At 32.3% G+C, this 237942-nt stretch overlaps 2 protein-coding genes, 3 long non-coding RNA genes and 1 pseudogene across 6 annotated transcripts; 4 read left to right on the top strand and 2 right to left on the bottom strand.

Annotated features, from left to right (window-relative positions):
* Positions 1-380: 380 nt before the first annotated feature.
* On the bottom strand, positions 381-3703 carry LOC143046988 (uncharacterized). The gene is made up of 3 exons (XR_012969346.1): positions 3682-3703; positions 2205-2319; positions 381-584 (listed from the first exon to the last, which is right to left on the bottom strand). It is a non-coding gene; the product is annotated as an uncharacterized LOC143046988 (long non-coding RNA).
* A 3538-nt stretch (positions 3704-7241) lies between these two features.
* Positions 7242-88412, top strand: LOC143045380 (polycystin-1-like protein 3). 2 transcript variants are annotated; one of them, XM_076217837.1, is made up of 26 exons: positions 7242-7495; positions 37770-39212; positions 39991-42455; positions 45156-45404; positions 50081-50259; positions 50924-51097; positions 51766-52008; positions 52394-52518; positions 55843-56013; positions 57143-57238; positions 58432-58575; positions 59439-59547; positions 60780-61006; positions 62976-63215; positions 64171-64612; positions 65864-66039; positions 66716-66943; positions 68029-68199; positions 69020-69180; positions 69702-70443; positions 79265-79403; positions 80287-80534; positions 83429-83603; positions 84566-85774; positions 86736-86833; positions 87419-88412. In XM_076217837.1, the coding sequence occupies exons 1-26, from the start codon at positions 7277-7279 to the stop codon at positions 87695-87697; spliced, it is 10152 nt and encodes a 3383-aa protein (XP_076073952.1). In that variant the 5' UTR covers positions 7242-7276; the 3' UTR covers positions 87698-88412. The 2 variants fall into 2 exon arrangements, with proteins under 2 accessions (XP_076073952.1, XP_076073953.1); XM_076217838.1 differs by lacking the exons at positions 7242-7495; positions 37770-39212; positions 39991-42455; positions 45156-45404 and adding an exon at positions 48925-48977.
* Positions 88413-112605: 24193 nt separating this feature from the next.
* On the top strand, positions 112606-113852 carry LOC143046990 (uncharacterized). The gene is made up of 2 exons (XR_012969348.1): positions 112606-112958; positions 113656-113852. It is a non-coding gene; the product is annotated as an uncharacterized LOC143046990 (long non-coding RNA).
* On the bottom strand, positions 113811-118047 carry LOC143046989 (uncharacterized). Its single transcript, XR_012969347.1, has 2 exons — positions 117780-118047; positions 113811-114011 (listed from the first exon to the last, which is right to left on the bottom strand). It is a non-coding gene; the product is annotated as an uncharacterized LOC143046989 (long non-coding RNA).
* A 6554-nt stretch (positions 118048-124601) lies between these two features.
* On the top strand, positions 124602-132347 carry LOC143046816 (uncharacterized; annotated as a pseudogene).
* Positions 132348-150348: 18001 nt separating this feature from the next.
* On the top strand, positions 150349-236577 carry LOC143045381 (uncharacterized). Its single transcript, XM_076217839.1, has 27 exons — positions 150349-150468; positions 151381-151685; positions 197602-199053; positions 200739-203203; positions 203750-203980; positions 206590-206753; positions 207378-207545; positions 210660-210896; positions 212605-212729; positions 216304-216465; positions 217586-217678; positions 218313-218456; positions 218807-218915; positions 219580-219803; positions 220195-220434; positions 221373-221829; positions 222097-222263; positions 223066-223293; positions 224084-224254; positions 224865-225025; positions 226623-227289; positions 228216-228348; positions 229331-229578; positions 230232-230406; positions 231507-232718; positions 233078-233190; positions 234673-236577. Exons 1-27 carry the CDS (start codon positions 150420-150422, stop codon positions 234841-234843), a joined length of 10071 nt encoding a protein of 3356 aa, XP_076073954.1. The 5' UTR covers positions 150349-150419; the 3' UTR covers positions 234844-236577.
* Positions 236578-237942: the final 1365 nt, after the last annotated feature.

Raw genomic sequence — 237942 nt, forward strand, 5'->3', positions numbered from 1 at the left:
CATTAGCTTGTCTGGTAATACAATTAAAATGAACCAATCAACACCAAAGTTGTGCCAAGAAAATGTTCCTATTTGCTAAAGGTGTGTTTATGTCTTCAGTGCAAGTGCCTGCTGGTGAATATAGTCAATTGTGCCTTCTAATTTCAATTTGTGCCATAGAAAGACGCAACATGAACCATACGGTGACCTATAACATGTATGATACTTTTATATTCTAAGTCATTTGGTGGAGAATGGTCTCAATGGCAATCATACCACATCTAATTGACATGTTTTCATATTAGTGAAACTTTGCCGTTGCGTTGAAAATCTTTTACTATACTTTTAAAAGAACAAATAGAAAATTAGCGTTTTGAAATTCTGATATATGACACAACCAATTATAGTCTCTTTTTGTATTTCTGTTTAAGGAGTTGGAGCGCAGAGGTAGTCTCCTGGAAGAAGTCCCCTTTTACCCACTGATGACGTAGTTGTGTATGGAAAACGTGTACATTTTAGACCATTTCCACAACTACAGTGTCCGTTCACTTTGTTAAATGGATTACACCGAGCTCCATCAGTGAGATATTTTTCACACCAACCACCTGCAAGAAAAAAGAATATCTGATATTCAAAGTTAAATTCTTATATGGAACAATGCAGATTAATGGATTGATTATAATTGCTTGCTCACATTTGTATAGTCAAATTGAATTCGAGCAGGATTTGTGCATTATGAATTACATTACTTTGAACTAATTACAATTTTATAAAAAAAAAATGTCATTTAGAACTTTTCGTGTGATTTCAATGAAAGTATTATGTGTCTTTATACATTGTTTGTTTACAAAAGTGGTATTTAGAACACACATGCATAATAAAGTTTTACTTTGTCAAGAGAGGCCAAAGATACCAGAGGGACACCCATAAGTCGAAAATAGACTGAGAACGAAATGGCTAAAAAAAACCCAGACAAATAATAGTAAACAAGACACAACATAGGAAACTAAAGACTAAGAAACACGAACTCTACTAAAATCTGGTAAGACTTTCGGGTGCTTCGAAATGGTAAGCAGATCCTGTTCTACATGTAACTCTCGTTGTGTTGCTCATGTTGGGATTCTTATCCGGTAATAAGTCTTATTCAGTGGATCCCATTCAAGGAAAAGGGACTGGATTGTAGTTACATTATGAACACACCCGCTATTTCAACTCGTGTTGGCGTGTGTGAAACTTACAAAGGGATGACTTAAACTTCAACACTTGATACTCTTTGTGTAATAGCTTTCTTGTGATCAGCAACCCTTTATCAAGGAATTTATGATCGGAAATGGAAGCAACATATATTCGTATGTCAAAGAGACAACAGCCAATACAATACTGTATACTACATTAGAAAAATGGACACCACACTAAACTTCGAAATCAGAAGAAGTTAACCAAAAATTCAAAAGAAACCACACAAGACTTAAAATGCTAGCAGTTCTCTGACTTGCAATGGGACACGTGTAAAATGTGGAGGAGTTAAACAAGTTTTGTGAAATCTCAACACTTTCTCTTCAAACCTATCCAATGTGGAAAAGACAAACACACAGCAATACGTACATTGAAATATATCAGTTTTAAAAAAATCCAATTCCGATGTTATAATAGGTTACTGAAGAAGTAAGCAACATGAAAATGATTAAAATGAGTTACTGTTACTGACATGGAAGCTCGCGACTCCAATTGACCAAATGAGTATGTCTTTAACAAATGAAAATCAATCAAAATCCCTGTCGTTAAGATATTTTAACAATTATAGACCACGAGTGATAGAAAATTTATTTTATTCGCATCTTTTCCATGGACCCAGACGAGTTAGAGCTTTGTCTGCTGACCGCTAGAAGTCTTTTTAATATTTTGGGATGGTTTCTTATGTATTTCTCATGTATATCTGTTTTTATTTATATTCAAACGAGGTTCATGACGTCGACGTTAATGGTGATGCTATCTATTGATGTTGTTGTATTTCATAGTTTATTTTTTATTTGTATTCGGTTATATTTGTTTTTTATTATTTGAACAGTTTCTCATGACAATGATTAACAGTTTTTTTTATATCTCGAGTGGAAAATTATCAGTAGAATGAAGGCGAATCTATATTTCTCCCGCGTTGCTCCACATCTCCATATCGTTATACTTAGTTTTCGGCTCATATGTATAATAGGAAAATGGTTATTTACCTTGATGCATGGCATTGAATGGCAAGAGATTTCTCTTGCTTACAATCATAGGTCCTTCGTGATAGTAACAACATTCGCCTGATGCACATTCGGAATCGAGTCTACACATCGTCTCCTGTAAAATACATATGGTAATCGAGATTAATTTGTATTACATTTAGTCTTCTAGTTGTAAACAAGTTCCCTTAATACAAAAATCTATCTATGAGTATCCTTGTTTACTAGTCACCAGATGAAAAAAGAAATGCAAATGATTTTTTTCCAAAAAAATTATTACAAACAGATTGATTATATGTATAAACAAACTTGTAAGAATTGTTCACATCAGAGCGCCCAAAGAGCGTGTAAGTACATGTATATAATTAAACATATCAAAGGTTCATAACTCTTTATCAAAATGTTGAAAGGCACTGATATTCGAATTCATTAGCAAGATGATATAAACCATTGAAATCAATTTGAAAAAACAAACTTTATACACGTTAAAGCGCTTACAGTGCAATTTTTTATACAATTATTATTCAAAGGGCTTTTCAAATAATAGTTGATCGACCCTGAATATACTCGAGACATTGCCTACATGAACTGATGAAAAAAGTTTCATTAAGATCTGCTAATAATTGTACACATGAGAACATATAAGACCGGATGGGCAGGCACACGGACGAAACCAACTATTTCTATGTCCATTTTCAAGTGATTAATTCGACCTCATTTAGTCCTATGTCATGTGAGATTCCAAATAAATCCATAAGATCAAGATATGCTACGCATGAAGTAGGCATGTTCAGAGTCCAAGAGTTCCAATAGTGAAGTTGAAATCAACCCGTCGTACATTTTACGGACGCCATCACGAGTTAGATGACCGTTATGGAATATCCGTTTCACAGATGATATCGGATACGTTCCTAATGTCGAACTACAATCCCGTTCCCTTTTCTAAAATGTGACCTACCGAATGAGACTATTTACCGGGTTTGTAGAAACACGAGCAACATGATGGGTTCTTCATGTGGAAAAATATATGCTTATCATTTCAGACCACCTGAGAACTACCCCAGTTTTTGGTGGGGTTCGAGAAAAGTCCCATTGATCGTGTTCGATAGATATGACCGTCGATAGTCTCCGTAGTTCTCTCGATGGTTAATTAGATTTTATCATATGGATTTATTTTAGTATGTTACAAATCAAATATGAGAATTGGAGTTAAACCGATGAACACTAATTTGACACCTTATGCCTTTTAACTATTAAAGAAGAGGTTATAATTCTCTTTTTGATCGAATATAATGGCTGTTTATTTTGTCTCATGTTGAAGGCTGTATTTGGACTTCTAATTGTTTTTGTACTATCCTATCGAATGATTATCTACCTTATTGTTGCTTTTGACCTGTTTGTTTTGACTTGTGACCCATCCTAACCTTTTACTGCCATGGGTCTGTTCCTGCTGCCTTTAGATACTAACGTAAAAACTTACCGCATGTGCTGATATTAAAACCAAGGAAATTATAGTCAATGCTTTTAACATTTTCACTGCTTCTTTAGTCCTTTTAAATTCTATTTCGTTGTGAGATAATATGATCTTATCATAACAGATTTGGGTTACAATGATACGGATCTTACACGTTCACAAAAACGTTTCAATGTCAATTTCAACTGATACCTTCATTGCCTTTTACTTAGTTTCTGTATATAGCTGAGTTCTTTTGTTTCCAAGATAAAATCCTTTCAATACTATTACCAAAAATGCTTTTTCAATATAATAAAAACTTTTGCTTTAATTCGATTTTAAAAAGGCTTCTACATGTTTTGTTTAGTAATGATGGCCGTCTTGTAAGAACGACAGGGGTATTAGCACATGTTGTAAAAGAGGCACTGTCGTTAATAAAATTTCAATAATGCCTTTTTTTGTTTTAATTATACATAAAACATAAAATTCTAATATCTATTTAAAGAGGCCTTGTAACATGTGGCCGACGGAAGCTTTCTTGAGGCAAACGACATTGGTCATGTAGATCATCTGCGCATTTTTAAAAGAGTTTCATATTAATACTATTTTTTTGGCATCAAATTGTTTAAATTTATCATTTGTTTGGTCAAATAATTGTAAGATATGTTATTGCTTAACTTTGTTGTGTGCAATAGACATTACATTTTGCTGTTACTACTATATATTCTGTGAATACCTCCAAACCTTATGCCAACCATCTTTACATTCTTTCATATTTTTTTCTAGGTTGTGTCTTTTCTTCCTTTACGTAAGTCAGGTAATAATTGCGTGCTTTCTCAAATGTCATTGTTATGGTGAAAATTTTAAACGTTATGTTTTGAAACATCTTTGTACTATGAAAACCTCTTGATAGTATAGTCTAATGGCTTTATGTTGTGTTTATTATGCTATAAAACCATGTTCATTCCACCTTTTTTTTTTATACATTTAAAAATGCCTGTGCCAAGTCAGAAATATGACAGTTGTTGTCCATTCGTTTTTTGTGTGTTTTGTCATTCGATTTTGCCATGTGATTAGGGACTGTCCGGTTTAATTTTCCTCGGAGTTCAGTATTTTTGTGATTTTACTTTTTATACATATATATATATCTCCAGTGAAAAACATAATAGTATACATAAAGGCAACAGTAGTATATCGCTGTTCAAAACTCATAAATCCATGGACAAAAAACAAAATCGGGGTAACAAACTAAAAGTGAGGGATAATTCATATGCGTTTTGCCGATCAATTGATAGCCTATGTTAGCGCTCATAACGTCAAGTACAGATGCCTTTTAAATATGTTCAAACACCTAATACATTATGAAACACTTATAACATTATGTACAAACACCTATTACATTACATGTATGTGCAAACACCTTTACGTTATGTGCAAACACCTATTATATTACATTATGTGCAAACACCTTTACGTTATGTGCAAACACCTATTATATTACATTATGTGCAAACACCTTTACGTTATGTGCAAACACCTATTATATTACATTATGTGCAAACACCTATTACGCTTTTTTGACACAGTTCTATTTTCAATTTTATTCTAACGATTAAACGAGACATTCTTTAGAACTGTTCGAATGATGGCATCAATACCATATAATAATTCTAAATGGACCCTGGGGAATTATATTTGTATCATCTCCCCTGAAAATAGCCAAACAAAAGGAAATGATATATAATAAATACTGATCTATTTTCATACCGTACCCGGGTATGCATTTTTGAAAGAGCAGTTTCGATTAATTATTTAATATTTTGCAATTGATAACGTTTTGCCTCTATTGCAAAAAGTATTCAAAACAAAATATGTTTCCAATTCAGTGATGTTAACCATCATTCAAAGCTTAATGATGGCATCAATACCATATAAGAATTCTAAATGGACCCTGGGGAATTATATTTGTATCATCTCCCCTGAAAATAGCCAAACAAAAGGAAATGATATATAATAAATACTGATCTATTTTCATACCGTACCCGGGTATTCATTTTTGAAAGAGCAGTTTCGATTAATTATTTAATATTTTGCAATTGATAACGTTTTGCCTTTATTGCAAAAAGTATTCAAAACAAAATATGTTTCCAATTCAGTGATGTTTACCATCATTCAAAGCTAAAACACACTATAGATAAAAAAAAAATAAAAAAAGATATGACATATTAATATGTTCGTGGTTATATAATAAACGAATCACATATATGTCTTTACTCTAAATAACTAATGTGTGCTTTCGTCTGAAAAAAACTTGAATTTGGAATGAAAAATAACATTAAAAATTTAAATCGAGGCTGGATTTCTGATTTGTTCATCTAATGGATTGTTTCATTTCAGTAGATTCGCGCATAGAAACATTGATTTGATTTTGTTTTAATTTACACATATGTAGATCGAATTTGAGATCAGAGATTATTCTTTGGTCTGATGATTAAGTCATCATACCGGTTTATGAAAGTTATGTTATTTAACTATTATTTCAAATGTAAAACAACTACATTGATTGAAGTAAAACAATACTTTTATTCTTTCTACATGTGAAGCACAACTTAAGAATGGATTGTTTGGTACTTCTTTACCTACAGTTAATGTTTTTCACAGGTATGTATCTTTTTAAAATCTGTTGTAGTATTTTAGAGAATAAAAAGGTTCTATATAAATACTCAGCATATTTCTGTACAAAATTTCCAAGTTTAAAAGAACATATTTCAAAGTATAAAATACATGCATGTTTATTCTTTTGAAGAGTTTGTAAATTCACACATTTTTTAAAAATGTTTCAAATACGTTACACACCCTCACTCGTAATTCAATGTATCGGTATTTCCAAAAATAGGAGGCAAACACCTAAATGGTCTAGCAAGTGCACACTTAACAGCCCTATAACTGCTAAGATTGACTGAAAACAAAGTATTTTCATTCATTAGTACTTATAAAAAGTGTCACGAGATTTTTAAGTGTATTCAACATGTTGAAAAACACAAAAATATTTACAAGTCACAACTCATTACTGGACGGGCAATTAAATTAATACAATGAAAACCCCTCTCGTTCACTCTTTAAGGGGAAGTATTTTAAGCATTAAAAACAGTTATTACTAACTTATAAAAGAAAGTAAGATAATGGATGTTTTAATTTACCAATTTGAAAGCATTATGCAGATGAACTTCTGACTGCTTTTGGTAGCATTGCTTGTTTTTAGATAATTCTATCTAAAATATGCTATTTTTTAGATTTATTTTAAGCAGGATACTTTAAAAAAAATTGCATAAAGCTAGAAAGTTATACACGTGGACGCGAGAGAACCTGTTTGTCTTTATATACACTAGCATGTAATGATTTGGCCACAGTTTTCTTTTTTGAAATACTGTATTTGTTAATATCGGTGATTGGCGTTCTTTTTTTATCATTTATTTTTACTTTAAAATTTAGATACAAATCTAATTCACTATTTTTATTTACAGTTGTAAAAGGATTGACGCTAGACAACGGCCATGATGTTCCAGTAGACGCTGGGAATCCCAGCAGTATATCCTTTACCTATACCAGTACAGGTAGTAATATGACCACTGATGTGACCATACATGCTGACCAAATTATTGTGATTCCCGGTGTTGTGTCAGAGAATGATCAGACGGGACAAGTTGTAATATTACCAGAAGATCTGTCAAATCTAGCATTCGGACAGTATGCAATTACCGTATTACTCCAAGGAGAACCGGATATACTTGAAACTTTAGATGCAGTTATGTTTTATGAAGAGGTCATATCCGGTTTGCAGGTGAGTTATTCATTATCTGTTATAATCTATCATTTTAAAAGTATGACGATGTTTACGCATCAGTATACCATACTTCGGGTCAAACTTTTCATTTGGTTGAAATAAGATGTTTGCTAAAAATTTAGCTCCTTCCTATGATTACTAATATAGCCAATGGTTGCAAGAGAAACGACGCCTATTGGCGATATATACATGTCCATTGCTTTGCCAAAGAAAGCTGAAAATACATTGCCTAGCCTTTTGTTGAAATACAAACTTATTCTTTACCAAAATATCAAAAACAAAACTTGCTCTGTATGTTTCTAATTTTATGATCAGTCGATTGTGATGAATTATGGCAATGATCACAATAACTCTTTCATGAAAAGTGTATTTCATATAATTTGTCAAATTCTAATCCGACTCTTGGAACACATTTTTTTGTATGAAATATGTCATTTTACACTTATTATTTCAAAATTTAGGAATGTATCTCCTCATTCATGGGTTTCCGATATAATTACAGTTGAAATACTTGGGGAGACCTGCTACGAGTAATTCCAACACCCAATGTAAGAGTGGGATATATATACACCAAATAAATTAAGATTTACCGCACAAAAAGGTTTAAAGGGATTGACAAACAATAAATCGAAACTGATATCTTTCAAAAATTCAGGTTAAAAAATGTTAGGAACTTGTTATTTTAAGGTATACATGAAACATTTTCTGAGGCAACTGCCTATGGGAACAGGTATCTTTTTTAAGCTTCATGGTATCTAATAAAGTCGGGAAAGGAGAATGAAATATATAACGACACGGTTGTTGATTGAATCATTAGTGTCTGAAACTACTTAGATTTTTGTGAAAAGAGTTAAGTACTCAATCTCTCAGCTGCCCCTATCACAAACAAGTAGTTGACACAAGTAACTGATTGGAATTTAAGAGAACGTCTTGTACCTTTGCTTCTTCTTAAACTATTAATTTTTCATCTTCTGATGATGTTTACTTTTGACTTGATTAAACTTATAATCAATTGTTTCATTATATCATTGCATATTGCTAGGCTTCGGGCGAGGAACCTTCTGAACTTTATGAATATTTTAGAGAAACTTATTTTATTTTATTGTAACTAGGAAAGAAATTGTTATAAAAAGTCGTTTTCACTAGAGCTTGAATAGGTATGGATGTAAAAAATTATTGAACCCTTCGGTTTGAGGATCATAATAAAATTAGCCGAGAAATAGTGCGTTTTCGAATGATATGAGTTAAAACTTCCGATTGTATCATTTTGAACACAGTTAATGAATATAATAAATTTTTGAAGTGATTTCATTCAAATTTTATACTGAATGAAAAAACAGATGATTATTTTTTCAAAAATGTCATTTCAAATCTTTCTTACAATTCCTAGGGGTGACAATATGAAATCAAATTGTACAGTTCAGACTAGCTTTAGAATTAAAAGTGCAAGCAGTACTTGCTTTTTTCGATCATTAGGGCCGAGTTGTACACCAAAGTGTCCATCAGGTCAATCAATTTAGATGTGAAGTTGTGTAATTAATTTATCAAAACATTGATAAAAATTACTATTATAGCATGTACATGTATACAAATTTATTGAAACAATAATGTGAATAACGGCTTGATGTATGTGAAACATATATCAACCAATAAAACAAATATGAATATTCAGAAAAACGACAACTACTTAAATATCAGGTTCCTAACTTGGGACAGGTATTACCAATGTTATTTCAACTGATCTGGTGGAGCTTACGTCTTAATTTGCATAAGGAAAGTCTATTTGAAGATGTGTGTGATATGCACGATTGTCGTTATAATTATCATGGATTTCTAATCACCTTTCAGTGTTACCAAACGAATTTACTATGACCATAACTGGATACTTCATTGATGAGTTTAACCCAAAACACTTATCAGTAGATGGACTGGTCATTAATTAGCGAACCTTTTTAACTCCGCCCAGTCAAGTGAAATAAATAAAGTAATACATACAGAATGATGCGGGATTAAACATGTTCAATGTTCAAACACGTTACGTCGTAACTACAATCCTCTTTTCTTTCATGAATGTGACCTACTGAATTAGACTATTTACCGGATTTGTAATAACAAGAGCAACACGACGGGTGCCACATGTGGACCATAATCTGCTTACCCTTCCGCAGCACCTGAAATCACCCCCCCCCCCTTTATTTTTCTATGTTGTGTCATGTGTACTGTTGTTTGTCTTTTTTTTTTTTAGCCATGTCGGTGTCAGTTTATTTTTGATTTATGAGTTTGACTGTCCCTCTGGTATCGTTTGTCCCTCTTTCAAGAGTCCCCGAACTTTACCTCTTAATTTGGACAGTTGTATAACAACACAATTAAGGAGCACACTATCATAAACGGTTGAAAAGGGGTAACTCATCAGATCGACACAAAGAACACACAAACATACAACAAGTAAAAATAAACATAGTACCAATATGGATGCACCCACAGGTCTAAAACATATAACATATAATATGCTCAAAACACTAACGTAAACTATAATATGTGATAACTTTTTTTGTGAGGGAATTCGATGTTTGCTATATCACTGTTAATTTCAACGCACAATATGACAACAGCCCTTTATGATGATTTTGTTTTAGCGTTGTAAGAAATGATTTTACTTTTTATTCATGTATTATATTATATGTTTTAAAAAGACAATGTTTGTGTATAAAGTCAATAATATGTATTTTTAAGCCCAAAATTTCTATTGCCTTAAATACGCAAATGAAAGATCCGAAAACTATACCAATATTGAATGACAGGTTTTTTGAAATTCTAGTAAAAATTTTGATTGATAAATTTTTATTCGTTATCTACCATTTTCTCCCTACCTAGTTGAACCCTTTTACTTATTATGATGTGGACTGCACATTGTTTTTTAATCTTACTATACGTAATTTGATTGGATTAACTTAATATTCAATTACCTTCAAAATGTTTTTGCGTTTCATACATGTATATTGATCAAATCAGAAAGTGCATGAATGTGTACATTATCACTGGACTAGTATATATTTGTTTAGGGGCTAGCTGAAGGACGCCTCCGGGTGCGGGAATTTCTCGCTACATTGAAGACCTGTTGGTGACCCTCTGCTGTTGGTTTTTATTTGGTCGGGTTGTTGTCTCTTTGACACATTCCCCATTTCCATTCTCAATTTTACAGTAGCTTAAATGACCTTCAAACTGGTCATTGGAGAGTCAATATTATGGTTTATCAATGAAACTAAGGTAGAAATTGCCACATCTAATATGGTCAGAAAATTGTCCACACACAGAGTAGATAAATAATTTTTAAATAGCATGTTGCAGTAAAAAAAGAGTTAATTTACAAATTATACGTTTTATTCCATTAAACAAGCCATTATTCGAAGAGAAATGACGAAATACAATTAACGCACGGCTTCGTCAGGTGAAATTAGTGTTTATCTTAACAGAAAAAAAATCACTTTTCAGTCTAATTGGAATGTTATAATGCTCTTTTGATTCCTTTATTAATCCCTTATCGATATATATTAGTGTTTTGAAAAGTTAATTATGTTAAAACTGAGTAGCGAGCTCCCTTAAATGGCATCTGTTTTTTTACAATAACATTTTCTATTGCACACTCCATCTCCAAATTAATACGATGAATGGTCGTTACGTAATATTATCTTGCGTTCAGGCGACATTACTTTCAGTTATTCATAAAATCAGACTAATCGAACTATTAACAATAACCGTATTTTTAGACTTTCAACTTCTGAGTATTCTAGTCTGCTTTTTTTATTTATTGATAACACACAATACTATGAAAATTGAGGAATTAAGTATTTATTAATTAAAATAATGTTTAAATGTCATAAGAATTAAGTACAAAAGCCAAATTTGAAACAATTAAATGTTTTAACAAATGATAGGTCGGTAAAATAAGATACAGTCGTAAATACAATATTGGTATTTGATACATTATATCTGCAATCATTGTTTTAGTATGTATTACATACCACATAAGATTAATGATGCATTGAAATGTATCTTAATTGCGTGAAATTAATTTCATTTAGGTTAATTTCGTTTTTAAAAATCAATGAGCATTAACTTTCACGATGGCATTGATACTGATTTTTTTATTTAGTCAGATGATAAACGGCCAACACATACCTGAATGAAAAGAATGATAAATGAATGACTACAAATCTATCCAGACTGACCAATTTCATTGTCCTAATATAAAATGTTAACTTAATTTTCGTTACACTTTTAAAATTTAAAGGTCCTTATGTCTTTCAAGTTAAATATGTTTAAAACCATATTGAACATTGCATATGTATTACATATATAAAATAATAAGAACAAAGACATGTGAATACGAATTCAAACCATGGTATTGTTTTATATCACGAAAGATATAAAAGTTTATATCCATTAGAGTTTGGGGATTTGTTACTGTTTTTTTTTTAATCACAGTTTGTAGCTATCCTTGGGTTAAATCAATCCGTTCGAAATCATTTCAAGTCATGCAAAACATTTTTTCAGCAAAAACTCATTATTGCCAAAGACCTGTTTTGGTCAGGTCCAACTTCAACCTTGCCATTGCGGGATTTTGTTAAGTATACATTAAATTAGCTGTCATCGCAGCAAGTCATTTATTTTTTAATTGACCGCTAGCTTTGTGATATTTTTCTAAACTGGCCGGATCATATACATGCTTGACAGTTATAATTTTTTTACTCCCTTCACTATATTTCAACACTCACATCAAAGAGCAATTTTCTCGTTTAATCAAATCTTTGGATTTTGTTTTAATTTAGAATGCCAAATCGTGTTACTGGAACACATACACAGCCCTTTTCTGTAATGAAAAATGTCTTGTATGCTTTAAAATGTATTTTTCTTGAAATAATAAAACAGTTCTCTCAGTATACTGCAGATATTTACACAAAAAACTGACTTTAAATAAGTCTTGTAAAATAAAACAGCAATGACTGTCCTTTTATGAGTTTTATAACTTTAGTTTCAAAGGTAAAAAAGGGGAAAAAGATACAAGCTAAGAGGGACAGTCACATTCATAAATTGAAAATAAACTGAAAACGCATTGGCTAAAAAAGAAAAAGACAAACAGACAGATAACAGTACACAAGACACAATGTAGAAGAAAACTAAAGACGAAGTAAAACACAAACTCAACCAAGAACTGGGGGATATCAGGTGCTCCGGTAGGGTAAGCAGATCCTGCTCCACCTGTAAAACTCTATACAAATATTTACAATAAATCAGACGATTTTAACTCTCAATGTTTAATGTATCTTTCATTTTTGGGGGTTGAGGAAGTTTGGCTGTTCCTTAAGCTTTAAAAAGTAAAATTACAAAAATACTGAACTTAGAGGAAAATCTAATCCTTTAAAAGCCATATTACAAACGGGATAATTCATTCTAATTTTTGCGGTGTTTTTGTTCATTAAATCCTTACATGATATGAACGATTCATGTGAATTATTTGATACTTTAAATTTAATTCATTCTCAGAGGTTAATTTTTTTTTAACTCAGCCTACCCCATATAAAAAAAGTAGTTTGCACTTGTTACTGATTCAAATTCGAAAGTACTAGTACGTCTCCTTCTTCTTATACTATTTACTTTTATCTTTTGATGGTGTTTATTTTTGACTTTATTCATCTCATAATTTTATTGTTTCGTAAGATCATTGCACATTGCTCGGCGTCGGGCGAGGATCTTTATGAACCTAATAAACATATATGATCAATTTTATTTTATTGTAATTATGAAAGAAATTGTTAAAGAACGTAATTTCACTATAGAGCTTGAAAATGACTTTGTTTTCATTCAACAGAATATAAGAGCAAATATTCTGTCGTCAAAATTTTTATTTGTGAAAAATATTATGATATCATTATGTTATATATAAAATCAATAGAAATGTATATAAAAAAAATACATAATTTGATGATAAACTATACATTTTCAAGAGCGCCCGACCTTTTCCTCTAGCTTTATACAGTTGTGTTATTACAGAAATGAGGTGCACACTATAAAAAGCAATTAAGCAGGCTCATCAGATTAGTACAAAAAAAAACACAGAAAAAACAGGTCACAATAAACATGATAGTACAACAGATCTTAAACCTATAACAGCTCAAAAATTAATCTCGTAAACTATACAAAATGTCAATCAGTTCAATTACAATGGATTCAGCGTAAATATGTAATTCATAGTGTCGAAAATATAACCTTGTGCAATGACAAATATTAGTATCGACAAAATGTAAAATCGTCCGTTTTTACATACATGAGAACCTTTTTTTTTAAATCAACTACATTTTAATAGTTATAGATTGATTGAGTGCCAACTTCACCTTGCATATTATATTAATTTTTTTAAATAAATCAAAATAACTAAATATATATTGCTATTCAGTTACATGAAAAAAACACATATCATTATGGTCCCAAATCTTATGGAAACTTATATTTTAGCACTACCCAGTGTGATGCTATTATAAGACTGGTTTGAATTTTTGTACATTTAAACCGCTGAATGTAATTACACTTTAATTGATGATTGAGTCTTAAAAAATATTATTTGTTTATAAGTAGTTTTAGCATGAACGTTCTTTCAGACACTGCGAGTGTTCTAAGATCGGTACGTTGTATCTCTTTTTTTTTTTTTTTGCTTCGTGCTTATCATATTTAAGACAATCTATTTTAATCTCTTATCATAGGTAAGGGGCTGATGGTTGAGGGTTTCCTACATGGTTACCCCCATCACAATTTTGTTGTAGCATTCAGGTGAAAGGAATCTGTAGTTAGGTTGTTTTCGTTGTTGACTGTATACCATATTTGTTGTCTCAGTTTTATTTGTTCTATTAATGTCTTGCTGGGGTCTCTTATACCTTACCATATTTATGAGTTTGACTGTCCCTCTGGTATCTTTCGTCCCTCATTTACCATATGGTATCAATTTGCTTATTGTTGAAGACCGCACGGTGACCTAAAGACCTTTACCGAAACTCATTTTCATTTCATTGTGTTTATTTTAAATCAGCTTTAATTTGTTCCACATTTTGTCATGCCAGATTCTTTTATAGCATACTATACGAGATTGGTTTTGCTCATTGTTGAAGGCCTTACGTTGACATATGTCCATTTTACAAAACATTTCCGGAATCATTCACTTCAAATATATCTTGTTTTTTATTGTTCACTTGTAACCTAACTCGATAAAAAACTATAATTTACATAGATATTTAGGACTCTTCAATGTTTTGCTCTGCAGTAAATCAGGATTTATCATACAAGGATTAAAAGCATTTTTAAAGAAATTTATTAGAGTTTAAACTAGACCAATTCACTCACAAACTAATAAAAGTCAGAAGTAATTTTATTATATGATTGTGAGTGACTTGGTCAAGTTTATGCACCAACAAATTCCTTTAAAACGACGTTTAATCCTTATAAATCTTACATTTGGTGATTGGAAAGTAGAGGATTTTATTTTTCCACACTCGTAATCTCTATCACACGTAAGTTGTATATTTGTGTATTTGAATTGGCCTGGTTCATGAATATATTTGTTGGTTTACGAAAAAAAAAAAAAAACAAGAATTAAATGTTATTTTCAAATCAGATTCTGGTTCAAAAGTTAGATTAATGAAAGTAGAATACTAGTACGTACATGTAGTTTCATTTATTCGCATCCTTGGCAATATTAACACAGTTTTTTATAAATCAAAGGGTTTTGAAAATAATCTTCTGTGTATTGATACTTTGCATCTAGTCTTAGATAGACAGATGCTTGATATATGCTTGTGTGCTTTTTTGTAAAATTGTTTGTTTTAAGGTTCTTACACAGTGATGACTGCTGTTACCCATATTTTTACTATTTTATTTATTATGTCTGTTTTGTTCACGCATCGTTGTAAATATAACGGAATTTAGGTTAAGCTCTATAAAACCAGGTTCAATCCACACTTTTCTACATTTGAAAATGCCTGTACTAAGTCAGGAATATGACAGTTGTTGTCTTTTGGTTTGATGTGTTTTGTCATTTGATTTTAACATGTGATTAGGGATTTTCCGATTGAATTTCCCTCGGAGTTCAGTATATTTGTGATTTTACTTTTTTCTTATTCATTCATATGTTATTCCAATTCACCATTTTATTTTTTTGTAAATTAACTGTTAATAACATGTAAATTACTAGAAAACTTAGTGTTCCTATCCCAATGCATTGGGCCACCCTTAAAAAATTGTTTGTTTGGCATTGCCGACCCACACTATCAGCAGGTGGGTAGGTAGGTAGGGAATTTTTTTTTTTTTTTTTACATTTAAAAGCTTTATCCATGTTAATCATGAAGTCTCTAGATCAATTTTGTCCAAAGCATTGCAGCATTGTTGTGTGTACATGCTGGTGGTTTCTTTGAAAGGGGTCAACCGTCAATGTCACATTCTACAGCATATGGATAATTTCATGTAAGACAGTCAGTTTTGTTGGCAGAGTTAACCAAAGTACCCAGAAAAAAACACATAACTGAGGCAGCTAGGAAACTGACAAATTAACCATATAAAATGTATGACGTGAAAATTGAACTTTTATTGTGGGACTGCCCATTGAACCGAGGCCTGATGTCACATCTTGAAGTTGTGGTCACAGTTTGGTAAAATAACCATAAGTTAAATGGCTTAACCACTACGGCTCCTTGTACAAATGGACAAAGATTTTAAACTTTGATTGTTTGCTTTGGTTTTCATGGTTTTATAAACATCACTTTTTACACCATATGGGTAATTTCATGGCAGTCAGTTTTAGTGGCTTACTAAACCGTAGTACTTGAAGGAAAACGCCAACCTGCGGAAGGAAACTGACTAACCTTATCACATATGACATGAAAATCAAACCTTAATTTTGCAACTGCCCAACTAGGGCTCAAACCAATACCTAGAGGCTAGTAATCATACATGTAAGGAGTGACTAACTACCATACAACATGTACAAACACGCCTACTGCCCCTGATAAGTTTTGAGGATAAAGGATCTGTACCAAATTAGGATAGCAAAATATTAAAAATTTGGAAGGTTGGCACAAATAGACATGGTGTTTATACTAATATTATCCAAGTGCAAGGTTTTTCAGGGCTAGGTTTAAAACGGAATGGAAATATTATTATGCAGCAGGACAGACAATTTTTGCAGATAAATTAATTATGGGTTGTAATGCTTGTTTGATTAACAGAACTCTGGACATGCATTACATGAATACAGATTAATTAATGAGCCCTTAGAATTGTGGAAAAAGAAGGGGATTTTATTCATCATTAGTACACTAGATACATTTGTAAATGTGTTTATGTCAGTATCTTTTATGTTTTAAGAATTATCTTATTCATGTTAAGAAGAAAGGCAAGAAAAGGGGGAAGTACTCCAATTGACACAAGATGCTAGTCTTTAAAATATGTAGGTTTTGTACCAGGCTAGCATCTACTGGTACAAAACTACTATAAACCTGTAAATTTTAATTTGGGACCATTTTGGTCTTTAACATGTTTAAGCTTTGGTGCTTACAGCCATAATTATCTTAAATGCATCATTGTGGTTCTGACTATAGTAGATACTTTGTTCTCTGGTCCAAGGGAAAATTTGTCAATGATAAATTTCAAATATTTAATAAGTTCAACAAATGTAAGAGCCACGCATATTTGTTCTGTGATGTCCCGGTGAAAAAATCCTATCTCATGAAGCGACGAAGTCGAGCAGAAATCATCAGTTTCTGATTTACAAAAGATAAAATTTGAGTCCTCTACAAGGTCTCTCAGAATGTTTCTTTCAAAGAATAGCTGAAAATTTGATTTTTGATAAAAATCCATCTCCCTTAACCAATGCATTGCAGCATAGGGAGATGCTTTCCCCTGCCGGTTTCTTTGACATTACTTTTGGCAGACTTTTTCTATTCCATGTCATTTAAATGTTTGCTCCCAATACAGTGTAACAAAGCGGTAAGGTAAGTAAGACAAGCGCTTTTAAGATCGTGATTTGAAATAAGTAAAGCCAGGAACAAACTCGGCGGATACGATCAAATTCCGGCACAATTTCGATTTTTTTTTTAAATAAAAAAAAAAAAAAAATTCTGAAACGCAAATAAAATTATTTGGGCGGCAAGTTTTTCAGTGGGTCGGGCGGCAATGCCAAACAAATGAAATTTTATTTTAGGCCTTGGTTGTCTTTTCTCTCGACATTTTCGAAAATACGGCTTCATCGATCATGAAGTCCTTACTACGCCTTTCTACGCTTCTACTACAACTGGTTTAGACAATGACTGCACTGCGAATGTTTTCGGTATGTTTACAGATGGTCGTCGAACAACACGAACATAAAGACATTGACAACTCCTTACCTATGCAATTATCTTACAATAACTTCCGAATTTTTCATAATTTCGAATTCTGAGGTCGTAGTTGGACCATTGTCCTAATGTGATGGGGTAAAAGTCAATTCCTTGGTCAATTGATTGCAAAACTTGTTCTGACGTTGGTTTGTTCAATTGTGTACCCAGGATAATAGTAAAGCATTCCCAGTCATTCCACATCTCTTTTTTAAGATGTATGTGCCAAATATAGAGGTACAGAAATGTTATACGAACATCACATATATTTTCGATGATAGCAAGCATATATTTGTAAAATAGTTTTGTTTAATACTTCGAACGACAAACTAGTTTCTACTGCAATTTCATTGTAAATAATAAATTATTGCTAAACATAGCGCCGTTTAACAAAGTTTTCAATATTCTGTTTGAATGATTTGTATATCGCAGTGTGCATTAATATTCTTTCAGTAGTTAATACCTTTAACAAATCTGATTTTGAAAATAATTTACTTCACATTTGAATTGGCTACATAGTTAAATAATATATGTATATTGATTTGATCAATTGTATTACTTTCATTAATAGTGTTTGGGGACTCCCTCTAAAAAAAATACAACTTTAATGGTTTCATATCATTGTCAACATATGAGTGCGTGCAATTTATGAAAGTAAAAAAGGTTCTTTCAATAAACAAAACAAATAGATTAAACTAACCACCCGTGCTTGAATAATGCGTCTCGTTTTCTGATTTTACATTTTAGGGATGACTATACTTAGATAAAGGAAGAATTGGTATGAGTGTCCATGAGACAACTCTCCATCCAAGTCATAATTTATAAAAGTAAATCATTATAGGTCAAGGTACGTTCTTCAACACAGCCTTGGCTCACACCGAACAGTAAGCGATAAAGGGCCCAAAAAAAATATTAGTGTAGAACCATTCAAACTGGAAAACCAACGGTTTAAGCTATATATAAGCTGATGTGAGATTTTATTGTGCTGGATTTCCAAGTATTAACCGCACATTTCTAACCAAACATAGTCCATTGTAACTATGTAGATAATATGTTATTCTATCTATATAATAGTACTAAGTGATAAACAAAGGCATAATCTCTCTTTTTTATTTTGGTTAAAATATCTGTACCAAGTCAGGAATATGACAGTTGTTGACCATTCGTTTGATGTGTTTTGTCATTTGATTTTGTCATGTGATTAGGGACTTTCCGATTGAATTTTCCTCAGTTCAGTATTTGTGTGATTTTTTATTTTCTTTTTTTTTTTCTTTTTTAATGGTATGAGGTTATTTTTGTTTTATTTTTGAATGATTCAAAATTGATATGTTCATAATTATAAATTAACTGTTAACAAAACTTTGAATTTTTTAAATACTATGGCTTTTCTACCTCAGGAATAGATTACCTTAGCTGTATTTGACAAACCTTTAAGGAATTTTTGGTCCTCAATACTCTTCAACTTTTTACTTTATTTTGCCTTTTAATTTTTTTTTTGAGCGTCACGTATGAGTCTTTTGTAGACGAAACGCGCGTCTGGCTTATATACAAAATTGTAATCCTGGTATCTATGATGAATTTATTCAGAACCAGATACCTATACCTTATATGCAATGCAAATAATCGTTTCATCTGCAAATAATGATTCAAAGCATTTTTATTTGCAACCTCTGATATTTTCTCATCGTATTTAATTCCATTCCGAATCGGTATCGATATAAAAAGGCACACAAACTCACTAAAATATTGTTTTGCGATAGGTTTTTGAGTGGAAACTATATATCGCCTTGTGTAATGATTTCTATACGTACTTTTATACTGAGCTCTGTATTCTTTGTGTTCATTATTAGCGTTAATCCTCTATTTTTAGCTCAACGGAGTCTGAAGGGCCCCATGATAGCTTATGCTATCACTTTGGAGTCCGTCGTTGTCCGTCGTCTGTCGTCGTAAACTATTTTAAAATTCTTCTACTCTTAAACCTACTTGGCCAAATACCTTCAAACTTTAACTTAATGTTTCTTATGGTATCTAGTTTATAAACTGTATCCGAAGTTTTGATCCATCAACAAACATTGTCGCCATTGCTAAAAATAGAACATAGGGGTCAAATGCAGTTTTTGGCTTATATATCAAAAACTAAAGCTATTAGAGCAAATCTGACATAGAATCATAATGTTCAATTGGTCAAGATCTATCAGCCCTGATATTTTCAGACGATTCGACTAACCCATGGTTGCTGCCACTAAATTGGTAATTTTAAGGAAATTTTGAAGTTTTTTGTTATTTTGAATATTGTTATAGATAGATATAAACTGTAAACAGCAATAATATTTAGCACTCTCACTACGCTTCTACTACAACCTGATTTCGCCACGACCGTACCACGATTGTTTTGAACATATTGATAGTTAGCCGCGCTCTGTGCGATCATAAAGACCTCATCACGACCGTATTACGACCTTACTGCGATTTGCACAATCGCACTTCGATCGTCAAAATTTTCAATTTTTTCGCAGATCGTAGTGCCATCATGGTCTAATGGTAGGAACATTTAGCTTAAGTCTGAAGGTATTTGGCCCAGTACATTTATTTTCAGAGGAAAAGAGTAAAATAGTTTACGACGATAGACTACGACAGAAGACAGACGACGACGAACGCCTAGTGATGGCATAAGCTCACATGGGGACCTTCGGGCCCGGTGAACTTAAATATATATAAAGAAATATGAAAATTTTCCACAGACGAATAAATTAATACAGGTAATGAATAATTGAAATAAATTTATAAAACAATTTTAAAGCTTAAATTGTTATTGTTGGCATTTGTATTTTGTAAAGACAAATTGGAATAGGTTCTTAATACAATGTATTCAATGAAAACTTAATCACTTTGATATACCGTTAGTCTAAATACCACAAGTGAAGGAAGTCGGTAAGAAAAATTCGTTACACCGTTTGTTAGTGACATAATAAGATATTTATGGGGTCAGTAAATTTCAAAAGGGATTCTAGCTTCGCTCTCATTCCATATTGAATTTACTGACCCCATATATACCGTATTATGTCAATAACACATCATGTAACTATTAATATATGAGGCAGAATATTTAGTTCCGGTGATACTGCATTTATTGGTGTTTGAATCATATATCAAGAAAAATATTTCGGGCGCAAAGAAGATGCAGTATTTATTTACTTCTTCTCTTCTTAGATGTTACGTATGATATCGATCATGATTTTTTTTTTTATTATAATAAAACAAAATTCAGCTGCGAAGACAAACTTAGATAAACATTTTGTAAATTTTGTAAATGAATATAACCATTGAAAACAGAACTGTATGTCTGTGTGTGATTATCTACGGAGTGGAATATTAATGATATGCTTCTTTCGTTTGTGATATTGATATAAAAGTATTTCAAAGTATTTCCACTTACATCTTATAATTCTTGTCAACACTATTCTTTTAAATTCTTCACGACACATTGAACAATCAATCAAGTCTGAAAATCCCATAACTGTCCATAAATCCAATGGAATATGGTTTAACTTTATATGTGTTTAAAAGAATTGAACATCAATAAAAGAAGATAAGGGGAAATACATCATGGAGTACTCATCTAAAATAACAGGCTTACCCTGTCAACGCATATAGTATGCCTCCTCTTGGATTTCATGTAGTTTCTTTACTTTTTTGTTTTGTTTTTAAGCTTAAATTGTCTATTTATTTGAATAACTGGAACATCGGTTGTTTATCAAAAATATCGAACGCCTTGGTAAATAAGAAATGGGAAACTATTTTCACCAATATCTATGATTTGGTTCGGCAAACGCTAGTTTTCAATACACAAGACTCATTTGTGGCGCTCGTATCAAAGCCATGCTAAATTTAACGGAGATAGCAAGCATTTATGAACAACAAATTCGAAAAGATGTGCCAAATAAGAAAGGACAATCTACACATAGAAGGTAGAAAGACCTTTGCTTTTCGAATATTTCAACATTTAACAAACTGTAAAATTATATATACAGCAATGAAATTTCATTACAAAAGTGCTGACTACTCTACCGGGATGGTGATACCCTCGACGACGATATATAAAACAGCAACACAAAGACTAGATGTCAAATCAGGACGCTCAAAAATAAATAGGTGTCTATATAATCTATAAGCTATAAATATTCCTGAGTCTTATAAAGGAATTCTACGGAGCCCTGTTGGTCTCACAAAGATTATAAAGTGTCTTTTAAAATCCTGCGCTGAAGATATGTAAATTCTAGCGATGGAGATGTAAAGTCTAGCGCTGGAGATGTAAATTCCAGCGCTGAAGATGTAAAGTCTAGCGCTGGAGATGTAAAGTCCAGCGCTGGAGATGTAAAGTCCAGCGCTGGAGATCTAAAGTCTAGCGCTGGAGATGTAAAGTCAAGCGTTGAAGATGTAAAGTCTAGCGCTGGAGATGTAAAGTCAAGCGTTGAAGATGTAAAGTCTAGCACTGGGGATGTAACGTCTAGCGCTGGAGATGTGTAAAATCTAGCGCTGGAGATGTAAAGTCCAGCGCTGGAGATGTAAAGTCCAGCGCTGGAGATCTAAAGTCTAGCGCTGGAGATGTAAAGTCAAGCGTTGAAGATGTAAAGTCTAGCACTGGGGATGTAACGTCTAGCGCTGGAGATGTGTAAAATCTAGCGCTGGAGATATGCAAAGTCTAGCTAGATTATAAAGTGTCTTTTAAAATCCTGCGCTGAAGTGGTGTAAATTCTAGCGATTGAGATGTAAAGTCTAGCGCTAGAGATGTAATGTCTAGCGCTGGAGATGTAAAGTCCAGCGCTGACGATGTAAAATGTAGCGCTGGAAATGTAAAGTCCAGCGCTGGAAATGTAAAGTCCAGCGCTGGAGATCTAAAGTCTAGCGCTGGAGATGTAAAGTCAAGCGTTGAAGATGTAAAGTCTAGCACTGGGGATGTAACGTCTAGCGCTGGAGATGTGTAAAATCTAGCGCTGGAGATATGCAAAGTCTAGCTAGATTATAAAGTGTCTTTTAAAATCCTGCGCTGAAGTTGTGTAAATTCTAGCGATGGAGATGTAAAGTCTAGCGCTAGAGATGTAATGTCTAGCGCTGGAGATGTAAAGTTCAGCGCTGACGATGTAAAATGTAGCGCTGGAAATGTAAAGTCCAGCGCTGGAGATCTAAAGTCTAGCGCTGGAGATGTAAAGTCAAGCGTTGAAGATGTAAAGTCTAGCACTGGGGATGTAACGTCTAGCGCTGGAGATGTGTAAAATCTAGCGCTGGAGATATGCAAAATCTAACGTTGGAATTGTCCACAGATACTTTTTGATGTAAAACCTTCCTGCCTGACACATATCAGATGACCTTGATCTCATTTTCATGGTTCAATGACCACGTAAACATTTGTAAAATTTGCGTTGAATTTTTGTGATCAAGTTCATTTCTCAGGAACTATAAACCTAGACCCACCATATTTGATCTATATATACTTTTTGGTGGGTACATTCAAACCTGCAACATGTCATCTGACCTTGACCTCAATTTCAAGTATGAGTGACTTGTGTCACATTTTCTTGATTAAGTCTATTTCCCGTCAACTAAAATAACTAGAACCACCATATTTTGTCTACAGACACTTCTTGGAGGCTACATGCCAGTCTGTCACATACCACCTGACCTTGACTTCAATTTCATGCACTAACATAAAAAACAAAGACACCTGTTGAAACTTCTGATTCCTGACTTGGGACAGGCACATGGAAGTGTGGTGGGTTAACGAGTTTTGGAATCCTACCCTCCCCATATCCTACTATCAAAGGTAACAAAGAGAAAAAATAATCAGTAAAAACCTGCATCATATTGGGTCTACAAATACTTATTGTTGGGTACATGCCAGTTTGACACATGCTACATGTACCTGATCTTGACATCAATTTCACACTTGAGTGAATTGTGTCGCATTGATTGACAATGTGGGATATAGGATAACCTTAATTCTGAGTCCACATCCATATTCGGGCGAGACATTTTTATTTGTTCACACTTGTTAAATGCCAAATTTGTCCAAAATGTCTCTTCTGAAACCATAGGATAGCTGATGACAAGTGAGCAATACGACCTCATTTGAGTCTTTAGTTTGTCTTTCTCAGTAAAGCTGATATATATAAGATGCAAGATTGTATGGCAGGAAATTGAATTTTGTAGCATTAGTACTATTCTTTTGTATTCTGTTGGAATGGAAATTCCTATTTTTGTACGGCCTCAAATTTTTATGGTTGTATTATGTTGTGATTAGGTCATCGTTGTTGTTTTTGGTTTTAATTAAACATTATCAACATGACAAATCATAGTTCTGTCTTAGTCATATCAACACCAAACCACCCTATTGTATGGGCAATGGGCGAGGGGATTAGCTGTTTCATCATATGGTATTGACAACTCCTCCTAAACTGTTAGATGAATTTCAATGAAACTTTACACAAAGGTAATATACAATATGAAGATGTGCATGAATGTGCCAAATAAATGTGGTCGGACATCTTCAACTGGAGATATTTGGACTTTTATTTTATTTTATTTATTTAATTCAACATATGGTATTGACCTTATAAGCACAACTCCTCCTAAACTGTCTGATAGATTTCAATGAAACCTCCTACAAAGCTAGCACACCATATGAAAAACTTAATTCTGGTCCAATGACTTCAAGGGGAGATAATTGAATTTGGGCATTTATTTTATCCATCATACTTTTAAGGACACCTCCTCTTAAACCGTTTGATGGATTTTAATGCAACATCACACAACAGAGTAGTATAACATATGAATATGTGCCTAAAGCAAAATAATTAACAGTCCAACATCTTAAAGGAGAGATAATTAGACTTCGACATTTATTTGATTCATATGGTATTGACAACTCCTAAACAGTTGGATGGATTTCAAAGAAACTTAGTACACCATATGAAGATATGCATGAAGCAAAACAAATCTGGTCCAACATTTTAAAAGGGAGATAATTTGACTTGATTATATCAGGTGTGTAAGTCCCACATAGTGGACAGTTCACATATTTTAATCATGTTTAAAAGTGGAAGTCCTGTGATAATAATACCTTTAGTTTCTGACTCGCCTGTGACTGTCCGAGTCTCTAAAGTCGAGACGGCGTAAACTTTTATAAGTTCACCTGGTCCAAAGGACCATGTGAACTATTGTCATCACTTTGCGTCCGTCGGTGTCGTATGTCAACATCTTCTCTGAAACCACGGGGCCAAATAAAACTAAACTTGGCAGGAATTTTCCTTGGTGGATCTCATGAAATACTGTTCATTTCATGCCGATCCGAAATCCAAGATTGCCGCCATCACAGGATTTAGTGTAACATAGAACCCATTGGAAAACATGAAAACTGCTCTTTTTGAGAGACCTTATGACATATTGAATCAAATTTATGCATGAATGATTAAATGATGGCCCTTTTATAATTTTTGTGCCGATCGGAAATCAAAGACGGCCACCACAGCCGAACATAGTTTAACATATAATCCTATAGAAAAAGCATGCAAAAAAAAAATTCTACGGACAAATCGTTTGACATATTATTTCTAGTTTAGGCCATGGCAAGACAAAATATACCAATGTTTCCGATTTCCCTACCTACCCTAATTGTTATCCCCTACCCTAAATATTTTATTGCAGTTTTTCATGAAGCACTGTTAAAAGGAATATCTTTCTTAATTCATGTATAAATAAGTAAAATGTTTCAGAAAAATAAAATAGTTTGCCTACCTGCCTACCTACACTATTTTTCCTGAGTGTGTAATAAGAAACATATCTTTTGTCTTGGCCTTGTGCATGTTATAAGTTTTATGACATTAGTGTCGATCGGAAAACCAAGATGGCTGCCACAGCCGGACATGGTTTAATATAGAACCCTATGGAGAAAAATGCAAACAACTTTTACGGAGAAACCGTTTGTCATATTGATTCAAGTTTATTCATAAATGATCAGATATTAGTCCTTAAAAAATGTTATGATTTTGGTGCCGATCAGAAATCCAAGATGGCTGCCACAGATTAACATTTAATATTGAACCATATGGTAGTACATGTAAACTGCTCTTTTTAGGTCACCTGGTCCGAAGGACCATGTGAACTTTTGTCATCACTTTGCGTCCGTCGTCTGTCGTCGTCGTACGTAAACATCTTCTCTGAAACCACTGGGACAATTCAAACCAAACTTGGCAGGAATGTTCCTTGGGTAGACCTCATCAAAGATTGTTCATTTAGTGCCGATCCGTAATCAAAGATTGCCGTCACCGCAGGAATTAGTTTAACAAAGAACCCTATTGGAAAACATAAAAACTGCACTTTTTCAGATAACTTTTGACATATTGCATCCAATATATGTCAGGACTGATCGAATAATTGTCCTTCATAACTTTTATTATTTTGGTGCCGATCGGAAATCCAAGATAGGCGCCATAGTCGAACATAGATTGACATAGAACCCTATGGAAAAAGCATGCAAACAACGTCTACGGAGACATTATGTGACATTTTGATTCCAGTTTAGGCATGAATGATCAGATAATGGTCCTTCATAAATTTTATGATTTTAGTGCCGATCGGAAGTCCAAGATGGCCGCCACTGTCGAACATAGTTTAACATTGAACCCTATGGGAAAAAATGCAAACTATTTCTACTGAGAAACCGAGTGAACGATTACATGCGCTTTAGAGCCTCTGGTTTAGAAACCATATTACAAAATGAATCCAATATATGCATGAATGATCAGATGAAGGTGATAATTTTTTTGATTTTGGTGTCGACGGTAAATCCAAGAGGGCTTCCATGGTCAAATACAATTTAACATAGAACAATATAGGAACAAACATGTACAAACAACTTTTACAAAGAAACTTTGACATATCGATTACAGTTTATGGATAAATGGTCAAATAATAGTCCTTAATAATTTTAATGAATTCGGTGCTGATTGGAAAACCAAGATGGTCGCCACAGGCCGAGACAGTTTAACAAAGAACCATAAGGGAAAACATGTTAACTGCTCTCTTTGAGCATCCGTATGGTACAATGAATCTACTTTATGCAGGAATGATCAAATGATGTTCCTGAATTTGATAATTTTATGATTTTTATCGCAACTGTAAATCCAACATGGATTCCATGGCCAAATATAGTTTAACATTGAACCCTATAAGAAAAACATACTAACTACTTCTTTAACCAGGCTCGTTAGAGCCTCTAGTTTAATTGCATATATTTCACAAAATTTTTGAACTGGCAACACCAAATTTGGTGCCAATGTAATTTGAGACATAAGCTTGTCAGTCGGTCACATATCGGCTGACCTTGACCTCATTGTCATAGTCCAGTGACCAGGGTCATGTTATCATGATTAGGTCAGTTTCTCAGTAACAAGGTATGGTAGGCCAATAATATTTGGAGTGTGAAATTCATTTTTAGGTGTACATGTCAGTCTGACATATGTCAACTGACCTTGACCTCACAATCAAGTATTTGTGACTATGTCAGTTTCATCGGCAGTAACTAGTTATGGTAGGTCAATATTTGCTGTATGAATTTGTCATAAGCGCTAGACTTTACATCTTCAGCGCTAGACTTTACATCTCCAACGCTTGATTTTACATCTCAAGTGCTTGACTTTACATCTCCAGCGCTTGATTTTACATCTTCAGCGCTAGACTTTACATCTCCAGCGCTTGACTTTACATCTCCAGCGTTTGACTTTACATCTGCAGTGCTTGACTTTACATCTTCAGCGCTAGACTTTACATCTCCAGCGTTTGACTTTACATCTTCAGCGCTTGACTTTACATCTCCAGCGCTTGACTTTACATCTCAAGCGCCAGACTGTACATCTCTAGCGCCTGATTTTACATCTCCATCGCTTGACTTTAGATCCCCAGCGCTGGACTTTACATCTCCAGCGCTAGATACTACATCTCCAGCGCTTGATTTTACATCTCCAGCGCTTGATTTTACATCTTCAGCGCCAGAGTTTACATCTCCAGCTCTTGATTTTACATCTTCATCGCTAGACTTTGCATATCTCCAGTGCTAGATTTTTCATATCTCCAGCGCTAGACTTTACACCCCCAGCGATAGACTTTACATCTTCAGCGCTTGACTTTACATATGACATACTGACATATGTCTACTGACCTTGACTTCACAATCAAGTTTTTGTGACTATGTCAGTTTCAACGGCAGTAACTAGGTATGGTAGTTCAATATTTGCTGTATGAATTTTTTTTTTATATTTATTTTATTTTATCAAAACACAATACATAATCATGGTATATAAATTATTCTTTACAATGCAGGTAATACAATTACAGATAATCATAATTAAGTTAATTGTAATACTTCTTATAATTACTTATTCTTAAGAACAGTTTGAGTTTTCTGCTGCAAACTAATTTGTCTATGTTTTGTTTTATTTCTATAGTAAAATTTTGAAGAAGAAAAAAAAATTGATAGAGAAAAATAAAAGAAAAAAATCAAAAGTTTGTCAAAAGAATAACAAAACAAAAAAATCTAACAAAAAAAACAAATACAAGTTTGAAATTTTTAGGGAAAAAAAAGAAGAATTGGTCATCTGTGGTTTGCTCTATATATTACTGCCATTATATGGTTTTTGATTCAAGAAAGATGGAGAGTTAAGAGCCAGATTTATAGGTTTCATTAGCAAATTTAAAAACAAACGTCTCATGTATTTGTGTGATTGTTCTCAGTATAAACACAGAAAGTGCCAGCTATTCCATTCTCTCTCAAACTGTTCTTGTTTTTGTTTGTAAATAGCTACAGTTTTTTCAGTACAGTACAGATCATTTAACTTATGTTTGAGTGCCTCAAGTGATAGAACTTTTTTCAAACATCGACTTGAATAAATATAATATTTAATACAGAGCAATATCTTATTTTGTACAATACAGTTTCTAACATCAAAAATACCGAATACAAAAGTCTTACAATTACTAGTATAGTTAAGTGTTACATGTGCTGTAGATGAAGTCCATATATCAAAATTTTCTAACAAAATTTGTACTTTTTCACATTCCCACAATAAGTGTATAATGGTTTCTGGTTGTATATTACAAAAAGTACAAAGAGGGCTTTGTACAAGTTTTATCTTTTCCAGGAAATAATTAGTAGTCAAAACTAAGTGGTTTATCCTGTATTGGAACCACTGTGCTCTACTATTTGTAGTAGTTTTAAATGGAAGTGTATAAATGAGTTTCATTTCATCATTAGTGACACCAAACTTTTCCATAATTTTCATTTTATTTGTTGGTTCCGTAAGATTTTTTCTCAATATGAGGTACATATCTTTAGAACCTTTTTTATGTTTAAAAAAAATCTTGATATTATTGCTTGGGTAACAATTCTTAATTGGAGATGTAGCATTTTTAACAAAATGTTGTGAATACTGTTTAACACAATTTATTAAGCCATAATATTTCAGAAAATCTGTACCTATTTGATACACCTTCTGGAATTCAGTCAGAGAAAAAAATTCTCCGGCTTCATCTAATAAATCATTTACAATGTGTACACCTTTGTCATACCAGTCTTTGTAGAAAACAACATCATTTTCTATTTTAATTTTCTCATTAAACCATAAAAGCATATTCAAAAAATATTCCCATGTATATTCAATATTTAATGCAACAATTTCTTTCCAGGCACTCAAAACATCTTTCCAAAATGGATTTGTGCATACATTCATACTTTTTTCTATGTTTTTGACACCTGTATTTTCTAATAAGTCAAAATCAATCCCATAGAAAGCAAGAGTTTCCTGTCATTTTTTATTATTGATCAACCTTCTAACCCATGTACATTTCTGTGATTTTATGAAAGGTTTCAAACAAATCATTTTTAGACCCCCTTCATAATAATCTTTCACTAATGTTTTTCTCTTAACTTTACCAACTGGTTTTTGCCAAACAAAACTATAAAACAAGGTATCAAGTTTTTGAATAAATCTGGAGTCTGGATTTGGCAATGATGAAAACAGATGGATAAGCTTTGGCAATGCCAATGTTTTAACCACTGTAATACGCCCAATAGGAGTTAAGTTTCTCTTGCTCCATTGCTTTAAAAGAGATTCAATCTCCAATATTTTTTTATCATAATTTAATCGTATCATCTTTGATAAATCTACATCAAAGTCTATTCCAAGGTATGAAAAATTATGTTTACCCCATGATAAGTTTAAGCTAGTACAAAGTTCAGTCTGACTGTATTTCATACTGCCAATCCATACAACCTGGGTTTTACTGTAGTAAATTTTTAAACCTGAGATTTCCCAAAAATAATTAAGGTCTTTCATGCTTTCCATTAGAGATTCTTCAGATCCATCTAAAATAATAGCAGTATCATCAGCAAATTGAGACAATTTATTTTCAATACTAACAGATTTTAACCCTTTTATTTTCTTATTGTTGCGAAGCTTAATAGCTAGTATTTCAGCACACAATATAAACAAATAAGGAGAAAGCGGATCGCCTTGTCTACAACCCCGTTCAATGTTAAAAAAATCTGATAGATTACCCCCTTGGTTTACAGCTGAATTAATATTAAAGTAGAAAATTCTCACCCAATTACGAATAGATTGTCCAAAATTGAAAAATTTTAATACTTCTTGTAGGAAATCCCATGATAATGAGTCGAAGGCTTTTTCGAAGTCGACAAATAGGAGAAGTCCTGGTAGGTTTTTTTCTTCTGCAATTTGCATCAAGTCATATAACAATCTTGTGTTTTCTCCTATAAATCGACCTAGAACAAAGCCAGTTTGATCAGGATCAATCAAATTTCCCAATACTTTTTTAAATCGATTAGCAATAACCCCTGATGCAATTTTGTAAGAAGTATTTAGGAGAGTAATAGGTCTCCAGTTTTTAAGAAACTGTCGTGGTTTGTCTCCTTTAGGTATACATGTAATTATACCTTGTCTCTGTGTAACAGAGAGTTGACCTTTTTCAAAACCATAATTTATGGATCTTACTACAAATGGACCAATTTTTCCCCAAAAAACTTTGAAAAATTCAGCTGTAAAACCTGATGATCCTGGACTTTTATCATTTTTCATTGCTTTTAAAACATTTGATGCCTCATGTAGACAGATTGGACCCTCTAGATCATCTGACTCCTCATTTGTTAATTTGTTAACATTGTATTTTTCAAAAACAGTATCAAAATTCTTAATCTTATCTGTAACAATATTTTTTTTTGAGTACAACTCTTGATAAAAAATGTTAACCTCTTTGAGAATATCTTTTTGATTATTAATCATTTCTCCATCATCTTTTTGTACTTTAGGGATAATTTTATTTGTAAAATTTCTAGATTCCAAATTACAAAAATATTTACTAGGTTTTTCACCTTCTGAGATCCATATGAATTTGTCATAAGCGCTTGACTTTACATCTTCAGCGCTAGACTTTACATCTCCAGCGCTTGATTTTACATCTCCAGTGCTTGACTTTACATCTCCAGTGCTTGAATTTACATCATCAGCGCGTGACTTTACATCTCCAGTGCTAGACTTTGCATATCTCCAGCGCTAGATTTTTCACATCTCCAGCGCTAGACTTTACATCCCAGCGCTAGACTTTACATCTTCAGCGCTTGACTTTACATATGACATACTGACAAATGTCAACTGACCTTGACCTCACAATCAAGTTTTTGTGACTATGTCAGTTTCATCGGCAGTAACTAGGTATGGTAGGTCAATATTTGCTGTATGAATTTGTCATAAGCGCTAGACTTTACATCTTCAGCGCTAGACTTTTACATCTGCAGTGATTGACTTTACATCTCCAGTGCTTGACTTTACATTTCCAGCGCTTGATTTTACATCTCCAGCGCTTGAATTTTACATCTTCAGCGCTAGACTTTACATCTTCGGCGCTAGACTTTTACATCTGCAGTACTTGACTTTACATCTCCAGCGCTTGACTTTACATCTTCAGCGCTAGACTTTACATCTCCAGTGCTTGACTTTACATCTCCAGCGTTTGACTTTACATCTTCAGCGCTAGACTTTACATCTCAAGCGGTTGACTTTATATCTTCAGCGCTTGACTTTACATATCAAGCGCCAGACTGTACATCTCCAGCGCTTGATTTTACATCTCCAGTGCTTGACTTTACATCTCCAGCGCTTGATTTTACATCTTCAGCGCTAGACTTTACATCTCAAGCGCTTGACTTTACATCTCCAGCGTTTGACTTTACATCTCCAGCGCTTGACTTTGCATCTCCAGTGCTTGACTTTACATCTCCAGCGCTTGATTTTACATCTTCAGGGCAAGACTTTACATCTCAAGCGCTTGACTTTACATCTCCAGCGTTTGACTTTACATCTCCAGCGCTTGACTTTACATCTCAGCGCTAGACTTTACATATCCAGCGCTTGAATTTACATCTCCAGCGCTTGATTTTACATCTCCAGCGCTTGACTTGACATTTCCAGCGCTAGACTTTGCATATCTCCAGTGCTAGATTTTTCATATCTCCAGCGCTAGACTTTACATCTCCAGCGCTAGATTTTTCACATCTCCAGCGCTAGACTTTACATCGCCAGCGCTAGACTTTACATCTTCAGTGCTTGACTTTACATCTCCAGCGCTAGATTTTAGATCTCCAGCGCTGGACTTTACATCTCTAGTGCTAGATTTTTCATCTTCAGCGCTGGACTTTACATCTCCAGCGCTAGACTTTACATCTCTAGCGCTAGACTTTACATCTCCAGCGCTAGACTTTAAAAGACTCTTTATAATCTGTGTGAGACCAACAGGGCTCCGTAGATTTCTTAAACATTTGAGTAAATGCAATCAAATGGTTTTTTTTTTATATACTCACCAGTTAACAATGTAGCAAATAACAAATATTCAATTGTGAATTTCATACTTCAAGCAAATGATCGCGATAACAACATTATGAGTAAACAAGAGATTTTGAAATCTGTGTAAAATGTACTAGAGTTTTTCAAACATTTCATTGGAATAAATAGGGGAAAATGAAATGATATTTCTTGCAAAAAAAAACGATAATGAAAGAAAAATATATATAGACGTATTTGTAATTTTAATAAACTTTAGAATATGTATGTTTCTTTTATTTTTGCTATTGTGTTCAAAGAAAAATAGGCCAAATATGTCAAAGGTTAGTAAAAATAATTTTACTGAAGCTATTTTAGGTACACGGAAAACATATTGTTCAAAAGGATTAAATTAATTCTGATAGTTCACTGAAGTCAGACATAGTAATGTAGAAAATTATGGAATATGTAAGTGGTTTGGTAACTTGTTATTGAAGTAGATATGTCTATTTATGATAAATATCAATCTTTTGTGTGTTTAGAAACTACTTAAATATTTTTTATGAATATGCTATTTTAAAGTAGTGGTTTAAGTAGGCGTTACTGTGAACAGTTTCACAAAATAAATGAGTATATAATAATATAATATAGTTTCAAATTCTTTCCGATCTAATTTTACTTGGGTATTGAATTATTTGCTAATTAATTTGATTATTTCATTATAGTCAAACTAAGCTTAAATAACAAAAAAATATTAATGAATGTGTAACGTTACTAACGTAGAATTCTATAAAGGAAAATTCGGTCAAATTGTGTTGTCAAAATTGGCAAAATATCAAGTATTAATATACGCAGCGGATTAGAAATTTCCTGGGATTTAACAGACTATAGAATATTAAAATTGAGAAAGGAAATGGGGAATGTGTCAAAGTGACAACAACCCGACCACAGAGCAGACAACAGCCGAAGGTCACCAACGGGTCCTCAATGTAGCGAGAAACTCCCGCACCCGGAGGCGTTTATAACTAAAACCTTACTATACACCAAGTTGACGTTGTTCGAAATTTAACTTGGACACACACACTTCTTCAAAAGTTTTAAGTTTTGAAATTGCGCGCTATCGAGTACAATTAATTATAACTTTAACTTACAGACTTGAACACTTTCTTTCAATTTTGAACTAATGGATGACCTCCGACAAACTGAAGAAAACGAACGTTTTGTATATTGTTTTTCCAGGATTTCATGGGATTTCATTTACATGTACGTTAAAACCTACACGTAGAGATTTTGTAATTTTCAATAACAAATTGAAATTCTTTTATAATATACAATTATAGTACATGCCACCATATCTTATACAAATCGAGCATAAATGATACTCGAAAAACCGTACTGTTCCTGTTGTGATCCCATAAACACGGATTAGGAATACTCAATTTATTTCTTGTCACTCGCATATCTAACAATGTAAGTAAAGGCTGTTTAATGGTTGGTTATTGTATAACAAGTTCAAATTAATTACAGATGTTTTAATTTAGGGAACAAAAAAATTATATGAGATTCATATTCATACATGTTATATTGGTTATAGGAGATCAAAATAACAATGAATACATTTCGCATGTCTGAAGCGCTAAACTTTTAAAACCCATACTAATAAATGCTTTTATAAATACGAAGAAATTTCAGAAGCGATATGACAAAAAGAGACATAAAATAAATGGCTAAATCAATGTAAAGTACATCGAGCTTTTTTCACCTTGGTTCCTTATAAATAATTCTCAAAGGAGAGAGGCGGAAGTTATAAATGTATCATCACATTCATTTGCAAATTTAAAATGATGTATTCAAATTTTCTCAAATATGTTTTACAATAGAAAATACTTCGTCCCACGTTAGTAACAGTTCTAGAGAAATCTTATCTAGAGATAAAGAATAATAAAAAATACTGACAATCAACGCCCAACAAAGTGGTAATTTAGTTTGCCTTTAATATCAAAGACCTTTCATTGTAGGTTAATATATATGACTTATGAAATGAGGAATTTTAGTAATATAAGCTTGTAAATGTGAATTATCTGATATTGTAAATTGAATAATTTAGATTGAGTTAAATAGAATTAATAGGAAATACGTTTAGTTACGACGTATTAAAATCGGTTAATTTCATATAAAATCCGGTTTACAGAAGTTCTTTGTTTATGCAATTAGCCAATAAATAAATCAGTGTATAATATTCAATAATGGTCTTTTTACATCCTAATCATTCCAAACTGTTTAAAAGTACTTCATACAAAAAAAATATAATTTATATTCAACAAGTTTTATACAATTAAAAAGGAGTGCGACTTACTTACTCCAGTGCTGAACGAATGAACAATAAAAATAAGAAGATGTTGTAAAAATGCAAAAAAGAGAACTATTCATGGTTTTATTTGTAAATTAACTGTTTACAAAATTTTGAATTTTTGAAATACTAAGGCTGTTCTACCTCAGACATAGATTGCCTTAGCTGTATTTGGCAAAACTTTTAGGTATTTTGGTCCTCAATACTCTTCAACTTCATTGTTTATTTGGCCTTTTTAACTTTTTGGATTCGAGCGTCACTGATGAGTCTTTTGTAGACGAAACGCGCGTCTGGCGTATATACAAAATCAAGTCCTGATATCTATGATGAGTTCATTTACAACCACTGGGTCGAAGCCACTGCTGCTGGAGATTTATTTCCCCGAGGGTATCACCAGCCCAGTAGTCTGAACTTTTTGTGCTGACATGAATTATCATTGATATGGTTTTATTTATAAATTAACTGTTTACAAAATTTTGATCTTTTGAAATACTAAGGCTTTTCGACCTCAGGCATAGATTGCCTTAGCTGTATTTGGCACAACTTTTAGCTATTTTGGTCCTCAACGCTCTTCATCTTCGTAGTTTATTTTATCCTGGTATCAATGATAAGTTTATTTTCACCAGAGATAAAAAGACATAGCAGTTAACAACTATACGTTACCGTATGGCAGACAAAACGTGTTTGCTTGAAATTGTGTATACCTTTAAATTTGAAGCTTTTAGTTACAATACCTATTTTGCGTTCTTAATTATTCTGATATTTAGTTATACATGTTTGTTATACTATGAAAAACAGAACAGTGAAACAGCCGTTTTAAAATAGATTTATCCCTATTTTTTGCAATTTAGTGGATTTAATTTTTATGATACTTTTATTTAGAATACATGTAATGTCCAGAGTGGTTATTTTCTCGTCGAATCTTTTAGTTTACATTTATATAGAGTTCAAGGACAGAGCATCCAAGAGCATAGTTTTAAAGTAATGCGCAGTAATATGTTGAGTAGAACAATGTAGTAAAGATTTCAATGTATATTTATTCATCCCCCTATGATCAATAAATACAAACTAATTAAAATATAAAAGCACTTTAAATCTCATGTTTTATTTAAACAGTATAGTAAACAGGAAGAAGCTACATCCAAGAACCGTACATTACTGTAACCATTTAACCTTCTGGCTTGATAAACTTTTAAAAGATTGTTATACATCCGTAATCATGTTAATATTGGCTAGTCAACGTATTTTTTTTTTTTTAATTTTAGGACCGATTTCTACTTATTCAAATGTTATTTCTGTTTGTTTTGTTCACTTGTCGTTGTCAATATAGTGACAAGACGATTTGAGTTATCACCGGTTTCTGGCTATGTTATTCAGTTTCTATTTGAGTAATCACCGGTTTCTGGCTATTTCATTCAGTTTCTATTTGAGTTATCACCGGTTTCTGGCTATGTTATTCAGTTTCTATTTGAGTTATCACCGGTTTCTGGCTATGTTATTCAGTTTCTATTTGAGTTGTCACCGGTTTCTGGCTATGTTATTCAGTTTCTATTTGAGTTATCACCGGTTTCTGTTATTCAGTTTCTATGTAGTGTTTTGTTATTTTTTTGTATAAAGGTTAGGATTTCTTTTTCAAAATTTATCAAAAATACATTTGAAGAGATTCAGTAAGAAAATTTGAAAAACATTTGATATTTATCCGAGTACTTGAAATTATATGATAACTCCAAGAGTCTTGAAAAAAAACATCATTTCCCTGAAATGATATTTGTTCAATCAATCGGTAACTACAATTGAAAGAAATGTACTTTTTCTTCTGCATACCTGTCTTTAGATAAATCTGATCACTTAAAAAGTTTTCTGTTTCCATAATGGATTCAAAATAATGAACAAGTATTAAATTTTTGCCTCCATGATCCATTTCAAACACTGGTAGCATTGTTGTTATGAGATTTGTAAGGAATATATCCTAATTATGACTGAGTTCGTTACAAATCTTAATCAAATACTACTATGTTGCCGACTCCGAAAAAGCAAAAACTTCAATACCAAAAAAAAACAGGTGTCCAACTTCAGAATGTGTACAAACGTCCTGTAGAGTTTCGACTCCATGAACTGTGTTACGATTACACAACTAATGTTCCCACGTTTCCCGCCCACATTCCCAGTTTTTACTTCTTACAATCTTGCAAAACATTATTAACGACAGACAATACAATAAACGACGAGTATGATGACGACTACGGACGTAAATTTATGAAAATAGCCTACCCGGGACAATCCACTTTTAACAAGAAGTACAATGATTTAAAAACAAACAGGTCACCGTTCAGGATATTTAAAAAAAAAGTTTACGTGTCTGAGACGTTAAACTTAAGTTATTATTTCAGATTATTCTGCAACGTAAAAAAAAAACCAGTTTATTGTCAAATTTGTTCACGTCACGTTTAACGTGATTTTCTAAAAATAAGCCAAACTTTACAATGTGGTTGAAGTTATTGCAGAATCAATATTCCATTCCGAATTTAGGCACTATTTGGTACAAATACAACACAGCCATTATTCAACACTTTGATACTGAATTTTTAACATTGAAATTAATATAACTAAAATCCTTTTTACAGACTGAAAACATCACTGTATTACTAAACACTGAAACAACAATGGTGATAACTTTAACTTCCGGAAGTAACGTACACAGTGATTGGAAAATAGAAAATACTACTGTATTAAGCAAAGTGTGTACAGGTTCCGTTAGAGAAATCAACATGAGTACAACATTTGATGTTCCTGAAGTTTACAACATGACAGTCATTGTTTGGAACTCCGTAAGTGACCCTAAGCATATAACAGCATTTGTTGAGGTAGTGCGGCTTGTCGAAGGATTTGACATTGTAACAAACGTCCAAAATAATACTTCATTTGGTACAGACCATGGTCCAGTTGTGTATCAGATAACCCTAGATAGCTTGGATAGGTTGCCGATGGGAAAACTTAATTTTGAGCTATTTTATAATGATATTATTGTATTAAAAATTGAATTGGATAATGAACACGACCTTGTTAGTACAGGTGTAATGGCGTCTTATCAGTCTATGACAGAAGGTGACTACAACGTGGAAGCTAAAATTTCATCAACGGTAGACAGTCAGTCCTTTTCATTCAATTTATCAATTTGGAATAATATAACGTTTCCGTCAATTAAAAGCGTTGCTGGAATCAATATGGAAATTTTTGTCACAAATTACAATTTGAACACGCAGAGGTATCAATACAGAATAGTTTACGGCAACGGAAATGAGGAACACAGTGATCCTGATATTTTGATAACCGGAAGAGAATCGTTCTGGTCTTATAACTACACTATTAAAGGAACATACAGCATCACCATATTTGTCGCAAATCCAATTTATAGTTATTCATTTGTTAAAACTATTGTCATTCAGAATCCAGTTCCAGACCTCAGTATTTGGCCAAACCTGACATCATATCCAAACTACTTTCCATTACTAGAAAATGGAGCAGTATTCATCATCAATATGACTAAAAACGATCTTCCACCAACCAGTATGACGTGTACTTTTGTTTTTGAAACAGGTGAAGTGGGAGTAAACATTGATGCCCCAATCACTTTTACTACATCCCTAAATACTTCACACACTTATACAACTGGTGGTGACAAAGATGTCCAAGTTAATTGTTCCAATTCTGTTAGCTCACAATTGTTGACAACACGTGTATTTATGCTCTCTAAACTAGAAGGTTTTAAAATAACAGGTCATAACAGATTATATTTAGATAATTCAACTTCGGTCGATCAATCTATTGCTTTCACATACACCGCTGGTGAATTCATTACCGCATCTGCAGCAATAATTACCGACACTTTAATTCCACTAAAAACAACGTTAGATGGCCACTCAGGTTCGGTGGTTGTATCAGCAAACGAATTGAAATCATATCCGTATGGGACGTATAAAATAGCCATTGAACTAAGCAGCCAATCAGGCGAAACACAACAAAGAGGTGTTGCATTGTTTTATGAAGAACAACTTGCTGAATTTCAGGTAAGAAGGAACTATTGACAGTTATGGAGCGAATCCAGCTATTTCTACGGGGGATAGAGGTTCCAACCATATATCCCCTTTCAAAAGTATCGACTGTCAAGATAGAGGGTTCAAACCCCATACCCCCTCCCCAACTCTGGAACCGCAACATCAGTTGGTAATTAAAAAAAATTAAATATAAAACAAAGAGAAAGATAAGGTATCTTCAATAAAGATTTTCTGTCTTTAAAAAAAAGAATATTGTACATATGTAATGGCCGAATAAAATGGTAAAGAAAACAGTAACAATAACACAATTAAAAACAAAAAAATATATATATATTTGTGAAACGATCAAAAAGGTAGCGTTGGTTTTTCTCAAATGGGGTAAAAACTACTCGAAAAAAATGTATGTGTTAGGTCATTATGCTCGTAAATATAAACAAAGATTGAATACAATGGGATATAAAAAGGAGATAAAAATAAATGGGGAAAATAAAGATATTAAGTCGAAAGAAAAGTTACAACGCCATAACCTAAATAAATACCACAACGAGACAACAAAAAGACCACAAAACAATACACAACAAATCCAAATTTGAATAAAGAAGCAAACTCAACCCACCTTAAAGTGAGGTGCAATGAGGTGCTACGTCTTGAATTGTAAGCAGTTCCTATATGAACATGATTAGAGCATGTAGAGGTAAGCTACGAGTTTTCTTAGCATGACATTTATTCAGTTGTCCTTGTAATAAAATTTGAAATTTTTCTCAAATCAAATTAAACTACTATTTTTAAGGTCTTCCAAAACGATTCGTTACACTTAGTACAACATGATGTCGAATTCGATGTTGTTTTTGCATCCGGAAGTAGCCCAGAAGTGGAACTTTTATTTCTAGACACAAATTCAATGGTTGAGTTTGAGAACGGAATGGTCAGACATATGCAGTTTGACTACACTTTCACAGATCCTCATATATACAACGTTATTTCAATTTCACGTAATGCGATAAATAGTATAGTACAAACTGATCTCGAGGTAGAAGTTGTCCATTCTGTGGCAGGATTTTCAGTGGAGATGCAATCTAGTCTTATTAATTCGTATTCGATCATGACCTTCATTGTAAAATTGGATGTATCTACTCGTATTCCAATGGGAATTGTTCATTTGTACGTTGACTTTGATGATGGAACATCAACTAATATGACAGTGAATGATAAATTCACTCAAATGCTTGACAGTAATGGTTATCAATTTGACCATTTTTACTCAATGCAAGAGTACAAAAATGTAGCAATGAGATTTCAAGCGGAATTGACTAAACAGGAGATAAATGTAACGGCTAGAATTTGGGACAATATAAACAATGTTATAATAACATCTGACTGGGCTGCTGAGGTTAACGAAGTTATACCATTCAATTTTGAAAACGCCTTACGAAGTGGTTTTGAGTATAGTATTACATTTGGAGATGGAACTGAAGTAAATAATGTTCCGAATGTTTTGTATGAAGAATATAATGAACCCATAAAATATCATAGTTACAATTCACCTGGGGTTTACAAAGTCGTTTTCAAAGCCTCCAACCCAGAGTACAGCAAAACAATGCAATACAATATTACAATACAGTATCCAATTCCCCCACTGCAAATCAATCCCTTACCACCTTATATGATTCCTATACCATCCGGTGTTATATCTTTAACGGTAGACATGATATCAAACAATCCACCGCCAACCGACGTTACGTGTAATTTCAAATATGAAGATTCACATCCGGGTGTTAATGAAACAATTCATTTTGTATATGGAACTACAATAATGAAACAGTATGTGTATACAACAGGAGGTGTGAAAAATGTGAACATTACATGTGTCAATTATGTAACTACGAAATCATTGTTTACAACCATTGATGCACAAATTGTGACAATTTCAGATTACGAATTTGAGTATCCCAGTATAGTACCAATGAATATGACTCCTGATGCAGGTCAGCTACCATGTACAGCTGATTTTACTGTTCATCTTTTTCGATGCGTGCGATTCACTCCTAATGTAACGTTTACTTGGGATTTCAATGACGGAACTTCAGTTGAAGTTACAGATGGAAAATACCATAGTCATGCATATTCCAAAAGGGGTCATTATAATATAACTGTTACGATAAGAGATCGAGGTATAGATCAGATAAGAATATTACGCATAAAAATTGGAGCTGTCGATTTCTATTTACAAAAGTATATCGGAGATGTATCGAAAACCGTTTTTCAGTACATACTAAAATGGGTAGGTATGTATGGCACATACGATTTAGCAGTCAGCACAAAAGAAACAATACACCATACTCAGCTTGATAGTAGTGATGTATTTGTACATAACCATACGTATAACTATTATATAAAGCAATACCGACCAAATATAATTGCAAAGAACAGTAATTTTACAGAGATTTTATATTATGATGATTTTGTAAAGGTTGACTTTAACTTGAGTATTCTGATTATTAACGTGACAGAAAGAACTATTTTTCCACCTGGAAACGCAGTAGTGTGGGTTGGCCTAGTTGATGCTAGAAATACACCTTTGCCGTTCGTCAAATGTCGGTATGACATGGGTGACTATATAGATTACACAATTTATGAACAAACACAGAATATATCGTTTGAAAATCCTCTGATATTTAATTATCAGTATAAAGTATTAGGAAACCTCACTGCCAAAATAGATTGCCAAAACAACTATGACAAATTTTCAAACACAACTAATGTTGAATCATATAATGATTGTTACACTGTTAATGGAATATTTGACAGACAATATGCAAATAAAAGTAACCCATTGAAGGTATATACATCTGTTGATTTTGACTTAGCTAGTCGTATGGCCATATATTGCGTTAACAAGATAGTCAGATTTTATTGGAAGTTATACACCCTTGGAGAAAATAATACTAGACAGTTGTTTGATTATACGCCTGAAGCGGAACCTAGAGGATCGTTTCGTTTCGCCAAGGGTTCTATTCCCGAAAATATATATATGGTAGGGTTAAATGTTTCAATTCTAAGTTTAACCTGGATTTATGAAATCACATATATACAGTTCGTTAAACCTCCCCCGTATGCCTACATAGAAGGAGGAGATGAGAGGTACGCCAAGATCTGGAGGAAAAATATCACACTGGATGCTCTGATGTCGTCATATGACGTGAGCATCGGATACGGAGGGAATAAAAACCTCACGTTTGATTGGTCTTGCAAATTGTAAGTATATACATTTTAAATATTTGATCAGCTGTAGTATAATTGTTTGTATAACAAGTAAGAAAATATTTGAATTAGAAAGTTATTGATTCGCATCACGGTGCGGAGCTACTAGTTTCAGAAAACATACACGCCATCTTGAAACAATTACTGATCAATGAATGGTTACTTTATGATGCGGCTAAGAATCAGCAACAGCCATTGGTTCAAATGAGATAAAGAAATGCAGAATTGTCTCCTTAAGTCATTAAAAGCCGGAAAATCAACTATGTGTATATCGGTTCCGATCAACTGTCATTAATTCATGTTCGTTTTATTATGCATATATTGCACACTGAAATTCAATATTGAAATATCAATTATCAATACAGTCACGTATATTTGCTTTGTCAATCTGAAATATGCACGATTTGTTTTGCTAATTTAAAATTTGGCTTTATAAATATTTTGATCCTCTGTATGAGCGTCACTGATGAGTCTTGTGTAGACGAAACGCGCGTCTGGCGTACTTATTTATAATCCTGGTACCTATTCAACAATGTACCTATGTACAAAGTTTTTAAGGTAGCACAATACAAAGATTTTTTCACTCCCAATCAGATAACTTGAAACTGATGTAATTCATTTCATCCTTCTTTATATGGAGGTCAAACTGTGTTGTGCAAGAATCTATAAAATATTTTGGGATGCTATGAATAACAAAGAAGCTAAATTCATTCAAGTATGGACATCACAATATGGAAACTAATTACATAACAATTAATTATGTAATAATTATTTCATAATGAAATTATCCCAATTTGAAAGATTAATCCTTCTTCTTTCTTTTGGTACCTCATTTATAAAATTTAAAGAAAGATGAGTGGAATTACACCAGTTTAAAGATGTCTGATTGGGGATGAAAAATCTTTGTATTGTGCTACCTTAAAAAGGCATTATCTGTATTTTATAACTTCTCCTAATCTAGGCACACCTCCAGAGAGGCACACTCATAACGCACACTCTCAAAGTAAATCCATTTTATACCAATCAACCATCTAAAAATCCACATGTACACAAATTACATTGAATTAGGATAGAGCGAAGCAGTCCACAGCTTTTAAGACATCTAAAACTTGTTGTGTATTACTTTACATGAGATGATAATGATTCTTCATTACCTGGAATCATAGTACATATTCTGATGATGGATTAAGGATTACATTTTTCTTCTAGTCTACCATTTTGGACAACAAGTGTATAAGTATTGATTGATGCTCGTTTGGTTACTTTCAATATGCTTTTGTTTTTGTTTTTAGAAAATATAGGTTACAACAAATATTGTATAAGAAAAAGAGATGAATAAAAACAAATTCTACAAAGTAGAAATAATGTACAAAATGACACATGTATGACAAAAAATACTGCCTTGATTGATTGTTTTAAGAAATGTTTTGTCCACAGAGAGATAAACCTATAGCATTGCTCTGTGTCATTTTCTTCGATGTCCTGATGTAAGGAAATCTGAATGTGTACGAATAAGATCGGTTATGAGCGATTCCAAATATAAGTTGAACACAGAGTTCAGTTTAAGAAAATTTACTGAAAGTTGTTCCGTGTGGATATTATACCAAACAAATTTTGGTTCTAAAACGGTAAAATCAAAATACAGAATTTTAGTAAGACAAAGGCGATATATTCTGTCTTGGTTCAAATAAACTGTCATTAGATCTATAAAGATATCATGTTTACCGAGCCTTAACATTTACCTTGGCCATCAATTATTTTATTACAAAAATACAGGGTTTTGCATTTTACCGTCTGAAGTCACGAATAGGGTTTGTCTGTTAGAGGTTATTACAATTAGAGAGTCACTCTTTCTTGGTTAAATTGTCCAAAGTTTGGATAATTTGGTTGGTTAAAAATGGTTTCATGAGTATTATGTGTGTTAAATTGTTAGTTATAATATTTTTTCAAAAAAATCCTCAGACATTGATTTCTGAGACTGAAATAACATATTAGATCGAATACTTGTAAAATATTTTAACCGCAGTAAATAACAGCCTTAAACAGGATTATATACAAATAATTTAATTTTGTACGTAACGCGTCTTCTGATTAGCTGACGTCGTTTTGTTTATCAGCTCATAGACTTAATTTTGTCATATGACAGTGACATCATCAACGTTTTTTTCATGATTTACTTCGGTTTAAAATGGAATTAAGAATAAAATTATAAGAAATGACTAATATGTTTTCTGCCTATTCGAAATAACATAAAAAATGTGGTGCACACTAAAAAAAATAACCCGCTACGCGCGTTATACAGTGTGCACCGCATTTTTCATGTTATTTCTTCATAGATAGAAAAATTAATACAGTCATTCCTTAATAAAAAAAACATTTTTGTTTTATAAGCTTTGTCCATTCTTAAAATCCGAACAAAATATTGCTCTTCGTACTAATCATGTTTATGGACAACCTGAATCCAAGTATTTACTGGAACAAATATTTAAGATGTAAATGCCTTACTGGTTACACTTGACATGTTTAACAATAATCACGACACAAAGGAGGATCATTCAAATGTATGGTTTTCGCTTAATTCAATATTACTAAAAAATAAAAAAAATATATACAATACAACGAATAAAATACTATGAAAATATCAAAATATCATACCTTTAACCTTATAGATGGCTTAAATATATTATTATTTAGGATAATTGCTACAACTATTGAAGATTTGTCGGATAACTACAAAAAGGGAACCAATGAGAATGGTGATTGTTTTCGTTTGCTTGTACCGGAATCTGAAGGCATCATGGTGTTAAACCTAGTGAATGATGTAAATCAAGGCTATGCAGTAACTGTTGGAGTGACTGTTACAAACTCAGTCCATCAATCACCAAATAACTTTACACAGTTGATAATGGGGACAACGACAACAGCTCCTGATATATCGCTCATGTAAGTATACAGCTGTGTGTGGGGACAACGACAACAGCTCCTGATATATTGCTCATGTAAGTATACACCTGTGTGTGGGGACATCGACAGCAGCTCCTGATATATCGCTCATGTAAGTATACAGCTGTGTGTGGGGACATCGACAACAGCTCCTGATATATCGCTCCTGTAAGTATACAGCTGATTATGGGGACATCGTCAACAGGTCCTGATATATTGCTCCTGTAAGTATACAGCTGGTTGTGGGGACATCGACAACAGGTCCTGATATATCGCTCCTGTAAGTATACAGCTGGTTGTGGGAACATCGACAACAGGTCCTGATATATCGCTCCTGTAATTATAAAGCTGGTTGTGGGGACATCGACAAAAGGTCCTGATATATCGCTCCTGTAAGTATACAGATGGTTGTGGAGACAACGACAACAGGTCCTGATATATCGCTTATGTTAGTATACAGCTGGTTGTGGTGACATCGACAATAACTTAAGATACATTGATTATGTGAGAGTCATCGACAACAGCGCTAGCTCTTGAAATATCAATCGTGTATGTACAAAGCTGATTGTTTGGACGTCGACAAAAGCTCCTGACATACGGCTCATGTATGTATTAATAAGGTTGTGTTCACACCAAACACCATGTACAGTAAACTTGTTTACAATTAGTTTAATGTACTGGACATTGGTTTCACATTAAATTTGGTCACATCTATACATCTTGTTTAATTACCTGTACGTAAGATTTGTTTACACTTGTAAACTCTATGTCATTTAAATGTTCATTACGTAGAACCGAATGCAAAGTTTTCGGATAACTTTTCTAGCAGTAACGGAACAACCATTTGACTTCAAATCGGGGCGTGGGGTGGGGGGGGGGGGGTATTGATGGAAATATTCCGAACCCCAATTGGATAGAAAAAAAGGTCCTACAGATGATACAAAAATATTCTAAATCAAGAGTTTCCCCATACATTATAGTGTTACATGTTGAAAAAAAAAAGTTGATTAACAGCAACGAAAAAAAAACTCGGAATAAAACGTTTGCGCGGAAAAAATTCTGGCTCAGATAAATTAACAAAATACCCCCCCCCCCCCCTTTTTTTTAAGTTGACTGGTTGCTTCTTTATAAAAGCCATTTTGATGATTTGCAGTAGTTTAAAAATAATAAAGATGTCTCGATTAAGCATTAGAAAACGTAGGCTGCAGCAGCGTGCTTACAGGCGAAGAATATATATTTTTATTCTCAAAGCCAATGATCGCCAATGCATTACATCGGTACAGGTAATTTAACGGATCCGAGATACATGTACTAGACAAACAAAATTTTTTTGGAGGGTATGAAATGAATGGTGCAAAATCCTGCATTCTAGGCATTTTTAGAGAGTTTGATAATGCTTTGAATTTGGACACTTTTACATATTTTAAGACTTTTTTAAAATTACTAACACCAAATTTTTAACAACTTTATTTAAATTTATATATATGTAAGATAATCATCAAAATATCTCTGGTTTGAGTCTGCTGCTAGAACATAGAACAAACATCGATTCAGTATAGAGTTTGCCAATTTTTTCGATGGCCGGTTCATTCAAATCGTTTCAGAATCATAATTTGGTCTGCTGATATCCTTATCGCGATGAACATGGAGCATGGCAAGACCGCACAATCTCTCGTCACTCATGCATGCTCTTTTCCAAGTTTTCAGTCGTTTCAGGGCAGTCTGTGTTTCACAAAGGTAGCACATTATCATCAACACAATGATCAATGTCTGAATCCAATTCCTTCTCCATCAGCAATTTGGTAGCAGCATCGGTAGTAACAGTTTTGTTTGGAAAAAGGGAATTAAGCTTTCCTGTAAGCACCATCATACAGTCGCAGTTACAAAATATTAAACTCGCTTTTATGCTGACAAAGAGTAGGAAAACTAGGGATAGAATAAGATAAGATACATGTATATGATTCTATCAATAGAGTAAGTATATATGATATGGGTACAGGGGAATTGGAATGGAGTTTTTGACGTTTACATGCAGTTCCGTAATTTCAAATTATTTCTGGAAATAGTTGGTTGTATATTAGTTCCAGAATCTATAAATTTAGGGGTTAGGGGTTGGGGTGTCCGATTCCGAAACCCCGAATATAGAACGAAATTCCGTAGTCCCGAACAAGTAAAGACAAAATCCTGTGTTAAAGGTTCTACCATTCCTCAATAATATCAAATTGGAATATGGAATATTCTTTCAATTTATCAAGGTTAACATAGGCGGATCCAGTGGGGACCAGGGGGGGCCCGGGCCCCCCTTTCGTGGGAAAAATTTGGTTGATTATATAGGGAATCACTGAAGCATGACTGGAGCGCCCCCCTTTTAGGCAAAGTTCTGGATCCGCCACTGGTTAAAGAAACATCATCATGGATAAAAGCTAATCCTTGCATTCATGTTTCATATTATTTATATTTTATTAATCTGTAAAGAGAAAGATTAAAGTTCGTGAAATGAATACGCAGACAGGACTGCCCCCTTCCGAGGACCAGTATTTGATTTGTCAGTCTACTTATCCTAATGAAGTTATATGCAATACTCAGACTCGATAACTTCGATATTTTTTTGGTAGGGGTGTGCCCTTTTTGCCTCAAAAAACGTACCCATTTTAATATAACATTCACTGAAATTCAGTACATATAGTTATATAAATATTTAAGAAAGAATGACCTATACTTATATACAATTTTTAAAATATTCAAAACGTTGAAGATCAAATCAGGAGACAAATTTCCGGGGTTCAATTGGGAACCTATTTGAAAGATGAATTTTCAAATGAATTGATTTAATTTAATATAATAATTGACCATTAATAATGTAAGATTCTCAATAGCATATTTATATATGATATGTAGAATAGAATATAGAATAAAAAGGAGGGTCATTTTTATATAAAATCTGGCAAAATTATGACCCATATTTTTGGCACATCCCCGTATACCCAATAATAGGAATTTACCCCCCCCCCCCCCACCCCCCGTGAATGTACTAGTAATCGAGAAACATCACCCGTTGAGATGCTGAGTTATATCCAGGAAGAATAGTTTAAAAGGAATGATGACAAGTTTATATAGAAATTAAGGTTGAGACAGAACAACAAATGTCTATTATATTTATATATATATGTATTAAAAAAAAATAATCAGTGTCGAAATTTTAGTGAGGCAATTGCCTCACTTGCCTCAACGGTAGTTACGGCCTTGACTTAATCTACACAAGGCCTGCATCGATTATCGACTGCATGTAGACAAAACATGTTTTACACTACATGTAAACATTGAATTTCATCAATTTGGAACGTAATTTTGTTTAGTTTACGTGTGAGTTACACTTACACAACACCGAGTTTAGGTCAATGTGAACACGGCCTTAGTCACATATGGGGAATTAGAATACAAATCCTTTTAAATCGCTTATATCATTTCACTTCTTCTCAAATCATACAACGACATCAAATCCTTGAATGTTGCTCATGTAAGTGCACAGTTGATTATGGGGACATCGACAACAGCTCATGATATATCGCTCATGTAATTATACGGCAAGTGATTATAAAATCTTCAAAAACTTCTTATACTTATAAACTAGTATCTCTTTTTTAAATATACAGTTACAAGTAGTTACATGTATTCTAACATCGACAACAGGTTTGCCAAATCGCATGACATTACACAGTTGGTTATATGTTTATATTGCCCATATAAATATAAGAAGATGTGATATGAATGTCAATGAAAAACTAGTACAAGTGATATGGACGTAATCATCTATCTTAAATAATGAAAATCCTAGCTATACAAATTATACATGACAACATGAGAAGTCGTTCAAATGATAAAACAAATGCCGTATATTTGACATAACAACAAACGAAAAACGAATATAACAGACCAAAGATAGCAACTGAATTACAGGATCTTGGCTTCGGACACTCGCATTAATAATATCATTGTAATAGGATTCAAGAATTTTGTGGGCCCCCAATCCTCCTCCAACCTAGAATAGAGGAATAACAGGACAAGAAAAAAACTATTAAAATCTATAGGAAATGTCATTCTTTATTTTTGATGACTTGAGAAAATATTTGTGAAATGGTTTGTCTACTTTAATATTAGTTTAACAATTAAGTCACTGGTGGAAAGTTTACTCATTGTCAATTATATCACATCTTCTTTATTTTTATCATTCCTGTCATTGAAGAAATTTCAGTTCTTTACAGTACACTTCGTTTCTCGTTGGCCTCAGTCAATATCAGTTTTTTTTTCAAAAGTCAATAAAACCACATATTTACCTTACCAAAAGACAGTAACAATAACTGTTAAATAATAAAAAAAAATCAATTTTGAAATGCAACCAAAACACAATTAACTCTTGTTATGTCCACCTACGATAGTAGAGGGGCATTATGTTTTCTGGTCTGTGCATCCGTTCGTCCGTTCGTTCGTCCGTCAGGTTGAAGTTTTTGGTCCAGATAGTTTTTGATGAAGTTGAAGTCCAATCAACTTGACACTTAGTACACATGTTCCTTATGATATGATCTTTCTAAGTTTAATGCCAAATGTGGGGTATCCGTGTACTTAAGACACATGCTTGTTTTGTTTGTGATATAAGTTGATGTTTTTGTTTCATTTAGATGCGATTTGAACTGTGATAAGAAGTATGCTACAATGTCAAAGTCCATTATGGTAGCTCTGTGTCTTGATTGTAAAATCGATTTTACTAATCTGGAATACCATTGGTCACTCAGTTGGTTTGATACATCAACTGAGCAGTATGTAACAGAGAAGAACTTTGAATCGATGACGGACACAGGTATATCTTAAAACTATAATGTAGAGACAAACTAAAATAAGAGGATATGAAAATTAATAAATATCTATTTAATTTTCATTACGCAAGGAGAAAAAATAAATGCGCCATGCTATATATTAAGCTTTGGTAGTTGTGTTATCTCACTTTTATCTAAATTAAATATTAAAAACTTTGTCATTCGCAATAGAGGAGATATTCCAAGAAGCACACTGATTTTTCCCTTGTTCGGTAAAGACAATGTCCTCCTACCTTATGTGATTTGGACGTGACATTTGTGTTCAACGGTTTTTGTCAATGATGAAACTATTTATTGCTTGTTGTTTTAACGTCAAGTGGCAAGTATTACATACATAACAAGGACGAAGTCAAATAAAGAATAAGTCGATCGATTTATGGGTTGCTGTTACATGTCCAGCGACAAATGTTTCATGGAAATTTAAATATTCAGGAAAATAAAATGGTTATACATCTATTATATACATACAAAGAATGATTTGGTTATCATGCAGTAATCAATTTTATAATAACATAAAAAAAACACTAGCATAATTAAATTCCGCTTTACCTTCATTTTCTTATAGTTGTATTGACAATATTAATCAGCGCCTACCTGTATTTTGGTAACTCTTTCGTTCATATATTCTTTTTATGTCTTTTTACAAAGGTATTAACAGAAAAACTTTAGTAATCTTAGAAAATCAGGTGAAAGTGAATACCAAATATTTGTTGAAAGTAAAAGTGAACCGCATCGGAGAAATAGACGAAAGTGGAGGAAGAATAATATTTTTCACGAACATGCCTCCCTACGGCGGATCCTGTAAAGCTTCAAATAGCTCAGGTGGGAATACATAAGCTACATGTATATTTATTTAATCAAAGAAAAAATAATCAACGTGCATAACTGATATTTGGACAACGTTGTTACATTTTACGTACATGTATAAACTTACAAACCAATACTAAGTAGGCATTTAAGTACCGGTATAACGATACATAGAAATTGGTGGTAGACATCAGTAATAATTAAAGAGGGAAATTAAATTCTGTTTTGGATTTTAGACATAAATTAGATAAAGCAAGAAAAATACTCGACATACTGTTTTTTATAGAACTTTGAAATACTGTCGGATGCGAAGGATAATTACACAAAGTCATGTTTTCGTTGAATGTTGTTGAAAGTCTACTATTCTATATAAAGTCTAGTCCTATTCTGCTTTTACAAGATCTTATAAATTATCATGTATTGTATTGTATCTTTGGTAATGCAATTATAAGAGAATAATGAAGATGTGGTTAACCATTACACGTTTATATCAGCTGCTTTCTGCTAACTGTTTTTATTTTGTATATCACGATGAAAGCGAGATGCTAATGTCACATTTTAGCATATTATCGTATGTTGTTGCTATTTCAGCTACTGGAAGAGCTGCAGAAATTTTTAACACGCCTGAAGATATGATTTCAATTACATTTTTAGCATTTCATATAATGCTGTTATTGTTTCAGCTACTGGAAGAGCAGCAGAAATTTTGAACACGCCTGAAGATATGATTCCCACCGGCATAGCTTCGTCTTCTTTGTTTGCTATTCTCTGTAAGGATTGGAAGGATGAAGGTTTGGAAACAGATCAAGATGAACAGAGGGATGCAGAAAGAGAGAATCCTCTTCTTTATGAATATTTTTTGTATCTGAATCACACTGATTACGTTGGAAAGCGTGTAACAGAAAAAATACCTATATACAAAGGAGGTAAATTAAATACAATAAATATAGTATGAGTACTTTTAAAACTTTTATTAAAGCTCTTTGAATTTTTATGTGTCTATAGGTCTGATATGCAAATTTTTTATACAATCTGTTGCGATCTCAAAACAACATTTGGAATGAATTGGTTTCACGCATCAAGTGAAATTTTAAATGCAATAAAATCACATCTGACAGTAGTATTGATATATTTTAAATGTATTTTAGAAGTTGGCAACTATACTTGCAAAGTATGACAGTTTAGAAAGCGTGAAAATGTTATTGTTTGATAATGTGACATTGAATTATATATTCCAAAATGAACAAAGAAAAAGTTGTATGAAAATTTATGTTTTATATATTTTTTATCAATAAATTGTTTCTTTAATAGGAGAAAGTACTGCGTCAGAATTACGTCTACCTGCCGGAAACCCATTGGACGATTATGTTATTCAAGTAGTTATATCTGTATTCGACCGATTCGGAGATTATTCCAAAGTTTATTTGAAAGTTACGGTGAGATAAAATTAATAAGCCGTGTTAACATTCAATCTAAATAAGTACCTAAATCCATTTACTCATTTTTTCGATTGGCATTAAAGTCCTATTATAATTCATATGTGAAAAACATGATACAATTTGTGAACTTACATAAAAAATATTCATCAGAAAACTATATTTATTTTCATTTTCTTTTTGTATGTATTAATTTTTTATTTTCCTTTTTTTTGTAATTTTGTTAAAGTCACTTTTTTCTCAATATTTCCATTCTTAAAAAAATATATGAAACTAAGAATATCCTTATGTTTGTAAAGATAACTATTCCAATATGATCATACATTTATTTATGGTATTTTTTTTAAATTTATTATGTCATTTTTTAAATGTAAATGAAAAATGTGGTATTATAATATAACTACAGCTGATATAATGTTTTTGTAAAATGAACTTACAAACACTAACACATATATATTTACATGAGCTGTTGCTAACATTAACGAGGCCGTGATAAGGTTCCGATATTCGATGTTTTCATTACTAACAAATATACAGATTTCAATAAAAAAATGAAAATTAGAAATAAAAAAAATTCCATCGACATTTTTTATTTTTGAAAAAAAAACCAAAGAATATATGTATTTTTAAAGGTATGAACGTCAACCATAATCATGATAATATGAAAACATAGAAAAAAGATTGTGAGATTAACTTAAAGTTGAAAGTTGCCCATACTATATTGTTGTTGAGATGTACAAGTACCCGTCCACGTCCCCTTGTATTTGTGTCCATCTGATGAGTTAAGCCTTTCTTCAACTGATTTTTAGCTCACCTGGCCCAAGAGGCCAAGTGAGTTTTTCTCATCACTTGGCGTCCCGCGTCCGTCGTTGTCGTCCGTCGTCGTCCGTCGTCGTTAACTTTTACAAAAATGTTCTCCTCTGAAACAAATAGGCCAAATTTAACCAAACTTGGCTACAATCATCATAGGGGTATCTAGTTTAAAAAATGTATGCTGGTGACCCGGCCAACCAACTAAGATGGCCGCAATGGCTAAAAATAGAACATATAGGGGTGAAATGTAGATTTAGGCTTATATCTCTGAAACCAAAGCATTTAGAGCAAATCTGACATGGGATAAACTTGTTTATCAGGTCAAGATCTATCTGACCTGAGATTTTCAGATGAATTTGACAACCTGTTGTTGGGTTGCTGCCCCAGAATTGGTAATTTTAAGGAAATTTTGCCGTTTTTGGTTATTATCTTGAATATTATTATAGATAGAGATAAACTGTTATCAGCAATAATGTTCTACAAAAAAGTCAACATGACCAAAATGGTCAGTTGATCCCTTAAGGAGTTATTGTTCTTTATGGTCAATTTTTGTAAATTTTTCGTAAATTTTTGTTATGTAAAAAAAACCTCTCATCTGAAACTACTAAGACAAAATTAAACCAAACTTGTCCACAATCATCATTAGGGTATCTAGTTTTAAAAATGTGCCCGATGACCCTGTCTGCGGATCAAGATGGCCGACATAGCTAAAAATAGTACATAGGGTAAAATGCAGTTTTTGGCTAAAATCTCAGAAATCAAAGATCAAAGTATATCTGCCCTGAAAATTTCAAACCAATCAGGCAACCCGTTGGTGGGTTGCTGCCCCTGAATTGGTAATTTTCAGAAAATTTTGCAGCTTCTGGTTATTATCTTGAATATCATTATAGATAGAGATAAACTGTAAACAGCAATATTGTACAGCAAAGTAAGACCTACAAATAAGTCAACATGATCAAAATGGTCAATTGACCCCTTAAGGAGTTATTGCCATTTATAGTCAATTTTTAACAATTTTTCATAAATTTTGTAAATTTTGAAAATCTTTATTAGTTTATGATATGCACATAGACCAAGATGAGCGACACAGGCTCTTTAGAGCCTCTAGTTGTAGTTCGTTCTTATGTTGTACTGTTATACCACTTTCCCAGGTTAGAGGGGGTGGGATCCCATTAACATGTTTAACCCCGCCAGCCTGTAATTCAATGGTTGTCGTTTGTTTATGTTTTGCATATTTGTTTTTTGTTATTTTTTTACATTAATTAGGCCGTTAGTTATCTCGTTTGAATTGTTTTTCATTTTCATTTCGGGGCCTGTTATAGCTGACTATGCGGTATAGGCTTTGCTCATTGTTGAAGGTCGTACGGTGACATTGTATTTGTTAATTTCTGTGTTATTATGGTCTCTTGTGGAGAGCTGTCTCATTAGCAATCATACTACATCTTATATTTTCATACATTTTTTTATTTGGTCGGGTTGTTGTCTCTTCGACACATTCCCCATTTCCATTCTCAATTTTATACATGTATATGAAAATTGTAAATTGCTTAACGATAAGACTATTCGCAAAGGAAGTTAAGGGTAATTCCATAAACAACTATCAACAACTAAAGGGTTATTACCTGTCGAATTCATTTCGCGGCTATTTGACTCAAACACTCATACTTGATTTGTACACGCTAATATATATATCCAAATTATTAAAAAAAATCTTTAAAAAAAGCAATTTACAATACATTGGATCGGTGATATGTATTGATATTTTGTTTGTATTTTAGTATATAGGTGCCATCTAATCAACAAATGGAGGTAACCTTCGAAGACTGTCGATCATACATTATTAATCCGATATAAACATAAACATATTTATGAAAAGACAGCGAACTCGTGCAATTGGATTTTTCCATGTCTGTTTCAAACTATAGTTTTAAAATATGTGTAATTCATTTATTTACCTGTATAAAGTTAATTTTTTATTGTTGTGACATTCAAAACTCAAAAACAAACTTCAGCATCATTGGGTAAAAAACCAACTTCAGCATCATTGGGTAAAAAACAAAAAATGACCGAAAGACAAACAACAATATATAAACACAACAAACAATATAAAGACTGAGCCTTACGAACAGCCCAAAACACTGGGGTGTCCAGGAAGGTCAGCATGATCCTGCTCAACAACAAAATGATAATCATTCGTTCTTCTGTCTATCATTTTGTCCCTCGGTCTCATTTATGTATTATATACTTCTGAAACGATTAATATAATCTTATAAATGTTCACGAATCGATATAGGTTATACATATTAAAAGACAAATCCTGCTCAACATTTGACACGCTCTATAAGTATCTTTGTCGTTTTCAATTTATGGCTAGTTGTATCATCGACAATCATATTACATTTCCTTATTATTATTTTTTCTATCATCAAAGAATAATGATAGGTCTGTAGTACTGACACATGCTTGAAAAACCATTGTTGATATAAATAAATGTTCATGTCTTTTATAAAGTGTCTACCAAATGACGAATACACACTGTCCAATGAAGGAGATAAAAATAAAACAACTAAGATGCTTGAGAATTTTGATGACAACTACGATATGACCGACGCTGGTGGTAATGACATAGCAGTCTTTCGCCTAATAAAATCAACGGCTGGCTTTTATAACAATTTAACATTTGTAAGTTAAAAATACATTTAAAAAAAATCAGGAAAAGGAAAATGGTAAAATTTACATTGCTCTTAGTTATTCAAGAAAGTTATTGTTGATATTTAAAAGATGACTAAGGTTCGTTCAACTCACATACATAGTTTTTGTTGCATTTTATCAAAAAATTAGTTTTTAATCGGATTTTTGTGACAAAAATGTCGGTTATTGATTTGGGAATGTACGTCAGGCAGTCGGGCGGTCGGTCGGGCGGGCGGCAACCAAATGTTGTCCGTGCATTTATTCATGAACCTTTCAACCAAAGCTTTTAAAATTTCATTATATTGTTACTGACAACAAAATGAAGGTCAAGTTCAATAATGACGATTTTGACTTTTACCGTTCAGGAGTTATGGTTCTTGAAAGATTAAAAATGGCATTTCCAGTCGTGTCTGTTCATTTACGCATGAACTGTTCAACCAAAGCTTCCCAAATTTTAATATATTGTTACTGATGACAAAATGGAGGTCATTACTAGTTCAATAATGACGATTTTGACTTTTACCGTTCAGGAGTTATGGTTCTTGAAGATTAAAAAATGGCTTTTCCAGTCGTGTCCGTGCATTTACTCATGAACCGTTCAACCAAAGCTTATCAAATTTTAACATGTTGTTACTGATGACAAAATGGAGGTCAAGTTCAATAATGTCGATTTTAATTTTTACCGTTCATCAGTTATGGTTCTTGAAAGATCGAAAAATGGCGTTTCCATTCATGTTGTTGCATTTACTCATGACCCATTCAACCTAAGCTTTTCAAATTTTAATATGTTGATACTGATGACAAAATGGATGTCAAATTTGATATTGACGATTTACACTTTCACCGTTCATCAGTTATGGTTTTTGTGATATTGGCAGGACACACATAAATGTTAATAAATCCGGTTTGCTGTCGTTGTGACAGCCTCTTGTTCTTTCTAGTTTGAACTTTGAAGTTTACATCTTTGCATGTAGACAAATTATGTATATATTTTCTTTCTGACCTCCTAAAAGTGAAGTTTATATGTTTAACCGCATAATCTGAATGTGTGTAACTTCATTGATTTTAGGAGTATACTATTTATTAAAGATTTTCGTCACTTGTTATTTTTATTCAAAAGGAAAACTCCACGGCCCAAACTGATACTTCATCATTGGACAGACTTGTCTCGTATGAAGACGATTTACAGACTGATGTTCAAAATACGTTACAACAGGTAAAACAGTCATTTTAATGTTACTAGATATAGGAAGATGTGGTATGAGTGCCAATGTGACAATACTCCATCCAAATAACAATTTATAAACGTAAACCATTATTGGTCAAGGTACGGCCTTCAACCGAGAGCCTTGGCTCACACCGAACAGCAAGCGATAAAGGGCCCCAAAAATAACTAGTCTTAAACCATTCAAACGGGAAAACCAACGGTGTTACATGTATCTATATAAAAACGAGAAACAGTCAACTTTTACTAAAGATAGTTTTAGAAGAGGGGGTGATTAGGGTAGTTTCTGCACCTCAAAAATCCAAAATATATTATAAATCTTTCAAATAATAAATATTTTCCAATGAAAGCATACCATAGGTGCGTCTTAAATTTTTTATTGAGTGATTTGCTTTAGTTATATATTTGATAAATGACTACATGAAAAATCGATTAACTCGGCCTACTTGAAAAAGAAGGTGAAGGTATTGGTTGTGATAACGAGCTAAGCAATAGGTAAATGGGAGTGCAAATAAAAACAATAAGAAAATCATATTTTGTTTTGAGAAAAAAATAAAAAATCAAGATCCAGGTGTTAACTATAATTATTTCTTATGCAGCAAATATCCTGCAATCTGATTGGTAAATTACCCCGGTGTAAATAACACCCCATCCTTGTTCACCCTGGGATAAATAATATTTTGCCAAAAAATTAAAAAAAAAAAATTGCCAAAATAAAAATAAAAAAATGTCAAAAAAAAAAAAAAATGTCAAAAATAAAAAATAGATAAATTTTAGGACAAAAATAATAGTAATAAAAAAAAATTACCCAAAAATTCAAAAGAACACAAAATTTTTCTGAGTTTTCCCCAGAATAAAGAAAAAAAAGTATAAACTTGACAACGCGCAGCAACATCGAAGTTAAAAAATTTTTCGTTACCAATTTTTAATTTTACACCGTTGTTGAAAATTCATACACCCATTCAGCTGCGCCTCAGGGTGTATGCATTTTCAACAACGGTGTAAAATTCTGTACACCCCTGACTACACCAAGATAACTAACATTGCCGGTTTATCGATTGGTAAATTGGGGTGTAACTTAAAACATGGAGTTTTACTTATTATCAACTAGTAATGCAAAAAAAACGAAATTAATACTTTCAATCTTTATAGAAATATGGTATACAATTAATTCTGTTTTTCAGCGAAATCTAGATCTTATGTCTAAAGTATTGGATAAAGTTCCAGAAAACTCATCGCTGGTAATTTTGCCTGCAGATACGGTATTGATCGCAAAAACCATACAAGCTTGTATATCTAACATAGATGTCATGACAGAAAACTCATCAGTAAGTCTTCTTCTCTATTGATGGGTTCTTCTCTATGGATGTGTTCTTCTCTATAGATGTGTTCTTCTCTATTGATGTGTTCTTCTTTTGATGTAATCTTCTCTATTGATGTGTTCTTCTCTATTTATGTGTTCTTCTATGGATGTGTTCTTCTCTATAGATGTGTTCTTCTCTATGGATGTGTTCTTCTCTATTGATATGTTCTTCTCTATGGGTGTGTTCTTCTCTATTGATGTGTTCTTCTTTTGATGTAATCTTCTCTATTGATGTGTTCTTTTCTATTGATGTGTTCTTCTCTATTGATGTGTTCTTCTCTATTTATGTCTTCTTCTCTATTTATGTCTTTAATGTCGTCTGCTCATGCACAGGCACTTGTCTCAGATTTTTTTTGATATATAACGTTATGTTATATTAATGTATATAGGAAATTTTTTTCTGAGAAAAGTGCCTATGTGCTCATGACAATTATTATTCCTGTTTCTAATATGTTTAGAAGTTCAAACACTTAACCTAAGCAATTCATGTGTAAATTTGTTTGACTGTACATGCTTGTACATGTAATTAAAAATTATATTTTTCGAAAGATTTGCCACACATCAACACTTTTGATTCCCTCAATAAGGATACAATGAAACAGCTATTGATTAGGTTGATGGTTTATGGGAGGGGTCTAATCTTATTTCAGCGGATCCATTTGTGACAGAATGTTTGATTGCAATTTGAAATGAAATTTTGTAAATAAATATGTGATCCTAAATGTTTAATCGTAAAGACATTTCATTAAAAATTCAAGTGAGAAAATCATGGCCATATTTGCAAAGTATGTTTAAATTAAACATGTAATTATTTTTTGTTCTATTTAGGCAGAAGTTTCTACAGTTGCATATAATTTATTACAAAATATACAGAAAGTGTCTAACAAAATCCCACTACCAATGACAGAGCGAGAAAACATCCAGGAAGCAACAGCAGGTAATTATGAAGAATGTTGGACAACTCGATCGGTCCGGAGACAAGTCGGACCGATACCACTCGGACCGTCTAAGAAGACAACTCCGACCGTCAATAAGACAACTCGGATCGTCTATAAGGACAAGACAGACAAAGTATTTAAAGAGGATTTGAAGCGTTTGAATCAGTGTAACTGTTTTAAAAATACCAGATTTTACACTATAACTGCAGTCGTCTATCTTTGACATATTTAGTATGCAATTGTATTAGCATTGACTTATTTCACTTCTATAAAGACTGTTGTGCTCTGTCCCCTTATTTAAGGTCACTTGACTTTGAATCTTTTGGTTTTTTTTATGCCGCATTTATGGGCATTATGTAATCTGGTTTGTCCCGCTTCAGGTTTAAGTTTTTGGTCGAGGTAGTTTTTGATGAACTTGAAGTCCAATCAACTTGAAACTTAGTACACATGTTCCCTGTGATATAATGATCTTTCTAATTGTAATGCCAAATTAGATATTTTCACGATCCACTGAACACAGAAAATGATAGTGCGGATGGGGCATCCGTGTACTGGGGACACATTCTTGATTATTTTAAAGTTTGTAATAATGCCAATTAAAGGATAATCCTATATCATTAGTCAACGATATTTGGCACTCATTCAACGTTTTATTGTGTCTGTGCCTCTCATTTAAGGGAAAACGGTAGTATTTAATTTTCCCAGCATTAGGTTGGCCTTTTAAGGCAGGTGAAGGAAGTCAAATTAGGAGCGCTGTGATTGGATGTAAGGGTACAATATATTTTTTATTTATCTATGAATAACTGCAGTGTGTATATTTACAATATAAATTTTGAAACCTATTGAAATATTTTCTAGAGAATAATTCGAAAAGATTTCATTTTTCAATTTCATAAATTTGGTGCAAAATGACGGTGGGCATGGATAACATAAACAAGCTCCGTTGGAAGTTGGTCATGATACTATTTGGCTTTAATTTTTAAAACACAATAATAAAGTACTAACACACCATATAACTGTTTTATCCAGGTTTTTATCTTAAAAAGTGGTAAATTTAGAAAATGTTAATAATGTTGCCTATGGCAAAATAAATAGTACCGTTTTCCCTTAAGTAGTAAATATAGTCTGTCTTTCAGTATAAACGATAGATGCACGAGCATTCGGGCAATTTTAGTAATACTATATAGCACTTATATATGGCATATAATAATATAACTGTATTTTCCCTTAGATGTTCTTGGTATATTATCTGAAAATGTTGAATTCCTGTCGACTGCTAGCCAGGAGAATTTGAATAAGACCTTGACAAAAGAGATGGTTGAAGATGAGTTGATAGAGTACTACAGATATCATCCAGAGGGAATAGCAGGTTACACTTCTATTACAGATGATCTGATTCATTTAATGTATGAAAAGAAAAGAAAAATACGCGAAAGACAGACAAATATGGCTAATAGTGTAAGTTCACATAATGTTAGTAAACATTTCATGTTGCCATAGTAATGGGCTTTGACTTTGACATATGGCAGCTTAAAAAGTGGCAATTTTAAAGTGAATTTACATATTCTGTGTATCAGATAAAAGTAACTATGTTTAATATACCGTCGAAATAGTTTTGTTCATCAATTATCAATGATTATGTCTTTATTGATTTATTAAATGATTTTGACTTGTCTTGAGATACGACGGGTGCAATTTGTGAGGCTGAATCTCCATGTTAACATTTTTCGTATCAAAGTTTGATCAACTTCGTGCTTTATTTGTCCTTTTATGTGTTTCGAGTCGAGCGCCACTAATGAGTCGTTGGTAGCCGAAACGCGCGTCTGGTGTCCAAAGCTTAATCCTGGTATTTATGATATTAAGTTTATTTACAACCACTACAAGTATGCCACTGCTTGCAGAGGTTGCCCATCCGATGATATCACCAGCATAGTAATAAGCGCCTCTGTGTTGACATGATTTATCATTGATATGATCAAAATGATATAATTAGCTGTTTTCAAAATTTTTAATTTTCGAAATACTGCGGAGTTTCTTTCCCATGAATAGATAACACCTTAACGGTATCTGAAAAAAACCTTTCGACATTTTGGGTTCTTTATGCTTTTCAACTTTGTGCTTCATTTGGCCTTTTTAACGATTTCGATTTGAGCGACTGATGAGTCTTTTGGAAAATAAACTCATATCTGGCCAACGTACGTACTTGACCAGCAACAGACGGCAACCCCTGAATTACAAGCTTCCGGTATCAAATGCAAAATGTGCCGGGGTTAGAAATTATAGCGTGAATCCAACCCTCCTACTTAACCTTGAATAGTGGTTGAACAGATCAATACATTTAGAACAAACTGTATAAAACAAAAAACAAAGACTACAAACGATAAACAGTAACAGACGACACCAATTTATAGGTGTTTCCTGCTTTTCCCTGTTTGAAGGCGCTCAACCACCTCCTAAAAGAAAACAGTGGTGTAACAGTTAAAAATTGACACACAAGTCTACCTAATTCCAAAACGGACATATACCTGGCATTGCCGTCATAAAAGTTTCGAGTAACCAACCAACCAACAACTGACTTTGGAGTTTCGAGCACAAATGTTTTATGCCGAGTACTGAGTTAAGTTTATAACTGGAGGGCTCGGTATGGTGTAAGCGTATCCTGCTATGCAAGCATCACCGCGTCATGGTAATCAACACGCAGTCAAAATGACACAATCTGGAATTAAACATAATGTTACCGATGAGACTACCACACTGGTACCGTAAAAAGTAAAATCACAAAAATACCGAATTCCGAGGAAAATTCCAAAAGAAACATTCCTAATCAATTGACAAAATCAAAAGGTCTAACACATCAAACGAATGGATAACAACTTTCATATTCCTGACGTGGTAAAGGCATTTTCGTATGTAGAAAATGGTGGATTAAACCTCGTTTGAAAGCTAGCTAAGCCTCTCACTTGTACGACAGTCGCATTAAATTCCATTATATTGACAACGATATGTGTACAAAACTAACACACATAATGTCTAAAATGTAAAAAAATAGGAGTACAGAAATCAACAATGTGTTATACTCTTATTCACCACAAAAACAAACAAATATGTGACAAAGAAGCATAAATTGGCACACAGAAAAGCATATTAGCAAGAATTAAAGACAAGAATACACATATTTAACATAGAACAATAACACAATGAAGGTATATATAAGTACAGAGCCACGTCATATATGAATCAAAGAAACATAAAATGGCATAGACAAATCAAATTAGCAAAAACGGCAATAATACAAAAATGTTTTACAATAGCACAATAATGGGACATACCTAAGCATGCGGAATATGTCTTTAATAATTCGAGACTTATATATTTAGACAATTCCTTAATATGCAACTTTTTTTTAATTAATTTAATATTTTTGCAGACAAGTGCCACAGTGGATAAGCTTATTGGAACACTCGATTCAGCTATCAACATCACATCTTCAACAATAGCTTTTGGGGAAGGCGAGAAAGTTACGCGACAAAAAAACTTGAACGTTAGTATTGAAAAAGATTCCGCAGAAATGTTCCTTAATCGGTCTGAAATTAAACGGGACGGATTTATATTGGATTTACAGAATGACACTCTCGAAAATATAACAGCTACAGAACTGGAACTCCAGGTTTGTGAATTAAAGAGAAATGTCATTGGGTTTTGTACGCTCTTTTATTGACATAAAAAAAAGTTTCGATGAACAAGTTACTTATTTTTTAATCAAGCCATCTAAAAAAATCTGTAATTTCCGTTGAGAACCAGCAAATTAGGAAATCTTTTTTGAAAAAGACTGTTAAAATTCACAAACTCAGTGGTGACAGGTTAGAAACCAATGTAGATAAAGTTTTAGGACCTCTCATTCCCGAGCTTTCCTTCTCCGGATATATTAGAAAGAATTGATTTAATTTGTTCTCAATGTACTATCCAGCTGATCAATATAAATGAGTATTGATAAAATTCTCACCAGCATCGATTAGGCGTTACCATTGGTTTCTTGCCAAGCCAGTTAGTTTTGAAAGTGTGTGTATCTGTTAAGTGATTAATTGGAACTGATGGAATGCTATGGATTTATGATATCATTTAAAACTGTGTGTAATTCTTATTTTATCTTTTAAAAAAAAAGTTGTGTGTGCCCTATTGTCATTATTAAAATGGTTTGTAGTCCCTTGTCAGTCGTCTCATTTAATGTTTTGAACAAAAAAATCACTTCAAAATTCAAGCATCATCTAATATTTTTAAAACTGTTATCGATTACGAGTAGGAATAAATAGGTACAGAATGTCATGATATACCTACTGTCTTTTTAGACAATATTTTTAACATGTTTAATGGACTCCTATCCCAGGCATACATTAATAATAATTAAAAATGATTAATTGAGGGAAGTTCTACGCAGAGAAATTTACAAAACAAACAAGTTTTAAACTAGAGAAAAAAAGAAAAACTGAACTGAAAACCGAAGTTTAAGTCGAATTCAAAAAGGGGACGTCCATAAAAACTTTTTTTTTTGCTGTTTCAACTTTTGCTAGTTCGCCATTGAAAACTTTTGTTTATATCTTTATTATTTTTTTCTTAACCAAAAGGTGAGCGTTTTTAAGAAATCTCCGCTTTTGCATGCTGGTGGACATTCTCAAATCAGAGAAAGAATTATTGGAATATCTGTGCGAGATGGCAAGCGGGAAGATGTTGACATTCCATTAACCATGAGAATTCAGAACGAGGGCATAGCGTTCGCGCAGGAACACATTGCTACTTTGGGAGACAAAATGGAATTCATAAGTCCCCTTCAAGATAAAAATGATGCTGTTCTTATTTACTTAAAACCTGAAGGTTTCGATGATTCTAATATTGACGAATACAATTTCACGTTGATGGCAAAATCCAAAATATCTCCTTCCATCAACAATTACGATTTTTCCGAAAAGATTTCTACAAGAAGTTGGACAGTTTTTGGTTTCAAGGTTTTTATTCCTAGCATGACCCTGGAAGAAGGAAATGTTATAATAGCTATAAATGCTATTGAGGGTAAGAAATGCATCGTGATGGTTTCCAAACATTGTTGTCCTTTTGTTTTAAAATAAGGTATTTTATTATGCAGATACTGAAATTTAAGGACACTCTGCTGTTGATATCCTCCACAAATTTTGGTAGATAAATTAATAAAAATGGTTAATGTGGTACATATATCAAATTGTATGAGGATGTCTGTAGCAAAATGTTATAACAGGACTGTACGAAATTACATACAGTTTGCATTTATTGTTTTTAAATATGCTAAACATCGATACTACTTCTATGGCTAAAATTGTGTCATGTTACTATGAAGTTTCTTTTAAGAAATCATATTCAGGGTTGAATAGTTCGAATAGTTCAAAACAAAATTATGCGGCATGTGTTTAACATGTACTATATACCTTGATGATAAAGATCAGTATAATTAAACATTATAAGGGCATTGTTAGAAAATATTAGTCAAATGTTGTCTTTTTTTAAACTAAAAATGACTTCAATAATATCCATGGTAACATAAAAAAAAATTGTTCACTCCTAGTCCGGCCCTGGTTGTTTTGAAGAAAATGAATAAACATCAAAATTGTAGAATACATTATCATTTCTATAGATATATATATATATATATATACACACGAGTCTAAATTGAAAACTACGTTCAAACCTATGATTGCGTTGGATAAAAACCGTAATTTTTATACGTGTGCATGAAAAACAAATTTCGTTGTAGAAGGGTCTAAATACAGCACAAACAACATTTTCCAAAAGACCAAAAAAGTGAAGAAGTATATTTAAATATTTAAGGAATGACTGTAATATTTTTTACTGTATTAATTCGAATAGACAGAAAAAATATTGCAGTCATTTCTTATAATTTAATTCTAAATTCAATTTTAAACCGTAGAAAACCATAAAAAAAACGTTGATGACGTCACGGTCACATGACTAAATTATGTCTATAGGCTCATAACAAAATAACGTCAGCCAATCAGAAGACGCGTTACATACAAAATTAAATTATAATAAAAATAAAAACTTATAATATTGGGGTTGCCTTTTAAAGATCAAAAAGATATTCGACAAGGTAAGGTGTGTACTTATTATATTACCATTCCGTCCCAAATGTTCTCATTCTACTAAAGATCTACCATAATACATAAGAGCGGCTTCATTTATATTGTAATTTCCATTGCAGTAATTGCTTTTAAACATTACGTTCTCACACATTTAAAATGATTTACACATTTTTTATATATATTTGTACAGGACCCAGAGAAGAAGAAGAAATTCCATTATTAACCAATCGAAAACGTAGAAGTGTTGATGACATTGATATAAACACAAACATAACTTTGTTAACAAATATGAGTATTGCCATAGTAACTACCGGATGTAGATCGTTTGATCGACAATCACAATCTTGGAATCCGAATGGCTGTTCTGTATGTATAAAGTTTCCATAAGAAAACATAAATAGACATTTGGCTTAGTGTAAAATATAGAACTTAACCTATTAGTCACAAAGAACACATACTATTTTCACGTAAAGATATGGTTGTATATGATAGTGTATTTTTTCGTTTGAATTGTTTTACATTTGTCATTTCGAAGCATTTTATAGCTGACTATGCTGTTTGGGCTTTGCTCAATAATGAGACCGTATGGTTACCTACAGTACCTATGGTTGATGATTTATGTGTCATTTGATCTCTTGTGGGGAGTTGTCTCATTAGCTATCATACCACATCTTCTTCTTTATATTGTTAATGATTGAATATTTGATGTGTTCCCCTTTGGTATTGAAACGTAAAGGTTTTGGAGAAACTAAATGCAAGGAATCTTGAATGCAACGTAGTTAAAATGAGATAGAAACAACAAAAATACACTACAATTAAAAGACACTCTTTAATGAAGAAAGTAGATAATTCATTTAAAGGAAACATAATTTTAAAAGATACACTACGTAAATGTTAAATCAAATCAAATAGAGTTTTACAAATGTTGGTAATAAGAACACTTACTTGGTATTTAAAGAAGACAACACAAAACAAGAAAAAACGCACTGTACTGATGTTGTAGAATGCATTCATTAATATTCAATATATTATTCTTTTTTAGGTTCTGCCATTTTCAACTCTCAACGAAACAGTGTGTAGATGTCCTCCAGCAGCAGGAAAGTTTTTTGCCACTAGCTTTTTGACTCCAAACCTTATAGACTTCCATAATGTGTTTGCACAGTTTGATGCTTCTAACGCTGCTGTGTATGGCACCATGATAGGTCTATTCTTAATATATGTCGGTTTATTTATATACTTCAGACGAAAGGATAAAACTGATATTTTTAAAGTAAGTAAAACGTGAAAATGTAAGAAAAATAATTATTATCTCTTGAAGAAGTTCGCTGCTTCTAAATGAACACGACTTCCTTTTATCGAAGAGAAAATTGCAGTAAATACAAAGACATTTGCAATACTTTGTGCAAACATTAACTCAAAGAAAATTATTATAATTGCTTTTTAATGTCCTTTACCAAGTCATGAGTATGACAGTTGTTATCAAGTAGTCCGTTTTTAGTGTTTTTGTTATTCCGATGGTTTTTTTTTATAGCGTGTTTCCCAATTTTGGTTTACCATCCGGGTTGTTATCGCTTAATAGATTTATGACGTCTGAACATCAAATATACTAATATTGCCTTTATTTAACAGTTGACAATACACTTAGATAGAAGTTACACAGTCATCCTTCATTTGATAAAAAATATCATATTCTTAAAATTTTATTAATCAGGGAAATACAAACAAACATAAACAGCATTATTAAAACAATTTATTTTGTTTGATTATATACAGTTAGTTGTCAAAATGTAGTTCCCACTCAAAGAATGTCAAATCATTTTCAAGCAAATCGATATTTTCAAAAAATAGATTGCCAAGTAACTACATGGCCAATTTCTTTTAAATAAATATCATAAGATGAAGAAATGTCTGAAGTTTTATTGTTTATTTGGACGCAAGTTTCGTGAGGTTCGATTTAAAATTTTGATGGGTTGAATACTAATGCAAATTTTTACGATTTAAGAATCATGATTCGAATGCCCAGCAAATGTTTCCAAAAATATTTCTCAATGTGTTCACCCCGTGTTTAGAAAAAATATGATCCGGAATAATAATATGGTTCAATAAATAATTAAACTTCAGACATTTCTGCATATTATGGTATTTATTTGATATACATTGGTCATGTAGATACATTGTACTTGGTAATACATTTTTGAAAACATATCGACTTCAGATGCAATGATAGGCCATTTTACCATGGGAACTCACTTCTGTACGCTAACTGTATACTATAGCTGACATTTATTGACTTACAGAACATTTAGTTTAAAGATAGACGAAATACTAAGTGAATGTTTTGAATTTATATTATAGTGGATACCATATTTCATGTGTGATAACAAAGGCTGCGATGAATATTTTTACATGGTAACAATTCATACTGGTCTTCGTCCGGTATCCGGCACGAAGTCAAATGTATGTTTTATAGTAGCTGGGGAAAATAAGGATACTGGAGTTCGTATGCTGTCTGATGGAAACAAGAAGGCAAGATTTAAAAAATATCAAGTGTGGCTATTTTATTATGTAATTAAATAGGAATGTCATAAATATAAAGAGACTTTGGTGGCCGAGTGGTTTAAGTAGTTACTACAGTAACTGTAATCACTGGTCAGTCAACACTGAGGTTGTGAGGTCGAACCCGCTCGTGCGGGTGCACTCAATTCTAATATTAATTGTATAGGATTGTCAGTTTTCCTATCGAAGTTCAGTGGTTTTCTCAGAGCACTTAGGCTTCATTCACCAATAAAACTGGCCGCCCCAAAAAAGGTGCTTTAAAGTGGCTTAATTGTCTCAAAGTGAAGAAATACATCTGACTACGTTTCATCATAGTTTTGCCAAAGAACAAAATACCCGTACATTGCAGATAATTTTTATGCCCCATCTACGATAGTAGAGGGGCATTATGTTTTCTGGTCTGTGCGTCTGTTCGTCTGTCCGTCCGTCCGTTCGTTCGTTCGTTCGTTCGTCCGTCTGTCTGCTTCAGGTTAAAGTTTTTGTTCAAGGTAGTTTTTGATGAAGTAGAAGTCCAATCAACTTGAAACTTAGAATGCATGTTCCCTTTCATAAGATCATTCTAATTTTAATGCCAAATTAGAGAATATTTATTTCACGGTCCACTAAACATAGAAAATGATAGTGCGAGTGGGGCATCCGTGTACTGTGGACACATTCTTGTTTCACATGCATTAATAAACCTTTTTATCAAACTTTAATGAAATTCTCAATATTTCTATTTGCATTTCTTGGTCTCTAGAAGTCAGAAAAAATAGTATGCTGCTTTACATATAGGTGTTTCCTTTTACAGGGTTTTCTTAAGGGAAGTGTATGTTCCTATATCATGAGTACAAACACGTGCCTTGGAGATCTTTGTTATATGAGAATTTGGCATGATAATACGGGTGAAGGCAATGACTCAAGTTGGTACCTACATAAAATTGTCATTCACGATCTACAAAAAGAAAACAGGTATTCTCCTATACAAGTATATTATTTATAGCTGATTATCTTTTTTATTAGTATTTTTGATTTGAGAAATTCGTGTATTCTTTGAGTTTAAAAGCCAACATTTAATTGTCTCCGAGTTTAATATTATTCTTTATATTAGTTTTCCAGTTTTATATGTTTTGAAAGAAAATAAGGTTTCCACGGTCATGCAAAGTTGATGTTAGAAATGTTATAATTTGGTTATTTGGTTTTGTTAGGTCCTATTTTCATTGAGCCTTTTTAAATTATACGTTTATAAGCGTTCCTGATGAAGGTCAATACATGAAATAATTTCGGACGCATGAAATTTACAAAAGGTTTTGTTTTTCATTTTCTTGTTATAATCAAGCATTTAAACATGTTCGTTCAAATCAGATAATGCTAGATTGATAAAGTGCATTTATAGTTCTTCATGTTCAGAAGAAATTAGTTTCTAACGTGCTGAAGCAAATATGAAAAAATGAAATGAAATACAATGTAATCTCTAACATTATTTTTTCTAGTTTCATCTTTCTATGTGATGATTGGTTAGCCCTTGATATTGGAGATGGTATGATAGACCGCGTTATACCGTCGTTGTCAAAGAACAACTTGGAATTTGAAACGTTAATTTCGCAACACACAAGGATGAACATGACAGAGAATCATCTATGGTTATCTGTAATTCTACGTCAGCAGAGGAGTGCATTTACACGTGTACAGCGATTGTCTTGTATTCTGGCGTTACTGTTTCTGGCAATGATCAGCAATGCTATGTTTTTCCAGCCGGAAGACGAGAAACAGATAATTGCTGATTCTGTGCAAATTGGCACATTCCGTTTCTCACTAAGAACTCTGTATGTTTCTATTGTTGGTGCAGTTGTATCGATCATTCCTATCTTCATCGTCACATATTTGTTTAGAAATGCAAGATCAAAAACTTCTTTGCAAGCAAACAAAGAAAGGTCACCAGAGCAAAAAGAAGATAAATCAGAAGGTAAAAAAGAGAAGAAAGAAAGTGAAATAATTTCTGAAATGGGAACCAGTGACAAAGAAGTTCTACCTGATATTAAAATTGTGGAAAAGGAAAAGCTTCCACACTGGGTTATTTATATTGCCTGGACAATAGTTATTCTTGCGGTCCTTAGTTCAGCGTTTTTCTTGTTACTCTATAGCATGCAGTGGGGAAAAGAAGTGTCAAATGAATGGCTTGCCAGCTTTCTTTTATCCTTTTTTGAATCTCTTTTAATTGTGGATCCTATAAAGGTACGTATTATCAGTTATAGTTTGTCAACTTGCCATTTTTATGAATCAACATTTGCATATGAAGTTGAAGTTGAACGGATGTTCAATGGTTGTCGTTTGTTGATTTGGTTTATCAATGTTTCTAGTTTCTAGTTTTGTCTATATAGATTAAACCGTCCGTTATAGCTGTCTTTTCGGTGTAAGCCAATGCTCCGTGTTGAAGAACGTACTTTGACCTATAATGGTTTACTTTTATAAATTGAGAATTGAATGAAGAAGTGCCTCATTCACACTCATAACACATCTTCGTATATCCATTTATAATTTCAGATTAAAACGGTGTTCCATACTTTGCGTTTTATATATTGTTTACATATGAGTGCAGCTCAAACGGAAGATTTTGATTGATTAATAGATTGATTGATTGATTGATTGATTGATTGATTTGCATGCCTCTTTAACAATATATAGCTATTTTGTCGCGATCAATTGTTATTTGATGAAGGGCGCCACCGACATTTGACAATTCTGGTCAATTAAGATTTGAGTCGAGTGCATCTGCCAAATGCGTGATTCAAACTCTTAACCTCAGTGTTGACAGGCTAGTGATACAGTAGTTCTGTCAGCGTATATTTATCCGCCTAACTGAAGTTCCACTGGAAATTCTGTTATAAACAATGTCAGAATACCTATTCCTGTTGGAACAAATATTCTATACTATTTATTCTGTTAGGAACATCTACTGTAATATTAATTCCTGTGGAAATAATATTCCAGAATTTTTTTTCCTTTTGGAACTTATATTAAGAAGGAACTTATATTCCGTGACAGTTCGACTATTAGACCATTCGGCTACGGAGGTTTCTTCTGAAGCTTTTGAATTTTGAGTTTTCGCTCGTAAAGGTATAGTCATCTCTCTACAAATTATTTGGTTGCCATCATTGTTTGGTCAACTTTTAGAGAATTTAGATAATTCCAGATGCATATAACTAATATCTAGTTCCTCTTTCAACATTTGTCTCATCGCCAAATTAGACTTAACTTCAGAAATGTTAATCTGAGTTTGTTGGAGTTCCATCTTTAATGTACGTGGGGTTCAAGTAATATGTTCGTCTGTCTGTCCGTCCGCCTACAGGTCTTGCACACAGTAATTACAGATTATATGTATTCGAATGCATTCGTACTTTTTATGGTTATTTGCATCATTTCCTCTAGATCATAATGTATGGTTAATTTGATTTGACAATTCTTGTGATAGTTTAATGACAATTCGTTCTCATAAAGACAATGCCACCTTGTAATCACAAAATCCACGAGATAGAAAATATTCATACTTACAGATTTAGTTTGTTGAAATATCTAGATGAGCATATTTAACAGTCATTTTATTGGACAAATATTGCAAGAGTCTTGTGATTTATTTTATACTGTTGAACTCGTACAATATAGTAGGGTGCCCAGTATCGAAAAAGACGTCTAGTTAACGAGTTTAAGTTAACGGATAACACACGGCTATTTCTATATGCAAACTATTAGTATTGAAAATCTTTATATTTTCAAGTCATGAATGTCGTCGTAACCTCCCGTGGTCACGTTTTTCAAAATTTTGTGGTTCCTTAGGGTACCCAAAAATACCTCCTCTTACAGGCCATACTCAGCACGAAAAATTAAATTATTGCTTTCTGTGTTATTTGTTCAAATGATGCTTATCATTTAGCCTAAATATTAAATTTATGATATAACGAAAGCTGAAAAGATTTATATAACATATAGTGTTGTCAAATCGTACACTTTTGTCTAACCGGTTACTCGTATAATCGTTCGACCGATAAACCGGTTAACCGGTAGTTTAAGTTGATGTTTGAAGGCCTTATCAATGGTACCCTACACATCGATATAAGAAGATGTGATATGAATGTCAATGAGACTACCTTCCAATCAAGTCATACATTTACGTTATTATAATACGATGAACTGAAGTTTGTCCTTTGGTATTATAAGGCTTGTCTGTGATGATTCCTGTCGAAATTGACTTTTAAGTATCAAATACACGGTATCAACATTGACGTTTGTACTAACTTCAGATTGAAAAATAGAAAAAACACCTCTTGGTCTCTTAGAATAGAATATGTCCGAAACCGAGATTCTTCCATTTTGTCTTGTTGTCTCCGAAAATGATGTGAGGTAATTCAAATTAAATTGATTAATCCTGATATTCGTACCATCAAGTATACATTGATTACATTTACGTTGGTTTGCTTTTTACGGTGTTTGAGTTAGCAATTAGTTTAAAGTATGACAAAGACTTGCCCGATGGAGATTGCACATTCAGGTGTAGGTCTACACAATATAAGATAAAAAAAAATAATGAAGTGAATCGTAAATTTTAATCGTATTACTGATTAAAAATTACTGTTAAAAAAAATGTAACTAATTATGTTTCTTAAGATCTTGCCCCGAGCTGAGAGACAAGTTCTAATTAATTTTATATTTTTGGATTAACAATAGCAATCAATATACTGGACAATTGATCCGTCAAATTAATTACCACAACGACAATTTTTAAAGAAAACACAACTATTTAATGATTTCAATACAAATTTATATCATATAGATAATCTATTAGAATTGCAAAAAAATCCGGTTAACCGGTTAGCATTTTTGGTATTCGGTATTCGGTCGTTCAAATGGTTAACCGGTTAACCGTTGACAACACTAATAATTTAAGTATAAGTATTTCATGATTTTAGTAAGACTATTTTTCTAGCTGAAAACCACATTTTTAACGAAAGAAAATTTATTGTGTGTTACTTTTACGGATTTTTACTCTGATTACATCAATAAGACATGGTTCATATGTGTGCCAAATATCTTTCGTGTAATGTTAATCAGGGAGAAGAAAATAGCAATTTTGAACACAAATTTAGTATTGTACGACTTTGCCCCCCGCAGAGCTATAGAAAAACAGTACATTAACGGGTGTTACACGGACTCTTTTTAGACGATACACGGACTCTTTTTAGTTGTTACACGGACACTTTTTATGAATAGAATCACTCGTGCATGATCAGTGAGTTCATTGGCACTTTAACTTTCAATTAGATTTGAACTTTTTGGTTCACCGACTTATTTCCTGTCTTTTTATTGAACAAAATATTTACGTTATCTTTTTTCAAACATTTCCAGTTAAATACTATTCACATCAGTACACTAAGGGATTAGACATTTAACTTGGGGGGTATGGTTTTCTCCTAAAATAGATATTTTGATCCCAAATTTTATGAGAAAAAATGTATTATGGTCAAGCAGATGACAAATTAATGTTTTGAATGATTCCTGATTTTCCAAATACTTTTAATAGTGCTCATTGGCGGACCCAAGGGGGGGGGGGGGTCAGTTTACGATTGATCGACCAACCCCCCCTTTTTTGTTTGCCGATCAATGCATTTGAATGGGGACATATAGTTGGAACCCCCCTTTTTAAAATGACTGGATCAGCCCCTGGTGCTAATTTAAACAAAAACATTTGGGTGATGGCGTTGAAAAGTAAATAGTTAATATACTCAAAAAAGAACATACCGCCCCCTTCATGAAGCAAATAATCGGTCAATAAATGTTTTTCTTCAATATATGGACATGAATAGTATTTTGGACAATGCTGAAAGTAAAGAAAGGATGATACTGACGTGAACATTTCAATAAAAATAAGACAAGAAATAAGTAAATAAAAATCAAATCTAATATCAAAAGATAAAATCCCTATCAACTCACCAATGCACGATTGATCCTATAAACAAATAGTGTTCATCTACTACACGTCCAAATAAGCAGCAAATCTAGAAGAAAATCTTTCAACTTATGTCATCAATTTTGGGCGGTAAGCTGCGATTGGATCATATAGTAACACGTGTTTAATCCCGATCAACACTTGCAGATCTAGAGACGAGCATGAGTTTTAAAAAAATTCACAAAGTATATTCCTGAATATATATAATACTAAGACAAAATCCATTTTTTTCATAAATATTTCATTCCCTAATGAAGTAGGAAATTCATTCTTTTGATACCTTTATATTGTTATCGAATTTATATTAGTGGCGGATACATGTCTAAATCCAGAACAAAACAGGGGGGTCCAACTTTATGTCCCCATTTAAATGCATTGATCGTCAAAAAAAGGGTTGTTCCAACCCCCGGGACCCCCATCACTGCATATTAAATTCATGTATTTGGCAACAAACGCGCGATTTTTACGATTTTTTTTATGGGGTATGGGGGGATTGAATGGTTCATCCTGCATTTTTTCATCAAAAATAAAGATCACAGCCTGTGTATTTTAAAATGAATTAGCCTTAAATGTGTACAACAATTATCTTTTTTTTGAAATGGTTCTTTTTTTATCGAATTATAAGATTCCTGATTTTTTTTCTTGAAAAAAAATCTCGGTTGAAGGGAAATGAAAAAAAAATGTGTTTATACTATAACTTACATTTACTGCTTTATTGCTATCCAAGTTTCTCAAATGTTTAGTCTTGCTTAAAAGTATTATTACTTGAAACGTCGTACAAGTCAGATAAAAAACAAAAGTAACAAAAGAAACAGGCCGGTTACAACCAGCCGAATAGTTTTTCTGCACTTGTAGTCAGGTCAAGGTCCTCGGCTATCGCCTCGGACCTTGACCTGACTACTCGTGCAGAAAAACTATCCGGCAACGGTTGTTACCGGCCTGTTTCTTTGTTACCTTTGTATTTTATCTAATACATAATTCTGCCTCGATTCAATCACGCCTTTCTCGTGCCGTTAATCGTTTTTTAGCTTACACTATCAGGCCATTAACTAGGACAATTGTCACTAACTTTATTTCTCTTTTTTGCTTGTTGTATGGTCGATTTGTATGTTTTGAATAGTACAGGTGGTTTAAAGATCGTTGTTTTGTTTTAGTAAATTTTTGTTTTTGTTTTTATAACTTTAATTTTTTTTTTGAATTAATAGTTTTGTTATAATTGTAATTTACAAATCAAATCCTTCGGTCATGTTTCAGACCCGGAATATAGCATACATTCACAGACCTGTTAAACTATGCCCATCAAGCCCTAAACGAAATAGGATTAAAATACAATGGGATGATGTGTGTTATATGTCAGGGTTTTTCTACTGAATTGCTTATTAATATGCGAGGAATTAGCACACACAAGTATAATCGAGGCTATGGGAGCACGGAAAGATCATGTATATTTAAGTATATTGCATGATGCTTGAGACCTAGACCATCTTCGTACTGATGATTACAAAATATTGTAACACCATTCTTGCTATAAATCGTACACTAGCAGACACAACTGCAGTTTTTTTTTAAAGCTGAATCAAGTTTTTGTTCGTCTGTAAAAGTGTTTCAGGTCATATATAGGAGGTCGTCAAATTCCTGTCTGGAAAAAAATTCTTTGAGTCAGTGAGAACCAGCAGGCCTTACTCAGATTTCTTGGCGAATCGAGTGTTTAGCATCATGGTAAATCAACAGTTAATATGATATACGAGGAAGTCATTTATCTAGGTAGCACTTTCAAGAACCCTAAATTTGTTCAGAAAGAGTATTCAGGTTTTAAGAATTTTTTGGGCGACCGATGAAGTAAATACCCGCATGATTGTACATGCTATTCATGCAGACAAAAAGTTGGGTGTTAAAGGAATCAATGGTACTAGGATAATAATAATAAAGTCACAAGATACAGATGTTCTGATCTTATGCGTTCATTACTTCCCCTCCATGCAGCATTCGCATGAGCTATGGTTTCAAACAGGCACTATCACTTGTACACAAGATTTGTGCCGCTCTATATACCTGTCCACGAAAAATTTTAAAGTCTCGGGTTTGTCATCTGTAACATTCTACCGGCCGCATATGCTGTAACATGATGCGATACAACGTTATCCCTGGATAGGATCGGTAAGTGCACTGTTTTTCAGGACAACCCAGATGATTTCACCGATTTGTCAAACCTTTCGAATTGTGACATCGATAAATCGATAGATGCAGCTCGAGATCTTTTTGTTAGGTTGAATGATCTGAAGTCAAAACTCAAAATAGATAATTGTGATAACAGATTGAGTATAACAATGGCTAAAATTGTCTGTTCTATGGTCGGGTTGTTGTCTCGTCTACAAATTCCCCATTTTCATTCTCAATTTTACATTTTAAAATTTCTCCCTTGTCAAACTTCCTCCTTGTGGATCTACTTTTAAGTAATATGTAATAAGAGCTTCACTCCAGACATAATTGATGTCTTCCTATATAGCAAAACTACCCTACATTCTCCTCTTCAGTTCGGATGGTTCTTGTCTATCTCGAAAGTCAGATGTCATATGAATTTCTGCAAGATTTAGTTTGTACTTGTAAAGGGAAATCTGTGTTTTCAAAGGGTTGCATTAGCTTCGAACAAAATCTATCATGTACAGAGTCATGCCCATGTCTGGGAAATTACACATAAAATTGAGAATGGAAATGGGGAATGTGCCAAAGAGACAACAACCCGACCATAGAAAAAAAAACATGCCTAAATGTAAATACTCTTCTGCAGTTAAAAACATTGATGACGACGAAGATGACGATATATAAGATTTCATTTTCTGTTTGTACCTTTTGAATCATTGTTAGCTATCGAATGAAAATGAAGCAGTCCATAATATTTTCCAAACAATAAATAAATCTACTTAATTTTGAAATCGTGGGAAATATAGTAATAATCTATCAAATGGGGAAAGATATGTTAAAAACAACAACAAAAAACGCTGCCATATGGTCTCTGACCTTGACGTGGTTGGTGAGCTTAAACTTCAGGAAACAATAGACGGTAGTAGGTAATACTAGCTTCAATTATAATTTTCTATTTGCCTTTGATCTTTTTTTTTTTCGTGTTTTGTCATGCTGTTGTCAGCTTATCTTCATTTTATAAGTTTTTAATGTCCCTTTGGTTTTAATTCTCATGCCTTTTTTGTTTGCAATTGTTTGTAAAATCATCGGTGCTGTACATAACTCTCTCCCTTATTACATTTTGGAATACTTGTAAACGTAATAACCAATTGTTGCTTATTTAGTCATCTGTATGTGTAGGATGGGGTGATTTATCTGTTTCTAATAGACGTTTTGTTTTCATAACTTAAAACCCCCTGTTCTCCGTTAGCAGTATGTTTTACTCCTGTAAAGCAAAGCTATACACAGAGCTTTAAATTCAACCTTGTTCGACGTTATTGTTACACAAATTTCGAAACAAATCATTTATATATACTCTTTCACACCCAATAACAGAAATCTGATATTGACGAACTCCTTACTATCATTAAAAGACGTGAAAAACACTTTTTGCTTTCGACAAATTATTAAAGTTGAGATCTAAAAAAATCTTTAGATCTTACTTGTAATGAATTGAACACAAAATTTCAAATTTAAAAATTGAAATAGGTCAAGGTCACTGTTATTTAACAGCTGTTTGAAAATTTCAAATTTGCACCTTATGTGCAAAAAAGTCAATCTAAAGTCATTTTTGGCGATAAAAATATAAAATAACTTCGAAATGTAGATACCGAAGATATTTTTCTATAAATCAATTGTTTTTATTTTGCTCTAAACGCATATATGTAGGAGAAACAAGCTATCTAAATGTGACTGTACATTTTTCTGGAATTTTTGCATTGAACTTTGACCCTAATTTTTAGAAAAAACGTGACCACGGCAGGCAAAGACGACTACGGTATTTCGTTGAGGTTTGTTCTCTTCTTTCCAATGATATAAAATATAGCCATGTGTTATTACGTAAATTTGTTAATTGGGCACCCTACTAATAATGAAACCTATTAGTAGCAACTTCTTGGATACCGTTTGGATTATATACTTTGAAAGATTATTTGGCATCATATTTCCCAGAGCACACTCTTATTATTTAAAGGAACAATAAATTTTTAATTATAGATTTTATCTTCAGCGGACTAAAACTTTAAGCTAAAAACCAATCTCTTGATAATAATTTGTACCCTGCTTGCCTTTGTGTCCTTACTTAAAGAGAGATGGTTGTGTTTCTATTGATATATATGTAACAATAAAATCAGACATAACCATGGCCAAACAGAAAGACCGTTATATGACAAACAATACATAACAAAACACCGCACGTAAAACTAACAATCAAGCGACAGGACCCTAAACGATCAGTGTTTTATAAAGGCAAAAGTAGTTCTTAAATCTTCAAATCTCGTCAATTGATTTGAAAAAAAATAGAATCAAGATAACACACTGGGGGAAAAGCATGAACTCCAAAAGCAGCGAGACCGTGTGTGACAATTGTTCAGTTACATGTATCACCGGCCATGCCCTTGTTCAGGCGTTGGATAAGAAAGTGGACTGATGCATACGGCCGGTGCTAACCGTCTTATTGTGTCTGGTTATTTTTAAATGGAAATTTTGTTTGGTGTTCGATTGTAAATCTTAGTTCTAATTTGTTTTAAAATGTGAATAAATAATGTCTTAATAGGAACTGTACTGTGTTTGTAAACAACAATCCACGATTGGGTGATTTTCCTCAATGTTGAATTTCTCTTGTATTCTCAAATGATACATGCTGCATCTCTTCAATACGTAAAAATTATTAGCTAGTAATAATTGCAGACCATTCCGCTTTCTCGACGAATAATCACCAACCTAAATACGCAATTTAATTACGCAATTTAATTGAGCAATTCATATTTTAAGTAAATACATAATCTAAATCTGTAAACTTTGTATTACCGAGAAATTTGAAAAAAACTATGTATTATTCAAAAATTAATTCATACTATGTACTCAATATTTCAGGTACTATTGTTTGCGATGTTGGTGGTGATAATAACAAAGAGACCAGTTGAAGGAGATGAAGTAGAAGTCGATCTAGAATCTGTCAGACATGCATCTAAATTTACAAATCAAATGAATATTGATTTCAAAGAACTTCAAGGTATCGTATGCTACTCAATTTACATTTTCATATTAAATTTCTTGCAATTATAAAATAGGAATAACAGTTGAATCAATTGTTATTTATCGAGGCATTGTGGTTGCCTTTTACCCACTGCTTTTGTCAGAAAATGTCGGTATCGTGCCAGGAATATGGCAGTTGTTTTCCAATTGTTCCGTTTAATGGTATTGTCGATCGATTGTTTTTTTGTCAGTTTGAGTACAATAAATCCCTTTTTTATGACTTTTATATTTTACATATTTTATTTACCGTGGTTTTGGTATTTTTATTAATAATTGTTTGTGTTTTCTGCAATATGTAAAGTAGCTATGGCTTGAAATAAGAAAATATATCAATTTGAAATCTTTCAAAAGTGTAACAGATAATAAAAGAAAAAAAAATACTTCAAATTAATTGAAAAAGACTAATAATAAATAATAAATATTGGTCCTAGTAGTTCAAAATACTTATTGTCCACGGTAAGTATTTCTATTATTGGCAATCATACCGCTCCTTTTTTTTAAATGACAACAAGATTTAGTTTTAGGGACCGACACATTGAGAATGTACACGTGTTTGTGAGCGCATAATCGTTCTTTTACATGAAACAATGCTGTAATAAAACAGTATAACATCAAATAAAAACAATCAGTTAGAAAAAGGATGATTCGTCAAATCGGTACTAAGAACATACGCAGATAGGAGCCAAAACAAAACAAAGTATCGTAGTTAAAGTAACAACAGTAGTATATCGCTGTTCAAAAGTCATAAAATCGAATCAAAGAAAACAAATCCGAATATTCACAGTAACAAAACATAGATTCTAAAAAAATATCAACATATTCAATAAGTATATGTTATCATAATGTGTCAAACATTTCAGAGCTGCAGATGGCAGTTATTTCCGCGGGAAAGACTATGGATAGTAATGCTCTCAAAAAGAAACGACGTCAACTTCAAAAAGAAAAGAAGGCAAAACGTGCCTTCGTTAATCTTGTTCTACAAGTTGTGTTTGCTTGTTTGATGTACACTATCAGCTATTTGAGCAGGGATCAAAGAGCATATCTTCTTAAAGCAAATATTGAAAATCAGCTCTTTCAATCCAACAAATATCAGTTTGGTTTTTCAAAGGTAAGTTATTTATGGATAATTGTCTAACACAAAGGAGTAGGTTCAGTAAGACCCATTTTTGGCCCCAAAATATAGCAGTTTTAGAAAATTGTGAATATGTAATCGATAAGATATTTATTGAAAAGTAGAATGCTTCTGCTACATAAATATGGGCTGTTTTTGACAATACAATGCACATATATCGAGTACTAGCATAATTAAGTCGTGCTAAGTTTCTGAAATCTTCACAATTTGATCATTTTAGTTAAATTTTAGACGGTTTCCGTCTGAAATGAAAGTGGCCGCATTCGTGTTCATCCATAATATTGAAATGTAAGTTGTATCTTATGATAATACATAATATATATAAAGGTTGAGGATGAACACGGATGCGGCCACATTCATTTTTGACAAAAAACATCTGAAAAGTGACGATTTTTGGCATATTTGATAGATTTTTCATATTTAAGCTTCAATCGGAGCGTTTTTAATGACGTTATCAGTAAAAATCTTTCCCATAAACTAATTGAATCAATTAAAATAGACACTTAAGTGTTTAAAAAGCGTCTAAAATTTTGCGTTAGATGAACTTGAAAATTGAGGCCGAAATCAGGCCTTACCGGACCTACTCCTTTTAGAAATAACTTTATACATGTTATCATGGCAATAATTGAGAAAAAAAAAACTGTTTTTGTAGGGGAATTACAATTTTTCTGGTCAATGCAAAATCAGAAAAGGGTACTCAGTTTAAATTCATATTCTAAACCTTCGCACATGCAAAAAATATTATATTCCTGTATATCATGTCACCCTTTCAAATAAAGGACCCCAAACCTGTTAGTCTGGCGTACTAAATTATAATCCTGGTACCTTTGATAACTAATATGTCATGAAACTTGTCAAGGTAAAGTATCATTAATTGAGTAAGAGTTTGTAATAAGACGTTATATAAGAGTTGTGGATGAAATATTGGTACCTCTTAAAGCAATGTCAATGTTTATGCTTTAGTAAGAGAAACAACTCGAAAGAATTTGTATATAAGAAAATGAAGTTCACAACAGCGTTATATGGTAAAACAATTCAGGGGTTTCAATATATTGAATTAGGAGTTTAGAATGAGTTGCTATCAATTATGTGGTCATTTTTTTATAAATTTTCAAAACTTTGAATTTATTGAAAAACTAAGGATTTTCTTATCCCAGGAATATATTATCTTAGCCGTATTTGGCACAAGTTTTTGGAATTTCGGACCCTCAATGCTCTTCAACTTCGTACTTATTTGGCTTAATAAATATTTTGATATGAGCGTCACTGATGAGTCTTATGTAGACGAAACGCGCGTCTGGCGTACTAAATTATAATCCTGGTACCTTTGATAACTATTGCTAATACAAACTGAATACCCATCAAATGTTTCGCTGAAGGTAATATATATCAAGTCAGAAAACCCTGATGTTTAGGACAAATGCGAAATTGATAAAGACTGAATTAAAAAATTGTCTTAGAAAAGCTAATGAATACTTTGACAATTGTGGTCCCGGAAGATCATATATAAAGTCGGGAATACCTTAATGTAAATGACAGATCTCTATGTGAGATTGATTAAGACAGAATGGAAGAATTCAGATAGCCATTTAACTTCAATTAAGATGTAATGTAAATTTCTCTCTACTGCCCTAAAAAACAGGATATTTGTTGTTATCAAGATCTGCTCAAGTAAGAAATATCTTTTACAGTTATTAGTCTATGCCAATCAATGTACTTTCTAATTTGGATTTCCATTATGTAGGCTAAAAATATCAGAATAAATATAGGTTTCCAATTATTTCAAACCAGTTCAGTTCATATTAAGTATATCTGACACCATATGCTTTATCATCTCTAAACTTAAAACCATAAAACTGATATTTGCTTCTATAAATTCACGTTCAAAAATAACATTGAGAAAATAAAACATAAAACATGAACAGTGATAGAATAGTTTAGTGTGCAGATATCACCATTTCATCCAAACGTTAACCCAAAGGTCAATCAAGGGAAAAAATGATATATAAGTTTAAAGTACATTATGTCATAGAGATTCTGTGATTGAACTCAACCAAAATAACCTATCACTCCATACGATCACTTCAGAGAAAAAACGTTGAAGATACCATGTTAATTGTTTACGCCAAGGGAACGGTAGTTTTCCGAGGATAAAATCTCTTTAATCGATCGAGAAGACAAATAAGGGTACAACCAAATATTAAGAGTATCGAATTAAATAAAACTAAAATATGGCTCGTCGGCAGAGTGACATTGACAGACAATGATGATAAAAATAATATATGTAATGAATTGATTTCAATTTGACAAAATATCAAAACTGATAAAATACTGATTAAAAATGAGAAACAGACAAAAAGGGAAGCTTGTTAAATTTAGGGACTGACGATTAAGCAAGGTGTTCGTGCTGAAAAGATTTCTACATAACAGAATAATGACTTATTTTAAAAGGTAAGTTGTGCTCTCCGGACATTCCGGCGTCATGAATTAGCAAAATAGTATTGAAAATGGCAGAAAAAAATAAAATGACAAAAATACTGAACTCCGAGGAAAATTCAAAACGGAAAGTCCTTGATCAAACGGTAAAATCAAATGACAAAACACATCAAACGAATGGACAACAACTGTCATATTCCTGACTTGGTATAGGCATTTTTAAATGTAGAAAATGGTGGATTGAACCTGGTTTTATAGCGCTAAACCTCTCATTTGTACAGTCGCATCAAATTTTAAAATATTGATCAATGATGCGTGGACAAAACGAACAGCATTAATCAATCAATATTTAAAGAATAAACATTGTCTAAATGACATTTACTGGTATGAAAGATCTAGAAATATTTTCGCATTTCGTTTATTTACTATTTTAGGTCAGTTCGAAGGAGTCTTTCATGACATGGATAAATGACACATTATTACCGGTGTATTTCCCTACGTCATCATACAACGGTGGAAGCATCAGCGTTCTTGATAAATTCTTCATTGGAGATTTAACAAATTTACGAGTAGGGTTAATACGAATGAGGCAACTTCGGGTAAAGAAAGGTAAAATATGTCCTTTACAGAATAATAAAAACTGATAAGTAAAAGTCAAAAAGACATATTTGGAACTGATTTCTGTAAATGCATCTTTGTAATACATTGACGTACATTTCAGTCTCTTATATTTGTCATTATATTCTCTTTCTATAATGTAAGTCGGTCGTTTTAACTTTGTGAACTATCTATAAAATATAACTGATATAGTACATCTTCCGTCTTTTCATTCGATTTCACCCAGGGAAACCTAGTACCGTATTCTTCTTAACTTAAGTAACTGCTTGTAACAATAACAATACGAAATTTAAGAGATAGACATACACAGTTTTTTTTTCACGTCGTAGGTTAGTGTTTGTCCTTTACAATTATAAAGATACCAAGATATAAATTGACAACAATCACAAATGTCAATAATATTAAGTATTTAAGTAAAATACAAAACACTAAGATATTAGACAGAAAAAAATAAGATGTTATTTATTACAGAAAACACTATCATATCAAATATGGCAACTAATGACGACATGGAGATGAATGATATGCCCGTGGTGTCAAACGCCCAGACCAGAAATTAAATAGCATTAATAAGAACATCTGTAAATCTTCTGTTCGGTTTCAATTTTTTCCTACAAATAAAATTTTATTTGACATTTGGAAGAATTGTTGTAAATCAAGCATCACAACTGAGTCTTATATAGACCTAATTTGCGTCTATTAATTGTAGTCCTGGTTTCTTATGTAAAATAATTTAAAACAGGAATTAAAATCGCTTTCTCAGTACTCATACATCCAACTTTTATTTCAATCCGTTTGAAATAACAAGTACAACGAGACACAGAAAAATACTATAAAATTTCTTAAAAGCACCAATGATTTATGTTAACCTTAAAGACGTTCTGTGTTTCAGTTTGGATACAAAATATATCATGATTTAAACTACTCCTTTTATCATTTTTTCTTTGAAACAGAACGTTGTTTTGGACCATCGGTTTTGCACGGACACTTCTGTGCAAGAAAGTATGATTCAAACAGTGAAAATAAAGATACATTTTGTGATGATTGTTCAAAAGTATGGAGTCCTGATGCTTGGCATTACGTATCAGCTAAAGAATTATGGGGTACAAACTTGTTCGGAACATATAATGTCTATGGCGGCGGAGGTTTTATCAACAAACTTGAAAACGACAAACCGAGAACAGAAAAGATAATCGGAGAATCGGTCATCAACCAATGGATCGACAGACTTACTAGAGCTGTTCTTGTTGAATTCACTTTGTATAATGCAAATGTTAACATGCTTGCATATTCAATATTCATGGTTGAATTTCCAGAAACTGGAGGAGCATTTACCTGGTTTGATACTCAATGCTTTCGACCAACAGTGTTAACAGACTCAACAGGCTTATTTTCAATTCTCTGTTACATTATCTTAGTGTTGATAATTATAATAATTACCGTCAAACTTATTAAAACAATCAAAAAAGAGAAATTGAAAGCAATCAAAAACTTGTGGAACATAGTTGATATCGTTCTTTGTGTATTCACTTATGTTGCTCTAGTTGTTTGGATTTTAAAATATATCAATACAAAACGTGCTCTTGCTATATACTATAATGACAAAAGCAAATTTGTAAACTTTCAACATATAATTATCTGGGAATATATGTTTAACTGTATTCTAGGTGTTCTCTGTTTTGCATGCACCATACGGCTACTGAGAGCTCTTGGATATAACCAACGTCTGACAGAAATTGCTACCGTTTTAAGGATTGGAGGAAATGAAATATTAAAATTTTTCGTCCTTTTCTTTTTTGCCTTTACTGGTTTTACAATACTTGGATATCTTTTATTTGGACCAAATGTTTTCGAATGGCGCAATTTATTTGTCTCTTTTGGAAGTCTTACAAACACTTTGATCGGAAGAAACAGTTTAGATAAGCTGATAAGAGCATCTCCGAACTTCGCCGAATGGTACTTCTTTGTATATGTTTTCTTTATGCTGTTCACAATGATGACAATTTTCCTTTCAATTCTCAACCAAGCGATTGAAAAGGCAAGAGCCCATCCAGATTATACTGCACAAACAATAGGAATATCTAACATAATAAAAGGCACATTTGATGATGTATTACAGATGTTTGGTATTCATATTGGAAGAAAGAAAAAGGACGTCCCTAGTGAGTAAATTATGCATTTTGCATTTGCTTTTATTAGTGTCCGTAAATTAAAAACGGGGTCTTGTTAAAGCCCTAGTCACACTGTCACGATTTACTACGTTTGAAAATGCTACGTTTCAACTACGTTTTGAATAAAAATATTTTGAAAAATAGGTTTTACTAGGTTTGTGCGTATTAGTACGTGAAGACCCACGTTTGGACCAAGCATTGAAACGTTTCGCTACGTAGTAAGCATGTTTTGTTACGTTCCGCTAAGCTTTGATACGTATTTACTAGGTTTCAACTTCGTTTAAATTTTTGCTACGTTTGTTGTTGAATTCCAGTTTTGAACAAAGGATCAATACTGGGTTTTTTTTTACGTTTCTACTGTGCTTCGAGTTTCGCTACGCTTTCAAAACGTAGTAAAACGTATCTCTTGAAACGTAACAGTGTGACTGGGGCTTAACCGAGTAGTATAAGTAGTCGACCTACTGGTTCAGTAACTTTTCAACACTAAGGTGGTTCGGACGTGGCAGATGCGCTTTACTCAAATCTTTATTGACTACGATTCTCAGTTTTTTCTTACCGAAGGTCAGTAATTTTTCTTCCTTAACTCCAGGTTCCTCAGCAAATAAAAACGGATCTCCACGAAAAAGAAAAATAGTGGTGAAAGTGGCGTTACACACCAATCAATCGATAAATCGATACATTTTAAAACGTATATGCTTGTTGAGCAGTACATTCATGATGTTAACTTCTGAATGTTTGAATTTATTCATGGTAATAATCATGCAGGTTTTTATCACAAAGATGTTTTAATAGTTTTAACCATTCAATCAAACTTTGATGCTCATTTTTTGTTTGTAAATATTTTCAAAAAAAGGAAATCTTTATACATTTTATCAGTTAATCACATTAATATTTTTCTCATACCACTTTTGAGTCATTGGTAAATAATTTATTATTCACATTTTATTTAAAGAAACCTACAAGCAATCTAAAGAGAATCCAATGGTAAACACAGCAAATGTTATGCATCTCGTAAGAGAAACATTCAAGGAATTGATGCTAGAAACTCATGTAAATATAAGTTTATTCATTTACTCTCATATATATATATATATATATATATATATATATATAAGAAGATGTGGTATGCGTGCCAATGAGACAAATCTCCATCCATGTCACAATTTTAAACCATTATAGGTCAAAGTACGGTCTTCAACATTGAGCTTTGGCTCACACCGAACAGCAAATTATATAGGGCCCAAAAATAACTAGTGTAAAACCACTCAAATGGGAAAACCAACGGTCTCATTTATATAAAAAAAAACGAGAAACAAGAAACACTAATGAACCAAATCAACAAACGACAACTACTGTACATCATATGATCTTCTAATAGAAAACAAAGGTTATTTTTAATGCTTTTGGTTTATAATCCTTACTCGTTGGTTATAGAACCCTATCAGGGAATGATACTGTTGGTGCTTTCTTTGTAGTCGTAATAACGTAAAATAAACGAATCTAAATAGAATACATTTGCTAAAGAAACATGTAATTTCAAAAATATTAAAAGACATATAAAACTCCATGATATTTTTTCAATTCTATCAAGAGCATTATATATTTTTTTGTATGATTTAATTTCTCTTTTCAAAGGAGGAGGAACAAAAAACTACTCCAAGCAAAGATAAAGGCAAATCCATACGTCATGTCACATTCAAACCAAATGACCTGCCAAAGAGGCGTACTGATTACCATCTGATGAATACATATGATGCTAACACTAAAGCATCCACTGACTATTCCAGAATGTCTGACTATGATGACAAGAACATAGACCGAATAACACCTAGTAACATTAGCCTTGAAGAGATGAATATGACAGACCCTCGGAAACATAATGAATACTATGGGGTGTACAAGCCATATTTGTAATCAATTCAGATTGACCATTTTATTTTAAACTTTTTATTGTTGTGTGATTTATACGTTATTTGTTTTTACTGAATTTTTGAACATTTTTAGACACGTGCTTTATTCAGCATACGAACAAGTTATCAGATTTACGTGGATGTTAGTACCGTAACAGTTTTCAAAAATAACTGTTCAAATCACCTAATTTCTGCTGATAACCAAAATTATACAAAACTGCTTATAGCAAGCAATCTGAAGTATTTGTTCTTTTAACAAGTACAGGTACTACCATTTGAAATAACATGATTCAAAATATTGCACTTGATTGAGTCTATTTAAAAAAAAATAGTACATGTATATACTTTTGGAGTGAAGTCTTTCAAAGACAAACTGTAAATGATCATGTTTATAAACTCTATTGACGGATATACTTTTTATACTATTTATTTTGCTTAATGTTTTTTTAAAATATAATTCTTAACTTTTAACTTAATAAATGGGCTTTTCATAAATCAGGACTTCTTAATAAAAGTTGCTGCTTATTTATAGAAAATATGAAAATCCTAGATGATTATGGACATGCGCATACACAATTAAGGATCTTTGTGTTTTTGTTAAAAATATTCTGTTACGTCATTGATGTTATAGTCAAGTTAAGACATTTCTATGGGTACTAACTTTTCACCTCTAATTGCAGATCTTCTTTTTTATGTATGACAATACACGATATTCCGAATTTTAATTCGTTAATGAACTGCCCTGCGTCATTTCGGGGGGAAACTCGTCATATGACATTGTGACGTAAATATATTTGCCACTGATGATGTGATGTTAACTTTTTTCTTGATAAAAGCATCAGTATGAAAATCGTGTATACATTTTTGTTCTTTTGGAGAAAAATTAATCGACATGTGTTACTATGTCAGATACTTTGTTCTTGTACTTGCTTTTATTATATATATTACTAGAACACACCGGTGATATCGCGGGTCCGTGATTGAATTAAACATGTTAAAGTATATAACTATGCGCAAGCCTTATTTTAGTATTAGTATTGTCATCTGATAAAGTCATACCGATTATACACAGTTTTCTCTGCTTTCAAATCTTTCTGTTTATACCCGTCGAACTGGAACTTATTAATTATTGGTAATATTAATTATTTGGAAAACAAAAGGTCCTGGAATGGAGTATTTTTTAATCAACAGCATTGTCCTATATTAGTTATAAATAAAGTTGAATTATTTGATTCGCTGTTTTACGTCGTGGCTGCTAACAAATTGAAAACTGTACCTATACGCCTTATTTTTAGTCCAGATTTTTAGTATTCGTATTGTAATCTTAGAAAGTCTTACTGATTAAAATACTACAATAGGTAACAATTTGACAATTTAGCAGTGTCAACCCTGTGATTATGACCCGTGTATATAGCATATTAATTAATCCTGAATACACCGTTTGGTGGTGCGCCTGTCAGATGCGGAACGTACAGATAAGGTAGAGAGTCTTATTGATTAAAATACTACAATAGGTAACAATTTGACTATTTAGTATTGTCAACCCGGTGATTATGACCCGTGTATATAGCATATTAATCCTGAATACAACGTTTGGTGGTGCGCCTGTCAGATGCAGAACGTACAGATAAGCTAATAGGTAACAGGTGAATATACTATTGGTATCGGTATCGGACTCGACCCGGAACTTCTTAATTTTTGGCAATATTAATTACGTGGAAAACTAAAGGGCCTGAAGTGGTGTAATTTTTAATCTACACCTTTGTACTATATTAGTTATATATAAAGTTGCATTCTTTGATTCGTCGTTTTTACGTGATGACGGCTGACAAATTGGACCTCGTCATTTTAGTATTATAGATATATTAACCAGTTTATTTAACATGATGGATTCATTTATAACAAGGAAATTCTCATTGATAGAAATATAGGTATCAGTCAAATAAGTCGACTTTTAGACATAATGTATACAAAATTTACTTCAAAACGTACAATTTCAATCTCTATTTTAAGATGGCGGTGTTAAATCGCCTCCTCTTCTACGTTTACATTAACAACTACCTACGGTTTGCTTCATTATGTTCATACGACGCTGGCGTTTGAAAAGCGATGCATTTAATTAATCACACCCAATTACCAGTTATGGATACTAAAGTTATATGTTCCCTTTTGTTATTAAATATATGTTTTTATGGTATTTTACATCCTACGTTCTACTGCAAAGTAAATAATTTTATCCCGATTTAGAGTATTTTTTTTGCAATATGATTGGCTTATATTGTCCTAATTTTCAGTGCATTTTTTTATTTAGTCAAATCGAATTATCTCCCTTATACCATTGACCAAGGAAAAAGTAAATTGAAGACCTATTGGCGATCTTCTGCTGTTGTCTGTTCTATGGTCGGGTTGTTGTCTCTTTGAAATATTCTTCATTTCCATTCTCAATTTTAAGATTGTTTTAGTTGATTCCCAAAAGTGAGTTATGTTGGATATATTTTTGGAAATATATATAGGGTCATAAAAATTTTAGAATGAATTTGTTATACTGTGTGCGACTACGGAAATTATCATGGAAAAAATACAATAAATAAGTGGTGTCATAAATAAAACACAAAAGTACCTTCTTTAATCCTTTCTTTTCATTCAAAATTCACAGTGGTCATGATAATGATTTTAAATAGCCAAATTGCACAAATTACAAAGATTTATCAAAACTTTGATTCATTGAATTTGTTGCGAGAACAAATCTGTGTTTCCTAAACCAATATTTAACACCAAAACATTATTGAAAGTTTTCAGTTCCGATCATGTTTATACAAAAAATTTAAGTTGGTTTGTCTGGTATAGATAAGAATGCTTGGGTTTCTTTTGTGATTTATTTATAATTTTGTCATACCGAAACCTTTCAAAGTCGGGTCAAGTAGGATAAACGGTACTGTAGTTCCTTCGGAAGAACAGAGTAATAAATCGGTTTAACTTTAGAAGTAAATCGGTTATGAACATAAATTGACAGGTCGACAGGTTGACACTTTAAAGGTCGACAAGTTTAAAAGTTGACAGGTTGACAAGTGTTAAGGTCGACAGGTTGGCAAGTGTTACGGTCGACAGGTTGACAGTTTGTTCAGTGTTAAGGTCGACAGGTTGACAGGTTGACAAATGTTAAGGTCGACAAGTTGACAGGTTGACAAATGTTAAGGTCGACAGGTAGACAGGTTGAAGGGTTTAATTTTACAATTAAACAAGTAAATAAAAGTACATCATCAATTAAGTAAAATAAAATTAACTTCAGTTTTTAATCTTTTTTACAAGTATTGACTTGTAACTTTTATATCTGTTCGCTGTCTATCTGTTTACCATTTGTACATTTTACATTTCTCAAAATGAAATTGTCAACTTGTCGACTTGTCGATCTGTCTACCAGTCACTAATAATACTATTTTACACTTTATAAATGCTCTGAAGTTGTCAATCTGTCATTTTGTCAACTTGTCAACCTGTCATTTTGTCAACTTGTCAACCTGTCGACTTGTCAACCATAACTTACTTGTTATTATATTAAATTATCAACTTATCAATCTGTCAACCTGTCGACTTGTCAACCTGTCAACCACTTATTTCAACCATAACATTTTTAAAATTGTCAACCTGTCGACTTGTCAACCTGTCAACCACTTATTCCAACCATAACGTTTTTAAAATTGTCAACCTGTCGACTTGTCAACCTGTAAATTACTCATTTATTTCAGTTTAATGTAAAATTTAAACAGTTTTAACTTTATTACCCATGAATACATACGCGTATTAATTTATTGCAAAAACCGGAACTATAGTACCGTATAAGTTTACCTTACGACATGCTTTAATCATTGTTGAAGGCTGTATGACCACCTGCATATTTTAAAGCTTAAAGTTTGTTCCTTCTATCTGTATTGATAGAATCTTCTTAGTTCTACTCATTTGTTAACCATTTTTGTTTCGGAAACGGAAATCAAATTTGCAAAAATTCTAAAACAGGGTGAAAAAGGCGCTGTCGTTTAAAGTTTTAATCCTGATATCTGTAATAAGTTTATTTACCATCAAACGAAATAATTCGCTAAAAGTTGACGACAGAAATATCATTAATGCAAACCATAAGCTACAACGTATTGTTGGTTAGCAATGGACAATATTATCAGTTTTTGTTTTTTTTTTATTTCATTTGTCGTTTTATATATTTTTAAAATTAATAGATTGTGTACACTGTTTCGGTACAACCAATCACCCAGAATGTTCAAGAGTAGTCTGCTGATGTTTGTCGCCGGATAAAAAAATAAAATGACTAGTTTTACCGTATCATAATTTGGTAAACGTTGAACATTATTTTTTATGTTTAGTGATTTCTTAATTAATATGCACTTTTTAAAAGCACGAATATATAATTATATATATTTTTTAATTCATTGTATCACATAATGATCACATTTTACAATGACATAATAAAATATACATTATAACAATCAGTAACTAGCCATTGAGTTGGCTCCAGAGACACATATGTATTAAACATTTAACTTTATAAACTCTAACGATTTGGATGTCTGTTCCAATACCACCGAACACCCGAAATGAGTAGGGGGTCATTGGTCAAACGATGTTTATCGTCTCCTCAGCTCTAAAAATCTAAAATGTAATTATTTAAATTTGTTTAAAATGGAATGAACAGTTGAAGAATGTGTATTTTGCCCACTCTTAAGACAAATCTAGACATAAAATCTTAAGAGAATAGGTCATATCCATAAAAGGGGGAAATGTTTTTAAGCAACGATGAAAAATGTCGATCAAAGGATTTGTGGTAATCATTTTAGTTGTTTGGGGATAATTTGTATTGTACAAGCGAGCGGGTTTTTTTTTTTTAAAGATTTGACGATGATTCTTCTAACGAAACGATTGACTGTACCATGCCCGTGTTGTCTCTGAAACCAATGAACTGCTACACAACATGCATAATACATGTATGCACGTTTAAACATTGATTATGTGATTTCTGGGGTTGCGTGATTTAGGTCAGCAACAAAATGTAGTTTATGAATTCATCAACCATTTGTTTTCCGGAGGCGGGGTTACTTGGATGATATTGACAAAATAAGGAGATACATTATGATTGCTAATGGGAAAACTATTCAAATGAGGTGAATAGTCTACTCTTGAATGCTTTGGGAAATTTACGAATAGATTAACTTAGCCGTATTTGGCACATTCACTTCAATTAATATCAATTATTTGTTCATTTTTATAAATTTCCTGTTACAAAATTTTGAATATTTCGAAAAATTAAGGATTTTCTCATCCCATGAATAGATTACCTTAGCCGTATTTGGCACAACTTTTTGGAATTTTGGGTCCTCAATGCACTTCAACTTTGTACTTGTTTGGCTTTATAACTATTTTCACCTAAGCGTCACTGATGAGTCTTATGTAGACGAAACGCCCGTTTGGCGTATTAAATTATAATCCTGGTATCTTTAACATAGATACCTTCACATAGACACGATGAAATGAATCTTCACTATATGTATTTAGTTGCATGTTTTGTACGAAATTACCATGATAAATGTGTACAAAATCAAAAACTATTTCTGCGCAATTAAACCTCACATATATAGGTTGCATTTCTGTTAATATTGACAATGCAATTTCCCATAAGCACTCCTTTTACGGCTAAAACTGTACCACTGTTACTATAAAGTTTTGAAAAAAATCTTATCCTAGAATTGAAAGTTCCTATGCACCACAATGTTTTTCAAAGGTCAAAATATAGGGCTGTGCGGCATATTTCCAACGTTTTTTAACTACCCCTACCTCGAATGAAAGGTTACCACAGATTTCAATGTAAACAATATGCACATGTTTATTTACTGGTAACATTTCCAATATATGTCTCTGTGAGATGGAACACAGAGAGCATAACTGGGAACCAGTATGTAAACAAAATTAATTTTCTATGAATATTCAAGATCTTCCCAAAAGAGGCGTGTTTTGAGAAACAGCTGTATTTACAAAGTGCAACCTATAACTGTTGTTTCTGACAAAAGAAGAAAAATTGATGTTTAATGTTTACAATTTTCAAATATCTGTGCATTTACAAAGTGCAACCTATAAACAGCTTACATAACAAAATGTGAAGATGAACATAAAAAACTAGATGCTATAAAGAGACTGTGTCGCTCACCTTAGTCTATGTGCATATTAAACAAAGAACACAGATGGATTCATGACAAAATTGTGTTTTGGTGATGGTGATGTATTTGTAGATCTTACTTTACTGAACATTCTTGATGCTTATAATTATCTCTATCTATAATGAACTTGGCCCAGTAGTTACAAGATAATAACCAAAAGCTGCAATTTTTTCTTTAAATTATCAATTCAGGTGCAGCAACCCAACAACGGATTGTCTGATTTGTCTGAAAATTTCAGGACAGATATATCTTGACCTGATAAACAATTTTACTATGTTAAATATGCTCAAAATTATTTGGTTTCAGAGACAAACGCCAAATCTACATTTTACCCCTATTTTCTATTTCTATTTTAAGCCATGTTGGCCATTTTGGTGGGTTGGCCGGGTCACCGGACATATTTTTCAAACTATATACCCCAATAATGATTGAGGCCAAGTTTGGTTAAATTTGGCCCAGTAGGTTCAGAGGAGAAGATTTTTGTAAAAGTTAACGACGGACGACGACGAACGACGGACGCCAAGTGATGAGAAAATTAGTTAGAATTCCTTCTCAAATATGGTATAGAATATTAAACCATGAATACTACCTCGGTGTTAGATATTCGAGCTGACAAAGGGAAAATGTAGGCCAAGAAAGCATTTTAATGGCTTCATTTAAACGAAATATTGCACTAAAAATACCAGGATGATCCTTCACATATAAGTATTATTTAAATGTGTGAGTGGTTTTTTTTCCAAACCAAAAGAATATAAGTGACCATCATGTAGCAACATAATAGAACAACACTAGACAAACATAGCAACAAACCAAATAAAACATGAAAAGCAGATGAATCAAAAATGCGAAAAGGGTGCCCCTCTTCTAATGTTGAGCTTTTGGTGCTTATTTAATAGGATCAAAGATAGGTACCATAATTTAACAAAGAAACATATATTTAGGGCATACAAATAGCCTTTTCTTTGAAACTATCTCAAACATTTAATAATATTTTGAATAAATGATACAATGGTCGGTGATCAAATACTTATTTTGAGTATTTTGTGTCGATCTGAAATCCGAAACGGCTATCACTACAAGACAAAAATTTAATCTATAACCAAATAAGAAATATATTGAAACGAAAACATCGAAGAATGTTACAAGCGTGTTGAACACCATACTGAATATACATTGTAGTTAATCCCACAAATTGAATAAAAACACCTTAGAGTTCTTATATAAATAATGGATCAAATTAAGTAACATCTCCGTAGTATTGCCATTTGTATCATGGAAAATGAAAGTCACAAAGTGTCATGAAACAAACAAGACTATTACTATCCACACTGATATGTGTCTTCACTTGTTTAATAGAAATATATTATAACCCATTTAGGTTCTTAATTCATTTCAGCTTTCAATACTTCAATTAATAGATTTATTGACATAAATAAAATACCATCTTTAAAGTACTTCTTTTTCACTTTGTAACCTTAGACCTGTTCCGTGAGTAAAAGGTGAAATTTTGTTATCAGTCATATCAGAGACATATAATACAATGTATTATATGTCGCTGGTCATATGATATTCAAAACCCCAACATCATTAAATCGATCATCACTTGCTCAGAAATAATTATAAAAGATGGCCTTATTTCGTTTGATAATAACAATGGGGGTGGTTATTGACATAAAAAATAGCATGCCTTTAATAAACTTTATCCCATATAACATGTATAATTGATCACTTAACAATACGGCTGTAGCATTACAATAAACACAATACTAAGGCATATCACAAGGCAGTGATCTATGCAACGGGAAGTTATATAAAAAAAACTCCGATCTGTTTTATTTTGTTGATATACAGTTTCTTCTTTTGATTTTATTACAGCAATTTTCAAGATAACATGCATTTGCAGATTTCTTATTTTTTATGAGTCGTACATGTGGAAATTTAAGAAATAATGAAACAAGAAATTTTTTTTTTTTTTTTGTGAATGAATCTCCACCGTATAATTTATTCAATTCATCTTTTATTCTGAAACAAATCATTTTCCTTTTCGAAAACAAAACAAACTTGCAAACCAATGAGTGATAAAAATCTGCTGAGTATCACAAATGCATGAATGTGTGGTATTTTTTTATCATTATTTTGATTTCAAACAAGAACATAATGGTTCAAAGTCTATTTTTGAGATTTACGGACCATTTTGGCTGCTGTGGAGCCCAACAGACACTGAATGGAAATCTTACTTATGTTTTATAGATATTTGCAAAGGAAAGGAGTAGGTTCGGTAAGGGCCCATTTGGCCTCAAATTTCAGGTTCGTCTGATGAAAGATTTTGTACACTTTTTAGTCACTTAAGTGTCTACTTCAGTCGATTCAATTAGTTTGTGTGAAAGATTTGAACTGATTTAGACATTTCAGACGCTCATATTCAAGCTTAAATATGGAAAATCTATCAAATATGCCATGTTACTTTTTAGATAGTTTTTTGTCAAAAATGAAAGTGGCCACATCCGAGTTCACCCTCAACCTTTATATATTTTATGTATTATCATCAAATACAACTTACATTTAAATATCAAGAATGAACACGAATGCGGCCATTTCCATTTAAGACGAAAACCGTCTAAAATTTTACTCAAATGCTAAAATTGTGAAGATTTCAGTAATTTAGCATGACTTAATGATGCTAGTTTCCGATAGATGTGCATTGTAATGTCAAAAACAGACCATATTTGTTCAGCAGAAGTATTCTATTTTCCAATACTTAGCTAAAAGTTTACATTATAACAATTCTGTAAAACTAATAAATTTTGGGGCCAAAAAGGGGTCTTACTGAACCTACTCCTTTAAATGTCAATTATAGGCTCCAAATTATTTCTTCAGCATATACATAAAGAGAACGCTATGTTGGAGTTTCTTGCGGATGAACAAAATTAATGTTTACTAACGAATAAAAAGAGTATAATAGCTAGATATATAACTTTTCCGAAATTTTGTCTAATTGATTGATGAAAAATCGCAACACAAAGATCAAATTTATGGTGATAAAGCAAATACTATATATATAATCTTTTCATTCATCAAAAATATAATTTATGCTGACAAGATGTACTTTATAAGAACAAAAGTTTATGCTTTTAATTAGATCTATAATATCGGGTGTAAAAAAGAGAAAATTGATATTTTGATAATAAAAAAAAAATTGTTTGGACTTAAACGGTGCTATTTTGTGGACTTAAGCGGAACTTGTTATTGTGGACTTTAACGGTGTTTTCTTGTGGACTTTAGCGGAAATTTTGTGGACTTTAACGGCGTTGTGGACTTTAGCTGAACATTGTTTTGGACTTTAGCGGTGTTGTGGACTTCAGAGGAATTGTGGACTTTAACGGTGCCCCACACAGTACACAATCAATACTAGTACAAATGTATACAAATCAAAATTACAATCTTTTAGTTTTTTCATGGCTCTTTTTCTTATTGTTTGCAGCATTTTTATGTGACCATTTGAAAACTTTATAATTTATTCTGTCATTGGTCATGACACTACATCTTGCTCAGTGCCTGAAGACACATGTCCATTGCTTTACACGATGTGTTCTCTAGCCCATGTCCCCGTTAATTGCGTCATTTGGGGTATACTTGCCCACACCCTGATAGCTCTGTTCTGGACAGCGTTGATACAATAAAAAGAACAAGTACCCAAAATGGATGCAACGTAGCTTATGACTGATCTGACCAGAGTATCAAATAATGTTGTAAAGGTACTGTGTTGGAAACCACCATGCGCTTTACATTTAACAATTAATAAACTTAGAGCTCGACTTGCAGACCTTGCTACAGCTTTAGCCATTTCATTATAATCGAGATATTCTGTCAACAGTAGACCAAGATATTGGTAACAAGATACTATTTGTACTGTATTATTACTTAATTTTTTTTTAGATGTTTGTTGAACCGAAGAGTTCCTAAAACGGACAACGTTAGTTTTATCTAAGTTCACATTCATACAATTGGTAACACATCAATTACTTAATACATCTATAATAGAGCTTGTAAATTATTTTCATTTGCAGCAATAAATACAATGTCATCAGCATATAAAAGTATACCAACTTTTTCACCATCAATGTCTACAATAATGTCTAGTGCTCTTATTATATTAATTGAAAAAGTTAAATTGATTACAGATTATTATTTTTCAACTGCCATTTGATGTTCCTGTTTTAATTATTTAAAAAATCATTATAAAATGACATTTACAAGCTAATTGACAAAACATATTTAGCTTTTAACTATATTTTACAATAGATTTTTTTTTTGTTCAGACGCAGAATAATATTAATAATTAATGCTTTGAGTCTGTCATGTTAAAAGCTTTATTTGTTACTCAATATTGAATTTCAACAAAATGCATTAAAACACATTTTAAGTTAAAAGTCAACTGATTCAAATTTTAAATAGTTCATAACGTTTTAAATAGCAATTTAATATTAAAGTACAATCTTAGGTGAAATGGTTTCTAAGTATAAAATCAATCATTTAAACTAATGGTGCAATGTATTCGTCGTGTGACTATTATAGTGTTATATAACATTGAGAATGGAAATTGGGAATGTGTCAAAAAGCAGTCAAAGGCAAATGGTCTCCAACACAGCGAGAAAATCCTGCGGACTTCAGCTTGTCCTTTAACGAAAATGTGAACTAGTTCATTGAAAACGGACGTCTCACTAAACTCACAAACATTTGAATGAACTGAAATTTTAGAACAAACAACATACAAAGGCTCCTAACTTTCGATAGGCGCAAAAATGCGGTGGGGTTCAACATGTTTTGTGAGATCTCAACTCTCCCCCTATACCTCTAAACAATGTAGAATAAACGAACACACAGCAATACGCACCATCTTGCGGATTTTACTTATCACAACTCGTTCGCTGTGTCCGTAACTTTTTCGATTTAAATGAACGTTATCTATGTACGTGCATTACTGATAAATTTTGATTGTACCAGTTCAACACTGTAATTTGATCTTTAAGTAATGTTTTTATTTTGCCCCATTTATGAGCATTATGTTTTCTTGTCAGTTTATCCGTCCGTCCGTTCGTCCCGCTTCAGGTTAAAGGTTTGGGTCGAGGTAGTTTTAGATTAAGTTGAAGTCCAATCAACTTGAAACTTAGTATACATGTTCCCCATGATATGATCTTTCTAACTTTAATGCCAATTAGAGATTTTATCTGATTTTCACGGTCCACTGAACATGGAAAATGATAAAGCGGATGGGGCATCCGTGTACTTGGGACACATACTTGTTGGTATTTATATTGAGTGTGCCATCAGTAAATTCAGAGCAAACAAAGTATTATTGTTATATAAGTATGCATTTTCATAGGTCTATACAATCTTTCGATACCTGTATATGGCATTGCATAAGGTTAAGCTTTTTTCTCTGACTGTTTAAGACGTCTGCTTTTAAATCTATTGGATGTTGGATGCTTACTAATTGATGAACTAGCTGTCAGTAACTGCTAGTACGCCAAGATTTGAACTGAGTTAAAAAAAAAATTGTTGGGATGTACAAGTACCTAGCCACGTCCCATATGATTTTTTGATAGATGATTTCTATTTGTATCCATTTGATGCGTTGAGCCTTTTCACTGATTTTTATAGTTTGTCCTTATGTTGTTCTGTTAAACCACTGTCCCACGTATGAGGGTTGGGTGCCCGCTAACATGTAAAAAAAACAACCCCGCAACATTCTACATATTCAAAGTCAGGAGCCTGCAATTGAGCGGTTGTTGTTTGTTGATGTTGATCATATGCATTGTTTGTTTATTGCTTTGTACAGTTTTTGTATTGTTCTGTTTTACCACTGTGCTATGAGTAGGGGAGGGTTTGGTGCCCACTTACATTAGTTTTCTTGTTCGATTTTTTGTCATTTCGGGGACTTTAATAGCTGACTATGCGGTATTGAGTTTGCCTATTGTTAGTGGTTGAACGGTGACCTATAGTTATTAATTTCCTATCATTTGATCTATGATGAACAGTTGTCTCATTAGCAATCATACTCATCTTATTTAAAGTATACACGATGAAAGAATACAGTATATACAGTAAATCGAACTCAACAAATATGCAGGCTGTTAAACATTTACGTGTGCAGATTAATATTATGGAGTCAACATACCACCACTTGAACTACGTAACGGTATTTCACGCAATGTTTTGTAGAGACTGCTACTTAATTGGAGCATGTGCATGTTTTCTTAAAATTTTCACATTCATTACTGCTGTTATGGAAATTCAATCTTTAAATGTCAGACAATGAAACTGTGTGTATTAAATATTCGTCTATACTTCGTGCAAATTACATGCTTCAAATTGCTATACAAATGTAAAATTGGCATACTACACATAGAAGCGTTGCCAAATCACTGATGCACAAAGATTTTTCCATTGGTTTTCTTATTTGTGTTGGCGACCATTAGATTTTAAAAGGGTTGTAGTTTTAAACGATAAAAGTAACGGCGCAATTCTACTCTATACGTGGTGTAATAGAATGAAATTCAAAACAGTGTGGCTGTGGCCATTGATTGACACATTAAATACATCCACTGACTGGGACAATTTACGTGAACGTTTGTCTGTAACGACCACTGTTCACGACGTACTTACGATAGACATTTAAACTGTGGGGTCACCAAAGGTTTCTTAACGCCTTTAATTATAAAATAATTCGAAAAATTAATCAGGAATAACCTTTATGTTTTGATTTATATAATTGATATAAATCAAAACATCGTGTTATTTCTGATTAATTTTTCGAATTACTTTATTAAGGTGTTGAGTACCTTTGGTGACCCCATAGTTTAAGTGTCTTTAAAAAGTACATAGTGAGAAGTGGTCGTTACATACAAACGTTCACCTAAATTGTCCCAGTCAATGGATGAATTTAATATGTCAATCAATGGCCACAGCTACACTGTTTTGAATTTCATTCTATTACAAAATCCAACTGCTACGTAGCTTAGTTTTAGATAAACGAATCTTCTTTGTATTTCAGTGGTTGCTGTTTGTTTCGGTTTTGTTTGTTTTTCGTTTATTTCTTTGTAGATAAATCAGGCGTAACGGTTTAACTTTCGGGACACTTTATAGCTTGTTATACAGCACGGACATTGTTGAAAGCTGAACTGCAACGTATTTTTTGCTAACTTCTACGTCTGGTGGATCGACACATTGGAAATCATACTGCATATGCTTATCTTCAATTACTAAATTGTGTCTAAACCACACCGGCAAAAATTGTTCGGACTTGATGGTATCTAACATCCGGCACAATGACGGAACATCAATAGACAGAAGAAAGATAGTTTTCTCCTTATTTTCTTATTTTTTTATGATAACGAAGAATATACGTAAAGAAAGGTACGGGAAGATAGATACTGACATGGAGATTGCAAAACTTGTCATTATGAACATCTCAATACTTGTATTTCTGAGTATGGAACGAAAGAAATTGGTCATGTCAAAATGGAACTGGCCGGTTTTGTCAATGTTTACCACCCGGTTTTGTCACAGATTTCACAATGTATAACCCGGTTTTGATAATTTAACGTCACTGTTTAAAAGGAGTTTTGTGGGTCGTTGGAAAACAAGTTCTTTCACAGGACAATGGCTTATTATTTATATGAGTCTCTGATTCAAATAAATAATAAGCAAATACTTGAATTCCTACTCTTATAGAACACAAATAATTTTAATTTTACTTTGCATTCAAAATTTTTTTAACAGCAAAATAGATTGAAATGAAGGTTATTTAACACAAATTGAGGTTAACATATGTTTAAAATTGAAATTAGAGTTTACGGTCTTAAAAATCGAAACACACAATTCATATGTGATGTTATCGCACAATAGGATGGGAAACTTTATAAGTAATCTAATCATTCTATGTAATTATGTTATCTTTTCTATGATCGTTAAAAATAAATCTTCTTAAGGATAAGCGTTGATATATCTATAATAAGACAAATGTATATGCATGCATAGTCGACATAGAAAATGAATGTTTATAGGAAGAAAAGGAATACAACTACCATGTATTAGAAATAAAATTTATTTATCACTAATTGTAACTATACTACTATGTATTTTGTTAACCCATTGAAGTAGTATTTAAATATTACTTTCATGGTTAACCTTACTATTAAAAAAACGGGTCTGTACTGTCGCCATTGTGTTATGATGATCGTACACTGACGTTGGTCAATATATTTTGACATATATATACGGACTGACGGATTCAGTTTATTTCAAAGTGGACGTAATTCGAACAGCTTTTACATACCGCCGAGCGTAGCGAGTCGAACAATATTTTCTCTATTTTTTGCTTTAGAAAATCGTTAAATACATGAATCAATATAGTGTTTGGCAATCAAAGGTGGGATGGGCGGCGTGCAACCTTTACGTCTTCTAGATTCGCCACTTATCTTATAAAGTGTATACCGAATTAAAATATTGTAAGAAATAAGAAAACAGGGACACCAATGAAATCGGATTATGTAAGTTTGATTATGTTTATTATAAACACTCTCGTTGATATTCTTAAACAAACGAGACCAAGTGATTCAAATTACTATTTGTAGAAAGCTGCATATATCAAAAGTTAGAAGGTTTGACTGCAACATATACAAGTATGGAACACAGATCTAACGATTTTTTTTTCTATTTGCCATATGTCCATTGCCCTTTCCCTTGACCTCATTTCTATATTATTTTTCCTTTGATCACATGACGATTCATGTGACCGTGCACTTATTTCCTTGATTAATTGGTAAATGTTAAGGGTTTGTGGTGTTGGTTTTAATAATTAGAATGTGTACATGTCCGTCTGCCAGGATTCATTAGACCACGACTTCAATCGGTTAAGTTTCTGTGACCATTCTTTTTCATCTTACAGACCTTCAAAATAAATTTCAATGCGACCATTTAAGCATTTGTGACATGTAACTCAAGTATAAATAACATATCTTATTTTTTTTTTTTTTTTTTTTTTTTTTTTTTTTTTTTTTTTTTTTGTTGAACAAAAATGCCAGTGAAGTTGTTGGCTATGTCCGACCAAGTTATTTCGTTCGTGAAATTATAAATTTTCAGTTGTTTCATAAAATTTTTTTATATTCAAGAACGGTGCAATTTTGTTTGAAATTCTTGTTTTTTTTTAGCTCACTTGACTCAATAGGAAAAGTTTTTTTTTTCATCACTTGGCACCAGTCGGCCGTCGTTCATTATCTTTCAATACATTTTTTACATAAATTTTCACATCTAAAATTACTAGGCTACATTTAACAAACCTTATCTAAAATCATATGTCTTTTTTAATAATAATTAGGGTATCTAAGTTTAAAAAATTAACTGTGACCCCGCTTGTCAACCAAGATGGCCGTCATGACATGCAAGTGCATAATGTCAATAATTATTATCTAAAAACAGCCGTAGACATAGAAAATTCGAAAGGGCCATTTATGAAGATGATTATCTTCAAAATGTTGTCCATTTTCTTCAAATTTCTCAAATAACTTCCTAAAAGAGTTATTGCATTGCCCTTTAATAACGAATTGAAAGTTCTTTCTATTATTTTCAAACATATAAAAGTAATATAGGATCAAGAGGCTGTCACAACGACAGCAGACTGGATTTATTAACAATTTATTTGTGTCCTGTCAATATTTAAAAAACCATAACTGATGAACGGTGAAAGTGAAAATCGTTAATACCAAATTTGACCTCCATTTTGCCATCAGTACCAACATATTAAATTTGAAAAGCTTAGGTTGAATGGTACGTGAGTAAAATTAATGCAACAACATGAATGAAAACGCCATTTTTCGATCTTTCAAGAACCATAACTCCTGAACGGTAAAAGTAAAATCAGTATTATTGAACTTGACCTCCATCTTGTCATCAGTAACAACATATTAAAATTTGAAAAGCTTTGGTGGAACAGTTCACAAGTAAATGCCCAGACACGATTGGAAACGCCATTTTTCAATCTTTCAAGAACCATAACTACTGAACGGTAAAAGTAAAATCAGCATTATTGAACTTGACCTCCATCTTGTCATTAGTAACAACATATTCAAATTTGAAAAGCTTTGGTGGAACAGTTCACAAGTAGTAAATGCCCGGACACGATTGGAAACGCCATTTTTCAATCTTTCAAGAACCATAACTCCTGAACGGTAAAAGTCAAAATCGTCATTGTTAAACTTGACCTTCATTTTGTTGTCAGTAATAACATAATAAAATTTTTAAAGCTTTGGTTGAACGGTTCATGAGTAAATGCACGGACAACCTTTGGTTGCCGCCCGCCCGACCGGCCGCCCGACCGCCCGACCGCTGTACATCCCCAAATCAATAACCGACATTTTTGTCACAAAAATCCAGTTAAAAATGATATAGGAAGACAAGATATACAAATAAGTCGACTTGGCTGGTATCCTTATAAAACTTATTGACCTTTTTTTTCGTTTCTTTGCGTTTTCACACGCCCGTCACAATTTTGACAGGACGTATTATTGTATACATCCGTCCGTTCGTCCTTCTGTCCTGCCTTCCATCTGTCCGTTCCTCCATCTATCAATCATTCTGTCCGTCAGTCCGTCTATCTATCCGTCTATCCTTCTGCCCAGCGTAAACATGTCACACCGTAACTTGAGAATAGCTTATCTAATTTTCTTGAAATTTAATTTCTTATAACGGTTTTACGATCTGTAAACCTTTTAGTGAAAATCAAATCAAATATTTTTGAGTTACAGGACTTTGTAAGTAAAACAGGAGTGTGATTTTTTTTAACATGTCGCGCCATATCTCAAAAACGATTTATCATCATTGCATCCAACTTTACACACTTCAGGCCAAGTTTACTTTACAATAAATATATATTCAAATTCTTTCGAAAGATAATGTTCAGATTTGTGTTAACGTTGCCTTTCATAAATTGTTGGTTAAAAAAAACAAAAAAACGGGTGACATATATGTATATAGACGAAACTGGGTGATTGTGTAGTAAACAACATTGACAAAACCGGTGTATTTTAATTTGACATGACCCATTGCTTTCGTTCCATACACAGAAATACAAGTATTGAGATGCTCATAATGACAAGTTTTGCAATCTCCCTGTCAGTATCTATCTTCCCGTACCTTTCCTTCCGTACAATGTGAACAATTTAACGAGAAATTAAACAATTTCGAGGCAAGGTTCACTCAATTCGTCATTTTGACGTGCATTTTTACTTATATCTACGTTAATATAGAACGGTTGTAGAAAATATTGCATCTCACAATAGAAAATAGTTGTATATGTATATATATGTCTTCAATATCATAAAAAATAACAATCAACGGAAACGGATGTCATTTTCCTGATTTGAATCAGAAAAAAAACGATGGACTAAGCCTGGTTTAATATCTAGCGTTTAAACGAATTGACTTATAACTAGGCTCAGTATTGCCTGAGGGAGTTGGGACCTTATTTGTTTTAAGATAATTTACTAATTTATCAACGAAGAATATATTGCAAAAATAACCATGTAAAAATCATGTCGGTACCATAGCACCGACTATTGAACTGTTGACACCGTCAGTGAGTTTATGTACTAACTGTTCAGCAGCAGTGATATCGATGGGTCTATCTTGCCAAAAAGAATGATTTCTAAAGTTATTTTTCCTATAAATGATATTATCATAAAAGTTGAAATAACATTTTCATTTTACACTTAAAAATGGATATTATATTACTACAGTTACAATAAAATTCAATAATATTTGTCATATGATGATTTTTGAGGCAATACATCTCATCAAAATTATCAAGTTGTCTAAAAGTCCTTTATTACGAATCTTTTGGCCTAAAACTGTCTTGATCAACATAGTGCACATGCCGAACTTTTGAGTAAGAAACTACGACATGATACAGATCAAAATTGATTTATTAATCAAAATTGTTTATCTTTAACTTTACTGTAAACATTCGAATGTATGAATGCATGTATGTTACTTTCAATTTACTGCATTGCTGCTTTCACAATTACAGCTCATAAATTTTGCATCTTTAATTATCTGAATCAACGAAATCAATAGTATTCAGAAGATAAATTTAGTTCCGTGTTATAACTAGTTTTGATACTTTGGCTGGATGCTTTCAACCACGCTTTCTTAGTTCAGGTGTTACATATATCTGTCATTAATATGTACAGCTGATAGAAAATAACAATATGGTGGCAGTGTTGTGCTGGTTCTTTTTTGCTTCTTTTTTGTTTGGTTTTGTGTGTGTGATGTTTGGTTACTGTAAAATTGTGCAATACATTAAAAGTGTGGCGAAAGATATTGACAACTAATTGACAATGCCATGACAAAAAACGAAAACAAACAAATTAATAGACAAGTAATATACAAAACAAAACATGGAAAACTAAAGACTGAGCAACCATTATTCAACCAAATTAAAAGTTGTATAACACTTATTAACTTAAGTGATACAACGCTAATAAACATTAAGCGTACTTGTCATCGTACTAATAGATGCCTTTCTACATGTCCTTGAGTAACATTTTGTTGATAATTCACTTCCTATTTTACTTAGAATTTTCCATTATGTTTTGTTGAACATCGACCTTTCTTGATATAAAGAAAACTTTACACGGCATTTGTTTGTTTAAATGCTAGTGACTTTAAGATCTTTGTAAATATTTTAACCTATCACAACATATGACTTTCCCTTTGAAATCACACTACAGATGAAAAAAACAAGATTTTACAAATAAAAAGTGTATTAATTTTAATTTTTTAGATTAATATACTTTAACAGTGTAAGAAATATGTTTATCTTTTAAAAAATACAGGTAAATCTTAGGTGAATTTTAAATTAACCTTGATTGCTATAATAACAAATTATTTATAAAAACATTTACATTTTCCCGCGTTTCAACGAATAGCGGAAAACATTTGTATTAACGATGCGTATGAATTTTCTAATTTAGTCACGTGAAAATTTTCATATGCGGGAAAATATTTTGAAAGCCTTCACTTTCTATCCATCAGTCGTAGTGTCAAGATGGACACCGGATTAGATTATCCGATTCGGGAAGCTATTGCAAACGAGGTAAAAAGTGTCGGTGGCACGGTAGTATTTCCTGGCCCATAAGGGATAATGATAGCCTTTTTAGAATTTTCACCACTTTCTAACACTGCAAAATATTCTACATTCACAGTTAACTGAAGTACTTTCATTTTACTATTCACAAATGAATTTGAATATGTATCATGACCGTTTGCTTTTTTTGCTATTTTTAAAAACCTAAGGCCACTTGTACTTTTAGGTCTTTTATGGTGCAGTGAATACAAAATTAAAAAAAATTCTCAAAAATTCATTTTCATCTGTATGTAAAATTATTTCATATTTTTCTACACCTGATTCATCCCTCAGTTTGGGAAAGTATGTTCAGTTGATACTGTATTTTTTGTCCAATCACACTGTTTAGATACATTAACCTAAGTAGGGTACACAAAAGAGCAACCTAAATTCTGGAATGCAAATACTACCGTGCCACCTTAACCAAGACATAACAAACTTGAAACCAGTCATGACACCTATGATGCATAGACTTCTTACTTTGGAACATATTACAATAAAGAATACTAGTCTGCACTTATTTCTTACAAAAAAAAATGAAACATTACATCCCTACCCCATCTGGCAGATTTTCACTTTTTTTTCATCTTACCATGTTGACTTAAGGAGTGAACAAAACCCAAATATATGATGTTTCAAATCAACACAGAAGTCAAACATGGTGATTCAGGAGGAATTATTGGATTGCCAACTCTATTTATGGTTAATCTGACTGAAAGAAACAGTTTAAGCACCAAATCATGAAAAATGAGATTAAAGTCCATTCCACATTTTACAGCATGCCTTATACTACTTTAAACATTTCCAGATTATGAGGGCTATACAACAAGAGTCTTTAGATTGCACTTAACTATTATTCCAAAATCTTTTTCACAATACATGTACTAGAATACAACTCTAAGTTGACTGTTTGTCTATTTCTCATGTATGCATTAAGTTAAATTATGTCCCCTTAAGCCCCAGTCCCACTAGACCACGATCGCACCACGCTCACCGCGATCTAAAATAAATTTAGATCGTGGTGAGGTCGCGGTATGAGCGGCATGAAAATGTAAATTTTCGTTGCTTTCACGATGCTACTACGTCCTCTCTACGCTTCTACAAAGATCCCGCTACGATTATACCACGTTCTCATCGCGCTTATTCTGCGACCTCACTACGCTTATCAAGATCTTTCTACGATCTTCACGTTCTCGCTACGACCATACCACGAGTTATCCGATTGCAACACGATCTTACTGCGATTATTACACGTTCTTACCACGATTATACTACGTTCATACTCATAGCGCGATCTTACTACGTTCTCAGCAATAACGTCAACATCGTGTTCCATATCAATACAGTTCAATTCCTTCTATTTCTGATTAAATCGTAGATTCCCGGAAACAATACAGTCATGCCACCAAAATCTACCAGAACACGTGGGCATAGTGGTAGGAGTTGATGTAGAGGCAGAGGGAGCAAAGTAACGAATCCTGATCAAGCAGAGATGTCGGACCGACCAATCCAACCTAAATTACAACCTATTGCTGGTCCATGAAGCTCAATGACGATATTTTAGTGAACGATAACAGAGATGACATAGATGTATCAATATATATAGGAAGATGTGGTATGAGTGCCAATGAGACAACTCTCCATCCAAGTAACAGTTTATAAAAGTAAACCATTATAGGCCAAGGTACGGCCTTCAACGCGGAGCCTTGTCTCACATCAATCAGCACGTTATATATCTAGTGTTAAACCATTTAAACGGGAAACCCAACGGTCTAATCTATATAAAAACGAGAAACATGGTTGAGCCGTTAGAGCAAATGGATAATTAAATTCAAACAAACAAAATCTAGGGAGCTTTTTTATATATTTTATGTGAAAATGACAATGAGAATGATGGTCGTAGTGTGAACGTAGTCAGGTCGTAAGAAGAGCGTGATGAGGACGGCAAGGGCGTACTAGAATCGTACTATGGTCTTGAACAGCGTGGTATAGTCGTAGAGGAAGCGTAGTTGGGTCGCAGTGAGAACGTGATGGTCGTAGTGAGGTCGTGATAACGTCGCTGTGCGATCGTAGCGCAGTCTCTCCGAATAGAATCACGCTTTCGCTACGCTCTCGCTACGATTGTACAGCGACCTTTGCGATCTTACTACGATCTTAGTGCGCTCTCACTACGCTTCTACTACGACCTGATTTCGCCACGACCGCACCACGATTGTTTTGAACATGTTCAAAGTTGGCCACGCTCTTCACGATCTTGAAGACCTCACCACGACCGTGATACGACCTTACTGCGATCTACACGATCGCACTACGATCATCAAAATTTGCATTTTTTTCACAGATCGTAGTGCGATCGTGGCCTAGTGGGACTAGGGTATTACATAATCAATTTGCCTTTATTGTGTTTTACACTGTCAGAAAATCTTAACAATTAATGGTATTAACATGGAAAATGAATAAACCCTTTAATCTTGCTGATATAACATCATAAAAACATTCTTTGTCAAAAATAATGTCTAGTCAATGTAGAGAAACCCCTATTTCTATCTCTATTTCAGACCAATATGAGAGCTAAATGAATAAGTAAGGACCCCTTAACCACTTACTGGTTGAAGTTCCCCAAAAGCTGCTACTGGTGTCATGTTACATCAGAACTACAAATTAAACCTGAAGAAAACTAGTATAGCTGTACTTGTGTTGAAAAAAATAAGAAATTATGCAATTTATTTATTTCTGTGAAAATAGTAGGATGTACATGCAACCGAAGAATGTCGCGTCTCAACTTTCAGTGGTTGCACATTTGTCAGACTCTGCGAAAAGTTAAAGCGAGCATTTATGATTAAAAATGTATTGCAAGTTACATAAAAATAATGAAGTTCTACATTCTAGGTAAATTTTTACATTATTACCCACAGATCAGGCAAAATTTGCTGAATCAGCAATTTTTACTCTCAGGGGTGGAATTTAAGGCTTGTTTTATCATAGTTGCCCTTAATCAACTTTTCGTTGATAAACTTACAAATTGCATAGGTAAAATAAATTCCTTTATTGATTTAGTGTAAAAATATATATCCCCCTTAAGGTGGCACGGTAGTATTTCCTGGCCCATAAGGGATAATGATAGCCTTTTTAGAATTTTCACCACTTTCTAACACTGCAAAAAATTCTACATTCACAGTTAACTGAAGTACTTTCATTTTACTATTCACAAATGAATTTGAATATGTATCATGACCGTTTGCTTTTTTTGCTATTTTTCAAAACCAAAGGCCACTAGTACTTTTAGGTCTTTTATGGTGCAGTGAATACAAAATTAAAAAAAATTCTCAAAAATTCATTTTCATCTGTATGTAAAACTATTTCATATTTTTTTACACCTGATTCATCCCTCAGTTTGGGAAAGTATGTTCAGTTGATATTGTATTTTTTGTCCAATCACACTGTTTAGATACATTAACCTAAGTAGGGTACACAAAAGAGCAACCTAAATTCTGGAATGCAAATACTACCGTGCCACCTTAAATGGCTAGTTCTCAGCAGGACATGTTGAACAATATGAGCGCAATGATGGACTCAGATTGAATCGTTTACAATCCAACATTCAACAGTTTAAGTTTGATATCATCCTCTCCAAAGTAGACGCGGCAAAAGACAAGATATCGGAAGGTATAGACTTAGTTCAAGAGCGTCAAAAGCTTATTAAGTTAGCGGATTCTTCCGAGTTAGGATGGCGTGTAGTGCAGGAATACATTACAAATCCTATAGCAGTCGATTCTGAGGACTAGAAACGTATAAATAGAGCCCAATCTAGAGCTGAAAGAAAATCTAAAGCGGAAAAGGCAAAAAAGCGTAAAGACCAGTTCCATATAACAGACAGGAGCTCTGAAGACAAGAACTCAAACTACAAGCCTGGTAGATGTTTCACTTGTGGAAACAGAGGCCATTGGAGTGATAATTATCAACAAAACAAGAAGTCAAAGCTAAGTATATTCAATTCATAACCTTTAAAGGTGAAATGCAAAGGTTTTTAAAAACTTTTTTTGTTTCATATTTTAATAAATTGGTTAAAATAAATACTAAAAAAAATATTGGTAGTCGTTTGTGTGTCCTCGTTATATCTATAAAACAGGCAACTTCATGGTTCATCGGGGAAAGTGCAACATGATTATCTCCCTTTGTTCCGGAATGCTGGTGACGTCATATGTGTCCTCTCATTATGTAAACAAACAAGCATGGCCGCGATTATGCGAACGACAATACAACGATACAACTATGGACTATCGATTCACAGACGATGAACGTGAACAGATAGACATTCCCAAGGTTAAACTAACTATGTCATGTATGAATCAATCACTATGAACCTGTAAGTCAGAGGATTGCCGCCACAGACACTTGTTCCTCTGAACAAGTGCCTGTGATTGCCGGTGCCGAATCGGTAACTGGATAAAGAAGCCAACATTTTCTACATCCGATGGTGAAGATGGAAACGAAATAGATCTTTAACAGCCTGCCGGCTTGAAAATATCTCATGATGCGTAAATTAGATAGTAAAATAATGTATTTAGGCATACTTTTTGTGATTCCGAGATTACTCTGACATCCAACGGCTGTTTTGTCAGACACGCTTGGGCCCTCGGCACGACCCCAGTTTGTCTGGCAAAACAGCCGTTGGACGTCAGAGTCATCTCGAACAAAATTTTTGTAATCACATAATAATGATATAAGTAGGTTGATATACACAGTTCATGTACATTGCGACCTTTAGCTGTTGAGGGAGGGGTTGAGAGGGAACATGAGAAATTGAGGGGGAGTAGGGAGATGGAATTGGATGGGTTAGGGAAGAGGAAAATTATCAAAGACTCCTGCCCACCCCTCTTTAGTTAAAGTTTAGATAAAAAGGAAAAAATGGGGGGGGGGGGGGGGGGTGTTTGATTTGATTGAAAAAGAAGGCCTGAAATGGAAATGTCTTCAAATGATACTATCAATTCTTCCCTCTCTGTATGATATACATCACATTACATGTACAATGTATGCATTACAATATAGTGGGTAATATAAACAAAAGCAATTGTGTGTGGTAATGTACAGTGAATCTACATGTGTGCACTATACATGTTTATTATATAAGTACATGTAGACAATTTTTGTCATGAATTATTGAACACCTCTGAATAAATTATATTTATAGTCACTAGTCAGTCCTAATTTTGAACAAATTTGCAAATTTACAGTACTTCTAATACATGAGTTGGTGAAATATCTTCATACATGTACATTTGTGTATGTCTCTGGTGTGATGTACTTGTATATATATCAAAATATGGGGAGGGTGGGTGCATGTTTGATCATGTTGATTGAACTTGATTTGTTTAAATAAATTTTAACTGTTTAAGTTGTACATGTGAATGGAATAAATTAAGAAAATATATTTCTCTCCTTTTTTAAATTCAATACATGATGATTGATCAACATATGGCAAACTTGCTACAGTAAGAGACTGTTGCATTTATGCTTATTAATTTGCTTGAACAGAGCGATTCTCTCTATAAACTCCATCTCATAAATATCAAAGTATTTAGAAAACTTGTTAAGGAAAGTCATGGCTTTGTTTGTAATCAATTGCACTTTGTAATAGTATTACATTTGTAATACAAATGACACATATACATTGTACATGATAAACATGAAAAAGCCCAAGTTAATTGGGTTTAGCTCTTGCAGAGTTGATATACTTATATCCCTTTTGATTGATTGATTTTGTCCAACCCAAACCAGACTTTCTTGTGCATGTTGTATTATGAATACATGGGTGAATACCTTCAAGAAAATAATCCATTTGATCCAAATCATATGATTCATGAGTAAGTATACTGTCACATTGCTTAATTATGCCAGTATCAAGTAACCCCTCATTATACACTAACTTGTACTACTTAATGACTATATTCTTTTATTTTGCCAACACAAACCTGTCAGTTACCCTGTATGGAATCTAGTTTTCTGGAAAGTTCACATTTCTTGGTCTCCTAATGACAAACTGTTGTATAGTTAATATTTAAAGACAAGAAGTTAATTAATTTTCTGTGATTAGGTTTTTAACATACAAATTAAATTACAAACAATGAATATCGCTTGCATTTATTTGTGACTGGCACAGAGACTGATGCATACAAAGCAATTCATGTTCAGTTTTCATAGATTTTTATACCAGCAGCTATTTCAGAAGCACCAGTAAATGAAAATTTTGTATATAATTTCTGTGCCATTTGGCCTCTTGTGTATTGTTGTCTCATTGACACCCATTCCACTACTTCCCTACTAGAGCTATAATAAGATTACAGTTGATAATAAAAGTAAGATTTTGAACTTGATTTTTAAATCCTTATCAAGTTTCAAAAGAGTAGATAAACAACCATATGATTTTTACTACTAAATATGTATGAATAAGAAGATGTGGGATATACATATATTGAACAGCAACCAAACAAAAATAACTAAGACACTTTGTAAAATTTCATTTTTAAAATAAGTTCTCACTGAATACTTTTTTGTTTTCAGAAATAACAGATATTTTTCACAAAGAAGATTTACCATGTACTAGGAGAACCATAAGAGTTGTGTTGCCATCAGGTGTTGTTTGCAAAATAAGGAAAGAATTCCCAGCTGAACAATTAACAAACTTTAAATAGCCCTAATGACCACACAAAGAGTCAAATTATATTAACTGTATTGATAATAAAATTTTATCACATCCATTCATTGTTTAATTTATTTATAAGTGGTCTCCTTTTCTTGTCTGTTTGCTTGATCTGCTAGCAGAGGTGGCTCAGCCAGTCTTTTATCAACTGCTGCTACAAATGTATATCTAAGCCACTTTTGTATGAAGGATACTTCCATAAGTTTATGCACATTACCTTTAAAAATAAATAAAAAGAGAATTAGTCTTGTTCAATTGAAAAAAACAATTTGATTTGCATTGGAACAACATACATGTAGCTTGAATCTTTCAGCATGGTTAATAATTATGGACAACTTTCATTGGATGACAGACTCCTAATGGATTTTTATAAATGATAACACCATAATTAATATGTACTTTCTGCATCATTTAGTCTCTAGTAGAGAGATGTCTCATTGGAAATCATATCTCATCTTCTTATTTCTATATGTGATAATTAATCAGTTTCAAATTAATGTGACTGACTAGAAAACATAATGCCCATCCACTACTGTCATAGCGCTATATATACATGTGAACAAAAACAAGAGAAGCAGAAATGAATATAAAAAAAGAAGATCTGGTATGATTTCCAATTAGACAACTCTCCAGAAAAGACAAAATATCATAGAAATTAACAACTATAGGTCATCGTACAGCCTTCAACAATGAGCAAAGCCCATACCGCATATTAAGCTATAGAAGGTCCTATTGACAAATGTAAAACAGTTCAAAAGAGAAAACTGATAGCTAATTTATGTACAAAACATGAACGAAAAACAAATATGTAACAAATTAACAAACAACACTCCACTGAATTTCAGGCTCCTGACATAGAGAGGACGTAGCCGGGTACTTGTATATCCCAACCACAAAAAGACTAATTACTGATCTGAATGTACTGGCAAATAATGACAACTAATAAAAAAGTCTTTCATATCTCCGAATCCAATTATCTTTTCTTTTTCTTTCTTAATTCTTTTTATGAAGAGAGGGGGGCATTGTTTAATGATTGCCATCCAGAGTTGGCTTAGGCTCATTTTTAAAATCTGTAAATTGACTTGAGAGTTGTATACAATATAAAAAAAAATGTGATGACATAAACAAACGACAACCACTGAATTTCAGGCTCCTGACTTGGGACAGGCACATACATAAATAATGTGGCGGGATTAAACATGTTAGCTTCAATATTATAATATTTTTTTGGGTTATTAGTGCCTTATTAAAGACTCTCCATTAAAAATCCCATAACCTGGGACAGTGGTATAACATGTACACTGTAGGTGAAGTACATAGTATATCATTTTAATCGAGCCTTCGACTTTTGTTGAAAAATCGAGACATAGCGATTCTAAATTCTGTCGGCGACATTGTCGTCGTCCACAAATATTCACTGTGTGCTTAAAGTTTTTAAAACATGTAAAATATTAATAACTTTCTTAAATTGGCCTGGATTTCTACCAAACTTGGACAGAAGCATCAAGATACAGCAGCTCATGATCATAAGATAGTACATAGAATATAGAAGTAAATTTTGTTTAATAAAAATACATTTTTTCCGTATTTTACTTATAAATAGACTAAGTGTTTCTGCCAGTTAATATTACAACCACGTTACGCACAGTGTTCGGTTTAGTAATGGTAACGTTAGTTGACGTCGTTTTTCAATTATTTCATCCTACTTCTGTACCAAACGTCAAAGCTTTGTAGCTTTTTATAAAACGGCTTGCATTTTGAGGTTTAACTATTTATTTAAAAAAAAAAACCATGTTAACATGACTGATTACTAGTATATATTTTTGACATCATATTCTTAACAAAATGAAAGTGTATATTTCAAATATTTGTCACTGCCCAAGCATGTCAATTGTTGCTCTATGATTTTCAGAATTCCGTAATCACAAATATCTAGGACTAGGCATTTATATCGATTGGAAACAGCCATGCAGTACCAAAGCTTTTTGTGCTTCAAGAGTATAAATGTTATTAACCCACCTTAAACTAGTTTTCTAACTACAGTTCGCGAATATAAATTCAGAATCTTTTTATTCGTATTATCAACATCTTATATATGTGTCTTTCAAGAAGATTTTAATGGAAAATAATCCTTGTTCAGGTCAATCGCAGCAACAGCTACTATTTATCATCTGTTTGCTTTATCTATAATTCTAGTTTCATCCTTCAAAATGAAAACGGCAGTTTAGAATTGTTGATTTTATTTAAAATTAAAATGTCATCTACAGTCCTTGAAATATTTCAAATGCGTCTGTTTGTCGGATGCGTGGAAATTACTTTTAGTGTATACAACATATATACAATCGTACTAGCAGACGCATCTATGTTACTAGAATCCAAAAAACGAAAGCTTCGGCATGTTTTAGCTTGTGCTACATATATATTCATCCAAAAATTTAAAGTAATATTTTGATAAATTTACATGTAAATTAACACATGAAAATCGCTGGATCATATCAAGAAAAACATGATTGAATCATGCTTTTAGAGCTGTCTATGCGGTATGGGCTTTGCTCATTGTTGAAGGCCGTACGGTGACCTACAGCTGTTAATTTCTATGTCACTTGGTTTAAAATGCAATTCTTTTGCATTAAAAATACCTAATCTTTTGTATGATACTTATTTATCCGACGCTTTTACGATCAGCAAATGGCTTAACAATTTTGATGGAAGTCAAATTTTCTTGTTGATTTAAATAATTATTCAAACAAAATATCTCCCAAAATAATATCATCACACATAACGTGTCAAATGCTAAAGACACAACATGCTACACTTTCAGTAAATGGGAAATACAATTATATATTATAACGTTACATTCACGTTCCATGCAAAATTCGTTCAATTTGGACGTGGTAACATTTACGGGAGACACGGACAACTTGATGGAAATTGATGAAAAATTTGGCGTGTCCTTAGCCTTGAAGGCTTAACCAAATCTTTAAAAAAAATCTCATTTCAGTAATAACATTTGTTTGCATAGTTTATCTGTCTGTCACAAATCTAAAATACCCTAAATTATCATCGTACTCAAAAATCTTGGCTCTATGGTAACATTTACGGGAAACACGGAAAATACTCAAAACAAATAAAATGGTAGAAGCTATGTTAGAAATAAAAATAGTTTTGTAAAATTCAATAAAATCACATTTTTATTTAGAGGTGGCGAACCTTTCCTATTTTTTATATAGAGAATAATACATGGCAAAATCCGTGTCATATGTCGTATCATCCCGAGACACCAATATCAGCCCAAGTCTGCAGTTCAAGTTTTTAAATATTTATTAGATTCATTAACTATCCTGGGTTTTTACCAAACTTGGACAGAAGCTGCCTGCTCACAATAAAAAGATAGAATCAAGTGGATTTTTTAATTATTTTTTTCCCCTCATTTTTGTTGATCCTGCAATTACCAGCAAAAGTAGGCGAGACACTGTGTTCCGCCGAACCCTTACATATTTTATACAATACTATATATATACATAAATGAGACAACAACCTATAAACAATTTTTTTTTTAATACTATATATACATAAATCAGACAGCAACCTATCAGCAAATTATTTTTTGAAGGTTTTATGTTTTCCTGGTATATATAAGCTCCCCGCCACCTTTTATAGAAAAAGATCAGTGATTGACTTTCAAACCTACCACTATTTTGTTATCAGTCTTAGAAAACATTTCAAATGTATTTGGTCTGTCGTACATGTAACTACAAGTGACACACTTTTGTTCATTTATTTTATGCAGGTCTACTACATGTATGACTTCTAAACATTTTACAGCCTCGAAGTTAAAATATAGTTTAAACCAGTCTATGTAGATCGAGCTCCAATAAAAAAAATCCTAACCAAATTATAAACACAAATGATGTCTACCCTGCCTTAATTTAAGAACCAAATATGCCTTACGAATAATGAAATATAACTTTTTAATTTTATATACCTCTATTAAATCTCCGTCATTTTCCTATGGCTATGTTCTAGATGCATACTTGGGCTGGCTCCCTGCAGGAATGGCAGAAGTCTGTTCCTGCCCTCTTGTCATAATTAAATAAAGTCATAACATTTGCTTTCAGTCTTATTCTGATTTGGTGTGAATGTCATGAACGAGGCAATCCTTGCATCAATAACAAATTGATAAAAATCAAAGTGTTTGGGGTCATAATCTGGAATGCTCCGTTGGCGTTGAACGAAATTTAGTTTTGCAAGCTTCTTCACCTTTCGTGTCCAAATCTTTCGTCTTTGTTGGTCTTTCGGAAATGTAAACAAACATAATCCCTGACCTGATCCAGTATTACAGTTGTATGCAACACAAAACACCATAGCCGGTTAACGTTGTTTACAATTTTACGTTCTAACACATGTATTCGATACCAATGTAACAAAGGACTCATATGACGTCACAGCGAGAAGGAAATAAAGGGAGATAAACAAGGTTGGTATTTCCCGTATTTTTCGACACCAATATTTACCTGTTATTTTTAGTACCAACGAGGTTTGGAATTATTGTATAAATATAAATTTCAACATTTTAAACATAAATTCTTGCGATTTACACCTTTTCCTCAATTTTTTTTTCTACCTTTGCATTTCACCTTTAAATAACGATTTGTTATCATCTGAATCAAAGATAAATAATGTTAGTTTTGAACATAAATTTACTATTTCATCTTCTGTCTCAATAACGAGAAAATACGATTTACAAAACAAGAATGTAACGACTGAACAGTTGTCATCTGATACTGTTTTATACTTACCTGGCACACCTGTAGGTGGATTAATGATCAGGTTAGATAAATGGAAATTGATAACTGATAATCAATACATTTTCGACATAATCGAGAACGGTTACAAAATACCGTTTAAAACAGAACCTGATCGTATACATATTAAAAATAACAACAAATATTTTGTTTCATCAGAAATTTTAAACCTTTTGAAAAAAGGTTGTATTAAAGAAGTAAGCACTATACCGTTAGTCGTTAACCCACTTACGGTAGCTTTCAACAAATCGAGTAAACACAGACTCGTCCTTGACTGTCGTCACATAAACCCACACTTATTTAAATACAGGTTTAAATACGAAGATTGTAAAGTCGCTAGAGAATTGTTCAATGAAAATGATTTCATATTTAGTTATGATTTAAAATCGGCATATCATCATCTTGAGATATTTAAAGAACATCAACAGTATTTAGGGTTTTCATGGCTTTTTGATAATACAGTAAAATATTTTGTGTTTGCTGTTTTACCCTTCGGAATTTCAACCGCAGGCTATAGACGTTACGCACAGTATTGGTGAACCCTACTAGTTCCGCGTTTTTTCTTCCTAATTTGAGCATGTCTTTTAGAATGAATGAAAACTGGTATGATATGTAGTGTCTACTATAGTTTTATAGTAATATCTTTGAAATAATAAAATTATAACATAAAATTAAATCAAATAACCCTAAAAGGAAAAAACGTCAAAAAATATGAGCATAACTTGTAACATGGAAATCGAGTTTTTTTAGTAATTTGAATCAGAAAATCTTATTTTTGCACGCAAATTAGCGGGAAATGCTTTTAGCACAATTCGCTATGACGTCATCCGACGTTTTGGTCATTTTTTCAAATATGTGAGTTAGAAGATGCATTGAAATGTTCAAAAGATGATGTATCAAGACATATGAAATAGGGAAAAAAATTACAATGGGTTCTACGGAAAGAAATTTTATAGAATGCAATAATATATAAACGAAAAAAAAAACATATATTCTTAATGTGCTTTTAATGATCTTTAATACCGTTAACAAATAGTACAAAAATATGGTTTGGAAGTGGAATTTTCTAATCGAACTTTTTGCTTGTCTAGTCCATTTTGTTACCGTGTGCTAAATGCACAAATTATGTACGTTTTCGTACAGATGTTGTACATTCGAACGTAAATATAAATCAATTGTGTATCTTATTCTTTAATTTATGTATTGTTTTCGTAATGTGTTTTTAAAAGTCTTTCTCATATAAAAGGAATTTTGAATAAATAATGAAAGACAAAAAAATAATAAGAAAATCGAAATGTCTAGTCTGATTTGTTACCGTGCAATCTTGTAATGGTTTTCCGTGATTTTCAACGTAACGTTTATTTTGTTATTTTAATTTTTTATGCATATTAAACTACGTTCTTGTAGGCCAAAACAAATTTAACCACCACTGAAAGAATAAGATTAAATAAAGAAAGAAAGGAAAAAAGAAGAAGGGAACAAAAAGCGGGATGCTACATAAAAAACCGTTACAAAAAATAAATTATTAAAGACTAAACGACTAAGTGAAACAAAGAGCGCAATTAAACAAAGACTTTATAATGAAAGAAGAAAACAGCAAAACCTGCAAAAAGATAACAAGAAGGAGAACAGAAGGAATTACATGAATAATTACAGAAAAAGAATACGTGCTGATTTAACAAGTACACCAAAGAGTGACGAGGGAATCCCATTTTCTAACAGAGTGGATAAAGCGAAATAAAAAAATTGAAAATAAAATAGAATGACATAAAACAAATTGTTAACAATTAAACAATTAAATATTCAAAATCTTAAGACTCATTCTTTTACCCGTGTACTGTGGGACTTAGACATCTATTACCGCATTTATTTGAATTGGGATTTATGAAATAAAAATAACTACATGTACCAAATAAATGGATGAAATCTATCTTAAACCAAACCCGAACAATAAAGGGGATCTGACAGTATGCCATTTCTTGAAATAAAAAAAAACAATAAAAATAAAGTAACTTTAAATAGTTTTTTGTATAAAAAATAAGTATATCGAAACTAGAAGCATTAACTAGTCCAAATACACATGAATGTGGATTAAGACAAGGGAAGAAATAGCTCCCCTTTTCATGGGAAGAGTTTTGTTATCAATAGACACAAGGATTCGATTTTGCAGGTTATATATAAGGATAATCCTGATCACATACAAACCGAGCATTCCTTTTTTGTAACATATTTAAGCGGAAGTCAAACTTACGACAGCGGTACAGGCTACATTAATTTAAATCAGAACCCCCCCCCCCCCCCCCCCCAATGCATTCTATGATTATAAATACAAAAAAGCTTCGTAAATGTCTCGTAAAAATCATCATGGGTTTATTCAAATGAAATGACCTGTCTTCTTTTTTTTCTCAGGTCAATCAAAAAATTGAAACAAGCACTTCCAATAACTCCAAATAAACGAGCGGCTGTACTTTCTGCATACGTTGACTGTAATCGAATTTTAAAATCACCAGGAGTTAAAAAAAATTCCATGATTCGTTTGAAGAAAGCGTAGAAAAAATGGCGATTCGTAATATACAAGATGTAATTACGTCGGTAAAACACAAGAGAAATGGAGAAGCTAAAGCTGCATTAAATATTCTAACTTCGTCTGTTAGCGGTGAAAATATATCCGATAGAAAGAGAGCAACGAGAAGTTTGGCAAATATATTAGGCGTAAATAGTAGAACTTTAGAGAAAGGGAAAAAAATAGAACCAAAGTCTTGCATTCAGAACACTCGTCATTTCTTTTCACGACTCGGAAAACCAGATCCGATGCCCTGACAGAACGAACCAAAAAAATTGTTCATGATTTCTGGCTTCAATCAAATGTCAGCAGACCAACAAATAACAAAAATGACATCAAACGAGTAAGAATTAGCCCAATGTATATTCCTCTCATTCGTGTTATATTTTAGAAAAAAAAATAGACCGAAGTATTTCTTCAGTTCAAGAATGAATATCCTTATGAAAAGATGGGACATAGGGCGTTTGAAAAATGCAAGCCGTATTTTGTAAGAACAGCACAGTTTAAGGACAAAGTTACATGCTGTTGTCGACAGCATGTTGAGATGAGGTCGCTTTTTAAATCATGTATGCAATTTCGTAAAAGATGATTGTCCAGGGAAGGAAGCAGTGAGGTAAAATTGTATTAATCTTTGAGTGAGCTTGTAGATGATACTTTATGTACTGGTTCATCAAATACACATCAACATAAGATATCGTGCTTAGATAGGCTGTGCTCTGAATGTGGCGTCTGTAAATTTTCAATGTTGCCAGGAAAATTAGATGAAAGTGATGTCCAAATTTCTTGGGAACGATGCGAATACAAAAATGTTAAAGTTAAAGGTGATAAAATGATAAGGAAATTGGTTCTTGTGAGAAAAAGTTCTTCCCCTGCAAAAATGTTTCAATACTTAAAAAAACTTTTAGAGACATTTCCTGCACATCAATTCCGTGCATACTGGCAATCTAAGCAAATGAAATCATCGGTTGAAAATCTTTCGAAATGTCATTGTGTGACAGTTCACGATTTTTCTGAGAATTATACGTGTTCTGAACAGAATGAAATTCAATCCTCTTATTTTCAGAAATTAGAGGTTTCACTACATGTTACAATATTACATAGACATTCAGTTCTCGAATATGACGGAAAAGATAGCACCGCGGAAGAACCAAATATTGTCACTGAACATTTTTTGTGATAAACCCAGACCAAAAACATGATCATCATTATACACATTGTGTGCAAAACTTGGTCTCGGAATATTTGAAATCTATTAACTGTGAAATATCGGTAATGCATGAGTTTACTGACGGGTGTAGCTCACAATATAAAAGTCGACAGTGTATGGGAGATGTAAGTTATTCCTGCTCCGATTTTGGATATGCAAAAATTCTTCGAAACTATTTCGAAACATCTCATGCGCGTGGTCCACAAGATGCAGCAGGCAGGTTTATAAAGAAACAAGCTGATCTAACAGTTATTCGTGGTACACATGTGGTACAAAGTTCAAGCGACCTATTTGATTACGCGCAGAGTAATTTGTCCACCACGGCAGACTCTTCTAAATGTTCTCGACGAATTTTTCGATATGTAGACTCCGTTAATCGAGATCGGGATCGGAACTTTCTTCCCGTTAAAGAAAACCAAAAAATTCACCAAGTTCGATCATTCGATGACGGAGAGATTTTTGTAAGAAAATTATCTTGTTATTCTTGTCAAAGTTGTATTGTTGGAAATTATAGCACCTGTATGAACGATGCATAATTGGGAACATATAATAAAACAAAAATGGTGAAAGAATCGGAACATAATGACTCTGATGCCGATTCCGATAACGACGAAGGGGTTGATGACGAGACTAACATTTGTGACTTTGTTTCAAATGGAACAATTTTTGCAGTTAAGGCTGATGATACTGATTGTCCATATTATATTTTAAGAGCAAGCAAAGACCCAATAATTTTAAGAAAAACAGCTACCGACAAAGGGGTGCCTCGGATCATCAGGGAAATAAAGTTATACATGGTTACTACTTTAACACTATTGATAATAACCCATTCAAATTTGAGTTATTAAAACGAATTCCAGCAATCGTTCCCGCACTTTCAGTTATATACATTTGTTCAGAGGTTGATATTGATGATACTGGTCTGATCAATTTAAATGAGTCTCTGCATGGCCGAATTCTGCGGTGCTTAGACCACGAATAAAATGTATTTATAAATGATGTTTCTGTGTTTCGCCATTATGGAAATTATCCTTTCAATCATTCAAATATTTATTAAACTTCAAACCTTCAACAATTAATATACTTTAACAATAACACGTACATACAAAATCTATAATTTGTCAACTGCAACTTTTATTGACTTGCAGTAGACACAAAAGAAAAAAAACTTAAAAAAGATTTAGATGCAAACGTTGACACAGGCTTCAATAACGTTTTCTCAACGTTACGTCGATGAACGTTTTCTGACGTTACAAACGTAGCACCAATACTGTGCGCATAGTCATATCTTTTCAAAAGTTTTTGCGAGAAGTGGTTAAAGATTTCAGATTTCATGGCAAGAGAATTATAATGTTTTTAGATGATGGTCTTGCGGGCGATAAAGATTTTGCCACTGCTTTACAGTGTAGTAAACAAGTTAAACTTCAATTAGAAGATTTGGGATTTTTACCAGCACTTGAAAAATCGCACTGGTTTCCTTGTCAAAAACTAGATTAGCTCGGTTTCACAAGGGACACCAAAAACGGTAACATATTTGTTATTCAAATTACTATAGACGTGTCACGGTACTTTTCTATCCCAAATTCATGTATTTGGTTTCGATTTTTATATTTGTTTTTCTCATCGGATTTTGTCTAATGCTTAGTCCGTTGCTGTGTGTGTTACATTTTAATGTTGTGTCGTTGTTCTCCTCTTATATTTAATGCGTTTCCCTCAGTTTTAGTTTGTTACCCCGATTTTGTTTTTTGTCCATAGATTTACGAGTTTTGAACAACGGTATACTACTGTTGCCTTTATTCAAGGAAGAAAGGATAGAGAAATTGGAAAAAAATATTTGAATTTTGTTTTGTTTCAAGTGACTAATGGAAAGATTTTATTCAGAGCTAGAGTTATAGCAAGTATTGTTGGTCAGCTTATTTCCATGCACGCCGTTTTTGGCAATGTAGTACGTAGACATACTAGATTTCTTTATGATTGTGTTATGTCTAAAGCAAGTTGGCAAGCTTGTGCTAGAATAGCGCACAAAGCTTTAAGCGAATTAATGTATTGGAATCTTCACTGTAGAAATATAAATACAGTAGGTGCTAAGATAAGCACGGTAACAGTCAATACTTTGTTTGACTGTGAGATTTTTTGTGACGTCTCAGATTTGGGCTTTGGTGGTTATATTAACCTTTCGCTGAGTCTCATTTTGTGAATTTTGAAACATTTGGTAATTGGACCAAATCGGAAATGGGTGAAAGTTCTACATGGAGAGAATTGGAATGTGTAAGAAGGGTATTTTAAAATGTCACTGAAAACAAACAAATTAGAATTAATTCCGATAACAAGAATGTTGAGCATATTGAGTAAGTAGGAAGCAAGAAATTGAAATTGCAATCAATTTCTACCTCTATTATTGATTTTTGCGAAGTTCAAAAAAATAACTTAACACCTAATTGGATACCAAGAACTGAAAATAATGATGCAGATTATCTGAGCATAGTCATGGATCATGACGATTGGGGAATAGAATCCTCGATTTATCATTATTTGTGTAATTTATGAGACATTTGTACGGTAGACAGATTTGCTACACACTATAACTCTCAGTGTGAGAGATTTAATTCAAAAGTATGGTGTCCAGGGACAGAAGCTGCTTTTACTCAGTTTTGGGGTAATGATGTAAACTGGCTTGTACCGCCACCTATCTTAATTACTAAAACTCTGAATAAGTTAAAACAAGATAAAGCTAAAGGAACACTGATCGTTCCCGAGTGGACTTCTGCCCCTTATTGGCCTATTTTACTTAAGAATTGAATGGTTTTTTTTGTAACTTCATTGGGGTGTAAAAGCGTTGACCAAAGTACATTTTGTATGAAGCGCGGAAGTCTGACAGTAGCAAAGACGGCTATATTGCTGACACTTTAGAAAAGAGACTTTCTGTATCTCAGAGTCTTGGATTATAGACTCTTTACTCATATTTCAACCCTTTCTTTGTATGTTTTCTAGGTGTCTGGGTTATCGGCAATATGAATATATTGTTTTGTGTTATTATAGCCTATGTATTCAAGGGGGACAAGGTTAAGGTAATACTAACATTTTCCCGCGTTTCAACGAATAGCGTGAAACATTTGTACTAACGATGCGTATGAATTTTCTAATTTAGTCACGTGAAAATTTTCATGTGTGGGAAAATATTTTGAAAGCCTTCACTTTCTACCCAACAGTCGTAGTGTCAAGTTTATTTTTACATATTTCAAATATGTAACATTCTAAGTTTAATTCATGTTTCTCTGATTCTGCTCATGGTGAGTGGTGTTTTGTTACGAATAATTATAATTCATTTTTTTTTGTTTTTTTTTATACTATCCAAGTATACCTCTGGAGACGGTCTTCCGAGCATAGGGTTTGGACGCAGGTTTCGAACTTTTTTCTACTACATAATTGGTATTTAATGTAGTTTGACCCAAGTTAACTTGTTTTAGTTGGTTGTTCCTGGTCGACGGGATCGTCGATGAAAGAGCCTTTGTTATTATTTGGTATTTAACTAAATATACAACATATATGTCATATATCAGCATTCAGTAATCATCTATAATTGTATTGATTTATTTATGTATTTATGCTTATTTAAATCCGGTGTCCTTCAACTGTCTAGGTTATCGGCAATATGAATATATTGTTTTGTTTTATTATAGCCTATGTATTTAAGGGGGGAAAGGTTAAGGTAATACCTATTGTTATATGCATGTGGGAATAGAAGAAATAGTGGTTTTTGAAAAGTGGGAATAGGAGGAAGACACCCTACAGATGACTTCCACTTTGCACTTGACGACACCAGTGACATACTTTCGTGCAACAACACATTATAACATTAACAACTAATGAAGGTGCAATAGACATGACTTTTGTATTCATTACATTTTAAAATAATCTAAATAAAGCTGAAAATTTGTTAATAGATATATGAAGATGTGGTATGAGTGCCAATGAGACAACTCTCCATCCAAATAACAATTATAAAAGTAAACCATTATAGGTCAAGTTAACATAACACAACATATACCTTTCCCTTTGAGATCACACTACAGATGACTTCCAGATGACCAAGCCAGTGACATACTTTCGTGCAACAAAACTTTATAACAAAAACAACAAATGAAGGTGCAAAAGACATGACTTTTGTATTCATTACATTTTAAGATAATCTAAATAAAGCTAATATTTGTTATGAATGTATTACAAATATTACTTTTCAGTATAAAATATGAACACGGCATTTGTTTGTTTGAATGTAAGTGATTTTAAGATCTTTGTACATATATTAACCTAACACAACATATGACGTTCCCTTTGAAATCACACTTCAGATAACTTCCATTTTGACACTTGACGAAGCTAGTGACATACATTCGTGTGAATGTAAACATTATAACAATATACATGACTTTTGTATTCAATACATATGAGTTTTTGGTAGATGGATTTCTATTTGTATTCATTTGATGCGTTGAGCCTTTTCACTGATTTTTATAGTTTGATCTTATGTTGTTCTGTTAAACCACTGTCCCACGTATGAGGGTTGGGTACATGTAAAAAACAACCCCGCGACACTCTACATGTCCCAAGTCAGAAGCCTGCAATTGAGCGGTTGTTGTTTGTTGCTGTTGATCATAGGCATTGTTTGTTTTATTGGTTTGTACAGTTTTTGTATAGTTCTGTTTTACCACTGTGCTAAGATAAGGGGAGGGTTTGGCGCCCACTTACATTAGTTTGTTTGTTCGATTTTTTGTCATTTCGGGGACTTTAATAGCTGACTATGCGGTATTGAGTTTGCCTATTGTTAATGGTTGAACGGTGACCTATAGTTATTAATTTCTTATCATTTGTTCTATGGTGAAAAGTTGTCTCATTGGCAATCATACTCATCTTATTTAAAGTATACATGATGAAAGAATACAGTATATACAGTAAATCGAACTCAACAAATATGCAGACTGTTAAACATTTACGTGTGCAGATTAATATTATGGAGTCAACTACATACCACCATTTGAACTAGGTAACGGTATTTTACGAAATTTTTTGTAAAGACTGCTACGTAATTTGAACATTCATGTTTTCTTAAAATTTTCTCATTCAATACTGCTGTTATGGAAATTCAATCTTTAAATGTCAGACAATGAAACTGTGTATTTAATATTCGTCTATACTTCGTGCAAATTACATGCTTTATATTGCTATACAAATGTAGAATTAGCTTACTACACATAGAAGCGTTGCCAAATCACTGATGCACAAAGATTTTCTAAAAATAAATCTTAGAAATAAAGGCAACAGTAGTATACCGCTGTTCAAAACTCATAAATCTATGGACAAAAAACAAAATCGGGGTAACAAACTAAAACTGAGGGAAACGCATTAAATATTAGAGGAGAACAACGACACAACATTAAAATGTAACACACACAGCAACGGACTAAGTATTAGACAAAATCCGATGAGAATAACCAATATAACATCAAAACCAAAAAACATGAATTTGGGATAGAAAAGTACCGTGACACGTCTTATAGTAATGTGAATTCAGAATCAAATATAGGAGAAATGGCGTTGTTAAATGTAACATTAAAATGACAACATAATAATACAGGACTACAATACAAATAAATAGGAGAACGTATTAGGCAAAGAAACACATGAATAATAGATAACAAAAGGCATCAGGTTTAAAATTCAATACGTCAAAAATGCGCCTCGTCCACACAATCTGTAACGGAAGTGTTTTGGGCTTCTTGAAATAGTAAAGAAAGTTTTGACAATGGAATGGAGTATAATTTAATTCTGATATGATGAATTCCTAAAGGTTTTTGAACAGACGTTAACAGACTATCAATTGTCACGGATTTTTCCATAGGTTTCCTTATTTGTGTTGGCGACCATTAAATTTTAAAAGGGTTGTAGTTTTAAATGATAAAAGTAACGGCGCACTTCTACTCGATACGTAGTGTAATATTAAGCCCCAGTCACACTGTCACGTTTAAATCCATTTTGAAATGCTACGTTTCAACTACGTTTTGAATAAATAATGTCCCGATATTTTGAAAGCTCGCGTTTACTAGGTTTGTGCTACGTTTTTATCACATTTTGCTACGTATTAGTACGTGTAGACCCATGTTTCCACCACGCATTGATACGTTTCGATACGTAGTAAGCACGATTTGTTACGTTCCGCTAGGCTTTGATACGCATTTACTAGGTTTCTATTTTGTTTCAATTTTCGCTACTTTTGTTGTTGAATTTTCAAAACAGGTCCCGTTTTAAACAAAGGATCATTACGTTTCGAAACGCTTCGTTAAGTATATCCCCGTTTCGCTACGCTTTCAACACGTAGTAAAACGTAGCTCTTGAAACGTGTCAGTGTGACTGGGGCTTTGCAAAATCCAACTGCTACGTATACGTAGCTTAGTTTTAGATACACGAATCGTTTTTGTATTTCAGTGGTTGCCGTTTGTTTCTGTTTTGTTTGTTTTTCGTTGATATCTTTGTAGATAAATCAGGCGTAACAGTTTAACTTTATAGCTTGTTATACAGTATGGACATTGTTGAAAGCTGAACTGTAACGTATTTTTTGCTAAATTCTACGTCTGGTGGAGGGTCAACTCATTGGCAATCACACTGCATATGCTTATCTTCAATTACTACATTGTGTCTAAACCACACCGGCAAAAACTGTTCGGACTTGATGGTATCTAACATCCGGCACAATGACGGAACATCAATAGACAGATGAAAGATAGTTTTCTCCTTATTTATTATTTTTTATGATATCGAAGAATATATATACATATACAACTATTTTCTACAACCGTTCTATATTAACGGAGAAATAAGTAAAAATGCACGTCAATATGATGAATTGAGTGAACCTTGCCTCGAAATTGTTTAATTTCTCGTTAAATTGTTCACATTGTACCGAAAGAAAGGTACGGGAAGATAGATACTAACACGGAACTTGAAAATCTTGTCATTATGAAAATCTCAATACTTGTATTTCTGAGTATAGAACGAAAGAAATTGGTCATGTCAAAATGGAACTGGCCGGTTTTGTCACTGTTTACCACCCGGTTTTGTTATAGATTTCACAATGCATAACCCGGTTTGGTCAAATAAAAAAAAATCATAATCGCATTAGGGGACGACCATTTGATATTCTGGGGGGAGGAGGATTTTGAAAATAAATAACTCAGCCTTGATAATTACAAAAATAAATGGTTTGTTCTGTGATAGTTTGAAAATAAATTACTTGACTTCCAATGTATTGAAAATAAATAACTCAGCACCTCTAATCGAAAGTATGAGATGGCACCAGATTCTTCATAAATTCATCTTTTTCCCAAAAAAATATCGGAAAACACTTCCCAATTTTTTTAATAATAAAATTATAAATATTATTGAAATATACTTGAAATGTCTGAAAAGTTGTTCATTTAACTTTAGGTATATTGTCTCAGGAAACCTTACCTCACTTTTATTTTAACATGCAGGGCCGTATCTACATTAAAGCAAATGCCTTCTGTAGGAAATTTCAAAACTAAATGCTCGTCTCCATATCAAATTACGATGTTTACGGCGAGTACCTTGCAAGAAGCAAGTTTTGTTTTTCCTCAGACGTAGCCCTGGTTTTTCGGGATCAATGTTTCTTATTTATTTGTCTTTTGTTCATTGATTACTTTCTGTATTCTGTTAGTGTTGCATTCCTTTTGTGATATTGTAATTTTGTTATGACTTGATCATGAGTTTAAAAAAAACAAAGCAGCCTCAGACTTAACTATGTGAATTCCATTTTTGCTTTATCATGCACATTGGTCTTTTGATGTTGTCCCTAGAAGTCTTACACTGAATTTATACATTTTGCTTTGAGACCAAAATATTGTCAAAAAATTATTAAAACAGAACTTGCATTTTCAGATTAAGAAAGGGTCTTCGGAACACCCAGAAAGCATGACTCTGTATCATTTGTTCTATAGCTTCTGGGACCTTCAGTGGCTTCAAAACCCTTCAAATTTGTTTTTTATATCTTAGTATGGAACGCCATAGCTGTCTTATGTGTCTTTTTTATTGCTTTTTTATTATAACATGGTGGTTTTCTATTATAAGATGGTGGTTTTCTATTATAAGATGGTTGTTTTCTATTATACGAAGGTGCTTTTCTATTATAAGATGGTGCTTTTCTAATATAAGATGGTGGTTTTCTATTATAAGATGGTGGTTTTCTATTATACGAAGGTGTTTTTCTATTATAAGATGGTGCTTTTCTATTATAAGATGGTGGTTTTCTATTATACGAAGGTGCTTTTCTATTATAAGATGGTTGTTTTCTATTATAAGATGGTGCTTTTCTATTATAAGATGGTGGTTTTCTATTATAAGGTGATTTTTTTATTATAAGGTGCTTTTTTATTATACGATGGTGCTTTTCTATTATACGATGGTGGTTCCCGTGATTAACCGGAAGCGTGGCGTGTATTTGAATATCACCGAACCAACATGGCGGCCATGGCTGTGAATACTAAAATTTTAAATGTTTGACAGAAATTAAACTTGCAGCAAGCATTTCCAAACTTTGAGAGAGAGAAAATCACTCCAGACATTGTATGTAGGCTTTCGACACATGAAATGGAAATATTAGGTGTATCTAGTAGGGCAGATATGATGAAGTTAAGAACTGAATGTGTAAAATATGGAACGTCCGCCCCTAATAAAATAAACTCTGAATGCGGCCCTCCGAAATTTGATATTCCAAAGTCTGTTCTTAAAAGTGTTCTGGAAAATGGATTTAAAATATCCGACATTTCTAAATTGTTGTCTGTGTCTGAAAGCACCATTTACCGAAGAATGTCGGATTAAGCAAAATGAATTTTACACAAATTGATGACAGTGATTTAGACTTGACACTTGGACAAATAATAAAAGAGTTTCCATTGTGTGGCGAAACACTATTGCAACAGATGCTTCTATTAAAAGGCATAAGAGTACAGAGATGGAGACTGAGGGAGTGCATGCATCGATTAGATACCGCCGGTGTACAGGCGAGACGTACGGGTAGGCTTCATAGACGTGTTTACAATGTAATGGGTCCATATCACCTCTGGCACATAGATACAAACCATAAACTTGTCCGGTGGAGATTTTTAATTGTAGATGGCATTGACGGGTTTAGTCGATTGATAACATTTTTAAAATGTACCGACAACAACACATCAAGAACAGTTTTGGATTGTTTCTTCTCCGGTGTTGCAAAGTATGGGATACCCAATAAAGTTAGGTCTGACAAAGGATTGGAAAATGTTTCTGTGGCAAACTACATGTTGATTCAAAAGGCCCAAACAGTATGGTAACGGGAAAAAGCACTCATAATCAACGGATTGAAAGACTATGGAGAGATGTGTATGAAGGTGTGCTTAGTTACTTTTACAACTTATTTTATTTCATGGAAGATGAAGGTTATCTAGACCCACTAAAACTGACAAACTTAGCTGCTCTCCACTTTGTTTTCATGGACGAAATAAACAGGAAGCTGCAATTTTGGGCAGAGGCATGGGCTGGTCATAGACTACGCACTGTTAATTCATCTCCATTGAGCTTGTGGACTTCAGGTCAACTTCAAAATGCCGTAGGAATTACCGAAGGAGAAGCAAATTTGCAAGACTATGGAATTGAAGGCTATGTGGATCAAAATGATGTAGAAGAGGGCGAGAGACCAATATTTGGACCCCTTGCACACATGATAAGTGATCAATGCAGGCTGGATTTAACTCAACAATTGATAAGAAGCAATACTAACTTTGGAATAGATTATTATCTTGAATGTTTGGAAGTCATTGAAAGAAATAACTAAACTGGTTATTAAAACTTATTTGTAATTTACTAAATTGCCTTCATATCTTGAACGTAAATGGATAACTGAATAACTTCTTTATATACTTAATCTTATAAAACCCCATGACTTTCAACAACTTGAAGCTTTAAAGTGGTATATTGGTTATATATATAACTGTATCATTTTGTGTAGAGGTAGTACACGAACAACGTACAGATCTGTAGATCCTCTAACTATTTTAGTATTTATTATAAAATTGAGAATGGAAATGGGGAATATGTCAGAGACAACAACCCGACAATAGAAAAAAAAACAACAGCAGAAGGTCACCAACAGGTCTTCAATGTAGCGAGAAATTCCCACACCCGAAGGCGTCCTTCAGCTGGCCCCTAAACAAATATATACTAGTTCAGTGATAATGAACGCCATACTAATTTCCAAATTGTACACAAGAAACTAAAATAAAATAAAACAAGACTAACAAAGGCCAGAGGCTCCTGACTTGGGACAGGCGCAAAAATGCGGCGGGGTTAAACATGTTTGTGAGATCTCAACCCTCCCCCTATACCTCTAGCCAATGTAGAAAAGTAAAAAACATTATAACCAATTTTTCTAACTTATAAGGACGCTGAGTTGGCAATTGAATTGTGCAAGTCTTTTTGCTGCACGTCTTTCGATTCTTGATAGGAAGTCGAGTAGATTGAGGGGCAAGGTTAGTGTACCCATAAACATGGTTCAACCCCACCACTCTGCCAAGTTTTGCCAGAGTGCCTGTATCAAGTCGGGAATTCTCTCTTCCTTCTGTATATTTTCCTTTTTGTGTTGTCGCTGTATGTCTCTATTTTGATGGCTTGATTGGTGGTGTTGGTGCTGTTTGATGTTTTATATCGAATTATTCCCATTCCCTGTTTTATCTTTATTTTTTATATATAAAGGTTGGCTACATGGTTCAGCTAAATGAAATTCTTCGATAATGCTTTAAATATTTAAATGTTTTTGTTTGAACTGAAAATCATTGTGTCCTGAATATTAAGTCATTGGTCTTACAATTTGCCAAATTAAAAAGTACTTCAACCAGAGACATATAATACTAGAGATAAGCAACTTTGTGAAATCTCGAGAAATATCGCAGCCACATGCTTTGATAAGAATATAACATGTATAAATCATATATATATATATAAAGAAAGAAAGTAGTTAAGTGTGTCACAAGTATTGCGGGAGTACACAAGTCCATTGTTTAAAAAAAAATGTACTTATCAAAACTGTCCGAGGTACTAGCTATATATATAGTATGTAGCTGAATGTACATATTTTTACTATTAGACTTGGGTTAAAAGCATTTTTAATGTAATGAAATCAATGCTAATATTTGCGAAAATGCTTTCAAGTGATTAAATTTTGCTATATAAGAGTATCACCTATCTTGAACTTGAGCTAAATTTCATTTCAAGGCATCTTTTACCGTTCTCCCACTAAGAACAGTCTCCAACTTGTGTGGTGATGCTCATCTATAACGCAGATTATCTTAAGTCTATCAGTAAAATTTGAATGTTCTAAGTTTTTTTAGTAGTATCACTGTTGAGCCTGAGGGCCAAATGCGAGAAATTTTCGAAGAGGGTCTGGAGGGCATGCCCCCCACCCCAGATACCTTTTTAAAACTTAGAGTCATGGTATGAAGACTTCATACACAGAAAATTCAAATTAAATAGATTTTTTTTTACTGAAATTCCTCCAGTCAGATTTACTAAAATAAATAAACTGTTATCATAGAGATCTGGCTCCCTTTATGGTAATTTTTATAATGCATGCAAGTTTTGCAAATATTCAAAGTCAATGAACCATAACTGTAGGTACATGGCTAAACAATCTCCATGGAAATGAGATGTGCCAATGGTAATACCAAAGACCATTGACTTATCATAATTCCCTTTAAACAAACTTAAACACAAACTAATACATGTAAACTAAGCAAAAGTTTAAGTGAATAGACCATGACTGAGAGGAGGGGCCAAAAAATCTCCATGGAAATGACATATGCCAATGCTTATACAACTGCATACCAATTGTCATTAACTTACCACTAGTGGTTCCCAATAAACTGACCTAATCACAAACAAATACATTGAAATTAAGCGAAAAATTCAAAGTCAACGGACCATGACTGAGGGGGCGGGGCCATATAATCTCCATGGAAATGACATATATACCAATTCTTATACAACTGCATACCTATTATCATTAACTTACCATTATTGGTTCCCCATAAACTGACCTAATCACAAACTAATACCTTGTTGACCCCGCCGGAAACAGCATACCTATGTCTCGCTTTTTGACTCCATTAAGCGATACAAAATCTACTTAAAATGTTGAACTAACTATTTCATTTTAATATTTGTAAAGGTCCTCCAATCCATGTGTCGGCACTACCCCAGTACCCAGTGGCGGACTCAGAACTTTTCATAAGGAGGGGGGGGGGGGTTTCCAGTCACAGTCATGCTTCAGTGATTCCCAATATAATCAACCAAAATTTTTAATTTTTCCAATGAAATTAGTAAATCTTTTGGAAGTTGGCAACAAAAATAATTTGTATGTACATCATGTACACGCTGCAGTTTTTAAATTTTTTGGATTCAAGACTTTGGGACCGAATCCTTATTTTGTCAATTGTTTGTACAACATGTACCTGATGGACTTGGTTTTTGTATTTACATGTATGGTAAAGAAATACTCTTGTTGCTCTGTTCCAGTATCAGTATATGATTTTGATAAATTTTGTTATCCGTCCTTTCATGGATGCTAAAAGAATTCATGTCGGTCCTGTTAGAGCACAGCAATCTGAAGTTCAGTTTCAAGACCAATTTATAAAGATTTGAATTCAATTATATAGTTTACTCGAGAAATGTTCAAGGAAATTGAAAATATGATTAAAAGCCAAATAAAACTCAGGACCGCATTATCTTTTCTTACAAAATATGCTTTAAATATACATGTACACATGTACAAAATCTACATGAAGTTGACCTATTGCATATCTAAGAAACAAACTTAACCAGGAAAACTCAACATTGATTAATGAATCATGAAAATGAGGTCAAGGTCCTATGAATCCTGCCAGACAGACATGACGTACAAATGTATACCTTACAATCTTTACATGCTTCAAATATTATAATTGACCTTTAGAATACAGTATCTCAGAAACACACTTAACCAGGAAAACATAAGAGTGACCAATGAACCATGAAAATGTGGTCCTGGTCAGATGATAATAGCCACACAGACATATAATGAAAATTGAGAAATTTAAATGGGAATTTGCCTGCATTTATAATTAGGATTTTTCCTTTTTAGACTAAAATGCGATTATTATTTTTGCGGTATTAACAAAATTCCTGTTAACATGGTTAAGGCTGTTTGATTCATAAACAAAAAACATGATTTTAATGCATTGCAATTATAACCCCTTTGCATTTTTTGCAATAATAAAAACATTGCAATAATTTCTCAATTTATAGTATACATCTTTATGATCTTACAATTCAATCATTTCATAATCCAAATATTGTTTATCACTAAAATTATTAGAAAATTAGACCCAAAAAAACAACTTAACCGTAGAAATGAGGTCAAGGTCTAATAAAACATGCCACCTGATCACTATCCCTATGTCACCCTTTGTGCTACAAAAAATGCAGGCTTGACAAAAACAACAATGTACCTATGATTTTTCCAACAGTTGTGTAGTCAGCTGCCAAAAACTCTCGGAGTCCTTTGTCAAAATATTTCTCTTTTATGGCAAACAGAACTATTGAGAAAAACTCCTTCCTATATGTAGATCCACCTTGATCAACAACAGTCTGTAAAAGCATACATCATTTGTACATGTCATGATTTAATGTTAAGGTCACTTTTAAACATGTTATTAAATAGGAGAGGACACTATTTCATATACATGATATACATGATATACTATATCTGTTTGTCCAGGTGGACATATTTTCATAGGACACTATTATGAATCTGCCGCTGTTTATATTGTACATTGTACCTGGCCATATGTCATTCTAAATGTGAATTATTTCAGTGATATTGTTGGCTTTTTTTCAAAACTACCTCTACCCTTTTTTTTTGGGAAAATATGCATCATTTTCATCAAATGGGGAAATTTAAAATAAACCAAAAATTTGACTGAAACTTCAATTTACAGACCCCCTTTCAAAAGTCTACCCTTGCTTTGAAGTAAGACCCCCTTTTGTCAGTGATTATTCACAAATAGAACCTCAATCTGCACATATAGTCATTTCAGGCATGAAAAATGTTTAAATGAGTGTTTTTCAGTTAGTATTCATGCACAATTACTACTAAGACTGCACTGTTTGGGAAAAAAGTTGTCTTTTTGGGAATAATTTTAAGCCATTTTTTTTCAAATTGGGATTCTTCTCCGGGGGGAAAAGCCTTTATTCTCCACTAATTTAAGGCAAACAATATCACTGCATTTGTAACTTATACAATGTATCTCATATATATATACATGTACATGTATATGTTTTTATAATATGGATTTCGTTTTATTCATGTTGAGCTTGGCCATGGCCAATTAGTACAGGTTCATTAAGATTTCTTTTGCTCCCTCCACCACTTTAGATAAAACACAGTTGTATTAAACTACATACATGTACATGTAAAATTGAAGTGATAGTTCTTAAAGTGAATTTATGTTAGACTCCAACAAATGTTTTTTATCAAGGTTTGCATTGCATATACCAAATGCACCTTTCGCCTAATGAAGGCTGATCATCAGTGGTACTTCTTACAATTTTTAACACAACTTTTATTGCGAGATTTAATGAACTGATACTTTCTTAACAGATTTTTCTCAGCACTGCTTAGTGGGAGTATTTTCCTGTATAATTCAAGGTTTCATCTTATAGATTATATGTATGTAATAAAATTCTAATGTTCGCGATCAAAATTTCACTGTTCGGGGGTGTTGAATTACTTTTAGTGGGGGTTATTAAAATAATGATACTTAAAGAAGTGATTTTTTGGAAGGAAATTGAGGTACATGTATGATACTTAAAGAAGCGATTTTTATGTCAATATCCTAGATTAAGTACAAGGTCATTACCTGACATGACCCAGTCATCCTATCAACACAGATGTTGGTTCTGATAATTTTACCAACATAATTTGTCCCTGGATCATTAGTATTCTATATTTAAAGCTACAATAAAATTAAATCACTTAGTCTAGTGATTAATTTGTACTACATGTACTTAAATAGATGATTATTAAAGAAAGACAACTCTTACTTCCAACCTTTATAGACATTATGTTGCTTGAATTAGTGATTTAGAAAATCACTCATTTAAGTAAGTCCCCTGACTGTGTATACATTTTGTAAATGATATACATGACATAATTACCTCATCATAAAACTGCACTTCCAATGTCAACCTTAAATTTTTATCTGTTATGGAATTTATTTCATCAAATGCTGTTTGTAATATATTGCTCCTATCAACCATTATAAAGCTGGTTTCTCCATCGTCACATTGCGACAGATCAGCTATTTCTAGCTGTCTTCCTTTTACAACCACTGTTTGAAGCTATCTCAGTATTTCCACTGGATTTTGCATATTATTTTCTATGCAGTATTCAATGGCTTTTTCAATAATAATGTCAATGTGTTCTGAATTTTCATGATGCTCAAGATTGGCAGTACTGACATTGGCACTCTCAGTCTCATTGACCATGTTGACCTGATCAGTGAGACCAACAAGATTATGTTGTTCTTCAATGTCACTATTCTTATCAGGACCAATTTGTGGATCAGGCATATCATCACTTTCACTATCACTATTTTGACTAATGCATGTTTGTAAATGTTTTCTCAGTTCACGTACTGTAAACATCTGTCGGCAGCCATGACAGTGGACCTGTGATTGCTCAGGCACACTGTTTTCATTTACTGGTTTGGTGGACAGGCATTTTTGAATAGGCCTTACATATATTTTGGCTTGAGCTCCTAAATAGGATTTTAATGTTCCTGCATTCCACTGACAGTCAATTATACACAATTCACGATAGTTTTGTCGACACTTAAGAAGTTCAAACCTCCAGAAGTTTTTAATTGAGGAAAACCTAAAGACTTCTTTCCATTGGCATTGTCACTTGTACAAGTTGCAGGAACTATGTCTGATGATATTTTATCCACAACTGCAGATTCGTTGTCATCCAGTGAAAAGCAGATTCTTTTTTCACCCAAACCTGCTTTAAAGTTGACCTCTTTTTGTTGTGTGGTTGGGGGTTTGGTTGCATCTTTGTCAGGCACACAGACAACAGTAACGGTCCAAGATCTCGAACCTTTTTCGCGTTTGTTATCATTTATATTGTTTGGAGTTCTGGACCTTTTTCGACCACGACCACGGCCACCTCCGTTTCTTCCGAAGAGGATGTTTCTTTGTGATCTTATGTCACTTGCTAGAGTTTCTACAGTTGTTCGTTCTCATTAATGAGGGGGGGCAAGGGGTTTAACTGTTATGCTGTTATGGGGCAATTTAATTCTTTGTTATCTGTTATTTTGAAAATATATTTGCTGTTAGCTGTTATTGTCTTATTCTTTGTTAGCTGTTATTGGGCTTTTAGTTTTTTTGTTATCTGTTATTATGATAATGTATTTGCTGTTGACTGTTATTGAAAATGGAATGTTAGCATTTTTTTTTGACAGTCAATATTCGGTATAAATTGAAGATCATTGGCCATTGGGGTCTACCACTACTAATATGTTTGTCCCGTATTCAGAGAAGGATTCCATTAACATATACCCATCACAGAAGTGAGGTCCAGGACAATTCAAGTATATCTCATGATTATCCTTTGTAATAAATTCCATTTTTTTTATGAATGTGTATTTAGAATTATCTTAATTTTTGTATGAGAATAATGTTCCTTGTTTTCCGTACGAACATATTAAATTAAAACAATTCTTAATATGACAAAAAGGAAAACATATGGCCAGGAATATCTGACAAGGATCTCAATTAAGGACTAGGTCCTAACAACCACTTAACCTTTTATATAATATGGTACATAGACTCAGCTCTGTGATTCTTTTCAAAGCAGAACCAAATGCATTGTACAATGAAAGTTCCAAACATGTACTTGGGTCCGAAGCTGCACATAACTCATTACAAACAAAGATTTATTTCGTTTCAAGCCATTGTTTCCCTACTAAACTACATGTATGTATTCTACTTACTAGTACACTTGGTACAATCAAAAACCTCAGCTGATAAAAAATTGTTCAAATAAGGCCTTTGAAAATAGTGGAATAAATTGCTTTTAGAGTCTCAAAATTCGTTCGAAGTACTTGATAAATTGCCTGCTTATAATTGGTGCTTTTGATTTTTCTACCCTATATACCACTTTGCCTCAAAGTTTTATTAAGAAAAATTCACACACCTCATTAAATGGTCATTTAGAAAAAGTCAGAATATTCAAACTCTTTTAGGTCACTTTTTTGATTAGCAACAAAGGGAGCTTCAGTCAATATATATAAACAATACACCAACGTTTCATGAGAACTGCTGAAAACATTTTTGTGTTAATGTCTGAAAACTGGAAAATCACCCCTTTTTAATTAATAAAACCCGTTAACTCGGAAACGTAAAATCTAAAATTTATCAAAATTGAAAGTTACCTCATGTTAATAGATATAAACAATTCACCAAAATTCCTTGCTTTGTGAAAGCATTTTTGAGATATTATCAGAAAACTGAAAAAAAAACCACCAATTTTATTGAATAAAAACCCATTACCCAGAAACTTAAAATCTAAAATTTATAAAAAAAAAAAACAGAAATTAAAAGGGAGCTCACGTCAATAGATATAACCAATTTCCCAAAGTTTAATGCAAATGGTTAAAGAGTTTTTGAGTTGATGTCCGACATGTTGACAACAGACGGACAACAGTATACCATAATACGTTCCGTAAACGAGCGTATAAAAAATATTATAATATATTGAGTAGTAATTTAAACACATTCTAGATACATAAATTAATACTAAAAACATAGTCATAAAAAATGGAATGCATTACAAAGGATTATATCCGTAATAAGAAATACTGATATGTCAAAGACCGAATTATTTTAATATTTCATTTACTGTTATCTGTTTTTGTCCATTTTAATTCCTTGTTATCTGTTATGAGCCAAATCAATTTGCTGTTTTGCTATTATTGGGACCCCCTTATTTTTCTCATGCTCGTAGATCCCGCCATTTTTCCATATATATCGTCTAAAACAATGCCGGTTTTAGCAGGTGGTAGAATTCCGGTATATTGATAAATTCACTAAATAATAATATAAATCATTTATGTTTAATTATTTTCTTTATTTCAAATTTAATAATCCCTAAAAACTTTTAAAGACTTAATTGATTTTCTTGATTTTTTTTCTTTCTTATTTCATTAATAGCAATCTGTCCGTCCCTTTTTTCAAATAAACTCCACACTTCCGGTTAATCACGGGAGCCACCATCGTATAATAGAAAAGCACCATCGTATAATAAAAAAGCACCTTATAATAAAAAAGCACCTTATTATAGAAAACCACCATCTTATAATAGAAAAGCACCATCTTATAATAGAAAAGCACCTTCGTATAATAGAAAACCGCCATCTTATAATAGAAAACCACCATCTTATAATAGAAAACCACCATCTTATAATAGAAAACCACCATCTTATAATAAAAAAGCAATAAAAAAGACACATAAGACAGCTATGACGTTCCATATCTTTGCCAATACTTTTAAAACAGGCTAGTTACAATTAAACTTTAATACTATGTATGTATGCAGTTGGGATTATAAAAGATTCATTTCTGCAGAGGACGATGATAAATTCTGAATAAATGTTACATAATATGACTTGACTATATATGTATTATTTATAAACAAACAAATTATTGAAAAAATGTATGTTTTCGAATATCATAAATATAGTTGTAAAAATGAATAATCAGTCCCTTGCTTTAATGAAAATGAAAAATCTTGCTTCAATAGTACAGAAAATCAATAATCTGTCCTCTTAGTTTACAAAAATAAATAACCGATCAAAAACAAATCCTCCTGCCCCCCCCCCCCCCCCCCCCCCCGAATATCAAATGGTCGTTCCCTTAGATGATGGTTGATAATTTAACTTCAGCGATAAAAAGAAGTTGTATGGGTCGTTGGAAAACAAGTTCTTTCACAGGACAATGGCTTATTATTTATATGATCAGTCTCAGATTCAAATAAATAATAGCAAACACTTGAATTCTTCTCTTATAGAACACAAATAATTTTAATTTTACTTTGCATTCAAAATTTTTTAACAGCAAAATAGATGGAAATGAAGGTTATAACGCAAATTGAGGTTAACATATGTTTAAACTTGAAATTAGAGTTTACGGTCTTAAAAATCGAAACACACTATTCATATGTGATTTTATCACACAATAGGATGGGCACCTTTATAAGTAATTTAATCATTCTATGTATGTTATCTACGGAGCCCCGCTATATATTTAAGTTGTGCGGACAATATATTTAAATTGTGCGCACAATATATTATTTTGTGCGCACAATTTATTTAAGTTGTGCGCACAATATATTTTTTTTTCTTTGCATGTCCCTAGCAGGGCTCCGTACCGTAGTTATCTTTACTATTATCGTTAAAATAAATCTTCTTAAGGATAATCGTTGATATATCTATAATAAGATAAATGTATATGCATGTATAATAGACATAGAAAATGATTGTTTATAGGAAGAAAAGGATTACAACTACCATGCATTAAAAATAAAATTTATTTATAACTAATTGTAACTATACTATAGTGTGTGATAACATTGTGTGAGGGAATTCGACGTTTGATGTACCACTGTTCACTCCAGTGCAATTTATTACAATACCACTGCATCAATCAGAATTATTTTTTTGCAGTGTTTTAAGAAATGATTTTGCTTTGTTGTCGCGTATTATTTGTGAAACATTCAATGTTTTAAAAAGGCGAATTTTCTTTATAAAGTCAATGATTATGTTGACTTTTGAAGGCCAAACTTTCTACAGCCTTAAATACGCTAATGAAAGATCCAAAAACTATACCAATACATAACGACATGATTATGAAATTATAACAAATCTAACAAATTTTTACTCGTTATTGCAAAATAATGAACTTAATATATCTGACATTTTCTCCCTACCCAGTTTACCCCTATACATTTTTATGATGTGGACTGGTCATTGTTATTGAATCGTAGGCAATTTGATTGGATTAAGTTGTTATTAGTTTACCTTCAAACTTGTTTATGCTTTTCATACATGACTATTGATTAATTAGAACGTGCATGAATGTGACCGGTAACTAAAATGACCTTCAAACTGGACACTGGACGAGTCAATATTATGTTTTATCAATGAAAGTTAAGGTATGAAAGGTAAGAATTGCCACTTATTCGATTTTCACAAAATTTTCGGAATATACAGTTGGAAAGGTTATTTTTTAAAAGCCTATTGTGAAGAGTAAAGAGAAAGTTTACAAATAATACGTTTTGTTCCATTAAACAAGTCATTTTCGTAAGAGAAATACCGAAATATATTTTACGCACGACTACGGCAGGTAAAATTATTATTTATCATAATAAAAAAAAGCATTTTTCAGTCTCATTGGAATATGTTGATTACAATTAATCCCAAACTTAAGAAGTAAGTAACTAAAGTCAAAATATGTCCGATCTGCCTATTTCTGCACATCAAAAGTCAATACGATCGTTTTAAAGTCAATTTCGTCTACCTCACAAAATCTTGTTAGGCACTTTTTTTATAGTATAATAGTCTCAGGTCATCGACAAAATTCAATAATAACTATTTTGTTAACCCATTGAAGTAATTTTTAAATATTACTTCCATGGTTAACCTTACTATAAAAAAAAACGAGTCTGTACTGTCGACATTGTGTTATGATGGTCGAACAATGACGTTGGTCAATATATTTTGACAATATATACGGACAGACGGATTCAGTTTATTTCAAAGTGGACGTAATTCGAACAGCTTTTACATACCTCCGAGCGTAGCGAGTCGAACAATATTTTCCTTATTTTTTGCTTTAAAAAATCGTTAAATACATGAATCAATATAGTTTTGGCAATCAAAGGTGGGATGGGCGGCGTGCAACCTTTACGTCTTCTAGATTCGCCGGATGGGCGGCGTGCAACCTTTACGTCTTCTAGATTCGCCACTTATCTTATAAAGTGTATACCGAATTAAAATATAAGAAATACGAAAACAGTTTATCGTGATATATTTGAAATTTAATCTTTGGTGTATCTGATAGTACAGTAAAATTAAGGTATGTTCTTCTCTTGAAAGCATTAATTTGTATATGAAATCCTTGAATTTGTTGAATATCCATCAAACTTGATCGTAAAAAATCAGGCAACGCATAATTTTGATCGTGAAAGATAATGCGTGACCCGACTTATTAATAGTAATCAGAAATCAGTATTACTTTTACCATTTGATAAACCTGCTGTAACTATTTTGATAAGGATGAACATTTAAGCTATTTTTTTTATTCAACACTTTTCCTCGAAAGTTAAAAAAACAACAACTAAAAACGTCTCTAAATAAGTTTGAAAGATTCAGCTCTGAGAATCGGTCAAGTGCAATTCAGACAGACCGACACTATTTAGCCCATTATATGGATATGCAACGTTTAAACCAAAATGATATCCATCAAACAAAAAATTACAGCAACACAGCATCTTTCATGAGTAATTTCAGATTGAACGATAACCAAGATTTTGTGCAACAGTACTTTCTTAAGTTCTGTATATACAATGCAGATGTGGATTGATTTAACTATATACTACAGACTATAGAATACCAGAGCGCAAATGCTGTCTCGTCTGCTTTACTTATGATAGTTAATTTTTGGAACGTCTATAATATCAAGGGTTTTACTAGAAGTGTCAAATGCGCTTAATGCGCTTAATGTATTTTTGTCCATTTAATGAGTTAAGCCTTTTCAATTGATTTTTATACAGCTGTAGTTCGTTCTTATGTTGTACTGTTATACCACTGTCTCAGGTTAGGGGAAGGGTTGGGATCCCGCTAACATGTCTAACCCCACCACATTATTTATGTATGTTCCTGTCCAAAGTCAGGAACCTGTAATTCAGTGGTTGTCGTTTGTTTATGTGTTACATATTTGTTTTTCGTTCATTTTTTTATTCAAATAAGACCGTTAGTTTTCTCGTTTGAATTGTTTTACATTGTCATATCGGGGCTTTGCTCATTGTTGAGGGCCGTACGGTGACCTATAGTTGTTAATGTCAGTGTCATTTTGGTCTCTTGTGGATAGTTGTCTCTTTGGCAATCATACCACATCTTTTTTTTTAAATAATGATTGTCAATGGTTCATAAAAAGAGTGCAAGGTCAGATGAACCATGACATACAGATCTCTACAAATATCCCGTAGACCAAATAAATGTGTTCCGATCCTTACAGTGCCTTAGAAACTGACAAATGTAAAAGTTATGCTTGGCCAATTAATTCGAAACATAAGGTCAAAAGTATATGATACCCTGACCGACAGCCAGACATAGACATCTTACTATCATTCAATAGACCAAATATAATTGACGTCATCATTGTCATATATGAAACATGCAGACAGTCATGTACACCATACACGAAATACCATGACGCTATAGCATACAGGTATATATCCAAAAGGCTAGACAACATAAAACGAGCATTGCCGAATGATGCATGATAATGAGTTCTATGTTATTTGAAACCTTGCAGAAGTTGAAAATGTACACCTCACAATCATAACAACAGACAGTTATCCTAAAGCTTAACGAATCTGCGATACGGACTTGACCACGAAAATGAATCTACATCCATGAAATAAGGCAAATTCGGGGTCAGGTGAATCCTGTCTGACGGACATGTAGTTTATAGAATCCAATATACAAAATGTCGGTATCCTATAACTCGTGATAAGTGAGTACTTCACATGACAATAAAAAGTTTCATCCTACAATCATCCAACTATTTTACATTTCATTTTCTGAAAATATTAATACTTTGAAAAGCTTAAACCTATTGAGGATGTTGACCTATAAAGCTTTTCTCAATACCAAGAACAAATATTAATTATGATATAACTGAAGAATAATTTGAACGTCTTCTTAGCATCAGATCTTTCACGATCCTTTTCACGATCTTCAAAAATGCGGTACGTGATCTTTCACGATCCGAAAAATCAATTTTTGTGTAAATAGTTCTTTATTTACCAAGTTTCAGAATATGTTTATACAAAATAACTAAGAGAACTATTTGATTAATCAAATAGAATGTCCTTATTAGTATTAAAGTAGTTTTTCTAGTCGAATTTGTGAAAAAAAAGTCATGTTTGTTTACATTTTTTTATGTCATTGAATGTCGAGAAGCAATCTGCCTTTTGTTGTTTTGTAATAACTATGTATTTTTAAAACTGGATATTCTCACATACTGATCATAATGTTGAACCATTTTGACAGACAGTTTGTCGTAAATTTGTCTGTGTAATTAGTTAAATTAGAATATGTATTGACCTTTCATATGTCTTCTCGATTAAATGTCTTTCACGATCTGTTACTAGAACTTTCACGATCGTCTCTCAATACTTGACCGCCGTTAGATATTCTTTCACGATCATTTCTCTCGTTAAACCGAATGACACCTGTGGACATGATACAGATCAAATTTGACTTAATAAACTTACTTTAACTGTAGCCTCGGTCACACCTTACCGGATAGCTCGAACGGACGCCTAACGGATAACTTTTTTTTCAATTAGTTCATGTCCGTTAGACGTCCGTTCTTATCCGTTAGACGTCCTTCCATATCCGTTGCATGTCCGTGAGGCGTACGTTTTATCCGTCGACGTCCGTTCTGTCCGGTGGAAAATTTTGAGCATGTTTAAAACTTTGAACGGACGTCCAATGGATAAAATGTCCGTTGAACGTCCGTTAGGCGTACGTTTTATCCGTTGACGTCCGTTTTGTCCGGTGGAAAATTTTGAGCATGTTCAAAACTTTGAACGGACGTCCAACGGATAAAACGTCTGTTGAACGTCCGTTAGGCGTCCGTTTTGTACGGTACTCGTCCGTTTCGTTTCCGTTTTGTATCTGTTACGTGTCCGTTATACATCCGTTGGAGGTCTGGCAGATAAATTCACCAACGGACTTCTACCGGACGTTTAACGGATAAAACGGATGTTGAACGGATGAGAAACGGACTTCTACCGGACGTACATGTATAACGGATAAAACGGATGATGAACGGATCTGAAACGGATAAATGTCAATTGAAAATTTTGCAATTGAAATGCTGCAATTGGTATTGGTATGTCAGATTTCTTAAGGTTCATGAATTCTTATTATTCATAATCGATCTTAAGAGTATAGACACGTCTTCACAAGCAAGCAGTTCATATTCAGGGCAGACACTGTCCTTTGGGGAATTTTGAAGAACAATCCAAAACCAGTAACTCAGAAACATTTTGAATATTAATGCAATTTACATGTTTTATTATTGTCGCCTTTAATATTTCCGTATATCTTGTTCATCCGTTTCATCCGGTACGCTTCCGTTAGGTGTCCTTTTTATGCGGTACTCGTCCGTTGGATGTATGTTCGACATCCGTTCTGTCCGGTACGTGTCCGTTTCTCGTACGTTGCATATCTGGTGTGTGTCCGTTATGCATCCGTTACACGTCCGTTTTGTTTGGTCAATACATCAACGGACTCCCAACGGATAACAATGTTGTCAACGGACAACTTTTATTTTCATCCGTTAGGTGTCCGTTCGTGCTATCCGGTAAGGTGTGACCGAGGCTTAAACAATCGAATGTATAAATTTAGTTCCATGTTATAACTAGTTTTGATACTTTCAACCACATATGCAATTGCAGTTTTTTAGTTCAGGTGTTACATATATCTGTCATTAACATTTACAGCTGATAAAATTGAATAACAATATGGTGGCAAACAGCGTTTTCTTGTTTTGTTTTGTTTTGTGTTTTTGTTTTTTATTCAATCATTAAACCGTTTCTTGAGTTTATGTGCTGGTTCTTTTTTGCCTTTTTTGTTTGGTTTTGTGTGTGTGATGTTTGGTTACCGTAAAATTGTTTGATACATTAAAAGTGTGGCGAAAGATACAAACGGGATATTCAAACTCATAATTTGAAAACAAATTGACAATGCTATGACAAAAAACGAAAACGAACAAATTAATCTAGACAAATAATATACAAAACAAAACATGGAAAACTAAAGACTGAGCGACAATTATCCAACCAAATTTAAAGTGGTATACCACTAATTAAGATAAGTGGTACAACGCTAATAGATACCTTTCCTCATGTTCTTGAGTAACATTTTGTTGATAATTCACTTCCTATTTTACTTTCCATTATGTTTTGTTGAACAAAATAAATACTATCGACCTTTCTTGATATAAAGCAAACTTTACACGGCATTTGTTTATTTAAATATTAGTGATTTTAAGATCTTTGTAAATATTTTAACCTAACACAACACATGACTTTCCCTTTGAGGTCACACTGCAGATGACCTCCACTTTGACACTTGACAAAGCCAGTGACATACTTTCGTGCAACAAAACATTATAAATAAAAACAAATAACGAAGGTGCAATAGACATGACTTTTGTATTCAATATATTTTAAAATAATCTAAATAAAGCTGAAGACTTGTTAAGAATGTATTACATGTATTACTTTTCAATATAAAAAATGAACACGGCATTTGTTTGTTTGAATGTTAGTGATTTTAAGATTTTTGTAAATATTTTAACCTGTAGCAGGTGAGTAATTTGGCCGAGTAGTTTAACGATGCCTATTATTCCATTGCAAGTTGATTTTGATAGCCAAATCAATATTTGATTGGTTGAAACAATTACACGTGACGTCGAACAAAACATCAAATTCCCCTCTGAGTATTATATTCCCCTCTGAGTATCATATTCCCCTCTGAACGTCAGGATTGACATATGCGACGTTACCCGCGGTTAATGTTTAAATAAAATATTTTGATAACGTTTATTTTAACAATTATTTCAAATCTAAAAACAAATAGAAAAGAATAAATAATTAATAAACTTATCATTGTGTATGGTGTGTTTAGTTATAAAACGAAAACGAATAAAAAAACTGTGTAAATTTTATATTCATAAGTAAAAAAAAAAGTATAGGCAGTGGAATAAAACATTCATTTCCCTTGGCTTCGTGAGATATAAAGATTTGTTAACCCTCGAAATTCATATTTTCCTCGGGCGATGCCCTCGTGAAATATGATATTTCTTGGGTGAACAAATCTTCATATTTGCCTTAGGCACGGGAAATAAATGTATAATATTCAATGCATGCCCGGTTTTATTTAACAATGGTTGATTATTCGCGCTGGGGTATTTCGTCAAGGCTGAATCCGCATACATTGTTCTGAATGAATGAACGAAACGAATAAAAACTAAAGGAATGATAATTACATTTGAACACATTTACACTTCAACAATTAAGACCAATAATAATGCGCCGAACTATTTAATGTTTAAACCCAAGATTCCATAAATATTGAGGCACACTTTTGACACTGTTCAGCAGATTTTAATGAAATAGCTAACCAAATGACACGCTGCAAAATTTAAGGCATACACTAAAAGGTATCAGTATTTTTTGCAGTCCAATGTTAATGTGAGGCTTATATGTTGCCTTTTTCAGATGTGCGGAGCTTTGTTCCGTATATGCTGCTTTAATTTTCAATGTTCCAAAAAACCATTAAACGGCTATTTTGGTTTACATTTTCTGTTCAGCTACATATTGATCCTTTTAACAAATATCTTATTATTTATATCTGTCAACTTTTGTTCTACTACTGAATAGACGTTTTAAATAGAGAACAACAAAAAACAATACTTCAAGAAAAAGTAAATAACTAATGTCAACTTATACAGGCAATTTAGATCACATTTCATGAATTTAGTTAGCATGAATATCAATAATGTGGTCATTTTTATAAATTTCCTGTTTACAAAACTTTACATTTTTCGAAAAAACTAAGGATTTTCTTATCCCAGGCATAGATTACCTTAGCCGTATTTGGCACAACGTTTTGAAATTTTGAATCCCCAATGCTCTTCAACTTTGTACTTGTTTGGCTTTATAAATATTTTGATATGAGCGTCACTGATCGAGTCTTATGTAGACGAAACGCGCGTCTAGCGTACTAAGTTATAATCCTTGTACCTTTGACTAATTATATACAACTAAATCAACTTAGATATGAGTATAATCTTTCATTAGTAACTAAAGGGAACATGTAAAATTAATGATATACTTTTTCTTTTGCGTGTGTGTACGGGGTTCGTTCTCCCAATTCTTCAGTGTATAAAGTAAGGATGCTTACTTTTATTGTAAGAAACCCTTATTTGAATAACTAGCTTCATAGAACGCACAGTCACACTTATAAACCCAAAGGCTTTTATAAGTGGGTTTTCCTTTGCATAGCGACGTCCTTTAATGTTATTTATTTTATTTAGTACACTCAATATTCTATATTATAAAATTTATTAGAACATTCTATTTTTGTACATTTACATGGAATTGTACCGATGTGTTTGTAAGATTTAAAGGATTGTAAGGGTAAACAGAGATCATGTTGTTAAATGTATTAAATTAAAATCAAGTAATATGCCATATGTTTTTATCAGTCATTTCCCTATCTGTAATACGAACATGTTCCTGAAGATTATTCATTTTGGAAACTTTCCATCTTTAATTCATGGGAAAGCAACACATACAATATTTCTATGGGCTTGTTATGATGCCACTGAAATTACAGAATCGTTGTTTAAATATAATAATCAATATAAGCATCCTGGTTTTTGATTTCCCTATTAAATTACTCTGTTCCAATTTAAATGGTATATTTTAAATGACAGTTTTGGCATGAGCAAATTTGATTGAGCAGACAACTAATCAATGTTAAACTTTTCTGCTGCTTCTGATAAATAAGTTTTAATTTGTTATTTGATTTTAAGTTGGAAGAACATAGGATGATGATGATACCGATATTGTTACTTCTGTTAATCTGTGGCTATGAAGGTAAGGAATTAAAATCTTAGTTTACTCTGCATAACAAGTGCATACTTTATTTAATAGCATACACGGCCATTTGATAATTTTAAACACATGCTATAGAAATGAAAACAACACGTTATAAACGGCATGCGTTCGAAGCTCTTTCCTAAATTCACCTTACTCGGGAATGCTTATAACGGAATATTAGACAGCCAAGAAAGTATAATATAAACAGGTGAAAGGCTATATAACCATACAGGACCTAATAAAATAGCCAAATTTATCTAAAGTCATCTTTGCCCGATGGAGTTGAAACCTTAGTGTCTTTATATGTATTACCTATTAACTACTTGTTGACTGCTCCGACATTGTGGTAGATTGGTTGGTTCTTCTGTACTTCCAATTAACATGTGATGATGTATTTGTTGTTGACTGCTCTGAATATTTGGTAGTTTGGTTGGTTGTTTAAATAACATATGAGATGTTTATTTTAGTCTTTTATTGTCTTAACCTCAAAATTGCATTTCTTTTGAAGCAATTTGTGGTTGATGATACAGTGTGATCTTCAAATGTGTTATTTGAATTTGAACTAGATTACGGACTACATTACTACAAATTCGCGCCATGATTTTTCTATTTGAAAAATATTCGTTACTTTTTGTAAAATATTGAATCTGAATCTGAATCTTTTATATTTCATCTGGCATAATTCGTTTAGGAACAATTCTTTCCGTAATTGCTTTAATTAGGCAGCAATAAACTCATCATAGAAATATAATTTTGACGCTAGACGCTAGTGTCAACCCAAAAGGCTCATTAACGACGCTCGAATTAATCAATTAATAAAATTTGATTAAATATTCTTAATTATGCTTGTTTAAGGTAATGTTTTGTTTTTTTTTAAAGTATTGTTAAAATATATAATTTATTTTATAGCTGAAATACAACTGCCAGGAGGTCATAAGATTAAAGTGTTTGAGGGCAACACAACAAAAGTCATAGTCTCATTCACAAAAACAGACCCAGAGCTTCTTACAGCAGTGATCAACTCTGATATAAATATTGTCATTAACGGAACGATAAATACTTTACATAAAAATGGTTCCTTTGATATAGCGCCCTCAGACATCAACACGTTAGATTATGGGACTTACAGGATCGAATTCCATCTGTATGGCAATGGTAGTTCTGAACAAGTAGACGCTGCTTTATTCTATGAGAAATTTCTCTCAGGATTAACGGTAAGACAATTCATTTATTTTCAATCATTCAGAAAAAAATGTCGTACTAAGTATACAAAATTATGGCATACTTTACTTCCATCCATTTTATTAAGTTTTTCGTTCCTTCCCTCTTTGACAACACATGTATATGTTACAGGCATTTTCTAAATTTAGGCATTTTGTAAAATGACTGACTTTTTTTGAAATTTATAAACAACATTCCACAAACTACCTGTTCAGTTTCAGGCAATTTGAAGAAGAATAATATCATTGAGTTGTATATGAAAAAAAATGGAAAAAAAAACAATATCTTGCAAAGAAAATAACTAATGGTTCGGTATATAGAGATAATCTATTTTCCAAAAACCAGCTGGGAAGGTTTGTATATCATATGGAGTGTTCTTTTTAGTGAAACTACGTTAAGTATGTACTCACTCTGTATTTCAGATAGTAAATGTATGATTATTTTGACTAAATGACAGGAGGAACAATTGTTCTTTCAACAGATTCTAAACAATAAAGTGAAACATATGAAACAGAGAAAAAGAGGTTTGTTTATAATTGACCGATTGTTTGCTTTCAATAGGATATATGGCATCTACTTTTTATGATGAGAATGATGTGGTTATAGTTCATGTGGGTATTCTCTGTAGTGGAGTATTCTGGATAAAGGACAGGAATTACGACTGCCGCTTGCCCATCTATAGCATGGGTTTCGCTATACAAATCGGTTTATGGTTGTGATGCCAATATATGAGTATCTTTATATTCACTGCCTCAAGTGATCTCTAGTTATAGAAGCACCATTATAGGCAGATTAGTCCAGTCAATCTAGCATAAATTTGACCCTAACCCGGAAGTAATTGCATCAGAAGATTTTAAAGTTTTAATCTTTAGCATTATATCCCAAATATACACAGAAAAAAGTCCTCTAACTTGAGAAAGACTAAAAAAAATCCCCATTTAAAATTCCTATGGAGAATTGCATTGAAAAAGGAGATAACTCTAAAACAAAAAGGGAGAAACCTGTATTTCGTAATTCATTTGTTGACCATTTATTGACTTTTTTCAACATGTCAAGGTAAAGAATCTCAAATTTGATAAAAAATAATTAAGCATGTATTCTTCTTTTTGTGGTTGGTCGTTACAGACAAACGTTCACGTAAATTGTCCCAGTCAATGGATGAATTTAATGAGTCAATCAATAGCCACAGCCACACTGTTTTGAATTTCATTCTATAAACAATACCAAATTTTCACATTATTTTTTTCAAAAAAGTTACAAAGCTTCAAATTTGCAATTTCTTTAATGAAAAATGCACAAACAAAAAAAATACCCATAACACTTTAGTTTTGTACATTTCATTAGCAAAACATTATATAATTTAGTCAAATACAAACTTATAACCCCATCAAAGTATCATACTTTACATAAATTTCAAGAAAAACAACCAAAAACTGACCAAAAAAGACTCATTCTTGTAAGAGTTATCTCCCCTTCCAATGTTAATTTACATAGGAAATTAATAATGCTGATTTTGAGTTTTCCTTAAGTTAGATTTTATGGGACTTTTTCTGTGGATATAAAGGACATAATGCTATAGATTAGAACTAAAACATTTTCTGTTGCAATTAGTTTGAGGTTAAATCTTAGTTTGACTGGACAAGATCTGATTCACTGAGTTCAGTCCGGTTAAAGCTATTAGCCAAAAGATACAAGTCAAACTAATCATAATAATGTAATTTAAATCTTTTGTAAAATGCCTTTCAATTTTTTCAAACAATTTGTAAAAAGCCTAGAAAAATTAGCCATTATGTATAATGACTATATATTGCAGGAAATATTCTAGAAAAAGCATACAGTTTTCAGGCAATCTACAAAATGCCTTAATTTAGAAAATGCCTGTAATTATAATTAACATATACAAACCATGTGAACCATGTGTACCATGCTACGGATACAACGTGTACTTTGATGACAGTGTGACAGTGTAAAAAAAAAAGACGAAACGGCCAAAAACTGTCTATATTAATTAACAGTTTGTGGGCTTAAGTATTCGTCACTTAGTATGTTTTTCTATATACTTCATATAAAACATAAAAACATATTGTTGGTCCTTTTTGGTAAATACAAGTATTATGTTTCGTTTAGGAATTTGCTATATATTTTAACCTAACTAAACTGTAAACAATATTATACAAGTTAACATCAGCAAAAATAACAAAACATATTTTTGACAAAATTATGACCAAGTAGACAATTCTTCTTTAGACTAGTACTCTGCTTCTTAAAACATCTGGTTTGTAAAAATCCAACCATGAATGCAATATTTTGGCTGTTGAGAAAAAAGAGTTTGTATATGTAATAAAGCAAAACATTAAAAGGTGCCAAATACTTTTAGTTTCGCACTGTACTTGCATAAGGATGATACAATCTGTAAGGGAAGATATAAAATAAGCAAGCATTGAATACCAGCATATTTGTTAATATTGGCCTACCATATCGCAACCGGTATCTATTTTTCGAGTACTGAAATATCTTAAATGGTAATTATTAGTAACATAATCATTATTTGTATTTTATATTTTCAAACGAGCTAATGCATCATCTGACATTGAATAAAATTTTAGCATAACTATATGAGAATCTTCTTAGTTACTGAAGAGTCAAACTTGACATTTATCTTTGCAACTAAACAAATTCGACAAGAATTTTTGCTACTGAAAAGAAACCTCCTTGGCATGTTATTGCATTAGACAAGGAACATTTAACTCGGATTTTGTCAGACTTGTTTCTTGTGTGAAAATGTTATTTTCAATTTTTTTCATGTATTTTGTGTTTTATACACTGAATTACAACGTGACAATTAAATGTTACTTCAGTACATGATACCGATTGAAATCTCCAATGTGATATGTGATGTGTCAAGTGAAATGTGACACCTAGTTATACGACGAGTGATACATGTTGGTGAGTTTGCAGATGTAATTACCAATCCTTATTGTCACATTTGGTTTATGAAAAGTGCGTATCAATTTACATATGATGTTTTAAAAGAATTGGTGTCCCCCTGTACCAACGAACCTGTTTTGGTGGTTATGATTTGCGTCATAAGTAACTTTTCCTTTGTATTCTAGTATCTGTTCGTTCCGAAATTCCGGAGGTATTCTGATATCGTCATCTTTCATTGAGTCATAAATGAAACTACGTAGGGGAAAAATCCATTCGCATAAACGATAGAAAAGCTTTCCATGTGTTATATGTATGATCAAAGATCTTTGATGGATATGGCAATTTTGTGTTAAGCTGCAAGAAATGACGTATAAATTGGTATTCTGTTTTTGATGCATTTTTAAAGCATATCAAAAATGAAGATACTTTAGGAAAATAAATGAGCTTGTGAAGGAGCAAATAAAACCATAGTGAAAATAAAAATAAAACAAAGACTTTACAACAGGGAAAACTAAATATTGGGCAAGTCGAATACGTCCTCATACGACAGGTTTACTCGTGTTTACCTAATGTTCAAAAAGTTTCTGATCCGCTAGAAGCACACGTCGTCTTATGTATTGTTTAATCATTTGTAAATGTCAAATAAAAAAATTGCATCCCAAGGTAAGGTAAATACGGCATTGTGGTAAAAAAAATTTAAGTATCTCAGCTCATCTATGATATTGATATTCAGTTATAATTAGACAGAGCCTGTTACTCGTGTTGCTTTGAAGCTAAGTATTTAAGTTTTTTTTTCAAAAAATGTGTGCCTGAGTGGTAAGCTAAACTAAAATGTTTACAATACATGCAATAACAAAGACGCACTGTTGATACAATTTCATTATTTCGATACGTTTGTTTATCGAAGTTGGTAAACAGTCTTTCCAATATATTAGCCCTGTTATTCTGTCTAAATGTATGCCTTGTTTTTGTGTTTAAGAATACGAATTGTCGGGCATGCATAATTTCATTGTTTAATTTCCTCGTCAATTATACTTTTTATTCTGAAAGCAGGAGAAATAATAAGCTTCATAATTTGACCACTGAAATTATTTGAATAGTAAAATTTTCAAAGACTTTCAAAATTATGTTTATTGTATTGATGCATTTGAACTGGTTGTTTAAATTTGGATACTTAGTGCAGAAAGGTAAAAAAAACGATTACCATGTCAAAATTAGGCTAGAATACAATGTCATAAAATAGCTATATCACGTATAGATGTTGGTCAACATGTCTTTATCCGAAAAGACATTTTAAACACATTAACGTCTTCGTAAAATATGTTTGTAGCAAGCAAATACTCATATTCAAATAAAAATAACAAGATTTCAAAAAGAGGTTTTGTTTGTAGTTTTTCATGTTTTATAGTAAATGTAATACATTTGAAAACATTATTCCAATTTGCAAAACAAAATTTCCAAAGTCTTAAACTGATATTTTGAAGTATTTAATTTAGTAGACTTAAGATACTCTCCGATAGGCCACGGATCCCACAAATTCTCCTTTTTGGTAGGCGGGTGGAGGGTGGGGGTGTGAACAGATTTTGATTTGCATTTAGTGTTTCTTTTGTTTTGTTGTTTCCTCTTACAGTTGATGTGTTTCCCTCGGTTTTAGTTTGTTACCCGGATTCATTTCCTCTCAATCCATTAATAACTTTTGAACTGCGGTATACTACTGTTGCCTTTATTTGAATATTTTTCAAAAAAGAATTTGCTAAATTTTGTTAAAGGCAGACATAGAGGGAACAAGGAGCATGCGTACTCTTAGAATCGTAGAATTGGGAAAATTGGTTCATAAAATATTCATTTAAAAATATGTTGAATATTAACAAAACTCCATCAGTTAGATCAAATGTTAGTTTAATGTAATAAAATTCTACACTGATCGAAGGCTGCTATTGTGCATACAAAATGATGCATTATCTCTAACAATGATTCAATATGATTAATGTTTTATTTCAAAACTTATTATTAACATCGATCTAATTAGCACATTGCACCGACACCCAAACGTTTTAAAATAGTAAAACAACGTGTATTGGAATTTGTTTCTGTCAGCGAAATCATTAAAATTGAAATATAAGTTTCAAGCATCCTTAAAGATGGTAAATTTGTAAGTCAACATTTTACATCATTATCAGAACGTATAAAATGAGTGATGTGGTATGATTGTCTATGAGACAACTCTCGCCGACGATACTTGAACAAAACAAATCGACAAAATATGTAAAAACGTCAAAAATATGGGTACAGATTTTAATTTTCGACAATTTTGGAATATTTTACAAATAAAATGTGCTCAATGTCGTTAAAGACAGACATATAGGGATCATGGATCATGCGTACTCTTTTGCCGATCTTCTATGCTAAAATCATAGACCTTTTACAAATATAACTCTAAACGTTGGATTGTCAGACCCCCTTTCCAAAATCATAGATACCTATCCGCGTTTTACACTTAAGTAAATATTAGCTTTTGTGTTTTTGTGACCTCACTGTTACGTTGTTTTGTTTGTTTGTTTTTTTTTTGTTAGTGAGTTTATTGAATTTATTCCTTGAATTAATGCACATTCTACTTTTATTTCATTATAAGAAAAGCAGCATTGGGAAAATAGGTCCTTAAAATATTCATTTACAAACACAAATAGGTTGAAAATTAACAAAACTCTTATCAGGTAGATCAAACGTTAGTTTAATGTAATGAAATTCTACACATTTAGAAGGCTGCTATTGTGAATGCAAAAATCATTTGTTATTTCTAACAATGATTCAATATGATAAATGCTTTATTTCAAAACTTATTATTTAAATGTTTTAACACCGATCTAATTGTGTAATTTAGATACTTTCTAGTACATTGCACTGAAGCTAAATGTTTTGAAATAGTAAAATAAAGTGTATTGGAATTTCTTTCAGACAGCAAAATCGTGAAAATTGAAATAATAATTTCAAGCATCCTTAAATGTTGGTAAATTTGTAAGTCAACATTTTACATCATTATCAGAACGTATAAAATGAAAAGATGTGGTATGATTTCCTAAAAGATTTTCCAACAGACACCAAACGAAAAAGAACTTAATAACTATAGGTCACCATACGGTAATGATCAGTGGGTAAAACCCCGACCGCATAGTCGGCTATATATAAAAGGCACCGAAATGACAAATGTTAACGAGAAAATCACGGCCTGATTTTTGTTCAAAATAATGGACAAAAACAAATATGATACATAGTAACAAGCGACGACCACTGAATTACAGACTCCTGACTTTGGACAGACGCATTCAGAATGTGGTGAGGTAAAATAGATTTAAGGCGCCAACCATTCCCCAATGTATCAAAATTTTATCCTTCCAAACTATATCATTATATTTTTTAAACAGTTGAGTACTAGCTGAAAATAAAATGATAGCTTTAGCTAATTTTTCTGCTCTAAAGACCTATATTTAAACATGCATATAGTCCTTTGATTCTTGTAACAATCATCCGACTTTTAAATTACATTGTCATTTTGTAATTACATTGGCATTTGAAGTGTAGTAGCATTATCTGCACAGTAAACTCTAACAATTAATTTCTAAATTTTGCCTTAGTAAGCAAAACGTTGCCAATTACTATAAAATTTTTAAATAAAGACAAATAAGAGGTAATACAGTCAGGCATTGAGTTGACCTTGGAATCAACTGGTCTAGATTTCTGATGAAAATTCTATACAATATAATTAGATATCAAGGAGTGTTCATCTGTATTACAATGCAAAGTACTTGTTATTAAAATTCATTGGATATTTGGATAAAAAAGGTATACTATATATTGAGTGGTAGAAAAATATGCACATTGTATATGAACAACAAGTTAATTGGTTTTTTTTTTCATTATTGACAACAAATTTCTTCATGAGTTCACATAAAACGAACACAAAGAATGGATTTAAATCAGCCCTAACATATGAAATAAATTTGATGAATATTATTAAAAGCCATTATCTAATTAGTCGTACGCATCCTGTGCAACTGCACTCATTTATAACATTGCTCTGGACTACCACATAACTTTTTTGTTTACGTCATGACTTTATTGACTGACAACATCATTTCATCATTATTAATTATACAATTAAGAACGGATATTAGAACTATGTCTAAAGCACAACAACCCGACAAAAAGCGAAAACCAGCTCAAGGGTCTTCAACACAGCGAAAAACAGCTCTAGGATCTTCAACACAGCGAAAGCATCACACCACCTGGTTGCGGGTTTCAACTTGGCCCTAAACAAAAATGAGTACTATAATCCTCTTATTTTGAAAAACTAAAACAAAACCTTAATGAATTTATGCGATCGTAATCGGTTGAATGAAAAAAAAGTCCATAAATTGATCTACATGTACATTAAAAGTGCATAGAAATGAATAAAATTGACAGTCGTATAATCTCATTCTTCTGCTTGATTAACTCATTGTTAGTCAGAATTGGAAAAATTATGAAAAAGTGAAACATATACTATTAAATCGTCTTTATAATGAACATTATTTTTTTCTTTATGTTTTCAAGTATGACAAACATAAAAGAAGTGATAAGATAGTCAACGGTTAGACTATAACTATATGGTATGGGGTTTTCTAATTGTTGAAGACCGTACGGTTGTCAATAATTACTTACATTCACTTCAATTTGACTTTAGTGGATAGTTATAGTGTTGACAGTCTTACCATATCTCATTATTTTTTACATAAGAAAAACATATAATTATGTAAATTTGCAACAATCAATTGAACGTAATGAACAGCTGTTATCAATTTCAATTAACAATTTTCAGTAAATCATTTAAATATATATTTTAAAAATGTTTTTACTGAATATTAGTATTCTTTTAAGTAGAACGTTTTAATGATTTTATCTCTGCATATACTTACTCATCATTCGGATATGAAATTATAAAATTAAGGAAGTAATCATAAATGTGAATCATGGAAACTCATGTCCCTGCTCATGCTCTTTTAATGACATAAGTTTCGAATCGAAATGTCATCTTTAAAAACCTACAAGTGAAGATTAGTATCATAATAATGAATAATTGCTTTGCAAAACCTGACGGAATTTTATAGAACATTTGTTCAAACAAGATATGTGTAATTGCATTGCGATACCAAATTTTTCAGTTGAACAAAAGTACGTTTACAGCTTGTTTAACGAAGAGTAGAAATTGACGAGCTTATGCATCGCAGAAGGTACCGTGGAAACCAAATAGAAGTGGCGGTGGCACGAGTTTCCAAGGTTCCAAACCTGCGCGATGGGTCTCAGACAATTTGCATTTCAACGATAAAGATGTAGATGTAGATGACATATGTCTGTTCATTCTAGATCTGTTGTATTTATAATTATGATACGACTAACAACCACACTAGATATTCCTGCTACACTAGTCAAATGTAGGATAGTATTTGTATTATCAACATGAATACTTTATGCCTAAACACAATACACTCTGTTATTAACAATCTTCTCGTGGAAATGCACAAATACGGGACGTGAGACTAAATGCATATTTGAAGCCTTGAATCTTCAGAAACTTCTACCATTTTTTTCTTAAAAATATGCTTGTATCAAGTCAGGACTATACCAGTTGTTTTTCAATCGTTTGATGAGTTTAACTGTTTCCTTTTGACATGTTATAAATAAAGGCAACAGTAGTATACCGCTGTTCAAACTCATAAATCCATGGACAAAAAACAAAATCGGGGTAACAAACTAAAACTGACGGAAACGCATAAATATAAGAGGAGAACAACGACACAACACTACAATGTAACTAACACACACAGAAACGGACCAAGCATCAGACAAAATCCCACGAAAATAACAAATATAACATCAAAACCAAATACATGAATTTGGGATAGACAAGTACCGTGATACGTCTTATCGCAATGTCAATTTACACTCAAAAATAAGAGAAAACAAACGACGCAACGTTAAACTGTAACACACACAGAAACGAACTATAATATAACAATGGCCATATTCCTGACTTGGTACAGGACATTTTTAAAGGAAAAAATGGTGGGTTGAACCTGGTTTTGTGGCATGCCAAACCTCGCACTTTAATGGCAATGTTAAATATAACATAGAAATGACAACATAATATTACAGGACTACAATACAAATAAATAGGAAAACGTATTAGACAAAGAAACACATGATTAATGAATAACAAAAAGCATCAGGTTTAAAATTTAATACGCCAAAAACGCGCCTCGTCCACACAAGACTCACCAGTGACGCCCAGATATAAAAGATCGAAAGCGAAAAAAAGTACAAAGTTGTACAGCACTTTCAAGGACTTTCTGTTTTGAATTTTACTTGGGGTTCGGTATTTTTGTTATTTTACTTTTTTCTAAACATCCTTGCTATATTGTAGAACATGACTTTTATCTGCCATGTTTATCGTCGTATTCATGTTTATTTTTCACATCTAATCATATTTCGATTTTGAGCCTTTAATATTTGCTTATGAACATTGATTGATTTAGTAGTATAGTGATGTTTGCATCTTATTTGGGTATTGTTACTTTCGATCTAGCTTACAGCAAAGCTAGTGTTATCATAGGCATTTTGTTATTTTTTTCTAAATACGTTCTGAATGGTAAATGTTTTAATGGAATATTGTTACGGTTTTCTTCTGAATCAGTTTTATTTCGATCCTCTTGTTTTTCGTTTGGATGTTGTTTACTTTTATTCTGTGAACATACATTAAAATCGATTGATTCATTGAAATTTATGTTGCTGTTTGTTTATTAAATAGATGAGCGCCGTATTCAGACAGCACATATAATGATTATCAATACTTACCACGTAATTTGTAAAATAAAATCTACTTTTTTTATCAAATCTTATCAAATGCTTGCTTAAATTGTTATAATGTTATTTACTGAATGGTAGATAACAAACATAACAAAAAACTCCGAGGACATTTCAAAAACGGAAAGTTCTAATCTAATGGCAAAATCAAAATCTCAAACATATCAAATGAATGGATAACAACTCCGATATTCCTGACTTGTTACATGCATTGTCGTATATTGAAAATTGTGGGTTAAACCTCTTTTTATAGGCGGAAAGTTAATGAAAAAGTGAAATATATACTCTTTAAGTGTCTATTTAATGGACATTATTTTTTTCTTTATCTTTGCAAGCATGTTAAACATAAAAGTATTGACAAGATACTGCACGGTTAGATTATAATTATACGGAATGAAGTTTTTCTCGTTGTTGAAGGTCGTACGGTTGCCTATAATGGCTCATATCCACCTCGTTTTAACCTTTGTGTATAGTTGTCGCATTGGCAATCATATCACATCTCCTAACTTTTTATATAAGAAGAACTCACAATGTAAATTCTCAGATATCAATCGAACTAAATGGACGCTTGCTGTTATTATGTTCAATTAACGATTGTCAGTAAATTAGTTTTCATTTCAGTATTTTTTTAATTTAATTGTTATTTATGTGTATATTTAAAACAAAACAAATCACTCATTAGTATTATTCTATTGATTAAAAATGTTTAATGATTTCATCTCTGCATACTAACTCATTATTTAGAATCGCGATAATTCAGGGAAAAAACTAAGGAAGTAATAAAAAATGTGAATTATTGAAACGCATGTCCCTGCTAATGTTTATTTATGAAAATAGTTTCGAATTTGATTATTATCTTTAAACACCTACAAACGAAGAATAATACCATAATTACGAAAAAAACTAAAAACCTGATAAAATGTTATAGAATAATTGTCGATATCTAGTTTTCCAGTTGAATACTGTTATGCGGAATTAATATACATTTACAGCTCTGTTGAACGAAGTGAAAAAAAGTAACGAACTTATGAAACGCACGAGGTACCGCGAAATCCAAATAAACGTATGTCGGTATATTCTGACTTATTGATATTTATGATACGACTAACGACACCACAAGTTAGTCCTGTAGTCTAACGTAAGATAATACTAGTAGTATCTATATCTATAATTTATGCCTGAATTCAAAACTCTGCTTACTTGCTTCTTATTGTCGATCGTGGTAGAAAAATGCAAAACAGGGAACGTTTGACCAAATATATATTAAAAGCCTTGTATACCTCCAGTAAATTTTACCATTATCCACATAAGAAAATCGCTGTACAAGTCAAGACTATTAATTTTGAAATCGTTTGATGAGCATGAGTTTTTCATTTTGCCATACTATAAAGGACTTTCTGTTTTGAATTTTATTTGGGGTGTGTTTTTTTTTTAGCTATTCTACTTTTTTCCAAACATACTTGCTTCATTGTAGAATCTATATTATATGTGCCATGTTTTTCTTCGTATTCAGGTTTGTATTTCACATCCAATCCTAATTCGAAAAAAGTAAAATCACAACAATACTGAAATCCGATGAAAATTCAAAACGGAAAGTCCCTTATCAAATGGCAAAATTAAAAGACGAAACACATCAAACAAATGTAGAACAACTGTCATATTCATGCCTTGCTACAGGCATTTTCATATGTAGAAAATGGGCTGGTTGGACCTGGTTTTATAGCTAGCTAAACCTCTCACTTGTATGACAGTCGCATCAAATTTCATAATATTGACAACTATGCGTGAACTAAATAAATAGTCATAATAGGTTTTAAGTCTTTAATGTTTGCTTCCATGTGTCCATTAATTGATTTTGTGATGTTTGCATGTAATTTGAGTATTGTGACGTTTTCTAACTAGTTTTCGATCAAGGTTACAGCAAGTTGGGGCTTCCACAGACATTTATTGTTTTCAGGTTAGATACTTGACACGTGGCATAGTTCTAAATAGAATCTTGTTACCGTTTACTATAAAAATCCTTTTCATTTCGACTCTTTTGTTTTTCGTTTGATTGTTGTTCACCTTTATTCTGTAAACATACAGAATTATTTAAACCGATTGATTCATAGAAAATTAAGTAAATGTTTGTTTATTAAATTGATGAGCGCCGTATTTAAACAACAATTAATGCTTATTAACACTTCTCCCGTATAAATATATTAACTTATTTTTCACTTTTCTTATGATATCTTATCTCATGCGCGCTTAAATGTTATACTGTCATCTACTGTATGATAGAATCTACTGTTGACATGCACATGTATAGAAGTTTCAGTTGATTATAATTTAACGTGCTTCTTTCGCTTTGTGAATAAACCCATGCTCTAAATCCAATATAATTTGTTTGCCCATGTGTATATTGACTACTGCAGAATAATGAATTTTATCAAATTTGAATGCATTTAATATATTACATTAACTTAAAACACTTCCAAACTCTTAAATGATGCACATGTTGTTACTAATTAATTTATTATGGCTGTAATGTGTTGCAATTCGAAATTGACATATTTAAACTAGATAGGAACGACAACCGTTCATAATGGTTGTTCCAAACTCCTCCCTCTGAAAAATCACATTGCCAGTCGTTTGCTTATTTGCAAACAAAAAAGTGAGGTTCATGGAAGAGCCTACACAAACGCTCTACACTTATACACATATAACATAGAAATAATTACCTTAATTGTCCTAATCAGAATCGAAATACTTGATGCAAGCTATACTTTATTGTAGTTTTAACATGGGGAAGCATTAAATTCGTGCTATTTTAGCCGTCACTAACGCTCGGGCAAACATAATCACGAATATAATGCCTACCCATGTTAAAACTACAATTAAGCATAGAACTATTATTTCCTACCCAGCACATGCATCAGTTGAGTTAGTTTGCTGCAGCTATACAGTGTTGTCATGTGTCCTTTCTGCATTTCTCCATTCTTTACTCTTAAGCTCTTTTTTGTGATGTTAAAATTTAACTGGTTTAAGTTATTTGTCTACAACTTGGTGCTCATATATCTTTGACATTTAAATGAAACCTACTGATAACACTTGTACTATTATCCGTTTCCTTTTTCTGCTGCTTCATGAACTTTGCCTATACAGGAGCACATTTTTTTTTTAAATCGCAGTGAACACTAATGACTTCGTATAAATATTGTTGGAAGGTAAAACAAAGATCAACATATTTTTGTTGTTCAACCTCAAATGATATGCATGCAACTACTAATACAATGTAACCGACATCATAAATACAGAACGTACATTATTGTTACATTAAAGATAAAAGCATAATCATACTTCCTCGAGCAAAGTTGATTAAGATATATTTGACTTTTACATTAAGGTCCAACTTCTACTATTTCGGTTAATATGCATCACTTACTAGCACATATTGGGCTTCTACGGGACCGTTCAATATTTATCAGATGGATGGGCCGGTGCAAAATGGGGCTGGGCAAGCACTTTTTTTGTGGAAATATTAGGATGGGCGAGAATTTTTTTTAATATATCTAGTGGATGGGCCAGAACATATTTTATAGGAAAACTTTTGCTATCAATTTAATCGGTGTGTAGGAATTTTCTTTTACAGGCACTCAAAACATGTCTTAACAAACTGGTAGCTTGGCTCATTTCTTTCAATTTTAAGGATTTAATTACGGGGGAAAAAGCTAGAATTTTCTATTCAGACTATCTTTTAAATTAATTTTGTTTAATAGTTTGGTGTATTGCTATTAAATTTATGGTTTTAATTAATAGGTAAGAAAAAAAAGCTCAATTTTTTAGATAAGGCTAAATTCAGATAGTCAACTTTGAATTTTTTATAACTTTTTCAAATCAACTTGGATTTTCCTACAACTCTACAGCTATCTCATTTATGTATTGATCTTATAGAAAGCCAAATTGTTTGGTTGTTAGGTGTATTGCTGTTAAATTTATGAATTTAATTAATAGGAAAGAAAAAACCTCAAATTTTAATTTTAGACTAAATTCAGATAGTCACCTTTAATTTTTTTAATGACTTTTTCAAATCAAATTGGATTTTCATAAAACTCTACAGCTATTTCATTTATATATTGATCTTACAGGATGCCAGGTTGATTGGTAGTTTGGTGTGTTGCTGTCATTCTTATGGGTTTAATAAAAAAGTTTTAAAAAGCTCAAATTTTCAGTTTAGGCTATATCCAAATAGTCATCTTTAAATTTTTTTATTACTTTTTCAAATCAACTTGCATTTTCATAAAACTCGACTGCTATATCATTTTTATATTGATCTTACTGAATGCCAGGCTGTTTAATACTTTGGTTTTTTGCTGTTATTCTTATGGATTTAATAAAAAGGTTAAAAAATGCTCAAATTTTCAGTTAAGGCTAAATCCAGATAGTCATCTTTAAATTTGTTTATAACTTTTTCAAATAAACATTGATTTTCTTTACAGCTATTTCATTTATATATTGATCTTATAGAATCCCAAGTTGTTTGGTTGTTTGATGTGTTGCTGTCATTCTTATGGATTTAATAAAAAGGTTTAAGAAAAAGCTCAAATTTTCAGTTTTTGAATTTTTTTCATTCATAACTTTTTTCTAATCGACTTGCATTTTCATAAAACTCTACTGCTATATCGTTTATATGTTGATCTTACTGAATGCCAGGCTGTTTAGTACTTTGTTTTTTTTTGCTGTCATTTTTATGGATTTAGTTAAAAGGTTAAAAAAAAAAAGCTACAATTTTAACTTTAGACTAAGTTCAGATGGTCACCTTTCATTTTTTTTATAATTTTTTCAAATCAACTTAGATATTCATATAACTGTACAGGTATCTAATTTATATATTGATCTTAAAGAATTCCAGGTTGTTTTATAGTTAGGTGTTTAGCTGTCAAATTGAGGGAATTAATAAATAGGCGAAAAAGGCTGCATCAAAGTCAAAAACATGTCTGTCTATATTTGCTTAAAAAGACCATATTAAATTTCTTTTTTTTTTGAAGAGTAGAATAGATAAAGATATTCAATTTTTTTTTGGAAAAGTAGAATAGATAAAGGGACATTGATATTTGAACTATAAACATGTTCTGTTATTAGAACAATAATTAGTTATTCAGTATATGATAATATGTTTACTAGTCCAAGACTTATTGTCCCTTAATTTAAATTATTTCCTTTATTTTAAATCAATATTGTATTTGAGGCTGCAGATATAAAATCAAATTTATATTCATACTGGTTTTAAAAATTAATAAAATGTATGGTTCTGATACACACATAAATATATACATATAGAATTAACTAGCACATTTTAAATTTTGTATTAACACTAAAGTCTATTCTTTGATTTCAAGACATAAAAATATAAAAAAACTTTAGAATAGAAAAAGAACCTAAATCATTTTTGATTGTGTTAGAGTTTTAGAGAGGCAAGGACTTTTTTATAGATTTTTTTAGATGGACAAGGACTTTTTTTCAAAATTTAAAAGGATGGGCATTTACTTTTTTAATGAAACAATATTAAGAATGCACCGGCCCATCCATCTGGATAATATTGAACGGTCCCTAACGTTCCTGATGAAGGTTATCCAAAAAAGCGATTCGGACGCATTACATTTATAAAGTAAAGTTTTTCATTTTTACAATAGATGTAAACGCGTTCGAGTTTGTTATGTATGCATATATACTACCAAATGAACAAATATCAATCTCGTTTTTAGAAAACTTGTTATAGGTTTCTCTATTTCAACCATGACCAACCGTACGTCAAACATAAACTTCAACTAAAACTATGTAATTTCATTTCGTTTTGAAATGTCTATTTGAACAATTATATGTTATTATCAAATGATGATACATATATCTTTATTTCGCATATTAGATTTGTCTTATTTAAAAAAAAACTTATATTGATCTCTTTGATATATTTGTAGTATACTTGTATATCAAACGGTTTTTGTAATTATTTAATTGAAATAAAAAAACAACAGAATCTACTTAAACTTTACAAACTTCATTGAATAGAAAATCGTTTTCATCGAAAATGTAATTAAGATTTTGATATAAACTTAGTAAAACAATACACAAAATGTATGTGATCATCAATTTATCTAAATTATTTATTATTCGTGGTATGCTATTTCATGGAAGCATAATACGTTCAAAGTAATATTTATCAGAATGGATATGGAGTATACGTCAATTAGATATTACAAAGCCAATAACTTGTGCATATTTTAACGAACAAAGAAGTACTGAGAAAAATCTCCGTAAAAAATTGATATATTAACATGATTGTACAGTTTATAACAATATTATCTGTTCAAACATATTTGTGTATATCAGTAAGTAAGTATAATGCCAGTAAGAAAAATGACACGGTTGCACATTTTCCCACTTTGAATCTAATTGAACATACAATATATAAAAAAATATATAAAGTATTGTATTTTATTGTGCAGTTTTGTTGTAATGTGTTTCTTGTGAATTTTGTGTTCTCTTGTTGTCTAACCAAAATTAACCTTATATCATTTCAGTGAAATTCCAAATATTATCTCCTGATGCCAGTATTTACTATCATCTCATTCTAATTCTGTCATATCAACAATCTTCTCCCGATTGTGTTAATTGCAACAACTCCTTCTACGTTCTATTAATTCTGACCCCTTTTCCCTTTCTATGAAATAATCACATATCCTCCCAATTATTCTGTAGATTCAAAAAATCTCCCTATTCTGGTTACTCATATAACACATGTAAATAGTTATCAAAGGTACAAGGATTATAATTTAGTACGCCAGACGCGCGTTTTGTCTACATAAGAATCATCAGTGATGCTCATATCAAAATATTTATAAAGCCACATTTCTTTTACATTCAAAAATCTATCCCCTCCCCATGTTCAAATAATTCTTATATTCATTATACATTTTTAAAAATGCAATATATCTCAAAAGAGAAAATCTAAATGGAAAAAGTTGCATTGATGTCACAGCGTCACAATCAATTACAAAAATTGAAAGACTGAACCAGATGTTTTTATTGTGTTTAGAATCAAATTGAATACATACAAAAATTGTGTTGTTTACCATTTAATTTTCTTTTACAAAAAGACTCTGTTTTGTTAATTTGTCGACATGATTTCGTTATAAAATATAGGTAGTGAACTTGTAAATGATAAATTGTATCCAATCTAGGCAGTCATGACCAATATTTGATGACGTACATAATCGCCTTAATTACCAACTAATAAACTCAGCCAATCAGTAAAAAGTTAAGGATCCCAAGGGATCAGGAAACATGTGCTATTTTAGTTAGTTCAAAACAAAATGCATTGACATTTATAAATATTGGATAAATGAAAATGAAAACGATTCTATTCAAGATATATACAATTCCTATTTCAAAATTTTACGATTAATTGTTTGATAATTGATTAATTTAAATTTACAATACAAATTCAATACTATTAATGAAGATGTTCACATGAGTTCGTCTTACCAAAACGAAGTTAATAATAATGATGACTTTATACATGTATTCCTGGATTTACTTTGACTACGTCATGACTTAATTGAAATTCTAGCATTATTTTAACATAAGTAATTATGTATAAAATATAGTCAGCTTTGACAATTGATTACGATGTAGAAGATTAATATACACTAAATACATGCACACATGAGGTATTATACAAACCAAATTTACGTATTAAAATATATTCATAATAATGAGAGCAACAGCTGCGCAAAATGTTCTAGCTCCTTTACGAGTCCAGCGTGGAAAACATTCAGCACGTATACTACTAGGCCTAACACATTCATTGAATGTGATTTGAAAACAATACGAGAGGGGACTTGAGACCAAAAACACTTTAAAAGTCTAGAACTTTCAGAAACTGTCGAACATTTTGATTGTACCTGACTTTTATCTGCCATGCATGTTTTTTGTCGTATTTATGTTTGTATTTTTGAATATATATTTGGTTTTGTGGGTTACTTACCTCTAATTTAGTTCAATTTTAAATCTTTAATATTTGTGTTTGAAAAAATATAGGCTTAATTATGTTTATATGTAATTTGGGTTTTGTTACCTTTTTATCTTGACCGCAACACATGTTGGACTGTAACATGCGCACTGTTTCCAAAATAATTTTGTTTCTGTTTTCTCTTTAATTTAAGCTACCTCAAACTCTATAAAAGATATCATGTTCCTGAGAAACCTTGTATTTTACATGTACACTTCACAGAAGTGTTTGAATCGATTGATTGATTGACCATAAACTTGATATTTGTTTATTAAATGGATGCGCTCTCGATTTAAACATCACATATAATGATTATCCATGCTTACCTAGATTATTGTGGACTTGTTTGTCACTTTGTAATATTTCTTATCAAATGCGCGCTCTATTTGTATTAATTTTATCTACCGGATATTAATAAAAATCAGCTATAGAGGTGTCAGACCACCACTTAAAAATCCCTATTTGTTCAACCAAATTTTGCAATTTTCACAGCTTTCTAAATATCTTACTTTAAGCTTAACTACAAGGAAACCAGTTATATCCTGAATTGTACATGTATCACCTTTCTACATGCCAATTTTCAACAAATGTTCAAAGTCTTATAAGAAATTTCTAATCTTGAAAACACAGGTACTACCAAAATAATTCCCGTTTTTCTGGAAATCTTAAATTAGTATACTATGTAGCGCATTAATCCTGAATTTTTAACGCAAATTAAACTCAAAGACAACTGAATTTTGGCTCAAAATAGTCTAAAAATATTTCCCTTTCACCAAAAGTTTCATTTCTGCAAATTTGTTGGTTAGTTTAAGGGAACAGTCATTATTTATCAGCTGAGGGGGTTGGTGCATTTAAGGGGGTCATTGGCAAAATATCATACCACTTGGGGGGGTTACCATCAAAAAATATTTTTTTATGAGGGGGGGGTCACACAATTAAAGTAGTATATAAATTGTTGAGGATATTGAAGTGTGCAATCTGTGAAATAATGGCTGTCGTTATTAAATCTCTCAAGTTAGTGAATCTAATTACTCCTTTATATATCACAGTCATCCGTTACAGTTCATTATCCATAGGATGTGTAAATTTACAATCAAAAGATTTAAGAACTGTATGAAACATTTTGACCTAGTTTTGACCACTGGAAACATTATTGTAACAATTATAAAAATCATTGTAATAAATTACTTTGCTCTTCATGGGCCCTTTAATAGGAATAAAAAAATATCTTATAATTATTTTATGAAATTATTATTGTTGCCTTTTTTTTCTCTTTTCTTTATATTTTAACCCCCAATATTCTATATTCTTTATTTTTTTCTTCTATTTTTTCTATTCTTAATTTTTTTCCATTTACTGTTAATTTGACCCTTTCTTCTTTATTCCTTAAACCCCTTCAAGACCCTCATAACAATACTTAATGCGCACCATGGCATTCACACAAACAAAACAATACACTTTATGATTTCGAAAAAACATCTCCACTGAAATAGAATTCGTGATATTTGCAATGTGTTATTCCAGTTGCACTTTCTATATTGGGATCCTGATTTTTTTCCTTTACACCTAAGTAAATTAAGGTATAAAGGTAAAAAAGAATTCAAAGACAAATGCCTGTGATTTGGATTGCAATACAAATAACTATATGATGAGAAAAATTCAAATCCAAGAATTGTTTCCTCTTCTTTTTTAATGTTTTATCTTTTTTCATTTACAAATAATTCTGTGACAGCAAATGTACATTTATTCATTAAAGAGAATAAAAATCAGTATTGAAAGTTTATCTATATAAAATTTGTAGAGTTATTAGTTGTAGCAAGGATTTGTATAGTCAAATCCTTGGTTGTAGGAAAATAAATTTGATTAAAGAATTTTCTGTATTTTTTTTTCTTTTTCGTCATCCCATTAATTTTAATTAACACATGCTCATGTATATAAACATATTTGGCATATAGTGCCTTTGATAGTTTTACTATTTTTAAGGATTAGCATTTTTAAAGTTAGGGAAAACAATAAGTATAGACTATGACTTAATTTTGTACATGAATGTTCAAGTTAAATAACAATACATTTTTTTCTCATTTAAATGCTTATTTTGTCAAATCTCAAGTCCTACATACACATGTCAGATATTCTTATTTTAGAAAAAAAGTCAAGAAGAAAAATTCTTTGTTATCCTCTGGGTTTTTCAAAGCCTGTTACAATGAAGCTTGTAGTCATCACCTTCTCACAACTGTTAATTACTTGGATTTTTTTTTCGAGGCGGGGGTCAAACTTTTCAAACTCTGTTCTTAGAGGAGGGTCATTATGTGGTTTTTAAGAATGAGATGGGGGTTGCCAACAAAAAAAATTATGTGAAAAATTTGAACCGACCCCCTCAGCTGATAAATAATGACCATTCCCTTAGTAAACAATGACATCAAAAGCACAATTTTCTGACAGAGTAGGACTACTTTTACTAAATTGAAGGGGGTAATTGGTGGTCTGACACCTATAGACATGCACATGTATTGAATTTCCATGTTTGTTTGTTGTAGATATACGCTGTTATACTATGTTACTTGTCTCCATGTATTAATCTTTGAAATAAACATGTAAAGCTCCTTTTTCGAGTTTTTAAAAATTAACTAGTTTAAATAATTTGCCTACAACAAAGTGTTTTTTCTAGTATTTTAATGAAATCTATTTATAATTATTGTTCTGATCTGCTTTTCCTATCTCTGTTGCTTAAGGAAATTAACTTCTAATGGTCTTTATTTGATTTTGCAGTGTATATAAATATGGCTTTTTTATATGAACAAAAGTATTCGCATTGATTTGAATATAAATGGAAAAAAAGAAAACATAAACATACTTATGTTGTTAAATCTCAAATGATAAAAAATGTACATTATTGTTAAGCATAATGTAAAATCGTAGTTAATACTTTAAGACAGACGCAAAGAGTAAAATAAATTTAAAAAAAAAAACGAAATCTTATGAAAATCTAAATCGGAGAGTATGTTATGAAATGGCAAAATCAAAAGCCTAAACACAGCATCCTATATGCATATACATTTTTTTAACGAACGAAGAAAACTCTGCGAAAAAACACCATGTTCGACTTAACGTCGATTATTACAAAATACAAAATTATGCATGTCATACCCATGTTTGTTCAACACAAACTTGTGTCAACTGCAATCAATTACAAGCCCTTGAAAGAAAGTTAAAAACCTGAATGCTCTTCAACTTTATACTTGTTTTGCTTTATAAATATTATGAAATGAGCGTCACTGATGAGTCTTATGTAGACGAAACGCGCGTCTGGCGTACTAAATTATTATCCTGGTACCTATGATAACCAATTAAAAAACAAATCTTGTCACGGCGTCACAATCAAATTCTATTACAGAAATAGAAAAACGAAACTTGGCTTTTCTCATTAATCAAGAATAAATATTAAATGTCTGCAAATAATTACTACTGATAATGTTTACTACTGAAATTTAACGAAATTATCCTTGGATATGTCATAAGAAATGTCTGATGGCATTATTTATGGATGTGTCTGTCGAAGGATGTAAAACAAAGATATATTAGAATAGTTATAAATACATTATCATATGCTATCAAACATTATGAATTAAATTTATACAACTAAACTAAATTGTCTTAGGATTTGTAAGAGGCCATTATCGTGTTGAAATTTAAGCTATAATAAACTAATTTTGTCCTTATGTACACTCGATTTCATTTTTTTTTTCTTCTGAAACCAAACTTTTGCTGTGTTCCACACTTCAGTAATGATACCCTCGGGAACTAATATCCCACCAACAGAGGTATCGATCCAGTGGTGTAAAAAAAGACAACACGTTATAAGTATCATGTGTCAAACTACTTATTTGAAAGCTGCAATACATGACCATTTCAGAAAAATTTGTAAGTAGGAATGCAATTTTAGTTCTTTAAAAATGTACTTCCACAAATGACACAATGTACAAAATGTATTATTAGAATATGTGCATTACGTTAGTACAAGAAAAACCAGACAAAGTAATTATAGATTTTTGTATCAAGTTGGTCTAAAACAATCTAAAATGATCTAAAATAATGAAACACAATTGAATTTTTAAAATTGTAGATTTTATTTTTTTTTTAATTAGTTAAATTTTAACACTAGTGTAAAAGTTTAATTGTGTTTAAATATTTTTTTTACTGCATTTATGTCATATTTGTTGCTTTTATTTCAACTAAGGACATTGCAACTTTTAGGACTATCACACGACCATTCTTAGAACCCTACGTATAACGTCATGGTACCCAGATTGCACCTATTTTGACAGTGTTTTAACCTTCGTTTATTTATACTTCAGACAAAAGTTTTCATTATATATATGTTTATTTTGTAGATGTATCATTATTTATTCTATGGTTTCCCAAATTTAATTTTGAATCCATATGAAATCATAGAAAAATTGGTCTAAACTGACCTCCAAACCATCAATGCTTCTGAAATGAAGAGTACCCAAATTGCATCCATGCTTAAATTCGCATCTTCAAAAGTCTAATAACAGACCTTTGTTAATGTTTTTCAAATATTTTGAACAATTGGATATTAGTCCATGCTTACTCTTCATTTTTTAAGAAAAAGATGCTTTTAACATATTGTATTTGCTCATTTTAAAAAGATGACGTTTTGATGACGTCGCATGGTGACGTTTCAGTACATTTTGCTTTTTGGAAAGTTTGCTATAGCTTGCTATAGCTTCTTTCCATAGGCATCGGCCTAAACTTTCGGTGAGACAGACTATCGCAATGTTCTGCTCCAAGATAATGTAGTACTATAGTGACTAACAAGATTTTGTGAGGTAGACGAAATTGACCTTAAAACGATCATATTGACTTTTTTGCTCCCAAAATAGGTAGATCGGACATATTATGACTTTATTTAACGACTACCTTAGTTTGGGATTAATTGTAATTAGCATGTTCCTATAAGACTTGAAAAATGTAGTTTTTTTGTAAGATAAATAATTATTTTACCTGGCGTAGCCGTGTGTAAAGTGTATTTTGGCATTTCTCTCCGGAACATGACTTGTTGATTGGAATAAAACGTCTTATTTGTAAACTTTTTCTGTTTTTCTCCGCAATTGACTATTAAAAAAATAATCTATCTACTGTGTATTTGGAAAATTTTGTGAAAATAGGAGAATTGGCACTTTTTAGGCTTCAAAAGTCCACATAATTATTGACTTTATACAGAAAATTTGTCCTTTTAAAACATAACATGTTTCCAAAACAATACGTTACTACAAAGTAAAATCATTTATCAAAACACTGCAAAAATTTTCATTTCGATTCGTACAGAAGTTTTCTCATCAAGTGCGTTGAAATAAACAGTGGTATAGCAAACATCGAATTCCCTCACAAAATCTTGTTAGGCACTATAGTGTTCGAATTCTGATTCTTGGATATTTTGAGTTGATACTCTTTTGAAAAGATAACAGCTTGAATAAAAAAGGGATTGAATGTTCACCGACAATGTCCATGTACTAGCAAAATGACTTTCTTAGTGCTTAACAATGCAGTGGCAGATCCAGAACTTTTAATCCTCACACTTTATACCTGGGGGAGTATGATTCTTTAAGATTGATCAATATTTAACAATGTGTCGTCCTTACACAGAGGCAATAATTACTAGTATATCAAATAAATGGCTTAAAACAAAAATCTCAAATGTCATTGCCCCAATGGTAATTACACAGCAGCAACTCAAATATGTTACAGGGTTATAAACACCTCAGATCAACATTGTATAAATCTAGTGTATATAAACTTTTTTTCCTGAGTTCATACTACTATTGTTATGCCTCCACCATATTGAGTTTTATCCTTGTTTTTTCTGTAAGTCTATTCGTCCCTAACTTGTATGAACGTCCATCATTTTGTTCATGCATCCCAAAATTGATTTCTGTTATCTTACTTTCAGTTTGCCTGAACCAAATTTTATAAAACTTGTACGCAATGCTTATAACCACAAAACACAAGTTTAAATTTTGTTGGCGTCACTTTCACCATTCTAGATGTAAAGGGGTGAAATTTTGAGTATACCCTTTCAAGTATATATATCCTTATATATAAGTTTGACTTGTAGCTTTCTTCGGTTAAGCTGGGGTCACACATTCACGATTTTTACTGACGTCCTTGACAGGACCATTCCCGATTTAAATTTGTCCTGTGAATCGTGAATGGAAATTCAAACTTTAATTAAAATTTGTAATGCGGGGTTCACACATTGCCGATTATTGCTCCCGTTTGAGATCAGACAGCGATACGAAACGAAAAGTAAAAAAGTCGGATTACTATCCTAAATTATCTGGAATGTCCTATCATTGTCTGATCGCAGTCGTTTAAGTTCGTAACAGATTCCTACGGGTCGGGAAGGGTCCGAATAGTTCGGCGAAGCACCCCGACAGTTAGGTGCGTCCCGTAACATTCGGAGCAACTCGGCCGATTTAGTATAGTCGGATTACAATCGTGCCTATGTCGTGACAGATTCTGTTGTATCGGATCACAATCCCAACAATGTTGAGTGTATTCTGGACGGTGTCCTGTGGAACGGGAGTATCTGGAGAAATATTTCATTGCTGTTTTTTCTGCTGTTTGAGTCCAGATTGCATCCAGATCTTGTCGATTGCGAACCGTTTTTGCCGAGACCGTTCCAGAACAGTCCCGTTATAATACGAAATTCGTCAATAATACCCACGTCAGAGTCCCGACAATTACAGAATACAATACGACTGAGACCAGACTAAGCCGTTTGCAATGCGATAGAGCGGACTGTGATAGGATTACGTTCCGACAGTACCTGCTGATCCCGATTATGCCGACAGTTTTCGAACGGATAACTAGTCACTGTCTGATCTCTGTCGGATTACATTCGGTAGAATCGGGACGCAGTCGTAACAGACTCGGTCGAAATTTACCTGGCGAAAGATACAAATTGGATTAGAAGCGGATTGAGAACGGGATTATCGGGATAAATTCGCTTGGAAACGGTTGAATATCGAAGCCTCCTGAAAAATATCTGATTGTTGTCGTGATTAATTTATTTGTTTTACAAATTTTAATTAAAGTTTGAATTTCCATCCACGATTCACAGGATCTTGATCAGACTTTTGACAAATTTTAATCGGGAATGATCCTGTCAAGGACGGCAGTAAAAATCGTGAATGTGTGACCCCAGCTTAAAACAAATAATTTAATCACGACAACATTTACGTGTTTTCATTTTCATATTTATTGAACGGTAAATGGATTGTATTTTATTAAAAGCATACAGGATTATATAAAAAAAGATTTATCTTTGAATACTTCTAATGATTTACGTTTTGAACATATAGGACAAAACTACAATCAAGTCCTTACAGAAACTGCTGCATTGTCAAAATTCAAACGAATTGAATGACGTAGGTCATTACGAGTAAAATTTAAACACTTAAAATATGTATGTAATATTGATTTCACTGGTTCAAAGACAACACTTTTAATGCTCCGGAAAATCTCTATTCAGGTCTGTATAGACTAATTTGAGTTATCATGGAATTCTTTGAGTGATTGAACATCAATGTTTGCTCACACAGAAACATTTAATGTATTGCTTTTGACGTGAAATGAAATGTTTAAAAGGCATTGTAACTTAGACAATAAATACATTCTGAACTATATATTCGACAGCAAGAACTTCCGCAGGTTGAGCAGGTACTCCTTGCATGTGCGTAGCTATGTTTACGTCAAAACGCCCAGGCGTACACTTAAATTTTGCACACAAACTATTTTAATATACACAAATTAAATAAAACTGTTTGGAAGCACACGATGCTTGAAATCCTTTTTCGATGGCTTTTAATTGAACATAAAAGTGACGAAACTTACTCTTCAATTAAATGGTATCCATGCCAAGAAATTGCCTTCGTTGAAATTCTGCAAACACCCCATAGAGCAAATTACATGGATGATTAATTTTGACCATTTGGTATATGGCCGTGTTCTAAGCGACACGTACATGAAGGTCATTATACATTAATTTCTTGAATGAAATCAAATCTTTAGCTACTAATGACTGCCGTAGGGAGTCGACCGGAATTTTTAAAGTACGATTGGAGATCTTAATAAAAGTGGTTTTATGCTTATCAGCCTCTGAATCTACTTTATCACTTTCCCTTTGTTTAAAGCTATTCATTATCTGCTTAGATATGATAAGTGGTTTGTATTTTTGTCAAGCCTGTGAGATTTGTGTAGACGAAACGCGCGTCTTGCGTACTAAATTATAATCCTGGTACCTTTGATAACTATTACACAAAATGCAAGACAAAGCGATCCTAAATTTCGTCGTCGTCGTTAGCGGCGTCAATATTTAGGCTCAGTATTAAAAACAATTTAAACATCAATAACTTTGCAAACCTTCATGAAAAAGTAAAATCACAAAAATACTGAACTCAGAGGAAAATCAATTCGGAAAGTCCATAATCACATGGCAAAATCAAATAACAAAACGCATCAAAAATGAATGGACAAGAACTGTCATATTCCTGACTTGGTACAGGCATTTTCAAATGTAGAAAATGGTGGATTGAAAACATAAGTTGGACAGAAGCTTTTTATAATCAAAAGAGTATGCAGAGCAAAATGATGAAGATGTTTTTTTTTAATGTTTTTTTTACTGATTTTAGTTTTTAAAGTAAAATAAGTAGATACAATTTTTCAGTATTATATTGACAGACAGATTTATCTTTATTTTTTTAATTTTAACAGACGTAATGGTACGATACGCTCGACAATCTGGCATTGTTTTGTATTATAAAATAAATGAGTAAACCTTCATAAATTGTCATGAAACTTGAGCAGTAGCTAATATGCAAAATCAAGAAAAATATCAAAAGAAAAGTTGGTTTTTTATCCTTTATTTGACTAATAAATGGGATTCGCTTTATGCAGTCAACAGTACGCTTTTACACTGAAAGCAACAAAACTCATGGTTCAATGGAACCCTTCATGCAGACTGAAAAGTATGAACATATATATGTTGCTATTGAGTTCTCAATGACAGAAATGATATATTAATCTCTATAACTCGTTAACTTACTCTGGGATTCGTCCCATCAAACCCACCAAGAGGCCCCAGACCCTTGTCGAGGTTCGGACGTACACGTAGAAATGGCTTAGCTACGCCACTGCCTTGTGAACCGTCTGTTATTTTGTAAAATTTGTCTTCACGATCATTTGTATCATACTGGTCCTATTGGATTGGAAATAAACGACAAGATCTAACGCGTGACCCACAATTGTTGATTAAACGATACTGACAACATCAATTTAAATTAATGAAATATTTGTTTGATAATTAATTCTATTCAGCCACTTAAGCCTCAAATGTTTATTTTGATCAACTTTTCTTTTAATATTCAAATATTGATACTGCAAAAAAGATGACATGGTTTACTCCTCAAACAAAGAATATATAATTACTTGAATCAAATTTATCGAACTGAACGACATAACTTTTCGAATGTTACCGAACAAACTGAGATGAGTTGCATCTAAAAAAAAAGAAAAAAAAAAGAAAATAAAAAAAGAAATTTCAATTATATAGATTAAAAAAAAAGATGTGGGATAAATGCCAATGAGACAACTAACGGCCTAATTTATGTACAACATAATGAACGAAAAACAAATATATAACAGAAAAACAAACGACAACCCCTCAATTGCAGGTTCTTGACTTGGAACAGGCACATGTATACATACAGAAAGTGGCGGGATTAAACATGTTAGCGGGATACCAACCCTTCCCTAACCTGGGACAGTGGTATAACAGTACAACAGATGAACGAACTATAAGAACCAGTTGGAAAAGGCGTAACTCATCAGATGGATACAAATACAACACAGAGTTGACGTGGCCGGGTACTTGTACATCCCAACAACAAAAAGACATGTAGTACACATCTGAGAGTACTCGCAGTTACTGACAGCTAATTCAAAGCCACTAACAACTAATAAAAATGATAATGCATTTAAGACTAAATTATCAATCAGTAGACATCCAACAGCCGTATGCATGGTTAAACATATAACTGCTTTGATGCTTTGCTTACTAATCCCTGGATCTCGTTCATTCATGGGGTCAAATATGAAATCACTAATAAATGTTGAAATATTGCTTACATCTTTAGAGCAGCAGTCTCAAATATGAATACCATTCGTTTTGTGAATTTCCTGACTAGTTTGGTCTTTTTTTCTTATTTGGAAACTAATACAAAACCAATACGATTAGCAATTGTCAAAATAGAGAAACAAAACGACTCAAAAGTGGAGATTTAATTAGATTACAACTGTTTTACTTCCTATTGTAACTGGAAAAATAAGTTTACTTTTTTATTTATATAATCTATCAATCAATTAATCACTTCACCTAATAAACAGCCTTGTGTACAACCGTATACACAATTTTATACACAACTTAATACACAACTTATTAATCAATCATCGGTCTTTATAGTTTATGTTTGATATATAGGATAGATTTAATTTTTTTTTTTTTTTTTTTTTTTTTTTTTTTTTTTTTTTTTTCATTAACACTGCTTACAAATATGTTGATACTCATTACTCAGAGGTGTATAGCAAAGGGTAGTAGGGTGAATTTTATTTAGTAAAACAAACAAAATTTGTATAAATTAAAACGTGGAAATAAGATTTGTTGAATTCATTAAATCATTTACATAATCAAATATGATATATGCATAATTATGGTTACAAATATCGCGCGTGAATTATATGAAAAGTAAGAAAAGATAAATAAATAAGAAAACTGCAAAAGCATGTACAATACAATACAATATTTTATTAAGCCATTCATATAGAATTATGAGAGACGATTATTTACACATGTATGTGTGTTTATTCTGCATAACATTGCTTTTTGCCAGTGAAAAAAATGTTTGTATATAATTGAAAATAGAGATTTATAATTTGCAATGAAAAAAATATCCCAATTTGAAAAACAGATATTCAAAAAGGAAATATTTTCTTATTCCATTATCAATTGAAATAAAAATTGAAAACAATGAAAGAAAACAACCTTTCAAAGTGCCGTTTCTTGTCTTTCTTCAAGAAAAGTATGAATGATGTTAAAAAAATAAAAAGGAGATAATTAATGCCTCTTTTAAATTTGAAAGTTCGAAATATCAAAAAACTTTGCAACAAATATAAAAAAAAAATACTACCTTTTTACAATTTATTAAACAATAATCCAAAGTTTATGTGAATAAAAATTACCATACACAAATATTTGACAAATACAGCATGATTGACAAAAAGCAGATATTAAACAGAGATCAATTGATGTCGATGTTATTACTATAATAGATCACCATACTGTCTCTTCAACAATGAGCAAAACTCATACCGCAAGTCAAGCTATCATTTTAAGAGCAAAACCCATACCGGAAGTCAAGCTATCATACTAGGCCCAACATGAAATATCTACTGTAAAACACAAAACACTGACGACCGAATTTATGTACACAATAATAAACGAAAAACAAATATGATTTGCATACTGTCTCTTCAACAATGAGCAAAACCCATACCGCAAGTCAAGCTATCATACTAGGCCCAACATGAAATGACTACTGTAAAACACAAAACACTGACGACCGAATTTATGTACACAATAATAAACGAAAAACAAATATGATTTGCATACTGTCTCTTCAACAATGAGCAAAACCCATACCGCAAGTCAAGCTATCATACTAGGCCCAACATGAAATAACTACTGTAAAACACAAAACACTGACGACCGAATTTATGTACACAATAATAAACGAAAAACAAATATGATTTGCATACTGTCTCTTCAACAATGAGCAAAACCCATACCGCAAGTCAAGCTATCATACTAGGCCCAACATGAAATAACTACTGTAAAACACAAAACACTGACGACCGAATTTATGTACACAATAATAAACGAAAAACAAATATGATTTGCATACTGTCTCTTCAACAATGAGCAAAACCCATACCGCAAGTCAAGCTGTTATACTAGGCCCAACATGAAATGACTACTGTAAAACACAAAACACTGACGACCGAATTTATGTACACAATAATAAACGAAAAACAAATATGATTTGCATACTGTCTCTTCAACAATGAGCAAAACCCATACCGCAAGTCAAGCTATCATAGTAGGCCCAACATGAAATATCTACTGTAAAACACAAAACACTGACGACCGAATTTATGAACACAATGATAAACGAAAAACAAATATGATTTGCATACTGTCTCTTCAACAATGAGCAAAACCCATACCGCAAGTCAAGCTATCATACTAGGCCCAACATGAAATAACTACTGTAAAACACAAAACACTGACGACCGAATTTATGTACACAATAATAAACGAAAAACAAATATGATTTGCATACTGTCTCTTCAACAATGAGCAAAACCCATACCGCAAGTCAAGCTATCACACTAGGCCCAACATGAAATAACTACTGTAAAACACAAAACACTGACGACCGAATTTATGTACACAATAATAAACGAAAAACAAATATGATTTACAGAAACAAATGTCAAGTACTCAATTACAGGCTATTGACTTTGAATAACATGCATTTAAAGAACGTGGCGAGGTAATCAAGTTTGCCGACGACCAACCATCCCCTAAACCTTTGTTAACGGGCAAACATCACGAAGCATTAAGAACAAAATATAACAGTCAGTTAAAAAGGGTTTTAATTTATCAGATCAATACAGAGCGCAAAAACAACTAACAATAAACAAGGTACATTTTAGATTGATCCTTTTTTATGTTTTTTAAATCTTTCATTTAGAGAACATATCTATCCAACTCATTTAAACTCTCATGAATAGTTATCATTTGCTTCGAAAATATGCATGTACAAAAAATGATCTTTGTCATTAATATAACAGTTGTTTTTTCATTTCGTCCGTTGATTGATAGAGTTTGGTTCTAAAAGGTTTTTTAATCGACGTCCCTTTTCAGGATTTTTCTTGGCGTTCGGAATTTTGGTTATACATTTTGGTCAATCATAAATATTCTTTTTTTTCTTCACTTTCATAAACATATAAATAAAAGGATGTTAATGTTTATTTAATGAAAACTGGCCCTATTAACTTCATATGTAAAAATAGACATGGTTATACTTTTAAAACGGAAAACTCATCGGTCATTATTTCCATTATATATAAAATTGAGAAAAATACCAGTTAATGTTGATTTATGATTTTAAAGTTAAAATCTAAAAATGAGTGGATGTGATATGATTGCAAATGAAACTACTATCAACTTGATTTAAAGTTTTAAAAAACTGGTTAAAATTTAATTCAAATCAATTTTAAAGACTGTTACAAAGAGAATATTTAAACAAATTCAATAACTTAATATCGAATTCAAATAAAGTCTCTCATTATTGAAATATAGTTAATCATATCGATACCGTTTTGTAATTACAATTTTAGAGTTATTAAAAAAACAACGGCTTTGAAAATAAAATCAAATTAAGATTTATTAATAACTAATTGACATTAATGGTTTTCCAAACACGATGTTGAAGTATGAGATAAGAAACTAATCAATTTGTATATTAATAACACGTAACGCATGCATGTCTATAGATATTCTTATTTTGTTTTCTAATTTATTTATATCCATATAAGATTGGTCGTTTATATAAATATACAGTGGTAATTTCCATTGTTTAACGCGAGCGGACATTTTAAATGAATACATTTGAATAATTGAATGAAAACTACGGTTCCTTATTTGTGCATTGTGATTAAAAATTCGTATGTATTATAATTACTTAATCTTTCATTTGTTTCCAACTCTGTCTTGTATTGTTCTGGTCGTACTATTGCAAATATTCAATTTCATTACTGCATCATGTGTTTCTATCAGTTTACCATAGTGCTATCACATGGTAAGGTTAGAAATTAATGGTAAACCTTAGTTTTAAGTGTTTTTATGTCTTATCTTACCGTTTTAATTTATTGACCTAACTACACGACCCGCTTTTTAATTAACAGTGGTAAGATTATCGTTGCAAAGAATCCTGCTCAAACTTTTGTTAAAGACGGTTTTAACTTTGAAGTGTTGCGAGAGTTTATGTTCTATGTTGAAGGCACTTGTATATAGTGACCTGCAATTCAAGTACTGTTCCATTGAGTTTAGTTATATGTCTTCTGTTTCTGTCCCTGACCCATGTTTTTTGTATTTGGCATGTGTAGTGCATCAATCATGACACAATACCTTGTTACGTGTACCGTGATGAACTTTCGTGCAGGACTGCTTTGTGTATTTTTGACATGGAACCCTTTGACCAGACTATAAATGCCTTTAGGAATCTTGACCTGTGCACTTTGGGTGTGTCATCATGATACAGTGTGTTCCTTTGTATTTTACCCTGAACTAAAAGTATAAGTCTAAATTGACCTTGCATCTGAATATGTAGCATGAAGATGTATTGTCATAAGATGTTGAGTCTTGTGGCACGAGAAACTTCATATGAGCTTGACCTTTGCCCTCATTGTACAACTTGTATATTTTGTTTGAATCATATGGAGAATTGTACGATTGCACTCATACCACATCTTCTAATATCTATATTAGTTAGTTTTGTGTACCACGATGACCCTTGTATGACTTTTTGACTCTTGACATATGCATATTGGGTGTGCCTCTTGGTATGATTACCTTGACAAAGTCAGGAGTCTCTGGTTTTTAATAGTCTTGTATGCTTTTAATTGTAAGTTCGGTTTTATGTATTTGAGTTTGAACAAGTACACATTTTGTTTAGGGGCCATTTTAGTCCGCCGCCGGGCGAGGGATTTTCTCACTTTATTAAAAACCATTGGTGACCTTCGACTGCTTTTTGCTCTTTTGTCATGTTACTGTCTCTTTAACACATTTCTCATTTCCATTCTCAATTTTTGAATTAAGGAATGTTTTGATCAAATGAAAACTAAATCTTTTAATTGCCGTGAAAAAATTAGAGAGTACATTTACTGCTTTAGTGCTGACAGTTATACTAGATAGTTCAAAATGTTACAATCATTTTACCTTGGATTTCATTTCATGGACATGTAGATATGGATAGTCTGTTTAAGCATCTTGAAAAATCACACAGAAGGTATACGCATATCAATAAACTGAACTCAGTGCGAAGAACCTTTAAAGTACACTTAGACATACAGCTCAATCTAGTGAAACACTTTTTTTATGCTGGTCACTGTCTGTTATCAAACTGCACCTCAATCCTAATAAAAAATATGCAAGTTAATTCTAATAGAAGTAGAATCAAAAGGAAGTAAATAAACTGTTTACGGAAATAAATGTACAACTTGCAACTTCCTCATATAGATGCAGGATTCGCGTAATTTTTACTGTTTTATGACCATAAGCATTGTGTATAAGTTTCAAAACATTTGGTTGATGCAAACTAAAATAAAAGTTAAAGAACAGAAACAACAGATTTAGCATTTTTCCTATCTTAAGTGTTGATATTTGTAATATTAGTACTCGTACCAAATTCTTATATCTAATAACTCATGATCAGTAACGCCACCCAATATCGAACTTGATAGATCTGTGTTATGGGGTAATAAGCATTATGTATAAGGTTTATAACATTTGATTGAGTCAAACGAACAAAAGAACGAAAACGAAAAATTCAGCATTTTCAATGTTTTAAAGGAACATGATAACTCATGAACAGTAAAAGTGAAGCTACCAAATTTCTTTTTTTTTTTATGTGGAAATAAGCATTGTCCCAGGTTAGGGAGATGGTGGAGACCTCGCTAACATGTTCAACACCGCCTTATTCAGTTTGCATGTGCCTGTCGCAAGTCAGGAGCCTATACATTTGTCCGTTTCTTTTCTCGTTTGAATTTCGTTTTATCGTGTGGTTTTCTATGTTGTGATGTTATACTATTGTTTCATCCCGCTGCAAATGTTTGCACCTGTCCTAAGTCAGGAATCTGATGTACATTAGTTGTCGTTTGTTTATGTAATTTATACGTGTTTCTCGTTTCTCGTTTTTTATATGTAGATTAGACCGTTGGTTTTCCCGTTTGAATGGTTTTACACTAGTAATTTTGGGCCCTTTATAGCTTGTTGAAGGCCGTACATTGACCTATAATGGTTTAATTTTATAAATTGTTATTTGGAGGGAGAGTTGTCCCATTGGCACTCATACCACATCTTCCTATATCTATTTGCTCATTGTTGAAGGCCGTGTGGTGACATATAGTTGTTACTTTCTGTGTCATCCGGTCTTTTCTGGAGAGTTCTTATTTGGCACTCATGCCACATAAGGTGGAGAGTGGGGTCCCGCTAACATGTTTAATCCGCCTCATTCTGTTTGTATGTTCCTGTCCCAAGTCAGGAGACTGTAATTCGTGAATTGTCGTTGTGTTATATATTTGTTTTTGTTCATTTTTTGTACATTTTTGTCCGTTTCTTTTCTCGTTTGAATTGTTTTACATTGTCATTTTGGTGCCTTTTATAGCTGACTATGCGGTATGGACTTTGCTCATTGTTAAAGGCCGTAGGGTGACTTATAGCTGTTAATTTCTGTGTCATCTAGTCTTTTGTGGAGAGTTCTTATTGGCACTCATGCCACTTCTTCTTTTTCATTTTGTGTATAAGTTTTGTAGTATATGGTTGAGGCAACTAAAGTTAAGAGAACGGAACCCTTTTTTTTTTACGTTCGGGACGAACGAACTAGAGTAACTGTGTATGCCCCTTTACTATGGTACCAACACAGAAGTTCTGACTATTGTGCTGGTGCTACTAATCCCACTAGTAATGTCATTAACACACACACAATTTTATTATAAAAACATTCAATCTTAATTTTGATTTGATTATTTTGGGCCTATAATGATTATATGCATGCCTTTCACAAGTAGTATCAAATTTGACAAATTTATCGTACATATACATTTTTGTTATATTTACAAGTGTGGACACAGATGAGTGTGGATAGTATGTTTGGATGTTTGACAGTGTTTTATGATAAATGTAGTTCTATGATTTTCCTATATGTGTTATTGACTGTGTTGCACGATGACAACCAACCTGAGCATTAGGAGTGTTGTTCATTTTATATTTAGTTTAGTTTTTATGTTCAAGACGGGCATGGAAGAGACACTAATTGCATTAGTTACCAAATGATTATGATAGAATATGTTCCACATCTTTGATTTTGGATACATTTTATAGCTAGGAGAGCAACACATAATAGGTTCAATTTTTTAGTGATTTTTTTAAATTGAGAGATGATATCTGAGAACATGATATAAGTAGACTGTAATTCAGTGGTTGTCGTTTGTTTATGTGTTACATATTCGTTTTTTCTTTATTTTTTATACATAAATAAGCCTGTTATTTTTCTCCTTTGAATTGTTTTACATTGTCATTTCGAGACCTTTTATAGCTGACTATGCTGTATTAGCTTTGCTCATTGTTGAAGGTTGTGCGGTAACCTGTAATTGTTAATTTCTATGTCATTTTGGTCTGTTGCGGAGAATTGTCTCATTGGCAATCATATCACATCTTTTTTTATATGTATTTGCTAACTATTTGTATGGTTCTATTTATATATCTTTGTGGTGACTTGTCAGTATCATTAGTAAAACACTTTAAAATGTTGAATTGATCCTCAGATTAGAAGACATTTATTGGTTTTTAGTAATGACAATGCCTAACATGATGCTTGGGCCTGATGAGCTAGAAAGTAAGCTTCTGTGTTGTTTTCTATCAATTCTTTGATAATTATATCTCCTTCAAAGCTGGTGAAAGCAAAACAAAGTTTTGACCAATATGAAAATGATATCACCGAAAGAACCTTTGTGAGCATGCTTCAAAGACTCATAACTGCTCCAAAAGTTATCTGAAAGAATTTCATGCATGTCAAGTGGATATTATAAACATTTACTTAATATGTCCAAATATCTAACAAGAGGCTGTCACAACGACAGCAAACCGGATTTATTAACATTTATTTGTGTCCTGGCAATATCACAAGAACCATTACTGATGAATGGTGAAAGTGAAAATCGTCAATATCAAATTTGACCTCCATTTTGTCATCAGTATCAACATATTAAAATTTAAAAAGCTTAGATTGAATGGTTCATGAGTAAATGCAACAACATGAATGGAAACGCCATTTTACGATCTTTCAAGAACCGTAACTCCTGAACGGTAAAAGTCAAAATCGTCATTATTGAACTTGACCTCTATTTTGTCATCAGTAACAACATATTAAAATTTCAAAAGCTTTGGTTGAATGGTTCATGAGAAAATGCACGGACACGACGGGAAACACCATTTTTCAATCTTTCAAGAACCATAACTCCTGAACGGTAAAAGTCAAAATCGTCATTATTGAACTTGACCTCCATTTGTCATCAGTAACAGCATATTAAAATTTCGGAAGCTTTGATAGAACAGTTCATGCATAAATGCACGGACACGACTGGAAACTCCATTTTTCAATCTTTCAAGAACCATAACTCCTGAACGGTAAAAGTCAAAATCGTCATTATTAAACTTGACCTTCATTCTGTCATCAGTAACAACATTTTAAAATTTTGGAAGCTTTGGTAGAACAGTTCATGCGTAAATGCACGGACACGACTGGAAACTCCATTTTTCAATCTTTCAAGAACCATAACTCCTGAACGGTAAAAGTCAAAATCGCCATTATTGAACTTGACCTTCGTATAGTTGTCAGTAATAACATATTAAAATTTTAAAAGCTTTGGTTGAACGGTTCATGAGTTAATGCACGGACAACATTTGATTGACGCCCGCCCGCCCGCCCACCCGGCCGCCCGCCGTACATCCCCAAATCAATAACCGACATTTTTGTCACAAAAATCCGGTTAAAAAGTTATAGTATTCAATATAAAAATGGTATTGCAAAATTATTCTCTTTTCATTTTTTTTGTTAATATGTAAATACAAATATAAGTGATACCAATACAGTATTTGTTGTGGTATGAAAGTGTTACTGTTGTAATTAACATTTACTGTTACAATGTTAATTCACACAAAATAAACAAACGAGTGAAAAATGTTGAACATGTACAATGAAATATAGTTTCAGAAATCAATTAAGCCAGATAGGCCTTATAAATTTTGGTCTAAATTTTAACATAATTGAATGACCATTTACACTCAGGACCGAGTCATCAGTAGGCATTACAGATGTATTAATACAACCTAGCATCATTTTGCTGTAGCGGGAGTAGCATTGTTGTGTAAATTTGTTCTTTTTTTTTTTAAATTTGGTCAATGGACAAATAATGTTTGGTTCAAACAAAAAACCTAAAACTAAAAAAATTGAAAAAATATTTTAAATATTTCAAATGCATGTACATGACTTTTGTGATAATATAAATTCTCCAAATTTCACTGTATTTTCCCTTTTGATGTTTTTCAACTACAGCCAGTTTGGTGTGGGTTGATGTTTGATTGTTGTACATGTTATATATCGACATGATATTTGTTTATATAAATAATACTTATTTCCCTAAATTCAAATAAAATAGATGTGAAAAATTAAAGGAAACCATATGCAAATATCAAAAAAATTATTTGCATTTGTTCTGTTGATTGATAGGGGTACACATATGAAGAAATGGTTAAATCACTTATATATAATTCTGATCAAAAGTTTCATGATAAACATGCATGGTAAATAAGTAGTAGGTTGTTTGAAGTTTGCAGCATATTCAACTTTGAACATCTTTTTCAGGTCTACAATCCATATAAAAATCTATATATATGTGGTATAATTTCCAATTAGACAGCTTTCCAGAGGTTAAAATAACAAAGTAATTATAGGCAACCATACAGCCTTAAAAAGTGAGAAAAAAACGGTCTAGACATGTTAAGTAAGCAACAATTAAATTAAGAAAAGTAATGGCCTGATTTGCAACTTATAAACAACAGGTTTGGAACCCTCCCCCACAAAAAAAATTGTTCCAATGAAGATAAAGGAAGATGAAGGCAAGTCTTTTAAAGGGATTCATTACATTTGGAACAACTTTTCTGAAGGATGGATACGTATAAAAATTAAAATATGTAATAAGATTGCCAATAAGACAACTACCCATAAATGTTCAAATGACAAAGCAATTATCGGCAACCATACAGCCTTCAAAAATGAGGGCAACTGTCCCAACATGAAAAGTATGCATTAATACAATTGAGAAGAGTTATGGCCTGATTCATAATTCCACTAATAAACAGGTCGGGAACATCTACCCTTCAAATAAACCAAATGCTCCACAAGGCGCAGCTTGATACTACAGCAGAGGTCGAACCCTGAACAGTTGGGGCAAGTATGGACACAACATTAAAGCCTGATACAGCTCTGAATTTGGATTGTGATCAAATAGTCAAAACAGAATAGGTTTCTGACACAGAATGAATGTAGTCTAAGAACTTAAAACATTTAATTTTAAATTGGATTTTTACCTACATGTATTGTGGTCCTTTATCCAAAATCTTAATACATGCTTTGAGGCACTTGTCGCAGAAAAAAAACCTATATGTAGACTTAAGGGTCGACCCTTTGATATTCTGGGGGGGGGGGGGGCAGGAGGATTTGTTTTTGATCGGTTAGTTATTTTTTGTAATCTAAGAGGATAAATCATTCATTTTCTGCACTATTGAAGCAAGATTTTTCATTTTCATTGAAGCAAGGGACTGATTATTCATTTTCACAACTGTATTTATGATATTTGAAAACATACAACTTTTAAATGATTTGTTTATTATAAACAACATATTTGTGTTTCCTTTAAATTTTTGTTTTGACTTTTTTTTTTGTTTTTTTTTTTTTTGCATGCCGAATGCTATAAATTTTATTTTGACATTATTTTTTTTTTGCATGCTGAATTGATGTGCACGCAACTGCGTGTTGGCGTATAGGGAGCTACGCGCCGGAATACAATTTAATTTAATATATTAAATAACTGGGAATCCTCCCCCTTTATAAGACAATCCATAACCTACATCTCAGAAATATTAATCTTAAATTTATATAAATGAAAAGTAAGCTTCCATATATAAAATTCAACAATGTTTCTTAAAATTGGTAAAAGTGGTTTATAGTCATACCCCAACATGTTGACCATAGATAGACAAACAATTCACTTGCATTCGATTCGCATTTGAACTATGTGTTTGTTTATGTAAACCGTTTCAAATGTGACTCTGAATGATTAAACTAATTCAAATTAATTAATGTCAATCCAATTCAAATTAGGTGTGAACTCAGTATGATTGTCAGGTAGTTTCAAACTGAAAGATACTTTTAAGGGAAGGGAAAGAAATGGATAAAACCATGTGTGTTACAAACACTGTTTATTCAAGTCAGAATCCTGGATCTCAATAGTACTTTCATAATGTCAAATAAAAACATGAATATGATAGTTACATACAATACTACATGTATTTATTACGTATTAAATGACATTTATTTTAGTGATTGGTAATTAGGAAAAATCTGAAATTCAGGTGTAAATTGAGACAAACAATATCACTGAATTCAGTTTCTAGTCAAGTGACCAGCAAACATGGAAATCTACCTTTTGAATGAAAGGAGAACTCTTACATTGAAAATGAATGATGTAAATCTAGATTCTAATAATAGCCGAAGGGAGCTCACATTCACAACAGTTAAAGCATTGCAAAGCATTTTTCTCATTAACTTGAAAATCCACCTATTAGAATGGATAAAACCCGAATTTTAAGACATAAATTATAAAATTCCAGATAAAAAGCGGTGCTGAGCATGCATGTAATATGCTTGAAACATTCAAAGAATAAAGTTTTATAACTTCCTAATGTCATATCCAAAATTTATCAAAACCTAAAGGGGAGTTATCTTACTGTGGATTCCTATATTTTTCGTGGATGTCAATTCTCCTGGATTGTTGAAAACTTGCATATTCATCGATATTTGATTTGTGGTTTTAACAATCCAGACAGACAAATAGCAATAAGGTGTTTAGGAAAACATGACCTAAAACCTCCTTCATATAAGACAAAAATACATGGGAACTCATACTGAATGGTCAAATGTGTTCAATATGAAAATTGCAGTTAAGATGGTAAAATCACAAATCAGTCGTTACTGTAAATGGACTAAAATAAAATTGAGAATGGAAATGAAGTATGACTTTTGAGCAAATTTAAAGGGAAATGACAGGGAAGGGGCCAAATAGTGTTCAAGGGGGGCAAATGCCCTTTAATATGGTATGCAGGTTTCAAAAATTGAGGGAGAATTAGAGGGAAAGTTGAGTCATCTGTTTAGACTTCAGTTAAATAATGACTTATGAATTTATTTAGACTTACCTTATAATTCAAAAAAAAAACCCACACTACTCAGAACTATGTCAAATTCACTTTGACTACTGATATGCAAACCTAAAAACAGAAAAATATATCATAAAATAGTGATTAAAAGATTCATAACACTTTGAAAGGATAATTCAGACACGTGTTACACGGGGAGCATGTTTGTTTATGAATAATAATGTCACGTGATCGCGCAGACCTCACATATGTTGCATCGCCCTTACAATCCACTAATACATAACCCATTATCATGCAAACATGCAACGTCAATGTGATTGGTTATCAAATAATACAGAAATAATGCATGTACAGTTTATGAAGAAATTAGTTCATCAAATAGATCGATTTTCACTTTTGACACGAATAGGTCGGGTTGACATTTCTGTCATCGGGGATAATATTGAGATAAATGGGATAAAACTGACCGTCAAAAAGGTCTAGAGAAGCACATCAGTAGAACCTTAACATTAATAAGTAATACTTACCAAAATTTCTCTAATTAATAAACTATATAACTGAAATTTCACAAAGATAACGGTAAATAATTTTGATGATGGTGATGATGCTGGTTAAATTGGCACGAAATAATATTCTTACTCCTATTGCTTTACGTAAAAAAAATGTATAGAATTGAATTTGACTGAAGTTGAACATAAAAAAAACGTGAATATGCAAAAGCCTGGTAATATATTAAGGATAAACGGAATCTTTTACGTTGCTTTTAAATCATTGAGGCCATCTATTTTTATTACGGGTTTCCACATCTTTAAATCAGAATTATAGAAAAAATGCAATGTTGTTAGCAGAATCAAAACAGAAATGATGAACACTGCAACATTTTCAGCAAAACATAAATAGGATGGAGGATCTGTGTATTCACATTATTTGTAAAACTCTCCTTATTCCTGTGAAGCGTGTGCTTTATATCGAGGCTTGCTATGCTTATCATCGACGCCACAGTACTTCAACCAATCAGAAAATATTTATTTTGGGCATTCGACCTATTTTAACTCTGATTTTGGAATTTTTTAATCGAAATTATAGAAAAATGGAATGTTGTTAGTACATATAAAATAGAAAAAGATGAATACTTTTAGCTAAAGAAAATTTGGATGGGGGCCTGTGTATTTACATTATTTGCACAACTCTCCTTACTGATGCCATATTTTGGAATTTCCGTGACCTAAATGGTTCGCGAAAATTAATATTTTTATATATAGTATAGTAATAACTTATTTTTCAATTAAATAAAGCTAACAAACTTATATTGATCATCACTTTCTTTTTATATGTCTTTTAACATTCCGTTTTGAACCTTCACACGTATTTCTATCAAATCTGACATTATTACAAAGCAGCTATTAAATAATATTCATTCGAACTTTAAATGTGCAATCAAATATATATGCAAGTCGTCAACTGGTCAAGTGGCTAGATGCATATATCGTTGGCCAATTGAACGACAGGTCCTAATTTTGTTGTTATAAAACTTCTAGAAAATATTAACAGAAATAAGGAATGAGTAAAGGAACATAAATAAAAACAGAACGACCGAATTAAATAAAAGGATGTTCGATATAATGTATATTTCGTTTTATTTTTAAATCTAAACAATGCTTTATTTTTATCTAGTTTCCTAATCAAAATTTTTAGAATGAGAAAATAAATACCTTACAGCTTTATTACCGTCGATCTGAGACTACTATGTGTGTTACTGTAACAGTTGTCTCAGCGTCGATCCTTAAATGTTTAATGATATAAAACAATTTTAGCGTCTTTGACCTACTTTATCTTTTTATTCGGATGCTTGTGGTTATCTTCTCCAAGTTCAACGGGAACGTTGAACCAGTTACCATGGTTTCAAACCAAAGAATCCGGATAGAACCAATTAGGTCCAGAACCAAACAACCCAGATTGAACCAAGGTTTAGAACCTTATTGCATTCGGAATTTTCATGACTTTTTTTATGAAATTAATGAAGAAAAGGTAAGGAACTATATCTTTTTCCTACGCATTGACAATTTGTTTTGATCCGACGTTATCGACGTCTTGACAACGCCTATTGTTGTATGACGTCAGAGAGTGAAATAACCACGTTTATTTCACATGTGAAATTATCGGTTTTTATCTAACTGGGAAATCAATGTAATTCATTGCAACCAATGTAATAATTATAGTATAACTAATCGCCGTATTTGAATATCAAAAATAAGACAACGCGTGACCGAACGACGCATGGATTAAACGAGTGCGCAGCACGAGTTTAATCCATAGCGGCGTTCGGTCACAACTAAACAATGCAAGTTAGAAAGTATTCAAATACGGCGATTAGTTATTCTTTTTATTACATTGGCAAATGGCTTTTTTTTATGAAATTAATGTAGAAAATGTAAGGAACTATATCTTTTTCCTACGCATTGACAATTTGTTTTGATCCGACGTTATCGACGTCTTGACAACGCCTATTGTTGTATGACGTCAGAGAGTGAAATAACCACGTTTATTTCACATGTGAAATTATCGGTTTTATCTAACTGGGAAATCAATGTAATTCATTGCAACCAATGTAATAATTATAGTATAACTAATCGCCGTATTTGAATATCAAAAATAAGACAACGCGTGACCGAACGACGCATGGATTAAACGAGTGCGCAGCACGAGTTTAATCCATAGCGGCGTTCGGTCACAACTAAACAATGCAAGTTAGAAAGTATTCAAATACGGCGATTAGTTATTCTTTTTATTACATTGGCAAATGGCTTTTTTTTATGAAATTAATGTAGAAAATGTAAGGAACTATATCTTTTTCCTACGCATTGACAATTTGTTTTGATCCGACGTTATCGACGTCTTGACAACGCCTATTGTTGTATGACGTCAGAGAGTGAAATAACCACGTTTATTTCACATGTGAAATTATCGGTTTTATCTAACTGGGAAATCAATGTAATTCATTGCAACCAATGTAATAAACATGGTATATAAATTACCAATTTGAAGACATAACAGGTTTAAATTCATAAAAGTTTGACCATTGTTACTACACGTTGTCATGGTTGTGACGTGAGGTTGTAAGTAGGCGGGGCTTATAGGTGAGTTGAGGTCATTGACGTATAAAGCTAACGTTTATACGTATAGCTTTATCTGTATAGTAAAATAGCTGATTGCAGTATAAATATATATATATATATAAAAGAAGATGTGGTATGATTGCTAATGAGACAACTCTTCACAAGAGACCAACATGGCACAGAAATAAACACTATAGGTTACCGTACGGCCTTAAACAATGAGCAAAGCCCATACCGCATAGCCAGCAATAAAAAGCCCCAAATGACAAGATAAAATAATTCAAACAAGAAAGCCAATGGCCTTATTAAAGTACAAAAAAAGAACGAAAAACAAATAGGTAATACTTAAACAAACGACAATCACTAAATTACAGATTCTTGACTTGGGACAAGTACATACATCTAGAATGTGACGGGGCTAAACATGGTAGCGGGATCCCAACCCTCCCCTAACATGGGACAGTGGTATAATTGTACAACATAAGAACGAACTATAAAAATCAGTTGAAAAAGGCTTGAATCATCAGATGGACAAAAATACAAGTGGACGTGGCCGGATACTTGTTAGTCATTCCGGCGTCAAACATAAACACCGGCCGTTTTCTGGCTTCTGTGCCGCTTCAGAATGTAATAAAATTTGATAAAAAGAAGATTTTTAGGCGCAACAAGTGAGTTTTTTGTTTATTATTGTAGAAATAACATGTCAATACATTCCGCAATTCAAAATGTCGGCTTCCTTAGTTACAGACAAGGAGATAGAGAATTTTACGCTTGCTGTTATCCAATCAGAACAATTGTTACAAAATAATTGCATTAGAATGATGTGTAAACCGGGGCGATTAACTCACAAACTGAAAAGTTATGTTGAGTTTGTGAGTAAGAGCCCCGGTTTACACATCAATAACCTCTAGAAAAAATGTGTTTAATCATTATAATTCTTCAGGGAAACATTTGTGATATTTAATAAACATTTTTTTTTTATGATGGCTTCTATATACATTTACCATCAAAAGCACAATGGCAAGTCGTAACTAAGGAGTACTCCGCCATCTTGACTTCCTAAAAACTATAGATTGTCAGATAAATACAACGGAATCTTAAATGAAATAGCACCTACCTCAAAAACTTTATTTTAATTAAATGTTATCCGAATTTGAAGCGTACACGTAACGAAATAATCTTTCCCTTGAAAATTTCTATTCGTATGACGTCGTGTTTTGCCATGACGTAAATTCGCCAAAACCTTCATGAAATTTCGCGGAATTTTATTAAATTTTATTTTTACACATTTTCGAAGCTTTAATGCATTAAATTTGTTTCATTTTTTTTTGTTATATATATGCACTAGAATAGTCACAACTGTTATGCAATTGTTTTTAAATCTCAATTTGCTGAAAATGCCGGGATCACTGCAAGCTTGTGTATCGCGCATGAATAGATTACAAAAGTAGTTTCGGAAACATGGTTTATCGAAGTGTAAACTTAGAGAAAAATTCTCATTGACCAATCCAATTCAAGTATTTATAGATATGCAAATCACATAAGAATTATATTGTCTTATCGGGGCCTTTTATAGCTGACTATGCGGTATGGGCTTTGCTCATTGTTGAAGGCTGTACAGTGATCTATAGTTGTTAATGTCTGTGTCATTTTGGTCTTTTGTGGATAGTTGTCTCATTGGCAATCATACCACATCTTCTTTTTTATATCTATCGTGCTTTTAACATTTAATATATTCTTTCAAAAGACATGCTTGTAACGAATTTTTACCAGAGCACTTATATAATAAAGAGCTATTTTCCTCCTCTCTTTTTTAAGATTATGTATGTCTTTCGATTGCTACACAAACCTTATATTTCTTTTTGAAATTAATAATAAATTATGTGCGCTAAATAGTAACAATAGACTTCCTGCTACAGCTTTAACAACCAATTACCCTGGTATAATAAATGGACCTATAAGAATCGGGTTCATACCACATCTTCTAATTGTGATATTCATATAGAGAAGCTTTATAATTAATTATTTCATAAATCAATAAAATAGGGTAGGCAACTTATACACTTTATTTTATCACCTGAGGCCAATGCGTAAATTGAATTTGACAGACTTAGGTAAACAAATGCACATTTTTACAGAATACTTGAAAAGAGCGGAACCTCTTACCATACATTTGGTTTATGGAATTATATATATATTAATCATCAAACCACTACTGTAATGTACTTTCTGTTGATGATAGGGAGTTTCCCTCTCTCTCTCTCTTGAATAAAACAACGTGTGAATATTTGGTTTTGAGTTTGTTCAATTTGAAATTTGCCGGCGATTTGTTATTATGTGAAGATAGTGTGATCGGGATGTTAGAAAATGTGGTTATTTGTGTCTGTGTATGAGAGGTCCTTCGTTAACATTTTATGGTTTGAAGTTGCGCGAACTTTCAAACCGGTGGTTTGTTTTTAATTTTTATCGTGTTTGATAGAATTCATTCCGTGTTTTTACAGGTAACGAACAATGTTGTTGAAACTTTGATTAACCAGGACACACAGTTTGGTGCAACATTAACAGGTGGAAGCAGCGCAGTTGTAGAATGGATTTCAAATTTTGATTCCCTCGTTACATATGGTGTTTGTAACGGAAGTCTAGATGCAATTGAGACAACCATAGCTTTTCCGTCAGCGCAGAATTACACTTTGACTGTTTTGGTTATAAATAGTTTAGGGCAAAATCTATCTGCGCAGGTTGACGTCATAGTTTGGAAACCTATAGAAGGGTTTTCTTTTAGCATATCACCTACAGTAGCAAGTGTCAACGAAACGATTACGTTTACTATATTACTGGACAACAACAACAGATTACCTATGGGGAATATCATCTTCAACATATCGTTTGGAGATGGAGACAATGAGGTTAGTTCTGACAACGTTGCGAGTGACTTAACAACCCACGGGATCATTTTCAAACATACTTACGACAAACAAGGAAATTATTCTATTACTTCCTATGTATACACTTCATTAAGCGAAATAAAGTTTAGTCGCACAGCCTTTGTTTGGAATAACATTTCACTTCCAACAGCCGTGTCCTACATTGAAATAAAACAAAATGGTTTGTTCCTTTCTGATTACATTACCAATACTCCATTTATGTACTATATTGCATATGGTGACAATAGGAATAAAACCAACTCTCCGGATATCATTACGAATAATCAACCGCTAACTATAAGTGAATGGGATAATAGTTATGCAAGTGAAGGAATTTATGAAATTGAATTTGAAGCTTGGAATCCATTTTACACAGAAAAATGTAAATATATTGTGAAAGTGCAAAATCCAGTACCACTATTAACATTACTACCATTGGAGATGTCGCCTTTATTGCTCTTCCCTGCAATTCAAAGTGGTGTAAACTTCACGTTGAATATGACAAATGAAAATAGCCTACCACCGACAAACATGACTTGTAAATTTTGCTTTGATTCAAGCACTTGCTCTGCAGACAAAGATGTTGATTTCTCATCTGATAATTTCTACACGATAAATCATAATTACACAGATACTGGTGTAATGAACATCACTGTTAATTGTTCGAACAATGTCAGCCACAGAATGGTAACCACGAGGATAAAAATGTTACCTGGGATACAGGGTTTTAAAGTTACAAATGGATATGTGTTATCTTTACCGACAAACAATTCTACGACTTCAGAATTCAGTTACTCGCAAGGTACCTTGATGTCAACATTAATCAAAGTACATGCAGACGAGATAATTTATATTACAGGCACTGTTGATAATAACACAAAGACTGGTTTTGTTACAATTAAAGAAGAGAACCTACCAAATGTTACCTATGGTAGCTACAAAGTGACACTCGAGCTCCACAGCGTTTCTGGGGAATTCCATGAAATAATCTTAGCACTTTTCTATGAGGAGCCAATATCTGGTTTTCAAGTAAGTGGTAACACGATTATACTCATCATATGATGGTTTATGAAATATATTCTGAAGTACAGTTAAAACAATATTTTGATTTTCAAACGTGCACATATTTAAATTATAAAATAAAAATACAGGGATTCGGAAACCAAAAGAACTTTACAATTCCATCGTCCCTGAAGTAAACATTGGAAAATCAGTCCGAATGTGTTATGGTTTTGAGTCGAAAGTCGAGTTTATTAATCAATAAGTTTACCGATACTCTGACATAACTAAATAAAATTTGAAACACCCTTTTAAAAAACGAATTTTGAGTGAATGAACTCTGTAAGTTTACCTTTATTACGTTGATGCCTATAGTTAATGAAGTAACGTTATGTTTGTGTCAAAAACAATAATTCCCAAACACGTTCAAAACTGTGTCGTAAGAGATTCATACTCATGTCGTTAAATATTTGTTCCCAAACATGAAGCTACGTATACCTGTCTCTATGAATTCAGACTTTGTATTTCACAAAAACATTATATAAAAATAATAAAAATAAAAATGTAGTTAATTTTATATCTATGAATGGAAAATGAAGGTAGCTGGAATATCTAAATATTTTTGAGGAGGTAACCTTCAGCGTTCTATATAAAAGGTTAATTTAAAGGCAAAAAGGACAAATTAGAATAAAAATCACAAAAATACCGAACATGAAGGAAAATCACAACTCTCAAAAACATCAACAAATGGATATCAAATGCATATTCCTGACTTGACTCAGACATTTTCTGACGTATAAAATGAACATTTATCCAAATGAACATTTTGTGAACAGTTGTTTAATTTACGTAGTTTTTGGAACTTTAAAATTCGAAAAAGGATACAATATACTAAATACTCGAAATGTGGCCCTTTCAATTTAAGCTTATTGTCGAGAGAAAATGCACTGATTTCAAAAAGTCTAAAATCATGCCTTTTCACCTTATTTTTTTTTCTTGTAATATAAACGAAAAACAGTATTCTTACATCTAAAGTGAATGAACATAGTACGACCAGTTCAAATGAAGGTAAATGTTCTGATAAATTTCTCTCTTAAATATCATGTATATCAAAAAGTATATAATCATAAAAGAGGGACAAAAGATACCAGAGGGACAGTCAAACTCATAAATCGAAAATAAACTGACAACACCATGGCTAAAAATAAAATTAGACAGAGAAACAATAGTACACGTGACACAACATAGAAAACTAAAGAATAAACAACACGAACCCCACCAAAAACTAGGGGTTATCTCCGGAAGAGTAAGTAGATCCTGCTCCACACGTGGCACCCGTCGTATTGCTTACTAATCCGTTAAAGAGCCTAATTCATTAATGTTTGTATACATTTTGTACGAAATAACATTTTTGACGTGAAGAACTTTTTTTAGAATATTAACTAATCCATAATCAATATTCATCTATTAAATCGGTATAAGATTCTATTCTAAGATTCTAAGAATTTGGAGATTTTAGTGAACGGTAAACATTTTTACAGGCGGAAGTGGGAAATAATATTACGCTATAATCAGTCAGTTATGGTTCAATGTGTTAAAGTAGCCCAAAACCATCGTATTATTAATATAACTCGCCTTTCCCCAGCGGCTTAGTTTGACACAAAAAGTTGATAGTTTTTTTTACATTGACATTATATAGTATATACGTATTATAGGTTCAAGAAGAAGCTGATCTGGTCTTAGTGAAAATGGCTACTTCATTTAACGTTCATTTTACAACAGGCAGTAATGCAGAAGTAGAAATAGTTATCAGGGATACCGAGTCCATATTAGTGTCATGTGAAGGAAATGACCGTGTCAATCAAGTCACTTATCAATACATTGATGCCATAGACTATACTATTAATTCTGTAGCTAGAAATACTATTACCAGTTCCAACACAGAATATGCAAAAGTAAAAACTGTCAAACCTATTAAAGGATTTGACATCAATGGTCCTACAGTTCCCATTGATTCTTATACGAACGCTAGTTTGATTGTAACATTGGATAACTCAAGTCGGTTACCAATGCATAATTTAACTTTGAATTTAGACTATGGTGACCTTTTAAACAGTAACATATCATTTAATGAACAATTGACCCATCAAGCTTTGAATGGCGGATACGTCAATAGTCATGAATACACCCAGCAAGGAAACTATAACGTGAAGGGTATTATGATGTCTAGTCTAAGTTCACAGACCATGGAGCATGTTGTATATGTATGGGATAATATAACAAGCCTACGACTAACATCAAACAGGAGTGCGGTAGTAAACGAAACAATAACTTTCTCCTTCATAAATGTTCCAAGATGTGGATTTGAATATATAATTGAATATGGAGATGGAGATGTAGAGAACAGTTTGTCCAATATTCTCTACGAAGACTATACTGAGACCACGTTTTTCCACCACTATTCATCACCGGAAGTTTATGAAGTAAACGTGACACTTTGGAACCCATTTTTCAACGTTTCTCATAAATATCTTATAATAATCCAGTACCCTATTGTGGATTTTTACTTGTCACCTCAACCACCTGTACAATATCCTATTCCAGACGGCGAAGTTATTTTTACGATTAATATGACCAATAATAAACCAGACCCGACAAATGTTACCTGTCAGTTTAGTTATGAAAATGGAATTGTATCTAGTAATGATTCAGTTGATATAACATATAATAAAGACGTATCGAGGATTCATAACTATACCGACGATGGGTTAAAATATGTCGAAATTATATGTTCCAATATTGTCAGTAGTGTTACACTTAACACAACGATAGATATAGAGGCAGTTGAACTAGAGGATTTTACATTTTTGTATCCACATGTAGTTCCAATGAATATGACTTCAAATGCAACTGATATTCCAGTTTCTGTTGAATTTAATATCGCTTTGTTTGAGTGTGTCCGATTTCCACCAGAAGTACACTTTAAGTGGGACTTTAATGACTCTTTAATTGAAACAACACAAAGTAGTTCTATTATACATACGTTTGCTGAAAGGAGAAGATATAAAATTTCAATACAGATTTATAACGACACCGATGAAACAACCAAGAAACTTGATATTAAAATAGGCGCGGTAGATTTCGATGTTAATTCATACCTCGGAGGGGTAGGAATTACGAATTTTACATTTACTATGACTGGACTTAATAATGGAGAATATGAACTCTTTCCGGGTATTGATACCGTGATACCAAAACAACAACTAAATGAAAACGAAGGCGTTAACATCTACAAAGTTTATTATGATTGGGGATCATTCTATCCAAGAATAATTGCTAGAAATGAAAATTTTACTGAGTTCCTGTACTTTCCTGAACCTATTGTTGTCGACTATAACATGTCTGTGATGAAAATTGACATGCCAAAAACTCTAAAAATGCCGAATCCGGGTATAGTTAATGTAACAGCATTTCTAGATGGTACTACTATTCCACTTCCGTTTACGTCATGTACATACGACATGCAAGATTTTATTGATTTTTCTGTTGTGACCTTAACACAAAATATTACTGATACTAGTCCTATGATATATACTTTTAAATATTTAACTCTCGGAGACCATGATGTCACTATCAATTGTTCAAATTATTACGACACATTTTTTTACCAGAGTACGATTACAGTCACAAACAAATGTTTTACAATTGAAGGAATATTTGATCGACAATATGCCAGACCTACTACACCAATGATAGTGTACACAACGGAAAATTTTGATTTAGCAAATCGAATGGGGGTTCACTGTTCAAATCAGACAATAACGTTTAATTGGGATGTGTATCGTATAACCTCAGACCCAGAGAATAAGCAACTTATAAATAATACGGGAAATGAAGCTGATCAAGCTAACAGAGGAGCATACAGATTTTCTAAAGGAAAATTCAAGGAGGGGTTATATGAAATATTTCTGAATGTTTCGTTATCAACAACATGGATTCCAGAGAGAACGTATCTGGAGTTTATAAGGCCGGATCCAATTGCATTTATCGAAGGTGGATTTCAGAGGACCAGTAAAATTTCTAATAAATTTTTAACAATAGATGCTTTGACATCATCTTATGACATTGGTCTTGGATATGGTGGGAATGTAGATTTGAACTTCACTTGGACATGTTACCGGTAAGTTATTCTTTGCAATTGCGTAAAGTGTCTCCCACTTTTATTTTTATTTTTCATTACGCAAATATAAGAAAAGTACAGGCTTCAGAGTTGGACGCAGTGGAGTATTATGGAGGTAGCATCACCCCCTCGCCGTTTTTTTTTTAGATAACTAATATGCTAATGCTAATGGGGACACCTAGTATATCCCTCCTTTTTATATGACAAGCATGTGATGAACCCCTCCTTTTAAAAAGACTGGACCCACGTCTGGGCATTACCCTTTGAAGAGGCATGCATGTTGATTTATGAAAAAAAAAATGTCTTACTCTTGGTAGTTATGGGTTTTTGTTTTTCTCGACTTTCGTAATAGATTTTGTCTATTATTTCCTATTAGCATACATTGTTCAACGATTTTTTTCATTTAAAAAACTGGCCTTCACATCTGACATTTTCATATACCTTTTACAACATTAAAACAATATTATTGAATTTACTTTGAATTCAGTAATGATTCAATCATCTAATCCATGTGTGAAATAAAAATATTGTTCTTTGTTTTCGTAGAAAAAATGCGTCTGACTTGGATGATTTGGCAAAACAGTATGAGGAACTAAATTATGGAAACACAACCTGTATAATTAACGAAACATCTCGGGGTATAGCTAATCTAACATTTGAAGAAGGAATTCAGCAAGGTTACATTGTAGCAGTTAATGTAACCTTGGATAAAGTATTTGCCGAGTACACTCAACTAACTATGACGGTCGATGGCAATAGCCCCGATATATACATTCGGTAAAGTATGACTATATCATAATATTATTATTTGAATATTGTATGTGAGCTTGAATTGCCTAGTTCGACGTCATGAAACCAATAACACATTTCTAAAGTTGCAAACTCTGTTTTAATCTTTGTGATGAGACCAATAGTCATTTTTTTCTATTGAATTGAGTATCAATTTTTAAAATTAGTTTACAAAAAAAAAATAGTACAGTAGGACAAATTGTTCATGCTTTTATAGAGCAAGTGGAATGAGCCTAGTTTATACTACAATATCTGACTATGTCATTTCGAAGTACATTACTCAGTTATGGAAAATAATGGATGGTTAAAATGTGATTATAAAGCGAATATTTATAACAATTAGGTACATAAAAAAAATTGGCAGATGCGGGCATGCAGCTTTCCCGGAGTTATTTCTTTTTGTTACGCTTCCAGTACTGGATGCGCCGAATGTAAAATGTTTAGTCCATTTTTTTTCAATGAATTTGAAAATCAAAAAGTAATATAAATCTACTAAATAACATTATCTATATGTTAAAAAGACATTGGTTGAGCTGCTAAACTTCTAACATGTTGTGAAAATCAGCAAAAACTGTCAAAATAGCCACATAATGAGATCGTGTCATTAATATTTAGATTAAAGCAAACAAACAGCTGTATCAAAAAAGAAGTTTTGCTACAAAATATATTCAAAAAATATAATTTGAAAATCATTTTGTTTTTGCTTAGGTTTAATATTTTGTTCCTGTACATATTTGACCAAAAACTACATTTGTATGCGTGACATGTTCATTTTAGGTCAAATACATATATTTCAATATGTTTATGACGTCACGGTTACAACGAATCTGTCTCTTCTGCACTTAAAAATGTTATCAAGTATACAAGAGACGTGTAGTATATCAACTAACAAAGTGTAAATTAAAATGAATATCAAAGTTAAGTCCATAGTGGTATAATTGTGTAAGAATTTACAAAGTTAACATTATATTCACCTGCCGAAAAGTGATAGTCATCGCACTAAACGTCACATGCTTTTATTTGTATAGTTATGGTAAAAATTATTTGTTGTATGCAATTTTTTTCGGTATATAAATGTCATTGAAAACATTGATTTCTTTCAGAATATTGAATAAAACAATTACTGTCTTTCGTGTCGGTAAATATGTGTGTGGTTTAATTGCCCTAACCGTTGGCCTAAATGAATTTCATTTTTTTTTCTCAAGCCAATAAAACCAAATATTTCACCTTATCAAAAGACAATAAATGTGAAGTTTCGTCCCCGAGGGTATCACCAGCCCAGTAGTTAGCACCTCGGTGTTCATATGAATATCAATTATATGGTCATTTTTATAAATTTCCTGTTTACAAAACTTTCCATCTTTCGAATAACTTTTCTGAGCGTCACTGATGAGTCTTATTTAGACGAAACCAGCGTCTGACGTATCAATTATATTCCTGGTACCTTTGATAACTGTTTAAACCTCTGGGTCAATGCCACTGCTGGTGGACGTTTCGTCCCCGAGGGTATCACCAGCCCAGTAGTCAGCACTTCGATGTTGACATGAATATCAACTATATGGTCATTTTTATAAATTTCCTGTTTACAAAACTTTGCATTTTTCTAAGGACTAAGAAAACTAAGGATTTTTTATCACAAAAATGGATTAGCTTAGCCGTATGAGTCTTATTTAGACGGAACGCGCGTCTGGCTTATTAAATTATAATCCTGGTACCTTTGAAAACTTTTTACTTTGATAAATAATTGCATTTTTGTTAATTTTAAACATTCTTTTGAATTGATCTTTCAAGATGTTTATACAAATCTTTGAATCTGAGTGGGTGTTTATTTAAACTGCACACACAAAGATTGTATGCCTCTTTAGTTATCGATTTATTATATTCGGGTTTTTTTATTATTGTAGATTATAACAAATTATAATTCAAAGTGAATTATTTACTAAACCTTTCACTTGTTTGACAGCATCAACTAGCATTTAATCGGCAACGATTAATGAACAAAACAAACAAGACATATTAGATAAAAATTTCAATAAATAGGGGTACAACAGAAACACGAACCCTTCCGAAAGCTGGGAGTGATTTCAGGTGCTCTAGAAGAGGAAGCAGATACTGCTCCACCTGTGGCACCCGTCGTGTTGTTCGTGTTATTACAAAGCCGGTAACTATTATTATTCGGTAGGTCAAGTTCGTGTTAAAGGGAACGGGATTGTAGTAACGACTTAAGAAGCATATCCGATATCTGTAATACGGATATTCCACAACGGTCAAACAAATCGTGATGGCGTCCGTAAAATTAACGAAATGATTATCCTTTTCCTTGTGAGCGTTGCGATGAACAAGTGTTTTTAACAATACTCAATTTGTCATTCATTCCATTTAAAACAGTTAAGTTTTTTTTCTACATGTGGAACTTTGCAATAACTATACGCGCGTTATACTTTCTGATGTTATTTAAATGAGAATTGAATTGAATATTTTTTCACCAAGGGTTTAGGCGTCGGTCTTAATTGTTTGTGTTGTGTATGTTTTAAATAACTTCAATATTCAAGTATCACACTAAAATACATGTTAGAGTTCTTAGTCGTTTATTTCAGGTGCAAACTCAACTGTGATTCGAAATACGCTGTAACTGCTCACTCTATATGGGAAGTTGTTTGTATTGATTGCGTTAGTAAACCTACATACATGTGGAAGTTAAAGGAACAAAATAATGACACTTTGGGCTGGTCAGAAGTTTCCAATTTAAAAACGAAAACAGGTAAAGATTTAAAACATAAAGCATAATGATGTAGATTGCAAATGACCAATGTGAAAAGGACACACGATGTAACTATTTATTATTTTTCTTATCATAAGCTCTGTAAATGTATAAGTATATTTGCAATACAATTATTAAGTTTCGAACTTCGTTATAAATATTAAATCCATAGACGACTTTTGAGTTCGTTGCATTTTCGTACAAAACTATTCATGCATTAATGGTCACTTCCTCCCTATGTTGAATAAGCGCCTGCAAAAATATAATGCTATATTGTACGAAGTTTTCGGCGAATTAAATCAGAACTGCTGTCATTTGATAATTGTAATCAAGTCCCTACGGAGCAAATGTGACTTCTAGTTTATCTTCAATATTAAAAACACATGGTGAAATTCACCAGTGCAGGGATACAGTCCATCTGGTAAATGACATACTAATGCCGCAAATCATTGACGAAATTTTCCAGTGAAAGACACAAAGAAAGAGTTTTATTAAATCATAGCTCGAATTTGGCCTTGTAGTCTTAAAACTTTCCTCAATTGTCGGAATAATAATTTGAGCTCAAAACACCACTTTCAGTATTAATGATTTCAGTGTTAGACTAATCTGAAATTAATATTTCAGGTCGCACAAAGCAGTCATTTGAAATAGAGGATTTCAGTTTAACGCAGGGTAAAAATTACAGAATAGAAGTATCTGTGACAGACCTGAATGGAGTAGGGGAAGCTAAATGGTCATTCTTTACTAATGCGATTCCGTATGGTGGTGTTTGCAAAGCAGTAAATCATACAAGTATGAAAAGTAGAAATAAAAAAAAATAGAATTAACTACAACCTTATTATCTAAACAAGTGAGGGGTTTAGCTAGTTATAAAACTAGCAAATGCCTGTACCAAGTCAGGAATAACAATTGTTATCCATTCATTTTGGTGTGTTTGTGCTTTTGATTTTGCCATTTGATTACGGACTTTCGATTTTGAATTTTCCTCGAAATTCAGTATTTTCGTGATTTTACTTTTTATTATGCTTTGATATACACCCGAGGCACATGAGGGCATTATCTTTACGTCGAAGGCTTAAATCAATAATTTATTCCCAAGATTAAAAATGTAAAAGCTTAAAAAAATTGTGACATCTATTGTTAATGTATGACTGGTCTGCATTAAGAACTCATGATGAAGGTAAATACAAAAACTCTCCTGAGTTATAAAAAATACCAGGTTTAAAATGTAATACGCCAGACGCCCGTTTCGTCTACATATGACTCATCAGTGAATAGAACAAAAACTTCTAAAAATTGTGCCAAATACGGCTAAAGTTTAATTATGCCTTGGAAAAGAAAATCCTGAATATTTTGAAAAAATCATATTAGTGAAAACAGGAAATTTATAAAAATAATTACCATAGAATTGATATTCTTGTCAACACCGAGAACTGACTACTGGGCTGGTGATACCCTCGGGGACGAAACGTCCACCAGCGGTGTCATCGACCAAAGAAATTTGTAACGTGTTGCTTTTATTTTTATGGAAAAAAACGGCGAACTAGGCAAAATATTTGTGATATCTCACTTTCAATGATGGTTTACAGTGAATCTAATCATGAAAAAAGAACTCATTCATTTAGTTTATGTTTTAACGGAAGGTTGGTAATTCTTGACTCCTGTTAAATATATTAATTTTGTTGTCACACGTTTCTTCGTTTTATATTATATTAGCATTACAAATATCTACATTGCATACGTCATGATTAAATCAGTGTTCCAGATTAATGGATGTTTTCAATTCGGGGTTCCATTTAGTTCATAACAATCGACACGAGAAAACCATGCCACTAAATAAATGATATCCGATAAAAAATGAATTGAATAAAACATTTCGTGTGAAATTTAGTGGACACATTTAAATATACTCACTTAAAATCTTACTTGAACAGATTTTTTTTTCTAAAATATATTTATTTTCAAGAGATTTGGTTATATTATCAAAATACAAAACTCAAAGGTAAATTTAAAAAGGGAAAAGTGCATAAAACTTAACAAACGGTAGACTATATCAACCAATAAAACGAACGGATATTCCCGATTTGGTACCCCAATTTTCTGATAACTCTTCTTTGTTAAAGTCATAAGAAACGAGTAACCGGTGAAAAATAATGTTCTTCCAATTCTTGAACCAATGCATTCAAACATCATAAACTTAGTCTTCTGTTCAAGAATTTTTCATTTTTTTCTCATAAATTTCGTATAATCGTCAATTTGTTTTTCAATCGGTCAGTGTTGTTGTGAAAATAAGGCAGGTAATTAAAGTTCGTGTTTTGAAGCTGAAGTTAAACGATTGTCACCTGTTTGTCAACAATCAACAAAAAATCAACAAATAAGCATGGAAATTGAGCACGTGTTTAACATGTAAATTCAGATAATAGTTTATTTTAAGGACATCCATGCGTATTGCGATCACCGGAGTTTTACGAGATGGGTCACACTGAGGTCGCTTTGCATACGGGAAATATGTCGGGGAAATTGCTTCCGAGAAGGAAGCAATTAAAATAAAGTAAACTTCTTCTTAATATGAAGAAATTAAAAAAATTTCTTCAGAAAAAAGTATATGTACATATGTTTTATAATGAAAACTATCCATTGAGTTATAAAAAAACATATGCATTATTTTTTTTAATTTGAGGTTACTTATGACTTTAAACATGGCTATATAACTGGCAAAACATTCCGCTTTTGTGAAAGTGTTTTTATAGGTTCTTTATATTAACCAAATTGGTACATGTGATAATTGGCACTAAGTAGACACAAATTTTTAAATATACACACAGTTACAACACAACTGACTTGTATTTGCAACTTGCAGTTTAAACTCATCCTGCTATACGTATTCTAATGATTTTGTAATAAAAATTATCAAATGTAATTCATATAAAACTAGGCCGTGTTCACACCAAACGCCGTGTACAGTAAACATGTTTACATTTGGTTTAATGTAATGTACACTAGTTTCACATTAAATTGTTCACATCTATACACCTTGTTTAGCTACCTGTACATAAGATTTGTTCACTCTTTTAAATTATATGTCATTTAAATGTTCATTACCAAATTTTCGAACAACTTTTCTAGCAGTTAGGGAACGACCATTTGACTAAAAAAAAGGGGGGATGGATTTTTCCACAATTTGATTTAAAAAAATAGGGTCATAAAGATGATTAGAATGAACAAATATTCTGAATCCAAAGTTTCCCCATACATTATAACGGATCTGAGATACTACACAAACAAACAAACAATTAACCTCATCCTTTTTCAGTAATGCATTTATGAGTGAATCGTTGTTTGAGTAAAGACCAGTGGCAAACATTTCTGTCAGTGTGTACGTCCAGTCGATTCGGAAAGACCTTTTCAAATGAATTATGTGTTCGGCAATGATGATGGATGAGTCTTGATAAGGGGTTAATAAGGCTACGTAAAGTGTTTTTATAACAAATAAATATATCAAGTTTAGACAAATATTTCGGTAAAGAACTTTATTAATAAGTGTTATAAGTATCAGTTTTATATAAAAATTCCTTAAACATACATGGTAAACATAATGTTCTAAATGTCTAGTTTTGTGTACACTTAACCTACACAAGGCCTACATCGACTATCGACTGCATGTAGACAAAACATGATTTAAACTACATGTACACATTGAGTTTTATCAATGGGAACGTAATTATGTTTAGACTATGTGTGAGTTACACTAACACAACACCGAGTTTAGGTCAACGTGAACACGGCCTTAATTTGCAATCAAAATTTTAGATTGTATACTAGTATTTAAAAAAGTTAAAAGGCAAATGCTCATCATTATCAGCGTAACATTTGTTATGATACTAGTTTCAAAGTAAATATATACAGTTCTAGGTCGCCCTCCAACAGAAGACGAAATAGATGGATCTATCGTGCCTACGGGAAAGGCATTTTCTACGAAATTTGCAGTTTATTGTTTTGGTTGGAAAGATGAAGCGGATCGACCAAAACGAGATGCAATTAAAGACATCGAGGAACCACTAATGTATGAGTACATCATTGTTCAGTATCTTAAAGGAAGTAACGACCTGGATTTGAGCACCAATACATCAATTTATAAAGGAGGTAATTCGTTTCTGCTATATTTGTAAAATTAAAAAAGGAAAAAATGAAGAAAATTATATGTATGGTGTATACATCTATGAAATAAAGTTCAAATGTTTGAGCGTTCCGGGTGAAGAATCCAGGAAAAATAAAATGAGCGATAGTTGTTTAAGCGTTATTTTTTTTATAAGCGTGTTCGTATATCAAAACACTCTAACAGGTCAAGGAATGCATATATTTATCATATATTTAGTACAAAATACAGCAATTTTGTATATCTAATAAAGGTTCTTTTTTCCAGTCTGTATCACCTACCCTGTATCGCATACCATGTATCTCATACCCCGTATTACGTAGCTAAATCAGTATCGCATAGCTAAATCCGTATCACATACACTGTATCGCATAGCTGAATCCGTATTGCACACCTGGCGTGACGTCATAAATCAAATGACGTCAACGTTTGACCTATGACGTCCAGTTGCTGTATTTCTTGGCACAGAAAACAGTTACTTTCGTCTCAAGAAATGTCATATAATTTCAACAAAAATCGATATTTTTCAAAAAAATGTTACCCCATAACTTTATGAGCGATTTTTATAAAATGGATACAATAAGTATTTTAGTTGGAACTCACTCTTGTCCATTGACGATTAAACTGAACAACAAGGTAGGTTGTATTCTATAGGAAGGAACAGTTGACAGTATCGTTAAAGAATGCTTTACGATGTGGATATTAAGCAAATAAGGAAGTCTATAAAAAATACTGGAAAATCCTTTGTTCTTTTCTAGGTTACATTTTCGGACGATTTAAAAAAAACGTACATCGTATCAATCTGATTCTATTTAAATATAAGATCAACAGAATAATACATGACAAAATCTGTATCGCATGCTGTATGACCACGAGAAACCAATATCAGCCCCGAGGTTTCTCGTGGTGATACAGCATGCGATACGGATTTTGCCATGTATTATTCTATATTTATAATACATTTAGTAGTAAATACAGTAGTTTTTAACATTTGATAAATAGCCTGTTGTTTAATCCATATCGCGCAACTTTGATGCACACCCTTTAGCATACCCTTTATCACACCCCTACCCTTTATCTCACCCATTATCACACCCCAACTATTTTTTTTCATTTTTACATAAACCAATTTTTTATGCAAGCTTCTTCAGAAATATTTTTCCTCAAAATTGGTCCGAAATGAATGGTCATTCGGGCATGACGCAATTAATTGAATGACGTCATTGTTTGGCATATGACGTCACAAACGTCGAGTTTTCATATTTCTGACAAATGAAATGCAACTATAAAAAAGAACTCAATGAAATACCATACATACCACACAAAAACACAATAATCAAAATATTTATAAAACAACAGCACGCAAATTGTAAGGTAACCCAGGTGCTTCAGATGAGTAATTTAGCAGTTCTTTTAAAGCTTTTAAAATAAGACAAAAGTAGAACTGAAGGTAACCCAAGTACTAGGGGTCAGAAAACATTTCATATATACTTCCCTGTTGAAATATATGATAAAGCGTATAAAACATGGTAAAATCCGTATCACATGCCGTATCACCCTCTACCAATATCATCCCTTGGCTGATATTGGTATTTCGGGATGATACCGCTTATGATACGGATTTTGCCATGTATTATTCCCTATATATTGGATAAAATAAATGTAACAATTAAAAATGATTTTTCTTGTATAAAGGAGAAAGTACAGCAACTGACCTGCGATTACCTGCCGGAAGTCCAGATTTCGATTATACTGTTGGCTTGTTTGTAAAAATAATTGATAGGTTTGGAGACTATGAAACAGTAGAGTGGACTGTAAACGTAAGTAACTTATTAAAAGAATTTATTAGATTGAGTTTCAGGGCAAAACATTTTTATGAATGGTAGTTTTAACATTTGCTGATGTCTTAGGCTTAGGATTTGACGAAAATGATTTACCAATCTGTTCAAGCAATTAATGTATACCTCAATAGGGATTACATGACTTGTGATACTGGTAGAGCTGACACTGTTGACCCTTAGAACGCACTTTAGTTTACTCTAGAAATCACTCAAGTAACAGTAACTTACGAAAGGAGCATCCAGTGCAATGTACTTTCAAGCTTCAGTTTTGGTTGGTTCGTAATGCTCATTTGTGATTATTAATAAAACAAGAAGTGGTTCTTCCTCTTCCAAATACGGGAATAGACAGCTATGTAGAAGTGTAAAACTTCCCGGAACTTGTGTGCTATGTACATACGGACTTAATTGAAATTAATATAATGAGGGAAAATAGTTAACAATAACATATACACATTATGTACAGTGGCTTGGTAGTTTGATAACTCCTTCAAATGTTAGAGTGAAGATGCCACTTTTGAAGGATTTCAGGGTTTCAGATATACCTATTACTTCAGGTAGTGAATTCCAATCAGAAATAGTGTGAGGATAAAATGAAAATTTGTAGAAATCTTTATTTATTGCTATTTACCTAAATTTATGTTCCACCCTAGTACGTCTATCAGATATTGTTAAATTGTCCTTTGGAACTTCAAATACATTGTAACACCCAATTAATTTTATATGATTTTTAATGTGACGTCACTTTGAGCGTGACGCTAGTTATGGCTAACAAGGCTGTGAATTTTTGAAATTTATCCGTTTCTGTTCTTTAGCTAGTCACCACTTCAGTTTAATCATGTGTATCTATTATATAGTCATTTTATAAAATTTACTGTTTGCAAAAGTATGTATTATTATCTATTCAAAATAATATTAAATGATGTTCTTGTCCCTGGCCGTATTGGTCACAACTTTTTGGAACTTTTGATCCTCAGTGCTTTTCAAACTTTCTACTTGTTTTGGCTTTCAAGCTTTTTTCATCTGGGCGTCGCTGGTTGGTCTTGTGTGGACATGGAGGGTGTCTGGCGTATTAAATTTTTAACCAGGTACCTTTGTTGGCTATTAATCGTTTGTTTCTCTGTTCTATATGTTCTCCCATTAATTTGTGTTGTAGTCCTGTCATGTAATGTTGTCATTTTGTAATGTTACAATTAACATTGCCATTAAAGCGGGAGATATGACATGCCACAAAACCAGGTTCAACCCACCATTTTTATCTTAAAATGCCCTGTACGAAGTCAGGGAAACGGCAATTGTTATATTATAGTTCGTTTTTCTGTGTGTGTTACGTTTTAATGTTATGTTTCTGTTGTGTCGTAGTTCTCTTACATTTGATGCGTTTCCCTCAGTTTTAGTTTGTAACACGGATTTGTTTTTCTCTATCGATTTATGAAATTCGAACAGCGGTATACTAATGTTGACTTTATATATAGCATAGTTAATCGAGCCTTTTCTCTTATTTGTAAACTTTCCCGTTCTAATGTAAACTTTCTTACTCTTGAATATGGATGAAAGTAATGTTTAAGTAAAATCATTTCCGGATCCAGTGGGCTGTAATAAAACGTAAAGGGGATTGAAATATTTCTATTGTCGCCTTAACACTTTTAAATAGACATTAAATTCCCATTTATAGCATTTACACAATCTGCCTGATTAGTACAAAGGGATTTTGTCAATCCCTTGTTATTTAAGTGGATTACGGACTTTGTCTGAAAATTAGATGAAAATAAGACATGTCCTTTATATATCAATAATTGTATATAAAAGTTATCAAAAGTACCAGTATTATAATTTAGTACGCCAGACCCGCGTTTCGTCTACATAAGACTCATCAGTGACGCTCGTATCAAAATATATCATATTTTTCGAACTCATCATATTTTTCAAATATATCATATTTTTCAAACTCATCATATTTTTCGAAATTAAATTTTGTACGACAGACGCGTGTTTCGTCTACAAAAAAACTCAACGGAAACACTCGAATCAAAAAAAGTCATCTATGGTATTCTATTCCCGGGTAGAAGATTCTTAGCATCACAAAAGTTTCAATGTTTTGTAAACAGTTAATTCATATTATGACCATATCAATGATAATAATATCAACACAGACGAGATGATGTATTCTCTATATGTGTATTTTTTACATTAATCCATAACACTGTCCCACCCAGATCCTCCCTTATTATGTTGTATATATGTCAGTTGTACCAATAACCAGTATGATATATCTTTGGTGACCTGACCGAATGCTGAAGAGTTACAGTGCAGATGAAAGCACCTGATTTACACTTAACAGAGTTCAGTCAAGGGACCAAGAAATGCCAATAATAATGGCTGCTGCAAGCAAGCGTTGCTTCAGGAATAGTTGAGTCTGTGTGCATAAAACAAAGGCCCTACTAATTAAGCGCTGATTGGTTAATTCAAAATTAGCTATGAATCTCATTGATTAATTAGTATGATCTCGAAAAACAATTAGTAAACGAGAAGCAGATGAGGCAGTGACTGGGAAACCCCATTGCTGATTGGTTAAAAACCTAGACATGCAATTGCCCCCAAGTAACTACTGAATAGCATTCCAAAACGTATTAAGTATTAATACTCTATTTAAATAAAATTGTTCCGTAAAAAGTGTCTTTAGTAAAAGCACACATGTTCAACTCATAATAAGTCGTTGAATGGTGGTTAAATTTGATATATCTGATGATTATTTGAAGGCATTATTCATATACGAATTTGAATACCTGAATCAAATACGATTTCTTTTTTCACGGTTTACATTTTAACTGCAGTGACAGTAATGGTTCTTTCAGCAACTCGTTCCTTACAAAACATCTGATTCACTCTGTTCATGTATGGGGAGATCAATAATTCCCATTTAGAAGTTGTTAATAGTTAATAATGAAAACAAATTAGAATAAATCACTAGACAGTCACGTTATTTTTTTCCGACTTAGTGTAAAATTTAACAAATTTATTTAAAAAAATATATCTCCCGTTGAAATTTATCAAAAATAAACATCAAGACACACACATTTCCGGGCTTTATTTTTGTATTTTTAGCGAATGTCTTACATCAAATAGCTATTATATTATTGAACATTGTCGAACGTACGCCTGTACTAATTGGTTAACCATAATGAAATATCAGTGTTTACTACGTATACAATGTTTCTATTTACGTGACCACATACCCGTCCTCTTTTTCTTGATTGTATTTCGGGATCTTTTCACTCTGTTCGTAATAAAAGAGTAAACATGGATGATGAAAGGTGCCCTAAGGTGACCTAATCCTTGACTTAACCTTTCAACATATTAAACATAAGATTTCACATAAGTAACACGACAGGTGTAATAAGTTAAGAAGGACCCTTCTAGAGCAACTCAGTTTAATACCATTGCTTTCATTTCATTTTCTTAAAGGCGTTGTAAGATTCTATCGACGAGTGTATCCCGGTTTATTTTTAGTATTTCGTTTACATCAGCTAACTTTCGTATTTCTTTAACTTAACAGGTAACAAGAGATGAATCACTCGAACCAACAAATGTGGAAGGTGCAAATAAATTGTTTGGTGAATACGACGACAGTTACAACATCACAAAAGCAGGCGGAAATGACATTGCTGTTCTAAGGTTAATTTCATCAACGGCGAGCATGTACAGTAATATATTACTGGTAAGAAATAAATTTTATATATTTTTTATACATATAACTCTTCGACTGTTTCGGTATTTATACATCGGTGACTTTTAAACATTCGGCTCTGAATGTTCCTGACGAATGTATATCCAGCTTTACTTTCATTTTTTATGGAACCAGGTCAATACCCTTCTGGTGGACTATCAGTCCCCGAAAGTATCATTAACTCAGTGGTCAATACTACGGTACTGACATAATTTATAACATACCATTAAAAAAGGGACGAAAGATACCAAAAAGACAGTCAAACTCATAAATCGAAAAAAAACTGACAACGCCATGGCTAAATATAAAAAAGATAAACAGACAAACAATAATACACATGACACAACATAGAAAACTAAGGAATAAGCAACATGAACCCAACCAAAAGCTAGGGGTGATCTCATGTGCTGCGGAAGGGTAAGCAGATCCTGCTCCACATGTGGCACCCTTCGTGTTGCTCATGTTATAACAAATCCGGTTAATAGTCTAATTCGGTAGGTTACATTCATGAAAGGGAAGGGGATTGTAGGTACGACGTAAGGAACTTATCCGATACTATATGTGAAACAGTTATTCCATAACATTCAACCAACTCAAATTAAATTGTTTGTGTATTTTGCATTTGAACATTATTAAGAAACTAAGGTTAACTCCCTCATTTAAAATGACTTTAGATGGGTTTTGCTTTTAAATTAAGAAACTTTTATGAGTTTCTGTAGTAGGATCGGAATTCTAGGTACAATTATTATATTGTACAAATGATAGTAGTAACGTGTATTATTCTTAGAATTTATTAAACTGGGAAGCTTACATTTCAGATAATCAGTGTGATGTCGTAGTACACCTGCTGTTTTTATAAATATTTATATACAGTGTCGTAATTAATATGAATTAAACATGATAAAGGGTAGGTATCAACAGGAAATCATTTCAACATTATAAAATCTCAAGTTTATATCTAGAATTCAGTTTGTGATCTGGACGAGTATATGCATGTCAGTATATTTTACCATAATATTTAATACAACTTTATATGATTTTCAAGGAACAATTGGTTGTAAAAATGTTTGCGTTGATTTCTCATTTTAAATGTATCTTTTTAATACAACAGAGTAACAAATCAGCGACTACAACTGAAGAAGAATATGACTTGACTTCTACCGAGGAAGATACAATTGACGACGTTCAGGCACTTGTCAGGCAGGTAATACTTTCTAGGGAAATTGATATTTGTTTTGTATACGTATGAATGTGCACTCTCAATGTTTACTCAAATGGTTGTATTATAATAAATGAGGATATAACAAGTGCACACTTAATTAATACTGCCCTTTGTTTAACTGCAATCTTAATTGCCAAAGTCCTGTCTTAGCTGGATGGTTTACTCAGGGAACTCTGGCACGTTAAAGTATAAACAATAGCCATCAAGATAGGTTAGAATGTGAATTTTGTGTAAAAAAACAAAATAATCAATCAATCAAATGAATTGTATAAATTGGGATCAATAGAACCGCTTTGATTTTAATTATGTTAATAAATAAATTATAAAAATACGTAAAATTGAAATGGTTGTGCATTATATTTCAAATGACATCAGTGTTAAAAAGTCTATGTGATCGTTCGACTCAAACCTTGAAGTTAATGATAAGAACCCCGGATAACAAAATGTATAAATGTAAATGCGAAAACCACCAAGGACAATTGATGAACAACAAAACTGACAACCTATTTTCTACAAACAAATTAAGTTGACATTTGGTTGCAGGGGGATTCCTGTTAACGTATGATTAAGCCATAATGTCGTCTATTATCTATTCTAATATGCGATTTTCTTTCAGAAAACCAATGAATTTGTCACCGAAATTTCAAAGCTTGTACCTGTCAATTCAACAATCAAAATGTTACCATCTGATGCACACTTAGTTGCCAGTACATTGGACGAATGTATATCTAATCAGGATGCTATAACGCAATCTGCTTCGGTTAGTTGGTTTATTTATGCTCTTGAATATTCACAGAAACAGCATTAATGGTATACATTGTACAGCACCAGATGAACATTTCGATTATAGTTATATCTGCAATCAGTATATTTATTGCACATTTTAAACTGCAACTGAAGAATCAGAATCAAGACTCAAGTATACTACATATGTTTTAAGATTGTTATGACACTGCTGTGATATAAGTCTTTCCAGAAAATAATAAGACGTATTTCATACGTTTTCAATATATTTTATTTATAGTTCAATAATAAAAAAAACTTCATTTTAAAGAGTAAATAATGAATTAAAATAAAAACGCTTCTTTAATAATAAAATTATAATTATAGGAAGGCATAACAAATACAACGTATGAACTAATGCTAAACATACAGAATGCATCGAAATCTAATCCTATCCCAATGCAGGAACTGAATGCGATCAAAGGTGGAGCTCTTGGTAAGTAATTATGTATTGATGACAATATAATATAAAATGCTTTTGGGATATAAATCAAATCATTGACAACTGTTCACGCTGTACATGAACAGGTACAGGCACTATGCCATGTGGTGAGCGAATACATTTTCGTTTTTATTGAACCGCCTTGTATGTTTATTTATAGATTTGGCATATGCTATTCTAGATTTACAAAGTTTCGTCTTTAAATTGGTTTGCAAAAACACAATGTGTTCATGTATTTCTGTTTGTTTGAAGCACAGGTAAACTTGTAGCGAGAGAACTCATTGAAACTAACGTAAACACAATCTTCAATGACCAGTATTGTTTAAACAGTACCAAATTTACTGCAGTGTTAAAATTAAAAATGAACAGACTGAGTACTGCTGCACATATAAAAGGGGGAAATCATGTTTTATAGCACAATGTTGACTGCTGTACCCAAATTTTTTGACATTTTTTTCTTATGATGTATGTTTAGTTTGTTCACACGAAGAAATGAATGTACCAAGTCAGGAATATGTTAGTTGTTTATCATTCGTTAGATGTGTTTACGCTTTTGATATTGTCCTTTTATAAGGGACTTCATGAAATACGGTAGTATTAATATTTGACTATTGTTTACTTTTGTTTACGCTTTGCTGCTATTACTCTTTTTCCACAGATGTTATAGACGTCATATCTAAAAATCTAAAATTCTTGGAGAATACAACAATTGAAGATTTGAATACCACATTGACCTTAGAGCAAGTTGAGTCAGATCTTCGTGAATATCTACTGTACCATCCGGAAGAAACAACTAAATATCCAATTAACACGGAAACTATACAAGCTATGTATGAGAAACGTATGAAAATTAGAGAAAAACAAATAGAAGTCGGAAATAGCGTAAGTTGGAATAATTACTTATATTAAGCTATATGCAACAAAATGAAACATTTTGTTTTCAAGCAGCTTCTATACTATTATTACGATTATATGTATTTACATATATTAAACCATGATGATATACTTCACATTGATAATTTGATGTGTACTTATCAGTTATCGATTTTTTAACATTATTGCATGTACCTCGTAAATATTTTGTATGGGATATCTTAATATGTTTAGTATTATATATATAGTGATTCAAATTGGTAATTACAACAATGTGCTTTAAAAATCTCTCATTTTCAAATAAATTGCATTTTGTTCCGCTTATTTCAAATGCAGCATTATCATTTTTTTTTTATTAAAGACAGCGACTTTTCTATATTATTAATTAATTTTATTTCAGACTGAGAAAACAACTGGGAAATTATTTGGTTGTATTGACACTGTAAACGAAGTTAACTCAATAAATGTCGCTTATGGACAAGGACCATATGAAATAAAATCATCAAATCTCCAGCTTACAATTGAAAAGGACAGCATTTCAAATCTGATAAATAAGACTAAGCTGTATCGTAATGGTTTTACGTTTGATATGGAAAATGAAACCTTTACCAATATAACCGATGAAAACGTTGAGATACAGGTTGGCAACATAATAATACTTAAATATAATAATGATAAATAAATTCAACAAATAAAACAGGATTTATAAAAAAAACTAAACAATTTGTCTTTGAATGCGAAAAAATATATATATAAGAAAATATTTTGTTATCATTTCATATAAAATGAGGATACAAGAGTTGTTTAAGAATTCATGTCAAGTAGGACACAAACTTGTTATTGTTTGAATAGCAAGTAAAGTGTTTTATTATATATATAGAAATATCTGGTATATAGTTCGTGACAATGTATGGCTATTATCATATTCTGCAACTCTTACAACTATTTCAAATAACACATTTAGTAAATTTTGGTGCGGACACCTTAAAAATGACGCAAAATTATTTTCCATATTGACGTCATAGAAACTCTACGGAACCACATTGTAAACGCTGACGATGTATGGCCAGTAACTGTACATATCAATAATGAGTATACTGTCAAAGCAATTTGACCATTCAAACACAGCTGAAGTATAAACAATCATTAGGAAGTCTTGGGAGACGAGTAGATTCAAACGATACAGAAGTACGGGAATGTTTTTGCTACAAATATTTACCGTAATACTACTATCCTGTTCATAGTTCTTTTAAAAATATTAACAGGTTTAGAATTATTTTAAAAGGAAAATGTTTGCTTCAAGAAAATATATTGTTCTTTCCTAGAAAAATGTTTTCGAAACTACAAACCGTTAAATAGTATTTTCTAACAATTTTGTAAAATCAGTATTCATTCGTCTATAATTTTATAAAAAAAACACATATTGGGGTATGATTAAAAAAAAATATAGTGAAGACAACTATTTTGACGATGCGAAGTTCCATGATTTCGTACAAAAGTTTTAATGTATATGTGCATGAGGTTCAGATGTAGTATTAAATAACATAGATTTTATGAATATAATACACTGTTTCATAGGTTTCTGTATTGGAATCTTCGCCTATAATCCATGCAGGTGGTGCTACAAATATTCATGGGAAAATTGTCCGCTTAACAGCTCGCAACGATGAGGGAAACGAAATACACTTCCCAGTTCCCATGACAATAGAGAATGAAGGAATAACCCATTATGCTGAGTTTGATACCTCCATATTTGATGATGAACACGATGGGCTAATGCATTTCAGAGTTCGTCTTCAAGACGACAGCGATGCCTTGATAGCCTACATTTTACCCGAAGGATTTGATGAATATACAACCGAGACCTATAATTTGACAGTTTATGCGACTTCAAAAATAACTTCTACAGTTGGAGAGTATGAATTTGAGGAAGCTGTTTCTCCCCTTAGTTGGACTGCTTTCGGATTTAAAGTATTCATTCCAAGTGGCACTTTTCCAAAAGGAGATATAGTGTTATCTCTCAAAAGCAAAGAAGGTATTGCCATTATCTATAAATTGATAGTTTACTTTTTTTTTTTAAATAATGAAATGATTCTGTACACTCGTGTATTCATAATTAAGTCTTAAGACTATTTTTTACTGTCTTTCATGTACAGGAAATAGGCAGATTTGCATGTAAATTCATATTCAAATAGAAATTTCAATTATGTTTTCCAGTGAAGATAATTGTTAACGTTAATTTGTATTTTAAAATGACTTGTATTTAGAATCATAGCTGTAACGGTTATCTTGTATATTTAAGTCCCACGCAATACATCTAGAACAGAAGGTTCATTACGAAGACGACGTAGTGTCGGTTTAGACAATCCATCAAACCAAACATTTACCAATATAAGTATAGCGATAGTAACAACTGGCTGTCGTGTGTATGATGAAAGTTCTAATTCATGGACTCCGAATGGATGCAATGTAAGTACTAGTGTCATCAATGTTGATTTGTGAGGGTCCAATTTTCGACTTTAATTGAACATTTTGTGTCATGGTTTTAAATCTAATATTTTTCAAAAGTTGATATCAAATTGCAGTCTGATATTATATTGGAAACTGCCAATATTTTTTTTCGATCTCATAAAATATTTAATCGTCCCTCATATGAAATACAAAAAAAGTAAAAGTGAATTTTCGAAATATATACGTTCATGAAAATAAGAAGATGAGTTCTAATGAGTCATTTATCCATCCAAGTCACAATGTTTAAAAAGTAAACACTTATAAGTCAACAAAGAACGGCTTTCAACATGGACCCTAGATACCACCAAACAACAAGATATAAAGGGCCCCACAATGACTAGTGTAAAACAATTCAAACAGAAAAACAAGGTATGATCTATATTAGAAACACTTATGAATCAAACCAACATGTTCTGTCTATTTTTGGATTGAAGAATGGTTATTTTGCAATGTTTGAACGGTTAATGATTGTGTGCTCAGTGCAGCTATCCGTTCTGTATCGAATCAAATTCATTTATAATTAGATCCGTATTCTACGAATCTAGCAAAGCAGGTGATACATGTACCACTAGATTAAGTTACAGCACGAATGCTGCTTCTGTTCTATTTTCAATTTAGAGTCTATTATCTTTAAACAGCAAAATAACACATTATTAATTTCTGGTGTCAAAACACCTTGTGTGAGTTTTCTTAAAGTTTTTTTTTAATGACAACTTTTGTTAGTTTTATTAGATTGTATAACGAAATGCATGTTTTACAGGTTCTACCATATTCTACTCTCAACGAGACATTGTGTAGATGTGAAGCTGGTGCAGGAAATGTCTTCGCATCTTCATTTTTTGTACCCAACATGATTGATTTCCATTCTGTGTGGTCCAAGTTTGACGTTAATAATGCAGCCATATATGGCACATTAATTGCATTATTCGTTCTGTACGTTGCCGGTATGGTATACCTTAGACGAAAAGACAAGATAGACCAGATAAAGGTTAGTTTCGGTTACATATTAACAGTGTGCCAATTAATGTATAGGAAGATTATTTCAAACTCACTTAGGCATTTTGAGAAGATTGCCATTAAGTGAAACTTGAACAAAACTATTCGTTCTTTTAACGGTTTTACATTCTGGAATATTACATTTTTTTCACCCCGCATTGTAACCTTTATCGTCATTACTTTTCATCAAACATGAGTATATCAAGAAGTAGTTCATTGGAAAAAAACCTTATGGAGAGGGCATCACTTGCAAATTTGGAAAAAAAATAAAGCAACACTTTATAAATTTCAAAGACCCGATTTATTTGTACAATATTATCATTAGCTTGAAATCATTTTCGTCGATGTCATCCGTTATCGATACCAAAATATAAAAAAAAAAACATATATAATGACACGTACAAAAAAAACATCTTTATGTTTTTTTTCTTTTCATTTGTATTCGGAAACATAGGTACGTAGACAGGTTTTCCCTTTATAAAGGTTATTTGAGAAACGATTCAAGTTTATTGTAAACTACAATGACTACACATAAGGGTCTAGCACAATAGGTGACAACGAAAAAGTGTGTAGTTTTAGGAACCGATGCATTGATTTATGGATGTTATTTTATGGGCGTATGCCTTGACTATCTTACCTATTTTTACCATCTTTGAAACGATTATGAGTTGCCTGTGCGCGACACAGGCGGGCTCCTTTTTTATTTATTTGAACAAATATGATAACTATACATTCACCAAAGTGTATCAGTACAATGTGCAATGTTAATCTTATTTTTTCAGTGGATGCCGGTGTTACTCTGTGATAACCAAAAATCTGCTGAATACTTTTACCTAATATCTGTATATACTGGCCTAAGACCTGGATCTGGAACTAAGTCGAATGTTAGTTTTATTCTTGGAGGAGAAGATGGTGACAGTGGTGTACGTCTACTAAATGATGGAACATCTGAGGTAAGATTTTTTTAACCTTTACAAAATATTGTTGAACGAATATTAATTTTGAAAGAATTTTTAAGTTCCAGCGGATTTATGTACGTTTATTGGTGAATAATGTATTTTAATAATATTATTATATTTGATATGATTATATTTGATATAATCTAGTACAAAATATTTAGACAGGAATATCTTGGATAGTAATTGTAAAACAAATCCGCTTGTATTAATGACTTCAAAAAATAATTACAACTGATAAAGAGAAAAATCATAAAAACATTGAACTCCGATGAAAATTCAAAACGGAAAAACCCCATCAAATGGCAAAATCAAAAACACAAACACATCAAACGAATGGATCACAACTGTCATATTCCTGACTTGGTACAAGCATTTCTTAAGTAGAAAATGGTGGATTAAACCTGGTTTTTGAAATCATTATAAACATATTTTGATTTATATTTTCTGTAGATTATCTTACATGTATTTGATGAATATTCTATCCTGGAATTTGTAAAGTCCTTTTTTCGAAATCGTTTTTTCAAAATATTCCGAAAATAACAATATCTGTGGTTACAAAAGTGATCTTAGAAAGTACATAATATAAATTTGAACTTATTATTAGGGTATACAGAGTAAATCTGTGAGAAGTTATATAATGGCGACACCTGAATGTCTTGGCGGACTGACGTATGTTAGAGTATGGCATGACAATAGTGGGGAAGATGACGACGCGTCATGGTATTTGCATCAAATAGTTGTTGAAGATATACAAACCAAAGAAAAGTAAAGTATCAAAGTATAGACAATTTATAAATTAGGTTTCCAAGTATTTTCTCTGGAATATAGTGTGAACATTCAGTGGTCACTATTTGAATTGAAGAGTATAATGGAATATGGTAAAAAAAGATTTACTATATCATTCTATAGTTGACTACATACTACAATACGTTTGTTAGGGAGGTTTTGCTTACCCATGGCGTACATTTCAGAATGTGGTACTCTTTCGGAACACATTTAAAAGTAATAAATACAATATTTGGAAAATCGCTTCCTGTATCATACAATACGCATATGTACGCTTGTCTTTTTGGGGTGATGGGGGAGGGGCATTTTTTAGTATATCGATTGAGATTTATAAATGGGAGTTTGTTTTAAGCACGTAAAATTGATAAGACTAACGGTCAATGGAATCTTAAAAGCTGCCTTTTCGTTTACACAAGGAACATCTCCAATGGTTATCTAATAACATTAAACGGTATCAATGTTACCGCATCACATGCACATTCCGACTGATAATGTCGCTTCAGTGATGCTCGGGATGGAAATGATTAAAAATCAAAAACTCATAAGAACGTCGAAGATCTGATAAAAATATAACAGGACCAGAAATATAACCACTCCCGCGCAAGGAAGCAGATCATGGCTAGAGATGTGTAAGATGGCGACACTTTCCCTAATTTCAATGTTTTTTGTCACTGCAAGCTCTATAAAAAAAATTACCTATTAAAATCTATATAATTTTTAGCATTTCAAAGATAGAAAGAGATCTGCTGCTTCTTATTGAGTGATTTTGAACAAAGGGTTTTAATGATTAAAATTATGGAGTCATCTACTCGAACGTTTTACCAGTTTTCAAATGTTTATCTTATGTCTTCTTTTTTTCTATTCCCGTTAGTTTTCTCGTTTGAATTGTTTTACATTTTCTTATCGGGCCCTTTTATAGCTAACTATGCGGTATGGGCTTTGCTCGTTGTTGAAGGCGGTACGATGAACTAAAATTGTTAATGTCTGTGTCATTTTGGTCTCTTGTGGACAGTTGTCTCATTGGCAATCATACCACATCTTCTTTTATATAAAACAGGAGACGATAACTATATCGGCGCATTCTACATCCCTTCTTTTTCAGTTCATGCGATTTCCTAAATTTTAATTTTTTACCTTTATTTATATAAAAATTATTCTTAATGATGAGATTTGAACATCGGTAAATTAATGGTGCCTCTAATCTAAATGTTACAAATGATGTTTGATATGAACTTCATATGAAAATAATTGATTTGCATGTAACATAATAGGAAATGTATGTGTCAAAGATTTTGCAACTTGAAACTTGAAAAAAATGTGCACTCAGACTAGTTCACATGATCATACATTTAACGGAATATTTAGAGAAGGGAAATTACATGTAAATGTAGACAATAATCCCAAAATATAAAAAATGAAAATAAAACAAAATTATGATAGCAGTATAGTATTTATGGAACAATCCATACAAGTATTGCTACACATCTATTTTTTAAAGTGGAATGCACTATCTTACAAACAATACCTTAAAATAAACTGACTGATTTCATATGATATATGTTATGTAAATTTTTAGATTTGTATTCCTTTGTGACCGATGGTTGGCTCTGGACCTTGATGACGGAATGGTTGATAGGTTATTGCCAGTCCTTGATAAAGATAACGCAGGATTTGAATCAGTGTTTTCACAGCAAACACGTCTCAATATATCTGAAAACCATCTTTGGCTTTCCATAGTGGTGAGACCTCAGAGAAGCTTGTTTACCCGAGTGCAAAGACTTTCCTGTTTAATGTCACTACTTTTACTTACCATGATAACAAATGCAATGTTTTTTCAAACGGAAGATGAAGAAACAGTAATTGCGGACACGGTACGGATTGGGAAACTCCGGCTTTCCTTGAAAACAGCGTATATTTCTGTAGTTGGTGTTTTAATAACAGTTATACCAATTATGATAATTACACACTTATTCAAGAATACAAGAGTGAAAAAGAAAATTGTAAAAGATGGAAAGTCAGATAAAACTGTTGTTAAATCGAAAGAAATTACTATGGAAGAAGAAGCAAAATATCCTCATTGGGTTATCTACATATCATGGATTATAGTAGCTTTGTCTATTATTGTTCCAGCATTCTTTATGCTACTTTACAGTATGGAATGGGGTACATCTAAATCTGAAGAATGGCTGACAACATTCGTGTTGTCCTTTGTAGAATCTCTGTTTATTGTAGATCCATTGAAGGTAAGCAATTCTAGCAGAAGCTTTTTAGGAAGGAAAATATATAGATATTTGAGATATATATACAGACATTTCTGATTTGTAACAATTGGGGTGATAAGAAACTGTTTATAGAATAATAGTATTATGTAAGAAATTATATATATTTTACATAATATATTAAGCGCAAAGTTAAGAGCGGTATCAAAACGAAACAGTATCTACTCAAGTGTTTTCATCTAAAAAAAAGATAAATACCAAAACACATAAAACATAAAATGAGAACCATTCGGTCTCACAATCGAATTGCATCATGGATTTATCATTGAAAAAATGGTTCGTGCTTTAGTTGTGAAATTCCTGTCGGCGTGAAATAATGCTTCAAAAAAATACCAAGCATATACTTATACAAAAACGTAACTTTCACTTATCTAACTTGTCAATAAATCAAAATATTGCGGTTCGTAGAACAAAGAGAAAAGATGAAAAGAACGCTCATACTCATAAATCGAAAATGAACTGAAAATATCATGGCTAAAATCGAAAAATTACCGAAAGTCAAACGACAGTATGGAAACACAACATAGAAAACTAAAGACTGAACAACAAGAACCCCTAAAAAAACGGATTTTAGGTGCCCTTAAAAGGTATGCAAATTCAACTCTACACGTGACACCTGTCATACTCATAATGTTCCCATTAAGCAACTTAAGAATTCATACAAGTTCAACGTGCTTGTTTGAATATTTTTACTATCAAAAAACAAATATTAAAAACAATGAGTTTGTAAGATGACTTATTTTGCTTAGGTGAATAAATGATTTGCTGAATCAATGTCATTGAACATAAGAAACTGAAAAACAAGTTTTCAATATTTGAATTTATTTTCAAATAAAATTATGCTACGTACCTGAACTCAAACATATTTGATATCGTATATTTAATTTCAGGTGTTGATTATTGCGCTGTTTATTGCATGGTTGATTAAAAAACCAGCAGATGATATAAATCTGAAGATAGATATAGATTCTGTTCGAGAACAATGCAAGAACAGCACCGAAAACAATTCAAAACAGTTCCTTTGTAAGTTAAATATTAAGAAAGTATTGGGATTGAAGGTATACTTAGGGGGAATACTAATTATCCCCCTTTCTACATAAAAATTATGTAATACAGACGATCATCAGACGTCAATATACCAAATTATCCAACTGCAGAGTTTTATACTCTTCAACGTGGTATTGGATTTTCACACACTTTGGTTTCGAATATTTTGCAGATACTTGTATATTATGTATACATTAATTTTTAAAGTATGCGTATGATGCAGTGAAACTGGTACAATTTCGTGTTATTTAATAACTATTGTAGATTTAGAAATCTTTAATGTATACATGAACAATTTAGACAGACCTTTACTGAGTTAAGCATATATGAAACACAGGAGGTCTGATATTACAAGGTCACAATGAGTCTCTATAGAGATACCTCAACCTATCGATAAACTTAAGATTAGCAAAACGTCCCAGTTTTCTTATATAAGGCTCATTTTAAATTAAATTTCAAACACTCCCAAAAGTGTTTTGTCCCAAATGAGTTCATCATTTTCCGTATAAACATATTATATCAAACTACGATTACCATGTTAAGCTCATGTACTAGTATATCATTTATCAAGCAAAATGCAGTTTTTGATCATCATTTAAAGGATTGGAAGTTGTGGTGTCTTTCCTCGGTTTGCGTCCAATAAATTATTTAGAGATGGGTATTTGATGTATTTTTTCTAAGCGTTTTGCATTTAGAAGTAAAAACAAAAACTTGTGACTTCGGACTAATTTTTCCGGGTAAGGGGAAATTTCTTCCTGTGGCTAATACCTTGCGACTACTCTCTAGCACGTTTTAAATCTGGTTCAATGTGTTGGTCTAGTACATAACTGACTTCATATTCATGAATTCCCCTCATGATATGCATGTTATGTTTGCCAATGAACAGAAACTCACATAGAATCACACCTACATCATTATGAAGTCCATATTTTTAAAAAATATATCTTATTCTTTCCAGCATTTAGAATGGAAGTAATGTCTAAATCAGGACCACCTGTTGAGAATGCACTTCAAGATCAGAGAATTAAAAGAATGAAAGAGAAAATTGCGCAGCAAGCTTTTATAGAGGTTATCCTGCAAATACTTTTTGCAGCTGTAATATTTTCAATCAGTTACGTTAACCGAGACGACAGATTTTACAGACAGAAAGAAAACATCGATAACTATCTGTATGCATGCAGTAAAACTCAATACGGATTTTCTAAAGTAAGTTGCCTTTTTTATGTTTTTCAATTTTTATTCAGCCGAAATTTCTCAGCTACTAAAAATAACTCACAATTTATATTTGCTTGAAGCTGTGAACAATGTTCATTACACGCATTGCAATAAAGAAATTTGTTTTTCAATTAGTGTTATTTTCTTGACTGGTTTAAAAATAAAGAAGTGAAAACGAGTCTTTTGAGAACCCTTTATACAAATATGTATTGCATATATTTCATAACAATCCAATATTGTAAATATACATAAGCAGATAACCTATGATAGTATGATACTAATATAAGATCAAATAATCATAAATGGTAGTTATTGTTTACATTTTAGTAGATGTTATTGGATTCGGAAAATAATTTGTAAAACAATTATTCAGCTACAATAAAATATACTAGAGTTTTTGTAAAACAGGGAAAAACTAGTTTTCATGTGACGATTAAAAACTGACTTCAAACTGCTATTACATTGTTAGTGGATATAGTCACGTTTTATGGTTTTCCATTCTTTTTTTAATTTTCCTTGTTGAACTGTTATTTTGTTTTGATGATTGAAATAGTTCAATCACATTTTACGTTAGTAGATAAAAATGAAGTAGTTATAAAAATAATCAGTATATTTGTATTCAGAAAACGATCTTTTTTTAATAGGTTCTCTCACAAGAAGCATTTGTAAATTGGACTAAACAAACATTAATACCATTTACGTATCCAACTGAAAAATATAATGGCAAAGGCATCAGTGCCGTTGACAAATACTATGTAGCTGACATGGAAAATGTTCGTGTTGGACAAGTCAGACTTCGACAGGTCCGGACAAATAAAGGTAAATAACAGTAGAAACGACAAAAGAAAACAAAATTTAACTTCACATGTAAATAAGTTGCACATCACATTATTCATCCACTAGTCGATGATGAAGTTGCTTATTTTCTAAAGATCTGTATAAAGTTAAAAACGTACAAGAAATACCATACAATATCCATTTCTGTTTAAGATTTCAAATAAACATATCATGTGGAGAATACATTAAAATAATGTATTCTGCATCACATGTTTGGTGTTGTATTTAACCTAGTGTGTCGAAATAATTTAAAAAAAAAAACACAGATAACAAGAGTCTGTCCCCAGTACACGGATGCCCCACTCGCACTATCGTTTTCTATGTTCAGTGGACCGTTAAATTTGGGTCGAAACTCTTATTTTGCATTACAATTAGAAAGATCATATCATAAGGAACATGTGTACTAAGTTTCAAGTTAATTGGACTTCATTCAACTTCATCAAAGACTACCTTGACCAAAAACTTTAACCTGAAGCGGGACGAACGGACGTACGGACGAACAGACTGACGGACGTTCGGTCGAACAGACCAGAAAACATAATGCCCCTCTGCCATCGTAGGTGGGGCATAAAAACAAGTTTTGTTAAATGGGTTTTTTTGTGCTAATGGCCATGTAACATAATGGTGTTGTAAGAATTATATTTTCTATTCCAGAATCCTCTCCCTTTTTATAAAATGTACACAATATGCGCCTAAGTGAACTTTCTATTTTGTTTTCAAATACCTGGGTCACGCATAATTCATTTGCTACCTTTTATAAAGTTGTTTTCACTAAAATAATAATTTAAATAGTTCACAATGGAATTGTTTAATGTAAAACTTTCATTAAATTTAAGTTAATTACATTTCTCGGATTTGTTTTCAAACGTACTTAGAACATTCGTCATTTCTGTGTGAAAAAGTTCAAATGATCGATTGTCAGATTCGGTTTTCAAAATAACAAGATAGAGAAGAAAATAGCACTTTATAAACTGTGTGCTTCCGAAGCCTGAGATGTTAAAATACGTAAAACATAAGGAGATCTTGCCAAAAGTATTGTGATTTTTGATGCAATGATTTCACACTTTCATTTTTATCTTCAGATGACTGTATATATGGTGGCCTCACAGAAAGTCGTTTTTGTGTGCCTGCATATGATACTGAAAAAGAGAACAAATCACTTATGGTACCAATAGGTCCAATAGCATACACATCTAACGCTTGGAAGTATATAGGCGCAGATGAAATATGGGGAATTGCAATCACTGGTTTATACAACACTTATAGTGGTGGAGGGTTTATACAAAATTTTCATAAAGAAAAAGCTTTAACTATCAATGCCATTGACGAACTAACGGCAAATAAGTGGATAGATAGACTTACGCGTGCTGTTTTTGTCGAGTTTACTCTTTTTAACCCTAATTTGAACTTATTTTCCTATACTATTTATCTAGCCGAATTTTCAGAAAACGGAGGCGCTTATAATTGGATCGACACACAAAGTTTTCGTGCAACTACAATAACTGATGCTACAGGTGCATTCTCTATTCTCTTGTACATCATTTACTTAATTATAATCATTGTTTTAACGTATAAACTAATTAAAAAGTTTCGGCTACAAGGCTGCAAACAAACTTTTACAAATTTTTGGAATGGTCTTGACATTGTTTTATGCACGCTGAGTTATGCTGCGACTGTTGTGTGGATATTCAAATATATTTATACTAGAAAAGCTATGAAGCAGTTTAGCGATAACAGAGATGCATTCATCAATTTCCAACATATTGTTGTCTGGGAATATATATTTACATGTATTCTTGGCGGGCTCTGTTTTGCGGCAACTTTACGTATTCTAAGTGCGTTAAAATACAACAAAAAGCTGACAGAAGTTGCAGAAGTTTTGCGAAAAGGAGCAAATCCTATATGCCAGTTTGCTGTGATGTTTATGTGTGTTTTCTTCAACTTCGTTGGATTTGGATATCTACTCTTTGGATCCACTGTACGTGAATACAGAAATATGTTTATAGCATTTGGGAGTTTAACAAACACATTGATAGGAAGAAATAGTTTGGATTCAATGATTAGTGCTTCACCAGCATTCGCAGAATTATATTTCTTTGTTTATGTTTTCTTTGTTATATTTACATTAATGACAATGTTTTCCGCCATTTTGAACGAGAGTATATCCGAAGTGAGATATGCTCAAGCGGCTGATACTATTGGCATAATGCAGCTTGTAAAAACAACAATGAAAGATATACTAAGTTTAGTTGGAGTTCATTTTAGCTCCGGTACTTCAAAACGTACCAAAGATAGTAAGTATACAGTATTTATATATAATTATATTGACTTTGAATGTGTCTTCATAAATATATTAGGTTGTGTTACTATTTTAATGCAGTATACTTAAACATTTTCTTTTATTTACTATGCATGAAGATTTTTCGTGAAAGAGGAACAATTGCAAAATTCAATGGGCAAAATAAAGTTGGTGCGAGTTTTCATCATTTATGAAGGTCGTATTTACTTGCTAACATCTGAATGAATGTGTTAAAATAATCATATCACATGAAAATCAAATTTCTAAATGGCAAATTTCACTTTATAATTGCTATTTGATTTGGTTATACAATATTGGTACGAACAGTCAATATGCATAACTATCTCCTTTCAGATCTCAGAGGAAAACAAAAATACAACAATGATATAGATACGTCGAACGTATTGGGTCTCATACGAGAAACATTGGATGATTTTAAATCTGATGATGAACAAGTCAAACCAAAGGTAAGAAAAAGTTGTGACCTCATGGACCCATAACATTTTTTTTAATTTTATATATCAGACTTTCAGATTTATTATTTCAGAAAATGTTATTTTAAAATTCAGTTTGTGTAATTTACGTTCAAAAACATGTATACCTCAGTTCTAAGATGATGGTGAAGTCTTACCCTTTTCTCTTTACTAGTCATGTAAAGTTGAAGTTAATTCGGGGAACTTTTTTTCATGATTTTATCGATTTTTAGAGAGCATATATCGTTTTAAACAAAAAATATTCACTTCTTGGAACTAGTACCAATATATATGTACAGTGCTACTGGTTGGTGTGGAGTGTACCAATTAAAAGAATTTTCAAATGAAGTTTTTATAACATTGGTATTTATATTCACCAATGTAGAATTTCATGAATAATGTTACATTTCCACAAACAAAGTGCTCTAAGACCTGTTGTGTCTTTTTTTATGTTAGAATGTACAAGAACACGGCCACGACCACTCTATGATGATGTTCGATGTATTTCTGTTTATGTCCATCTGATGAGTTGATACTTTTCAACTGATTTTAATATTTCTAAAGTTGTACTTATACACCACCGTCACAGATTACGGGAGGATTGGTATCCCGGTTACATATTCAACCCCGCCACGTTTTGAATGTATATACCTGTGCCAAGTCAGGAGCCGGTAATTTAGTGATTGTCGTTCGTTGCTGTGTTACTTAATTGATTTTTTGTTAATGTTTTTGTACATTAAGTAGGTGGTTAGTTTTCTTGTTCGAATTGTTTTACATTTGTCATTTGGGGGTCTTTTATAGCTGGTCATGTGATATGGCCTTTGTCCATTGTTCTAGGCCGTACGATGATCTATAATGTTCTTTTCTGTGTAATTTGGTCTCTTTTGAAGAGTTGTCTCATTGGCAATCGTACCACGTCTTGTTTTCTATAAAATCTCATCATAGATGATCCTCAAAGCAAATGGCAGTTTCTTTTTACACTGTTTAATAGGTCCATCAAGTACGACCAGAATTTAGGGAATGTATCATATAAAATATGGTAAAAATCTAATTCCCCAAACAAAGTTCTAATCCTTGATGAGCAGATTTTGGAGTTATTGTTATGGACTATCTAATAACAGTTTACTTCAATACAGAAGTTTACAGTTAATAGTGTTTAAAATTAAACTAGAGCCTGTCTTGCCAAAGCAAATCACAAAAAAATATGTGGATTGATACAATTAGATTTAAGGAGTAAAACTATATCATGTAAGATTCTATGAAGGTTTTTACAAAATTCTGTCAAAAGATTCAGGAACAGAAAAAGATAAAATAGTTGTACTGAAGGACGAACTGACTAACAGATGGACGGTAGGACAAACAAAAAAATAACAGAGGGACGTACGGACTACGACATTACTAATTTTTACCCGTTTAGAAATTGGGGAGTATACAAACTGGGAGTATATCACATCATTATTTTCTTTCTGTTTTCAGGATAGCCTGACAGCACCAGAATATGAGGGAAACAAAGATTTGTCAGCAAAATTAGACGTTAGACCTGAATCACGTCCATGTACTGCACAGAGTGTCAAAATTATTTTACCAGACGGGACAGAAGCAAAAGACAATGAAGGATTTTACGAGTTTTACAAAGGATATTTATAAAAACTGCGCAAATTTTCTTGAGACATTTATTAACATTGAATTGTTTTCTTGTTTTAACATTTGTTGTGTATGAAATTTTGTTTTACGAAATAAGACAGTATTACGAGTTGACAAATACAGTTGATATGATATTTTGCAATACAGGGTTTTACTTGTCTTAGACAAACCTCGATAAAAACTAAAACTAACTTTTTTAATTGGGACAAACACGAAAGCCTGGATTTGATTTTGAAGAATATAAAATAAAAGCACATCGTGAAGTATAAAAAGTGTGTGGGGGGAATGAAATTGGGAAAAGTAATACAAAATAGATATTAATAGGGTACTGAAATATAAAGAATACAGAATAATGTGCAAATTAAAAAAAGGATAGCGAATATTGTGCAACGTAAACATAGAATAGAGAAAAATGGTTTAAAAAAAATAAAGAAAAAAGAAATAAAGTATCCCTTACTAAACCCCCAAATAAGTTTAATATCCTTGGGATATTTATACTCTACATACATGTACCAGTCTTATCAAATATAAACAACATCTAAATTTAATAGGAGTGTTCGTTTGGACATATTTCACCGTCTTGGTCTTATAAGGTGTTTTTTTATTAGATAGTTCTAAAGCCATTACAAAAGATTGTGTCATAAAGTAATGCACTTAATAAATTTCCTTATTAGTTTCCAATATCATTATTTTTATGCAAACGGAGGAATTCATAAAATATATGCTTAGAATAAGTTCATGAAAAATATGTTTTAATAAAGTGCAAGTGATTGGACTTTTATATTTCAAATTGACACCTTCGTGGTACTGGATAACTGTGATGCTGCGGTACCCTTAGAATCTCATTTTACAAGTTACTAGTTATTAGATTGAGTAAAATAAAAACTAATTCTTCCTTTATGTCAAGACGTATCGATCAAAAATATTTAAAGAAGCAGCGGAAGATATATGATGCTCTCCGGTTACATCGGCTTCTTCAAGCTACAAGAACTGGCCGCCATGATCAAGCCATCCGTGAGGGATCAGCAATCAATCGATCGATCAGAAGAAATAGGTCAAACAAATGATCAATCTCTATACCTGAATGCCGTGCCCTTGAAAAGAACAATTGTGTAATGAAATAAACATACACAACACTGCAAGTTCAATAAAAAAAATTATGATGTAACCCGAAATGACGGTTTTTTAGTATAATTAACATAATTCCAGATTGAGATTAATTTTCCAGAAGTCAAAATTACAATGAAAGTCTATAAAGACAATGTCTCCATCTTTGCCATCTTATTCTAGATAGAACTACTAGCATATATAATCCCGGTAAACAGTACCATGTTGTTTCGAACATAAAATACAATAACTCAATGTAATTGATTATCTTTTTTGTATATAACTTTTCTTTCATATTCAACTGAAGGCTCCTGGCCTTGTCATTTTGTGAACACTGTAGTCCTACCTTTTTTTAGTAGAAGTTTTTAACCACGTGCTTAATGTATATTTAAGCAATGAAGTCATTTCAGAATAAAGCAAATGCTCTCCATTGTATGTTATGTCTTTATAAGATCTTTGCCGAGTCAATTAAAAAATTATGATTAAGTGTTACTCCAATACAGAATTAGATTTAAGGAAACGGGAAGTCAGTTGTTAAGTACATGTTTAAATAAAATAGATACATTTTTCAATCATTGACACATGTCTTTGGCAGTTTTATTGGCACAATGAATCATATTGCTTTTTACCTAGGTCTAGTAACTGCTCGACTCATTCCGTCCTTCTAGTCTCTCTTATTGTAGAAAACTATCATCAAAATGTTCAGGACTTCTTTCTGCGGGAAATATTTCATATTTGGTTTCCAGCTTCCTAATGGTGATTTGTGTGAAGAAATTCTATCATCAACCTTGCACTATTGACAATAATGATAAGATATTTTGTTTTCAGTTTTAATATAATTTGTAACTATGAAATTTTACATCAGCCGTTTAGCCATTTTCTATTTGTCAATAGTTTGAGATTTTTCTACAACGCTCATTGATAAAGAATATTTTTCGTCATTTTAGGCTTAGTAGCAAAAAAGAACACAGTAATTTGAAACATAATATTTATTGTTGGGTTCACTGTGGCTTTTCAAACTCCAGATTAGTAATGATATATCCCAACTCGTTCGTTATGTGACGTTTTTTTATTTCTATGATCGAATCGAGTAATCTATGAATTACTGGTAAATTATTAAGTCAAGATAGTATTTAAACAAATGCTTATAATCTTGAAGAAACTGTGATTTTTTTTCTGTTCGTTGTTGTCACCTTTTTTTTTTTTTAATTATGTGTTAAAATATTCCTCTGGCATCTTCCACTTCTATTGGAGCTTACGACCAGGCAACAGGCGGGTTTCTAGTTCAGTTTTTAAATACTAGTGGTCGTTGTGGATTAACTATGCCACTTGGAGGACGAGGTCCTATCAGATTTGGAAACCGCATATTATATACTTAAAAATATTCTCAATAACAAAGAATGAATAATACAAAAAAAAGTTAAATCCGCTCGCAACAACAAAAAATGTGTTCTATTTTCACACTTTTCTGATATGCATTGGAATGCAAATTACAATATATACATTGATTTATAAATATAAAATCAAGGCTTGTGTCAAATTGATTGGATATTAAATATGGTCGAAAGAAGGCGTCTAAAATCATACAAAAAATGTTCATTCCACTTTTGTTTACTTGAGAAGACTTATTCTACAGAAAAACCAGATTATTTTTAGTTACCTAATTCACCAACAAAAACGTCCGTCGGTAGGACCCCATGTCCCTCTCGCACTATCACATTTCCATACTCTGTGAAAGCAGAAAATTCGTTCAAACCCCAATAAGAAAAATATTAAATGGTTCCCTTATCATAAAGATCTTGTTTATTAAGTTTCAAATTCATGTGACCACAAAGAACATTAAACAAAACGTTTACCTACCATAAATCAAAACTTTAACCTATCACATGTCTCATTTGGCAATTATATTACAACGTTTTCAAAATAATGAAAATATGCAATAAGCTTCAAGTAAACACGAACTTACATAAATCAAAAATGTTACCCATCATAACC

Source organism: Mytilus galloprovincialis, chromosome 9, assembly GCF_965363235.1.
Source record: "Mytilus galloprovincialis chromosome 9, xbMytGall1.hap1.1, whole genome shotgun sequence".
NCBI classification, from domain to species: Eukaryota; Metazoa; Mollusca; class Bivalvia; order Mytilida; family Mytilidae; genus Mytilus; species Mytilus galloprovincialis.

What these genes read in the sequence shown, in the direction of transcription:
- LOC143045380 (XM_076217837.1), top strand. Translation starts at nt 7,277, where the DNA reads ATGACCACTGATGTGACCATACATGCTGACCAAATTATTGTGATTCCC. An exon ending in TCATGACAGAAAACTCATCA is followed by an intron (nt 58,576 to 59,438) that starts GTAAGTCTTCTT and finishes TGTTCTATTTAG; the next exon opens with GCAGAAGTTTCTACAGTTGC. An exon ending in AAAGAAAAAGGACGTCCCTA is followed by an intron (nt 85,775 to 86,735) that starts GTGAGTAAATTA and finishes TTTTATTTAAAG; the next exon opens with AAACCTACAAGCAATCTAAA.
- LOC143045381 (XM_076217839.1), top strand. Translation starts at nt 150,420, where the DNA reads ATGATGATGATACCGATATTGTTACTTCTGTTAATCTGTGGCTATGAA. An exon ending in TACATCAATTTATAAAGGAG is followed by an intron (nt 210,897 to 212,604) that starts GTAATTCGTTTC and finishes TCTTGTATAAAG; the next exon opens with GAGAAAGTACAGCAACTGAC. An exon ending in ATGAACAAGTCAAACCAAAG is followed by an intron (nt 233,191 to 234,672) that starts GTAAGAAAAAGT and finishes TTCTGTTTTCAG; the next exon opens with GATAGCCTGACAGCACCAGA.